The 243,420-nt window shown below is 40.4% G+C and overlaps 4 protein-coding genes across 6 annotated transcripts; 3 read left to right on the top strand and 1 right to left on the bottom strand.

Moving 5' to 3' along the window:
* The first annotated feature begins 15,745 nt into the window (after window positions 1–15,745).
* On the top strand, window positions 15,746–167,912 carry NT5DC1 (5'-nucleotidase domain containing 1). Its single transcript, XM_075708187.1, has 13 exons — window positions 15,746–15,838; window positions 17,938–18,029; window positions 19,764–19,835; window positions 21,368–21,474; window positions 22,818–22,897; window positions 25,269–25,271; window positions 26,606–26,687; window positions 116,551–116,725; window positions 122,877–122,974; window positions 146,965–147,083; window positions 147,942–148,100; window positions 154,304–154,472; window positions 167,794–167,912. The coding sequence occupies exons 1-13, from the start codon at window positions 15,746–15,748 to the stop codon at window positions 167,910–167,912; spliced, it is 1,368 nt and encodes a 455-aa protein (XP_075564302.1).
* Window positions 33,228–40,544, bottom strand: COL10A1 (collagen type X alpha 1 chain). The gene is made up of 2 exons (XM_009479501.2): window positions 40,406–40,544; window positions 33,228–35,116 (listed from the first exon to the last, which is right to left on the bottom strand). The coding sequence occupies exons 1-2, from the start codon at window positions 40,542–40,544 to the stop codon at window positions 33,228–33,230; spliced, it is 2,028 nt and encodes a 675-aa protein (XP_009477776.2).
* Window positions 167,913–182,062: 14,150 nt separating the features above from the next.
* DSE (dermatan sulfate epimerase) lies at window positions 182,063–218,330 on the top strand. 3 transcript variants are annotated; one of them, XM_009483905.2, is made up of 6 exons: window positions 182,063–182,108; window positions 195,424–195,892; window positions 207,422–207,675; window positions 211,429–211,668; window positions 213,153–213,360; window positions 215,400–218,330. In XM_009483905.2, exons 2-6 carry the CDS (start codon window positions 195,477–195,479, stop codon window positions 217,159–217,161), a joined length of 2,880 nt encoding a protein of 959 aa, XP_009482180.1. In that variant the 5' UTR covers window positions 182,063–182,108; window positions 195,424–195,476; the 3' UTR covers window positions 217,162–218,330. The 3 variants fall into 3 exon arrangements, with proteins under 3 accessions (XP_009482180.1, XP_075564119.1, XP_075564120.1); XM_075708004.1 differs by lacking the exon at window positions 182,063–182,108 and having other exon boundaries at window positions 195,448–195,892; window positions 211,444–211,668; XM_075708005.1 differs by lacking the exons at window positions 182,063–182,108; window positions 195,424–195,892; window positions 211,429–211,668; window positions 213,153–213,360 and having other exon boundaries at window positions 207,548–207,675.
* A 16,521-nt stretch (window positions 218,331–234,851) lies between these two features.
* CALHM6 (calcium homeostasis modulator family member 6) lies at window positions 234,852–237,652 on the top strand. The gene is made up of 2 exons (XM_075707718.1): window positions 234,852–235,379; window positions 237,236–237,652. The coding sequence occupies exons 1-2, from the start codon at window positions 234,852–234,854 to the stop codon at window positions 237,650–237,652; spliced, it is 945 nt and encodes a 314-aa protein (XP_075563833.1).
* Window positions 237,653–243,420: the final 5,768 nt, after the last annotated feature.

The following is a 243,420-nucleotide window of genomic DNA, read 5'->3' as shown; positions in this document are numbered from 1 at the left end:
ATATTCTTGCCAGTTATACTGAAAAAAATAAAATCTGATAAAGCCCATAATCCTAATTTTCATGCTCATGTTTGGAACAAATGAGGATAATCATATATATTCAGGGGCTTTTCGATATAAACTATCATCTGAGTCCTCTGCACTGGTATTAGATATAATTTAACAGGATAATCTTTGCAGCACCTATTTCTGAGCTTAATTTAGTTCTTTTGCCTTGCATCCCACTATATTTTCTTTTTGCAAAAGGAGGCCAAATAGATATGTATTGTTTACTGGCCTTCTGTATCTTTACTTAATTTGTTTTGGAGACTGAGTGTCAAAACAGAAATTGTCCAGATAAACAAGCTAGTGGATGTAAAGTGACTGTGAAAGACTTAATCAGATATATTGATGAATTTTATTAGCAAAAATGCTTTGAGAAGGACACAAAAGTCTCACCTCATTCTTACAGCCAGCAATAGCTAGGGAGAAAGATGAATTTATTATGACCAGAATGGCACATTTACAGTATGGATACTGAAATTTAGTGTTCTGGTGCCTATATTATTAAAAAAATCATTAATAATGCATGCAGTTTCTTGAAATACACAACACCTTAAAACAAAGATGGATCATTTACAATCTGTGTCTGACAGGATCATATAAACTTAGTTTTTAGAAAAGGAAACAAATCTATTCAACCAAGTAGTACTTCCCCCTTCAAACTAGGTAATTCCCCATTGCTTTTAAAGTATATTTCCTCATTCCACAAAGAAAAAATTCCACACTGATGCTTTAGGTTTGAGGATGACAGATACCTGAACTTTCTTTTTATATTCTATGTATTGATTACAAAGTCCTGTATAAGTAAGACTCTTGCAAGGAGCCTCACTCCTGCTTAAAGGATTAACTTGCAGTCCTCTAAATCCATTAAATCAAATTCTAATAACTTAAAGTCAATACTCTTCAGGCTTTGTTTATTCTACAAAACAATCATGTTTAAACATGGTGGTGAAACATATTTCTCTTAGTTGCCTGAATGGACAGAAAAAAAAGGTGTTAATATGATATGTTTTGGTAAGCCTAATACAAACCTAATCTGCAACACTGATATTAATTGAAGTGCTCTTGGAAACAGGTACTGCTCTGCATGAATTAAGGTATCAGACTGAGTCATATTAAATAAGTACAGATGAGATTTGAATCCATAATATTTCAAAAGTCATGTTTTAATAGAAATTTTATTTGTGTTCCATGCTTTCAAAAACCATTTTGTACGAGTTTTCATTACAGATATTTCCTATGTTTATTGATCTGTATGTGTTCTGTATGGAACTATTGGTATAATTACATAAAACCTTAGAGTTTTAGAAAAAATGAACCCTCATCCACCTAATAAATATGCTGCTCCATATTTCAGAGACAGGGAGTGAACATCACTGAGCATCAGGCTTTGGTACTGATGGTACATGATGTCTGAAACAATTCCTTTGTGCCATGCAGAGAAGAATTACAGTCAGAACGGTACCCTTCTGAGGAAAAAAGAATATTCCAAGGCAATATCCACCAACAGTTTTGTTAAGAAATATGAGTCAGTTCAAACTGGACATTGAAAAAGAGAGTGTTTTTTCTTAATAATGAGATGAGAACACAACAGAAACAAACATTTTCCTCTGCGATTTTTTTGAATTTTACAAACAGGAAAAAATCCATGCGGGAAAACGAGAAATTAAGGTATAAAATACAATCATCTATAATCGGTTCCTGTGATTATATGAACCCTGCGCACTATCCATCCACCTTCCAGACTAGGTATCCCTCTCTCCTTGTATATTTTCTGTATAGTTTCCTACCTCCTGTTTTCTTTCTGCTGTATCTTCTTTCACAGGTAGGTAGTGAGATGCCGTATAAAGAACATGACCTAATAATGTATGAAACTGTTGCCTGTAGCATCACTTTCTATACTGTATAATCTTTTTGAAGTCAGTAGTTATACTGCTGCATTAATATATGCTAATTTAAATATTTGACATGATATACCTCGCTTAAAAAAACTTCTTAATGCATTCTGATAAAGCAAGTCAAATGTTCCAACAAAGTAAAGTATTCAAATAACAGGATCTTTAAAGAAATTAGAAGAAAAGCAAATGCATGCTGCTCTGAATCTGTGCTTGGGAAATAATTTAAATGATTAAACATTTTAAAGTTGTGTTGTTTTTTTAAGGTAACAAATTGAAATGAAGCACAGTGATTTTTTTATTACAGTTGTCTTTTCAGCTATATTTCTTTCCACTTGCACATTAGAATGGAACACATTACCACCACTTTGTAGCTTTTTTATAATCCTTTTAATCAGCACTTTCATTTTGTTCCTGTAATTTGCAAATTGCCATTCTTTTCAATGAAAATAAATTATGTGCGTAATTTTACTCTTGACAAAATTGTTTACTCTTATTGATTAATCATGTTCCTGGTTTTGTATATTATCTTGAACCATAAATCCACAGAGACATAGAGTTATATTTGATTCGGCATTTTTCCAACCTTAAATCTTCTGTATCCATAATGAGAAATCTCTGGCTATTTATTTTCATAAGGCTGATCCAGTAATCCATCTCTACTCTAGAAAGCATTAAAAGTACATTTTCAAGTGCTTCAGTGATGAGGGTTGCTTATTTATTAGCTAAATTTGGGCCTAAAACAGGCTACGTCTGACAACAAATGAACACAGAGGAATAAGGCTCTGTCAAAGAGTGACAGAATAGAGACTTCCTCTATTTGTTCAAACAATCAGATCTCACTCTGCTGAAATTTAATGTGAGTTTTGCCATTATCTGCAATGGGACCAGACCTCAGCCATTATTTTTCATTTTATCGTACATTATTCCAAATGATATACAGCACACACTCTTAAAAATTGGAAGTTAATTTGCTTTCTATAAAGCAGCCCTTCTGAATAAAACCACGCTGTAGCTCTCTAAGGCATGAAAAATACTTCTAATCGAATCTATCTCTGGGTGGGGAAAAAATATGGTAAGTGGATGACAAAGAATTATCAGCAAACATGACTTTGCCATTCTTTTAAGAAAATGTATTCCAAAACTGCCCCTGTTATGGATTGTTTTAAGTTTAGAAAGTGTATATATTTATGAAGATTTTATGATGGGTCAAGATCATTTCTCACATAACTCTATCAAAGTCTGCATGCTATGCCATGGATAACTTATGAACATGATTTACTATCTTTATCTTCAGAAGTCAGAATCGCATCAAGAGAAGCAGAGAAGTCGAAAGAGGGATGGATGGAAAGAACTGGGTAGCAGAGTGCTGTACTCATTGTTTCTTTCACCTGTGAATTAAAGGGGGGGTGGAGTCCCCAAAAATAAAATCAGCACTCTCTCCTGACCTTAGCATCTTACAAGGAGCTAAAACTTACAGTTAGAATATATTGATATACCATATAAAGGAACACATCTTTTTAACTACTTTAAATTACTGAAATATTACATGTAAAAAAGTAGAAAAGCACTAGCTATTAATTTTAAAGTAGAATAGGAATAGAATAGAATAGAATAGAATAGAATAGAATAGAATAGAATAGAATAGAATAGAATAGAATAGAACAGAACAGAACAGTTCAGCTGGAAGGGACTTACAGAGATTATCTAGTCCAACTACCTGACCACTTTGGGTCTGACCAAAAGTTAAAGCACATTATTAAGGGCATTGTCCAAATGCCTCTTGAATACTGACAGGCTTGGGGCATCGACCATCTCTCTAGAAAGCCTGTTCCAGTGTTTGACCACTGTCTCGGTAAAGAATGCTTCCTAATTTCCAGCCTAAACCTCCCCTGGCACAGCTTTAAAACCATTCCCATGAGTCCTATCACTGGATACCAGGGAGAAGAGCTCAGCACCTCCCTCTCCACTCCATTTTACTTTTATTCTTCCTGCTAGATAAACCATATTTATACAAATAGCTCCACATTACTGTAAATTGTGCACACACTAGGATCTTATACAGCTAAAATCTCTCTGTAGGAAAAGGGCTGGCTCTATAATCGGTTCCTGTGATTATATGAACCCTGTGCACTGTCCATCCACCTTCCAGACTAGGTATCCCTCTCTCCTTGTATATTTTCTGTATAGTTTCCTACCTCCTGTTTTCTTTCTGCTGTATCTTCTTTCACAGGTAGGCAGTGAGATGCTGTATAAAGAACATGACCTAACATGGAAGATACAGTCTTTATAAACCAGAGGAAAGGGGATAGGAAGTGCCCCACAGCAACCTCAGGACATGCACTTACATCATTTCCATATGAAAAGGAAAGGGCAGGCAGAAAAGGAAGCTATAATCCTGGCATTTACTTCAAAATGATGTTGGGAAGCAGCAGCCAGGGTATGTGTTAAACTCTGGAAACAATATTAAACACCATAGCGTAGCCACAGCCAAGGCCACAACTGATTTAAAAACCGTTATCTTACCTACCCATCTTCAGAAGAATAGGTATAATCTGAGGTTAAACAAATACTTAAACTTAGGTGACTAATTTCTATATTTGATCCAATATAAAAGGTCTTAAAATCATGTTTTTCTTACTCTGAAGTCAGTGACAGTATACTCATTGGTTTAACTGAGAGCAAGATTTCATTTTTACTCTTAGTTCATGGATCATTATTTTTGTATCAGTTTTTGACTTATGTTTAGAATACTCCTTATGTAAAGGTAAAGATGCAGTATGTGAAGTTATTTCTTTACTGTGTTTCAGAATCACTCTGACCTGTTTCCTGTGTGTTCAAAATAGTTTCACAAATGAAGCTGGTGCAACTTCTCCTGCAAATATGAATGCACTTAGTCTTCCTTTCCTTTTGTTTCTGTATTCTTCTCTGTCTCTCCTAGTAACTTTTCTATATAGTTTCCTACCTTCTCTTTTCTTTCTGCTGTATCTGTCTTTCACAGGTATGCAATGAGGTGCTGTACAAAGAACATTACTCAACACGCAGGACATGGTCTTTATAAACATAAGGAAAGGGGATAGGAAGTAAGCACCTTTAGTGATACTCACTTTTAGTAAGCACTTGTGATACACATTTCTGTTGTTGTAGACAAAATAATTTGCTCTCCTTCTCTGATAAAATTTTCCCAAATTCATATTCCTCTGTCTCCACAGCTTTAAACCTTTTTGGATTTCCCCCTCTCCCTGAGAACAGCATGAGGCTCAACACGACAACGTAAGTAAATGTGAACATACTGTTCTCCTAGAAATAGAAGAGGTGGCTCTGACCCCCTTCACAGACTTACTGTGCTGGTTTTGGCTGGGATAGAGTTAATTTTCTTCATAGTAGCTAGTATGGGGCTATGTTTTGGATCTGTGCTGAAAACAGCGTTGATAATACAGGGATGTTTTTGTTACTGCTGAGCAGTGCTTACACAGAGTCAAGGCCTTTTCTGCTTCTCACACCGCCCCACCAGCAAGTAGACTGGGGGTGCACAAGAAGCTGGGAGGGGACACAGCTGGGACAGCTGACCCCGACTAACCAAAAGGATATTCCATACCATATAACATTGTGCTCAGCAATAAAAGCTTGCAGGATAGAAGGAGGATGGGGGTATGTTCGGAGTGATGGCGTTTTGTCTTCCCAAGTAACCGTTACGTATGATGGAGCCCTGCTTTCCTGGAGATGGCTGAACACTTGCCTGCTGATGGGAAGTAGTGGATGAATTCCTCATTTTGCTTTGCTTGTGTGCGTGGCTTTTGCTTTATCTGTTGAACTGTCTTTATCTCAACCCACAAGTTTACTTACTCTTACTCTTCTGATTCTCTCCCCCATCCCACCAGGTGGGAGTGAGCGAGCAGCTGTGTGGGGCTTAGTTGCTGGCCAGGGTTAGACCACGACACTTACATAGAAACAGAGTACAGATCTTTAGAAAGTTACATCAGCATGATGGAATCTTCTTGAGGCTTAGTATATACTTAGAGTTTTAGAATATATCCGTCTAGATCACTTCCTTCTTATCAAAATCCAGCTTATGTTTTTTTATCCTTTCATCAGATCATTACTAGACACCCTCTAGAGGCAGAACAGTAAATATCAAATGCAATTTATATTCAAAATAAGCTCTTATATTTGAGATTTATAAGCATTACTATTAGCATTTTATTACTGCAGCTCCAAGGAACATCACTCTCAGTGTCCAGTATACTCAGCAATGAACACATACAGAAGAAAATATTTCTTAAATAGAAGATCAAGCACTCCTTAAGAAAAATGACTTATTGTTAAAAGAAGAAAAAAAATTTATCTCTCGACTCATCATAGTGACAGGATAGAATTTGATCTTGAAAATCCTAACATGGTGATGACTGTAATGAATTAAGCAACTTGTATGTTACTTTGAAAGCACAGATTGCTGTGTTACATTACTGTGGGTTCATTATTTCTGTACACAGCCCTAGTAAGGCAAAAACTGGAGCAATGTGTCCTGTTTTTGATCCTGTATTCCAGAAAAAAAAAAAATATGGACCAATTCTATAATGAATGAGTGATGAATTAGTATCATCCAGATTCAGAATGAGAGATAAGCAAGCTCAAAACCACTCATCCTTTAAGGAAGGACCTTAAATAACTAAACAAAAATAGTCTGCAGGAAAATATATAGTAGCAGCCTTCAAATAGATAGAAGGCTGGTGTGCAATGACGTGGTTCTTACATCTGCTACGGATAGGACACGACAGAGAAAAAAGGATGCATTAGAGCAACAGAGACTTTGTTTTGACATGGGGGGGCGAAGAAACTCAGAGTGTTCTGTGTGTAAGGACTGTTAAACACTGGAAGAAATTGCTTCAGTGGCTCTTTGACTCTTTTTAAGAAGTTAGAGAACTGACTATTAGGGATGTTTGTAGTCAGATTGATCCTGCCCCAGGGCAAGAAGATTACTGTCTTTAGGTCTTCCCTAGTTCTGTTACCTTCAAGTCTGTTTTATAGTTGTGGCATTTCCCACTGGCTGTTCAATAGCTCTGTTCTTTTGTGCAGACTGTGTATTGAAATACATCAGATTTGTCTTTTATGCAATCATTAGCCAGTGTCAGGCTTGAAATGCAAGCCCACAACCTACTTGAACAACTCAGAAATCCTCAGAATGTCTGAATTAGACATATTCTAATTTTACTCATGAAGAAATTGAAGCCATAACTGATTAAGTTATCTGCACATGAATACACCATGAATGAATGGGAAATGAGGACTGAGAAATTTAAGAGTCCTACTCTGGATTTTATGCTTAAAATTGTAAAACAAAAAAAATGGTATGTTCAAAAAAAAACCATAGAAGAAATAAGGCAGTGTCCCATAGATCATAGAAACTGCACAGTTCTCTCACCATAAAATACATACAGGTCTACTTTGGAAGTATAGCTTCCCAAAAAGTCCATATTTCCAGTACAATTTCTTTTGACTAAATGTAGCATCCATCCAGCTCAAAAAGAAAAATCTTTCAAAGTACATTTAGACAACTATTCAGAGTTTTAAAATATATACTCACTAAGGGTCCAGCAATCAGTCTTGGCTATTAATCACTCTGACAAAATCATTGATTTTTATTTCCTTCTTTCATGTTGTGTGGGAACAGCCTGAGTTAGATTACAAGGTCTGAGAGAGGTGATAAGGACAATAACCAGGCTTTTGAGACATTTGAGGCTTGCCAGTGTGATGCTCATCTACAAGAAGGGCTGGAAGGAGGACCCGGGGAACTACAGGCCTGTCAGCCTGACCTCGGTTCCGAGAAAGATTATGGAGCAGTTCATATTGAGTGAGCTCAACAGGCAAGTGCAGGTCAACCAGGGGATCAGGCCCAGCCAGCATGGGTTCATGAAAGGCAGGTCCTGCTTGACCAACCTGACCTCCTTCTATGACCTGGTGACCCGCCTGATAGATGAAGGAAAGGCTGTGGATGTCATTTACCTGGACTTTAGCAAAGCCTTTGACATAGTCTCCCATAGCATTCTCCTTGGGAAGCTCGCAGCTCATGGCTTGAACAGGCATACTCTTCACTGGGTAAAAAACTGGTTGGGTGGCCGAGCCCAGAGAGTAGCGGTGAATGGAGTTAAGTCCAGTTGGCAGCCGGTCACGAGTGGTGTTCCCCAGGGCTCTGTTTTGGGGCCAGCCTTGTTTAATATCTTTATCAACAATCTGGATGAGGGGATTGAGTGTGCCCTCAGTAAGTTTGCAGATGACACCAAGCTGGGTGGGAGTGTCGCTCTGCTCAAGGGTCGGAAGGCTCTGCAGAGGGACCTGGACAGGCTGGACCGATGGGCCGAGGCCAACTGGATGAGGTTTAACAAGGCCAAGTGCCGGGTCCTGCACCTGGGTCACAACAACCCCATGCAACGCTACAGGCTTGGGGAAGAGTGCCTGCAAAGCTGCCTGGCCAAAAAGGACCTGGGGGTGTTGGTAGACAGCTGGCTGAACATGAGCCAGCAGTGTGCCCAGGTGGCCAAGAAGGCCAACAGCATCCTGGCTTGTATCAGGAATAGTGTGGCCAGCAGGAGCAGGGAGGTGATTGTCCCCCTGTACTCGGCGCTGGTGAGGCCGCACCTGGAATACTGTGTCCAGTTTTGGGCCCCTCAATACAAGAAGGACATTGAGGTGCTGGAGCATGTCCAGAGAAGGGCAACAAAGCTGGTGAAGGGTCTGGAGCACAGGTCTTATGAGGAGCGGCTGAGGGAACGGGGACTGTTTAGCTTAGAGAAGAGGAGGCTGAGGGGAGACCTTCTCGCTCTCTACAACTACCTGAAGGGAGGTTGTAGTGTGGTGGGTGTTGGTCTCTTCTCCCAAGTAGTTAGTGATAGGACAAGAGGAAATGGGCTCAAGCTGTGCCAAGGGTTTGGATTGGATATTAGGAAAAATTTCTTCACGGAAAGGGCAGTCAAACACTGGAACAAGCTGCCCAGAGAGGTGGTGGAGTCCCCATCCCTTGAAGTGTCCAAAAAATGGGTAGACTTGGCACTTCGGGACATGGTTTAGTCTAGTCTACCCTTGATTGGTTTAGTGTGGACATGGTGATGTTGGGTTAATGGTTGGACTGGATGATCTTAAAGGTCTTTTCCAACCTAAACAATTCTATGATTCTATGATTCTATGATTTTGAGCACCTGGTGGATTACTGTCTGTTTAACCTTTTAATGAACTCTTGGGTTTGGTTTTGGGAATCTTGCCTTTTGAGCAGCATGAGTCTCATTTCTATGCTGGTGAGAAAGAGAATGTAACCAATATAGCACTGAGGTGACAGATGTAAACAGATGTCCCACTCCTAGCAGGATGCTATAAATTGTATGTGCGTGATTCTACTGAAAAAGTTAATGTGTCCATATTTTGTGCCATATAAAAATGCTACTAAACAACCCAATAAACAGTAAAACTTCTGAAATCGCTAGAATTTAATCAAATCTTAAATCCTGATCAATAGTCAAGTGGCTTCTCTACCTAGTAACAAGGCACCCCATGTGTCACAGAGGGATGCCTTGAAGATTACGTAGTATTTTGCTATTTTAAAGGTATACTAAAGAAACAGTAAGTGCTAGTGACTGTTTTTCAAAGCAAATATATTCTTGACAGCTTTCATTCTCTCACAGAGAACCACGTTATCCTTGAAATGAATTAGTGTTGTTAGATCTATGCCTACTAAAGCATCACTCTGTAAAGTCAGAGGCCTGCTTCTGTATATTCTTAGCTTATTCCTCTGATGGTTCTTAAACAAAAGTGTTTCCTTCTAAGTGTCCTGCAATCCTGTTTAACTTTATACATGTGAAGAATCCCATTGAAAGTACAATTTCACACAAAATCCCAGAAACGTGTGTTGTACCTGTGTGACTACCACCAACGACTACTAGTGAGTTTTTCTTTCAAGTTGTGATTGTGGGGTCAGGGATGAAGCTAACTTTATGCTCCTTAGGCCCTTTGAGTTCAGTAAGTACAGCACCCTTATGCGAAAACAACTGCATTGTGTTTGAATCTGATCATCGATCCATGCTTAAGAGAGGAAGCAGAAGTCAGGATACAGGTCAGGAACTGCCTGTAGGATGGGAGCTGTGTGGTGGCTTTCCAGGAGTTGTTAAGGGTGGTTGTGTGCTGTGGCAGCACCAAAAGGGCTAATAAGTGGGTCTGCCTGAGCTGGGAGTGAAGTTAGAGCAACAGCAGTGCTTGTCTGGGGGCTACCCCAGACTGCGGGACGATAAGGGGAGCTCTCAGGAGATGTGTATGCAGAGCTCCCTGAGACGGGCCAGTTGGGTGAGCCTGAGGTGTGGGCTCTGTCCTCCTGTCAGTCCGGGATGGAAGTAACAGCTCTCAGATCGGGAGTTTGCACTGTGAAGAGCAGGGAGTTATCCCAGCGGGGAGAGCAGGCATCATGCTTCAAGGGGGACAGAGGTACCCTGTCAGTGCAGGATGGGCATGCTGGGCTGTGAGGCACCCTTCTACCTGTGCATTGAACAACTTCACGGGTTAAAAGCTAAATCAAGTGCAAACCTGAGGTTCTAACTCTTACCAGTGTGCTAAAATAAAATCTAAAAAAAAACCCCAAAAAACCCCAACACTTTTTGGTTTGATTTATTGTACTCCAAAAGTATTTTCATTTGTTTTTAAAAACAAACAGGGAAAAATGTAGAATGTTCTGAGCTTACTTATGTTTAAGAAGGTGTTACTTGTCTAAAATGAAAATGCTTCATGTTTGTTCAAATTCTTGTTTTATTTTCACATATAATTATTGCATATTCTTCCATAGCAGTATGAGGGGCCCTTTCCTTTTTTTAACTAAACTCTTACAACCTTTGCCTAAATAGGCAAATGGCTGCAACTGCATAGCTGAGACAAAACACAACTAACCAAGTCAACTTACACAGCCTTAGGAAAATAAAATCAAAGCTTAAGGAAAGTAAAATAGATTAAGGTGCCGACGATTCAAAGTTAACTTGCAGGGATGCTCCATTGTATCGTAATGCTGCCCTCTTAAGGACAAAGAAAGCGAGGAGCTGGAGTACCTGTCTTGCTCAGAGGCCTACAACTTCTGTGTGACAGCTAAGATTTATTTGAGTTATTTTCACATGGTTCTCGTGCCTTTATGTATGTTAATGCACTCTGTTACGCTCCTTTTGCCCTCCAGGGCATCTTAGTGCACTCCTGCGCTCTAAAACTACGCAGTGGCAGGAGCCTCTTCTGCATGGAAAGCAGGCAGGAGGCACGATGAAAACCAAAAAGCCCCTTTGCACGTCTATAAACGGCTTTGACCCATCAGTTCTCGCACTTCACGCGTGTTTCCTGGAGGTCGCTAAACGCGAGGGTGCCAAGCGCGGGCAGCACCCACTGCCCCGTCCTGTCGTGCTCCGTGGGGGTCTGCGCGCCCGCGGGCAGCCCCTCTGCGGAGCCGTGCTGGTGGGGAGGGCTGCGGGCTGGGGGCTGCGGTGGGGAGCTCCCTCCGGGCTGATTGGGAGGGCTGCGGGCTGGGGGCTGCGGTGGGGAGCTCCCTCCGGGCTGATTGGGAGGGCTGCGGGCTGGGGGCTGCGGTGGGGAGCTCCCTCCGGGCTGGCTGGGAGGGCTGCGGGCTGGGGGCTGCGGTGGGGAGCTCCCTCCGGGCTGGTGGGGAGGGCTGCGGGCTGGGGGCTGCGGTGGGGAGCTCCCTCCGGGCTGATTGGGAGGGCTGCGGGCTGGGGGCTGCGGTGGGGAGCTCCCTCCGGGCTGGTGGGGAGGGCTGCGGGCTGGGGGCTGCGGTGGGGAGCTCCCTCCGGGCTGGCTGGGAGGGCTGCGGGCTGGGGGCTGCGGTGGGGAGCTCCCTCCGGGCTGGTGGGGAGGGCTGCGGGCTGGGGGCTGCGGTGGGGAGCTCCCTCCGGGCTGATTGGGAGGGCTGCGGGCTGGGGGCTGCGGTGGGGAGCTCCCTCCGGGCTGGCTGGGAGGGCTGCGGGCTGGGGGCTGCGGTGGGGAGCTCCCTCCGGGCTGGCTGGGAGGGCTGCGGGCTGGGGGCTGCGGTGGGGAGCTCCCTCCGGGCTGGTGGGGAGGGCTGCGGGCTGGGGGCTGCGGTGGGGAGCTCCCTCCGGGCTGGCTGGGAGGGCTGCGGGCTGGGGGCTGCGGTGGGGAGCTCCCTCCGGGCTGGTGGGGAGGGCTGCGGGCTGGGGGCTGCGGTGGGGAGCTCCCTCCGGGCTGATTGGGAGGGCTGCGGGCTGGGGGCTGCGGTGGGGAGCTCCCTCCGGGCTGATTGGGAGGGCTGCGGGCTGGGGGCTGCGGTGGGGAGCTCCCTCCGGGCTGGCTGGGAGGGCTGCGGGCTGGGGGCTGCGGTGGGGAGCTCCCTCCGGGCCGCCTCGCAGCCCCGGCCCCAGCCTGCGGGCTGCTGCAGCTGCAAGGGGTGAGCCACACCACAAGCAATTCTATCTCCTTCACTGTGACCGGTTAGAAATTTCCCCTGCTGCGACGGGATTAACGATTTTTCCCAATGGATTATTACCACGTATTTCTAATATAAAAGTAATTACCATGATGCATAAATTAACCATGGGGAAACCTAAAATATTACCAGCTAGGACCTGATAGCCCAAAAGCTCGACCTTGGTTATGCGGACATCTCTGAGCGGCTCACGGTGCCATCAAACTTGAAAGAGAGAGCTGAAAAAGTAATCTGAAAGGATGCTGTTAACACATAAAGGTAGTTCAGTTGTTACAGAGGATTTCGATTGATGGCAACTCCTTTCTGAGAAAGGCCCTAGAGTGGGATGTCAGTGTGTTTAAAGGATTCATCTGAAAGGAAGAAACTGAGAGACAAAGCAGCGCCCTTAAGACAAAAGAAAAAGAAATAAAATTTGGGGGTTGTGTGCTGAAAGTAAACAGCCGAGACTTTCCTGTTACCAAGTTTGTGCCGTGAATACTGAAGATGAAGGTGATATTCTCTTATTTATCTTCGCTTTTCCCAGAACTGAAAACCAATTCTCTTCATCAACATTTTCCACATTTCTTGTTGTCATACTTCTAATTTAATCTTCAGCTTCATGTACCTGAAATTTAATTTGCTGAATCTCTCCATTGGTGAGTGTTGTTCCTCACACAAAGTGGTTTGAGATTAAATATGATTAGTACGTTTGTGTTGCAAATTCTAAGATAGCTTGTCATTGCTGGCAATATAATTGTGCAGCACTCGCAAAATCTGGATGTTCAAGATTACATTCAGTTGACAGTGAATATAGTGACCGGGGGTTGCATTAGATCAACTTTAACGGTCCCTTCCAACCCAAACCATTCTATGATTCTATGAACAAATATATGATTTTCAATATCTGTCCAGATGTTTCAATACTACAGTGTATTAAGTTGTTTTTGTGGTGAGTTTTTGTATGAAATGTTTTACAGGCATAGCAAGAAAAGTTGTAAATATAAAATGCCATAATCTAAACACAATTTTGGAAGCTGCAAGAGTCCTTGTGGGGAAAAAAAGTCATTCTGGAATAGGAGAGCTGTACTGATATAATCTGCAAATCAGACTTTAAGTTACTTTAAGTTAATGTGAGGATAGTGTAAAGCAGCAGCTGTGGGTGAACTCTTGGACTTACTGAAGCCAATCAAAATTGTGGCCATTGACTTCAGTAGGGCAGGAATTTGCTCTGTGTTTCCTATAGTGAGCAGCTTTAGGAAGATAAAATGTCCTGTGCTCAGAGTTCCCTGGCTGCTGCCTCATCTTTATAGTGGCGATCCCTCTTGTGTGCAAGACCCTGGCTGAATCTCTTTGTTTACTCAGGTTTCACACTTGTTAATTTGGAAAATATATACATACGTGCATATGTATGTATGTATCCAAGCATATATACATATGTATATTTATTTAACATATATCTAAAATGTATGTATGTATCATTATGTATATCTAATTTATGGTGTATATATAATGTATGGTGTATACAATATATATGGTGTGCATATATATACATACACAACAGCATTAGAAAGTATATTAATGTCTGTGGGAGCCTTTGAAAGAAGCTGCTATACAATGGTCTGAGGTAAAATTATGCAATACATTTCTTTCTTGCTCTGACACCTTAAGTGCTCATCCTGTCTAACTGCTAGCATTAGTGAATTTTATTCCTAATTTCCATGTATTTTCCTGTCTAGTCCATTTTCTAATCTGATACTGAACTTCTCTGTAGAATTTTTAAACATGTGATAGGTCACGTTATTTAAATTTCTCTTGTCTGTGTCTACCTGAGCACAGCAAATTGAATTTTAATATATTAAGTACATTGTATCTCATTCAACTATTTGAGTGTATTTCCAAAAGCGTTTCACTCTGGAATACCAACTCATCATTGAGCCATCCTGCAAAAATCAAATCATAATTTGATGTAATCAAAACATAATTATTTTCATATAATCAAATCTGCTGCTGTGCACTGCTGCTACGGTTATGCACCCCAGCTTTCCCACCTGCAAAGCACTACACTTACAGCTGCGCACAGGAAAAGATGTCTTGCATTAAACGGTTCATAGCAATTGCTCTCAATTCAAATACTTTTTGTATTATTCAACTTATAGCCATACAAGAATTAAAAAAAAAAAAAGAGAGACCGGCAGAGTAATTGAACTAGACTTTTTCATCTTTTGTGAATCAAAGCAAAGTTTTGATGGTGTCATTGGTCTACAGAGAGAAAAGAATTGCAGAGAGGAGCGAGGAGGACCTGCAAACAAGTCTGTCAAGCCCAGCTATTTAAGCATCCCGAATCTGGCCTGAACTAGACACTATATTCAAGTTCAACCACAGAGAACAGAATTAAGTCAGTGCAACTCTCATCTGTCTACTTTTCTCCAAACACGGCACTTCCTTTCAGGCAGCACTTTCTAATTGCACTACGGCGATACTTGTTGGGCAGGTACCTATCAAAACACCCATTTGATTACGTTAGCTGGAGGCAACCTGTACTTTAATGTTATTCTTTTTTTGATGACCAAAGCCGTCGAGAAATTAGAAGGCAGTCAGTTACCTCTGGGGTTTTGGCTTTCTAGCAGCTACGTACGTACAGCACTGCTTACTTTATAGCGTTGCTTACACCCTGCAGGGCCTTTGACGCTGAAGCAGCAGCAGCGTTCGCCGGCTTACAGAGGCATGCCGGCACAGGGCCCGGCGCTGCGGCACTGACCGTGCCCACGCCACCCGCGGCCAGCTCCTGTTTCCCGCCGACCCGCGCCCTGCTCCCCAGCGCTCAGCAAAGCACCCCCGCATGCCTTACGTTTGCGAGGAACACCCTCGCCCCCCTGACCAGCTGCAGCTAGGGCTGGACCCAGCGGGAGCCCCGCCGCTTCCACGCCGGTTCCCCAGCACACAAAGCCTCGGCGGGAAACGCGGCTTTTTTTAAACCTCGGCGCTTTAAACACGCCTCCGCCCCGCTGCCTTGCGCTCGCCACTCCAAACCCCGTTTTTACTGCCGGGGGGGGGTGCGTTGCCGCCGAGCCTTCCCCGCAAGCGACGGCCCCTTTGGCGGGGGCGGTGGGCGGTGCGCCCGCCCCGAGCTGCGGGCCCGGCCCCCGGGGCGTCCCCAACCCCGCGCAGGTGAGGGCCGGGCCGGGCCGGGCGGAGGCGGGGGTCCGGCCGCGCCGCACCGCATCCGCGCTGCGCTGCAGGAAGCGCCGCCCGCGCCCCTTCCTCCTCCTCCTCCTCCTCCTCCTCCTCCTCCTCCTCCTCCTCCTCCTCCTCCTCCCGCCTCCTCCCCCCGCCTCCCCGCGGCGGCGGCGGCTCGGCCATGCAGCAGCACTTCTCCCTGGCCGACTGCGACGTGATGGGCTTCGACCTGGACCACACGCTCTGCCGGTACCACCTCCCGCAGACCGCACGGGTGAGTGCGGGCGGGCCCGGCACGGCCTGGCTTGGCCCGGCACGGCACGGCTTGGCCCGGCCCGGCCTGGGAGCCGTGGGCCGGGGGCCCCCCGCTCCGCTCCGCTCCGCTCCGCCCCGCTCGCCGCCGCCTGCCCAAGCGAAAGGGGAAGCGCGGGGCGGCGTGGGGGGGCGCGGGGGCCGGGACCCCCGAGCCGGCTGGCTCCGGTACCCCTAGGGAAGCCTAAAAAGAGAGGAGAAACACAAGTGCAGTGTCTCGCCGGCCGCTTCCTCAGCAGGCCTCTGCCCGAGCAAAGGGGACAGCCATGTCTTCTTCCTTGAAAATGGTGCTTCTTGAGAGCTTTCCGAACTGTAGCGGCGCTGAGAAAAAGGTAGACACCCCCCCCCCCCCCCCCCCCCCCCGCCTCCACCTCCTCCAAATCTGGAGGTGCTGCAGGCGGAGCTGGAAGCCCGCAGCACTCTCGATAGGCGACCTTTGCAAACTTTCTGGTGCTTAAAATAACACGCCGAGCTTAAGGGCACTCAGCATCTCTGACTTTGCCCTGTTGTCCCTTACGGAGAGGTACTGCTGTCATGTGCTGTGCCTTCCCACCCTTGACGCTTTTTTTTCCGCCCCCCCACCCCCCCGGACTGGCACATTTTAAGCTCTCTGATAATCTTTCATTGACTCGTCCTTCTGTGTTGATGTCAGGACTTTGCCACGGAGCTATCTTGTGTCCTGGATGCTCATGGTGTGCCCCTCTCCCCTTTTATTTGCCTCCGTTCACCGACCGTACATTTTGCACTGCATGGGACTCCTACGCTAATTGCAAGATCCTTCAGAATTTGGTATAGAAACAAATGTTTATGAGGTGTTCCATTTATAAATATGTATGGTTCAGTGCGTCCTGTGTTGAAAAATTTCATTGCTTCCTTCGGCTGTGAGTGAGTTTCTGTAGAGAGGCATCTTTCTTACAAAAAAGGGTTCAAGAGTAGCAAGTTATAAAATGTACATGCTCTTAAGTTCCTGCTGGAAACTACACAAGTCTAGACTTACCTTCCATGTTCTTTCTGTTATGCCACACACATTATAACTTGCACAGGCACATTCTTCCTGGTAAGAATTTTGTCCAGTGAAGGCAGACATTAGACAACTGATAAGTAAAAGATTTAAAAAAAAAAAATCGACCAATGAACAAGTAGAGAAAAAAAATATTTACTAAACTTAGTTCACTCTTATCTTCTCACAGCATGCAGAGACAGACTGATGCATGCCCACTGCATGCATCCTTATCTATTGGAAATAAAAAATACTTAAGAATGCTGACAGGCACAGCTGAAGACGCACTTAGTACTTACTCTTTCTGTGTTGACCTTCATATTAGTCTTTCTCAGACATCATTCATATTTCATTCCAAGAGCAGCTTTTGTAATTAAGAAAAAAAGGCCAGGGAACAGCTTTAATGAAAGAATCATGAGAAAAAAGGAGCAATTACTATTTTTGTATGGTCTTTAAGGACCTGGCAGCATCTATGTGGATCTTCTTGTACAACTTCACCAGGACATTACATTAATAAATCACTGACTGGTATATCAGGCTTTACTAGTGTTCTTTCTGAACTTAATAACAATTTACTTAGTAGTTGCCCGTGTCCTTCAAAATATGTTCCTTTGGATAAAGTGTCCCCCAAGGGTAGTTGTTTATTGGTTCAGAACCTCTTGTTGAGTCTCAGTAACTGTGACACTTAAAATTTAAAATCAAAAAAAGACTGGGGAGGGGAGAGTAGTGACTAGTCTTAGGTACTTACCATCTTGGTTTCCCAACAGTCTTGATGCATGGGGACAGTAAGGTAGAATGCTGTAAACTTGGTTATGCTGGACACATGGCACCAGAACTGTTGTGTGAGCATCTTGAGCTGTTTTCCAGCCATGGCAAAAACACCCTCAGGCACTATTTCCCAGTAGGGGAGGCAGTGGGGCAGGGTCCCTAGGTCCCTGGTTTGATTTTGCGTAGGAGGCACTAACACTCCCATCTTGCCACTTTCCAGGGAAGCAGTATCTTTGGTCTCACTTAATCAATATAATTAATGCTTTTTTTTTTTTTTTTTTCCCCATTTGTAGTTAATATATGATAGTTTTGCCCAGTATCTGGTAACGGAGAAGGGTTATGACAAAGACTTGCTGACTCTAGCTCCAGACAGCTTAGACTTCTGGTGAGTACTTTGAAAATAACAGAAACTTTCTTCATAACTTCCCTTATGCTGTAGCTTTTACAAAGCTTGGAAACTAGTTTCTCTTATTAGGCGGTTGTTGTTATGATTGTCAAGCCCAATAGATAAATCCAAAATTACAGTTTTAAATACTTGTTTGAACAAGTATTTGTCATGAGGTACTTCTAACATGGTATTTTGAAGAGAGAACTGAGCATCCAAGCTTGCTTTGTCTGTGCTTCTAGCTGTCTAGACACAAGCCTTTTAGTCTGACTTACTCTCTTAGTTTATATATCTCCTTTTTCTTCTACCTTCAATTCAACTGGTAAATCCAGGAACCATCAGAATTTAGTAATTTTTATCTTGACAGGAGCATTCTTGCTTGTGTGAGGCAGAATAATCCCAACAGCCTTCTGAGGAACTGAGGAAAGTTGATGTGCCAGCAGGTAGCCCTTGGGTGGCATGTCAGGCAGAAAGCTGCGATGCAAAAGGCTGAAATGAAAGTTGCTGCTCTGAGCTCAGTGGTCTCTGAGCAGGAGCTTGAATGTGAATCTTTGATCTTCCAACTTTAATAGGTGGTTATCTGGGCCAAGGGGGTGGGGGCTTGAAGGCCATGTAATTGCTAAATTTTTTAGGAGAAACACAGCGTTGTGGTGGGTTTTTTTTTTGGGGGGGGGGGGGGGTAGGGGTTAGGTAATGCATGTATTATTGTGAGAATGGTTTTGATCAGTTGTTGTTACAGTTCAGGATTTGACTGGACAGTTTCCAACCAGATTGATTTCAACTTTCGTATGACAAGCAATGTATCTGTATTTTTCATATTTTGAGGCCTCTGATGGATGAAATCCTTTGTTAAGATCTAGCTATCTCAGCCTCAGTCCCTTATTGGAGCTGGGGGGTCATTAACGTGGACCTGCAAGCCTGCAGTTCTTGTAGCCAGCACGTCGGTGCTACTCACCCAGATGTCATTCATGAAAGGCTGGGGTCTGCTTGCTGCCTTTGTGGTGTATCTTTTCTTCCTTTGGGTACCTTATAGCAGAGGATGAAGGTGGCATTACTTTCTCAGTCTTGTTTATTCATTATTATCCTAGCCACTGAACTCTGAATTAATTTTTCAAACAACCTAAGCGAGCATAGATTCAATTACCTGTAAGGTACAGATTTACTAGGAGAGTTAGCAGCTCTTGTTGGATGTCTGTCCTACGCTGTCAACTCTTCACCTTGTTAGCCCTGCCTAGCATGGCAATGCTTCTGCTTCACGTGATCCTTGGATATTCAGTTGCCTCATTTTGATGTTCTACCCCTTTCTCCTTTATTACTAGACTGATAGCACAAGTTATTAATAAGTAGGGGACTCTCCAGCAAGAAAAAAAATGTATTTCTTTAACAGAAGTGTCTTAAATATCACATTTCTTAGTTGTATATGTTTGGACCTTAATCCTCCAACCTTATCTATATGAATAGTCACTGAACTCACTGAACAATGGAACTGGATTTATTTAGTAGGAATTTGCTATGTAAGTGAAATCCAGTCCTCATTGTAGTAATATGTATTTGCATATATAGAGCATTGTTCAAACATGGAAGTATTTGAAGGGTTGTGACTATGCTGCTTTTGTGTAGCATCACATGCATGTATACCTTCTGTAACTGCATTTCACTGTTCTGATCTATAACAAGGCATTCCTCTGAAAGCATTAATTGTTTGTTTCTTCCTTAAAATAAAATTATTCTTAGTTGTAAAGGCTTGGTGTTGGACATTGAAGAAGGAAACTTCCTGAAACTTGCAGAAGATGGAACAGTTTTAAGGTAATATCAACAATAAGTTTATCTTGTTAAACAAACACAAAAAATTTATCCTCTTTCTGAAAGCCATCTCTCAGTTTTATTAAATACTTAAAATCCTAATTTCAGCATACACTCATTTATTAGATGTAAAAGTTTAAATACTCCCTGGTAATGTGGTGCTCAGTTTCTCTTAATGTTACATATGCTGGTTTTCATAATATTTCCATGATAGCTGCTAGTAAAGAATATCTCATTTTTAATAAACATCTAAGACTCTGAGGGTATACTGATCTTGAAAGTAAATTCACTTTTTCAGTGGCTACCAGTGTACTCTTTGTGCAGTTCTGCTAAGGTCCAGGTTAAGGTTTTACTTTGAATTGTGATTAACCTGACTCAGAGTCAGTGCTAATGACTAATGCTAACAACAAGAGCACTATTATCTTTGTACCATACGCATTCAAAATTCTGCAGGCTTACAACGTATAATTTAAATAGCCTGAGGTAAATTAAACACAGAAATTGACACATTTGCTTTCAAAATTCTGGGTTTTTTTCTCTTAGAAGCTATATTTTGCCTTCAGTCATCATTTCAGTACATCCTTAGTTCCTCTTTCCCTCTTTTTTTTTTTTTTCTTTAAACGTAGAAGACTTCTATTTTGAATCACAAATCTGAAAAGTAATATATCTAAGGTATGTCAATCCCAGTCCTGTTTCCCCCTTATTTTTTTCCAAAATGAAAAACTGTGTAATTCAGTACTCAAGATAGACTCTACTTTTTTTTTCCTGATAGCATGTGGGAGAAGATTGAAGATGCTAGGGAAAATCAGATCTCACAGATCTCTGCTATGTATCCCAAAATTCATTTGGTACCATGAATTTTGGAGTGCTAAATGCAGAATTCAAGACTGGAGGGTATGCCACAGTAAAGGGAAGAGCGGTACAAGATTACTTCTCCTAGCATTGCCTGCATTTGCTTTAAAACTGGAGTCTGTGTGTTCTTTTGGGGCCCAATTTGGTGGTCAAGCTAGTTGATTTTTAATTCCTGAAAAAGCTTATGCGTACTTCTGTGTTACACAGCTGCTTGCAGGGCTCAAACTAGCACTATTCCACAGTTCTGCCCTGCACTCTGTGAATGTTACCAGGCTTCAGAATGATGTATAGGCTTTCTGCACTGTGTTTTATTGTGCAGCGTATATTGATAGTTCAAGTATAGCGAGTGTCCTCACACAATTGAGAACATTCGAGCAATACAGAGTGATTGTGTTAGCAGGTGAGGCACAGTAGCCGTGCCCCCAGCCAACCAAACCTCTGTGTAGTAGGGCTTTTATCGAGGACTGTAATGTATATGATAAAAGCTTAGGTCCTGGGAAACGTCTAAGTTATAAAGAGAGTTACTTCTGATCAACTTGCATGCACCTCCTCAGTATGCAATTGCAATGCATTATTGTGCAGGAGGAGTAGTTTAGCTGTTTTCAACCTTTTTCTGTTTTTGGTTTGTTGTTTTTTTTTTTTTTTTTTTTTTTTTAATATAAATAACTTAATGCATCAAATAGGGCAAGCCATGGTACAAAGAGCATGACATCCGAAGAGCTCCTGGCGACGTATGGAAGGAGGGAGTGGAAGCATTTTAATACAGTCAGTGGAATGGTTTCCCGCTCAGGTAGCTATACCTTAGCATGTCCTCTTCTTTGAAATTGCTCTGGCTCCTTCAGTGAATTATTGGAATAGGTAAATGTTTTGCGGGAGAGTTAGTTTTTTGTATTTTCAACTTCTAATACTGGAGTTCAACTTAAATTTAGGTCACCAGTGGCAAGTAAGCTGACATTATAGGCGTGTTTTGGTTATAGAGATGGGCACATTGTTCCTTGATGAAGTAGACTGAGATTACCTGCCTGTCTCATTTAGGACACATTTGGCACATCTTAAATTTTTCTTAATTGTTGACTCATTACCATCAGTGCTGTTACTGGAAGCCTAGGTGCAGGTGCAAAGAACAGAGTGGATCTGTTAAAAATCTCCTGCTGCAGTTGAAGTTTCTTAGTTTTAAGATGGAAGTCACTTTGAAGGCACTGTGGCTAGGTTTGTGTTCTTGCTCTGTGCTTCCTCTCCATTTTACTTTGATCTTGTCAATTGCGAGTAATACACATAAAGTTCTCAGTTAAGTTGCATTGTCCTATGTAACGAAGAGATTTTCCTTGAGATTTTGCTGACATAAACTTGCTGTGATGCTTATTCTAAACTGCAGGTAATCGTTTGCAACAGGGTAGAAGAGAAAGGTTTCCTTTGGTCATATAATAAATGTGCCTTTCTTATTCATTGAAAAGTGCACTTGGTCTCTCTTGTGAATGTTAATCCCTGCTTTGCTGAGTTGTCTCTTAGGTATATTAAGGAATTGCACAGACAAGATCATGAATACAAAAAAACCCACTCACCAGTTAAGTCATTTCACTCCTGGGAAAGAGTTGCTGAACACAACCTTGGTCTGGCGGGACCTTTGGACCCTCCTGATTTTGTTCTGTTTTGGGGGCTTACGCAATAATGTGGGCATGCTTCCCCATGGGCTAAGGTGCTGTCTGCAGCATGTGTGTGCGAAGGACGAGACTATGTGTAAGACCTGTCCAAATGTTTCCAAAACAACTTCTCAAACCTTTTCTTTTTGTTTCCACTGCTAGGGAAATAGATATTTTGGAAGAGTTGAGTGATACTGTCCTGACTCTTAAAACTCATCGTTTCCCCCATCTCTTCCACCTTAACTTTTAGAAACTTAACATGTTTTTTTAAAATGTCACTGACCTGATATAGGTGAACAACTTTCAGTTGCCAATTATGAGAATCAGGAGTGGGAATAAAGGCTAACAAAGACTGGGAAGCAGATAATGCTTATTACCAGTAAAATCCAAATAGGAGCTTATACTATTATTTAAATGTATTTTTTTATTTGTGATTAAAACATACAATAAGGATTTAAAAAAAAGTAGAAATTTTTTTATTATTTTTTTCCAGCTAAATACTATTTGTATGATAATTATTTTGACCTGCCAGGAGCTCTCTTGTGTGCAAGGGTTGTGGACAGCTTAGACCAGGTAAGAACTGGATTGTTTGAAATTAAGTATTGCATTATCTTTCTCTTCCCCCACCACACTTCTTGCTTGCATGCATTATTAAATGCATACAAATAGTGTATTGAGCAACATGAAGGTCTTTAGCTTTTTTTCTTGTTTGGACTTTTTCATGTCAGACTTAGTGTATTAAAGTTGTCTCCAAAGCTAATTGCGAGCTACATGGCATGTTCAAAATAAATGTACTTCCACAAGAGGGCACAAATAATTAGGATACGAATAGAAACGCACTGTTTTCTCAGGTTTACTCTGTGATATGCAGAATATAGTTCTTAAAATCTCCTTTAATTATGCTTGATGATACTTGAATTAAATCTAATGTAAGTCTTCTGAATAACACGGTTTGCTAATTTGCAAGGTGTTAATGAGTTGAAAGCTTAATTCCATCCTTTTTTAAACTTGTTTTTGTCTTAAATGTATTGATCGGTGTACACAGATGTAAATACACCTCTAAAATAGTAACCTTTTTTTTCTCTGCTAAACAATAAGTTAAGTTCTCAAGGCAGAAAATACAACTGCTTGAACCTTTTTGACTGCTTTTTAAATAGAATGTCGAAATCCTACCCTTGAAATTCGATGCTATTGATTTGGTTGTGTTTGTGTGTGTGGCTTGAATCTGTAACTTGTGTGCAGCTGGGTGCAGGAGAGGGTTCTCTCGTACAGTAAGTGTATTGGTGTCAAAAGAGTACTGATCCAATCTTCTGGCTAAAGGTGCTGAAGTGCTGCAGCACTGAAAACTGCAAATACAAAACTTTGTCTGCAGAGTGAAATTCAGAGCTGCGACATGGGTATCTGGGATCCCTTTGGGTATCAGCTGATGATGTTTTAGCCTCAACTCCAAAATAGCATGCTGAGCAGATTGCTGCCTAAGTCCAAGTGCTGCATGAAGAGTTAGCTAAAGCTAGCTTATCAGGAAGCACTGAGGACAGGTGCACCATAAGACTCTTAATTTTGTGCCTGATTAATCTCCTTCCTTTACTGTTTGCAGCTTAGAAAACTCTCTCAGATGTGACATCTGTATTGGTTTACTCCGTTTTATATTTAATTTAGACTTTGCACAAATCACCTATTTATTGCGAGAAAGCATGTTACAGCATGTGCGTAATAAGTTTGCACATTCAGTTACCAGTTCGCAAGCTGGAACACTGACCCTGGATCAGTGCTGTCTTCAGCCAGAGAGAATTAAACCTGTGCAATATTCTCTAGAGAGCTACCGGAAGTGGGTCATGCATCCTCTTTGTCAGCTAGCAGCTCTTGAATATTTTACTGGGTGTTGGCCCAGTTTCAACAGGAGGGCCACAGTAATTCCCTGGAATGTTACCATCAACTAGATGAGAAAGATGCAAAACGGGAGGTAGTAGGCTCTCCAGCCCTCATGCCTGCAACATGCTGCATCCTGAGGGTTTAGAAACCATCACATTTTCTTCCTCCACATTTCTGAAAGGAAGTAGAGGCTTCTGTTACCTGTGCTGGGAACCTGTTTAGTAAGGGCTATTCTTTTATCATTGTCAGAAAACATTCTAGGATCAGGAATGCTTCCTTTTGGAAACAGATGGGAGAACCGCTGGGTTTGGATTCAAAATGGGTTTAGACATGAGTTGGATGCTGGGCTGCTCTACACTGTTAAGAATGAATCTGGTTTTGCTGTGTCCAGAGCCAGAACTCTTATGTATTTTCAGACAAAGCAGAGGAGCTTCTTAATGTTTTGGATCTTTGCGTTGAAGCTCTACACAAAATACTTCTTTGTCTGATGCTTCAGCTAATGAAATCACATTTGATAATCACTGCCAAAATCTTGATGGACTGCATGGGTATGCACACCGTTTTCTCTCTGCTTTCTGAGAAGCCGTCTGTTTTCTTGGACGTCTCATATGCAACAGCTGTAGATTTGCAAGGAATTAGTTTGACAGTTATTTTAGTCTTCTCTGAGGTCAAATGTTTTGAAGGAAGTGTACCCACTTTTAAACTAGTATCCATCTGTCCTTAAAACAGCACTCTGAGGAACTGTTAGCTCATTGCACTGATGTTTTTTTAAAAGAACCAAACAAAAATCCCCAAAACTCCAAACTAAGGAGCAAGTTGGCCATGTGGAGTGTGAGGGGAGTGGACAGTTGAGTCTGTCTGTCCCAAGGTTAGTGCTAGCACAGGCTAGTGCCATCGCCGCTAGACAGATGGGTGCTCCCCAGCATCTGCTGAACACAGCTTTGAATCATGACCTTGGTTAGCAGCTAACTGAAATTTGATATATATGAAAGCTTTTCTCTCTGTTAGTCCTTTTATGTACTTCTGTGGTGGTTTGCTGTAGGGATAGATTACAAAGTTGAGCTGTGTAGAGCTAGTGGATGTTAAGCAGCAGGCTGCCATCGTGCTTGTCAGTTGTGCACAAAAGGCCTTGTTTGTGTCACTTGCTCGTTGTGAAATTAAGGGCGGACTATTCTTCTGGAAGCCTCCATGGCAAATTAAGCCTGAAATAGCAGTGTACTTCCGTGCATATAAACTACATGCTTTTGGTTGGTGATGTTAAGGTTGGTTGGGTTTTTTTTTTTCCAGTTTCTGAATGTCTCCCTCTCTAGAAAATGCTTTATTCTTACAAAATGGGTTGTTATTCAGGTATCAGTGCAGTTGTCAGGACACAGAGGGCAATGCCATGAAATCTGTGAACAGTTGCATTGAAATTTATCCTAGTGTAGGCGTGGAAAGCCTGTAACAACACTACATGGTACTTTCCACAGCGTTAAAACTCAAAGAAACCATACCACCTGCTTTGCTGCTGCCTGGTACCTTGTAGTTGTGGGCACCTCTTACAGGCTCCGTAGCTAATCCTCTGCTCTTCAATATTGGCTGGCTGTGTAATTGCCTCTGTGTTGAATTCGGCGCTCCTAAAATCGGTGGAGTTTGGGAGTGCTGTGGGGCTCAGCTGGTTGAGAAGCCTTTCCTCTCCCTCGGTGAGATGCTGAAAGGGCGGCTGAGGTCAGCTGGAGCTCTTCCGCGCCTGGGCGACTTTGCGGGAGCGGCGAGCGGCTGTTCGCAAGCGCAGATCCCCTTCCCTTGCAGATCCCCTTCCATCGCTTGCCCTTCTGCCAGCGGCGCGCTTTGGCAGTCTTCAGAGTACAACGTAACGCAGTGCTGCTCAGCCTGGCTTCGGGACGAGTGTTTCGTACGGTGTTTGGGGTGGAGTTGTTGGCAGAAGGGTATTACCTCTAAATTATAGTGAAGGGTTTTGCCAGTTCTGAGGGTGGAAGGTGATAAGAGTACCAGGCTGTAGATAATGTCAACCTGCTAATTAAGTACAGTATTTGCAGTTCTAGGCGCTTCTTTTTCCCAAATGTCAGTGGAATGGCTCATTCAGTAAGTTGCTGCTCTGTCTGATGCCCCCTTTTCCTGTAACGTTTTAGAGTTCCTCACAAATATGAATCCTTTCTCCTTTCCCCTTCTTCCCTCCACCCCACCATATCCTTCTGAAGCAGGGAGATAGCTTGTCTGCAGCTACCCAAAGTTCACAGTCAAGCTGGGTACTGAGTCCTGATCTCCTGAATCCTACTGTCTAAGACTGTTTTACTCCATTTTCAAAATACTTTTGTTTATTAATGGCATTCCTGTCACTGTTTCAATATGAAAACTCGAAATAGCTGATACTTGATATAATGACTAGGTTCCTTTTGACACTTACAGCATGATGGTCAGAACAAATATGACTTCTGGAAGGACATGGTGGCTGCTATCCAGCACAATTATAAAATAACAGCTTTTAAAGGTAAGTGGGTTCACTGAAAACTTACTATACTAGCTGAAAATATTATATGGGCTTGCCAGAACAAATACATTTGCAAGTACACTGTAGGCTACTCAGCAGAGCTCTTACTTTTCAAGCTTACAGATGCCTGTATAGTAGACACATGTTTATCCTGAAACAGAGCATCTTTATCATTACTATTTCTATTTAGTTTAGCTGGAACTGTTTTGCTGTTTTTAACAACACTTGTGATGTGCTACTTCACTGAGTTTAGAGGAAAAATTATTTCTTCCCATGATTGGTATGGTAATGTGGGCATCCTTGAACTGTATTTTGATTCTGTTCCTTGTGGTGTTGTACTCCTTAATAAAATCAGAAATGTATTGGAAAAAAAATTAAGAGTAGTAACTAATATTTGATAATTTTCTTTGGCGGTCCAGTTTTGGTTATAATTCCTCATGTAGTATTGACACAGTGGTGAGGAGATTGTTTTCCTATTTTTTAAATCTTTTTAAAATTCTGTTATTTTGTTATAAATTTACTAGAAATTGCAGAGGAATTTTTTTTAATAATAGCCTTCCTCCATCCAAAGCAAACCTTATAATACTGTAATATAAATTAGAGTTGGAAAACATCTTTGATAGCCTTCCACTAGAAATGCTTTTCCTCCTTCACAGACTTAACTTCCAAGTTTTTATTAGGCATATAAAATAATAAGTTGAGAATAAAGGTTAATCATCTTGCCTGTGTGCACAGTAATTGAAATTATTTTTAACTGGGGGGGGGGGGGGTGGGAGGGTTGTCAAAAGATTATATGCAGATCTGTTCAGAATTCTGTATAATTTTGCTGATAATATTTTTGATAGAATTACCTCTGTTCATGCAACATTTATTAGGCACAGGTGTAGTTTGGATCTTCTTAAAACCTTTTGTTCACCAGAGCTCTACTACTTTCTCTATTTCTTTCAAGCAAAATTGTCTCAGAGAGGTTCCAAACAAAAATAGAAGTTGATGTCAGGATGCATATTCTAAAAGAAAGTGAGATATTCCTAAAATATTTTTGGTTTTGCTACTGTGTTTCCATTGGAGCTTAGAGTGTGTTTGGTAGTTAAGAATTCCTCTAGGAACTTATTCATACATGAAATAAACATATCCTTTGTTTTCTGCTGATATGAAACCAATCCTAATCAACTGTAACTATTTTTTAGCATTTTTGTTAATTCTTATTGCAAATCATGAAAGCTGTTTGTTTTAAAAGGTGTGGATCGTGCAGTGTTTGGCAAAAAGAATAATGTGTTCTTTGGAAATTAATTAGATCAAGCAGAAGTTAAAGTCTGATCTTTGAAATCAGACATAATAGTTTCGGTTTATTTCTGTGAGTGTCTATTTGTGAGTACATGTGTATGTTTATGCATATACCTACCTATCCGGTACCTGTTTGTGTATGTAAGCATGGAATCTGCATACAAATGAATGTGTGATATGACTTAATCCTTTCTAACTACTATCAGAATTGGTACTTAATTTAATTCACCTGAATCTCTATTTAAAAAGTCATGAGGCACATGCACAACAGTGTTAAAAATATAAGAAAAACATAGTAACCGATAGGCATGAGTTGTTTTGGATAGAACTCTGTAAAATCAGAAGTAAAACAATGCAGGTTGTACACGCTACTTAAATATTTTAATATATGAAAGTATTATGCTCTGTCATGCATCACTTTGACAGGCTTCATAGTGGTCTTATTTTCCTTTTAATAATGTGGTCCAGTGGATAAAAACACTGAACAGAGTCAGAAGAACCAGAGAATTTCTTCCTGTACACTTACCTGTGATATTCCCATGAAGTATCTCTTTTTGCTTCAGGTTCCTCTGTGAAATGAGAATAACAGTACTAATCTTCTGTCACAAGTTTGTGCCAAAGAGATTTTTTTTTTTTTCTCTGCTGCAAGCTTAACATAACTTCCTGAGGAAACTCCTAAATCTGGCTGCAGCCCAACATCTAGATACCGGGAAGCCCCATCGTCTTTCTTAGTCCAGAGCCTGGCCGGAAAACCACAGCATCCTGACTTAATTCCATGCCCTCGATGCCCTGTAGAGGGTTTAACCCTTGAGAGAAAAGCAGGGCTCAGTAACTGTTAGTCAAGGTAAAATTTCTAAAGCAAACTTATTAAGTGGTCAGTTGAGGAGACACAAAGTTCCCAAGTTGAAACGCTTGCTGTCTTAGTAGTGCCATTGTCAGTGACAGAGCAGAACGACTGACTATTTTATTTTTTGAAATCTGTTAAGTGTTTGCAAGTCACTTTGATTTGTTGTCAGTATGCCCTTGTTTCTCTATGTCCCTTCTGGTTTTCACATGGTTTCTTTGATCATAATCAGGTGTCTGGTGGATTTTGCTTTTCATTGTCTTAGCTATGGTAATTGCCTTAGATAATTGCCCTATGGTATTTTTTTTGGATGGCTCTTCCAGATAGGTGTGATTGTCCTGACTCAGCTTAATGAAGGGTATTAACCCACTCTTCTACTTGTAAAAAAGTGAAGAACTGAGGCTTGTAGAGGAAGAGGGTTCCAAAACAGTCTTGTGTTGTTCAGATCTTTCTGTCTGAGGAATAACTCAAAAAAATTTGGCGGAAATCTGTTAATACTATCAGAAAAGCATGGTGGCACATAGCAGTGAACACAGATAGTTGTGTTTTCAAAATGGTCATTTCTTATCTAGTAATACCTGCAAGAATGCCCTCTGCAATTGATATCCAAGTTGAGCATTAAATTCCTTCAGTAATCCTTTTTGTAAATCTTTAACTTATTACTGAAATATTTTGCAGCTTTAAGGTGATTAACATCAGTTTGTATGCGTTTCACTTGGTTTATATTCTGTATAAACTAGTAAAGAGCAATTTTAAAATAAATGGCATATGGCGATGTATTTTACACTGTATAAATATGTGGGCAAAGGTCCACAACACATTATGGAAACAAAATTTGATCTTTAGAGGAGTAATGAGGGTTTGAAGTATTGTATAATTATTTCCACATGAAAAATTTCAGATTTGGTGATGTTTGGACAGAAAAATCAATAGTTTTTGTAGGGGGAAGTTGCCTGATAAAACTTCCTATAGCAGAATTTTGTAAAATGCCTTCTCTTAAAGGCTGCTTTCTCTCTGTCTTCCATGATTGTCTTTTCCTGTCATTTCCCTGACACTTTTGAAAACCATAGCATCTGTTGTTATATAGTGAAAATGATATATTTCTAATATTTTCAGTCAGTTCATAAGATTATATTTCATTTTGGAAGTAAAAAGATCATGGCTAACATGGCAGCAGAGACTTCATAAATTGCCCATAAAAAGAGAAATTTGCCTCTGACCTTCTTTTACAAAAAGGAAAGTTATCAAAGAAAGTGCTAGACTTAAAACCTGTTTTTTAGTAACTTGTTTTTTGTCTTTTATGTGATTAATCAGTATTCTGAAGTGGTATGCTGATGTACAGGAAGTGTTACTTTGGGGAGGAAAACTTTGGATCTTTCTAAACTACTCCATTCTGTCCCCAAAAATGCATGCATACACACACATATACACACACAGACAGATGTTTTTGATTGCAGGTTATGGTATTACCCTGTTGTCTTGGCAGAAGATTGTGGATCTAGATATCTGTAATATGTGCATTATATCCTTTATAGGCAACTTCAAATACAACAAACAAAAAGCAAAGATGCTTTTCTGACCAAAAGGAAGGAATCCTCCAAAAAATCTACAAAGCATTAGAAATTCCTAATGTTGATGTAGTCCAGTGATGAGAGATCATTGTTTGTCTTAATTGTGAAAATGGCAACAAAGATAGAAGCAAACAAATTTGTTACGTGTCTCTGCTGAGCTTTCCAGCTAAATACAGAAGGGATTGTTTGGGTGCTTCATGTGTTTGAACACTTAAGAACTACTGAAATTTGTCTCAGAAATCTTTTTGAAGCCTTTCGAAGTGAGTTTTATACTATTACAGGCTATTATGTTTTCATTTTCGTCTCATACTGGATTTTCTTTCCTCTATGCCCATGATTCAGAAAAGACGTGGTTTCTGGAAGAGCTTTATCTTTAGGTAGATTGCTGATCCTCATGTGGAGAAAATATTAAAAAATAAATTTACGAATCTTACAAACCTTCTCAAGGCTCCCTCTAAATTGAGTATCCAAAGCTAAAAATCAAGGTAGAAGTTGTGCTTGTGCCACGATTTGGTGTGTAATCTCTAGCTTTTTAGTGTTAAAGGCATTAAGAAAGCATCTCTTATGTCTAAACAATTATGAAAAGCCTTCAAAAAGATGGGCCTGAGCTACTATGCTGTAGACTTATTTGAAGTCCTATGTGTTCATTCAAGGAACAAAGTCGTTAAAGGACAAAACCTGATTTCAAGTGGGTGGACAATAAGAACTGGTGAACCATGCCTTTAAGAATACTGTCTAGGCCCAGTTTTTTGTGCAGAGACTAGCTAATTGGAATCACAGGACAGTAATGTACTGCTGAGCACCAAGCATGTCCAACAATTTTAGACATGCGCTTTGGCATACATTTCAGATGTAAAGGAATTAACCAGTTGTAACCAATTTACAACTACTGAGCAGTATTTTCCAGCTCCAGTACGGAGTGCCTCTATTTGTTTCTGAAACAAAAGTGCCAGATTGGTTGAATGTATTGGCAGCAGCACATGCTATGTTTAAATACTGGGAAGTGCTGTTGAACTAATGCGAGTGACTGCATAGGAAAACGTGTTTAATGCAAAAAAAGAGATAATTCTTAGGAGATCTATAATTAATATTTGGCCTAAAACAGGAAGGTAGAAAAGTGGGAATAGACAATTCAGACTTAAGTGTCTTGAGTTTTATTTTTGGCTTGAAAGAAAAGGTATCACAGGATTCCTACTTACTAATTGAGTTACTGTCCACTATGTTATTTCCGTACAAACATTTGTGTGCAATGTTTATAACAGTAGTACCAATTTGCTTGCCTAGGTCTACTTGGCTGCTAAAATAAGCAGATCTCATGTTACACTCTCTACTTAAGCGCTTATTATTTTACCAAAGTATAGCCTAAGCCACAGGCTTCCTTATCCAGCAGCACTTAATAAGGGGAGAAAAAACAATTCTGCAAAGTTACCTTCTTGGTAGTTCTTTACAGTTTCCAAAACATTACGTAGTTTTGCTGACTATGGATCAAAATAAAGGTGTCCTCACTTTTTTTTATTAATCCCAACATATTACCAAGTACTTGGGAAACTGCTGATTTCAAATGTATGCAACATAACAAGCCTTAGGTTCTGCTTTCATGAAGAAATGGTGGTATTGCAAAACTTTTAAACATGAGCTTACATACTTTTAGTTCAAGTGATTAAAAACTTCTGTTTAAAAAATTAAGCTAAAAGTAAGTTTGAGTTTATAAGGTTTTGATGTATATGATACTTTATAAGTATAATTTATAAGATAATTTATAAGCACTAATTTTACTAAGCTAACTTACTTTATACCATTAACTTTTCATAGTGCCATAACAGATTAGTGTAATGTCTAATGCTTGAGACATGAATGGATATAGGTATGGTGAATATGATTATGTCTACTGACTGATTACTGTGATCATCTGATACGTTTACCATTTAAGTAAAATATAGTCCCATGAACTGTTCAGGGAAAAACATTGCAAAGATTGTCTCCAATTTTGGGGTGGTAAAGCTGTTGTGATATTCTGAGTGTCTGCATGCATGTGAAGATATGCTCTTCTGGATTTGGTGATAGTTGTTTTACTATACTCTGAACATTGTAGTTTTACAGAATGTTAGGTGCTTAAAAAAATGTTGAACTAGTTTGTTGCTGCAGATTACAAAATGCACATCAAAGACAGTTGGGTAGATTTCTAGGCTTCAAATCTGGTTGCTTTTGATATTGCGAAAGTTTGAGATCTTCAGTAACAGGTAATAATTTGTAAATCTACCTTTCTGCAAGATAGTTATTAATTAATGAGAAAAGTGGAACTAAATTAAAACAGTGACGTGGTATGCGCTATATTAGAGTTGTGTTTTCTTGACTCCTGTTTGATAGCTTAAAGATGAAGCTGACAGCAAACTAATGTTGCTGAAGTATATTATCTGTCTGTTGTGATGACCGTGCTGTATCTGAGATTGTTTACTTTGAATAATACCTTCAGTTAATTCAAGTAAAGTGAAGTATGATCAAGAGTCCTGGAACAGGTACTTGCTGTGTTATGAGAAGTTAGAAATTCCGATTTTCCTTTTTTTTAAAAAAAAGACTGGTCCATTATATTAATTCATAAAATTTTAATGTTGCATTCAGTTGGACAATTGATCATCATTTGAAACAAATTTCTTGTGACAATTCTCTAAAAACATACAATATTATTCTACTAGGTTTGAACAATCTCTTCCACCTTCTCGCTCCCTCTTCCATTTCTGTTGCAAAACTGAATTTGCATGACCTGCTAGTGATGAATCAGATCAGTGCCCTGTTAAAATGGTCTGAAGAAGAGAGTGTCAGGACAGTGTAAGTGGGATGTTGCTAGATATGAGCAAATAGGAAACCTGAGAAAGAAGAGTGAACATAGTCAGAGGAGTAGAGACCATTAGATTCTGAATTGGGCAGTTGGAGCCATACTTGATCGTTCTCCATGAGATCAATGACAGCACTGCCCGAAGCCTGGTCAAGGTATCCTTTCTTGTACTCATCATAAGTGTACATGATTGGGGAACCATTTTTGTAGAGTGCAACCCAAACATTTGTTCCTTTTGCATGTACATGGTAGGAGAAATAGTACAGTCCAGGGATCCTGCAGGTGAAGATTCCTGTTCTGGGGTCATAGTGTTGCTGCCTATTGTACAAGATTTTATCAAATTTGATGGGAACTGTTGCCGCAGGGTAGGCTTTTGAGAGGATGACACTGAAAGCAGACACAGGCATCCCTGTAAGAGCTTGGTTTGCTCCTCCTTTCATGAAAGACATTCCTGATAGCTCCCGAGACTCCCCCGCTTTAACATAGCCTTCAGGCATCTGTACGGTTTGGCCAGGGGGACCAGGAGGACCTGGGGGGCCTGGCAAGCCAGGCTCTCCATTGCTGCCCTTAGGCCCGGGGGGTCCAGGCGGTCCCATGGGTCCGCTTAAGCCTTTTGTAGAAATACCTGCTGGGCCTGGCAGTCCTGGTGCTCCTGGCTCACCTTTCGCGCCAGGGGCTCCTGGCAGGCCAGGGGGGCCGATGGGGCCTCTGATCCCAGGTATTCCTGAAGGCCCTCTGGGGCCCGGCTCACCATTGATGCCTGGCACTCCCTTAACTCCTTGTGGACCCATTGGACCAGGCAAGCCAGGTAGCCCAGCATGGCCAGTGTCGCCTTTTGGACCTGGGAAACCTGGGTGTCCCTTAGGACCAGCAAGACCCTGCTCGCCTGGGTATCCTGGTTTTCCCTCTAATCCTGGTAGGCCTCGTTCACCCTTGGCTCCTGGGAATCCTGGGGGACCTGCAGGGCCCGTGTCACCTTTGGGTCCAGGTAGGCCGTTCTCACCGGGCAGGCCTTTGAGTCCTTGAGGGCCCATGTTCCCTGGTGGCCCGGCAGGCCCTGGTTCTCCTGGCACACCAGCTGGGCCTTGGTCTCCTTTAGGTCCTGGAAGGCCAGGAGGACCTTCAGGCCCTCTGTGTCCCTTCATCCCTGGCAAGCCTGGCTTTCCGAATCCTGGAAGACCTGGCGATCCAGGCAAGCCTGCAGGTCCAGGGTGTCCTTTGGCTCCAGGGATGCCTGCTGCTCCTGGTGGTCCCATTGGCCCAGGCTTGCCGACACCGGCTTCTCCAGGTTCTCCTGGGGGACCCTGGGGACCTGGGATACCAGCCGCTCCGGGTGCGCCTGGTAAACCTCTGTCACCTTTCATACCTGGCTGACCTGGAAGACCGTTTTCGCCAGGCTTCCCTACCCCAGCAGGACCAGGGAGGCCCCGGGGCCCCTGCGGGCCTGGAAGACCCCTGTTACCCGGGCGGCCTGGAATGCCGAATCCATTTTCTCCCTTTTGTCCGTTTATACCAGGGATACCTGGCTCTCCCTTCTCGCCAGGGAGGCCCCTCGGCCCTTGAGCTCCTGGAGGGCCTTGTGGTCCTGGCTTGCCAGGAACAGACAATCCTGCGGGGCCAGGAATGCCGGGGGGTCCTTGTGGCCCTCTGGCGCCTGGGAGCCCAACAGGTCCAGCTTCTCCTTTCTCACCGTTGAGTCCTCTGTCTCCTGGCTTTCCTGGTAGACCTGGCATGCCTGGCTTTCCAACTGCAGAGAATCCAGGTGGTCCTGGGGGACCAGGGGGACCTTGGGGACCAGGACTTCCAAACCCTGGCTTTCCTGCAGGACCTGGTTGTCCTCTTGGTCCAATAGGGCCTGGGGGACCAGGGGGTCCTTGTTCACCCCTTATCTGCACGCCTGTGAGAGAAAGGAAACCAGGTCAACCAGGGCAGCTACAGCAGATTTGCAGATTTGTAGCATGGTAGTGAAATGTGTGAAGGGTTAACTTAATTTGAACCTCACAGAAGTCAAGTTTCTCATACTGTGTTTGGTCACTGAGAACCTGACGTTCAGGGCAAAAGTGTCTCAGAGCTCTTATATGAATAATTAAGAAGTGCAAATGTGTTGGAGTTGTGTTGTGAGCTACAAGGCCTTTAGAAATTTTTTTGGCTTCAACACATGTAGGGTCATCAGAGAGCTTAAAAGATGCTGTTCAAGTAGATGCGAACTATTAAGGAAGAAAAAAACCTGGTGACTGATTCAGCAAGTTATCAGACTTGCATCTTGATGATGAACAAAACCAGAGAAAGCTTCCTGTGCTGGTGTAGCTGCTTTTCTGAAACTACTTGGTGCTACATCTAAGTAGTGAGACTTTTGTCCTTTCCCCCCCTCACACTTCCAGAAGTGGGCCATGGCTCTGGGTTTTTTTGTAAACGTATGAATGTTGTATTTTCAAATACTGTCTTAAAGATTTTTGGTTGTCATAAACATTTCACACCATGGCAAGGTCACAACTGATAATTCATCTTACTGCAGTCCGAATTCCAGCATTGTTTTGTTTTTTTAATAATATTTCATTTTCTTAGTTATTAAAACAGCAGGTGGAGCCACTTAACCAAATGTCACAAATAGAGGAATAAACAAACAAGCTCACTGCTTAGTCTTCTGTGCACTTTGGGGGAGCTTGCAGCTTCCTGCTGGAATTAGGATGCTGATTTGTAGGACATTACAGGCAAGATTAACATGGATATTGTGAGACTACTTGAGTAGTTTGCAGCAACCGGCAGCATTATAGAATGAAATGACATACCTGTGATGAATGTTAATTTAAGAGGTCATTTTGAAAATGAAAACTGAGGGGCATAGGAAAAGCCTGGATTCTGTTTTTTTATAATGACAACATACTCTGTTTGCTTATTTAGAAAAGATTGGTAAGATCAACAATTGGATCAGCTAACGTTTGCATTTCAGTTTCTTAAAGAGAGCAGCGTGTGTGTGTATATATATCTGAAAGTTTATGCAATGACTATTCTGCTGTCTCTTAGATAATAAATTGCTTTTTCCAATCTCTGGTTAGTCTTGATGAACCAAAAATGAGATGGAGGAAGAAAACTATTCTTGTACATATTGTATTTTAAAAAATAGAGATGTCTATATGAAATACATTTGATTTTTGTTTGATACTGGATTTGCAAGGTTGCCTTCTTCCTATATTGCTAGGGAAATTGTTCTTATCTACCAAGTGTAAAGAGTGCATTTTCTTTTTTGCTGGTGCATAAAATCAGCACAAATGCATATCACCTTATTTTGCACACCTTTCTATCTCATCCTCCTTAAGGCAATGAAAGGAAGATAGTTGTTAAAATTCTACACATTGGAAGAAAGGAATGTCTGTGATTTATTGACAAACTGAAAATGCAAACACGCATCCTTCTCAGCTGCAAAGGAGGTTGTGGAATCTGTGAGTACCAGTGACAAGTCTGGTGCAGTCTTTGGTATCTTACTGATATTGTTGGATTTCTTACTACTGAACTCCCAGATTTAGTAGGGTACAATTGCAATTTGGTTTTCTTGTTATATAGGTGACATAAGATATGGCAAATTTTAAGAACTACATGTATGAAAAATGATTTGGAAAAGGCTTAAGCCTGTGAGAATTAACATATACCCTGCAGCAGAAGTGGCATGTAAACGTTCTTTATATGTTACACATATTCTCTTCACCACAGATAAGAGAGCTGCCATCAGTGAAAACAGCTTACTCAACTGGAGGACTCGGAATTTATTCCATAGGTTCTATCTATGGATAGAACTTCAAAAACTATCTGTTCACATCAGAGAACACAGGCAGGTCAGATAAAAGCCTCAATACAAATACCTAAACAGGTTCCTGAGCTAATGCTGTTTGAGTTGTAAAGCATTAGGGGAAAAATAGGAATAGGTTTTTTCCATCAACTGCATAGAATCCAAAACGAAGCATTTATGTGGGTACTTTGGCAGAAGACAACAGTGACCTCAGCCAGGCCTGCCCTTTCATAATGATAACTCAAGGAACTATGACCAGGCCTACCAAATTTATTTCATTGTTTAGCAGAGTGAGTTTAATTTCTTCAGGGGGGCAACATTCATTTTATTTAGCAGTGTTTAACTAACATGCAGTTATTGCACTTGGATCTAATTTTTTTTTTTTGGTCACAAATTACATCAGACTTTAGCTTCAGAGTGCTTCTCTCTCTTGCTTTTTACTATGTTTTAGATGCAACTTTATATCAGTCCTAAGTTCACAAAGTGGTGGGTGGCTGCTGCCTTTTTTGATAAGATGCTAAAGGCTTTGTCAGTGTTCATGTTGTTATAGAGATTTTCTGTGAGGAGCTATATTGTTTCAAAGTTGTGCTGCTTTTAAATGAAAATGTCTGGTACTGTGCTGTCTAGAGACAATGGTAAGTCCTCTGAGGAAACGACACCTGAACACATTAATTAAGTAGGAGTTTTACCAGGAAAATTGAAGTAGTGGTTGGCTACTCTTTTTATATGTATTGGCACATATCTTGATGCAAAATTGGTTTATGTTCTCTGAGTGCAGTCAAACCCTATTTATTGAATTAAGTATGAAGATTTTAACATAAACTGCGTAATGGCTTATTTAAGCATTGCTGAACAGACTTACTTCAATGATTATTCTCAACTAGGACTTTTCAAAGATTTCAAGCCAAAGAGCTACTGGTTTAAAAATTGTGTCCTGGTATATTTAAAGAATAGTAACACTAACTACATAGAGAAAAGGCAAATATATTCTGGCTGGAGAGCTGTCTAGAATAAGATTTTTAAAACGAGAATTTACTAGTAACTAAATGTCTATAAGCCAATGTTTGGTGACCAAATAGGAAAAGTAAGCTATGATGAAAAGCTTGCCATATGCTACTTGAGCTACTTGCATATGGAGGAACTCACTAGACAATAGTTAAACGAATTTTGTTCTGTAGTCTCCTGTTTTCTTCTTCTATGATCATCTCAGACTAGAAATTATGATCTCTAACAGTCTGCCCTCTTTAAACTCTTTAAAAACTCTCTATAGGATGCTTGTTTTCCAGACTGAAGAATAGCAGTGGTTTTCCAGTCCTCCATTTTGACGCTTGGTCCTCAAATGCAGATTTGTCAAGCAATTTTGATGACTGGACTCCCGTGTCTGTAAAACTGTAGACTGTTCCTGCTTTTGAGGTCTATTATATAGCTTTTGTTACCTTTCTTAAATAGACAGCATTTTATACTTGTCACATGCTGATATAATCATTCTCATTATGAAGTTTCATGCACATTAGATTCTGTGTTAGTATATAAAATGAAAACTTATTTTAGGGCAATTCATTCCCCCTTTTCACCCCATTTCCTGTCTACCCTGCTCCTTTCTTTTTCTTAATTTGCTGCTGGTTTCCTCCTTTCCAAATGTTTTCTATAGGGGGGGGTGGGGAAACAGTACGAGGAGACGAGAAGTATGGTAGAGGATAACTGAGTAAATATTGTACTTCACTTAATGTAAATATGTAAATGATTCTGAATAAAGTCGTGGAAAAACGCTATGAAAATGTAATGAGGGGAGGGGGACGAAATGCAACTCTAACCCAGTGGGAATTCCAGTTAGCAGGTTCTCAGAGTAGCTGTTGATGTACATGGACCTAAATTAAATCTGAGTGTGCTGGCAGTGTTTTGGTACAGCCAAGAACATTTCTGGGGGTAAATTTCCCCAGCCGTGCTGCTTTCACTTGGTTCTTACTGCAGAGCATTCTTGGGGCACTTGGGCTGGAGCTGCTTGGGGAGAGGCCAGGGCTGCATCTTTGGACTCAATGTGTGCTCTTCATGAGCATGCAGTCCATAGGATCAGACTACAGGTATTCTGAAACGAAACCTCCTAAATGAAGGTAATACGGATGCTGTGTCCTGAGCAGCAACTGTTCTGCTCCCCAGATCTGCTTCTGTTGTGCTACCCTATCTTCTAATGCAGATACAGCCTAAAAGGTTCTTTTTCTGGTGAAGAGAAGCTGATTTGCAAATCCTGTCTTCCAAGTTCCTCATTCAGCTTCTTCATTTCTACCCAAGTATGATTATTACAATTAAAGCAGATGGGATACAGCAAAAGTGAAAGCTATTCTGAATAGCCTGTTGATGCCTGAAAGAAAATAATGTTGTTCTTTGGGGGGAGAGAGGGATGTTTACAAGTAAGATTCAGTTCTCTTAATACAGTTTTGATACAATTCAGTTTTGAATAGAGACTACTGATCATCCTTTCGGGGACAATTCATCAAATAAAACCTACACCTAGGAAGTCAGAAGTTTTGATTTCAAGTTTTTTTTAAAAAAATCTTTGGCCTAAGCATGGAAAAGTAAAACTGAACTCAGTTTCGAACACTAAATATAGCCATCCATTTGACTTATAAGGACAGAGGGGATACCAAGAAGTAAGATGTCACAGTGTATAGCATTGCAATTATATATTGCCTATACAATCTGCCTATAAAATAAGACTGATTTCTGAAATGAAGAGAACTTTTTATAATAAAGCTAGATTTGCTATATTGCTATGAGATTACTCTGATAATTAAAGTATAAGTTTAAATCACTCATGAAAAAAACTATGTAGAGGTTTATGTCATGTTTTTATGATTATATATTAATTTATTTTGCCTTTCTAGGCTTTGAACAGGTCTTCATTTGGCCATATGCATCAGATATATATTTAAATGCACACCTAAGATCTGTTTTGAATAGAGGTAACATGACAGAATATGTAAAAGTTCTTTCTAAATATTGTAGATGACAGGTCTATTGTTAGAAACCCCAGTGTTGAGTCAAGAAATTTGAGGATAATTACAGTGTTGTACATAATTATGTACACAATCACGTTGTATTATTCCCACTACTGAAGAGGAGATCTGTAGCTGTGATTTTGTTTCGGTTCCATATGTGTTTACTGATTATTGTGGGGGAAAAAAAGAAAGAAAAAAATTTGTCTGTGACAAGTGTGCATCTTTGTGAATAGGAGGCAACTGCCAGAGCTGCTGCCAGTTCTTTCTGCAGTGATGACATTATTTTGATAAACCTAAACTGTTAGTGAAAGTTGAATACCAGTAGTATAAACAAGGAGCTTTTGTTCATGCATTGACCCACCAGCAATAATTGTGTTAGTTTATTATCAAAAAATAGTAAACTTACCTTGACTCTTTACATTGAATGGTAGAAAATGTGGCCCCTTGATGCTGGATTGTTTCTGGTATCGCTCAGAAAAATATCCATCGCTACCATGGACAATGTTCAGACAAAACAGCAGCAGTAAAGATATTTGTAAATGCATGTTTCCAAATCCGTTCTGTGTCAGAAAGGGGAGAAAAAGTTTGTTATAAAGAAAAGCTGTCCAGTTCTGTTTCTTGTGCGTGAATAAATTAGTTTTCTTAAAGTACTGGTATCAAAAGTAACATTATTTTGTGCTTACTTCCTCCTGCTTTCACTAGTTCTGAAAAATCCTCTAAGAAAAATGGAATCATTATTGCTATCACATGGAATGATAGAGCTCTTGTATAGATAGCTTAGAGGCAATAGGCTCACTCTTAGGGAAAGAATCATTTTAAATGGATGCCAGCCTATTTAAAACCACTGTCTTCAGAAACAGTGATTATTTTCCTAGTTACACTAGGGCTCCAAAAGTAAGTTCAGGCATTGCATATATCAAAACCCCTGAAATGAAGAAAAGTTTTCAGTGGAAATACATAGATGCTGTACCACGACCTTATTGCCTCTGTCTGATGCTATAGCAAATGAAGCATGAAGTCCTGGCTCCTTCAGCATCAGTGGCAAAAATCTCACATTGCCTTGCTTGAAACCAGGCTTTTATCTGTAGCCTTTCAAATAGCCCCAATGACAGTAAGGATGCTGTCATTGGCCCTTAAATATCAACTCCCCTTCCTCCCCAACCAGAGAACACATATCCTGTAGAAGTTACCTTCAAAACCAAATAGAATTAAATTAAATCATAACATACCAAAATGTTGTGGAGCTCCAATGCAGAGTGGTAAAGCAGTGAATCCTCCTCTACTGAGGAGTTCTTCTGCCACTGGTGAGTGAGCAGAAGCTGATGATTTCAAGTGTCACCCTTGAGTATTTATACAATTTTCCCCCTAGTTGGGTGACTGCTGGACATAAGCTCCTCCCCAAAAATCAGTAAGCAGTAATTATCTGTGTGTATATGTGTGTTTTTTAGGGGTGGGGGAAGCTATTTTGGGCAGTCATCCTAGATCCTGTTACGTTTTTTTTTCTTCCTTTTTTTTTTTCCTTCCCTTGGATTTCTTATTGTTGATGAAATTGTATTGCTCATAGCTTGTGTTTTCTAAAATTTTACGGCCCCTCTGTTTTTAGAACTGAGAGAGGTAACATTGGAAAAAATCATGAACTTGTAAGTAAGGTTGGTAATTCTAAGTGCTTCATTTGGATTTATCTGTAAAAGGTTTATGGAAAGAACTATACATTTTGAACTTTGGTGAGCTGTTACTTTCAGGAGTAGCCCCACTAAAGTCTATAGAGACTACTTATGTAATTGTGCACTGGGATATGAGTGGAGAACTTAAAATCAATTAGGATGTGAATAAGGGAGTTGTGTGAGAACCTGAAGATTACTTTTAAGCAGTTATTTTTTTAGGAGATTGTTATCTTCACATTGTATTTCTAGACTTCTGTTTTGATGCTGGAGGTACAGTACTACATATGTTTTCTGCAAGTAGTGTTTCTGTATTATGAATTCTTGAAATGCAAGCTTATCTTACACAATGAGAACTTCTTTGTATCTAGTTGTAACAGATGTGTCGAAATCCATACTGCTTAAATACGCAAGTGTTACACAGGCTGATGTTTGGGGCTGGTGGGGCTTTTTTGAGCTTTTCCTGCATTCAGCAATTAAAAGTTTGTTCAATGAAATGCAGTTACGGCTGTACTTTTACTAGATGCATGTTGTTCCTATTAAATGGTTTCAGTTTAGTAAATGTAAACCACAGCTGCTTTACTGTTGGGGGATCAAACTTGATTGCAGCTTATCTCTTTTTTTTTCTTCAGATTATAGATTGGTTTTAGCTGTTAAGAAAGTTTGTTAAACTAATCTTGCTTAGTAGACTGTATCCACACATTGTGACTTCTTTTTTGAATAAATAATGGAATCTTACAGTGTTTCAGCATCACTTTGATTAGTGTTGAGGACCGAAAATTACTGCCTATTTAGTACTCAAATTGTTTGTGACTCTGAAATACTATTTCAGATCGAAGGGCAAAAGAAGAGAGAATAAACAAGCCATTCTCATTTAGGATGAAAGTGTAGAACTAAATATATAGTGCACTTTGCTTTTATCAAACATTCTCAGCAAAAATATCTATATAAAAATTATCTGTTTATGAAAACTCCTTTGCCAGTTGCAGACTTCCTTGACACTGTTATGTGGTATTCAGTCTTGTAGGAGTTAGATTTTTGAATGTGTTTGAGCTTCTTTGTTTCCCTTGTACCAAAGATTAGTGGAAAAACAAAGATAAATTATCTGTGTTGTTACTAAAGGAAGCTGAGCATGTGCTACAAGTTACTGTCCTGATGAAGTGAATATGTATTTATTTTTCAAGTTAATTTATGCCATTTGTGGAAGCTGGCTGGGCAGCCATTTGGCGAGGCACAAACAATATCTACGCAGAAGAACATGTATGCACCCATATCCTAATACCAACTGTAGAAATATTGTAATCAGGAAAGGGTACTACCATGTTATATTATAGGAATACTAATAAATAACCAGCGTTACTGTGAGTTCTCATGCATGGTAGGTACAGGAGAGACACCTGTTACCTTTCCAACCAAAAGACTGAGTTGGTGGCCCTGAACTGTTCAGCTATCCTATGGAATGACAGGTTAACATGGGCTGAATTTTACCTGCTTTGTGTCTTTGTTTAATTGCACACTCTTCAAGTAACAACTTTTTTGGCTTTTATGTATTATGGCAAATATCCTAGAACACAAGTTACTGTACTGAAAGAGACCAATGGACCATCAAGTCTATTCTGCTTACAATTGTGCTAATACCTTTGCTTACTAGAGGGCTGTATTAATGTTGTGATTTAAAGACTGCTGCAATCATTTATTTAATGTATTGTCGAACAGTTCTTTTCTTCTATTCTTCTTTCTAGCCATCCTCTAAACAACACTATGTTCCATTTTTGTAAATAAACCCTTTCCGCTGCAGAGGTCTTCAGACTGAAGCCTGCTTTCCCTATTAAGCTTGCGTGTCCAATCTAGCCAGTGGCTTTCAGAGAATGTTTGCATGTCTGAGATGGCATTTCTACTCCCCCTATGTGCATTCAGTTCTTTTTATCTTTTTGAAGAAGGAAGCTTTGTCCTCAAGTTGTTTGTGTAACTTCTTAAGGTGCTTCTTTTAAAAATTATTCTCTATAAATTCAAATGAGAATCCAGTCATCCACTTTTGACAGAGGCAGCAAATGTATGGGCACAGAGTTTATTTCCTCCTTGAAGAAATACAACTCCAGCTGCTTTTTTTGGTTCACAGAAATCCAAAAATAGCTTTTGATTTTAAAACATTTAAATATACAGCCCTTAGTGGGAAGTGTGGTTGTTGCTAATTTCACAATATTTGGTTAAGAAAGTTAAGAACAGCAGGTGACAGTTTTTATGCACACACAGTTTCTTGCTAATTTCTAGCCTAATTCATAAACACCCCCAAAGTAGGAACACTTACGTTACAAAAGCACCAATAATGTACACTGATATTTGCCCAGCGGCCTCACTTCCTGCCTTGGCTCCTTCTGGCCAGGAAGGTGAATAATCTCTGTGTGTCTCTGCATAAATAGGGATGATTGTGGGGTTAACAGGTATATACAGGCAAACTCGTTGTCCTTGTGTTTAACCTGAGCTCCACCCTATTGTGCTATCTTATGCGACTTCTTGGGTTTGAGGTTTTGTTTTTTGTGGGAATTGGAGTTCACTTCTTTTGTATGTTTTCGCTGTTGCTGTGGATATTTTTTTATTGGCAGAGCACTAACACGCATTTAGCTCTAAGCACGTGTATGAAAGGTAGGCTTCGGTATATATTTGCACGTGCAAATATACGTGCGGTAGACATACTTTTGTATACCTATTTACAGTAACAGCACATTTTAAACAAGAAAGGTTATTTCCATACCTCTTTTCAAAGTATAAATGTTCAGATGCTTTTGTTTTGTAACTACGGACTTAGAAAGCTGTCTTTACTTTCAAATGAAGATATTTTCACTGCCCCCTGCTCCCCCTGTCCCACTACCCTAATAGTCAGGAATAATGGTGTGACACATGGATCCATTGCACCACTCCAGAACTTGCTTTTTGGTAATGTATTGGCTGCTTCTTCTTATGTAAAGGTAGCCATGGTAGTATTCCTTCAAAATAGTGATGTAATAGTTTTTAACTGCAATAAAAAGACTCAAAATGGGAGTTTCCTGGACCATATAAAGTAGGTACTGGAATCACAGAGTCTTTAATGCCTTTCACAGCAGCCTGCAGTGTTTCATCATATTTGAATGAATGTTCCCGAAGTGCCACATCTACCCGTTAAGTGTTCATGTCACTTCGGGATGTGGTTTAGTCTAGTCTACCCTTGATTGGCTTAGAGTAGACTTGGTAGTATAGGTTAATGGTTGGACTGGATGATCTTAAAGGTCTTTTCCAACCTAAACGATTCAATGATATGATTCTATGATTTTGGGACTCATTGAAGTCCCTTTGCGAGTAACTTGCAGGATTGCAGTGCAAGTCAGTTCCCATTTCCCAAAACATGGTGCCACTTCTGTGTCACTCGCGCATGTGTTTCCACTCTGTGGGAGTAAGACACTGAAGAAACAGGGGATTTTGGAAAGCATGTGCAGGTGCATGCTTTCTAACAACATTCAACAGCAAAAATAAGCAACTGCTTGCGATAAAGAAATTTGGAACAGCTTAATTAAGCCTAAACTGTAATAAAACAAGCAACCACTCCCTTTCACACAGTTGTCGTCGTCCCCCCACCAAAAAAAAAAAAAAAAAAAGGACAAGCAAAACTCAGAGAAAGGCTGAGCTAGGTCCTTACAGTCGTTGAGGACTGGCTAAATATGTTCCTGATACTGAGGATTTTCGGTGTGAATGTTTAGATTTATCGTTTTGACTTAGTGTATGTGATCTTGATTTTTGCACCATCTAAGCATAAACCATGCGCTTAGATAGTTTCAAAGAACTGTGAGTTCTTTGAAAGTAAAAATTCACAGCTTTAACTTGGAATTTGTCTTATTTTTAATAATTGGCTTTTAGTCTTAATCCTGAAATTTTTGTAATTTATAATTTCTTTTACATTAAAATATGGTACCCAAGGAACCCGGGGGTAGGGGGGCGGGGGGGGAGGTTACTCCTTTTGTTTGGCTAGGTAATCTCAGTTTTGAAGAAAGAGGCAAGAATGTGTTGGTGGAAGGTTTTTCTGGTAGTTTAAAAAGTAGTCTGAAAAATTTGGAGTAACTTTTTATTGATGACATAAAATCTCAACACTGTTAAGAGTACACAATTTTTTTGCTTCTTATAGCTCAGTATCTATGACAGGTGCTTTCTGATGTTGATTCCAATTTTGTTACCTGCATGAGGTAAACTTTGAAGACTCTACCCTAGTCTGTGATAAGTTTTCCTCTGTTAAAGTGCTTATATCCAAAACTCATGGTAGCTACCATTTTGCAATGGACTCTAATAGCCTGTAACACCATCTCTGGTGAAGAAATTCTCCAGTCTGCAGTTTTAAGTTCTCGAAGAAAGGCGCTTAGGAATTTCTAAGAGGAGTTTGAAAGCCTGCCATGAAATTACAGGAGTAATTGGGTTTCCTAGTTTGTGGTGCACTTTATGACACTCTGGAAACTCCTAAATCATCTCAACTCCATGGTTTAAAACCATCCTCTCTCCCTTTCCATCATACAATGCTGAAGAGTGTTTGCATGCTCCCGTGATAGTGGCCAGGTAAGCCCTCAATGGGAGCGCAGAGGAACAAAGTGTTCCACTGTACCTTTCTTAATGGGGAAAACTAATACAGACATTTTGCAGCTTGTTACTGCTCACAGTTAAATGCACCCAAAGAAATAGGAAGCAAGAAAATCTGTGAATTCAATAGCTCTGGGAAGCCTTGGGTTTTTTTAATTTGTGTTTTGATGTTGTTCCTTTGTTTTGTTTTGTAATCATTTTTACTTTGTGGTTACATGGAGGGTGTTTTCTGTTCCAACACTAGCCACTTGGACTGCATGGGACTAGAAAACACCTGGGTGAAGAAAATGTTTACCTTGATAATTGCAAACCAAATAAGATTTCTTTTGAGTTTCAGAATGCATGTCACTTTTTGTAATTAATAGGTGCTTGTTGAGATAATCTGCAGGGCTGTGCAGTCCTATCTGTATTCATACTTTGAGATATAATAAACAATTCTCTCTTCAAACAAACAAAACAAAAGAAACTGTGTCACCCCTACAGTCCTGTATTAGTCTTTTTATAGATTTAAAGCCCTTGTACTTCTAAGACTTGTAATTGTGGTTGAATAAATGTCCTACTTTCAAGTAGTAATGGAAAGATGGTCTGTATTTATTCTGGCACTGCAAAAATGACTGACTGCTGGCCAGTTTGTTCTGTTCAGCTCAGGTAACTGTTGATCACAAGAACTCTATTTAATATAGCAGTATATTTAAATAGATGACACCCAGTTAAATATTTATAGCTGTATTCTGACTGAGTTAACTTGCAGAGGCACTGAATAACTATGCTGAAACCTCAGGAAAAGATGTGTTTCACATAGGTTATAGTGAAAGCTTTGAGAGTGACGTATTTTTGATTAATGCTTGTTAAGACCACTACATTGTTTGTGGCCCCATTTCATTATGCTTGTATAAAGATAAGGTAATTTTCACCCATCTTAGAGAATTTATGATGCTAGAGTAAAACATACCAAACAGAAGTACTGGTGTTAAGAAAGAAGTTTTCCAGTACCTTGGGTATACTGCTGGCCTGACCTTATTCCTTCCTCATTTTTATTCCTTCTTCCCCTGCCTCTGAAAGTAAGAACAACAAATACTGATCAAATGAATGCATTAATTTGAAAATCAGTTGTGTGGCTTTAAATGAAAACTGATCAGTTTTCAAGATACTGAAAACACAAAGCTGTTTTTATATGTTGATATTCATCATTTCTCCCACAAATGCATTTCTGATTAAGTAGTATAAATGTTTATATATTTAAGTTTGGATTTTCACTAGATTTGTTTAAAAATGTAAACGTGCAGGTGATGGCAGGACTTGCGACTTTCTGATGGAGAGGAAGAACAGAAATATCTGGTTAACTTTGTTCACAGTTTAGGAAAAAAAAAAATTTCAAAGGGTCAGACCACTGAATAGCTTAAGCAAATACAAAAATTTGACTTTGGATTTTGAGGAGGGAGGGTGTTCCACAAAACTGGTTCTGGAACTGCTTAAACACAGCCAGGTAAAGAGGTTTCCAGTTCCTTTTCCCTGCAGATGGTCATTTTCAGCCTTCTGCCTGATGTTGACTGCACTCTCAGTTGTGTCAGTGCAATGGTTTATGAAGCTTTTCTGTAAGATGAATTAGTAAGAATTTGATTTGGACTAAAATGCAATCAAACTTTCCTGGGAGTGATGGAATGAGGAAAGCTTGGTTTCCATAGGTCCAGCTCATTTCACAGGATGAGTTAAATGAAGTGAATAAAGTAGAAGCCATGGTAATAGAAGGATGGGAACCACCCCTACTTTCCCAAAGGTGAAAAAGTGAAAAGTGAAAAGCAGCTCCCTCAGGTATTCCATAATTAGGGGACTCTTCCAAATAGGTGCAGAAAAATAGGTGTATCTGAGCGGCTTTTTCAAGTGTACTCACTGGAGCAGGTAGTCAGCCTGCTGAATAGTCTCATTCATTGACCTTAATACCTGCTGTGGTTTGGACAATTGGCACAGAGTTGTTTTTAAATTTTCATGTTTAAAAACAGGTGCCAAAGGTGGGGGGAAAAAAAAATCCAGACTTTTACAGCCAGAACAAATAAAAGTTGTCTGAGTTCACTTTAAAAATAAGGGATTTGTTTGGGTTTTTTAAGTCTGGCATTTAAGTATTGCTGTTTCCTTTTCATGTATTTAAATTGAAACTTGGGAAAGTTCTGTTGGTGGTTGCATATAAACTTTCTATACTCTCTCCCTTATGCAAAATAAGCTTGGGTCCATGGAGCCTAATTGTTCCTGATGATTATTAGTAGGACTGTTTTTAGTTTCACTCAGCTGAGATTGGATTTTTACAAGCATTGGATTGTCATAAAGGAGAGTCATAATTACCTGTTTGTAATAAAGTGCTAATGAAGTGGCTGCTTTTATTATTACAGAAAATGCATCAGGGCTGCAAAGGTTTATATGTGACACTGTGTTACCTGAACTCAAATCCACAAGCTTCAACATCTCCTGCATTTCATAGGAGAAAAATCGCATGAATGTGAAGGATTATTTTTTTAAAGTACTTTAACCAGTAGGGTCTTGCATTCAAAGGTTTGAGGATTGAAAGATAGTTATATAAAAGTGGTTCATATGTGGAGCAGGTAAATACTTCCCAAACAACTGATACAAAAAATTATCCAGGGTCGGAACTCTGTTAGGTAGGATAGGGACTCCTAAACTCATGACAGACAACCTGAACCAAACTGCCAGCTTGTTTCCAATGGTGATACTTTCTGACCCTGCTGTTACTGTGGTAAAAGGTGAAAAAATAAAACCAAATATTGAACTCCTGCTGGAGGTGATGTTAGATGACTTCTGTACCCATTGGTGGTGAGATGTAAGCAAGGATCTCCACAGAATTAATGGATAAGAGACTGATGTATTTCTGCTGCATACAGAAGTAAAAGCGGGTAACTTTGCAAGCAGAAATTAAGTGCTTTGAGATTTTGAGTGTGTTACTCTTGGATTTAGGTGCTCAGGTTCCACTGAAGCCATTAAACCTTTCCAGACATTCACAGTAAATTGACTATACCTTTGACTTTGTAATTGTGACAGCTTAAGAATATAGCTATGGAAAGGTAATGGCTGCTTGGATTATATGTGGTTAAAGTACTGTAATGTGAATGCATTTAAGCCCTAATGAGCCTTAGCAGATTTACTAAAGATCAGAATTTGAGGCAGGGAACTGAATCCACAAATGCCAGGATCCCATCTGATTCATTAACAAATGAGCCATTTTCTTCTGTGAGATCTGTAACCAGTAGCCGGTTTTTGTTCTTGAAACAGTTTCTCTGGCAGTAGCTTATAGATAAAGTTTCTGGGACTTCTTTTGTTGAACAGCTTATGGTCCATAAGCAAGGAGGAGGCTGCACTGCTGTCAGCAGCTGCTGCCAATGACATATGCTACAGCAGAAGACTGATACCAGATTTCAAGGAAGATTTTCTGGCATGATGGTATTCCTACAGGTCTGGAGTGGAAGAAGTCTTCCACCAATCTGCAATAACCAGGATAAAGAGTTCGGACCTTGAGATGTGGGTAGGCAAGAGAGTCATATAGGATAGGAAATGGGATATGGAGGGAAGGAGTCATTTATCTGTGTCACATAGTCCAGATTGTGATGTGGAGTCTGAATTTCATGGTTATCTTGTGCAACATCTTTCTTGAGGAATTCTTGTAGAACCTGTGGGTTTCTTTAGTAACAAAAGATAAAAGAAAAGGAGGAAGGACACTACAACTCCTGGTGCTCAGCTCATCTGTTTTCTGATCAAACTTCCATGAACTGGGGAAGACCTCTGAGCAGTTCACCATACTAGGTGAATGTAAGCCTATGTAATACACAAATTCAAGAGAAATAAATGGTGTTTGGGTACAACTGAGTTGGAAACTAAACCACTTTAAATGTAGGTGCCTCAACCTGGGCCTGAACCCAGCCTTTCTGGTTGTATATAGGCTGTTGGACCTTAGTGCTGAAAAGCTGAAGCAGTTTTACTCTGCTTAGCAGTCTGGCTGCCACCTGTGTTGAGCTGCTACAAAACCAGAGGGAAAGGCAGGGTAAATGCCTTGTGGTTAGCTTGCACTGTGCTCCAAGCTGCTGTGGGAATGAGCAATCTCCATCTACGACTAGTTTGAGATTGTGTACTGTGAGTTTGCATCTTAAGCATACTCATGGGTGTACTCATTTTGCTATATGTTACACTGTTGTGACCAAGTTTTGAAACTCGCTGTAGTTTGAGTATGAAATTGCTATAGTTTCGTTTCATTTTATTCTCACTACAGAATGGATTTAGTAGGTCTCTACAGTGCTTGAAAGTCAACTTTAGAAAACCTTTGGCAAAGCAAGTCTGTTGTCCAGATTGCACCAGTTCTGTGTTTCTGATTAGAGCTTTAAAGTGGTATTTTTTTAAATGTGTTTTGCCTGGCTGGGGAATATATCTAATTATTGAAATTATTTAAAAGCATTGAAATATAAGGGAATTTATTTATCAGAAGAATTGAAATATAAGGGAATGAGTTAATCAAGATCTGTAGTGAACATCTACTCCAAGTATCTTGGAGTTCTTTACAGATTCACCTGGACAGAAATGGAGAGGGGTGTAACTTAAACAAGTGGCTGTCTCCCCTAGCATATATTCCAGACTGTTCAAATGGTGCAAAGATTTGGCCACCCACAAGCTGTAGATTCCAGTTTGAGAGCTAGTATAACTACTTGATTGCAGAGGAAAAAATTACCATATGATGATTAGGAGGGCTTTTTCACATGTAGAAAATAAGGGAGGATTTATGTAAACCCTGAAGGTTCTGAGACAGCTTACCACATTACTCTAAATTATTTTTCAACCAGAAAAAGTGTGGAATCTGGGAAGCTAGGGCTAAAATGAATGCTGTTACTTGATATGGTATCTACATTTTGCTTGTTACATTTTATTCATGCTAGTTTCATCACATTGTTTATCAATAAATCTGGTAGAGTCAATTCAACATTGCCTTATTGCCATTGCATGGCTTATCCAATTAGTATCTGGTTATGAGATTCTGCACTAGAAACAAGGCAATATTCTGTCTTTATGTTTGCAATCTCATTCTGCATGCTAGCTATTTTTTGTTTAAAGGTACTTCATGTTTTTTGGGTAAGTGAGAAATAGACTTCAGTATTAGATTTCAATGCAGTAGAACCAAAAAAGAACCTTATGTACAGAAGATCCATCTGCGAATTCAGTAGAAGTTAGAGATTTTTGGATTGAAACCCTTTCATTTACCAGTTTGAAATAATTTTATATAAAGCTGAGCATCTTTAAACATTCTCCTTTTTTCAGGACCTAAACATAACACTGTCTGTTGAAATATTAGGTCACCAAGAATGCATGTTAGGTCATTCAGAGAGAGCTTATTGTTTCAGAAAATAGACCTCCTGTGTCTATAGGCCTATGGCGGGATGTATTTGCTTACCTACGTATTAGTAAGTTTCCTCCTGGTTCCTTTTTATACCTGTCTAAATCCAGATCTTTTCTGGTATGTCCTGTGTACATAAATTGTACTGGGTTTCAGAGTTGGATTCCACCTTGGGCTGTGCTGATGACCGCAGGATGTTTATGTGAACTATGCTAAGTTTCTGGCAGACTTCTCCCTTTGAGGCCTTCATGCAATACTCTGTCCCTGAGACACTCATGTCATTTAGAACAGGTTATTTTGTTTGTTTGTGCACCAATAGTTTGCAGGTATGTTAAGGGAAAATATATTTAGGCTAGTCATGTAGGGAGTGTCAACACTGCTGGGAAACTGAGACCTGGCAGGAACATGAGTAGAATTTCTTTGATATGTGAAATATAATCTCTGGACAACCTTAAAAAACGATTTAATAATAGTATAGGATAGTTTTAATACCTTTTCCAGTTTCTAGGGATCAAAAATGCCAAATAAAGATAAGACAAACTTTTGCCTTGACAAAGATCTCTTTTACAGACTTCATGGGGGTAATGGACCTGGTTTTGTAATGTTCTTTCTAAAACTGCTTTGGAATATTTCAACTTTTACTGGATCATCTTTTAGAAGCAGAGAAAGACCTCCTTGTAAAGATTCATATTCTCTAAGAAAACAATCTGTAGTTTTTAGAGATTTTGATTAGAAGCTGTCACAGTGATACTGCTTCTGAATCTCCCAGTTAAGGCTAAATGGTCTCGTGGGAACTCAGGATCTTGGTCTTTTGAGAATGAAAAGTTAAAAGCAGTCATAGACGTAAAGGATCAGAACATCTATTTCTGTTGAGAGTTGACTTCTGCAACTTCAAGAGTAGAGAGCAAGTCAAAATTTCAGTATTTTTAAACTGTCCTTCTCCTGAAAGATAGTGTGGGCCACACTACCATTTGGCTGTTCTGATGGAAAACTGCCTTGGGCTATTTGTCCAAAGCCCTGAGAGAAGCCTCTCTCCTGAGTTGTTAACATGCTGTCCTTGGAGTCCTTCATTCCTAGGTTACCTGAAGTTCAAGTATGACGCCTCAGATGCATAGATGCACATGCTTTTTAAGTCTAATTGCTGTGGGCAGTTATTTTGAATTCTTACATGCATACAACTGCAAAAAAGTGATAGTTAACAAGACTACATTTTGTGTTTGTGTTATTTTATGGCCTACATCTAAAATGTCTTATGCTCAGGAAAGGACAGTAGGGCTATCCAAGTCTCAACAAACAACTTATCAGCAAGGACTGATGGCATCTAGTTACATTTAAGATGACTGCACAGTGGCCTGTGAAGTAAAATACTCCTTTTTTTGGCAGTGGGGTCTACACTGGTTTATGCAAACATGGATCAGGCCTCTGATGTTTTTTTTAAAGGATACGTATGGCCCAAATCTGTATTTAACAGAAAATTAATTTATAAACAGAGTCTAAGAACCTAGTTCTGAGTTCCTGAAGTCAGGCTTATGGCCCATCAAAACTTTACCAGCTGCCTGTACCCCTGCAGCACAGCACTTTCCTCTACTTCTGCATTTATGCCACGTGCCTGGAAGGCACATAAGAAGCGTCTCAAGTTTCTGTTCTTGTGCTTGGAAGACAAAGCAGACATGGTTATATTCTCCTACTGCCTCTTCCAAAAGAAACACAGTCTGTTTCTTTCAGAGAGAGGTCCATTAAGCAGCTAAGTAGGTGTGAGGTCTCAGGGGCTGAATGTATAGATAGGTTTTTGGAGCATTTAGCTGCCAAACTCTAAGAAGTCTTTATTGTGCAAATGCAATCTGAAATTCGTAGTAATTGTATAGAATTTCATGGCAGCGGCAGAATGGATATTTTGCGCATTACACCAATATGTGACAAATTCCAAACCTAAGGAAAGAATGAAGGACTCGAAGCTGCTTTGCAATATGGATGTACAGAACTAGGGTAGAGACTTTTTTTTCCTAATATTTTTATTAAAGAATGGACAAGCAGTTTTAAATCTTTCTGAAAAAGCAAAAACCTGAGGTATAAGACATTGGAGTTGGAATGGTGAAAATTTTGCAATGTTTTCATTGTCTGACAACCTAATCTTGAGGAAACCTCACACTTCCCACTAGAGATGAAGCAAAGCATGTTATAACATCAGGTAATTATTTTAATGGTTAAGCTCTTTTCTCTTATGCTTTTACAATTCAGGGTACCAGTTTTTTGTTTTGAGGAAAACTACTTTCACAGTCTTTACTTTTGATTATTATTACTATTAAAGACATAATATTATTATTAAAAGCTGTTTAATCTACAAAAACTGGTGTTGAAAGTTTTGTGTATTAAGACTAAATTACTATGAATTAAAATGAAATCTTCACAAGAAAAAAGTCAAGAATACAAATGGTTCGTATGTGTCCTTTATAATTCTGTAATTTAAAGCATATCACTTGTTAGCTCTGCATTCTCTCTCCTTATTGATATTTGCTGCCTTCTGAGAACATCTTGCCAAACAGTTCCTAAGAGTAAGAAGCTAGTGCTTTGGAAAAGTTTAGATTCACAAGTACACCAGCTTCAGGCCTGCCATCTCTGCCCAGTGGAATTTCTTCTCTTCTTCATCCCAGTCATTTATGAAGTTTGCATCTGGAGAACCTTTTAAAGATGAGTATTGCAATGTTCCTGGCTCTTTTTGAAGAATAGTGTTTTTTTACTCTTGAAGTATAAAAAACAGCAGCAAAGTTGGTAAGAAATGGGGTTTTTTAATTCTGTTTTCCCAAGGTCTGGCATTTGTTTTCCTTAGCCTAGTACAGAATGTTTGCTCTGAATTTTAGTTATTGTCCTTCAATATGAGGACTTAGAAATGCTTTCTATATTTGCTGTGTTTTGGAGCTGATTGGACTATTAATCTTATATCCTCCTATATATATGTATATCAGAATAATCTATAGAGGACTATGGATATGGTTAGGAATATCAATACATTTTTTGAGCTGCGTCCCTTTAGGGGCGTGGGATTGTAAGATGCTTTTGGAAATTGGTTGGTCATTACAGCATGTAAGTACAGAGAGAGGATTAGAGTTTTAAAGCTCTGCACACTCTTCGGCTTCACCTCTCAAAGTAATCAGAATATAACTACTAGATAGCCTTTTTTCTGTGGTTTTTTTTTTGTTGTTGTTTTTTGGGTTTTGGTTTGGGTTTTTTTTTTTTGGAGGGGGGAGTTCTCTTGTCCTTTGTTTCCTCCTGGATATTGTGGTTAGATAGGCATTAAGGATTTCCATGATTATACAGACCTCCAGCTTTTCTTAGTACCCTCATGTCAGCAATCTTGGATGCTAATGGCGTATATATACACATATATATATATATATGACCACTGCTGTTTCAATGGCAGTAGCTAAAATGGTAAATAAAAGTACAGATGATCATATATTGGTGTGCTCGGTTCATACTGTCATCTTTTAGTTTACTTAGACATTACCCACAAGTCCAATGCTGTCCAAAGAGGTTTGACCTTGCTGCCTGCTGTACTGTGCACTGTGAAGTCATAGTGCTTATGTGCAGTAAATACAAAGCTTCCAGGAAGTTTTGTTTCATAGGTAAGTTAAAGTAGAGAACCTCTCCACTGAGGCACTGTAGAGCCTCAGGATTGCTGTATGCTATGATCGTCTGGGAAGCCTGAGTTGTCAGACGGGGTCTGTAATTCAGAAAACTGGGGATATGTTTTGCCTCCCCTTCCAGTCAGGAAGGAGCCAGTGTCAGGGCACCAGAGAACAGCTGAATGAGAGTCGCTCCAAGGGCAGGAGCCGTGGCTGCTCAGCAATAAATGGTAGAAGTGACTCTAGTTCAGTCAGGGTATGAGAAGGTAAGAAAAGAGGGCATGCTGACAGAATTTTTACCCCCATATTCATAAAAAACCCCTCACTGTGTAGGTATTAATTTCTGTGAGCATTGAAGTTCTTAATTCTGAAAACAAAGTGTGGATTAGTTTTTACTGGAAAACATAACGCTGAAAGGGATTTGAGTAGGTGTGGCTATTGCAGAGTCCTGCCTCAGATCAGTAAAACTGATCCCTTTAAAAACTGCTACCTTGTTAGGCACCACATGTTTTGACTTCAGTTTTGTAGGTGCTTGAAGTACTCAGAAAATTACCTCCATTTAGGCAGTGAGACATCAAAGCCCATGCCCCAGATAGCCTGAATCCTAAGTGATGGAGGCAGTTTCATGCTCTGAATACCACTTTTATAGAGGCAACTAATTGCTGTCCTCAGATGTGGCTGGAGATAACATTTCAGATTAATGCCTTTCTCCAGGTGGCTGACTGAGGCATTCTGGCACTTAATATACAGACAGTTATAAACCCATCCTTAAGCGTCTTGCTCCTCTTTATCCCTTGTTTAGTGGACTTCAGTACTGAATGCTCAGTAATGCCTGCGTCTCTCTTTGCATCTGGCCCTTAGTGCCCACTGACGATGAATGGCATCTGCTCCCCGTAGGCAGAACCACCCAAAAGGACTAAATCGTGGCAGGTGCTGTCCACATTTTAGTCAAACCTTCCTAAAATGCAGTTGTAAGTACCTTCATTGGTGGAGGAGGATGAGATCATACAGCTGACAACATTTGTATTATAGTTCATATTTAGAACAGTTAGGCAGTGGAAGATGGGGGGGTTAATTTTATTTCTTTGGACTTAAGTATTATGTTCTGTCCCTGTCTGACTCTTCCCTCGGCATCTGCTTATGGCACCTGTTTGAGACAGGATAGTAGAATAAGCAGATATTTTGATTTGACCCATTTTGGTCACTTCTAAATTCTTAAAGCGTGTCTCATTCCCCAGGATGTTTGCCTAATTCCCATGCTATGGATCAGACCAGATTGGAGGCAACTATTCTGTTTCTGCTAAAGCTGGATCACTGCTGAAAACCGTGAAAGATTCAGGGACCCAGAAAATGTTTGCATAATATCTTGTTTGTACTGCAAACTTTAGTCTTGCCACAAAGTGTAAGACCTTACTTCAGAAGTGTTCTGTTACACAAAGTAATTTAAATGGCATTTAACAAGTATATAAACTTATGTGCTGTCGTATCTATGATCCATGCCGGTTCTTCACCTATTGGTTTCAGGAGCATAGAGGGACATTGCATCAAACAGAAGATTCTGATATGGAATCATAGAATTCAGTAGAATCGTACAACCATAGAACAGCCCAGCCTGGAAGGGACCTTGAAAGATCATCTGGTCTAACCTTTTGTGGGAAAGGGAGCCTAGATGAGATTATCTGGCACCCTGTCCAGCTGTGTCTTGAAAACCTCCAGTGATGGTGACCCTACCATGTCCCTGGGGAGGTTGTTCCAGTGAATGATTGTTCCCACTGTAAAAAATTTCTTTCTTATGTTGATAGGAATATACTTTACAGCAGCAAAGGATTTTGTTGATTTGTTTTGTAGTTGGGTTTTTTTTAGTAGAATATAATTAATAGTAAAATAATTTAAAAAAATTTAAGAATACCCCCCTTTTCCCTTTCCTCTAGTCTACTGCTAATTTTTTTTTCTCAGACTGTCAGTTCTTGAAAGTTGGTTTCCAAAGTTTGCAGAAGGCAAAATGGCAAACAGTAAGGAAACAACAAAGGAAACCTTTTTTGCTTTCAGGCTATTGTCTTTCCAACAGCACATGAGAATGTTTTCACTCCCTTTAGACCTGCAGGATTTCTTTTCCTGAAGACACTCTGGGCTGGTGGAAGTGGGTGTAAATGGAGAGTGGGTGTAAAGGGAGACAGTTTTTAACTAGAAATGTGAACATTGCACATTTCATACATAAAACATGCAAGCAATACATTTTAGAAATGAAGGCTTTCAGTTGATTCTTTCTGTGCATTTCTTTCCATCTTCCATACCTTTAGCTTTGCTGTCTGCTTCTCTGTGTATTTGATGCTTCCTCGTACTATTTACTGTGTTTTATCTATGCCATTCAGCATGGCAATGGTGGAAGAATTTATTGCTGCTCTCTACATCAGCTCTTGATATGCATGCACTATCAAGCAGGGGTTCCTTGGAGCCAAGCAGCATGAGTAGAGTGAGAGTCCTTTTTTGAAAAATGAGGCCCAGACAGAGAAGGAAATACATTTTTGAGGTTGGCTAGAATAGAGGCTTTAGATAGCAAGAAACTGCTTCATTGTACACTATATTCTTGCTGCAAATTGTCTGACGATATTGACATAGAATCACTGCTTTTAAATAGAATAATTTAACCAGCACATAGTTTAGGTCATAGAATCATAGAATGCTTTGGGTTGGAAGGGACCTTTAGAGATCATCTAGCCCACCCCCCTGCAGTGAGCAGGGACAGCTTTAACTACATCAGGTTGCTCAGAGCCCCATCCAACCTGACCTGGAATGTTTCCAGGGATGGGGCCTCTACCACCTCTCGGGGCAACCTGTTCCAGTGCCTCACCACCCTCATTGTAAACAATTTCTTCCTTATATCCAGTCTAAATCTATTCTTCTTTAGTTTAAAACCATTCCTCCTTGTCCTGTCACAACAGGCCTTGCTAAAAAGATTGTCCCCATCCTTCCTGTAGGCCCCCTTTAAGTACTGGAAGGCCGCAATAAGGTCTCCCCGCAGCCTTCTCTTCTCCAGGATGAACAGCCCCAACTCCCTCAGCCTGGCCTCCTAGGAGAGGTGCTCCAGCCCTCGGATCATTTTTGTGGCCCTCCTGTGGACCCGCTCCAACAGGTCCATGTCCTTCCTGTGCTGAGGGCCCCAGAGCTGGACGCAGTACTCCAGGTGGGGTCTCACCAGGGCAGAGCAGAGGGGCATATTTTACATCTCTTCAAAAACACTATATCTAAAACTTAGCATTAGATCACTAAAGATGCTGGTCTGTCTATTGACTCACTTTGAAATGTGTTCCTATAAAAATGCAACCTAAGACAAAAGGCAGCAATCCTGAACCTTCAGAAGGAATCACCATCTACTCTAGGTGAAAGCTTTGGATTTTCTAATTTTATTATAATTTCTGTCATGCTGTTTGAGAGCAGAATTTTCATTCTGTCTCATCTTAAATAGCATCTTTTCTGTTCGACAAAACTGAAGATCGTCTGAGTGCTAGCCTGGATATACTTTCTGACTCATTTTGCTTGTACACACACAAAAAAGAAAAACCTGCTTCTTGGCTCTTAACTTTGAGAAGCTGCAGAGTGACTCAGACTTGTGATGAAATGTTTCTGCTGTGATGACAGTCCAAGAATGCCGTCTGCTTGATCAGATCAGCTTTGGAATTCAGGGCACTTTTGTTTATGTCCATGAACTTGACAGGAGCTTCTTCCAGCAGGAAACAAATATGGATATTTTTATGACGTGCCACTCGTTTCAGGTTTCTTCTTGCAGTTGCTCAGTCACTTGTTTTCTTCAATTTTATTTAAACTCAATGAGAGTGAAGAGCCTTCTTGCTATGTGAGAAATCACTACCAGGTTTCCCAATAATTCTATGGAGTCTTGACATGTGTCTCCAGCTTATTCTCCCTTGAGCAAAACATAATTTTAAATATTTTCAGTGGCTAAAGCCAGACTGGGTCATACAATAATTCATTCCAACTGTCATAACACAAGCCAAAGAAGCTGGCCTAGTAGTTTCTGTTTCTGTCCAAAGCATATCTTTAAGGTCATAACATCCTAGCCTTTATTTAGCTGTAGGTTACTCTGGTTGCTTCACACACTGCTCCTGATTTTCAGGAGGAGAATTCCTGCTTCACACCGCATAGGGGAGCTCCCTTTAGATGATTCGTTATCACATCTTTTGAATGTTTGGCAGGAGTTTTGGTTTGGGGTTTTTTTTGGGGGGAGCCCTCTTTTTTTTTTTTTTTTTAACTTTTAAATGTTAATTCTGTATTAGAGTATCATGCAATACTATTTTAGTATGCAAGGGGAACTGAACTTTGTAAAACTGTACAGCCTTGTTTTGATTTAGGAGAATCTAAGCGTCAGGAACTATCATAGATGGCTACTTCAGACACGTAATCTGTCCTATATCTCCAAAGGAACTTGATTTTTCTTAGTTTAGTATTTTGAGAACACTTTTCTCTCTTGCTCAAATACTGCTGTAAAAATTAGTTCAATGGTTCCATTTTCATATCTTTCTTTTTCTTTTGATCAGATTTTTATCCTGTCATCTTGCTGCTTGTTTGCATATGATATATATTTTGTCTTTTGGATACAACACATGTGTTGCTATTAAAAGTTATCTAGCATCACCTAATTTTCAGTATTTGTTTCCAACACCATTTTCAGACCACATATAAAAATAATAAATTAAGTTTTTAGTACAAAATATTCATTAGTGTTGGAAAAGTGATGTAAAAAATTAATCCAGATAAGATTATGAAATTACCTAGAAAGTGTATAACTTTATTTCTAATCTGTGAATTCAACTAGTTCCTGACTTTAAAATTCAACTTTTATGCTAATTGACATCCAAGAGATATCTATCAGTGCTAGGTAACCAATAGCAAAACATTGTAAAAATTCTGTTTAATATGTTTATCTGCAAATTCAAAAGAAAGAGGAACATTTTTTCCTTATCAAAGGAAGAACATTCCTTGAACTATTTTTGAGACTTTACCCTTAGGTGCATCAAAATCTTTGCTTTTCCAAGTATACTCTTTTTCCTTTTCTCTTTTCCAAAACTGTTTTAAACAATGTAATCAACTTTTGAGAATTATTAATTAATGTTTTTATGCATAGAACTCTGTTAACTCATTCATTATGCTTCAGAACAGGGCTATTTCCAAAAGTGGAATTATGAGTAGTTTCAAAATTATTTCAGGCTCTATACACTAAAACTCATCTCCTTTGCAAATGGTGGGGAGCAGAATGACAGACTGTCCTGTTCACCAGAGCAAATGTCTAGACTGGCCCCCTGCGTCTGTAAGTAGTCTGTTGGATCCTGACTTTGTCCATACTGGCAAAAGTCCTGCCCTTGTCAAAGGTTTTCTATTAGGATAGTCTACTAAATTAGTCTGAAGTGTATCTTTCAAGCTGGAAAATGAGTTTAAACAGGAAGAGCTAAGGCAGAAATAAGGCTGTGGCAGCAAATACAAGTCAACAAAGGAATGCTGTCAAGCCTGGCAGGCCCAAAGCCTACATGACCTACATGAAGCATTTCACAGTGTTTCTATTGACAGATGCATGACTGACCTTGCATCTGGCAAGTTCTGCTGAGAGACACCAAAACAGTTCCTTTTTTTTGGCCAGAAGAGTGGATATAAAACCCTTTCTGTGACTTGCCAAATGCACAAAAATAAATTTGGGACACCGATTTCTATTTGAGACCATGGTAGCAGGTTGTACTTTTCCTCTGACTGTCATTACTAACTCTTCACAAGTGCTACATCCCATCTTCCATTGCTAATGTCTAGTTGACCCTGTTAGATTTGTTGTACTTCCATTTGAGTTATTGGGAGGTTGCCTCTTCTCTAACAGCTGCAGCTTTACAGGAGGATGTTCCTCCGCATATTTCATGCCTCTGGCCAGCTACATAAAACAAATTCTGCTTTTTGATATTTGGGCCTCTGAGCACAGTGGACACATCTATACAGCTGGCACCAGACTCTTGTACTTCTGCAGAAGCCGGCTGGATGTGAAGCAGGCCTCGACTGGAAGCTACGTGTTCGTCCTAGAGTGATGCAGTGCCTGAGCACTGATACATGTATTATTAAGAGGACATCCATGCTAATGCAGTTGCTTCCAGGCCACCACTGCTTTGTATGCAGCCAGCCCAGGGTGTAAGCAGAGTCTGGTTGCACTTGCCTGTGTAGATACCTCTGCTGTGTCCAGCAGATTGTGTAGAACTGCCAGTTCTGGTCACCTAAAAATAAATGATCAAATTACAGCAAAAAGAAATAGTTGTACCATTACAGAATATGAGAAGAGTGGAAAAGGAATGCCACTGGAAAGGGAACAGAGCTTTTTCTTTTACACCAAACTATTTCCATCAAAATGCCAGAGCATACAAAACTGGGAATTGGCAGGAGCTTCTTCTACACAGTAGTTCTCTGTTGGACTCTTAGGGGAAAGTGGCTGTGGAGCTGGATGAGTGGGGAGGCTGGAAGTCCTATTGCGTGTGCTTACGATTTTGAACAGAAGAACTTCATTCTGAACTGCAAAATATAGTAGTTGGTATGTGGCAAATGGTAAGGTTTGTAACAAATATGCATAACCGATTATGGAGTATGCTATGAAGCAGTGAATCTGGAGAGAACAGCTTTGGTGTCTGTTACCCTGCGTTCCTAGAACTTCACTTGGTGATTGAGTGGTTTTAAAGAAAGTGAAAGATAAATACTTCCACACCCATTGGAAAAGCAGATATTTTCCTTTTAGCAGGGAACATCTGTTGTAGTTGAACTTATATATGAAACACTTTTCTCTGAGAAATCAGAGCTACTGTGCTTTTTACAAACAGTAAAGACTGAAAAAAAAAAGACAAGAGTCCTTACGAATTAAAGGTCCCCTTCTCTATAGAAAATAAATGCTTCCTTTGTATCAGGAGAGATTTTACCATACTCACATAGATTAAAAAAAAACAAAAACAAACAAAAAAATCCCAAAACAAAACGAAACCCAAAAAAACCCCCACAGCCTCATGCCCAAGAAGAACTCTAGAGCTGTTGTCTTTCCTCATTTTAAATCTGTGTTAGTATTCTGGAAATGTATATATATCAAAAGCCCTGCTTTACACGCTAGACAATGTGAGCAGCTCAATATTTGTGTAAGTGACATTAGGTAGCATTAGTCTTTGTCTCCTAAAAAAGCTAGTCCAGATAATAGTATAAGAGCCACCTTCTTTAGCTCAAAAGTTGACTCAGGCTTTTAGTTACTGATTCAGCTGAACAAGTTCTGCTTACAGCACACGAACAGCCCCGTATAATTGCACAAACTGCTCACATGATTCAGAGAACAATTATCTTTTTGGTTAGTATGATGGTGCTTTTTTTCCCCCATAAAGAAGGTCAAGAGTCACAGAAGACAGTTTAATGTATCTTTTAAAAATATGTTTGATGCTCTACTGATAGAAGCAATAATTTGGGGCTGATTTACAGCAGGAAGAGCCTCCAAACATGAGTTAGGAGAAGTAGTATCTACTATTACATCAGCCAGCGCTATTACTAGAGACAAATTTTAGGACTCAAAAGTGAATTTGATAAGAATTTAAAAAAAAATAATTCAAGCTAATCAGTCCTGAAGGTTTTTTTTTCCTTTTTCTAGCTGTTGCAGTTAGATAAATAGGTATATTTATACATCAGAAAATGTGGAGGAACAGAAAACACTATAAATATGCCTTGTTTGAGGACCAACCACAGCTTTGATACTTGCAACGTTGGCTATAACTGGGTGTTTCATACTAGCCTGACTTAATTCAGTGGAGTTTGGATTTGCCCAAAGTAGCTATTGAGTAAAAAAAAAAAAAAGGAAGTTTCCAAATTGTTCAAATTGTTTAGTGCTGCTACAACTTAATACCTAGTTCAGTCTATGAATTTCCAGTTTATCTGTGCATAATTTTCACCCTGTCATGGATTAGTTAAAGCTTCCAAAAGAGCCTAAGGGAAATGCAGAACATTGATTTACAGTGCTACTAATGCAATGTCAGAAACAAGCTGTTATGTCTTGAAAGAGCAGCGGAAGCAGTTATATGCAAGATGTGATTGGTTTTATGAGAGTGGAGATAAAAATGACATGGTTGATGAAGCGAGCTGTTGGAAAATGTCATTATATTCCTCAATAACTAAATTCCCTCTGTCTCCCACAAATGGAAAGAAATCTCAATAATGTTTTAAAATCTGAGTTTCTTTTTAAAAAGTATATTTCATTCAAAAAACCTTTTGTTGGGAAAACTTTGCAATATGTTTTTGCCTGAAACCCTTTTTCTTCTAAATATTATTGTGAAAGGCTGGGAAGTTTGTGGCTCCGTTTCATTATTTCATAGGGTCTTCATTTTCTCTTACTAAAAGCAAATTAAATTTTGTGTGTGTATGTGTATTTATAGTGAGAGAGAGAAAGGAGAGCAACCTTCAACCTGGAAAAGGTGACAGAAGACTAAGAAATATTTTCCCATCACTAATTTAGCCATTCCAACTTAGTTATATATGGTCAACTAGTAAATTTCTCTTTCCAAACTGGCCTTTGCTCATGAAACACAACATGTTTACTTTGGCTGCAGGAGCTTTAAGCAGATGTGGTACAAGAGGCAGACAGTGCCAAGTTAGTTGAAAGGTCTATTAAAACATTTTAAAGTGGACAAGGAAGAACAGTGCTACTTATTTATTTGAACCCAAAATACTAAAATAAGGAACTGCTTTCTGTGGTAGTAGAGAAAGCGTATTTTTTGCTAGTTGAGAAGCTTCTCTGCCCTAGCTCTGTCCTCTTCTCCCCATCCTGTGCTCTCCTCATCCTCTTACACCATGTGTGGCAAATGTCAGGTTCTTCTGGGACCTGCTTCAGCTGAGATAGCTAAAACTAATCAACCTTATTTGCTCATTTAGTTTTCTCCCATTTTAGAAAATTGAAGAGAATTACAGAGATGTTTCATCAGCATTGAACTGAAGGACTGAGCAGAGGAGGAACAGGTCCATAAATCATTTAGCATGTTTCATAGCCCATAGTTTTAATTCAGGTCTTTGGCTCTGGCTGTGAGCACAACAGATAGTTGCTACCATTTAGCTGAGTGGTGTGATTTTTTTTTTTTTTTTTAAACCTGCATCTTGCATGTGAAACAGAGCCATTTGTTCCCTTATATGGTTAGAAGTAAACTGAAGTCCTGAAAATGAGCTACGTTGCATTTTACCTTTTATAACTTTAAAAGGTTGATTATATCAGTGCACTCTAGATACTTGAAATCCTTTTGGATTACTTAGTAGTTTGGGGCTTCTTGAGTTAAAACATGATGTTCTGCAGGAAATCAAACCAGTCTGGGTTCAGATCTGTGATGGACAGTAATTTCAAATTGCTTCATACTGGAAAACAAGACGGGAGAGAAGTGTATGTTGGAGGAAGGGGTCCAGTGCTTGGCCAGTCCAGCTCCTCTTTTCCTGTGTACATTCATGACTACATACAGGCGCCACAGCTGCATCTGAACAAATCGAATAACCAGTCCTCCAGTGCAGATGTGCAGCGATCCAGGATGTGGCCACCCTCCTGCCCATGCCCACAGGTTGGTCAGAGCTAGTTGCAGGCAGCTGCAGGTGGACCACGCTGGTGGGCTCCGCTGGATGTGGCAGTGCAGCAGCCGAGCGCCGAGGCTGGACTCCTCATGTGTGTGGCTCGTGCCACGGCCGGGGAGGAGGACAAGCTGTGACCTTATCCTGCGCTAGAGACTGCAAAAGTTGCAAACTTTGCAAATATTAAGGAGAGCTGTTTCTTGGTGAAATCAATTTCTAAACCTATAGCAAGAACCTATTAATCTAAATAGAATGCGAATGAAACCAGGAAACTTCCATTAGTACAAAAGCAACTATACAGACTTTTATATAAAACTTGGATGCAAAAGCAAACGTACTATTTCACATGTGAACTCTAGGTTACATGTTGAAGCAGTTCTGAAATGTATAGGCAAAAGATTAGAATATAATAGTCATTTGGCTTGGTAAATAACAAATATAGTTGTACCTCTTGCTACTCTCTGATACATTCTGCATGTTTTTTAAGCTCTATGTCTTATGTAATTCAAACAGAAGAGCAGACTCCCTGAAGTTAAATTAATTATTCTGAATCCCTCAACTTTTCAGTATTTTAATTAATTTTTAGTTCCTGCTTTTAAACTCATGACATTTGCTTCACTGCAAAACTGATTATCATTTTCCATGCCTGTCCTCGACAAAGATGGACTGTGCTGTTCCAAGGGAAATGGAATGAGGTCACTTACGGAAGTGTTTGTCATATAATAAACATCATAGGAGGGGAGAGTGAAAATGGAGCATAATAGTGACAGAAAGAAAATTGTCAGCTATTGGCAACAGCTGAGAGGAGTAGAAGGAAGCGTGTGGCAGCAGGAAAGTGTGCAAGAGGAAAAGGAGCAAGCAATGCAAAAGGAGGTGGAGTGGAAAGGTAGAAATGAGTTCCCATTGTTCAAAAAGGATAGCACGGCAGCTTTGCATACCCCAGCAACAGGGAAAGGTCAACATCTGTGTATTCACTGAAACACAGGCAACATGTTTAAGTCTGTGTTTAAAACTGAATGTTGGCTGTAGATGATCCTACAGAGAAACTGTCAGAATGCAATGACGTACTTCGTCAAGCAAATGTCCCTGCAGCCCAGTGTGCTGACTTACAATAGTCCTAAGCAGATGCTTGGGGAAGAGGAGGAACAGGGTAGGCATCCTAAAAGATGAAAAGGTCAAAAGGCTGTTCAGTTTGGTTTTAATTTCATGTTTCTTGGGATTTCAGTCACAGTTTTTGAATACTTGGAGATGACAGTACTTCTGTGTCTAAGTACACTTATCATGCTGTCTCCTTTCTATTTCCTGATAAAAATTTAGTTTCTTGGTATGTCTTGATTTTGTTAGAAAAAATTATTAAAGTTAATTTTTAGATAATAAATATTGTCTTCTCTGAACATTTTTCATGTCTTAGATTTCAAAAATGGGGACACTTTTACTTTTTCTACCAGAAAAAAAGAAGCTAAGCAGCTTAACTTCAGCAAAGTATTGTGTCTCTTCCATCACAGCTTTTTGAAAGGAACCTGATACTTGGGTAACAGTAGTGCTAATTTGCTAATAAGGATTTAATAGTCTTATTTCAATTACATAGATTATACTTAGGCAAGTATACCTGGACTCAATGGATTGTTGTTTTCTTCTGTTTCATAAAATAGGGTATGATCCTTAGGTACTGCTCATTTTGAGAACAGAGTAAGCTATCGATTGCTGTATTCATCTAGACCCCAATGTAAGAGCACCTGCCAATTGCTGTGTATTATATTTGTACATACACTGCCATCTGCAGAGTGGCCTAAAGGTGGATTATGATGTTTCTTAATGCCACCCATCTGGGTGGCTGTCCTAAAAATAACCAGATAATGCTACTCATGGTAATGCCCCAAGCACATTGACTGCAACCACTGCCTCCTGTGCTTCCTTATAAACACCAACCTATCATCTAAAATACAGATGAGTCACGTTACACTCATTTCGGTTCTCTCTGCTTTAGAGTTGATCATGGCATGCAGTTTTGCTCTCCATGGCCTATTCTGTCATTTAAAGAACTCAGCACTCACAGTCTTTTTCCTTTCACCTATGTGCCACATTATTGGGGAAGACAACCTCCACTATTCAAATGACCCATGTGTTGTTTGATGCTGGGGTAGGGAGCTATGAGCAGTGGCACTTGTGAAACATTACCCCCCAAAATTACTACCTAATTGTATCCTGAGACTTAAAACAGATTCTGTCCTAATGGATCACTTAGTACAGGCCCAAAGCTTGTCTTTGCAAAAGGCAGGCATTCTTAGTTAAGGATCTAGATGTTTCCCCCAACATTATCATTATTCTACTTTTTTCCTTTGTGTAAATTGCTGAGTAGAGTTCTTTGGGTTTGATTTTTTTTATACTATTTTCTTCTGAACCAATAATCAGTGGTGGTTTCTATGTTCCATATAAGTATTAAAGATAAATGCTGAGCTAAAAGATAGCCTTAGTACAATTTAGCCAAATTCTTGTTTCTCTGTTTCATGTTCAGAAGTTATTTTCAATAGATTTATTTTTTAGCCAAATTGTGTGCTATTTGTCTTTTCCCATGTTTCACAAAAAATATTTGGTGAGCGTATCTTGGAATCGTCGTTTAGGGTTGAGTTGTCTCCCAGACACCACCACCACAATCTACATGGCTGATTTTTCCATGAAAGACCTTAAGCATGATTTCATATTTATTCTTGGCCAAACTCTCTTCACTGATTTATTTCTTTCTTTAATGTAAAGTGAAAGTTGATAGCATCACCGTTGCTGGGCCGTTGTGTGTGTGTGTGGTACCCATGGTCAGGAGTCACCTGTGACAGTGTTTCTTCTCTCTGGGTGTCTGATGTGGGCCAACCATGCCACCCAGACTGCAGGGGAGTAGATAATGCTGGAAGCTGTAAATATAAGGTACCACTGCAGTATTTGCACATTGAATTATTTTTGCTTTCTGTAAAAATTTTCCAGGCTATGATCAGTTTTTCAGCAATGTCACTTCTCATACCCCTACAGTCAAGGTGTGCAAAAAGTACTCTGGTGAAAGGAATGTTTAAAATAACGTTTTGTCGTTCAAGAGGAATAGTATTTATAAAAGGTTGGTAAGTAACCTTTCCCTGAACTGTGTAGTGAATGAACATGACAGTGGACTTTTTCAAATGAAAATGAAATGTTTGAGAAGAGTAATTAAACTGTTGCAAGGGAGGGTAAAGGAGTGAGTGTTTTCAGAGTATTAAAAGTTAAAAAAAAATCACTGATAAGTCAGTGAGGAAAGCAATCATAGAATCATAGAATCATTTAGGTTATCTGAATTGGTTTAGTAAGCAACTAACCTTTTTCTCATCCCCCAAATAATTAACAGCCAATTCCGTCCTTAATCAAATTTAAATTTGCCAAAGTAAGACAAATTTATCAAACCTTTTATAATCTTGGGGCAGAATTATGAAATACACGTATGCTTTGAACTTGGCCCAGAAAATGACTTAATGCAAAAATAAATAGCTCTAATGCTGTTTCTTAAAACAGCATTAAAAATGAAAATTCAGCACTTGGAACTACTGATGTGATTAGTAATAAATAATACACCATTCTGTCAGAAAGTGCGCATGGGACATTGGTAAGTGATTTATAACTGAAAGATCAGGCTGACTCCACTGGAAAATGGTCATAATGAGGAAAAGGCTGGTGATCTGCAATCTCCCATATGTTTGCAGAAAGTCACTGAGCTTGAAGAGGAAGCTGAAAAGCAATTCTGATGCTGGAGGAGCCACGAATAAGATTTTTTTGCTGTCAGAGTTACTAAGACTTCTTATATTCTGTTTAAGTTCAGGTTGTCCCTGGTGCAAGATTTGCTTACCAGGTTAGACAATCCAGAGCAGAGTATTTACGTGAGCTATAATGATGGTTTCATTGCTTTCAGTGGAGCAGCTGTGTTACTTTGATCTTGCTAATTCCTTTATGCTGTAAGCGATCTGCAAATCTATTGGCAGCCTTCTGAAATGTCACTGATTTGGTGACCTTAGGCTAAGCCTGTATTAGTAAATTGGGCTGTGCCAGGGCCCAAGCCCAGGCCCCGGCAGGCAAATTGTTGAACTTCCCTTGTCCTCCCTGTGGCCCAGAGCAGCCGCCATGCTCCCAGACAGTCCCCGGGCACACTTCAGGAGTTAGGGACTTGGCCAGCCTAGCAAAAGATCCCACTAGGCGTTTGGATGGAGCCCTTTTTATTCCTTTTTGGTTTTATATTTTACTTGTGTCTGACCAGACTGTGCCAGTTGTGCTCAGGGCCAGAACGCCGCTGGCAATGGCCCTCTTTGGCTTCCTGTCCTGAGAGGTAGAGAGGGAACTACCAAAACACACCAAAATGTCCTGCAACCTGTACAAAATACGTTGACACCAAATAGCAAGTACTGTAATGAAAAATGTTGTCACATAAAAGAGGTGTCCAAAGCCAAACAATGTTTGATAGAATGATACTAATTTGGTGATTCCTAAATGCAGCTCCATGTAAGGTAAATTTTATTGTCAATCCAGTCCATAAATATATTAGAAAACATTATTCATGACATCCTCAGATAATAGCTTGAAGTAAGTTGAGATAATAGCTCAAAGTTGTAGTGCACAGCAAATAAATCAAGTCCTGGCAGAATAGAAAGGTAAATGAAAATCTTAAGTTTTAACTGATGTGTGCACTCATACGCTTTGGAGATAGTTTAGGCTATGAATGGAAGATGTGCTGAATCTTTAAAAATTGTGTTCAGTAACTGACTATTATGGGAAAATAAAGCTCAATCACCAACGGCTGTGTTTAGGAGAAACAACATTGTCTGGTACATTTCTCTCTCACTCTGTCTTATGTTATTAAGGATAGTCTGATTTATACCACAAAGTAATTTAGGCCATGATTATTAAAATGCATACTTTTCTTTCTCTAGGCTGCTTTTTTACCAACCACAAAGTCTTGTCTTTAATTTTAGGAAGGCTGCATGCTGTATCATAGAGGAATTTCTGGCATATCCATTTTAAAATGAAGGAAGAGCGTTCTGCTCTTTGTAACAGGCCGCTTAGGTCTTCTGCACAAATAAAAATTATGATGTTACATTTAAAAATATGTTTGGGTGCTTTATATGCAAGAATGTGTTAAAAAGCAAGTGCTTTTAAATTATTAATGCTATTGGAAGACAATATCACTTTGTGCATAAAGGAAGGACATTTTCTTTCGGGTGCTCTCCAGCTTTCTCTGATTTTAATACTGCTCCTGTTGGTGAGGTGTGTGAGGATGAGTGTAGGGGTAGGTCTCATGGTCAGTGCCCAGATCTCTGTAGGTGATGACAGCCTGCGGCAGACCTCCCAGATCCTCCACCTCACACTTGAGGAGTCCCTAAGAGCGTGCTGGGATGTGGGACGACCCGATTGAACAGACCTCCTTAACGAGGTGGTGAGCCATTACAGAGTTTGTATTATCAATATGACTGCAAATGCCTGGAATGAAAGACTATTAATTAACTTTCCTGAAGCACAAATGTTAATATTGAGTTTTGAGCCCTGAATCAGCCCAATTAAGGTTAGGGACATGCCTAAATTTAGAAGCACTGATCACTTTCTAAGAGTGTCTTCAGTGTTTTTATTTTGTTATACAGAAGTGGAAACACAAGAAGTATTGAGCACATGGAGCATATTGAGCAATATTGAGTAATTCCAGTGTCAAGAGCTACAGGGCTAGACTGGGGAAAGGTGAGTTTTGATATGAGCAGACTTCAGGTGCAGTGTGGAGTTGGAAGGAGTGGATCAGGAAAAGAATAATTTTGGGAGGTTATTTGGATGACTCAAGCTTCAGTGGGAGAGAATCTGACAGTAAAACCTCAGGGGAGGTGCAGACTTGACATTAGGAAACATTTCTTTACCAAAAAGGTAGTCAAACACTGGAACGGGCTTCCTAGAGAGGTGGCCGATGCCCCAAGCCTGTCAGTGTTTAAGAGGCATTTGGACAACACCCTTAATAATGTGCTTTAACTTTTGGTCAGCTCTGAAATGATCAAGCAGTTAGATTAGACGATTGTGCTAAGTCCCTTCCAGCTGAACTGTTCTATTTGATTCGATTCGATTCCAAATGGATTGGAAAGGAATTGGAAGTAGAGGGGGAAAAGCAAGACGTTTTGGGGGAGCATTGTGGGAAAAGGAGATGCAGTTTGGTTGGAAGTGGCAGTTGGTGGCTTCCTATGCCAAATTTGGGCCCTCCTGTATTGATGTATAACACGATAACTCTCTGATAAGATGATTTTTCACTTTATTGAGATGGGTGCTTTGAAAATGTTTCAGCTTAGTCTAACTGTGTCCGTAGAGTGGAGATGTAACAGTTGGCACAGTGAGTGTCATCTGGAATCTGCACTGAAAGTTAATTTTTGTCCCTTCAAAAGCCAGTTTTCAAACAAATTTTTAAGTAAAATAAGGCCAACACCACAATTGGTTGCTGAGGAGCCTAAAGTTCAAAGTAGGATTATGGGGTAAAATTTGTTCATTAAACATTACTGGGTAGACTGTGAAAAATACCTGAAGCATTTCCCCTGCTTTGGCCTAAAAATAGCCAAATCAGTTTAGAGGAAATCTTGGGAGGTAGCACAAAAAAACCCCAGAGAAACTTGTATGCCAGGTATCCGTTCAAATCTTGTTTAAAGTAAAAAAAATTAGAGACAGTTTTCAATGCAGCCTCAGTTTTATAGCTGTGATAAGCTGCTTCCCAAAAAAAGATGGTCATTTCTGTAACCCTGTTTTTATACTTTTACACATAGATACATTTCCAATGTATTTAAACAATAAGAGCAGACATCAAAACAGATGAAAGAAATGAAGTATTTGTTTTCAATCTAATTTTTTAGCACTTTTGTGCAACTCACACTTTTTTGTTAAGCTCAAGCAGTTTTGCCTACTGCTATTGTAAATGTTACAATGCTGCTCTGGAATATTTTAAACAGAAGTCTTTGAACACAGGAAATATTCATTGTTAGTAATTTGTTAAATGACCAGGCTAGTAAAAATCTAACATACGATTAATCTGTGAGACAAGTACTATTTCTTTCAGTTGATTTAATGAGTAGGACAAAACCCCCATTCAAAATGCATCCCCTTGGAATTGTGAGTGAATTACAGCAGAAATAGTTTTCTGATTGTGTACATTGCATGAAGGAATATTAAAAGCATTTGAAGGCACAGCTAAATCATTCTGCGATTCAAGCACTGAATTTAACATGAGTGGAATACTTAGTGCTATTTTAACATTTTGTATCGTTTCCCAAGACTTGAATGGAATGTCTTTTTCCAACTTGCAATAGTGTTTATTACGCAATTATTCAATGCTTGCTGGTATAATCATAAAATATAAGCAAAAATCAGCATATTTTATGAAGCATCTTGTTTTATATAATAAACATATTTTTCTTTTTAGAAAACACTGTATTGGATTTTTTTCGTTAAAAACACTATGGTTGGGGGAGAGTTGTAATTGCTATGTATTTTAATCATCGATCTAGTTCTTTTTCAGTGTCCAGCTACAGGAATTCGTGTTTGTCCTACCTTTTAGTTGAATGAAAGCTGTCCCTCGATAGAGGGAGTGTCTGCTTGCCAGCTGTCACCGAAAGTCCCTGCTTTCTTAACTCAGAGGTGCTCCTCTTGCAGCAGGCATGATTCACAGGAGTGCTCAGCAGGCATTTCAGAAGAGTTAGAAGGAGGCAGCCCTCTCATTCAAAAACCCTTTTTTGGTGGCTTTTGGACTTTTTAACGTATTGAAAAGCTGAGCTGAATCATATGCTGGCTACTGACTGACGGGTCTGCCTTCTGATTCAGTTCCAGGAGAGAATAATTTTTTGTTTCCCATCAGAAAATGGCTCTGTATGAGAGGTGGAAGGGGATTCTCACTCATTTAACCCCTGTGTTCTTATTTATCTGTGTTAAAGAGGAGCACGAAATTTATTTGACATGTGTCTGTAATGGGATGGACTCTTTTTGAGAGGAGAAACAAATTCCTTAATGTTCTGTAACCAATAAAAATTGGTTCTTAGGAGAAAATGCTACAGCATTTTTCCATGTTTGTTACTCTACTCATATTCTTGTAGCAAAACTCAGATTTCAGAAAGGGGAGACAAGCTTCCTAGAAGATCTCACAAATGCCTTCATGTCTGTTTTCCATTTTTCTACTTCTGTGAATGTACGGGTCAGATACAATATCTGCGAATTTTTTCCGTATTAAGGAATGATAGGTATGTCCAAAGTATTAGTGTTTCCTGAAATCCAAGAGAATAATCTCAAATCAAGATCTTTTCTTCCTTTCCGTTACCACTTCTGAATCTATTCATTCAAGTGTTGGATTTGGATCATTTGAAAATTCCGTCTTTTAAACACTGGTTTCATGCCTATGATAGTCCCATACCAGTCTTTCAAAGATGACTATGCTGTACTTTATTGAATCCATATTTTATCTCTTGTTTTCTTGGTCTTATCTTGTTGATATAAGATATCGCTTATAGTGATACTTATATTCAGCATAAACAGTTCTTTATCAAAGGAAGAAAACCTTGCTTTTGGAGTATATTCAGTCACTGCCATAGCCCTTGGGAGAAAGAAAAAAAGATTAGAAAATTAAGTATAAATCTTGAAGATATCAGTGCAGGGTGTGAATTACCATCATATCCCTTGGTTGAGGCAGATTCGACTTTTCTACAGTCACTGTTTCATTTTAACACTTCTCTGATGTGAGACTTGTAACTACATCTTAAGAATGCTTCTTAAACACCATTAGAGTTACATTATTGTGCTATTTCAAAACCATGTGCAGAAGGCACATCTCTTTCCAGGTGATCATTTTTTGCTGTACCTTTTCTCATCCTTCAGGGACTGAGGGCTTGACGTGCAGAAGGGCAGAACAGAAGGGCGTAGTAAAAGTGAATGGAATTTCTATTTATAAATAAGTTTAGAAGAAAGAAAAAATATGTCAAAGAAAGGGGCACCCAGCATTAGTGGATATATGTGCTGCAGAATCTCTTTGCTTCAGGGAACTGGGGGTTCTTGTAGGATGGGGATAACAAAATACCAGTATCTCGTAGGAGTCTGATGAATGTTCATAAATGTTTGTAAAACTCTCAGATGCCTTGATGGGTGGTAATGCTGACAGTCATAAGAAAGCCAATATTAATAGATTTGTGTGAAAAGTATATGCAAGCCTGTAAAAAGCTTATATAAATAGGGTAGTGAGCCTGACATATTAAGAGGAAAAAATGAAACTGCATGGTTATAAAGTATGAGGTATATAACATTATTTTTCTGGAACTTCAGTCTCAGCTCTCTATTTGCTTCACATAATGAATGCATGACTTGATTTTTATGATAGATCTTACAATGAAAGTGACATTTCCTGTTCTGTATTTATTGGGCTGGCCCTTTAACATGTGTCTGAACTTCCTTAATGTGTCCCTTTAAATTCACAGTTTAGGACTGCAGTATCTATAGGACGGAGTGGTAAGTGCTGCAGGAGTGTTGAGAAAGACAGGAATTGGCAGCAGGTCAGCTATTGATCTCCATAAAATAGTTTCTGTATATGTGAGCCTGAATTCTGTCTTTGTCAGTTCTGAATTTTTTGGGTTAAATGCACTTGTACTTGGCCTTTCACCCATCACTGCTGGGTAGTTAACATGGCTGGGATGAGGACAGGATAGACCATCATTCCTTTGCAGTAGATCATTGCTTCTTCCCCTCTCCCTTCATATTTCCCTAGTCCCACTTTCCCATGTCCATTTCTTAAAAATTTCTTCCCTAGTTCTCTTCAAGATTTGTCATTTCTTGGGAAACTCTTTTGTTCCTCTCCAGAATACCCAGGTAACTGAGAACTGAGAAGCTCATTGCTCTCAGCTGTGGCTGCTTCTCCACTGGGGGAAGGAATTGCAGGCGAGGTCCTCTTCATGCTAAGGAGACTTGGAACAGGGTGCGTTGAGTTTCTAGGCAGGAATAATGAATTATGTAATCCTGCTGGCACGGCCGCACTATGTGGGAATAGAAAATGCATAGGAAAGATGGAATCTTTGGAGAATTTTACTGCCTAAATCCATAATGAAAGTTTCAGAAGTGTGTATTTTAGATTGTTGCTGAAATGTAAAAACAGAGCATTTTAACACCAGGAGACAGCCCGTGCCATTACATAAATTTCAAGGACCTATATTATAAAAAGTAAGAGTTTCTTACTAATATGATGTTTAGGCGGTGGTTGTTCTTGTTGTTATTATTATTCTGTGTGAGTAAAACAACTTTTGCTTGTTCTTTGCATTCATGGCAGTGGCCAAACCATTTTCCTGAAACTCTCTACAAATAAAATTTTTTCAAAAGGTAAAGAAATGGATCATGATGCAGCCGTCTGGTGTGGAAAATCCTGACTGACTGGTAGAAGTTTAACGGTCACTAAGTTTAGGAGTGGAAACGCCAAATGCCAGCCTACCCTAGCTGTAGGTATAGTGCTTTATCTATAGATTCATTTCACAACAAAGGAAATCCTTGAAAGACAAGTATTTTTAATCCTGTTTACAGATCTTGTTCTGAGCATAAACCAGACCTGGGTTCTTCCAAAATCAAATAATTGATACAGCCTGGCTTCATTGCAGTAAATCCTCCATACAGCAAAGTGTATTTTAGCAATCACAGCTATATAACTTTTTAATAGGCTTTTTTTAATTTTAAATCAAATCATGTTGTCGTGAACACTGTAGTCGCATATTTCTTTTCTCAATTCATACTCTACTTGACATTTAACCACACATTTTCTTTGCTGTTTTAATTTAAACATATCATTAGACCTTTTGATCAATGTGAAATCAGTGCCATAAAATGAATACATACACAGTCACTGTTAAATTCTAATTGAACATTGCTTCTTTACTCTGAATACCTAGTTACTAACCCTATTATAATGAATTTAATGGCTGTTGGTTTTGTTTCCATTAGAGCTGTAGAGAGGTTGGACTCTGCTGCTCATTGCAGAATTCTGGGTGTTGTCCGAGTCGTGTTGGCTGCTTTGGAAAATTAATTTTATGCTCAAAGTGAATTTTTTTTTTTATTTGTTGACACATTGGTACATACTTTTGTACATCTTCAAACTTGATTTCTGTAATTCATTCTTTTAGACAGGAATCATAATACAAATTTCAACATGTAAATTATGTATCAGTATAAAATACTTCAATTGACTTTTGAGGTTTTTTTTTACTAGATACATCGCTTATTATTCTTTGTTAATGGCATTAACTCACACATGATTGTATCCCAGTTTTCAAGAACGTGAATATATTTAGGGTTGAGGTTTATTTTTTCCCCAATTAAGCATGAGTCCATAGGGCCCAATTCTGCTGTAGTGGAACAAACAAGAAAATAATCATAATCCGTTGGATTTTAGTTGCTAAGGAGGAAGAACCTGAGGCCAGATGCTTAACTAAAATTGAGATGATGTAGAGCTGTAGCTTTCTTTAGCCATCAAGTGTGTAATTCTGATGGAGACAGAAAGGTCTTACTCTGTTTAAACAGAATCATTTTTGTTTCATGGTCCCCAGCTCTTACCTTGTTTTCTGTGAAACTTTCTGCGCTGTTTCTGGAGGAAGAAAAAGAGCTGTTAAAATCAGATCATCATGGAAAACAAGCGGATAATGGCCAAAAAACTGTGAGGCTGGGTACCATTGGTCTGAAAGACTTGGTTTAGTTTAAATAGATAAACTGCATTTGTAAGAAGAGGTTTTTTCACTTTTTCTGAATGACGGTTCATACATTTTCTTTTTCCTGTCTCTTGATTAAAGCCTTCTCAATTGTCTTGTTTTTTTTTAAATACAACTGTTAATTATGATGATAAATGCATTTCATCCAAAACATGTTATTTTGAGAAATCTGAATATGTACAAATTCTCTTTCATCATTTAGTTTTCATCTTTCATTAGAGATCAGTCTGCTTGCCTTAAGATCTGCCTAAGAAAGCCTTGAGTACATTTATAGTTGGAAAGGAGAAACTGGTAGTATTTCAGTTTTGACTTTTAATTTTTTGCTAGCCCAGAGTGCCTCTCTCTTTCATTTAGAAAGGCATTTGATCATTATAATTTGCTTTTAAAAATATTTAAATACAGATTTCAAAAGATGTTGTGTAAATGGGATTTGTGATTTACTTTTTTAATACTGAAAATTAAAAGATAGCTCAAGCAAAGGATGAAAGTGATATACGATAATCCGTGACAAACTGAATGATTTAGGAGACTGGTCATGAACTAAGATCCAAGGATTATAATTTCTAATTTGATTTCACTTATCAGGTAGTCACTGAAAACAAATATAATCTGATAACAATAACATTTCATTAATTCATGAGTCTTATTTCAGGTTATTGGAAGTCTTGACCTTATAATAGGTACAACCTGATAGACAGAAGCATTTTCTTTTTGTTACTATCCATATGTCTTAATGGGAGAGTTTCCATTTTTCAGTGGTTGTACTGCTGATGGCACAGACCTAGTGCCAGAAGACACTGCCGTTTCTGTTGCTGTGTCATAAAAGTCATAAAGACATGACCAATAGTCATGCGCATGAAATTGCATAACTGTATAGGAATACATGTGGGTTTATCCTGACAGTCCCATCAGTCCAGATGACCTCCTAAGCTGCTGTAGGCTAGGACAGACTACCTGTAACTAAGCATTAATGCACGTAATAACTTGTTCACAATAGGAAGGGAAAATATCTTCCAGAAAATTTTGTTCATGCAACAGCTTAGCTTTGAAGTGTAAAGATACAATTTTAACACATAGGTACAATGAAGTTCAGAATTAGATTCAAAATAGTATCTGTTCTTGCTTTTCTTCCCAGAAATTGCTGCAGCTGAATGTTGCACACATCATACATTTTGCTTCATTTGGAGGTTGATTTTCAACCTCAAATTTGGAATTTCCTACTTTTGGTTTATATTGGATCCTTTCTGTTGCCTAGTCATAGCTATTTTTCAGGTTGCATTTTTTTTAAAAAACAAATTAAACAAAGATTTGTCAGTTTCTGATTCTTATGGTTTTTAAAAGCTCATTGAGTTTTAATACATGTTGATGTTACAAAACTTAAGAATTGTCTAATGTCTTATAAATCTAGAAAGATACTGTTTCTTGCAAACAGTAAATCTAAATATATGCCTAAATCATCATCATTTTGAGGTCCAAATCATGTTATGTTACTGTGCTTTGAAACTCATCTAAATAACGCAAGTGGCAAGGTTTGGGTTCCAGATAAGTTTTGATCTAGGTTGGGGGGCAGGGTTTGTTTGTTGGTTTTAATTTTTGTATGGTCCAAAATCTTGAACTTTCGTAAGGACAAATTTAGAGTTTATGAGCTGAAAGTTAGCAACATTGCCTTGAGTCTTTAAAACAGTATGATAAGGGCATATTTTTAATGTTAACTGCAGTTTAATGGTTTCATTTCATTAGAGCTACATTTGTGGAATTTTATGAATAAATTTCCATCCTATGTACAATGTATTGCCATACGAATTCTTCCTGCAACCAAAGTGAGTGGAAAGCCTTTCTGTAATTTAGAAATCCACTTTTAAAATATTTAATTGCTTTTTCAGTTGATGATTATTGTAGTTTTGATGCTGATTAACCCTTTGCTTATAGGTTCTCCCTCGTATCTCATCTTAGAGGCCCGTATTTAATTTAAACTATTCATGAGTTTTCTATAATGTCTGTCACTTAGCGTGTCTAAGTGATTCCCAAGGAAACAAAAATGAAGCAAACCAAGACATTCATAGTCACGTCATCTGCAGATACCAGAATTCTTTATTCTTCTTCTTTCTCTGTTACATTGCTCTTGCTTAAGAACTCCTTTTTTTTCTTTAATTTTTTTCTTTTGTTTCAAAGTTGCTTCATTAGTTAGACTTTGCATCATGCCTGTTTACACCATCATATGATAGATCAGCCAGACTGCCTCTAGAAGTTTTTTCACAAATGAATGTTCTTGAGGTATATGGATTTGTCTTTCACCCATGCCATCAGCTGTATTTATTTTAACTTGCTGTGGTAGTCTTAGGTAATATTCACTGATGGCCTATTCCTTCATCATAGTTTATTTTCTTTATACCACTCAGAAAGGCAACAGAAGGCATGTTGAACCCATATGAGGCACAGATGCTACATAATATCAATTATGTCAGGTGGGTTTCATGAATGTCTGTTGTATTCCACTGAGCACAAGTAGGGACACTGGTGTTGATCCTGTGGAATATCAGTCTTGATTAGTAAAGGCAAATACTATTAGCATATAAACTGTATATTCTTTCCTGTGTACATCTGTGTGACTTTCTCTGTGTTACCTCTGCTAGAACGTTCCCATGGATGATTCATTTCCTATCAGTTACAAATGCCCTGTTCCAAGTCAGAACGTGCCTTGCACTATAGCAGAAGCTGAGTAGATTGGGTTATATCTTCAGCCTGGCTCATGACCTTTTTGTACAGGCCAGATCCTCTAAGCAACTTGGAAACACCTCAGATTATTTGCTGCAGATTCCCACTTCCTCGCTTTCCTTTCCTCAGCTTTCTCTTCACCTAAACAGAACATAAATTTGGTGCCATTGTACCAAATTTTACTAGATATTCACACGTGGTCTGTATGGTAGTTCTTCTGTTGAACAAAGTAACTCACTATTCCAATTTTATTCATTTAATTTCACTTACAGTACTGGTATAAATAAAACATGAGCCAAAAATCTGCTTTTAATCCAAAAAGACTGATCATTTTTCTGTTGCCAAACTTGTTATTGGAATAAAATCTGATGTCCACAATCTTAACTCAACTGTAGGTAATTATTTCAAGTAGATGGTATTTCATTCAAATACTTAAATATTTTTCAGTAGACTAACTTCAGACTAACTTCAATAGAGAGTTGATCTTTCTTAGAAATTACATTATGTATAATTTCAAGAATATGTGTCTTCTGGATCTCCTTTTAGAAAACAAAGAGAAAAAAAACTAAAAAAAAAAATTATGTCTTTGTCCTGTGTTTTATTCAGTAAGTCATTTCAGACTAACTTTTATAGTTAGTCTGAAAAAATAATATTTACGACTGCTTACTTTTTTTTCTTAACAACAAAAATTAGTTCTTGAGCTGTTGTGCAGTAACCTTATCCCAAAGTTAACATTTATTTCTGACATCTTGGAAAACTGTAAAACAAATGCCATACTGATTTGCTAAACTTTTGAATCACGATACATATATTCTTGGGTTTATATACTCTTTGTTTCAGTGGAGCGAGAGTCTCTATTTTTCAGAAAAGTTGAAAAGACATCTTAATAAAGAAGAGATTCTTTAATGTTTTGTTCTGTGGGAAAGAGAACTGGGTGTTTCTTCAACAGTAGAAAAACTTGTGGTCTCTCAAAAGCTTTGGGTGCAATTTCGTCCTCAATTTCACTTTCTTATACTTAACTGACACTTCTTTCATCTGTATGCTTGAAGACTACAATCCCATTCATCCATCAGATATGGCCTTCCCTTATCTATGTTCATTTCCTTCACATACAGCCACCTCTCTTCACACAAGCACCAAGCTATAAATGCACAATAAATTCTACCTTGCAAAAATACTTTAGGTCCTGTGACACTCCTAGATCTTCTTAAAATTATTTAGCCTGATCCCAGGCTTCAGCCTGGCCTAAGCAGCTTTTTAAGACTTTGTGCCATATAAAAATGCAAACTAATTCTGAAAAGATAAACAGACCTGGGGGCAGACAGTGTTGTGTTTAGGAATGAAAGAATATACAACACATATCTGCAATACATATCTGAAATGAAAAAAATCAAATAAATACACTCGTAACTTGGAGTGAGCATTGCTTTTCAGCATTTTCAGTTGCAAAACGATAGAAATTACATGTATGGGAATGATACTGCAAAATGTCTGCAACTGTCTGCTTTACTTAAAAAAACTTCCTTCTTGAAAATTATAGTACTAACATGGGAAACTTTTCACCCGTTAAAAAATACCTGCCCAGAGCTTGCCCTGCTGCTAATGAGCCAAAGTTTGTTTCATTATCAGAGCTGCTGCTGCTGCTGCTCTTGGAAACGGGGGGAAAAAAAAAAGTAAACCCAATATATTTAAAGCTCATTAGGAAAAGCTCTGTAATGAATACTACTCTGAATGCCAGGTGAGCTATTACCGGTGTGAAATGGGGATGTCATTAGAGTTCTGGAGCGGGAAGGCATGCCTGCCTTCCTTCACGTTATGCAAATCAGTTATCTCTGGACCTTAGTCCCATGGGCATAAAATGGCTCCTACTGTACCGTACATAGCGCTTGGTTAATGAAAATATTGAGATGGAGCTTTTAAGTATGATGAGCCTTTAACAGAGGGACGGGCAAATGTACAAAAGCTGGAAGAGCAAGCTTGTCATCTCAGGAGAAGGATCTGCACATCTCTTGATCAGGCTGCGGAGCATCTTCTAACCACGGCAACAAAGTACTTCCAGCCTGAGGGTCCCAGTGCCTGTTACCAGCCAGATTTCCATAGAGCCCTTGGCATGTCTGGAAAATAAATGCATTAACGTTCACAAGAAACCTAGAAATTTCAGCGAGACTCTTTATAGAAATACACAGATAAGCAGGAGGAAACAAAAGCACTTGGAGCTTGAAACTGAATTTGTCAATAGTAAAGAGATTTAAAGCTAAGGCTTCTTTCTTGTTCCCTTAATTAAGTTACCACATGATACTGAAGTATTATAAAACTAATTAGAACATATAGCTAGATAGACAGGCATGTAAACAGAAAGAAGATAGTAATGGCATATATAGTTCAGTCAGTTCCTTATTTTTCTATATATTTCTATTAAAATATGGAAACTATATTTTGTTCTGAATATATAAGAAATATGAAGACATCAATACTTGCAGTGATTTTTGGCTCTCCTAGAGAGTTTCTAGCTGTGCTTCAAAAATTAACCATAAAACCTTGTTCACCTAGTGTGTTTCAACTAGGCTTCAACATACACCATAAGTTCTGGCAGTTTCACATGAGTTCTATTTTAAAATAATTTGTCTATGCAAGATACACTTATTCAGTAGCTAATATATCTAGTTACAAATAGAGATCCAACAGTGAAGACTGACTGTATAGGTTTGTATGTCTGTTTTGGCTAAGATTGCCCTTACCAGAATATCCTCATGTCTTCAACATGAAAAAATGATGCTGAAGCTTCATGTAAAGGAACAGAGCAAGTTCACACTAAAATCAGTCATTACCTCTTCAATCATTACCATGTTCGCATGATACGTGTTTTTATTTATATATAGCTGGCAAGATAATACGTAGTGTGGAAAGACAGTCAAGTTACTAAACATGAAATTAATGTTTATTCATCTCTGAAAGTGCATTCTTCCTGCACACCAATTTTTGCGGGAACCTCTGCCAGCTATTCTGCCCTGCTTTGCAGTGTTTACTCTTCTTTATCATCACATGCAGACGTCACATTTGTATACAACTTTGGCTTTAAGTCACAATTTCATTATTATACTGATCCTTATCTTGGCACCTTTTGAGATTGGCAAAGCAATCCTGGATGACGCTATTTGAGGTCTGTTTTCCTATCTTTAAATGTTTAGCTTGACTTTCTAAGAAAACATATACGGAGTCTATGTGAACACAAAAGGTTGGCTTGTGTGGGTGTCACAGGGTAAATTGAAGGCCTCTGGGAAATTTCAAAGGAATTTTACAAGTTCAGATGTAATTAAATTCCTAAAAAGCTTCATTGGAGTTGGTAACCAGATGAAAGAAAGAGATCTGGTTTACCACCTTTTATGTAAGCTCATTTGGTAACGAGCTGTAGGAAGTCCACATGGGGGAGAGACCACATGAGCGTCAGCTAAAATTCAGGCTCAGCCTATGCAACAGAAACCAATAGGGTCATTGGATGCCCTCATTTTGATTATGCAAGCAAAATTCCACCTTATGTATAGAGCAGGGTGGGGATAAGCATGTAAGGGATGCACGGCCACAGTGCTGTGAGTATGGAGAAAGCTTTCTTGCATGACAGCAATACTTCAGCCTGTAGTTAGAGCTAATAGGCCATGTACCTACAGCTGCCATATAGCTCTGACTACATAGCATTAGTGCATCTCAGCAAGCAAGATCCCTGATAAAGACAGAAATTAAGTTAACAGTTTTTTTTTTTTTATGACCAGATAGAAATAGTTTGTAGAACAGTACAGCTAAAATAATTAATTTTAAGATGTGCATATCCCTGTAAATAACGTAGTTGATATTCCTGACTTTGTTGGACTTTTTTTGTTTGTTAAGATACAGCACAGAAAAATCAAGAGATGTCTTGATTGTACCTGGATTTTTGGTTTTGCAGAAGGCTTACTGTGTGATTATGGATAAGCCACTTAAACTTTTCATTTTTCCATTTCCCATATAAAAATCAAGATAATGTAAGTTTGCTTCAAAGGACTTTTCAAAGATGCATGAAAGAAAAGGCGATATATCAAGTGTAACATATTCTTTATATCTTTTTAATTAACTACCTCCTTTTTCTTGGGTGAGGTGATGTAATGTAAAGTTGGGAATTGAAGACTAACAATTTTCTTTTTTATCATACATCTACTTTACAATTCCAATATTTTTGTAATTAAGTGTATGTGCTACAAGAAGATGCATTTATTAGAGAAATGTAGATTCAGTCCGTAGCTATTTGGTACTGCTACAATTGTGACTGACATATGGCAAAATGACAAAGAGAGATTTGAAGTCCTAGAGGAAGAAATAAAATCTGATTATTCACAGTTGTTGACTCTTCACTTACACTGAGCTGATTTAAGCTGGACATGCTACAAAACCATCTGGTGGCTACGTTGTAGGCTTTGTAAATTTAAACTCTTCAAGTTGTCTTTCAAATTTAGATAAAGATGTAAGAAATTATTTAGATTTATCTCATAGTGAATTTAAAACCTTCTACTTCATATGGAATTGCAAAAAGATAGTTCCTGAAACAAATTCAAGTTACAGTATTTATAATTATGATATTTCACTAATTATTTAATTTGTTTAACAATGTGTATATAGCAAAAAAGCTCAAGGAAAAAAAAAACCCAAGCATGCAAAAAAGCTCTTTAATAAGAAGTTCATATGCTTGATCCGTCCAAATGAAAAAAAGAAAAAAAATAGTAAAGAAATAGTGCATTTGAACATATTTCAAGGGAAGGCAGATCTATATTGTTCAAATCAGTATTTCTTTGTTTCTTTCTAAAAAAAAAAAAAAAAACAACAAAAAAACAGCAACCAAATCTTTGATATGATTAGATTAACATGCCCTCATAAAGAAAAACATTAGCTTTGGATTCAGACATTTGGTTCTGTTACTGTCATCAGAATTGACAAATCTGTTATTTCCCTCTGAAAACCTGTATAAATATACTAAGGTACATCGGAAAAATATTTTAAGAGCTTGGGAGATGGCTTTTTGAGTTTTCTAAAGTTTAAAATAAAGATTTTCCAGAGCATTTCAGCCCATTTCCAAATTGCAGGTAGGAATTTAGCTTCTTGAGCCTTCTTTCAAGTGAATATAAAACTATCAAGATCCTCCAGGGGCACCGAGTACAGCCTCTTCTTTTCAGGCCCTGCATGATATAATCTATTTCATTAAACTGTCCAGCTCACTTTTAAAACTCTTCAGGTTTCTAGCCTTCAGTAGCTTTTCTGGAAGGCAGTCCCACAACCTCACTTGTTCTGATGGTTAAGAAGTTTCCAGCCTAAATCTGTTCGTGGCAAGTTTATAGTCTGTTGCTCGTGTGCTTTCTAAGATTAAATTGTCCTTCTCCCTTGCAGGGGGGGTCTAATGATATGATGTATTTAACTATTCACATGATTCTTGCTCTTGCAGTGTTTTTTTGCAAGACAGGCTGGCTGTCTTCTGAAAGACCCTTGCAGAATATGGAGAACCAGATATTTACTTACAGATCTCACTAGTGTTTTTTACGCTTGTATTAATTCTTTGCTGTTTCAATTGAATTTACCTTGTGTAGTATGCCTGAAGAAGTTATTTGTGTTTTACAGAGTCCTAGGTCATACAAAACAATGCGTGTTTTCCTTCTGTCTGATTTCTGGCTGATGAGCTACTATAATGAAAATTTGTAACAGTTCTTGGGGAGATTTTTCTCAAAAAATTTAGAACCTTAAAAATCAGGCACCTAAGTCTTCCAAACATCCTTTATGAATGACTACAGAAACAGGGAAGAATCTCCAAAGAATCTCCAGTCATACCATTTAGACATGTGTCTAAACTAGATAATATAAAATACTAGCAGACTTGTTCACATCTTTCTAGTGATTATACAAGAAGACTCAACAGCTGTGAGGATACAAAGTTTTCAGATGGATTGGATGAGATTAATCCCATCTTAACTGCAGGACACTGTACTTTGTACTATTACATTTCATCCCACGTTTACTATACTAGTCCATTTTTCCCTTCACATGGTGTTCTTCCCCCTTCACACTGGCAGCGCTGCTCATTTGTTTTCAGACTTCTTGCATTCATTCCTACTTTAGGGGTGAAATTAGAAAGTGAAATAGTAAACAAAATGAATGCCAAGACTAATCCAGGAGGAGCACTACTGGAGTAATCTGGTTTTAGCCCAGAGGTTCCCCTTTCAGCATATTCGTTGGCATTTCCTCTGCAACTGTCACTTTAGTCAGCACCTTCATACTCTTTGTCTAATCTTCCTTTTTTCCAGTTTACCTGGTAATCTCCGTCGTGACACCTTACCAAATGTTCTGCTGAAGTTCAGATAAAATCTAATCTCTCTGTGCAGTTCTTTTGTCTGGAGAATCAGGTATCTTATCAAAGGAAAAAATCAGGCTAGTCTGACATGACCTACCTTTACTAAAGCCATGTTACATTTTATTCTATTGTCCATTTACCTTCAAGCCATTAATTATTCTTTCCTTCAAATTTTATCCTAAAATTAACATAGACCCTGAGGTGTGAAAGGATAAAGAGTTTTGAGTCTCTTTTTATTCTCTGGTGTTGGCACAAATCCTGTTATGATTTCAGCATATTTTTTTGCTCTACCTAACTACATCTTCATTAAAAATCCTTTCTATTGGATCTGGTATTATATGGCCATTTTTCAGAGTTCTGAAATGAAAGTGGGCTTCTGAGTAGACTCAAGTGCATTAAGCTGTTTATCTCACTACATTGTCTTCACTGAAGACTTCCATTTAATTGGGGGATCACATGTTGATTTCTACTATGGAATTTCTGCTGCTTCCCTAAAGCTACCTTTTTTTCCCCACTAGATAATGGAGTTGTTGGCATTTCCTTACGCATCTTTTTTTCAAGGAGTAATTAATTTTGCCATTTTGACAGTTCTTTCTTTTCCCAGTCATTTTAGGCTCTCTGCTTTTTCAGATATCGTTACTTGTCCGTTTGGATCTGGAGACATTATATAAAAGGATTACCCTTTCCTTGAGATGCAAGTACCAATTAATATGTGAATATTTGATATAAAGAAATTCAGTTGTCCTTCATCAATGTGTTGGTCTTTTTAGCAATTTTTTGTCTGAGAGGACTTGTATTTTCAAATACATCTCAAGGGAGCTCTTGAAAAGGTGCTTTAAAGTATGTCCTCTCTCCTGAGTAGTTTATTTTACAGGTAAAATAAATACCTATGCATGTTTAATAGTAAAATTAAGCTTATATTACTTGCACTTTCTGTTTAATCAAAGCGTGTTTTCAGTGGCTGTATCATTGCTTAAGTAGAAAGAAAAAGTCTTTGTTATCAGTGACCAAACAACCTTTACAAAACACTTTGACTAAGATATAAACACACTAAGTCATTAAAAGGTAGTAGACTAAAAGACATTTTACAAAGGTAATCTAAGAAAATAATGCAGTAGCATTACATTGCTCAGTAACAATTACAGAATTATTGTGCTATAAGTTTGCCAGAAGGATGTGGAAAGGAAAAAAGACCAAATGCCTGTAGACATGTGCCTTGCACAGTGGATATGGCTCTCCCATGACAGGATGGGGCCTTTTGCTGTCTAGATTTAGAAGAGGCTTTGAGAGGCCAACATGTTGAGCCATTTGCTTTACAAGAAAGGAGAAATACAACTGACTAATGCCATTTTGGACCGCAGCTGCTTTGTTTGCTCCTTCATTTGTTTCTTTGAACTAACTGGACCATGAGCCTAGCAACCTAGTTCAAAAAACAAGGGAGTACAGTTACAAAGAATATCACAACTGAATATTTTCTTATGAAATCAAAACACCTCACCATCAGTGACACTTGGCTGCATATTTTTTTTCTTCTGGATTAAGTGGAGAGAAAGAAGATTATTTAACTCAGATGAAGAGGATTATTTAGCTAGTTTGTTCAAATGTTTAGTCAATGAGGTTTTGGAAAGTTTCTAATGAAGTACAGAGGCCAATATTCTCTTTTGCAAATGTGAAAGGCAGCTGTTATGTGCCCCACTGGGAATACTCTGCAGTATCTGTTGCATGCAAAAGGCTTTGCTTGACAGAGGTCACTGGGAGACCCTTTTTCAAATATCTCCATATTACCAGTTTCTTAGTCTGGGTTATGGAATGAAGCAGAAACACTGGTTGTTATCCACTGTAGTATCCTGATGTTTAGGATTGGGATGAGCTAGTTACCCTGGCTTGTTTTCATTCAGCTTAGCCTAATCTAAAATGAAATACAGATAATTAATTACAGAATTTGCAACAAAGAGCATAGTTGCAAAGTTCCATGAGAAAAGTGAATGCAAGTAAAAGGAGTAAACCCACATAATTTTGCTTAGCATAAATATTAGTTTAAAGGTTTCTTTCGTCTCCATGCCCTGTGACACTGGCTGTATTCAAGCTAAGACATCTCATTTTCCCCAAATTATGGGTATTTGCAGGACACAGTCAAGATTTGGGGTGTGTCCATTTTATCTGCATAGTCAACATTCATCTTTCATGAAAGAGAGGAGAGGATGGAAAAGGAGATAATTCATATTTAGACAGTCTTATGTCGCTAGTCATTTGGTATTCGTTAATCCAATTCATTCTTGCCTGACCATTGTTTGCTATCTCCTGTTTTAGAGATGTTCATGTTTAATTGGTGCAGCTGAACAAATCTCATCCTTCCAACCAGACTGGGTTTCATGTGACTGAACAGTGGACATTGACAATTGGGCATCTGTTGTCTAGATTCCTTTTTTAAGCAAAGGAAAGAAATGGGCATTTGTAGCGTGTGACTCACATAATCTATTTTAGACATCTGTGTACACTGGGATGGGAGGAGCAGCATGCTAGAGACACCTGTTTGTCTCCACTGACTGTAAAAGAAGCCTTGCCATCCTGCAGAGATTTAGGGATTGTCAGCCTTAGGTGGGGTGATTCCCATCCTTAAGGACTGTTCTTGTACTAGGCTAGGTTTTCACCAAAGCAGTGATTCATGAGGAAGTCCTCTCCTCTTCTTGCAGAGGTGGGAAATTTCCATGTCCCAGAGAGAAACTTCTCATTCTCCATCTTTGCTCATCCCACAATTACAGCGTAGCTGTACTTTACATAGCTGGGACTGTACGTGCATCTCAGGGGAGAGCTCTTGTTTAGGACTGGTCCCAGAAGTCACCCGTCAGTGCTGGCATTAACTGCTATGGGAGCTTCTGACTCATGTTATTCATGATACTGTGATTGAAGGCAATGAAAATCTGCCTTGGAAGACTTGGGGGACAGTCAGGAGTTCCCAGCGCTACTCTTCTCCGTGATCTTGTATAGTTTCAGGACTTTGCCAGCACTCTGCTTGCACTTGCAAATGTTCCTGCAGTAAAGGAGAACAGATTAGGGTAATCAATATGGAAACTCAAACAAAGCAAAGCTTTCACAGAAATAGTGTTTGCAGTAAGTAGAAGCCATTGTAGATGTTCTAAAACTGGTGTAATTGTGGATAACTGTAAAAGGGTGGATAACTGTAAAAGGGTGCATCTAGAAACATCCTCAGTGTATGAACTTCTTCAAACACTTTCTTTTGAGTTGAACCTGAACGCATGTGCTCTTAGGTTCAGCGATGAACTGAAGCTGGCTTAAGGCTCCTAATGCCTCATCCAGAACACCGCATGACATAAAGCACTGGTGTGGGGTGAAATCACTTTGCTGATAAGATTTCTCTCCAGAAATATCATCAGGTTAACTTTGTCCCAGGAGGTTTTCTTTGAGGCCTCCACCACTCAATCTTCATAAGGAATCAGGTATTTGATCTGCATTTAGCATAAAACCAGTACAAACTCATAATGTCAGCATAAAGAGATTATTATAGTGTGCTTTGGGAAATGTGAAAGTAATGTGATGATGTCCACACCTGACCTGGTGCAAAATTGGGTGATCTGCTAGAGCACAGTTCTGATAGAAATGTCTGTGGAACTTAGGTTTTATCCTGTTACACTTCTGTGAACTTACCTGCCTATTCAAAGGACAATAAAGAGAGAGTGATAAAAGAGAAGCCACCTGGTGAGGGTATTAAGATGACAAAGGTGCTTGTATTGCAACTACACTAGTATTCCCTTCCCTAAAGAAAAGCGAATATTGTTCTAGTTCCTGGGAGGAATGACAACAAAGGGACATTCTTATCACAATTTTTAAATAAATAAAAAAAAAAGAAGAAAGAAGAAAGCACATTTTAATAAGACAACATTATTGGTGCTTGGTTTATTCATTTTTAGTTCTAGATTTCCTAGTAGGAAAAAAGGCAAAACGAATAAAGAAGAAGTAGAGATATGGAGCCTTTAGTACTCCTTTGTAGTTCAAATGATATTCCAAATCTTTGCTGGTGTAGGTTTCATTAATTAAAAAAACAGTAATAATCTTAATATCCTAGCAGTCCCTCTACGTTACAAAGCACACTAGGCCTTTGGCTTTGAAAGCTAAAATATAGCAAGCTGTTAATGGAATTTTATATTTGTGCTCCCAAGAGATTTAAATGAAGTCTTGAGGGTAACCACAGTCCCTAGTGAGAATCCTCTTTGGTGTTAAAGCTGACCTGGACAGGACTTGCTTTCATGCCACATTTAAATTGTCCAGAGAAAAGAATCTCTGTGGGAGACATCACATATTCTTCTTGCTTCCCTGCCTCTGACCAGCCTAGCAGAGCCACCGCATCTTGGTCATTAGCAGGGGAGAGAAAGAAACCAATACTTCCCAGTTCTGGAAAAGAAAAACATTCAAGAAAAAAAAAAAAAACTTACTGGATCCCACAAACTAATAATGAAAGGTCTGTTTGATCGCCAGCAACTTACTCCTGACCTCATGAACTGGAAAATATTTTCTGTTCTCCTTGGTTAAGTCTTGTCAGTGAATTGTTTCAGGATTTCTTGGGATGGATGAAATAACTTAAAAGGTGATTTGTTTAGGTTTTTTAAATATTTTTTATTTATTTATTCAGTACTCTTCAGTCTGCCAATTATTTAGCCTGAGCAGAAGCTATTAGCTGCCAGTAGAACATTAGCAGTGAGCTCTCTGTGATGTTCCCTCTACAGAGTTAGCACCTGCGTTAAACTCATGTTCTAAATCACCACCTGGACCTGCCTCACTCTCTGCATTAATGAATTAGGAAAACTGGTTCGGAAAAGTTAGACAATATAAACAACTCCCCTCCTAAAAGAAAAGTAATATGTTAATTACATACATTTTTATATCAAATAGATACTTTAAGGTACATTTATTTTTGCATTTACATAGTTTGAAGTTATTGAAACTTGCTTTATAAGTCCAAAGCAGGGATTTGCTAAATACAAAAGGAAAAGGAACCAAAAAGTTATGTGTGCAGTTTAAGAAGGCTGAAAAATATTTTTTTATCATTTTCCATTAAAAGCAGGTAAGTGTCTGCTAAATATTGATACTGGTGGTAACTGATTTTCTGATAAAACTAAAACCAAAAAATTATACACGATCATGTGCTATTTTTGGAGAATTATAAGTGTCAAAGAAATCTGTCAGGAAGCCAGATAACTACTGTAACACAGAATTATGACTCTGGTAACTTACATTGATCTTAGAAGGTGACTTGAACTGTCTTGCTGGTAAATTTGAAAACAGTGTGAAATATGTCCAGTCACTGGGGATATGGCATACATCCACCTTCCAGCGTGAAAGCCAATATGTGGCATTAATGTGTATTTCAGAGGTAAACTAACTTCCAAATGGCTGCAGGGTTCTGGCCAGCTGCCTGCATGGAGAGCAAGAGAAACCAGAACCCAGGGGGAGAACGCCACTGCTGAAATCCTTTAAGTCTCCTGTGCCTTTGCACCAACTATTTGCCTTATAGAGCTCTGCGCAAAACCAAACAGGAAAGATCTTAGACCTGTTACACTGCCAAGTATTTCGTGGTCTCTGGGAGCTTGAGAGTTGAACTATGAGACCTGCGTGGTATGTGAGAGGGCTGCAAAGGATTGTTTCAAGTAGGGAGGCGGTGACAGTGCTGCTGGATCTCAGTAGCCTGTGTAGGTGCCAGACAGCCTCTTCCTTGGAGTTTAAAAAGGGCAAGTGAAGTGATCCAACAGCTAGTAAGTTTATCCAGTAAGGTCAGGTGAAGTACAAACTCCCTAATTACAGTGACCTCTCTACTTACCAGAAGGAGGGAAAAACGCTCTATGGAGTTTTCATGAAATTGGAGTTATATTTCTTTCATTCAAATATACCCTCCAGTCTTTAAAAGCTCACTGTTCTTCCACAGACCTGGTATACCAATTTTGTGAGGGAGTTCTACTAGCTGCAAACTATAGTCACAATATCATTTCTCTGAGAAGAAATGCATTACATAAAGCTGTGTTGCAAGGCTGTCCCACTCAGAGGTGGCTGTCATGGTATGAATAGACTTTCTTTGGATGAGGCTTGCCCTGACTTCCTCCAGTCCTCCTCCCTCTTGTCTGAAATTCATTGTTCTTAGATTGAAAGCAGGCTCCAAAACCCCCACAAACTGTTTTCTTCTGTTTGAAAAAACCCTTCTTGTGCATACTGTATATATGGAGTGACTTGCTAACAGTTTGGATCAGGCACCATTCGCCAGAGCGAGCTGGAAGGAGTAAGATGATGTGCATGTTGATCCCTCTGTCCCACTGGACTGTAAAAGCACCAGAGTAAATTTTCTTGAGGTATTTTTGGTTGGCTTAAAAATGACAAATCAAATAAAGGTTTTACTTCTAATTTGACAAAACTCAGATGGATAGTCTTTCTTTAAGATTTGGACATAACCATGGTCAACAGTGGAACGATAAGTTTAACAAAACTGCCTTGTTTTCCCTTAAAGTCACTGAGCTACTAACTTTGTAACAGTTGGTTTTAACACTTAACCACTAAATACATTGCTCATACAAAGTTTTAACTGTTGAGCATAAAGCATTAGAATTATTTACAGCTTTATAATTCTTCTTCTAATTATTGGGTCAGGCCAACAGCTAGACCTAAAGCTTCATAATACAGGTATGAGGATTTCAACAAATTTGTGATCATCAAAGATGTCCCGGTCTGCTGCACTTTGTGAAACCTTTCGTTTCTTGTACTATATTATTTAGCTTCTGATTCATATAATTTCAGACCCCACATTATTAGATGCTATTTGATTGCTTGAATCATAGAATTCTTTGGGCTGGAACGGACCTTTAGAGGTCATCTAGCCCAACCCCCCTGCAGTGAGCAGGGACAGCTTTAACTACATCAGGTTGCTCAGAGCCCCATCCAACCTGACCTGGAATGTTTCCAGGGATGGGGCCTCTACCACCTCTCTGGGCAACCTGTTCCAGTGCCTCACCACCCTCATTGTAAACAATTTCTTCCTTATATCCAGTCTAAATCTATTCTTCTTTAGTTTAAAACCATTCCTCCTTGTCCTGTCACAACAGGCCTTGCTAAAAAGATTGTCCCCATCCTTCCTGTAGGCCCCCTTTAAGTACTGGAAGGCCGCAATAAGGTCTCCCCGCAGCCTTCTCTCTTCCAGGATGAACAGCCCCAACTCCCTCAGCCTGGCCTCGTAGGAGAGGTGCTCCAGCCCTCGGATCATTTTTGTGGCCCTCCTGTGGACCCGCTCCAACAGGTCCATGTCCTTCTTGTGCTGAGGGCCCCAGAGCTGGACGCAGTACTCCAGGTGAGGTCTCACCAGAGCAGAGCAGAGGGGCAGAATCACCTCCCTCAACCTGCTGGCCACACTTCTTTGGATGCAGCCCAGGATACGGTTGGCTTTCTGGGCTGCAAGTGCACATTGTTGGCTCATGTCCAGCTTTTCATCTAGCAGTACCCCCAAGTCCTTCTCTGCAGGGCTGCTCGCAATCCCTTCATCCCCCAGCCTGTAGTTGCCCCATCCCAGGTGCAGGATCTTGCACTTGGCCTTGTTGAACCTCATGAGGTTCACACAGGCCCACCTCTCCAGCTTGTCCAGGTCCCTTTGGATGACATCTCGTCCTCCTGGTGTGTCAACCGCACCACTCAGCTTGGTGTCGTCTGCAAACTTGCTGAGGGTGCACTCGATCCCACTGTCCATGTCATTGATGAAGATGTTAAACAGCACAGGTCCCAGCATGGACCCCTGAGGGACCCCACTTGTCACCGGTCTCCATTTGGACATCGAGCTGTTGACTACTACCCTCTGGATGTGACCATCCAGCCAATTCTTCATCCACCGAATAGTCTATCCATCAAATCCATATCTCACCAATTTAGAGAGAAGGATGTTGTGGGGGACTGTGTTGAACGCTTTACAGAAGTCCAAATAGATGACATCCGTTGCTTTTCCCTTGTCCACGGATGCAGTCACTCCTTCATAGAAAGCCACTAGATTGGTCAGGCAAGACTTGCCCTTGGTGAAGCCGTGCTGGCTGTCTCAAATCACCTCCCTGTCCTCCATGTGCTTGAGCATATCTTCTAGGAGGATCTGCCCATGATCTTCCCAGGCACAGAGGTGAGGCTGACAGGTCGATAGTTCCCAGGATCCTTCTTTCTTCTCGTTTTCAAAATGGGTGCAAAGTTTCCCTTCTTCCAGTCACCAGGGACTTCACCTGTCTGCCATGACTTTTCAAGTATCATGGAGAGTGGCATGTCAACTACATCAGCCCATTCCCTCAGGACTCTGGGATGCATCTCATCAGGTCCCATAGACTTGTGTACATTCAGGTTCCTCACGTGGTCTCGAACCTGATCTTCCCTTACAGTGGGAGAGGCTTTACCCCCCTGGTCCCCATCTTTTGGTCCATCAACTCAGGAGGGGTGAGGAGAGAGGTTGCCGGTGAAGGCTGAGGCAAAAAAGTTGTTGCGTACCTCTACTGAGTATATATTACTTCAAGCCTGCTTTTTGGTGAGAATTTGCCATGTACTGGACTTGATATGTGTTGATGATTGAACATCCTTAAAAATACTTACATTTGTCCTTCTAAAAGGCAATTTTGCCCTTATCCTTTAAATGTGTAAGTTTGGGTAGATAGTTACAGTTGATTAGTTGATGCTGCTCTGATGAAACTCTTAACAGGTGCAGGGCGGCTATGGCTTTGGGGGTCCCTGCTGTGGTTTTTTAGATGATAACATCTGCAAAGTAGAAGGTTTGGGGAGTATTGTGGGAGTTCTACTGTTTTTATTTTCTCTAGCAAAATGGAGTCCTCAAAGTAGAAATTACAATGTATAACATTTTTAATTAACTGACTGCAGATGAATTGATGGAAAGGAGTACACAATATCTCTTCAGTGTAAAAACAGCAGCAAAAAATACCATAATATACTCTTAGGTCTTCAGCCTCCCAGAGGCCTTTCTCTCTCTGAGGTCTCTCAGACTTAATTAATGCAGATGAGATTTAGGTACAAAAAAGGTTTATGTGTTTTACATGAGGAACCTGATTTGTTTAGGTAGAATGATTCTACTCTCAAACAGCAAATTAAACACACTTAAGCTGTAAAGAAAAGAAATGTCTTTGGTAATAATAATGAATACTTTATACTCAAAACCCTTGCAAGAACAGTACTTGATGGAGGCAGCATTTCAGTATTATCCCAGAAGTGGGTTGCCTTCAAAGATGAGGGTTGCTTCCTAAAAAAGCAAGTTAGTTCCTGATGAACATCATTCGTCTTCCACTGCTGCTGTAGTATCAGTACTGTGATAGATGTGCCCTGTTTCCTTGTGATTTTGTGATCTGTCAGGGGGGCATTTCTTTATGTGAACTATGTGGACACTGCTGAAAGATTTTCACCGTATGTCAGGATTTCTAAGGGAAATGACACCAGAAGGCATGAGAGGCTATGTAAAATATTATCAAGCTTTAATTTTCAGGCATATATATCACACAGTCAATTAAGCTGATGAGTAGTCTTTTCTGTATAGGAACAATTACATCTCCCCCCTGTGGATGCTACAAACTTGAGCAAAGAACTCTTCACCACCCAGTCCCAGCAAAGAAAGATTGTTTTCTGCATTGCATACAAACCTGTTACTCAGTGCCTATAAATTAATTTTTATAGGAATGGAACATATCCTGACACACCGGGTTTTTTTTTAAATGTGGATTGCGATTAAATTATTTTGGTTTGGCAAAGAGAGCTTGCAGGTTAGAATCTGTATTATATTTCAGGAGGGAAAAGGAATTAAAATGAAAACACTGCATTTTAAACTAAACCGGATGACCATCAGTAGTCTGAACAGTTAAGAAAGTTGAAAAATTCTCCATGAGGAGAAATTGCACTAATGGTAGTGGAAAGACTACTGCCTTTAGAGGTCTCTCTGGAGCAGGGCACCGCCAGCAACAAACAGGACAAAGCAGCTGTGATGAGAATCCCGTAGGACCTCACCATGTAGTGGGTAGCAATGCCTTCTGGCCAGATATGGGCCCAGTATAATGACATAGAAGGATTTTTGTCATTGCTAAATTTTTAACAGTATTAAAGATGCGGGCATAAATTTTCACTTGGTCAATCCTTAAGAGCAGCTGAACAGTTTCAGTTCCCATTTAGGACTCAGCAGCAAGGTCACTTCTGATTCAGGTCTAGGTTTTTTAGATGTGAATCGTCAGAGAGACAACTGATTTGGGGGGCTTTTTCTTTTGAGCCCTGCCTAGGTTTAGTCCCTCATGGAGCACAAGAGAATGGATTTTTTTTCAAGTAATTCAGTTCATTGCATAGGTGGATTTACGTCTGATCATTTCTATGGCTTTTTTTTAATCTTCTTTTAGAGGAGGTATGACTCACAACTGAATCTGTGACTTTGTGCTGTGAAGGAGGTGTGTGCTTCCATTTTTAAAAACCTGTATGTACTGAAATAATCTTTATTAAATGAAGATGGAAAGGCTGTTAGTTTTTCATCCCATAGTCAGTAAGAGAAGATTTTTAAACTTTGGATGTAAAAACCTGCAGCCGTCCAAATGAAGCATGTCCTCACTTTCTCTGCTGTTTTGTGGCTCTTTGTTACATATTTCCTCACAAGTTGATAAGCTTTACTTCACTGGCATATCCTCAGCCATTCCAGGTAATCTGACTAAATTCATTTGCATCCTACTAAACGATGAAACACTGTTAGTAGCTGGGAGAGTCTCAATAAAAGCATTCACTCCTCTGTGAAACTTGCTCCCTCTGGTGTTTCAGCAGAGCCAGTGCTTGGTGACGTTTGAATCCAGGCTTATAATTTAATTACATCATAGTAATGAGGAAATTTTTTTCTTTATAAGACTTGTAAAATTATTTTAAAAACCTATTGTATTAAAATCTTACTGTGAAATAAGATTTTGTTCAGTCAGTGTTTTCATAGAGACGCTTGGGTGTCATTGCAGTGAATATAAAGAGCAATACACATACCTTCCCGTATGGTTCTCAAAGCCATCTTCCTTATAAATAATCCTTCAATTTTATTATATTATTTCATTGTATTCCCAAGTTTTATGCTTACAGAATTAAAGAAAATTAATTTTTCAGTCTCATTTTGGAACCCTTATGTAGAAACATAGCTTGTTGTTTGGGTTTTGGTTTTTGTTTATAATGTAAAACTATTTGTATCTGTCAAGCTAGAAAAAATATGGCATGTAAGGATGCTTCTAATTTAAATTATGCCCAGAATATTTCTAGAAAACCTATTTTGGGAAGATAAATTATTCTTGATATTGAACTGGAATTATATTTAAGAATACCAAATTGTGGAGAGAAGGCAACTTTCTGTATCCATCTGACAGGAGGTATTTCAAGTGTTTAATCCTAGTCCCAGTGAAACTGATATTACAAATCCCTTTTACCCCTTGAAGGATCAGGACCAGACCATCATGAACAGGTTGTGTGGATAGAATGGAGGTGATAGAAAATACTTGAAAAAGCAGGAGGTTCACTGGCACCTGGGAAAGGCAGATTAAAGATAATGACAGAGATATTACAAGCTCCCTTGCAACTATCGGAAATATTTCTCCTGTATCAATTTTAGTGGATTATTATGTTTTGCTCTCTCAGTGAGGTCAGAAAGGTGTCCTTACTAAAACCATTATTGGTGAACAACCAAGTTGAAATTTCTCTTGAATTTAAACAGTTTCCGTAAAATTGAACTCCTGCTTCAATTGATCAGTATAGGACATGTTATGGTCCTTCAGTTCTCACCTACTACACAAGAACTTGATATTTCATATTATGCCATTACTTGGGGAAAAAAAAATCTCTACCTTAACACAGTAGAAAACTTTGAATAAGCCAGTGTCCTGGTTTTCAGCTGGGATAGAATTAATTTTCTTCGTAGTAGCTGGCATAGTGCTGTATTTTGGATTTAGTAGGAGAATGTTAATGATAACACACTGATGTTTGAGTTGTTGCTAAGTAGTGCTTACACTAGTCAAGGACCTTTTTGGCTTTCCATGCTCTTCCAGGTGCACAAGAAGCTGGGAGGGGGCACAGCCAGGACAGCTGACCCAAACTGACCCAAGGGCTATTCCATACCATATGACGTCATGCTCAGTATATAAACTGGGGGGGGTTGGCCGGGGAGCAGCAATCGCTGCTCGGGAACTGTCTGGGTATTGGTCAGCAGGTGGTGAGCAATTGCATTGTGCATCACTTGCTTTGTATATTATTATTATTATTATTTTCCATTCCTTCTCTGTCCTATTAAACGGTCTTTATCTCAACCCACAAATTTTACTTTTTTTTTTTCCGATTCTCTCCCCCATCCCACTGGGGAGGGAGAGAGTGAGCAAACGGCTGTGTGGTGTTTAGCTGCCTGCAGGGTTAAACCGCAACAGCCAGTTTTCTTTTCTGTTTTTTTTGGTGTTGGGGTTTTTTTTTTGCTTTTTTGAGTGACATAGTTCTGCTGCATTAGACTTTGGATACATGCTTACAACTCACATAAGATTGACTGAGTAACATATGAGACACATATTGTGTAGACGAAGTTTGTGTGTAACAACTGAAATGTTTCTTGCTTGCCTAAGGTTGTAAGTCACTCAGACAACATTCTTAGTGCACTCTGGGGAAATACTGTCACCTGTTTGGTTTAGTTCTCTGCGCTTAATAAGCCAGAGTACTTTTCCCAGTCTTGGATTCCTGCAATCATCTCTCTATCGGTTTTGTTTGGCTTACGTAAAGGGCATTTTAAAGAAGCTGGAAAGGAAGAGTTTAAACTTCCCAGATGAGCACTGTTAAAGGTGTTTTTAGATTGGCATTTTACATGGGGCATGTTCCTGGGCTTGCAAATGGCATAAAAAGTTACTGCCTGCCAGGTGAGATGGAGTGAGCGATTGTACATGTGCACATTAAACCTGTCCCCACGGTGAAATAAAACGTTAGCCTAAATGAGGGAGAAAAGGAAGCAGGTGTGCAGGTACACGTTCTCAGCTGCCAGACGGTAACTGCTTAGATTTGCTTATTTGATCACTTGCAATCATCTGCAACACAGAAATTAAAATGAGAGCAGAAGTAGGAGCAAAATCAGTTTGTGTCTTTTGAGTGTATAAAATTTCAGTAACTGATGCTCAGTCCCTTATCATATTTAGGGGGATAAAATCCTTGAAGACCCTTATCCCATTGAAGTCAGTGTGAATTTTGTCATGGGAATATGAACAAATCCTTAAGAGGCATGCTTCTATCAATCCATAAAATATCTCTTAGTAGTGCACAGTCAGCTATGGTACCAACAGCTACACACATATCAGAGTGTATACAGCTGGAAAGAATCAGATAGAAGTTGTTTAGACAGCCTAAGGCATGATACCTTTTGCTTCTATATAGCACTCCTACTCTTTGAGCAAAAATATTTATGCAAGAATGCAACCATAGGTCCAGGATAAACCAAGAAAGACTTATTACCACAATCATCGTGATGAGCATGAGTTTAAATAAAAATTCCAAGAAAATTTGTGTTATAACCTTTCTATATTTTTCTGTTCATAACAGCATGTGGTGCTGTCCTCATAATTTCTAGCAATGCATTTCTGTAACTGAATGATTCTAGTCTATAAATGCAGCCACATTACTGATTTCATGAACAGCAACCAGTCATACTATAATCACACACCGGGCACTCATCTTTGGCATCTGAATAGCTACCACATCAGGGCACCTCAAAGTTGACTAATTTTTCTCACTTACGAGGATGTGTTTCATTCTTCTAGACTATCGTGTGTTTTCCCACTTGACTATCTTGTAATTGCTGTCCTATAAGTTCCTCTATTTTACTTTCTAGTATAGTTTTTATTGTATGCTTAGTCATTCTAGCCAGCAGCAAAATTGTATTACCACAGTTTGAATTTCTGTGAAATGCAGGTTTAAGCTGTAACAGCTGAATGCAGGCATTGTGTGTCCATCCTCACTTGGACACCTTATATTCTATTATGTTAATACAGAAAACATACTACTGGCAAAAACACCTGCATCTTCAGTTTATTAGAGACCTTATTTCTTCTATGCAATGAGTGAAGGGAATAAACACTAACAGCATTAAATTGGATTCGCTGGCTTATCCCGGGATACTGACGTAAACCGTAGGCCAAAGGTTCTGAATTTTCAGAGAAAACCAGCGTCACCTTTTACTATCATCGAGTCTTTGGCTGTCTAACTGTGGGAAGAATGTGAAGGTAAAAAGAGAAATCCAAAGACAATTTTATATATATATTTTTAGACTTTTTCATTTTAAGAGAATGTGCAAGCATATGCCCACATTTCACAAAAAATACATTTCTATAACCAATAATATCAAAGATTACGTATTATCAAGTAAATACTATGACTGCAACTTACGCATGCAGCTTTGGCAATTGGGTAATTTATACTACTGAGGCACTATGCAATTTGATAGAATCATAGAATGGTTCAGGTTGGAAGGGACCTTTAAAGGTCATCTAGTTACTCTTTTTCATTTTCTAATGTATTTATAGCATTCCAAAATGCTTATCTTATCTACAGGTCTGACTCTCTACTAAGCTGTCCGTCTCATAGCAGGATGTTCTTACACAGGTGTGCTTCCATGTCTTCCATTACATTAGCTCTTTGTTGCCTACAGATACTTGGAATTTCCTGCAGCTGAACTCCTATAAGAAAATTATCTCTGTTTACAACCACAGATATTTTTGTCTCCAAGTTTGTCCTACATAATTTCTGATGTTAGTGTATTCTGTATTCCCTTTTCCATTAGTGGTAACAATACAATTTTTAGAAATTTTACATGTGGAAAAGCCGTAAGTAATCCAAATGTCTAACAATTATATGGGCACATAAGAAATTACAGTTCTTTCTCTAAAGATTCTTAAAGTCTTTATGTATACACAGACCTGAAAATGTAAAATTTCTGTAAGTGCAGTTACTGATTTATTCTATCCAGTAGCCCATAAATCTGTCATTATAATGGTATAATGCCATTTTCCGTAGAAGTATATTTATCTGTCTGTACAAGTACATCTTACACTCACATATGTAATAGGTGCACATATGGACTTTATTTTATAGCAGCCTTTACCAGTGAATACAGATACGGGCAAATTCCTGGAAAATCTGCATATATCTGGTATAGTATTATCAGACAGAGTTGTGTCTTTGATACTCAAATGGTTTCTGATGCCTGGCAATTTCCATTTAAAAAGGAAAAAGAAAACCTTATTTCTACTTCTTTTTGCTTATCTGGAGTCCTTGTACAGCAGGGAAATTCCTTCTAAAAAGCAATTGTGACGTAGCTACTATGGCTAATATAATTTAAGATTGATCCTGATAGGAGCGTTTTAATGATAAAAATAGAGAGCTCTGCTTTGTGTCCTGTATCATGATAAATAGTCTGAGACCAGCATTAATTATAGACAAATTTTTCCATACTCAGTTCATGTCTTCTAGTAGAAAGGAGGTAATAAAAGAAAGCCCATATCACATATGATATTAACACAAGAATCTGACATTAATGTTCAGATGTCAGTCCAAAAAATAAGTGAACGAGGATTAAAATGTTAAGTCTCATTACTGCAGAATGCATGGAGCTACATGCAAACACGCTGTATATGTCATTGCCTTTGGCATGAATGGTAATTTAAAGCCTAAAGCTGAAGTTGGACTCCTAACATGTCTGTTTTCTTGGGACTTAACCAGTCCTGCAGTCTGGAAAACAAAAGAGCCGTGTGGCATCTGGTTTCTGCATAAATATTCAGGGAAGAGTTTTGTTGCTCTGTGGAAGCTGCCTCTACAAACATTTTAAATGTACTGTACTTATAAATACAAATTGTTCATGCAGTCTTTGTTTTCATAAATATTCCATCCTGCTTGGCTAAGCCCCATGTAAGTGGGATTTGAACGGCAGGACTTTCTTCCTTGCAGCCTAGTGAGGGTTCGAGTGGTAACCAGGCTCTTGCCTTCTGGTTTTTCTTATCAAAGAAGTGTTTAATTGAGGATGTAATGGGAGGGGAAGAGAATTGGAGCAGGGCTGTTGGTGGTGGATTGGAGGTCCACAGAAACCCTCCTGCCCAGCCACCCAGGAATAGCAGGAGGATGCCCCGGAGTGCCCACTGCTGTCATGAGCGGTGTGGGTTCGCAGCCACCTCCTGCCAGGCTGCCAGCCCCTGCACAACGAGGCAGGGGCTCGGCCACATCCCCTGGTCTCTGCTGTTATCCCTGGGGTTTGGGGCACTGTAATGTTGGCGTTGGTCCTGGCTGCTGCCCAAGGATGTGAGTAAGGCAGAGGCTCCTTCCCAGCAGCGCAAGACAAGGCAGAAATGAGCCCTGAGCTTTATGGCACTGTCACTGTGTAGAGGGGAGAGTCCTGAGATCAACCAGCTGTTGTTTGCTGATCGGGGAACACCATGCATTTCTTGGTAGTTTAATAGCTCTGCAATTAATATAGATGTTTTCAAAATATGTACCTTAGTCCCCATCCTTTGTAATCGGCATTTTTGATGTAAGCAGGTTTGGATTGTTGGCTAGCAAGAGAGATAATCATTTCCAGCAGTAAAATGGATGCATTCTATACTGTTGTAGTTGATGAACCACAAGCAGTTAGTTACAGAGGAATAAAGAAATGTTTTTTCAAATATTATGCTCGATAAAAAGGTATTATATGACTTCAGTAGACCTGAGAGATTGAGCCCTGTAAAGTTTGTATCAACAGAAAAAGCAACAGCGTTTCAACAGTTCTGTAAGAGATATTCTGTAGTCATGTAAATATTTTTATCAAATATATAAATTGCCTTAAATTTCCAGAATTTTCTGCTAGTAGCTGCAGACATCCATACCAAAATGGCCTCAGAAAGCCAAGAGTTCTCACTTGATAGAGCCTATAGATGACCTGAAATGGCAAAGTGGTCTGTCCAAATACATATGATCTATCCAGAATATGTTACCATCTGCTTGCTGCAAGACGTCTCTTTTAAAACGAGAGCACACCAGGACATGTATCCAAATGTATCTTCAAAAAACTTCGGACTTTGCTGTCCTAATTGTAAATGTAGCTGCTTTAACATGCAAGTTTCTTCAAGCTTGTATGCTGTATTGCTATCAACTTGAATTGCCCGTGCTGCCATCTCTGCAACTCCTTCATAGAAGCAAAATCTGACAAAAAGTTGAGATATTTCTGACAAGAAAATGGCAATGGAACTGACCACGAGAGCACATGATCTCACATTAACAGTTAATTAATTTCTGATCAGAATGAGAAAAAAGGAGAGATCAAATGTAGCAGGTATCCTTAGTCAGAAATTTATGTGGCATCTAAGAGGGCCTGTGTTCACGTCATTCCTTTTCTGCCAGATTTATGTCGTATTTTGGACTAACTAACTGAGATTTCCGAAGGATGAACTTGAAATACAGACCCAGAGACTAATTCCAGGCTTGATGATTAGGACACCCACACGCAGGAGAGGTATTGTAAAGTTTGAGTCCCTGTTGCCATATGAAGTGGAGAGGGTCAGATAAGTGAGATTAAGGCACAAAAACAAAATCACGTCAGCACCAGGATTCAGTTGACTGGAGCCATGTTCCAGCAAGGCAGAGACAGTACTTCTGCCTGGCTTGCAAAATGGACTTGTGCGCAGTAAGCGAGGGCCAGTCCATGTGCACGTGTGTGTTTCTCCCCTATTTCTTTTTCTTTTGTTAAGGCCTTCTGTTCAATCCTGATGCAGGACGGGGAAATCTGGAATCGCAGAGAAATTCATGAGCTAAAAATAATTATTTCCTGCACAATTCTGCTTACAGAAACCCTTTTTCCTCCTGATGTTCATTCCTGGAATTAATCTGGGCTATCCACCATTCATTTGGGATCTACTTTACATTAAGTGATATTTACAAGCTTCCTTTTCATCTGTTTGCACTTGTTTGGATAATGTTAAAACAGATGAAGATTCAAACCAGGAGATAAAAGAATGCAGAATCACAAATAGAGCACTTTGAAAGGTTTTTTTTCATAACTTTTAAATACACATTTCCCTGGGCTCTATACTCCTTGTAGATAGACTGACCAGCAAGGACCTTTCCAACAGCACTTCAGATATAATTTGAAAAAATTTCTTCTTTTCCATTCTCCCTAAGAGAGTGATGAACTCAACACACAGGCTTTACACAAAATTAGTTAATTTAGGTTTGCAATTTTTAAAACATTTTTAATGGAGATTTTACATCTTGTTAGATTTCTAGAAAACAGCTTTGTTTTCTTTGTTGTCAAGCTGATAGTGCTATAATAAGAATAAACAGGTCTTTCGTGCTCGAAAGAACGGCATTAGAAATTGAATGTTCCCCTCAGCCTTCCTATGGCAAGTTCGCTGGTACAAATGGGAGAGGGGTGGTCTGCAGTGAAGGTAGCATGAAGTCAGCGGTCTGTGTCTCTCTTTTGTTTTGATGAAGTTGTCAGTGTGGACCTCTAGTTTGTGTATTGTTCAGATTGGCAAAAACTGTATTATTGATAGCAAGAAGTCAAAAGCTGTGCTGCCAGTCCTTGCTGAATTAATTCCTTTGACTGCCTACAAGCAAATTTTGTTTCTGACATGATCGTAGGCATCATTATCCATAGGGGAGATGGATAAATAAAGCAGTGGGTGGAGATGGGGGTTCAAGTCACCTGTAATATGTAATCATACTACTTAAAGGAACTATAGAAGATACCTTGCACTTACCTCACCACTACCAAAGGGATGGGTTAGGTGTTCCCTAATAATTGTCCAGACTCTTTTTAAAGACCTGCACTTCTGAAGATCGTGTAACCTCCTAGGCAGCTCTTCCAGTGTGTCAGTACCCTTAAAATTAGAAATTTTGTTATCATTTCTAATCTAGATTTGCAGAAGCATAAGCTCACTGCTTCCTGACTGATTGACCTTGATCTCAGGGGACAGATTGTTCTGCCTTTTCCCCCCAAGCAGGAGCTTTCTACATATTTGAAGAATGCTGTTACCGCGCTCTCAGGTTTATCTTTAAGCGGTCGAATCACCCCATCTTTTCGATTAAGCCTCCCCCCACACCCTGACCGCTGACGGTTGCGGATCATTGCCATTTGGGGTCCTATCTGTGGAACTGCTTGTTTCAGTTCTGTTCTGTCTTTTAAAAGTTCTATCTAAAAACTGTAGGGGATTTCCCAAGGCCCTTCTGCCTTCACGCAGGCCGATAAACAGAGAAAAAGAAAAAATTAACAGAAAAAAAAATAAACCAACGAATGGCCCGGGAAATAGCAGGGGTTTGCCCTCCCGACAGCCATGTTTTGATGGTTCTTGGTAAGAGAGGGGCTGCGGTGCTTTGGGGTGAGGGTGCAGCTCCCCCCCCCGCCGCCGAGGGTACCCTCTCCTCCAGGCCGCCCGCGGGGCCCGCCGGGGCGCTGGGGGTGCGGGCGCCGGGGGTGCGGGCGCCGGGGGGGCTGCGGTGCCGCGGGGTTCCCGGGGAGCAGCGGGGCCCTGCTCGCTAGATGGCACCGCCCGCACGTCCTTCCCGAGGAATGCCCCTGCAAGGGCCAGCTGCCCCGCAGGCAAGTGGCTCTTTCCAGTACTGGATGGCTCAACTACTTCCATGGCAAACAAATATGCGTACATGCCGGTTTCGTTTCCTCCAACCGTGCCGGCTTCTTGGAGGTAAATGAGTGCCTTTATACCACGTCTCACGGCGGTAACCTGGCGCCCTTCTCGTCATTGAAGCTCTTTGGGTCTTACCCCGATGGCCCTTCTTGGTACATCTTCCTGTTAATATTTCTTTAATACGTGGGGACTGGAAATACACTTCTGCAGTCTCATTCAGGAACTGGTTTCTGAAGCTCCATAGGTCAGAACCGTGAAAAGTGCTTGGTATATACGTGATTCGAGAGCTGTATATATAGCTGGATAGCTATGTATATATAGCTAGATAGCTAGTGTGAGATCCCAGGCAAGAAGAGTAAGACTTTCATTATATGTAATAAAATATGTCGATAAGCTTAACAGAAGGTGGTACATCACCTACAGTAGAAGTAGTTATTATTGAACACTACCTGTAAGTTAGAAGAATCGTGAAATCACAGAAAGCACACATGACCCGTAACTTGAATTTTCTTGATATATAGCTTAATCATAGAAATGAAAGGTGAATAGCCTGTTACAAATCTCCCTTATCGTCACACTCTCCTGTATTGTCTTTTATTTTCTGATATGTTTTTCTGATACAATTTTAAATGCCTCATTTTACACATAGTTCTTCCCCCCACCCCATTCTTGTGGTGCTTGTTGCTTGCAGTTTCCCATTGCCCATCAAGCTGCTGTTGGACGTGTGGATGTGGCATCTGTACAGGAATGTTAGGTAGCAAGCCAAACTGGAGTCTACACACAGCCCTTGGTCTATCTGTACCCATTTGGAAACTTTGCAACTATAGACCCAGAGGCTGGAACTAACACCGTTTATTATTGTCAGCGTACAGTTCCTTGGGAGACAGAAAAAGATTAATTCTTGTTTTAAGAAAAAATACAGGTTTTCTTTACAGTGTGTATACACGCATATATGTATCTCTTTGTATGTGCATGTGTGTTAGTATGTACGTGTGCATATATAAGAGGAATATGATGCTACTGCTTCCAGTAAAAATATTTCTGAGAACTTTACTTCATCCTTACTGCAACAAGTGAGTCAAAGTAGCTGGTACATTCAAAGCTTCAAAGAGAGTTTCAGTTCCTCCCCAGAGCTATTTTAATTTGAGATCTACAGAAAAGACGATTAACTGTAATGTCTTCCTGGTGGAGCAGTACAGCTGAGTAGGACTTTAAGTTTATCAGCATCCTGTAGTCTGGGTGTCATTATAAAACACCTGTGGACTGGATTTTATTTCTTCATAATGCATTTCATTTCAACACCAAACATAACAGCATTTTCATGCAAGCCAACTGACTCAAGTAAGCCTCATCAGATGTATAAATAAAAATGTACTCTAATGTTTGACTTCCTGTCAAATTAGGTGCCAGCATTTCTTTTAGACTACAGCAGCATCCTGAGCAGATCCCATTTCCCACCTTCTTAGCTGTATTCAGTTGAACAAAACAATTTCCTCCTTCTGTTCTAAATTGTTTTGCAGGTTTTTTATTATGTGTTTACCAGGGGATGTATTTTAAAGGTGTATGAGTTGACCACAGGTGGAGTTTAACAGGCATTTAAGTAAGCAAAGTTTCCTGGGAAAAGAAGGTGTTCCATGCAAATAATTATGAAGTATATAGAAGAATAATCTCAAATATGCTTCTGTGGCAAAGAGCAAGCCTGTATGACAAAAGAACGTATAAGGGTCAGTAGCTTCAGCAATCTGAGTGTAGGTGAAGATGGAGATCACCAGAATATTTATGATAATTTCCCACTGATAGGTTGTCTCCCTCCAAATATTAACACCATGGCAATACTTATATAAGAAATGATCCATGTAAATCTTTAACAGGAGGAAAAAATGTGGGTTTTGTTGCTTTGAGTAATCACTATATCACCTTTCCATCTTTTACTTCCGAGCGTAGGTAAGTGTGTTGCATGAATCCTGTAAGAAGACATTCTTGACCATGGAACAAAACAGGTTTTTTCCGCCTGCAGAATATTCACTTTAGATGTTCACACATTGCAGGAGGGATTATGAAGTTCTGGAGAATCAGAGTGATTTAACTGAATATGTTTGTCCAACAAATGGTAGTTACCTCTGCATTGGTTTAGTGCTCAGCCCATGGGTTGCAAGAATGTCATCACAAATTAATTGATCTCATACAGTTTGATAAATCTGGTCTGTTACAATGCAAACTAGCATGGTAATGTAAAACAAGGAAGTTAATTATTTTCAGAAAGAAATAATTTCCTCTAAAATGTAGCAACAGATCCTGTCCTACCTCCAAAGCACATCCTTCCTGCTTTGTAGTGTACTGTGGAAACCTTGCTATGTTGATGTAAATATTAACATAAAACCAGGAGCAAAAACAAAAACAAGGAAAGAAAGAAATGCTGTTTCCAAGTTTTGTGTATACACAACTATGGAAGGTCATTCAAACTACTCACATCTAGACACCCTTCTAACAAATGTCATGTATTAGCAGTCCTCATGAAGTCAGGCTGCAAACTTTGCTACATACCATGTGCTTCTCATGACTTTTTTTAATTTGTGTTGTTACCCTTTACTAAAGGAAGGGATCTGCAAGCGTGGGATGAGACAGGGAAAAGATTGCAGAGTGGGGCTAACTCTGGCAGTGGGAGCAGTTGTACCAGCAAGGCAGAAGTGGCCTGGGCTGGTCTCAGCCATTTGGGAACGCTAATAAGAACAGATAACATGTGAAAATAGCATGGCTTTCTCTTCCAGTGTCCACGGACCTCAACAAGAGGCAAAAATAACTCTACATGCTAAAAAACATGCAAGCGTCTGGCTGTGGCATTGCACTCCTAAGAGCCTTGACTGTTCTGCAGCCAGGACACTGCTGATGTGATGGGAGATGAGGCAGGACTAGGAAGCGAGAGGTTGAAGATAAGGGGTGGAATGAATGGGCTTGTTCTTTCAGATAGGAAGGGCGGGGAGGGGTCAGGAAATGGTAGTTTTTAAGCTTGCTTGAAAGGCTTTTGGGGAAAAGTAGTTAGCAAGTTATGTTTTCAAGAAAAGATCCAACCTCACCTTAAAGCTGACTTTGGCTAGGGCCAGCCCTGAAACCTGCAGCCTGAGGTTCTGGGCTGGCTGCCCATCGTAGGTCTTCGGTCCACTGTGAAACGCAGATAGCGGTGTGTGTGTGTGGGGGGGTGATGTTCAGCTAAGAGATGGCAGAGCAACTATAGCCCCTAATTTTGACATTATGACTTCCATTTAAATGTAGCTAAAGGTCCTGTGCTGTTCCTGACAGCCTTTGGCATGGGAATCTCACCTCGGAAATGCAAGGGTGGGAGGTAGCATGGTGGTTCCTGCCTCATTATATCTGATCAGAAGAAACAACAGCTGCTCGTGGCTTCCTTAGAAGAATTTCTAGTCGTTTAACCTCCTTTTAGTTTGAGACCTATCTTTAGCTACCAAAGGATTTTAATTTTTGCAGTAAGCTTCTCATAGGCCACAGGAGTAGAAAATGAGTAGAACAGGAAGTGACCCATGAAATGTTTGCAGAGGTGATGTTTTGTGTGTTCTGCTGAAGTGTTTTGTTAAATATATTAAATATTTATATAGCCCTGCAGTCACTATTAATCCACGTAGTCATGTTTTCCCTAGCCCACCATGGATCCTTACCTTGAAATTAATCAAGGTGAACACAGAGTTTTCACCACTGGAAAATAGTTTATTATTTTTGAAAATAAGATCTATTTCTGCCTGACCAGAGCTGGATGTTGCTAAAAATATTGTGAAGGTTAATGTTACAAGAGCTGTAAATTTTCTTTAACAGATACACAGGTAAAAGAGGCAAATGGAGGATCAGATGATCCTGTATGTCCATTTGTAATTTGTAATATGTGATTTGCTCAAAACTGCAGTGCCACATGCAAAGCGTTTATTTTGTGATCATAACAATCCTTACTTTTCTGAGAACACAGGAGAAGTTTTCTCTTTAATTTGATTTGACATACTGATATATGTTTGTTATCGGTAGGTATGAATTATTACTAGAATACAATTTATTCTCAATAATATTTTTCATTTCTCTTTGTATTGCCTAGCTCCTCTCTTCTGTCTGATTTCTGTCATTTTTCCCCTTTTCTGTTCTGTTCCATTTGCACATCCAAGAGTAATTTGAAAGATACTCTGCTTTGTAGGCAGCCACTTGTATATCCAGGCACGCAAGGTAATTATTAGCTTCAACAGACAGAGGTTCGTCATACTGCCAAGTTCAGCCTCGTGACGGGCAGCAATTCACTGAGGTGTCATTCTGAATTCCTGGTCTCCACTGTTCAACCCACTCCTACTGCTTTTTTTCCCTTCTTTCCTCCCAGAAATGCTGCTTCTCTCTTTTTCTCAGGTGAGAACAAGAGATTTGGTACCATAGTACTAACATCTCCATTGTCTCCAAACTCAGTATCCTCTTTTCATGTCTGCTCCAAGTTAACTATGAGGTGTAAATAGCTGGTATACTTCCTGCCCAAGCTGGACCGGGGTCCTTAACTCTTTGGTCTGTTAAGAGACTGCACAGTCTTAGGTAAGGAATTGAGCCAATCACAGAGAACATAAAAATCCAGAGTATTTTACATCTGTCACACTTCTTTTTTGCTCTTGTGACACTTGCCTCTTCCTAACCTATCTTCCTGGTCTCTCATCTTTTTATTCTGTTTTTAAACATCTTTATCTCCTGGGGGAAGGAGAGGGATGATTTATCTCTTCCTGCTGCTCCCTGTTCCCGATATCTGCCTGAACCCAGGCCTCCAGAATGTAACCATATTTTGCCCACTCATCCCTGCTTCATGCTTCACTTTGCTTTCTTATCTTGCTTTATGTTAACATTTCCTTCCCTCTGTCTCTCATTTTGCTTCTGCTGCTCCTACTAGAATACACACTTGAGCTTAAGTGAAAGGAAATGAAAGATGACTTGTCTAATATAATTTTAACTATCACCCCCTTTCTCCTCTACTTGCTTTCAGTAGATGAAACGTAAATTCTTTTGCAAAATCGTCTGTAATGAAGGTATTTTTCTTGTGTTTCTGTTGTATGCTCATGTTAGTTGTTGCATATGTTTATTTAGACAAGAAACCAACAACACTGGTCAAAAAAGTGTCTCTCTGTTCACTCTTAAAACCTGAAGTGCTGTAAGACCACAATGGAAAGCAATGTACAACGAATATAGCTGTCTGCATCATCACTGATAGAAATGCTTTATTTCAGCTCTACTCTGTTTATCAAATTAATAACTGTTACCTGAACGCCTGCATTCAGACAAAAATTAGGGAAGAGGTATAAGTTCTTACTCACTTCAGAACTGCAGAGGATCTGGCTATGGGTATTGATACCTAAGCTATCAAATTGCCTTTGAATTTAAGAGAGAAAAATCACATTCCCAAATACTGTGTTCATTGTAAGAAATGCAAGCTACAAATTGGCAGCTGAAAGTTTATTTTTCTTGGCTGAATTCTAGGGATTTTTTTAGCCTCATACCTCTCTGCTTAGCTAAATTGTATAAATAGCGGATAAATACTTTTTAATTCAATCAAGTAGGTGCCCCTTAGAAGCAGTGACAATACTGAAAAATACACTGTGTTCCTGTGTTTTAGTTCTGGACTGAAACCTTGCCAAAAACATGCCTCTCGAACATTTGCCTTTTTTATAATCCAAATAACAGTTAAGGGATGAAAACTGCAGTGTCCTGGCAGTGGAGATTTACAGACATTGAGTCCAAAGGAGTCCAGAGCCAGTGGGGTGTAAACTGAGCCTGCTGAAGAGAAGTGGTGTAATAAAGAGCACAAGAGAAATCCACAATTATTTTTTCCCCAAACAGAGGTATTATATTAGAACATCAAACTGCATACTTCAATAAAGTAATTTTGCAACCGTAGTAGAGGAGGGTGGTTGGATTAAAGACTGGATTATTGTCTGTGCTGGAGGACTTCTGCCAGTCAGGGCAAGCATTTTACAGGCTCTTTCTGAGTTTGGTCTGAGGGTTCTGTATTTCCAGCTATGCATAATTCCCATCACACTTGCTATCACAGCTGTATTGCAAGTGATTAAACTGTAAGGCAAGATGATGCAAAGAATAGCTTGATCAAATTACAATGTCAGATGAGACAAGAAAAAACAAACCCCAAACTGGACACTAAGGGAACCTCTGATAATATACATAGAGGAAATTATATTGCTTTGAAAATACAACAGGATGTAGATCCACTAAGAGGCTCTGGCAGGACCTTAATATGTGGCAGTTCTAGGCAACTCATTTTAATTGCTTATATTTCTATCTTCTGCTTAAAAAGGAAATAAATTTTTCTGAAAGGATACTTAACGGACTGCAAAGGCAATTGTTATTTTTGAAAGTGTATCTGGAAGATGATTATAAATGCCTACAGAGGCTAGTTGCTAATTTGCTATCCCAGGCTGTATTTCAGAGATTTCAGATAAACTCCAAGTTGTTTAGTAACAAGAACGGAAATGGAAAAACTGCATTTGCTCCATGGCAACATATATGTAATAAATTGCAAAGTTGTGCATAAAATGCTTAGATGTTTGCTTTCCTGCTCCACATCACTGGATTAAGTTTTTTCATACAGGGGGTAAATATGTTGATTGTTATGTTGATTGTCACAGTCTTCTTGTTTCCATTTTTTTTATGAAATGCTTTCTTGTATTTTGAGAAAGTGTCCACACTGCCAAAGAGCCAGAGGTTACTAGTGTAGGCTTTGGCATGCATACAGATAACTGAAAATGATAAAGAGAAACATTCGACGTGAAAGTTGGGACATTTGTTTTGTTACTGGTTTTCTGCTTTCACTGATTTGTGGGTACACATTAATACATGTCTGTATATATGTCAATGTCTGTGTAGCCATATGTTAAGTGATATTCAGAAAAAAGAGGGATAAAAATGTAGGGGTTTTATTTTAGGCAGTGTATAGATTGCAAACTGTCAGTTGTAGATCTGGTGGTGACCACACATCCCCCATTTTGATACAGTGAATTTGTGGACCAACAAAGTTTATAGCATCATAGAATCATTTAGGTTGGAAAAGACCTTCAAGATCATCCAGTCCAACCGTTAACCTAACATTACCAAGTCCATCACTAAACCAATTAAAGGTAGAGTAGCCATTTCATGTTTCCTGGCTTGGTGGCTGGATTATTTTTAATGAAAGTTAAAACTAGGAATCATTAAGATTGGAAAGGACCTCTAAGATCATCAGTCCAATCATCAACCCAACACCACCATGCCCACTAAACCATGTCTCAAAGTGCCACGCCTACATGTTTTTTCAACACTTCCAGGGATGGTGACTCCACCACCTCTCTGGGAAGCCTGTTCCAATGCTTGACTACCCTTTCCGTGAAGAAATTTTTCCTAATATCTAATCTAAACCTCCCCTGGTGCAGCTTGAGCCCATTTCCTCTTGTCCCATCGCTAGCTACTTGGGAGAAGAGACCAACACCCACCTCACTACAACCTCCTTTCAGGTAGTTGTAGAGCGTGATAAGGTCTCCCCTCAGCCTCCTCTTCTCCAGAAGTTTCTCTAAAGCATGCTTATAGTTTCATTTTTAAGAGTATTTTGAAACTTGGATGGTCCACAAGCATTATCGGGAAGGTACTGCAGGCTGGAGACATTTTTTATTTCTCAAGAATGATGTTTGTCTGAAGAATTACTTTTTTATTTTTCAAGAACAGAGCTGTATGACAGTTCCATAAAATCACCCTTATTACTATTAACTCACTTGCTCCTTTCCTCTGTTGGCTCTGGTAAAATCAGTTCTTTTCTGATTTCTCACTGACTCTAGAGTTTTCTTGTTATTTTTATGGTTTTCCTGTTTTAGAAAAACAAAGTGCAGCATATGGCATAGTGGTAATATTGGAAAAAATGCTTCATTTCTCACTGTCAAATCATTCCATTTGATTGTGAAGGCTTGACATAATGCTATTTCTCCATCACATGTTAAAACTTCCACAACTCTTTTTGCCAACAAGGTGCCTGTGGCTCTGCTGTCCTCCTCAAAACTGGCTCTTGGCCTGGGATAATGAGCAAGGTTTTCAGCTTTTGTTTTATTTGGCTTTCAATAAAATCTTGCAAGCTTTGTTGGTTAAACTCCTTTACAGGTATATATTTGACCAAACTGTCTTCATCAGATGCAATAGTATGTTAGGAATTAAGTTAAACTCTACTTTCCCAGGCCATGTTGGCCTAATTACAGTAGAGTATGCTTTAATGAGGGGTCTTCTAAGGTACTTCTGCCTGATATGGCAAACAGCCCAGAGGCAAACTTCAGATGCCAGTGTCAAGAACTGATTCATTGCTTGTCTGCAATTAATAGCTGGGCTTCAGGGTCTGGATAGAAAACTAGAATAAGACTCTCTTTCAGCTCATATGTTGCATCTAGAGTTGTTGACCTTTTCCGTTGCAGATGTAACTAAAAGGCCCAATATCATAGATTTATCACATAGCATATACTGCACAGAGTATGGACAAAGATGACAGTGTTGGTTAAATTTACTCAAAGTCTTTAAATTAGTTGCACATCAAAGAATGGTCAATGGAGGGTGAGAGGCATTTGATAAGGAAAGAAAAAGAGTGTCCAACAAGAAAGTTCATATAAAACAGATCTTTTTACTTTAGGGTAAAAAGAGTGATAGATGAATTTTGCCATCTTTCTTTTAATTGTTTGAACCTGTGAGAGCTAATGCCAAGCCTGCTTTGTTGTGTCCCCCTTCATTCTCATGTAATGCTGTGCATTTTCCAAAACAACAAAGAAGAGAACTTGTCATAGCATAGCATATGAAATATAATTACTAATGATGATACTGAAAAGAATAATGCAGCTTCTGCTCCTAAAAACTATATTGTTCATTCCAAACAATATTCATGACCCACGAAAGAGGGAGGGAAACACTACAGGAAACCTTTTGTAAATCTGCTTCATTTAATCAAAAAAATCGTTGGTCTTGGCTAGCTCTCAAGGCAAATGTCATGGCATCCCATAATGATGGCTGCAGGAACAGGCTCATATTCCCCTGGTACAAGCTGTTACACAGCCTGACCTGAATATTACGCAGAACAGGAAGAGTGACCTGGCTATGAGTTGAGAGACTTTCATAAGATATAGTAGTCCACTCTGTAGCATTTGGGAAGAAATCTGTCAAGTCACAATACAGAATAAGACATTTTTGCCTCCTGTCTAGATGCAGTGATAACAGCCAACTCGAAACATCTTTGGGAAGACTTCTCCTCCTGTCACCTGTAGATGTTTGAATGTGTAATTTATGAAATAGCGTTATGTTTAGCACCCAACATCTTTCAGTCTTTCTTTGATACTACTGTTTCAAACATGCATGTTCTCTTTCATTAAATAGCTAAAGTTCAAGTGGTTTAAATCTTATTTTTTCAAACTAGAGAATAGCATTACTCACATACCAGAAGTCTAAGTAATGTCTGGGATTTATTAAACCATTCAGCAAAGTTGACCACAGACAGTTGCATATAGAACAAATGCTGGAAGAAAAATAATCTTCTATGATGATGTTCATTATAGTATAACACACACAGAATGAGAGCCAAATACTTGGTATCATTTCTGCCTCTACAATTATTATATTTCTTTTTAGACCTTTAACTAGCTTGACATTTTTGGTTATAGAGGGTTTGAGCACAGAGGAAATACATACTCTTAGATCATAGGAATGATAAAAAAAGGTAAGTTTAATGTTAATGTGATGTCTTGGTGTTGTGGTTTAACCCCAGCCATCAACTAAGTACCACACAGCTGCTTGCTCAATCCCCCTGCCCCAATGGGATGGGGGAAAGAATTGGAAGAGTAAAACTGAGAAAACTTGTGGGTTGAGATAAGAACAGTTTAGTAATTGAAATAAAGTAAAATAGTAGTCGTAATAATGATGATGATGATGATGATGATGATGATGATGATGATGATGATGATGATGATAATGATAATAATAATAATAATAATCATCATCATCATCATCATCATCATAATAAACCAAGCAAGTGGTGCACGATGCAATTGCTCGCCACCCACCGACCAATGCCCAGCCAGTCCCGAAGCAGCGATCGCTGCCCCCCAATCAATTCCCCCCAGTTTATATACTGAGCATGACATCATCTGGTATGGAATAGCCCTTGGGTAAGTTTGGGTCAACTATCCTGGCTGTCCCCCCTCCCAGCTTCTCACTGGCAGGGCATGAGAAGTTGAAACGTCCTTGACTAGTGTAAGCACTATTTAGTGGCAACTAAAACATCAGTGTGTTATCAACATTATTCTCAAACTAAATCCAAAACACAGCACTACGCAGCTACTAGGAAGAAAATTAACTCTATCTCAGCTGAAACCGGGACACTTGGTAAAGTAGCTATGGGTTATAACAGGGTAAATATTTATTGATGACTTTAATGAATGGGAAACTTTTACTGCCAACTTAGTGTTATTGCACACTTTTTAAAATCTTACATTCCGAGTGTATTTGCAAAATTCTATTGCTGTTATATTCAGCAAAAAGAGCATTATTGAAGCTGGAATTGGAATTGGGTTTTTTTTTTTTTTTTGCATCCGTTCCTAGTATTCCACATACCTGTGAGTCTTTGCCAGTTTGTTTTATCAACCTTCCATAGATAAAGTGCTAGTTGTGAAAAATGCAAAAATATTTAAGTGGATGTTATTGATCAGACAATGCAAACCTAGAGTGTCAGAACTAACTGAACAGATCTTCTTGGGTATTTCAGGTCCTTACCATTTTCTAAACATTAAACTCATTTTAAAATCACAAATTGAGTATCCAAAAATTGAGCAAAGGCAACAGGAAGTAATTATTTGCTGTGTAAGACTATAATCTGTAATTTATGTATTATTTACTCTTATGAGAAAAAGAACATCAAACAAAATAACTCTGAAAATTCCATAATAAAAGAGAAAAGTCATACAAACTTATTTCTGCTACAGTGTACCCTTTTGGTTTGATTGGTTTTTTGGTTTATATTGAGTTACAACCTGGGGAATCCCAACTATAAACTTTGCTTTGCCTTTTTATAATTGTATTGTTGCACATAAAAGGATATTTGTTGTGTGGATTAAGTGGTTTGTGAGCAGGATTGGCTAATACATAATTATGTTTTAATTTTTTAGAAGACTGTGGGACGTATTTCCCAGAAGTGAAAAATCATCCAGACAAATATTTACAAAGATGTCCCGAGTCTGTAAAAAAGTGGCTGAAACAACTGAAGAGTGCTGGGAAGATTCTGCTATTAATTACTAGTTCTCATAGTGACTATTGCAGGCTCCTGTGTGAACATATTCTTGGGTAAGTGCAATGTCCACTTTGAATTTTATCTGCCAGACAGCAAGTGGAGATAAGCCTGAGCTATAGGGAAGTTAATTTGAGTTTCTTTATGTGTTGTGAATTATTTGGATCTGAGGTTTCTGGTGGGCCTCTCTCTAGTAGAGTGTTACAGGGTACTTGAAGCAAAGTAGTCCATCTATGAGCCTATGAGCTGTATCTGACCCACAGCACACTTATATCCTGCACCTTTTCTGGGCATCATGATGGGATTGAAGATGACAGAAAATATCTTCCAGCCCAATACCCAATACATCATCTGAATCCCAATTTTATCATAAGTTTTTGCTAGACTGTCTTATTCAAGCCACTTCCTTTCTGTGCTTCTCCAGTGATGAGTGCAAGTAGTAGTAATATTTCATTTCCTTGCAGTAAATCTGCATGAAAAAGCTTACAAATACTTCTTCCCAATGGTGGTTTCCAAGAGATGGTTGTGCATGAGAAATGTGCATTTATAGATCAGAGCAGAAAAGATAAAACGGATAGTTCACTGCACTTGGCAGTTGGTTAAGATTGTAGTTGCTGATCACAGCAGCTATTTTTAGCTGTAATGTTAAGAACATGACTGGTGAAGTCAAATTCAGTGAAACTCAGCATAACCACCACTTACACCCATAGAAACAAATTAATCAGTGATGCAAATTGCTGGATGGCTGACATGGTGAGACTATTCAATAAATGAATCAAAGAAACAAAGTAGTGCAATGTGAGCCAACCTTGGCTATCTGGATATGCAAGGGAACAGCAGAGTGAATACAGCAACACTGTAAGAAACCACAAGTAAGGTGAAAAACAGAGCTACCTTCCAAAACTAGTCCTGCCAGTATCACTTCTCTTTTATACTCTCTGGGCTAAATGCTAAATTGAGCATCAGCTGTGCCAGTTCTCACTGCTTTGCATGAACATGATACATGCTCATTTGAGAGGAAAATATACCTCCTCACAGAAAGCACTTTGCCTTATGAGTAAGATGCCTGTGAATTAACTCTTTTGTGTAGTTCTGTCTAGTTGTTTTCTGAATGAAAATTTGGTATGAAACTAAATTCTTGGCCACATATAATGATTTTGGCTTTCTTTTCCTTGGTGAATAATGTTTCAGCTGTTTAAGGCAGCTGTAGAGATCCTTCTGGAAGACAGTAAGCAAGGTAGCAGAGAGCGTCTGTTGCCTTTTGAAAGACAGAAAAGAGGTGTTCTGGTAGAAGGTTACTGGATCACTCTGTCTTTCCACATAAGCGTAGGATGTTCTACAGTGTTTATTACAATCATATTTTCCAGTGACTCATGCAATGTGGCTTCCAAGACATCTTCTGGAGAACTGAGTATTCCACTGTCCATTAGACCTTACTGAAGTATTTTTTTTCCTGAAAATAATTCTAAACTTTTTATTGCTTTTGTTTGTTCCATGCCTCTCATATCAGACAACAAGACTCCACACACCCATGCTGCTTTTTGCAATACTGCAATGTAGTCTAGGTTCACACCTATTATCTCTACCCCTAACTTTAATTTGACCAGGCTAACTACATTTTATTCTTGACATCAAGCCTTATGAATTACATCTATGTAGTCCTTTATTAATTTCCCTACTTTTAGTTAATCAATATCATACTGAGAAGTTCAGAACTGTATAGTATTAAATAAAAAAAAAAACCAAAGGATAAAGATGAAAAGCGGAGATGGGTGTGAATTTTTAACCTCTTACTCCTAATATCCTTACCTTGTAACTGTTAACTTTTTTGCTCTTTATTTAAGAAGTTTCTTCTGATGATCTTCTGATGATATTTTAGTGCTTGTACCCATCCTGGACTTGCCATCTGGGACTTCTTTGTTCCATGCAGGAGTATCCATCATTTTTTGGATGTTATAGGCAATACAGTCACCTAAACAATGAAACATTTCTACTAAAATAAAATACATGTCACAGATGGGAAATGTTTACATTTTGCAATAATAAAAATACCCCACATCTGTCTAATTTTATACTTTAGTGTCGTGGTTTAGTCCCAGCCAGCAACTCAGTACCACGCAGCCGCTCGCTCACTCCCCCGTACCCTGATGGGATGGGGGAGAGAATCGGAGGAGTAAGAGTGAGAAACACTCCTGGGTTGAGATAAGAACAGTTTAATAATTGAAATAAAATAAAGTAAAATAATAATAATAACAATATAATAATAATAGTAATAATAATATACAAAGCAAGTGATGCACAATGCAATTGCTCACCACCCGCCGACCGATACCCAGACAGTTCCCGAGCAGCGATCGCTGCTCCCCGGCCAACCCCCCCCAGTTTATATACTGAGCATGACGTCACATGGTATGGAATAGCCCTTTGGTCAGTTTGGATCAACTATTCTGGCTGTGCCCCCTCCCAGTTTCTTGTGCACCTGGCAGAGCATGGGAAGCTGAAAAAGTCCTTGACTAGCATAAGCAGTACTCAGCAACAACTAAAAACATCAGCATGTTATCAACATTCTTCTCCTACTAAATCCAAAACACAGCACTATGCCTGCTGCTGGGAAGAAAATTAACTCTATCCCAGCCGAAACCAGGACAGTATCCACCCCTTATTCTATACCATCTACGTCATGCACAGGCCCTCCCCTTTCCAATGTGTTCCAATTAATCACCACCGCTTTCCCTATCTTGATATACACACAGATATCATTCCCTTCGTCTATGGCCCATCCCTCTAAAATGTCCATTGAGTTCATTTAGCCCATGACTTTGGGTTCCATCTGTCATCACAGTCTTTCAGAGCAGGAGAGGTGGTGTGCAATGTTGGACTGTTGCATGCTGAAGTCAGTTCTCATTCCAACATGGTTTCATCAAAGTTCATTTTCATTAAGCTGGGCAATTCTTACTGCAATACCATTGATGCGGCATATAGCAATCATAATATACAGTATTATATACTTAATATTAACCTACTATATTATTATATTAACATGCAGTTAAGAGATAACATACAGTTAAGAGATAACATACAGTATTATAAAGCAATTAATATCATACAATTCAGTTCATTAGCTATTTTCACCCAAAATCAAATTCCCTTGAGGTACACATTGGGCTTCCCCATCCTTTCGCATCACCCACCAAGTGCACCCAGGTCCTTGAGCAAAAGCAATCCCACGAATGGGTTTGCCTTTGCCAGAGGGGGAAGTAACCCAGACTGTCTTCCCCAGCATATTTTTCATGTGCACTACAGGAACTTTATCTCCTTCTACAGTACGTAAAAGTTTTGATTGGGCAGGGCCAGCTCGATTGGCAGATCCCCTGGTGTTGACTAACCAGGTGGCTTTTGCTAAATGCGTATCCCAATGTTTAAACGTCCCAGCACCCATTGCTCTCAGGGTAGTCTTTAACAATCCATTGTATCGCTCAATTTTCCCGGAGGCTGGTGCATGGTAAGGGATGTGATACACCCACTCAATGCCGTGCTCTTTGGCCCAGGTGTCTATGAGGTTGTTTCGGAAATGAGTCCCGTTGTCTGACTCAATTCTTTCTGGGGTGCCATGTCGCCACAGGACTTGCTTTTCAAGGCCCAGGATGGTGTTCCGGGCGGTGGCATGGGGCACGGGATATGTTTCCAACCATCCAGTGGTTGCTTCCACCATGGTGAGCACATAGCGCTTGCCCTGGCGGGTCTGTGGGAGCGTGATGTAATCAATCTGCCAGGCCTCCCCATATTTATATTTCAGCCATCGTTCACTATACCCAAGGGGCTTGAACTGCTTGGCTTGCTTGATTGCAGCGCATGTTTCACACTCATGAATAACCTGTGCAATGCTGTCCATAGTTAAGTCCACCCCTCGATCACGAGCCCATTTATACGTTGCATCCCTTCCTTGATGGCCTGAGGCGTCATGGGCCCACCGAGCTATAAATAATTCACCCTTATGTTGCCAGTCCAAATCCACCTGAGCCACTTCAATCTTAGCAGCCTGATCTACTTGCTGGTTGTTTTGATGTTCTTCAGTGGCCCGACTCTTAGGTACATGAGCATCTACATGACGAACTTTTACAACCAGGTTCTCTACCCGGGCAGCAATATCTTGCCACAATGCGGCAGCCCAGATTGGTTTGCCTCTGCGCTGCCAGTTGCTCTGCTTCCATTGCTGCAGCCACCCCCACAGGGCATTTGCCACCATCCATGAGTCAGTATAGAGATAAAGGATTGGCCACTTTTCTCTTTCAGCAATATCTAAAGCCAGCTGGATGGCTTTCACCTCTGCAAACTGACTCGACTCCCCTTCTCCTTCAGCAGTTTCTGCGACTTGTCGTATAGGACTCCATACAGCAGCTTTCCACCTCCAATGCTTTCCCACAAGACGACAGGACCCATCAGTGAACAGGGCATATTGCTTTTCATTTTCTGGCAACTGTTAACAGATTCCTTAATACACTCTAGTTAATCTGTTCTTATCTCAAACCCTTCGTGCCCCACGTTGGGCGCCAAAAAGGACTGTCGTGGTTTAGTCCCAGCCAGCAACTCAGTACCACGCAGCCGCTCGCTCACTCCCCCTACCCTGATGGGATGGGGGAGAGAATTGGAGGAGTAAGAGTGAGAAACACTCCTGGGTTGAGATAAGAACAGTTTAATAATTGAAATAAAATAAAGTAAAATAATAATAATAACAATATAATAATAATAGTAATAATAATATACAAAGCAAGTGATGCACAATGCAATTGCTCACCACCCGCCGACCGATACCCAGACAGTTCCCGAGCAGCGATCGTTGCTCCCCGGCCAGCCCCCCCCAGTTTATATACTGAGCATGACGTCATATGGTATGGAATATCCCTTTGGTCAGTTTGGATCAACTATTCTGGCTGTGCCCCCTCCCAGTTTCTTGTGCGCCTGGCAGAGCATGGGAAGCTGAAAAAGTCCTTGCCTAGCATAAGCAGTACTCAGCAACAACTAAAAACATCAGCATGTTATCAACATTCTTCTCCTACTAAATCCAAAACACAGCACTATGCCTGCTGCTAGGAAGAAAATTAACTCTATCCCAGCCAAAACCAGGACATTTAGTAACTTCAAAACTTGTAGGTAGGCATTGTTATTATTTCTTGCTATATTTCCCAGCTTGACGATGTATTAAGTGAGGTCTAATAGATCCCTTAAAATAAAGAAGACCCTTGCTAGAGTAGGAATACCTGGCACTTCCAGAAATAGCCCATCTCGTGGTAGGACAGGTGGCATGAATGTTACCCAAGGTTGCCTGTTTTTCCTATTGGCTTTGTAATGTTACTGACTTGCATACAGGTCTCTAAAAAATACCTAAATATAAATAAGTCCCACTTATATACCACACCCAAACATACAATCCTGTTTAAATTGATGGGACTTCTACAGTTCAGATATTGATCTGTATTTTCATGGACCTAATGATCTTTGAAAAATCTGAATTTAGTGTGATTCAGCTGGCAGATTAAGGCTCGTACTTTGTGGGTGTTTATTTGTGAGGCACACGCCTAACCTCTCTGCAACCAGCAGGGATTTAGTCAGAGCAGCCAATGGAGTCTGAAGAAAGAGTTCAGCTAATAAAATGGCATTTCAACTTTAGGGTATGTGAAATCACCCTTTAAGACTTAATTGACTGTATTAATTAGATCTCTGTTGACTACAGTGGCATCTTAGACACCCATTAGGCCTCTGCATATGTACAGTATGGATACCTACAACATAAGGACCTGCGTTTAAGTGTCTTTAGTCTTCAGTTACTTCCTACCCCATCACTTGACTTCATGTATTCTGCTTTATAAAGAAAATCCCTCATTTACACCTTTCTATACTTGTCTATGCATATGTTGTCGCCCGAGATTAAAATGTGTCATCTATCACATGTTCTCCTGAGTTTTAAAAACTCCCTGGGCCAAGGAACATCTTTTTACAAATAATGAGTGGTCCTGAAGCACTGTGGGTTCTCAGCCAGCTGTCTTCTCACTTTTGACAACCTCAAGAAAAGAAGGGCAGGGCAGTAGTGACACTGAACAAGTATCAGAAAAAAGAAGTGTTTTGCTACTTTCTTAAGTCTTAGAGAGTATTTAGTGGCATCTTAGTTAATTTATTAGTTTAGCTAATTCAATTTCCTTTACTTTCTAGGAATGATTTTGAAGAGTATTTTGACATTGTGATTACAAATGCTTTGAAACCTGGTTTCTTCTCCCACACCCCAAACCAAAGACCTTTTCGAACTCTTGGTAAGTTGCAGTTGTGTCTCCCTTCTCATCTGCTTACTTCTATCAAAAACAAACAACAACAACAAAAAAACCACCAAAAAAAAAAAAAGGGAGAGGACTGGACAACATATTTTGAAAATCTAGCATTGGGGGAAAAATGGACTCTACACAAGACTCTTCCAGACATATAGAGATATTAGTAAAAAGTTCTGTTAAGACTGAGAAGCACTGAGAAATTAGGAATTACAGTGCTGAGGACAGTGAAAAGGCAGAGCTGCAACAGTAATTAAAACTGGTATTGAGGTTCAGATATTGCATCATTAATGAAAAAGTAAGAATCCTTTTCTTTATTGTGCTGACAAGGTCATACACAGAAAATGAAATTTAATTCTGGGAAAAAAACATAGCAGAAATATTTCAGTAATTTAAAGGAAATTCAAAGAACAGTACAAATAAAATTTCAAGGCTGAAGGAAATTATTTATGATGGAAATCTGACAGTATTAAATGTGTGTACTTTGGCTAAATAATGACAGAGTAGGTGAAAAGGAAGTGCCCATGTACTCAATTTAATTAAAACAATCTGAAACGTTTGGCAATGTTGTCCATTAAGCAATTAAGTTTGTAACAAAAGAGGTTTATAAGAACAGTGTTCATTGAACTACAAATAACAATAGTAACATGGCTGAAGACAGTTAATTTTTCCATATTTTGGTAAACACCCTTATAATTAAGTGCTACCTGAAAATTAATCTTATATCCAAAATAGCGTAAGTCAGCATATACTGAACTGTATTTTAGCATTTTATGACAGGAAAGTCAGCTGTTCAAGCCCAAAAGAAATTTTGCCTGTGGAACTTTTACTGTAAAACTAAAATGAGCAGCGGAAATATATATTGAAACTGCATTTTAATGTTTCACCAATTTATGTAGGAAAATAGTCAGAAATATCTTAAATGTGATGTTTAAAGGATTAGTTCAAATAGGAAACTGCCAAGTTGACAATCTAAGAAAAAATAAGCTCAGAAGGGAAATTGAGACTGTTTACCTGAAGGGGGGGGCAAAAACATAAAGGATAAAAAAGGCTCACTTTTGCAAGCATTTCATTTAGTTTCATATAATGCAAATTGAAAATAAAATGTAATTCACTTTGGATATTTTTTTAAACAATCAGTTTAGCGTGGCTTCCTAGGGAAATCCTGCTGTGTCCCTCTGTCAGTAATCCAGCCAGCAACTTTTGAACCTGTTGGCCAGTTTCAGTAAATTTAATAGACAGCCAGAAAGTTCCAATATATATTTCAATAAGTTTTTTTGTGCAAACCAGGACAGAACAGAGGGAAAAGACGTGAAATTACTGTCTCCATTGAGAAATATTGTGTAGCATTATCTGAATCACGTTATTAGATTGCAAGTACCAATTTTCATGAAGCTGTTTCTTTCTCATGCATTCAAACAGGAACAGCATTCCCTGGAGTCCTCTTACTGACTTACTGGTTTTCATTCACTTTGTATTTTGGCATTGCAAAGAGGCTCAAGTGAGGGTTGATCACTAATTACATGAATACCTTATTAATACAGAATAAAATGTAGGTTACGTTCTGGAGACCTCACTATCTAAATAGATAAACACAAAATAAAAAAATAAATAGACACAAACGTAACTAAAGCAATCATCAGGTAAATAATTTGCTGAAACTACTAACCTGTGACTGGATTTTTTTTAATATATTTATATTTGATTGACAGTAACTGGTTTCTTCTGAAAGACCAACCAGAACATTCAAAGCGAAGAATTATACATATAGGACAGGTTTTTAGAAACATGTTTTGAAGCAGTGAAGAGCTTGTTTAAGAATATGTGAAGTTTAAACCATGAAAATAGGAGGAATTATATGAGAATGTCTGAAATAATAATATTTTTTTATAATGTATCTTTTGCTGCCCTGCCTCTGTGTTCCTCACAGCAAATGTATAGCTTCAGGGTGGACACTGATAGTTTCACCCAGTCACTGCAGATAACAAGGAACACAGTTCATTTCTGAAACAGCATACAGTGGAACTTCTAATACATTTGGCAGGGGGCACAGTTTTCCAGTTTCCAGATTTTTTTTAAGACTTTCTTTCATATCAGAACCACTGAAAATTCAAAATTTCAGTTTCTAGTCTCTATATTCCTTTTGCCACTATGGATTTATTATTCCTGTATCAGGAATAGTGTGGCCAGCAGGAGCAGGGAGGTGATCGTCCCCCTGTACTCGGCGCTGGTGAGGCCGCACCTGGAATACTGTGTCCAGTTTTGGGCCCCTCAATACAAGAAAGGCATTGAGGTGCTGGAGCGTGTTCAGAAAAGGGCAACGAAGCTGGTGAAGGGTCTGGAGCACAGGCCTTATGAGGAGCGGCTGAGGGAACTGGGACTGATTAGCCTAGAGAAGAGGAGGCTGAGGGGAGACCTTCTCGCTCTCTACAACTCCCTGAAAGGAGGTTGTAGTGAGGTGGGTGTTGGTCTCTTCTCTCATGTAGTTAGCGATAGGACGAGAGGAAATGGGCTTAAGCTGCGCCAGGGGAGGTTTAGGTTGGAAATTAGGAAAAATTTCTTCACGGAAAGAGTGGTCAAGCATTGGAACAGACTGCCCAGAGAGGTGTTGGAGTCCCCATCCCTTGAAGTGTTCAAAAAACGGGTAGATGTGGCACTTCGGGACATGGTTTAGTCTAGTCTACCCTTGATTGGTTTAGTGTGGACTTGGTAGTGTAGGTTAATGGTTGGACTGGATGATCTTAAAGGTCTTTTCCAACCTAAATGATTCTATGATTCTATGATTTCAGGCAGAAGAAGAGTTTAGCCACTGTGATTCATAACCTCTCTTCTCTGAGAGCACTGGACATAATATATCAGGGAGACAAAATTTCCTTATTTTTGCTTTGAAATAGGAAAAAAACTAGAGGTGGACATCATAGTAAATATTTTCTTAAAGCACAAAGAGTAAACTTTTGTTAGTGTAATTTAGAGGAAAAAGTTCCAGTAAGTGAAACAAAGCTTGTTCCGTAAAGCAATTTGTTGCAGAAAATGAACTGAAATAACTGCTTATCAATCCTATCCATTTCTCCAGGGCTGAGTTTCAGCCGTGCTCTTCCATCCATCAGTGGGCCTGAATTACAATAAATTCCTAATAATACCATATTCCCTTCTATTCCAAGGGAATTGTGTTATAAATGGACTTATGGCACAAAATATGGAATGTGTTCTTAATTTCAAACATCCCAAGTGTTGCATTGTGTACTGGAGCTAAATTTTGTTTGTATATAACAGGATTTTTGCTGCAGATTTACTAAGAGAAAGGTTTTGAAGTTTACTACAGAGAAGGATAAATTCTTCTCGGTGAATAATTTCAAAAAGGCAACTGTATTCAGTAAACATTTGAAGGAGGACGAGAAACAGGACAAGATGACAAAGGTGGCATTGTCTAGAAATGTGATATCGGATAACTGCTCTGCAGAGATGTTTCTTCAGTAGACAAGTAATTTTAGAACTAATCCATTTAGAAACCATGAAGAATTACTTTGATTGTGCAGTTAAAAATGCATCACTACTTTGAGCTTCAAGACATGCATCATTTAAAGCAACCACAACACTGTTTGAAATCTTAAAAGATTTGTGTGATTGCTTTTTATTGAACTGGGGCACTGAAAAGCACAATAATTAATTATTTAATTTGCATAATTTTCTTTCAAGGTACCGTTATGTTAAGTGGAAGAACAGTTTATATGTAACTTTCCAGGTTTTAGAACAGCCACATTTATTTTTATCTGGCAAAACAGTTTTTATCATTAGGGGTAGCTTATGTAGCAAAGCACATAGTTTATGAGAACAGTGCTATACAAAAAAAACTTTACTCCCACGATACGAATACCCCATAATTTACTTGTTATTCACAAGGTTACATTTTCTTTTACACAGGGAAATTCTTTAAATGGTTCCTGAAAGTACTAATAGTTTCTTGAGCTATTCAATCTAAGGATCAGGTCAAAAATGTTTGTGTAAATCCTGTGTTGAGAATGTAGGATTTTCTTTGCTTTCAGCAGCTACATCCAGCTTAAAATAATGTATCATTCCATGAAGGACTTAAAGGAATATGAATAGCAAATACAGTTGTGACTTATCTGATAATCTGCAGCATACCAAGATTTCTGTAACATTTGACAACAGATCTTTCCCTTTATCACATCACTCATTAATGTATGTCAAATTACTAGCCTGACTGCCAGTTCTAATCATTGTATTTTTTAGAACGTAAAATTAAAACAGAAATGCTAAAGATAACCCTAAATTCCCTGAAAGCCTTCTATAAGTCTGTACGAACAGGGAATTCTCACTTGGTCCTAAATAAGACTCTTATATGTTTTATTTCCATCTCAGGAACAGTTACTGTCTTTTTTGATAAACTGAAAATGTGTTGCTGATTGTTCGGTGTCTGAATGCACAATGCATATTTAATAGTGTATGTAAATCTTCATATATATGCATACTTATATATACAGGCCAAAACCAATCCTATATAAGGAGTGGCAGTGGATGCCATATTTCTGTGAGATCGTGTGCCCTTATCCAGTGCCCAGAGAAACAAACCTGCTCTCCTTCTCCTGCAGAGAGCGTCAGGTTTTCAAAGCCCACTTTCAATTGCACTTCCAGGCTGTCTGCCTTATTTCTGCACTTGAATTTCTGTCCAGCTTATGGTGCCTCTGCTACATCACGTAGCCCCCAGTTCAGGAAACTCTTTCAGTCCTCCAATTTTTCACAATTCTCTGGTAACTGCCATTTCAACAACTCACTGCAGAAGCTTTTTTCCTCCTTCAGTCATTCTTCTCTAGCCTTCTAAAAATACAGGGAAATGCTATAAACTGAAAGGATCAATTAGAAAAGAAAATAAGGGGGCAGGACATAAAATGACATATTTCTAGGCTGAAGACTGTCTTTGATTATTAGGGGCTGCAAGACTTAAGAAGGAGGAGATGATCCCATGTCTGCTATTTAAGTTTTCTTCTGCCATCTTCTGCAACACCTGGGCATGACTATTGCCAGAGATGGGATACAGAACCAGGTGGAGAATCAGGACTGATCCTATATAACTATTTTTATGCATTTATATTCTAGGGCCTTTTAGGCCTGAGGAGTGGGATCAGGAAGGGAGTGCCTTCATTTTCCTGGAAGTTAAATTTGTAAGCCATATAATTTCTTTTTATGTCATTCTTTTTATTTGAGACTTCTGTCTTTACCGCCAGAAGAATACCAAAATACTACCCAGTAAATATTTTAAAGACCTTTAGTAAAATTGTGGAATATCTATAAAAAATGTGGAAATTTTGAAACAGATGATGTTGCACCATTACAAGGGAATATATCATTTAAATAGTCTTGCATTGTTCACTTATTTGAAGAACATAGATGCCATCTCTAGAAAATGCTGATGAAATTTTCAACCAGAATACATTGAATTGAGTCTACAATATAGCTCAATTGCTATAATTGCTATGTAATAGGTATCTCAGTTGCTACCTCTACCATGAAGACTACCTTGATAAGAAAAAAACTTTTTTTTTTATTTTACATCAGCCTGTGAGGTTAAAACTCTAGAGAGCTTGTCTGATCTTTTTGGCTATGTTAGTTGTTCCAATCATCTCTTCTTACCAATCTTGTCTTCCTTTGGATCATCAGATCTTCATATTTAAATGTAGAATCAAATTTGAATTTAAAAATAGCTTTAGATTTAGCCTTTAGCTCATCACAGATACAACCGCACAACTGCTGGTGTTTTTATGCAGAGACTTGGTATTTGGCAGAGAGCTCACTCTCCCAACAGGAACCTGGTCTTTTGCTGGACCTGTGTGTGAATCCTTAGCCAAATGGGCTGTGGTCCTCAGTCTGAAAAGACTGTCATATTTTCCACAGATTTGGCCTGTACTGAACTCCTCCAGCCGCAAGTCATTGCTGGAATTAAGTAGGACTTTTTCTTCTGTCATTTGACGTGGATCTCTGGTACATCTTTATCACTGAGCACTGAATCTCAGGTGCCCACTGCTCCCGCCATGAGCAGCAGGGGAGATGAAGGGAAGGAAAATCTGGCGTAAATGCAGAGGTGCACAAGGGCATGTGTGTGAGACCAAGATTACTCAGAGTGGTTGGAGGAGCCAGGTGATGGGAAGAGAGAGCACAGGAGAGAGCAGAGTAAGAGCAGAGCAGCACATGTAAACACACAGAGGAGAGAGATCTCACTGTGTGATGGGGTTTTCTGAATTTCAAGTCTTTGCTTTTTGACTTCTACCATTGCCTTAAGGAGGACTTTTGTGTCAAACAGTCTAATGTGTCAAACAGATAGCTTAAACTGATTTGGCCATGTACTGCATGGATTGGCGCTCCCAGCTTGCCCTCCAGCCATAGCAGGGGATGCAGCACGGCCCTCCCAGAGGCTCTCTGGGCTCAGGAAGCATTTTGGGGGAAGCCCACCAAGAGCCTCTTTTCCTGCTTCTCAGAAGACACGAGCAGAACACCACCACAGAGGAGAGCTGTGTCATTTACTCTTCCAGTGACTTGGGGTGTTCCTTTATTTGATGCAGCTGCACTTGCTGCCATTTTTCTGGAGATGGTGCCTCTTCATATCAACCTGTCTGGAAATATTCATGAAATATAACACACAGCCACATAATAATGCATATTTACTGACAGCTTGTGACAGAGTGGCATATAAAGGTTGCACTGGCTGCAGACTGCATTATTCAGGAGGAATAGGTCCATAACTGTTTCCCATATGTCTTCTAAAATTACTACCTTTATATTGTTATAACATCCCACAGTGACATATAGTCTGTGAAATCAACGCAATTCTTTTCAAGCAAATCTTGTTTAGCAGTTCTTTATAGTGTATTGGCACTGTTTTTCATGTATTTTCTGGCTATTTAGGAAAGAAAAAGAAGGGTTATAACTAATAAATAATCATATTTTGTACTGTAGTTTTCAAAACTAGATCTTTTTGTACCTCATGTGTTCATGATGTTAAGATCAAGAGTCTCCTCTTTAATATCAGAAACAGGTTTTGTATGTAGCTGGTAGTAGGAGGTCCACTATTTTAAGGGATAAAGTATCTGGTTCTATACCCAAGCCACCAATGAGAAATAAGTCCCTACTTTTATCTCAGCTAGAGACTTTCATTTTATCCATCATTTCTGGAGAAAGAGGAATTTCTTTTTAAGTCATTAATTGGTGTGGATGATGATACAGAAAGTTCTTCATATTCAGTAATAGAACCTGACCATTTTTATTTTTTATTATGAAAACACATAAGGATTATGGAAGTGCCTTACTCCTTGGCAGCATGGCCAATGCCTGATTCCACTTTCTGAAAAGCAGCCTAGGGTAGGCCAGTAGAGCTGACAGTGGGGCACACATACCAACAAATTTAATCTCATGTAACAGGGTTTGTTTTCATACAGATATTCATCATCCACCAAAGAAGTTCAGAGGGTGTTTCCAAAAATCTACAATGTCAGACTCCTTGACCAACTGTTTCACCTCCCATCCTTTGTTTAAATGATCTTAGTCTAAAACTATTGCACATCGTGTACTGCGTTTGCTCAGATATCAGCCACTCCACAGATTTTTTTCTGACAGCTGTCTCAGGTACTTCTGGATTCCCACTATTATTTATGTGCTGTAGAGAAACATTTAAAAAATCAGCATATGTTACCTTGTAATCAAAGGGATGTACCAATTAATCTTTTTAAAGTTTGCTAGATAGTAGCTGTGTGTAGTTTGGAATCAACAGTTTGGGAATCATTTGAGAACAGAAGTGATCATTTCCTATCAGGTCATCAACATTTGTAATTAAGCCATGGGATAGGTAAGATGGGAGACTGTAGTTAAGGGCCTCTTTTCTAACAGTTAAGCTTTATTTCCTGTTTGATAAACATAGTCTTAGTTGACAATAACAGTCTGGATTTTGTTTTTACATGTTCAATACAGTGGTCTATGTGAAAGCATTTAAAACAGATGCAAAAAGGAAAATAAAGTTGGGCCATTGCATACCCACATGCTTTTGCAGAGTAGACTGTTAAAGTCACAGACAGACACAATACATTTTTAACAGATGGCAGCAAAATGTTGTCATAAAGCTTCATTTTTTCTGATAGTTTTCAAAGTCCTTTGCTACCTTATTTGATGGTCATTGCCTCATACAAACAATTGTTTTGAAATTGAGGAAGTACTTTTTTATTACTAATTGGCAGTGTCTCATTTATAACCCTTTTGTAAAATGATGCAAGGGGCCACTCTGCAGTTTGCACTGATGGTACATCTATTCACTCGTACAGCAACATAGCTAAGCTGCTGTAATTTCTGTGTATTGCCACTCTGTAGTAGTTAGGCTGTGTGGTAGCCAAAGAACAAGCAAGCCAAACTTTCCCTTTTAGTACATCCTTTTAGGCAATCTGAGCAGAGAGGCCATTCCTTTCTCCTGGGGAGAGGAATGGAGTGTTTTTGTTTTGTTCTGTTTTTCTTGGAATAGGCTTTACTGGTATTTGCTTTAGAAGTGTTGGGAGGCCAGATTTTCATTGCATCACTTAGATATACTCTTGGTGATTATTGGTGTCAGTCACGCATTTTACAGCACATCAGAAGCTAGAGGTTGAGTGGCCAAGTTCAGTTTCTGTTTCTACCAGGAGGGCACAGTGCTGACCTAACCATGGCAATTCACTGTAAACCTGGAGCTGGGATTTCAGCTGATGGCCCCTCCTAATTGTCATGGGAGGCGACTGGTTATCAGCTGAGCCGGCTGTTGGAAATTGGGTTGGGTTGCTGTTTCTTGAGCTCCTTTGGCCAATGCCTCAACCATATTAGCCAGAGGAACTACCAGGACACAGGCTAATTCTTTAAGTCTGTTTTCCTAAACATTGAGGCTTATGCAATCACGTGGCTTGTGTGAGTAGGAATTTCTGCCCATCCCCTACTGCAAACCTCTATCCATAATGCAATTTCAGCCACATTTCAGTGTGGCCTAGTATTCTCAGAGATGTTACAGCCTCTAAAAGCTGGAGAGGAAAAAATGGGTCTGTCACTGCCAGCCCAGAGAAAGGCTGCAGCGTAAAATTACCCCTGCTTTAGATAATAGAGTATCCATCCAGGAGAACCTGGTGACAAATGACCCACCTACCAGAAGATCCATGAGACTTTGCACCCTATTAGACATTCAGTGAATCAAAGTGCAAGACACAACTTCACAGGAAGATAGACCCCATTATTTCCATGGTTGTTCATAAACAATTCCTTGTTTATTAAAAAAAAAAGGAAAAAATTATACAGTCTTTGAAGTATGGCATCACTTTGTTTCTCAGTATCGAGATGAATGCTGAACTGTGGATGCATTCTCCAATGCCTATCCTTCTTTAAAAGAAAAAATTAAAGTAAATGTGTTGAGCCAAGTTCTTTATATGTTTGCATAGTTTTCAAAGTACCTCAGAGGATAAAAGGAATAAGAAGTTATTCATCCAAAAACCAAAACAGTGAAAAACTGCAAAGTGCTTCTGCATAAAGACAGCAGGGGTTGCTCCAGCTGATTACCTTTGATATTAAATAGCGTGTTTGGCACAAAGCTGATAAGAATATTACAGAAAGCTATTTCAAAGAAAGTGAAAGCTGTTGTTTTCAAAAGCTGTATCTCAACAATATTCCTTTTGTTAAAACTGGAAAACGTGTTTAGCATAATTGCCAAGTAGTCCAAAACCAGAATTCTTTGTGTATGGAAAGTGTATTTTCATTTTCAAAAGGAGTTGCAGTAACTAACACTACTGCAAAATCCTAGTTATTGATTATATTACGTTATATTCAAGACTTGGATAAAACTCAAAACCCAATTCTTTAAGGTATTGTGCAAGCACGTGATTAAGAGTCAGTCTCTGTCTACAAGGAGCCCGCAGGCAGACTCGATAAACAAATGGTAAAATAACAAAAGCACTGGCTTTTCTGTTAGAACCAAAGAACTGAAACACCAAGAGATTGAATGACTTACCCATAATCATATCTCTCGCAGATCTGCTTATTTAACTAAGATTTCTAATGTCCTAATCCAGAAGCAGCGAAGAACCGTAAATTACGTTTGCATAAGGACTCCATGAGAGTCTTGACTGTGAAAATCCTTTTAGCCCTTTCCAAAGATTTATCATAATGCAGAAATTAAGATAATGTAATTGCAATTAATTCTGCTGGATTTACTTTTTATGGTTCAGTGATATATTCTTTATAAGTTTAAGGAATTGGACCTCCTAGCTTGATGTGTTCTACACTGAGATTATTCAAATTATTCAATAATTATTTCAAACTATTGAAAGCAATAAGCTAGAGTAGTTGTTTCTTTTGGAAGACAGTGATTAAGATGATTTCTTAAAATTGGTTTTCACCTATCAGGTCATGTTTATGTTCAATTCTAACAGACGAAACTTTCTTCATAGAGAAGCATGTCAAATACCATCTTAATATGGTGAATTATTTTAAGTTTTCCAAGCCTGTGTACTTAGAAGTAGTCTATCAAAGAACCTATAGATTGCAAAATCTGTAAGACATGATGATGCTTTAATTGTGTTTGCCAAAGAGGTGACATCGGGATTTTAAAGTAACATTTGTTTTAACAACAATATTTAGTAACTATATAAAATGCAGATAAAAAGAGATAACTATAGTAGCTGTATATAATTCCATTTAACACATAGACCATGTGATTGGGAGGTCATTAAAAGCCAGGATGTATAGAAAATCGTCAACCATAGTTTTGTGACCACCTTGTGGTGTTGCTATTTTATTTTCTTCTTATTTTAGGGTATTAGCAGAGAATGGAACCGTGATACAGTCTGGTCTGGATTGTACCTGCAGTACCAGAGAGATAAGGCACAAAAGCTCACACAGTTAGGAAGCCCAATTCATCCAAAAAATGCAGTTTGTTTTTACAGTAGAATGAGCTGCTAAGGGCCTGTCAACTCCATCCTCGCTCTGTAGTGAGTCCCCACAGAATGTGAATTGCTATATCCTAGTCTGTGTTTTCAAAACCAAAGCCAAAATACCTAAATGACCAGTTTGTATTCCAGACAAAACTGTTCTCAGCAAGCAGACTTGTCTGGCTTAAGGGAATTCTCCTCCAACACATGAAAAGATGATTAAGAGGAGATGATTTTTTCCTCCATAGTCTCTGAGAAAAGACAGCCAAACACTATGCAAGAATTAGAAGTGAAGCGGTCAGCACTCAACATAGATCACATTTATAGTGTGATAATACTCTAACAATGTGTGATGCTGAAAAAGACTTGGGATTTAGGGAAGATTTCTCACCAACATGAAGACCCAATTCTGGGTGGAAGACAAAAGCAAATGCATATCTTCCATACTCTCATTGCAGCATTAGTAGGACCCTTTCTGAAATAATACCTTCAGTTCTCATGTTACTTCAGTTGTCTTCCATAGAAATGCTGAAATTTTGAAAGGGTTAGCTAAGAAATTGTGTCTGAGGGACATGTAAGATCACTTAATTTAATTTATTGAAGAGAACATTAAGTTGTAGTCTTAATGATGAAGTAGTTTGTGGCTCCTTTACATTGGATGCATGGAAGCTCAGACTAGTATAACATAACACCTGAAGAATGTCTAGGAATTATTTATACAGATAATTCAATATCCAGAATTCTACACTAGAAGTTTTTTTAATATTCCTTCTGGTTATATGAAATACTTCTTTTCACCTTCATTCTATTTCCCAGCACACATAAGAGTGTCCGCCCATGACTGGTGGGGGGAAGAGCTAAATTGGAAATATCAAAAGACTGAAAGGAACACTAGGGAAACAAACCACGCACAAGTCAGCAGCTGTTTTGGCATGAAGAGAATGCATATTTCCTTTTGATCTGTTTTGTGCATTTTTAATATAAGATAGTTAAACAAATACATTTTATTTTGTCCACGGAATAAAAAAGGTCCCCACGGAAAGCTTATTAACTCATGCAGATCATTACCAGACTCTACTGCTGTTTACAAGTAGGATGTTACGCCCTTGACAGCTTAATTCAAAAGCTGGCTTCCCTTCTTGCCAAACCTGTATCAGAGAGATGGATAGTTTTCAGAAGCTATTTCTTGCCATTTAATTGCAAGCCTCTCCCTTAAACATGAATTGACTCACAACTACATTGTAAGGGTGATGCCATATGTCAGAAGTTACAGAGGTCTATCTCGAAATAAATAAGTACCAGGAATGGATATAGAAACGATAGTGTATAGAAACTCTTCTGGCTACTTATCATTTGGTATTCCTCAGCCAACTCCCATGGTAGGCCACAAAGAGCTAGCCAACACGATCAGTGGAGGGCTGTACAACTGCCCAAACAGCAGTGCCTGTGCTGTGCGCTACAGAATACATTGGCCCCATTGACCCAGTGCTGCAACCTGCAGTGGCTGTGCTTCCTATTGTAGACCCTTTACGTTATATTTCTGCATCTGGAGCTCAGTACCAGCCATGATGCACTCATTGCCTAATCACAGGCCTCCAGTGCTAATCAAGAGCCCCAGGGAATCCAAACACAGGTCTTGCAGAAATGGCACAGGACCTATGGAAGACCTGTGCCTTCCCAATTTGGACTAATGTGCTGGAGCACCTTAGGGCCTAGGTCGCTAGGCACCAGTATATTAGCCACTGAATAGAACCAGGCTACCTGCCAATTAGAAAGCTGTGATCTGTGCAGCCTGTGCCTACAGCAGCCAAGGTCTGGCTGCCTGCAGGATGGATCAATACAAGTTCATAAACTTTGCCACTCCGCTAAGATTCAGTGCAAACCTGGGTGAATTAGGTTGATGGACATTTAGTTTAAACTTCACATTATAGTTCTTAAATATCTGTCAAAATCCACAAGGAATTTCTGGAAGAAAGAAAGATTACCTACGTCACAGGGGCACTTATCAGTATGACTTTGCAGGAAAAAAATCATTCTTTGGGATAGATCACATGCATAAGAAGTAAGTGATAGAATTTGGGGGGTTTTATTTATCTTTGTTCTCCATGTAATTGTTTTCTTCTGTAGGATTCAAAAATAAGTAGATTATTAGACAGAGAAACTTATAAAGAGTTACCTTGTGATTTGATTTTTAATTAATTTGGAAATTGGGATTGAGGCAGTTTGTAGGGGAGCAAAAATAGAGAGTTGTGTATGGTACATTCCTGGCAGAACAAGGGCTGGCAACCACTGCAGAAAGCTTCCCTTCAGCATAGTTTCTATGAATCTGTATGTGCTGGTTTTCATTAAGGAGCTTTAGAGTTCTCTTGTGTGTTCTTACAAAATGTCAAGCTTTTATTAAGGTTAGTCTGTAGAATTGTTTTTCACAGAAAGCACATGCTGATTTTTGTACTGCAGGAATCAGATCTGCTATTGGAAGTAAGCAGTGAAAGGAGCTGGTTAGGAAGCCGTAGAAATGAGCTAATACAAGGAGGAATAATGACCAAAGCCTGGGCTGATATCTGGTTCACTTTGATATGACAGTGAATCTCTGCCTCAGTTTCCCAGTTGCTAAAGACCAAGGCTTACTTAATGTTTATGAAGGACCCAGGTGAACTGCAAAGCGGTAAGTGGCAGAGGAGAGCTGCAATAGCAGGTGTGGATTTATTGCGCATGGGGGAAATCTCAGGTGGGTAGAGAGTTACCTACTTCAGGAGCAGCTCTCCCACCCAATACAGGGAAATAAAAGGTTGGAGAACACAAAACTAGACATTTCTTGGCTGGCAAGTGATCGTGGGACGCTGCATTGTTTAGATGAGTAGCAAGTCCTCAGCAGCTGATGTTCAGAAGGGAATTACTTCTTGCAAGCTGAAAGCTCAGGAAAAGGTAAAAGTGATGTACCATCTTCTTCCTCACTTTCTTTGTTCTTCGATCTTCTTTATTATCCACATAGGACTTCAGATGTCTTAAACTTCAATACCTATGTTGCGTGTTTTTCTAGGTAGAGTTAGCGACCCCAGGACTTTTTCTCTTCATTAGTAAACATGTTCATTCTAACCTGATTCTTATCTGCTGTGAAACCACTTTATATATTATTACTGTCCACAGATCCCAGGTGTCTCTGTGATACTGCCAGACTAAGGCTGAGCCTTCCAAGATCATTATTTTTTCTGGAATAATAGTAGCAAGAGATTTTATCTGTGAAATTCCTGCATACGGAGATCTGGCACAATGCTCTTGGTTCTAAGAAAAAAGGTAAAGCGCATTTTCATATAGACATGAAGTGGTTTTGCACACCACACGAAATACACAGATGAGGAACTGGAAAAGTATTATAGGAAGTGTCACAGGGTTCATTTCTCTTTTACTTCTTAAAAAAACTCATTACTACAAATCTTTCATGGCCTTCTTCCCATCAAAGAGTAACTGAACGTACTTTGCCAGAAAGGAATAGTTTCCATTTTTCCTTGCTGACTCCAGCCCAGTTACATTGTTCTGAGATTTACAGTGACTGTTTCACACATATGAACTTTTCCTCTTTTTTAGAACATTAATTTCCTAACATTTGGTATTTCATTTATTAAATATGAAGTTCTACTATATCTCAACAGATCTAACAAGAAAGGGTTTCTTGTTCTTTTTCATTCTGTTGTTCCCTGACACACCTGGCCCCACAGCAGACTTCAAAAAGCATCCAAAGTCTCTGCCAGTTCTTCTAACCCTGTCAAATTCTTTGTACCTCCTTTGAATTCATCCATGACTGTGGTCCACAGGGCTATGAAATTGTCCCCAGACCTCAAGACTGAACTTGCTGTCACCTTTCTGTCTTCTGTCACGTGCACATGCCTTGCCCTTCCCTTCTGCTCCCCATCCACCACAGGTCATAAGCCTCAACAGGGAGCTCGGTGGGCACACCCTACATAGACAAGAGCTGCAGAGGGGCAGGAGAGGCACAAAACAATGGAAAGAAGATGAAAATATTTCTTAGTTTCTCCACCCCCCAGGAGAAGTTTTCCTGCTGTCTCTCATCTCTGCATTCATGGCCTGAGCAACATCACAGCGCAGTTACTTGTTCTTTTATCCAGTCTACATAAATCCACTTCTACCTCTCTCATCTTCATCTCACTTTGCCCTCCTAAGCCACTTAAATGGCTATTGTTGCCACTTCATGAACCTTAATATATTTACACTCACAGGATTTCTGATATATGGGAGCTTTAACACTTCTATTTACATACGAAGCACCCCAGGTCAGGTAGGAAATCTGTGGCAGAGCTGGTGACTCCCTATCCCAAAAGTCAGATTAATCCAGACCAAGCTATGGGTGTAGCGTCCTCCCCCCATGCAGCCAACCACGATCCCCCAAACCCTAGCTGCATTAGGATGCTTTTTCCTTGCTGCACCCCCAAGGACGAGCACTCTCCCCAAGGACATCCTCGGGCACGGCTCTGCGACGCCTCTCGGCAAGGCACATGCTCAAGGAGCCGGCAGCAGCTTGGCCACCCTGCTCCCCAGCTGGCCCGCACTCCAGCACACCCATGGTCGGGGGAGGTTTCCTACTTCACGTTCTCCTTTTCCTCCTGTTTAGCTGTAACCTGGCATAGTGCCACCTAATCGCTCAACCAGCGCAACTCCAAACAATTTTCTTTCTATAGCACTTGCTGGTAAAGGCTTTCTGTGATGGACCCTAATGTGCACATTGCTCGTGGCAAGGGTGCATTGCACATCCCCAAATTTTTTAAGGGTTTTTTTTTTCTTTAGAAGGGATAGTAATAATATCAAATACAGTAGAGAATATAGCAAAAGTATCTAAGAGTCCTCCTTATTGCAATAAAATTTCAAAATCCCCATTGGGATTCGTTGATGATACATGAACAGAGAGATGTCTCCAAGGGGAGATTCTCTGAAGCTAAAATCAGTGTTCGGTCCTGAACTGTCTTTTGGTGCTTCTTGAACATTTTTTTAAGCAAAGAGAAATGACATAGAAGGCAGAAAATGTATCAGGAAAAAGAAGTCTATTTGCTACTGAACAAGACCACCCACTGTGTTTGTTTTGATATTTTATTCTTTTCTGGTATGTTTGATATTCTGTCATATCTCTGATTTTAAACTATTAGTGGCAGTTTCTATATTTTATAATAGAAAATGGTCCTTAACTATTTAATGCCATCATATTCTGATTCTAATTAAAGATTTTTTTTTTATTATTAGTTGAAGTGCTAAGTACTATTAATAACCTATAAAAATACTCACAATTTAGTACATATATGAAGCAATGCCAAGGTAGTCTCTTCCCTGACAGCCATATTCAAATGGTTTTAATATCGATATGATTTTTAAGTGTGTAATGTAATGCTTCTTTTCTGCCGTGTGATAAAAAGAAGTCTTGGGTCAACAGGAGCCAGAACCCCTCTCTCAGTACTGTCTCGGTTGTTAGCTTTTATTTCCAGAAAAAAAATACTATTCTAAGGCATCCAGTTTTGTTTAGAAATATTGGGAATGAGCTTACTTCACAACAACTAAATAGCAGGATGCCTGTGAAGCACTGAGAGAATAAGCTATTTTCAAGTTTGGTTGGGTTTTTTTTATTTTTTATTTTTGAGAAATTTCCCCTTTTCAGGCAGGAACAAGTCATGTTTGAGTTTTTTAACCTCCACACAGCAGCAGAGAGATGCCCAGGCTCCAGTGGCCGGGCCCCTGCACTTCCCAGGAACGCTCTCACCACCACTTGCTGAGCTCGCCGGGCTCGGCAGCAGCACTGTGCTAAGGGAACTGGTGTGGGCTGGGGTGGGGTTCTTCTTTCGTAATTACTGAGTCAGAGGGACAGTCTGAGCAAGGTTTTAATAACCGCTATCTGCAGCTACAGAATGGTTGTACAGTTATTAACAGGCAGAAGGCTGGGTGGATTTTTTTTTAATTTTTTTTTTTTAATTCCCAAATTTCTTTTTTTACCTGTGGAATCTTGAATCTTAAGTTAGTCTTTAAAGGTTGATGTAAAACTGCCCCCTTCAGAGGCAGCTGATATTTGGAAAGCTGGAACTTCAGACAGAATTAATCAATAAAATTAAAGCAGGGATTTGAGGTAGTGTAATAAGTTAGGAAAAAAGAATGGAGCTTTCTTATAAATATAACTCAACTTAGCTGTATAAATAGTTTTCATATAAAAGTTAATGAAAATGTCTATTGTGTATTCCATGCAAATGAGTATGTGCAATAACTGTGTATGCTCATGTCTACTTCACAATTATTATGCCCTTTGAAATAATATACTTGAGGGAACTGAAGAAAAAAACAAAGGCCCCTTGCAGCAGGGCCCATATATTGCTTTATGGAGCTACATTTGTTCAGAATCAAATTGTCTATTCTAGTTTACATATATATTTTATACTTGCAGTATTAAGATGTAGAGAAAAAAATTCTTTCGGTAACTGAGGATTAAAGAATTTTTTTTCTTTTTTTTGTTCTTTTTTTTTTAATGTCTGAGGCCAAAGTAAATGATGGCAGGAAGTTTTTCCCCACTACACTGCAGTGTCAATTTTCAGTGGGGAAGAGTATGGTCCAAGAGCAAATTGCAATTTCAGTACGTGTTACTAGAGAGACTTAGAGGGTTAGGATAAACTGGAAGACTACAGGCTGCACAGTGCAAAGAAGATGCTTTGTGCATCTCGATTTTATTTTAATTATGAAAACTGAGACATTTTTCTGAAGTGACAGGTTAGGTCAGAACTGGCTGGTGGCCCTCATCTCATCTTCCGTGCTTGCCTGCATCTTCTGCTTCCATCCACTCTTCAAAATTTTGTACAGCAGTGAAGCACACCCTAGTAAGAAAGGGTATAGACAGTTGCTTAAACTGAACTGCATATTCCTGAAATGATTATGTCATTTTTTTCCTCAATTACCATACCTCTCCTAACTTACTTGAATTCAAAATGCTTCCTGGAAAAGCCTGTCTCTCTCCATAACTATATAGGGATCTCTAGGATGACTATGATATTAATCTTGATAGGGTTATTTGGGGACATTTGTCTGGATGCTGGGAGTTCCTCATTTATAAGGCTCTGGAGCTTCTTACAAAACTAATGAGGTCCAGAACAAAACTATTCTGGGGAGGGATTTTATTTCTTTTCTTGCCATTTTGTACCTCTCTGAGATCCCACTTAGAAAAAAAAAAAAAAAAAAAAAAACCTCACAAAGTATGTGCAAGGAAGAAATTAAATTCTGTATCTATATCACTTACCCTTCCAAAATAGAAGTTCTCTGAGTTATAAATACAATTAAATAAAATTATGGGAAAAGTTTCGCCAAATCTGCACATGAACTACATGTAAAAATGAACTTGCAGATGAATCATTTTCCAAAAAGCAATTTTCCTTTTCCAAGGAAAAAAGGCCTTGCTTGTATTTCATCATATCAATGTTTTAAACAGAAACACTTTGTTCATTAGTCAAACTGTTCCTGGGAAGAAAGGTATAAAGTTAATGCTTTGACAGATTTGAAAAGAAATTACTAAATCTGTGGTGAGCTGTTATTTTCAGTTCCTGTAACACAGTAACCAAAACTTCCTAAAGAAACTTACTTGCTGACTTCTCTAAAGGAAATACTGATTTTCTCACAAACAAGTAAAACTTCAATCTTGTCTCCACATAGCCTATTGCTTTGCACAGTTAAGCAGTAAGGCAGATTTTAATAAAAAGTAAAAAGATTTTAGTAAAACTAAAAATGTAAAACTTTTTTTTGTTAAATTTATTTCTCTTCTCTAAGGCGTCTGTGGTTTTTATATGCCCAGGGCAATTTGAAAATACACTAGCTTGTACTTTGGTCTTATCAGGCCTTATAAATGAGCAAAAAACCAGAAGTCCATCACGAGAAAAGGAATTGTTAGTAATTGGATGGATTTCACAGCTGCTTCCAGGGCACAGAAGTAATTCAGGGATGGCAAAACACATAGTAATATCTGCATGAGCCCTGGAAATCACCCAGCAAAGGTGGTTGATCTATAGATAGGAATTTGGGGTGCCACCCTACAGAAGGGTGGCCATAGGGTATGAAGTTTTACCCCCAGCAAGCTTGTAAGTACTTGCTTTCTTCATGGAGAGCATGCCTGCCGGGGAACTCTACAGCTTATGGCATCCCATCTCATTACCTTTCCAGCTGGAAGAAACCACCAGAAGGATTTTACTTATGCAGGTCCCTTTGTCTTGACTGTAAAATGATGTGCTTTCCTGCCCCGAGTCCCCTTCTGGAAAAGAGCGTTTGTGTTTCTTAAGTGAGCTCCAAATGCCAGCTACAATCAAACTGCTTGCAAGCTGGGCTGAGCATCACCCAGCTTTTATATTAATGTCCTCACAGCCTGAAATGACATTATTATTACTCACCATCCCTGGAAGTATTCAAAAAACAGGTAGATGTGGCACTTTGGGACATGGTTTAGTCTAGTCTACCCTTGATTGGTTCAAGTGTGGATTTCGTCATGTAGGTTAATGGTTGGACTGGATGATCTTAAAGGTCTTTTCCAACCTAAACGATTCTCTGATTCTATGATTCTATTTTAAATTGCAGAGAGGCATATCAGTATGATAGTTGTGGATCATAAAACGTACTTGTTTTACAGTAGCCCCCCGAGGCAGTAACCAGGGCTTCGGTGCGCTGAACGCGTACGCCCGTCTGCGCTAAGCGCCTGCACGCTGTGAGAGCCCGCCGGAGCGGCCCATGGGTAGGAAGAGGCAGGAGCAGGTACAGGCACGAGCAGCGGCGAGTAGTCACCGCATGGTTTTATTCTATTGCACAGTTCAAAGGAACAAAAAAATATCAGTAAATCACTAACCCTAATAGCCGGTCTAACTAGATTTGTATGGAAACGAGTAAAAGGCTGCCAGGAGAAAGATGGAAAGGCAGAAGAAGGGGCTGCTGGGGAGCTGTACACACACTGCAGTTGAACCTAGCACATCTTCAGCTGGCATGGCCTCCAGGCACTTGGAGTTGCCTTCTTACCCCTGTCTCTGCCCAGTCAAGTAGGTGCGAGGTGTCCTCGGGCTCTCAGGTGGGTCACTCGCGGGTCCTCGCCCTGGCACGTAACCAACACTCGCGGTAGGGCGCCCAACCAAAGGAGCAGCACAGGGTGGTGGCCTCAGGGCTGGTGAGCTGATGAAAATTAACCTCGGTGTAGGTGTGGCTGAGTATAGGTGAATAACTCTGAAAGCATAAATTCACCCTCACCTCCTAGCTTCTCTCTTAACCTCAGGCCTCCCAAATAAGAGCCCCATCCCATGGGCTGGGGTTTAACAGTGTAGACTCCAGCCAGGTTAGGGATAGAGCTCCAGGTTCAGACCCGGGGCTGAACATGAGTGTGGACACAACCTCAGCACTGCACGTGTTTAGGTTTCCATCTCGAGGGGTATAACCCATAAACGGATAGCAAAGCAGACAGCAGTAAGCAAGCGTGTGCAGAGTCCTTCCCAAGGAGCGACTCTGTGCCAAAGTAAATTACCATCAGTTGTCATTTCAATAGGAATAAGCTTCACTGATTACTTTTTGCATATTCATTTAGAATGAAACCAGATGTTCCTCAGCCCGTGTTATAAAGCTGCAATACACATTTAAAGGCAGGCAAGAAAATTCTCACAAGAAAAAGGATACTGAGTCTTGTTAGTGAATTGGTTTATCTGAAAAAATGTACGTGCTAATGGTGATAGGAGTACATTTCTGAATCAGAAGACATTTCCCAAGCTGTTAGACACAACAAATATGCAAATTGCCATTCCAGTAATATTAATATTGCTCCAGCATGAGTCAAGCTTTTGTTGTTGTTTTTAAAAAGGAACAGTAACCTCCCCTCAGGAAAACGGCTCTGAATCACTGTTGAGGTTTGGATGAGTCTTTAAATAAAATGATTTTCTGGGTTTAATTATTTTAATTTTACTTGCTTGCTACCTTTACATTTCTTGTCGTGGCACGTTTTCAGTCTACAGCCAGGAATCTGGGTTGCAGTGATATATTAGACTTCAGAAGGAAGCAAGTCGCTCTATCTAAATCATCTGAGAAATTCTTTTTGGTTATCCAGTCTGTTTGAAATTGTCAGGATGTCTCCTTTTCCTCCCAGCTTATAAGACCTAAAGCATTAACATCCCCGCCTATATATGTGTTGCTTCCTGCTCGAGGAATATTTATAGCATTTCTGACCTTTGAATGAACTTTTACAAATCAATAACAGCAAAGTGGAAGGAAGGTCAGCAGCAGTTTTCTTCTTGTCTGGGTGTAGCCAATGTTAGGCTTGGAATATCTAAAATAAATTAGGAACTACCATAATCACATTTATGCAGCATTTTTGGAGGAAATTTGCAGATTTCTTCAGCTCTGTCATGTAGCTGCTATCTGAAGGATACAATACAAGGCCAGAGCCAATGGTGTCATTAATGGGTTCTTAAGTTGTTGCATATCAATTTTTACATGGCAGAACTACTACAAGAGGCCTGAAAATCCAGTGCTGAAGAATAATTTTCTTGACTATATTTTGCCACAAGGAAAGTGTAAATGGATTAGAAACCGTTCTCGTTAATGACTTACTGCAACTGAAACACCATTCATTTCCTCCTACTTCAGATTACAGAAATAGAATTGACAGTCACCCCTAGATGTGTGAGCACAAGTAGCTATATGAGATGATTCGAGGCAAGGTTTGCCAGTTCAGTCATTATGCCTATAAGCCTACAACTCAAATATTATAAAGGACCTTTCCTAATTCCTCAGATTTCTGAAGCTCCTTCCAAAACCAAGGTGTTCCTGTAATGAATTAGACAACTCAATGCTGTTTGCTGCCTCCAAGCACAGAGAGGGAAACCAGGCTTCAAAATTTCCCTTCATTTCACTGCCTAAATGCAAAGTTCCTAACTTAATTAAATCCTTTCCTTCTCAAGAGCTGGCACCTCTAGAAAGTGCTTCTTGCGCTCTCTTTTGCCTACCGAGGGATCCTGGCCAACTAGTTCAGCTTGTAACTGTAAATTAGAAGCCTAAATTCCGGATGCACCAAGTTAAGTGAGATGAATCCCATTGTTAGGGGTGACAGTAATAGATCTCGCCGAGTGAGAGATCTTCTACCTTGTAATTAGAGTGAATTTTTTCAGTCAGGACTGCCCCCCATGCCTTTCCATAGAGGTAGCAAAGCAGGGTCTTGCTCTTTGCTGGAGCCTTCTGGTGCTGCTGTAATACATAGGGCTCCTATTCACAAATGCAATGTGGTTATGCTGAAAATCCCTCTCATAATAGCTCAATTTTTCTCTAGTATTTTCCTGATTGACTGACTGGAGAGACTGATAGCTATACAAACCTTCACAATTTTGAAGAAACTTTTGATAGTGGCTCAAAGAGTTGTTTTCATAAGGTTTTTTTTTTCTATGTCCATATCATTTGAAGATTGTGTCTACTCGTTCAGCCAGCCTTGCAAATATGTCTAAAAATACAGGGAAAATAAAACAAATTTGCTGAAGCTTGACAACTTCTGTTTGATCAAAAGTTGTTTGGTCAAAGGTATTTTAAAAGTCAGGAAATCAAAGATTTTTTTCATGGATGCTATCATACTTATTAGCCTTAGGTTTCTGAAGAAGAACAAAGGAAAAGACATTTCCACACAAGTTCTACGTGAATTGTTAGTCTTAACTTTGAATTTCCTTGTTTTTTCCTAGTTTATAAAAGACCCTTATTACAGAATCATTTTGTCTGAGAATAAATCCTGTGTTTATTCAAATTCTTAGATTCATAGTATTAGAGAATGATTTACTGCCTCTCCCCACATACCTATTTCCCTCCTTTGCTGCTTTTTTTGATTTCTTTCAAGGACCAGTGTACTGCGCCATGTACATCTTCAGTGCTCTTAAACATAAAGCTGTCTTGGCATTTCGCTGTTCTCCCAAATTTGCATTCCAGCTTTCAGCAGTCTAACCAAATGAAGTTTGCTCTGTCTTAGTCTTCTTCCTAACACATTTTAAGTACTTTGAAAAATTCTATAAAGCAGGAGGAAACCTGAAGTCCTGATGTTACACGTAAGTCAGAACAAAGTACTGTATTGGCTTCTAACCCCTCTGTCTCTAGCATAAAAAATAAGACATGGTTGATTGAGACTGAATAACAAAATCACCCTTTTGTTTAACCACTTCAATAGACAGAAGACATTAATATTAATATTTCAGATGCAATTCTAGTTTATTGGCTCACTAAGGCTAGTACTTTTTGGCTCCAACAAGAAGCTAAAAGGAGTTCTTCTGGCAATAGCACATGGATCTGAATGAGCAATGAGGTTACATGGACACCAGGACAGATCCAGCTGCTTTGGGACCAGCTAGAAACAAAGCCTATGGCACAGCTGGGTGATGACCAGGGAGTTTCAGCTTCTACTGATTTTTCCGGTTCGCTGCCACTGTGGATATATGCCAATGTGGGTTACACCACCAGTAGCAATATTGTCCACTCGTCATTTCTTCAAAACTGGATGATAACTGGAACTGCTCGTTGTTTGTGCTGATCTAAGGCTGGCGAATGCCCAGAAGAGCTACCTCAGCCTGTTCTGTTGTATTTATGTCAGTGTTTAAATGCAGTAGGTAATTTGTGGGGAAAGCTACATGCTGGCTCTTATAGTCTGTCTTATCTCATGGTTTCGCCTTAGATCTGTAGCAGCTCCTCTATCAGTCTAGTCCGTGTGGTTTCCTGCCTTCACTGCTGCAGTGTTTGGGAGGCAAATCCTATGACTTTGATTCCTCAGCTCTTCTGTAGCCCTTGCAGACAAGGCTCGGCTGCTTCTTTTCTCAAAAATGTCTGCCTACCCCCAGCTACCAAACACCTTGACTGAACCCGCAGTCAGTACCAGGACTTGAGCCAGACACCGGAGCTGGTTTAATGTCAAAATAGACCATGATCTCCAAGCTGTGCACATGCAGCTTCTCACACATCTCACAAATACAGGAGCGTGGGCTGCTCTCACTAACAGCAAGTGATTTTGCTTGGTGATTTCAGAGAATGATGAGGAACAGGAGGCTCTGCTATCACTAGACAAGCCCGGCTGGTATTCCCAAGGTAATGCTATCCAGCTTTATGAATTACTGAAGAAGATGACTGGCAAGTTGGATCCCAAGGTATGTTATAAGTGAGACTAAATCTTTCTGAAAATACCCTGTTTCAGTCTAAAATTCACCAGACAAACTTTACATTAAAGTTATTGATGTGATCAGTCACAAATTTTTATTCTGGTTAGGCCTGCTGTTGCCTAACAGACTGCGGTCCAGAACTGGAAGCAGCATATTAGTCTTCTTATCGGTAGAATATGTAAACTTTCTAGATGTTTTATTCTGTGGGCGTGATCATGCATTTTGGCAGTTTTGGGGAAAATCCGACTGTAATCAGGAAATAAACAATCTCCCTGAGGAAACAGATCAGATAGATTAAAAGGTGGCATCAGTGAAAACTAGGATCATGTTATTTTAATTACAGGTCTGGATGGGTGAAAATGCCACTGAGGATGGAGGGACAACATTTTCCCCTGTGTGTAGACTACCCCCTGGGCACAGAAGAGTTCTGAGTCACCAAAAGATCCTCCATGTTCTCCCTTGTTTCCAAAGTTGTCCAAAATTCATTCCCGTTGTTTAGTGTATTTTCTTGGTAGTCTTTTCCACTGCTTCCTGGCAGGCTATTTCTGTCAGGCAAAAATCTCAGCGGTGTCCCCTGTGCCAGTCCCAGCAGGGCATCCCCGTCCAATGCCCCTGGAGGGTGAGAGCGAGGAGGCTGTGCAGGGCCAGCCTTTTCCTTACAGAGCTGGTTGAAGATAAAACCCCAAACTGTGACTTTAATAAGATCTCTGTGTGTCATGGCCAACTATAAACATGGAGGAATTTTTATTAGGTTGTTTTAAAGCTCTTTTTCTCTCTCTGTGCAATACGGTTTGCTTGTGTTTTCCTCATATACAACGAACTTTTAATTTGCTGCTTCCCTCGTAGGTTGTTTATTTTGGTGACAGCATGCACTCAGATATTTTCCCAGCTCGTCACTATAGCAACTGGGAAACCGTCTTGATCTTAGAGGAGCTTCTAGGGGACAAAGTTACGGTGCCTGCAGAGACTGAATCTGAGCCCTTGGAGAAGAAAGGAAAATATGAGGTAAGGATTCCTTGCAGGTGTTTCCTGGAACAGGAGAAAATAAGTTACAAAAAAGCCTTGTGCCACCTGCGCTGAAAGTGAGCCTGCTTATCTTACTAGGCAGCTAGCAGCATCAGCACCCCTTGAAAACAACCCTCCTTGCCGCACCAGGAGGTGCCATCCTGTCCCAGCTTGGCATTGCTGGGGTGACACAGAACCGCCACCCAGAGCTAAATCGCGGACCTCAGAAAAAGAGCTATACGTGCAGTCCCTTAACCAAAAAACATAGTCTTCTTTTCAGTAACAAGAACCTGCCCTGCGTCCTACAAGGAGGAATTTCATGGCCACTTATCACAAGTCCAGCACCTGAACTCTGCCGCGTTCATGACGTTTCCCTGTGTGATGTGGCCAACAGTAAACATGGAGGAATTTTTATTAGCTTGTTTTAAAGCTCTCTGTCTCTTTCCGTGAAATACAGTTTGCTCGTGCTTTCCCTAAATACCAAGAACTTTTAAATTGCTGTTTCCCTCATAGGTTGTTTATTTTGGTGACAGCTCTACTCAGATAAAAGGAACTGTTTCGAAGTCTGACCCCATGCAGACTAGTGATAGTTACCTCAGATAAATAATGTGATTTTCAGGTTGACTGCAGCCAGGAATCAGGACCTTAGTACAACTGCCACACTTTAATTCCCCCACAGAAGGTGGAAGGTTACTATGGTTTATCCTTCTCTCCACTGGCGAAGAGCAAAGTAGATAGGGAATGGCACTCGGATGACCAAGGCAGCAGCATTGTACCTCCATCGTGTCCTATGTAGGAACCACAGTGCAGCTTCACTTTCCATTTGGAGTGTTTCTTCTTTTCTTATGTTCCTAAATAAATAGGTCATTTTCTTCTAATTGCAGAGAGAAATATATGCTTTTTGCACTTTGCTTTGAAAAGCACTTAACCTTTTTCTTCTTTTTAAATAATTACTGTCTGTGATTAGAAAGTTAACTTACCGATACGAAGATTTTTGTGAGGTACTTTTATACTAGAGACGTTTTTAATGTGACTAAGAAGCATTTAAAAGCCCCTGGTTTTTTATGGAGAAAAGCATATCTTCAATGGGACTAAAAGAACATATATGTAACATCTATTTACTATCTATCTACTTTTTTTAATAGATGTATCTAATATTTTCCCCCACTATCCTGATTTCTAAACTAAGGTCAGACAAGGACATTTCAGTCACTTAAATAAGGAAGTGTAATCATTAACATTTAGACTTTTTCCTGGGTTGTAGAAAAACAAACTCAACTGTCCTGTCAAGAAAAATGTGTTTCTCAGTAAGACAGGGTGGGGGAGAAGGAAGAGTGAGTAGTAGTGCTACATAGGTTAATATAATTTGATTTAATTCATTAATGCTATAAAAATAACTCATTCTCCTCTACAAATTTGTTCATTCTCTGACTGGAGACTCTGCTGTATTGCTGTGTAGAACTTACATCTCCAAAAGGTTTGGGGTTTTTTATTCAACCATAGTTTCTTAAGCATGTTGAATATATGCTTTTGAAGCACACATTTTTAAACAGCCAGCCAGAAAATGTTTCTTTTCCTGGAAGTACAAAGAAAGAGTTACTGAGTGATGTGTTTCCAAGCCCTTGATGATGATTTGGTTTTATTTTGTTGCGATACCTCTGGTCAACTGCTCACAAGATCCATCTTCTCTACCGCTGCAGTTATCAAGCAGGAAATAGAGACTTTTAGATAGGTGCTTGACATTTCACTAATGCTGTAGTATTCCTGATAAGAGGTTGCAGTATCTCGGGGAGACACCACCCCTGCTACACACAACCCCTGTTCAGTTTACATCCGCTACCAGTGACAGCAAGCAAGCAAGGGAGAAATGAATTGCGTTGATTAAAGGAACCTGAGCCAGGGGGGCTGTGGCAGGTCAGTGGTGTTATTTCATTACCACGCGGCTCACTGGAGTCTGAACAACAGGTCACATCCATATCTCTGCAGTTGACTGGACACCACTAACTTAACAGGACTAGTTCAAAGGGACTCCCTTTACAAGCCTGTGAAAGTTTTATTTTCGTTCCCCTAATCAACTTCTCCCATTAACCCTTTGGTTAAAAGGGGAGAAAAGCCAATTCAAAGGATTGTACAAAGTCAGGTGTTTTTGGAAGATTAGGCACTAACAGATTAGATTTAGTCTGGTTCATCAGCCTTATCCTTCCTTGGCAATAAAAAAAATACGCTACTATTGCAGATTTTCCATGCCATGCTGTGTGTTGCAGGGAGGGACTGAAAATTTAATATAAGATGCAATACTCTCTTCTACCAACCTTTACAAAATATTATTAAAGAAATGAAGTATTACTTCTAATTCGCAATTGCATCTTTCAGAAAGAAATTACAAAAACCTGTTTTCAGTTGTTTGACTGGTATTTCATCACTAACAGAGAGAGGGGAAGAAAACAACCTCCTCACACACAAACTGGGAGGCTAGTAACTTCCATTTTCATTAGCAGTTTTTGTCTTTTCCCTTTAATTAAATGCATGATATAAGCCAGATACACATAATTGTGAAATTTTGGTAACAACTGCAGTTCTTTGAAGTATATGAGTCATAACCAAATGAGCAAGAGAATAGCAAACTAAAAACTATTCATGCAATTACTCAGCTCCTAAGTGAATTGCAGCATGCAGGGGGAAAAAAATACCAAGCATTGTGTTGAAACAAGATTCCCCCCAGGTCTGGGGGTTTGTTTGCTTGGCTGGAGGCTTTGTTTTTGCTTTCTGTTCTTTAAATGTGTGATCAATTCCATCAATGAAAACTCGAAGAAAAGCTGGAATTTGTCCCAGGATTTCGAGGGAAACAATTACAGAAGAGCTTGTCAGTGTGTAAAAACTTTGGGCTATAGGAATGAATGGAGCAGAAATCAAATAATTTATTGGCGGATATAGACAATATTTTAGCAGTAGAAGGATAATTAATTTTTACAGTTTTGCCTAGTGGCTGGTTGGTTGCGGGGGTTCAGGGCTCTTAACCCCCCCCGAATTCCCAGGACTCCCTTGCCGTCCCTTAATTCCCAGGACTCCCTTGCCATTCCCAAATTTCCAGGACTCTCCTAGCCATAGACAAGGCTAATTACTCTGTGCCTTTTGGCTCTGTTTGTCTCTTTATTCCCATTTATCTTTAACACAAATCTAACAGTACTTTCAGGAACAACCTGATGGCCTGTTGTGAAGCCTGGCGAGTTAAAGCAGTATCCGTAAAGTGATATTCTGAACTGAAATGCATTTTATTTTAAAGTCTGCTTATAGTGATCCAGGTTGTAGTTTAGGTACAATGATCATGGGTGAAATGTTTCATATTTGCACATGACTTGCGGGGGGCAGGCTCTGTGCAAAAGTTAGACCAGTGGCAGGCTTGCCTATTTGCACACCCAGCATGGGTGTGTTATTCAGGGACATCTGGTTGTTGTGACCAGCACAGCTGTGCTCGTGGAAACACCTCAAATACTTGCCATTATACTGTCAAAACTGTATTTTGAGCATGGATTTTTTCTAGCACTAAGAGTCGGTGGTGGCGTTACCATCTCAGCACAGAGCCTACAGCCATCAGTACTACCCAACATACTGGATGCAGTAAAGCAATCCTAGTGCTCTGCACTTGGTACAAAGACAATGGCATAGATGGCAAATCTCCATCTAAATAATGCCTTTAAAAAATACTAACAGCTTGATTTTTCACTCCTGTCTCCTTTACATCCTTCTTTCTTTCATCTCTTTACCAAATGTAGAAAAACTTCAGAGCTTAGCTGCCTGCCTGTTTGTATTTTAGAAAGGTCATTTGTAAGCTGACAAACCAGTGTTACCCAAGGGTCCTATTACCAGATTCTGTCTGCTCTGTTAACAGGCCCTATTTGTCTGCAGTTAATAAAGCCAAGGTGATAGTAAGTATTCCAGGTGGCTTAACTTAGTGGAAAGCCCTGGGACTTGGGGCACGCTGGTACCATTGTTATTTCTCTGAAGTCAAGACTTAGTCTTTGAGGCTTTGTACCCTCCACTGACACAATCAACGTCTGACCTGCTACTGTCTGACCAATATGCCTGAGAGCAAAACCACATGCTTGGGGGTTTTGCATAAGAAAGAGGGATTGCTCAGCACTTCCCAGGATCTCCTGTCCTGCTTTGAGAGCAAACCCCATGTCTGGGGACTGCAGGAGTGGCTGGTGCACCTTCCAGAGCTCCTGGGCCCCACTGCTGAATGTGTGCCTCCAGGCATGTGACGAGTAGTGATGTTAACAGGGCACTTCTGCCTCATTTCACAGATGTATAGATTCATGGCCCATGGTCTGTCCTTCATTGCAGGCTATGTATGCTGCAGATGAGAGATGGACATCTTCTAGACACCAGTTAGGGATGGCAGGGGGAGCAATGTCTGATGCTTCCTGAGGATGTGGGCAAAAAAAAATGAGATGTGTTATAAGATTTGAGAACAAGATTTAGCCTACCAAACCTCCTCTGTCATGTGGAGATAAGCCAGTAGCAAAACAACAGGAGTCCTCTACCAGGTGACTTGATGACAACTCTCATAGCTAACTGGGTTTGGTTTTACTAAGGGCTTGGGCTGTAAATCCAAAATGTAACTCCCTCCTCCTTAATAAGGAAGAAATTCCCACTCTGAGAATCAGAGCTCTGAAAAAATCAATTAATTTCTACAGATTGCAATTTTAATTGCCTGTTGAGCCAATCATACATTTCAGGAAGCAGAAGCCTCAGGTTTTTTCTCTTCTCAATAAACAAGGCCCTGTCTTTTGTGCAAATGCTTATGTGGGCCAGTACTGGGGTGGTTGTTTTGATTAAACACCTGAACAGCTGTAACGGCCTTAAAAGTTTTCTGCATGTGTCATCCAGCTGGCAAACGGATTTTAATTCAGCATAACATCTACTTTTAATTATAGCTGATGTAAAGTCCTGGGATTTGCATGGAAAGATAAGATTTGGCAAAAAAAAATGTAAGATGCTACCCCTGTGTGTGAGGGGGGAAAAAAAAAAAAACACGAAAGAACTCAGCTCTTAACTGCTTGTTTTGAAACAAAATATATGAGGCTTTTTTCCAACCGATATACATCAGAAGACAGAAACCAATATCTATATTTGTCCAAATCAATACTTCCTCCCCACCCCCAGCTATGGTCAGAGAAAAAAACTGTTGTGCAGAATCACAAAAAGAATGGCTCTGTGTTTACTGGCGTGGTCTGTTCAGCTGCATCAATAGCTTTCTTGTGAGCAAAAGCTGCGGACCTCTGTCATAAACACAATTATTCCAGCAGATTCTCAAAACTATTAAGAAAGGGGTTAAATGGAAAATAAAGTACAAAAGTTCACGAGTCTGGAGGCACACGCTAGGATATCTGTTCTTCTATGTTTTGCTGGTCTGAAAAGATACTTTGCACACAAATGACTTTAACAGATTTTCTACAGTGTAGTTCACAGTTTTGTTTTCCATTTTTTCATCTTTCTGTAGAGGCCTCCTGGAGCTTTTTCGGGCTGCTCATGGCAATACATAGCAGGTTTCAAGATGAACTGCTAAAAAAATCAGTTTTCCCAATGCTGCTTTAATGCTTTCTTTAAAACATAATGAGTCTGTGTGTTGTTGTCATCTGAAAATACACATGGAAAAAAATCAATTTTTCACAATTTGCTAGGCAACCTAATGGCTCTCCATGGATCCTGTGGCTCTGTTCTCACTCATTCCTCAGTTCAAAAACAGATAACATGACACAGGTGGCTTGATGCATCCTTCACAGTTACTCCATCCAGCACTGGGAGACTCCTTTCTCCCAGGAGGAGTTCCAGGCTGGGTTACAGTCTGTGCTGCAGCTACCCAGCTTCTCTAGCAGAGAAAGGCAGCAGGCTATTCATGCTATTGAAAACAGAAAAACAGGGAAAATAGAAGATTTTTTAAGGGAAAAATATTTAAAGCCAACTTTTTATGTCCTAGGGAATCCATAAATTGCATAAACAGGAGCTTGTGGACTTATGAGAGGAATATTGTTATTGTTTTTATTTATAATATTTTAAAGTCACTTTGCTCCTGAGATACAATACAGTTTTTCCAGAAAATCAGAGAAACACTAGAGTTCCTTAAACTGATGCTTGTGGTCAGATACAGAAAGAAGATTTCTTTTTTTTTAAGATTACATATTTATTTATTTTTCTTTCAGGGAGATCAGCCCCAAGGTCCTTACTTTGTATCTAAACAGTGGGGCTCTTTCTTCGTGGACAGATTGCCAGGCCTGGAAAATGCAGAGGAAACCTTAGTTCGCACATGGTCCTGTAAATGTATTAGCACTTACAGCACTATTGCAATCCCTAGTCTTGAAGCAATAGCAGGTAAGGAAGATTGCTTTTTTTTTTCTTAATGAACATGTAGTATTCATAGTAACTTTGTTATACTGTAGATCTATTTTTGAGATTACATGTATCCAAAATACATTAAAAAATAATCTGTTCATATCATGCAGCAGTTAATGCTAGTGGCAGTTAATTACTTTGATGTTTATGCTTTTAATAGTTGTCTGCTACACCAGTTCAGTTTTTTGTTTGTACCTGCAAATATTAGATGCTTAGTTTATCCTATGTTAGAAATAGGATGCAACATTTAACAGATCACAGATTAGCTCCTGAATTTTGATTCAGGACTTCCCCACCGTACTTTGCTGTGTCTACTTTCAGTGGTGAGTTACCTTAGGAAACAAACACATGCCAAGTTACCTGGGTTTTTTAGACTTCTAAATACGTTTCTCTGATTTGGCTTGTTATCCTTCCTCAATCAGCTCACTTATCCCTTTACAGTTGAAATGGAGATGAACAAACGCAGGAATGTAATGAAGCCAAGAATGCCTAGGACTGTGCTTCTCTCTCTTTTTTTTTTTTTTTAATGTATGTATTGCTTTTGAAACTGCATCATTATGGACAGAGCTGGAGCCTAAAATACCCTCCTTATCAAAACAAGGCAATCACAAGCAATGTCTTGTTCTCCAAAAATTCACCTAATTGAGAAACCAGCTCAGGCTTTTTACCTTCTTAGATCAAGGCTGCGTCAAAGTTACAATTACAGCTGAACTTCTGATTTCCACTGCTGTTTATCCCCAGAGGGACCATACATTATTTTGGATGGTTTGTACCAATAGCTGTAGCAGTAATACTGCAATAACTTTGCAACTGCAGTACATATCAGTTGACTACGAAGTGGTGGTGAAGACCCTCTATCTATCTATATATCTGTCCATCCTCAATCTGTCATTTTGCCTTACTGAACTTTATCAATACACCATATCTAAAGGAATAAACAAACTATTAAATGAATGAGGTGTGTAGCTGTATGCAGAACACAGCAAGCAGTTAGTTTACTAACCCCTCTGTTCAGCATCTGTTGCCTACTTCATGCCTAAGACCAAGGAATAAAAAGTTGTTCTGAGAGAGCATTTCAGATTTGCCCAGCAGTTATTTCTACACCAGAACACGTGATAGACCTGTCCTTTGGAACCATATTCTACACATGTTCGCACATTGTAAGGTTACCTCAAAATAGAAAACTCATACGGTGCCACAATTTATTTATGCTTCTGGTATTTGCCGTGTTGCAGTCTGTATTTCAGCCTAAAGGTACAAAGCCCAAATATACCAAGGGAAATTGCCAAGAGTGAGGGAACTTCTGTAAAACTCCCTTCTAATACCTTTTCCAGAGTCATTCTGTGGCTTGTTTTGAAAGTGTTGGCCTAGAGGAAACATGTCGGTCAGCCACACTCTGTGAAACTCTGCCTCCCAGCCAGCTCCTCCCAACCACAGCTCAGTTTGCAGGGCTAGCAAAGGCTTTAGACCGCAAACATACCACCAAGTTTCCAGCTACAGAGGAAGGGGTACGAACCAGAAAGGCGTATGTGTGTCAATTAGTGAGTAGCATAGCTGCTGCCTGTCGTCGGCCGTGGAGCCCATGCAAACTCTGTTCCTCCATTAGCAGCGACACTGTGTGCCGTCCCTCGCTGCATCGGACTGGTGCTGGCGCAGGGGCTGATATCTCCGATTTTACCCCAGAGCTAAAGGACAGGAGATGATAACGTTTTTAACTTGCAGCTGTGTGCCTGAAAGCAGGCTCAAAGCTGAAGGTACGAGAACTCTGGTTTCTTAGAGAGAGAGAGAGGTATTTCTTGTTTGTTTGTGCAGAAGAGCAGATGTTCATTATTATGGATGTTGAGGAATTCCTGACTCCTCTCGAATACCTTGTCTGACTCCTGTCACAGCAAGCTGTGAGAGCCCCTGCTTTGCCAAGCCCTGAAGTTTTTGGCTGCAGTTGTAAGCCATAGCTTAGCTGCAGCTAGTTGGGAATAACTAGCTAGAAAAGATTCAAACGGGTTATGTGAGTTTGATGCGCTCCAGCTTTTCCTTTCCTATTCATCTACTTTAATTACCAGCAGAGGACTTCCCACTGCCAAGCTGCAAAAAGGCAGGCCTTTCCTCAAGATCCCCTGAGCCCAAATGCACATCCAGGCTGCCGGCATGCTGACCGTCCGAGCCCAGCTCCTGGGCACCGGCTGGCACGGCCCCGGCAGCACCCGGCTCAACCTGACCCAGCCAAAGGAGCTGCCGCCTCCCGGGAGCTGTGCTGCAGCCTCCTGCGAGCCGTGGGCTCACCACGGCTTCACTATTGGCAACCTCTGACCTGGCCTTTGTACGCCGCTGAGCAATAGTAAGCGCCACATAGAAGTAAATATCCCAAGAGCTTGCGATCTGCAACAATATTTGGTGAAAGGCAGACAAGGGCTGCTACGCTAACTTTAAAATTGATTCTTGTTGTTTGGATGCAACGTATACCTGTGCATAAAGAACAGCTTGGTTTACTTCTGAAGGCACGTTTTTCATTGAAACAGATTATTCCAAAAATTATGCAACAGTATTCAATACTAGTGATGTTTTAGAAAAATTACTCAGTTTTCATCAAAATTCATATGAGAATTCTTTTGACAGAGTTATCAGAAATTCATTTTGGGTAATAAAACCCTTCAAGCCTGTTTCCATTTTTTTTTAAATAGAGGAAGTATGTAAAAAAATACTAAAAATAAGCTGTAGATCTGGATTGAGGTGTTGGAATAGGAACAACTTTGGCAGTTCTCTTTTTTTCACCAACGTGTTTTAAGTTTGGTGCAGACATCTTCTAATAGTTTCATCTGAAGAATGTATACATGTAACTAAAGGGAATGATCGGTTACTTACCAAAGAGCATGGCAGGAAAAGGGTTTCACAGGGAATGGCGCTGTTGCAGTTTTTGGCCATTCAAAGTATAAAATAACGGAGCATATATACAAATTGTATGTGTAATTAGTAAAATGGCAGCTTGGTGAAAAAATAATCCAATCCATTCTTCATTAGCTTTCTGTGCTAATATACTTCTGTCTTCATCTTTTGTTGAAAATTCAGTATCTGACTCAAAAGGCATTTGCATTCAAAGATGCATCATAAATTCTGAACTGTAATCTCGCCTCTGGCAAGGAGAGTATTAGTGGGATTGCAGATTACTGCATCACAGCTTCTCATGTAAACAGCCCCTGAAGAGAAACTGGCATTTTCCTTGTGCATGAAAAAGGACACTTTTGTTTATCTTCAAAATTGCCCAAAGGACAGAAAGGATCTTCTATAATACCTTCTGTGTACTTTCCTCAGTTTGGAGAGGAAATCAGATAAAGGTCAATTAACACTCTTAAGACATTATCACCTTGACATTAAGATGACATTAAAAAATGTTTAGCTGAAGAGCAGTGTTATGGTTATATCTTTGCAATATTATGAAAAGATTAGTTAAGTTGAAAGTTTTCTAAACATTTTGTAGGTCTTTTATGAGCTAATTCTCCTTAACTACTTTCAGTAAGCAGGGAAGTTTTCCTCACGTATTAAAAAGCTGATGAGCTCATGATTATATTGACAGTACGTGGTTAATAAAATAGTGGGAGCCAATGCCCCTACTCCTATTCTAAATGCCTCATTCACAAATCCATCTGTTTCTTCACTTTTCTGCTATTGAATCTCTCCTCATTTACAGCTCCCTTACAGTTTTTGACCATTTCCAAGCACAGTGATATCAGAAGCCAAGTTTTCCAAACCAAGATCCTTTACCATGGGAATGTTGCATTTGAGCTCACACATGGAACTTAAAAGGTGTAGGGGTCTGTCTGAAAAATGGCATTTTGCATAAACTACAGTTTCTAATACATCCTCCTCCACTTCAAAAAGTTTGCTATGAACCAAGTAGAGGCGGGTGCTCTTATCTATCATACCTGCATAATCTGAACTTTATCTTCAAGGAGCAGGTGACCGCTACTCTGTGGCCTTTTGATCAAATTTCCAGATATCCATGTAAATAATTATATGTCTTGCATCACGTAGGTATTCCAACAATAACTGCAGATCTCTCTGATTTACAAAGGATATCAAATATAAATAACATTTTATTTACTAAGCAAGTTTTTGTAGAAAAAGTCACTAAAATAACTAGCCAGTGCTACCATTTCAGGTTGAAATTTGATTAACAATTCTTTGATCCCCAAAATGATATGCGTATTTCAAGCTAATGCTTTTCCTTTGATTCTGATCATGGTTGGTATTTTTATAAAAGTCCCACTTCAAAAAATTCCATGATGAGTAACTGTGGAGTTTTAGAGTTCATGGGGGAATTTTGATAAGTTTTTGATAAGGTTTGTTTCTTGTTGCAAAGAAAAGATTAAAAAAGAGGGTCCTAAATCCTAAAAAGGAAAACCCAAGAAATTTTTTTTTAAATTTCATGATTGTTAACCTAATGTCCTGAATGTGTCTTGTGGTGGGTTGACCCTGGCCGGACATCAGGGGCCTACCGAAGCTGGGGTCCTTCCCACAGGAGACAAACCGCTCCAGCGTGGGTCCCTTCCATGGGGTGCAGTCCTTCAGGAGCAGACAGCTCCAGCGTGGGTCCCCCACGGGGTCACAAGTGCTGCCAGCAAACCTGCTCCAGCTTGGGCTCCCCTCTCCATGGGTCTGCAGGTCCTGCCAGGAGCCTGCTCCAGCGCAGGCTTCCCATGGGGTCACAGCCTCCTTCGGGCACATCCCCCTGCTCCACCATGGACCTCCATGAGCTGCAGGGGCACAGCCTGCCTCACCATGGTCTTCAGCAGGGGCTGCAGGGGAATCTCTGCTCCGGTGCCTGGAGCACCTCCTCCCCTCCTTCTTCACTGACCTTGGTGTCTGCAGAGTTGTTCTTCTAACATATTCTCACTTCTCTCTTCTGGCTGCTGTTGCACACAGTAATTTTTTCCCCGTCTTAAATATGTTATCCCAGAGGCGCTACCACCATCGCTGATGGTCTCGGCCTTGGCCAGCAGCGGGTCTGTCTTGGAGCCGGCTGGCGTTGGCTCTGTCAGACACAGCGAAAGCTTCTAGCAGCTTCTCAGAGAAGGCACCCCTGTAGCCCCCCCGCTGCCAAAACCTTGCCATGCAAACCCAATACACCTCTGAATGGTGAGGTTTGTCATAGGATTAAAAATTACCACAAACAAGAAGTGCAAGATTGAGCAATGTTGCAGCTCAAGAGAGTTGCATTTCAGAGAAGAAGTAGTGCAAATGTAAATGTTTTATGGAGACAGAGTTCATTTCACACTTTGGAGATTTGATAAGCAAGCTTGTGTCATGCATGAGGATAATGTTTTTTTTAAATCTTGCGTGCTATATGAAATCTTATCATGCTTTACCCGTATGCCCGCAAGGCAGCTGTGACTGGGACACCAGAACTGGCAACACATGGGTTGCAGATACATGGGTCTGCCCGTCACAGATCAACTACAAATTACAAACTTCACAGTCTTTCTTCAACATATATTTTAAAGGTGAATGCCCTTGAAGAATCAACTGTTACTATGGAAGTCATGGATTTCACTAAGCACGTAGCCATGTACTCCCTTAAATATCCTGAAAAATACAATTCGTAATTGTTGCTGAAGCGAAACAAAAAATCTCCCATATTTCAATACATTAGTTCTATGATTGTTCATTGACATTACATCATTTAAAGTCAAATCTAGCTACTCTAAATTAAATTAGTCTTTCCTTTAACTAGAGTGATAATTATGTATTCTTACTTACTCAAATAATACAATAATAGCATATAATTTCCTTAAACATCTAGAACTATCTATATTATATATTACTTGTTAATTAGCAGTAACATTTTATATTTAATGCCTTACCTTACAACCATGCTTTTACTTACCAGCTTCAGTGTAAAAATATATCTATACAATATCAGCTAAAGACTGCTTTGAGGATTTAAACTGCTTTGGGGCTTAGCTGCTATAAATACTACTTGCACTAAAAGGCCAAAGAGGTCATTTTTATAATGAAACTTTTTATACAATAAATTTATTTTTTAAAATTTGGTATACCTATACAGTGGCAACATTTCTGAGGTTTTCTGTTTGTGAGGTTGTGATGCAAGTAAAAAACCAGATAGCAAAGATAATTTACTGAAGAGATGATACGTGTTCTGAATGTATTAACAGCATCTTGCTCTATGTGTAAATTGAAAAGCATCAGATAATATAAATCTGATTCATCTGTTCCAGGAAACTAGTTTCAGTGTTCTTAATTTAAGAGAAAGGACAACATATTTAACAGGACAGACAGATACAATGAATTTATTGTTTCAACTGCAAAATACAACTGAAACCGACAATATGCATTTCAACCATAATAAATTATTATTCAATAAATAAGAACTAGCTTGTAAAAAGGCTTCAGGACCCAGTTATTTCCCAAAGGGTCTGAGACCCCAACTTTCCCAAAGGATTTGACTACCTGGTAGAAATTTTCAACACAGAAAGGACAGCTTTCAGTGTATTACAATTTTTTCAGCCTTTCCTTTCTCCTCCAGAAAGGTGTATTGACTTGTGCCCCTGAAGGCTGTGTCAAATCATGCAGAACCCAAAAGATTACTTCCTAGCCAATAACTGACAGAAATGTTCCTGCTGTTGTTATTCTGCTCTGTGAGATGTCAAAATACAGCCACCTCTAAAAGATTAAAGGGAGAACTCATGAGCAACTCATTAAGAAAGGGGGAACCACTCAGTCATTTCTGCTTTAAAGTTATCCTTCAACTCAGGCAGCATAATTTCATTTGCAGGCTGTAATTAAAGCTATAATTGGGTTTTGACTAGATCGCAGACTTACGGGGTGGGTTTAGATTGCTTCTTTAAAACCACTGGTGGTAATACAAAGTGTTTATAATTTTTGAGTGTGAAAAACAGTGAAAATAGGTGAGTCACCAAGTATTGGAAACATTTCTTTGACCAGGTTGGAATTTTACATAACCTGCAACCTCACATGTACAAGAAAAAGTTGCTGGAAGTATTTATGTACTCTGGATTGGTGCCTAACATATTCCCTCTGGATTAAGATGGTAATACACACACAAAAAACAATGTAGGCTTTGTCTTCACTGCTTAAAAAACTTAATGTGTGTCTGTGTGTGGCTTTTTACCTTAAGGTAAGCAATGCTTGTCACCCATCCAGAGGAAAAAATAGGGAAAGGGAAAGAAAACATTGGTTTTACAAGAGAGGGAAGCATGACAACATTAACCCAAGTTTGGGGAGTAAGGCTGATCATGGTCAGTTTACCTTGAAATGAAGGTAAAGGGGCATATCATCACGGCATTTATCTTAATATAACTCTTTCACAGGTTCAAAATGCAACTTATTCCTTTTTCTTAATCAATCAGAAATGCCTGTCATCTCAAACAATTGCTTGTTTTCAGGCTAACTTCTTCAACTTACCGCAGAAGCCCTTCCCACCACCCTTAGATCCAGGATGAGTCATTCAGACAGAAATTAATTAACAGATTCCTGAAAGACTAACACTTGCTAGTAGGATCTTGGCATTCTTTTAGGATTTTTTTCAGATTAAGTCTTCATCAAATATTTAAAAATATTATAGTCCAATATTTTCTTTTGATCAGTTCCAGATCAAGCAAAGAACCACACAGGGCTATTTTCTCAAAGGATCTCCAAAAATTACCATTTAAACTAAAACAAAAATGAGAGAAATTTCCCTCACATAGAAATAACGTGTTTTCTCATATAAACCCAAAATAGCAAAGGAATTCCTAAGGCTTTGCTTCGCTGCAGAGTCCCATCAGGCTCAGATGCGAGTTTAGCGCATGCCTTGTGCACAGCTGTTTTGTCCAAGCCGGGGTCAGCAGTCCCTTGGCTGTAGGGTAGACCCAAAGTAATGTGAATTTTTACTCCCAAGGTAATAGCGGTGAAACTGCATGCCACAGGCAATCGCAACAGCCATGGTCTTTCCATCCTCCAGGCACTCATCCCTCTGCAAAACTCTTGACAGCGAGGCTGCTGCTCCACATCTCCCCGCAGTTTGCCACTTGGGTTTTCTCCAACGTCACCCTCTTCCATGTTAGAAGAGTAACCAGTAAAAAACCCCAGTGGCAGGGAAGCTCTTCCTGAGGCCAAGCTCATGCTACAGATGCCTACTGGCAGAGTTGCAGGTGCGATCTCTGACCAATACACCTGTGTTGGCAAAAGCTCTTACGCAGGTGCAATTAAAGCAGCAAACCTGCACTTTCACTGAGGCTAGTTTTGGTCTTTATTCCTGCGTGCCCAGGAATAAACTGCACTGGCTCATATAGCACGTTGCCAGTGCCAGCTACATCCAAACTCAGAAGTTTTAGCAACGTCCTTCTGTAGAGAATACCTGTACTGAAGGGTCCCCCCTTTCCCATACAACACTGCACAGATACCCTCCCTCCTCCTCCTCCTTTGGAGTCGCAGGGTATGCAGACAGCAGCAATGACTTTCGTGTAACTGATAGAAGGAACGCTTTCCTCGTGCTGACTTCACTATTTCAGGAGCTTTGTTTTCATACAGCGAACATCTGACCTCCTGTTCCGGAAAATCAGCCTTAGAAGTTTTGCTAAAAATAACTGTTATTGGATAAATCTACTTGTGACCTTGGGTTTTTTTTTTCTTTTTGCCACTAGTACCCTCCTTCACATTCTGAGCTCTTGCTGCAAGTGCTGCTTTGACTGTTATAAAATAGAAATGGGTCAGGAGATAAAAATACTTAGTATTTTAAACAAACCAACACCGGTTATAGTTTACCTGCAGACTGACAAATCAGGTCACTCAACAGCACAGCCAAACTGGTGAGCTCCCCTGCAGCAGCTGAGCTTGCTCCACTGTTAAGAAATTATTATTGGAAATTGTTACCATTAAGAAATTAAAATTTTCCTTTTTCTTCAACAGCAACTTTGAAATACAAGGAAAGATTTATGGCAAAGTTTCTAAGACTGTGTAAATTACTGGAATTCCTGTAAAAGCATTAATACTGGCTGACAGTCTGCCCCTATAGTTATACCACCTGGATGCTGAGCCATAACATAGAGCTCTGTCTGTTTTCTGAGATTTGCCACAATTTAGTTTAAAGATTTTTCAAGTTAAAACTTGGGTATCACTAACGAAGTTTTAGTTTTCCTCCCTGCGCCTTTTCCGTGGTGATAATCAGGAGGATATATTTGGATTCACTTAGGAACACATCCGTGCTGTTTACTAGGAGGTTTCTGCAGCGTCTGGCTCCAGCCCTGCTGACTGGCTGGGAGCAGACCTCAGAGAGGGGAGGGGAGTTCTGCTTTCTGTAGCGCTTCTCACTCGTCACCAGGATGCTGCTGTTGTGTCATGATTAAAAAATGTTGGCTTTGCTTTTGTTGGTCAATATTGCAAAATGATTCCTGACATTTCTGCTGTGTATTTTGGGAGAAATCTGTTTCGGTCTTGGACTGTGCTTTTAATTGAAAAAAAAAATGCCTTCCACCTAAAGAGCTTAGTTAAGATTATATTTGTTTAATGTATTGGTTTGTTCAAGAAAATCTCAAAAAAGGATTAGAAGTGAGTACTGAGTTTATCAGCCAGGCCTGTGTCTGGATTAGATTATAATTGTCTTCCATCGAGTTACTCAAATACTTTCCTGATCACTCATTGAGAATATTACGTTTTCCCTTCTTCTTGTGGTTTCCTTTTCCTTCCTTGTGGCTGGAACTCTAATTTTTCTTCTGATAAAAGCTTGTGGCTGTCATGTAGTTTGCTTACACTAGCTGAACAGCACACAGACGCTGAGACGTTGTCAGCTTAATAACTATGAAATAAATCCATCCGTAACACCTAAATATATGCATGGATGTGGGATACATTAAGCATCAGAGCACAATGTTGTAATTAATGTCACTTAATACCTGGATCTGGATACCTGGGACACAGCAGCTGGAACAGAGTAACTGCCAGTGGTTACTGTTCAAACGTCAGCATTGCCATTGGGTTTACACCAGGGCTGCGGGAGTCCTGCCGGCGAGGTAGGGCAGGGCAGGAGCCCTGCTGCTGAGCTCAGGCGAAGGCATAGAACCCGGGAGGGCTGCCCAAGCCGTTGGGAAGCGCTGGCAATGCTGAATGGTCACTGCAAAGCAAAGTGGTTTGCATCATTTGCACTCAGGCTCTGGTGTGGGAGCAAAGACAGGAGTGGGACAGAAATCCAGGGGGGTGCATCTAATAACTGACATTTCTGCAGATCTAGAAAGGGACATAGACCTTGAGACCCTCCATGCCTGACTTCTAGGAGTCTTTGGCTCTAAAAGTTAATATCCTATTTGTCTTGGGAACCAAATGAGTCTGGGTGGAATCACCCAAGTACAACAGAAAAATTCAGGGATTGTGGTCCTCAAGCAATTGGGTAGAGCCAGCTAGTTCATTCTTCTAGTCTCAAGCTGTTTAGTTTGTTCAGGTGGGTTTTGGGTGTTTTTTTTTTTTTTGAGAGAGTGGCAATATTGGATGAGGTTTGTGCTGAATTCATTATCATTGTAGGTTAGGACTGATTAGAGCCTCTCTGTCAAATTGTATCTCAGAGAGGACTGGGTATCTGCCCCCCGCCTAATTTATGACCCTCCATCAGGGTTAGGTGAGAACTGGGTGCCAAGATGCAAAGGTCTGCCGCGACATCAGCAGTTGTGAGCATGCACAGTAGCAGAACCTGGAGAAATTTACTGGCAAAAACACTAGGAAAACAATCAGCTTGGAAATAAGCAACTATTTCTTTCCTGAGACTTGCTTTATTATCAAACACTGTATCTTATTTTTTGCATGCTTTTGCATCAAGCTGTGGCCTGCACAGGCGTTTCACTTAAGTGAAACAGAGCTGCCTATAGCTTCTCTGTGTCATCAGTGCTAATATGGAGTAAGACCAGATACGAAATGAATTGCTGCTGTGTCCAGGAGGCAGACTCCAGACCTGTATCGTTGTTCTTTGTTGATGAGGCAGTATTGCTGGACCTAGTGATACCGTTGCCACTTACATCACAAGAAGTTGGATCGAGCTTTTGTGTACAATTCACGATACCTTTAAAATCCAGGGCAACTGTGATTTATTTTAAGCTGCAAAGTTTTTGCACAACTTAGTTTAAATGAGCTTACAGCAGTCTTCACCGATGACATTTTCTGGATCTCCGTTTTTTCCTAAATTTTGCATTCCCCCAATAAAAAATGTTCATTTCTCTTTCCCTGTATACTTGCCCTTCTTCCTCACCGTGTGTTTATTCATAGCCACTAAGATTCCAAGTATGCCTTTCTGGATCAGTCCAGAGCTTTCTCATAAATATATCACACAAATAAAGCAATAATATAAAATGTTGCATATTCCAGGCTAAGCAGATGCAGGAAATGAAATCATTGATGGAAAAAAACTGGAAACAGAGGAAGATTTTTACTATGTTTGTGATACATAAAATCTGCTTAGTGGGTGAAGAATAGTACCTGCTTCATGCAACTTTCAGTGATGCCTTGGGCAACATTTTTCATAGGGATACCTTCTGATCATCTTCCAAAGTCAGCTTGCTCAGACAAAAATGATAGGTTGGGATCTCGTGTTTAAGCTGATTGTGTAAAGCTAGTTTACCAGAAAATACCAACAAAATTACCATTTTGATCCAACTGATTCTTTTCTTCAGCATAAGCAACTCTGCAGCAAGTCTGCCCCATTTGTGCTGCTCTTTGGTTAAACTACTCTAGGGACACTCCAGACTGCTAGACTAAAAAGCTAGTGAAAGCTTTTATATAAAAGTAACTGTATGGCATTTAATTTCTATAGCTCATAAAGATATTCAGAAATACTTGCTTTCTTTTTTATTATTATTTGTTGTTTTGGAAACCTTTGTTTTAAACAGAGCTGTCATAAATAGACTCAGCAGCCAGTAAATCCACTGGGCCCTCCACAGACTAGAAAAACATCTGCCTGTTCTGCTGTGCTCAGAAAGGGCTCCAGAGATTCCCCTGACTCAGACAAAATGAGAAAATGTACTTCTTTGACAAGCTGAAGGAACCCACTTCATAAAGCGTAATTTACTTCCAATCAAGTCTCCTCCCATTCCTACTTTATTCCAGTCTCCATCTGATTTTTCAGCTGGATCTAAATACTAATTTGCTTGCTTTAGTTATTTTTAATATGGTTTTAAAGCTGCAGATCTGGATGCTGTCCTGGCGCCTGCCTGTGAATCGCTGGTGAGACGGACCTCAACTTCCTGTTGTTCCTGCCGAAACTGCTCAGATTGTCTCTTTCTGTTTCACAAAAGCTGCTGAGCACAAAAAAAAAAAAAAAAAAAATTGTAGCATGTAGTGACAGGATATCATCACCCCAAATTTGCTCCAAATTTAAAAAAAAAACCAAAGTTGTCATTAATAGCTTACTGTTAAGATGAGCTAAGTAATAGTTTTTATGTTTTGCTTTGGTTCTAAACAGACAACTTAGGAAGGAGCTAACCCTTTTTTGTTGGTTGGGTTTTTGGCTTGTTTGGGTTTTTTTTCATTTATTGAAAGGGTAATTGTTTCTTGAATGAAGTTTTATTTGTGTGTTTTTGTAATTTGGTTTCTTGAACTTTGAATACGAGGTGAGCATGGGAAGTATCAGTTTTCTGGCTGTGAGGGTGGGCGGGTCACTGCTGGCAGTAAAGACTTTTTTTAAAAAGTGACAGAAAAGAAAGCTTTGACTGTTCAGAACTATTTTAATGCATTCAGTGTTCTTTCAAACTGGAAGTGATGAGTACACCAAGTTACAAGTGCAGATTTCTAAGAATGCCTGGTACAAAATGAAGTTGTTAACACTGGGCTGCAAGAAGGTCTAAGAGCCGGTGCCTTTGGTGAATCTTGCTGTAACAGCCACGAAAAAAAGAAACGGACTTCTTTGTTTTAAATGTAGCCCTTTTATGAGTAGATTGCTGAGATAAAAGAGGAAGGTGACAAATTGAAGAATGAAATTGAAAGCATTATCGTGGGAAAACTCCATCTAGGCTCAATGAAGGTTTTTGTTCAATTTTTAAGCATTAGTTTAATAATTTTCTATAACTAGCATTGTTTTAGCAATCAAGGAACTGAATATCCTTTACTGCAGTTGAGTAAACTCTGAAAGTCAATCCCTTGGACAGCTGAAGATGCCAAGTAAATATGTAATCACACAATCTGATTGAGTTCTAATGCTGGTGAGCAAACAGCTCAAGGGCTCAAGAGGTACTGCTATTCACCACAGGCTTATTTTTTCTGTGATATGGGCTGTGTTGCTAATCAGATTTGGTATGTTTCTGTCTTTCAGATTTACCACTGGATTATAGATTTACACGATTTTCCTCAAATAGCTCAGCAACTGCTGGGTACTATCCAAGCCCTCCAAGAGCACTGCTGCGAAATGAGGAGTCAGTGACTATGAAATAGGTTGTTGCTTTTTCCTTAAATAACCCTGTGGTCCTTACTTAAACTGCTATCAAATGCTAATTGGTGAAAATGTTGTGTGATGCTTCATAAAATAGAATGATGGATTAAAGCAGACTCCTGTGTAGACTTGTGTTTCACTTGTTGCTCTAGTCCAGCTGGAACAGGTAAGCAGTGCATCCTTCTCTCTAAATCTTCTGACCACCACTACCTTTCGCAAAGTGCTATTGGCTTTTTCCATGCACTGCCCAAAGCCTTCAAGAGAAATGTACTAGTAATAACTCAGCCCGAGTTACATTCTGCATTTTGAAGGACATTTTCAGTACTATCCCTATTTAAGGTGATGCTGTTGCTACCGTAAGCCCCAGGAAAGACATGAACCAGACCCTCAGCCATATTCCATTAAGAGTTACCTTGGACAGCCCAGGTAATTACCATAGATCAGTGTTTTGCAGGCTCTAAGGAATTTATTCCCTCACTGTAACTGTTCTTGGAGATACAGAAAGGCTGAGGCCTGAACAGAAAGATGCATCAAACCCAAAAAGAGAACTTGAATGGGATTTAGGTAGCTAAATGCAGACTGACAGTCCTGAAAGCCTTTGTCACATGCTTTGTATTCCTGAAAGTGCCTAACCACTGTTCAACAGTAAGGTTCCCTACACGCCTTTTTCCTCCTTTAGTCTTCAAAACCTCAAGAGTCAGAGCTCTGTTGCAGAAGGAGGGAAACCTGTGTACAGTTCCCTTCTCAGCTTGCGTGGATTCAAACCCACATTCTCCACCTCCCTGGGAAATCCTTCCAAGAGTAGGAAGGATATAGCACCCAGCTATATAGAGCCATCTTTGCTAAGGGCAGGCTCAGCCCAGAAGACAAGCAAGACTGAAGACATAAACTGAATATGGGATTTCTTAGCGGCTAATTTAAGCAAATGGGCATCCTGTTCTCTGTGGATTCACTTTCAAAGACCCAATTCTCCGGCGCTTTGGACAGGGAGCCTTCGGTAACTGATGCAGGGTAGCGGATGCAAAAACATGTCAAATATATTTGTTTAGTCAGCAGTTTTGTCTAGGCACACTAGCATGGCAGAATTTTTAATAAATCTCCCTCAAAGTTTAAAGAAATTTTATTTTCTTGCTTTCAAGAAAAGCCCACAATAAGAATTTATTTTCTGAGGCCTAGACAATTATCAAAATGGATTTAACTTGTGTTAACATTTAACGTGTGTCACCACAGCACGCTCGATTTTTGCAGCTTCACTGGTTAAAATATTTTGTGTCAGAATCAGACGCAAACACCATTCCACCTCATCTCAGAGATATCAGTCTTTGTTTCCATATTTTTTTCCTACCTTTGTTTCATTTACATGGGGATGTTATTTCTACATTCTTGTGGTCCAGTATACTCACAAGTAATATGCAACATCTCCAATTTAACATTTAGCATTGTTTTTTTGAAAGGGAAACATAAAACAGATGAGGAAAAATTTAAGAAAAACTTTCCTTAAAACAAGGTGGGTGAGGAAGGAAAATGAAAGTGCCATTCTCCTCCTCATAAACTATAGGCTGAAAATATTTGACTTAAGAAAAGAAACAGTAAGTAATACTTAGGTTTATTCTGAAATTTTTAAATTAGCATCAATGTCTTGGGCAGCTCATGATAAGCTCATGATTTGTATTAAGCAGAGAGATACCCAGATTAAAATCTCAGATCCCTGATTACAGCATCATTTGAAATTCTAACCTGAATCAAGTAATCCTCTGCAAATAATTTCTAACTACGTTCTGGTCCAAACCAATATTGTGTACCCTCAGGCTTTTGTTGTTCTGAATTTGGAACTGATTTTTGTAGGTTGGGGATCTTTTTTTCTTGTTTTTTTAAAGAAATTTAATTTAAATTGAATTGTTAATGAAAATTAGAGTGAAAATCATCAAAGTCAGTCCTTGGTTCCTGGCATCTCAGTGGAGAAGCGGTATTTTTTTTAATGGAAAGGTGGCAGATTCTAAGGACAGCCTGAACACAAAGCTCACCAGAACAAATACATATACGGACTTCCTCAACTGGGAGGTGACGGTACCTGTCTCTGACGAAGGCTGTCACCAGCCGTTTGCACTTGCTGCCAGAAGAACCACACGCTAGCAGAGAAAGAAGTGGATAACAGAAGGCTACTGGAAGCATGACTCCATGTGCCACCATATGCTGCAGGAAGACTTAGGAAAAATAATTGAAGTGTTTGACCAAAAACCAGAGTTCCTGTGAAATCAGGACTTAATGGCTCGTACTAAAGACTCTTCTTATTCAAGAATCTCTTGAAAATTTCACAGATCTTGTTACAAAGGAGAGGTTGGCAATGGAGGAGCTTTAGGAGGGCAATCAATGCTGGGGCAATGGGAAAGCTCTTGGAAATTGAGGTGGCATGGAGACTGGGGAGAGGAAATGCACGTGGCAAAAAATTGATAGAGAGCTGGCCATATTTAACATGACACTGTAAAGACACCATCTTTGCTTTTTCCTTCTTTCTCTTTTTTTTTTTAAACGGTGGAAATCTCTGAAATGTCTTGGATTCTGTTGTGGGAGGCCATTAACAGAAAGATCACTGAAGTGCCTGCAAAACTATCTTGAGTATGGGCAGGGAGACATAAAGTTGTAAAGATTCATTAAAACCACTGTGTCTGGTTATATAGCCCTGAAAGTCACAGTTTTGCTTAGAACCAGAGATGAATACCAAGTCTCTTTTGGCGTCTGTTTCATTATAAAGCACATGTGTCTGAATTTTAAAATAAAGAGAGTTTATTTCTGGAAAAAAAAAAAAAATTGTTCTCTGAATTTACTTTATAGCTGAGCAGCAAAAAGAAAAAAGGGAGACAAGGCCATCACAAAGCAGTCCAAGGAGCGTTTCGTGCTACAGCCTCGAACAAAGCAAAACTTGATCCACTTACAATAAAAAATGTCAACCAAAAACTAGTATAAATTAATACCTTTAATAAACTAATACCTTTAATAAATTAATACCTTTAATACCTATAGGGAAGTCAGCTTTGATGCAAAGCAGAGCTCACTTCAAGTGTTTCCTGAATAGGGCTTGTTCCTGGAAACTAAAGGCTTCTTAATCCCCGATAAGTAAAAGTTAAACAAACAAATGCAGATAGCTTATCCATGGTAGACACGGGCACTGCCGGACACAGGCCTTTCTGAGGCTGCCGCTTCACCGGGCTGCTGAGGCTCTCCGGCTCGTCTGAGTCTCAGCTGTGTGATAGTGCAGCAGTGCTAGAGTGATTCCTGAGGGAATTCCCAGGAAAATTTGTCTGATGATAGGCACCAGGAACCAGCACTCCCAAAACTGGTTTAAATCTGCGTAAATAGCAACCAGCCATTGTCCAGCCTGGCACGACAGCCTACCTAGGGAAAAAACATCTATAAAACGGGGACACGGTAACACAAAAAGGGGGGTTCATACACAGATGTGCGACGGGCAGAGCTTTTGGGATGCAGAAGGGCTCCAGGCGAGGTGGCTGGACTGGCCCTCCGGTGTCCTAGGGCTTGAGGTGCTGTGTAACCACTGATCTCACCCGTCCCCTGCAATGACCTGTAGTGCTCCAGATGTTACCTGCATTCAAATAAATAGCTGTTAGCCCTGCCCACGTTGCCTAGCATGGTGTTTTATAGCAGCAGTTGGCTATAACAACTGAAAACAGTATGGCCATTTCACTATGACGAGTGAAAACTGCCTGCCATGTCCTCCTAGGTCACATTTTTGCCAGCAGCTGTACAGGCTTTAGGGTTTTTCACAATGTTTTTGACAGATACTTTAGAAATTGAAGAAATATAACATACCTCACTGGCAAGTTGGAGATTACTTATCAGTTGCTGTATTGTAAAATAGGGTGCAGAAAATAATCTACCACACGCAATACACAACACTCATCTTTGTTTGAGGGAAAATAAATATAAACTCCGGCCCAGCTCTAAGTCATTGGCCCTAGCGCACTCTGGATCAGATCTGGCTACAGCCAGGTTGCAAACCATGTAACCCTCAGTAAAGGCTGGCTTATCGTGAGATCGCTCTAATTTAAAACCGTTCACTTGTCTTTTCCTGAGAAACAGTCATTCTCCTATAGAAACCTCAATTTTTTTTCTTTCCAGGAGTCCTAATCCAACCTGAGAGAGGAGTGGGGTATGACCAACATCTATCGCCCTAGCAAAATGAATGGTTTCCAACCTGGCCTTCAAGGGCTTCTCTTTCCTATAGATACACAGTAATATTTTCTAGCTATGTAGAACAGTATACATTTTGTAATCATCTCTCATCATCAGTAGAGGTGTGCTTTTACATTCCTCACAGTGGCCTTGTTTGGAAAGTGTTTGGCCATGACTCGTCCAATCACATACTGAATCAATATTGTAGCTTCACCTTTAAGTCTTTCCTCCTGGGGCCAAGTATGCATTAAATCATACCAAGGCAAATGACAGCAGAGAAAATTAGCAGAGAGATGCCAACAGTGAGAAGGCAGTGTCTGAGCTTCCACGTCAACCTTCTTTTGCCACCACGGGGAATAAAAATGCATTGAGTGTAAAATACACTTTTGTACACAACCTTGCTGTCTTACAGTAGAGAGAGTTTCTCAGAAAGTCAAGTTTAGCAATAACGTCTCTTCTGGGCAAAAAGGTAAAAGTCTCACATGCTACACCATACAGCGAGGGATCTGGTGGCAAGATGTTACTTCTGACTTCACTGGCAAGGGGGCATGGCATGGGGCAGCCTGCTGCTGCTCAGCATCATGGAAGGAGCAGGACAAGTTTCTGGTACATTTAAGTGACAGACTTTTAAAACAAAACATGTTTCTGTACACATGCTTGGAGCCAGATAGTATTTCAGCTGAAGCATAGCATCAGACGTAGGAGGGAAAGCATGCAGCTAAGCTACAGGAACCTTATCTCTGCGGAGAGTGCCAGTTGTAATGGTATAATGGCTGCAATGGTGTAGCCACAGACATCTGTCGTTAACAACTGCCCAAGAACCAGCCCTTTCGGCAGGCACGTATCTGATCCAGAACCCCGCGGGGGAAAGGCTCAATCCCATTATAAATCCAGTTGCCTGTAATTTTGTTTTCTGCAATTCTGAGTAAGTGGAACATCAAACCTCCTTGGTGAGTCACAGGAGAGAAAAAAAAAAAAATATTAAAAAGCAGAGGTTTTCTTCTGAATGCTTTTGATGCAAGAAACAAATCCTGCTTTTCCATAAGCATTATAAATAGAAATGCTTAACTTGAAAACAGAGCATGGATTAGGGCCAAAATAAGATGGAATCCAGGAAGTTAAACAGACTCAGGGATTTCCAGCTCAAAAAGCTTGCCGGCATCTTTACAGGGCAAACTGGGGATTCCTATCTACAGGTCAATGGACGAGTACTGTGGCCAGCATGATCGATCATTTTCTTGAATATAGGACAAAGGTGTAAGGGAAATCTTTTCAGTATGAGGTGGGTACCCACAGCAGTTCTCTGGCAAGCACGGCAAGACTGCAGAGGTTTTGCAGCTGACCAGATGTCACAGTTCACAGAAGGGCAAACATCTGAAGCACCGCGTCTAACTGCTGCCCCCGCTGCAGCTAAACTGGTTTAATCAGAACTGTGCTAAAAATCCCTCGTGCTTCCCACTCAGGCTGCTGGAGCGCATACGTAGTTCTCTCACACATGGTCATAACGGCTTTTAAATACTTGCACAGGGGTGAGAAACCATCGCAGCCACTTCAAAACAATGTTATGGCTTCCAGCCCCTTTTGCAAATTAGAGGGTGCAAGACACAAAATGGCAGCAGCACAAATGGAATAGCAGTCTGCACAGCACCCACCGCAACTCCGATGGCCCAGGCAAAGCAGATTCTGCCAGCTAGAAAGGTATTTCTATTTTCCATTGACTACTAAATGGTGAGTACAAACACTTAAACACTCAGTTTGATTTCCTCTTACAAGGTTGAAGAACTTACATTCCTTTGAAGAGTGAAGGAAATCATAAACTATCTTACACTGTGTACAGGAGGAAAAAAATAGATGCTGTTGTCCAAAACTGATGAGAGTAGTATTCTCAGGATACATTTTGGGAAGACAAGTCCATTAACTTTCAATAGACCTTGTTCTGTCACAATACTAAAGCAACTCTGAAAATTGTGACTCGTGCCTAATAAATTTACAGTTAAAAGATTAATTTTAAAAGCCTCGACCATCTCTGAGGAATAAAAGTAGAGGTGAATATAGCAACTCTTTTCTTGCCTTATCTCAAAATAATACCTAAGAATTGTAGTTTTCTTGCTACACCATCCCCCGGGACCTCAGCCCACGCTGAGAATTTAAACGGGTACTCCCAGGTGCTGAGCAGCCTGCAAATTATATTAATCCAGAGAAAGAAGATGCCATTGTAAATTTTGGGAAAAGAAACATGGTGCTATGAATTTGAGAGAGAAAAAATTTTTTATCTTGTACTGACAGAAGGCCGCAAAAATATCTACTGGAGGGCTGCTGTTGAAGCAGCTGCAGCAGTGTTGCAGACAGATAGCTGCAGTGAACTTCTATCCCTGTTTTCTCCCTCAAAGCTGCCCAGAAAAAAGGGCATGAGTGCCCATATATATACACACACGAACGCGCAGCAGTCAAGGGCTGGGCTCCCATGACATGGGAACCCAGAGACTGAGAGAACGAGGGAATTTCCTGCATTTCATAAGAGGTGTGGGGTTTAGGTCAATTAAATAAACTAAGCACTCTTAGGTGGTAAGTAGGGAAATCTCTAGATCAGTAGTAGACAGGTGATGGAAAATGGAGTATAGGTGAAGCTCAAGGAGGGCAAGGTTGAGGGTCAGCGTGGGCTGACATTAGTGGCTCAACAGAGCAATAGATGGCTAGAGGGTATCAGGGAACGGAGTTTACGTGTATTACAGTAACTAGTAATTACCAAAATATATGTAAAGTGCGGGGTTTTCCTCTTTCCTCTGACCTTTCTCCTGTTACTGCGCATGACTTGGAGATACCTAGTATGTTACTGATACTAATCCATAAACAAAAGCAGAAAAATAAATACTGTAACCTGAAGACAATTACAGGAATTTAAGAAAACAGATTTAATAACCATTAATATGACCATTGTTAGATAGATATTATTAAAAGTAACTGTAAAAGTATTTGTATGTATGTATACATGTATGTGTACCCATTTAGAAACCATCGCTGTGTTGAGTGCACTGCCGCTGACTCACAAATATGGATGTATGAGTAAACGATCACGAGGCAGTTACAGGGGCCCCTGAAATACTCAATAGCAGTACTCCATCAGCCCCAGAACAATACACACAATAACCAATTTTTGGACTAGTGCAACAACCTCATGAAGCCCCTAAAACTAAGAGCAGAGACAGAGCTGTCTTTAGGGAGAACGTATGACTACAGGAGCAATCGGTTGGTGAGCACCATTGCTTCAGAATCAAGTGTGCAGAACTGATGGCTACGGTATCCTCTAGTGCTGCATAGGTAAGTATTATCTTTAAGTGGAAATTAGTTTTTAATGCCTGTGTTTGTGTTTGATCTAATATCCCACCTTTGAGTCTTGGCTGCAACTAGGATGCACCAAATTGGAGTGAGATGGTTACAAAGAGAAATGGAGTGTCAGCAACAAGTTCAAATACAGCCTCTAAGACGTACATTTTTCATTTACACATCTCTAGTGTAAGGAGGAAGAGAGAGACACATGGGAGTATGAAACACAAGAACTGGGGGTGGGGATAAGTAAGCAACTTGTAAATATTTTCATGAATTCCAGCAGTTGTTTAGTTGTCTGCTTGGCTTTCCACATATCAAGTGACTCCATAAAATAGGTGGATTCTAGCTTTAAAAATGTCATTCATTCAAAACAGTGTGTTACAAATGGAAAACGTTATTGCAACATGTCTGGCACCCAGAGAGGGAGATTGTGGCAATCAGCTCTAAGGGAGCACTGACAAAGTCCGTCTATAGAAGGTTTCTCTCAGTATGAGCATTAGCGGTTTGTGCTCCCCAGGGGATACTGCTTGGCTTATAGCATTGCAGGAATTTGGAAGGAAAGAAGTTGACATGTTGAGAAAGGTCACACATTTGAGAACATGAAGTAACAACCAATTCAGCTGAATGAAAAGCCACATGTGGCTGGGTGCTCCCCCACTCCAACCTGTTCCGGTCATCATCAGAGAAAAGAAAGGGTAAATGCTAAAGAAAGAGAAGGGCAGTTAGGCAACGTGACAGCTGCTAGGAGGAGATAAACCTAAACCCAGCTGATGTCTACACTAATGTAAAAGCAATAAAAATGATACTGTCCTCCTGCTGTCATAATGGATTCTGCTGTTGAAAGGCACAGACCAGATGATACACGTAATTTTTTATTGGATCCAGGTCTTTTGTGGTGTTTCACAGTAAGTACCTATGTACCTGCTTTATGGCTGCTGTCCTCCTGACGTATCTATGGATCATGAAACTGTCTCCGCTCACCACTGTTTTACCTCTCGTTGCTGAGGTTACTGATGCTGCAACTTCCCATTCACTAAGAAATCTGCAGGAATTTTTTCTCATCTGACTTTGTCTGCTGGCCTCGGGCTGAACACATGGTGAGAGCAAGAAAGAGGGAAAGAAAGGAAATGTAAAGCAGAGAAAGATGTGCCATTTACATACAAAGAAGAGCTGTTTAGGAAACACATCTAGTGCTTGCCCCTTCCAGCTACCCTACTGGTACTTCGGCTGCCACAATGTAGAAAAGTAAACGCTGCATCTGTGGGGGAGAGCGAAGTGTTTGCAATCTGTAGATATAGAAGCAGGCAAAGGAAGGTAGAAGCATTTGTTGAACTTCCAGTCCCATAAATGTACCTGGCACCTGACAGACCCATAGGAAACAACTGGCTGGATCTTTGAGAGAAATTGCTTTACACCACACTAAATGTGCCCCAGCCAGAAAGGTATCCTAAAGAGCTTAGACAAGATTTCCAGATTTCCAACTGTTTCTGATTCTCAGAACTGATTTCAGGCCACTCCTTTTCATTACCTAGTTTAGGAGCTGTGAGTATTTCTGCCCATTGTCTGCACAGTGAGCCAGAGCCCCAAATCCCTGAGTAGTAAATGGTATGAATCATGCAACACTCCCATAAACTTGAAAGACGTAGTAGGAACAACAACAAAGTCAGGACACTGTCTGGCCCAAACCCCGGCTGGAAAAGAGGAGATAGCCAACATTCCCCCGTATGAGGCTGGAACTGGGATAAGTTTTGAAAATTCGAGCTGCCTTCATGTGGCACTAATGAAGTCCAGGGGGAAGAGTTGGGCAGAGCAGCCCAGATCAAGGAGGGCAGGGTGAGCATTATGCAAGTGCCCAGATTTGCAGTTCTGCAGTTCAACTACAAGAAGAGACTGGCCTAACGCTCTTGTCCTAAAAATTTCAGCTCACAGTGCTAAGATCAGAAATCATCACAGCTGAACACAAAAGACAAAGGGAACACAAAAGTTACAGTCATAAGAAAATCAGTTGTTTTGGAGAATTAGTGAAAGGATCCAGAGAATTTTCTATTTTTCTCTGTTTTCATTTGACATCTTCAGTCACAAAGAAAGAAAAAGGAAACATCACCCCATTTTCACAACTAAGGGAGAACCAAAGGCTTTAAAATGTATGAAGCATTGGCAGACACTTGGTGTCTCCTCCAGAAAGGATGTGCCCTACGTCACTGGCTTCAGGCAGCCTTCCTTTCTCGCTGCCCTAGCACAGCAACAGGGGCTTGCTTCCTCTTCACATCCTCATGACCCAGCTCATCAATGCAGCAGGAAAATAAAGTACATTTCCCTTCCCTGCAAGCCAGATAACCACAGGGCCTTCTTGGAAGTTTTCAATTCTCAGACATCATTTACTGTAAGGGGGAAAAAGGGATAGATGTTATCAAGACCTTGTAACCAAGAGCTGGCTGCTCACAGTGTCTCTGATGCTGTGGGCATTTTCAAGATGTGCACTGTGTACTTTAGTGTCTAAGACAGTGACTTCTATGTGTGTGACCTAAAAATATTGCCATTGTTGGAAAAGGCCAGCGTTTCCCACATACATTTGGCTCAGTCACACAGACACCAGACATTTCGTGTTCCTGGTAATGTTGCTTGCCATAAAGGCTGAGGAAAAATAAAGAGCATGTGACGTATAAGTAGAACAGTGTCTGATCTGAACAGTTTTCAAAAAATTTCCATGGAACATGCTCTGCACAACTGGCCAAGTCAATGGTCTTTAGCTCCAAAAGGTAAATTTAGCTCCTCTCCTAAATCCGTTCTGGAGCAATGCCACCTGAAAGGTCAGTCTGCTGTATGTTTCAGTGTCGCATGATGTAATTTAAGGAAATGACAGCTACAAAAATTATTCATCTCAGTGGGACCTTTCCAATAAAAAAGAAGAAAGGAAGAAATAAACTAGGGTTCTGATACTTCGGAGCAGAGAGGGAGTGAGAGATTTCAGGGACAGAAGCACCAAGGGAGAGGAAATTGTATGATGGTATGTTAATCAGTCAGTCATTTAAACCAACTTTATGGTTGGTGGCAGGAATACGTAGCTTGGGGACATGATTCCTCACATCCTAAAGAAGATGTCTAAAACAGGTCAGATGAATTCTGCCCTAAAAATATTTATTTTTCTCTACAGTTATAGAGTCTAACATGACTAGATCAGAGGTAGTGACCGGTCAAGTGTAGAACAAAAGTGCATGACACATTCAGAGGTTGGATGGATCCCAGAATTTCCGCTCCAGATTGACATTGTTTTATTGTTTGTTTTTTTCTTGCTGTCATCAGCAACAAATTCGCTGGCATGCAGCAAGGCTAGCAAACCACCAAGAGAAGCTCAACCTGAGCAAGCGAGGTTATACCCATTGCTAAAGAGGTGGAGGGCATAAGAAGATCAAAGAGGAGCCATAATCTTGCCTGTGCAAGTAGCATTTTGAATATAATCATAGAAAACAGGACTGGAAAGGACCTTGACAGGTCATCTGGTCCAGGCCTTGCTCTAAGGCAACATCCATCAGACTTTCTAGACCTGAACTGTTCTTGTCAAATATAAGTCCAACTTGTACTTAAAAAGCCTCCAGAGACAGAGGTGCCATTCACTCCTGCTTTATTTACCCTTGCAGATACTTGTTTTTTTCCTATTTAGCCTAAATTTCTCTTATTGCAACTTACATGCTGTTCTCAAAGGATGTGGATAACATTATCTTCTTTTCACCAGCTTTTACATAGCTAAAGGCTGTTACCACATCTTCCGCCAATCTTCTCATCCTTAGGCTAATTTTTTCAGTCTTTCCATATACACGATGCTTACTAAACCTGGAGTCATTCTCATTTCAAAATTATTAGTGGCAATGCTGAAATTAATCCTGAATGGACAGATCTTGCCTCTCTCAGAGATCTCTGAATCATCCTATAAATTTTAATTTATTTATTTAGCCTGACAAGCACCCTGTGAGTTACTGGGAAGTAAAATAAGCACAATTTTACGCAACAGGACATAAGGCCGAGAGGATTTATGGCTCTCCACTCTGTGTATGTATCTCCACCACAGTCTAACAGCACACCAGAGCAAGGTCCAAGCACATCCAAGCTCATCCCCTGTGAGGCAGAAACCCTCTATATACTACATATATATACAGGCTAGAGGGGAGCCACAGTGTGCTTTTCTCAGGTATTCGGTCATGCCAAGGCAGAACAGTGCAGTTTCTCTGCAATATAGACAGACACAACCACAGACTAAGGTCAGCATTTGAAAAGCTACTCGGGCATTATGCTGTTCAGAATTGTGAGGGCTAATTCCACTGAACTTAGATACCTAATGATGCAGACATGGGACTAGTACTTAGACACCTCCCTCCTCATCACTTTAGGTATCCTGTTGATTTTAGAAATTCTAGTAGAATTGTCCTGTCATCCTGTTAGCCACATCTGGTCTGACCGGGGCAAGTCTGTAGCTTTTCTCGTGCTGATTCATATCACAACATGAATATTTTACAACTCTACTATCAATGCAGTATAGCATAATACTCTTCAAATAGGTGTTTAGAAACATATCTTTTAATGATTAATCTAGTGTTTGCATGACTGAAACTGAAGCACTTAGTGCTTTTAGGCATGTCAATACTGGTAAAAAAAGCAAGGCTTCATTCCAGGCTCTGGCATTGCTCTTGGAGTTTGCAGCAACAGCTTGCGGATCCCTATTCATTACGCTGACACTGTCAATAGACATCGCTATCATCACTCAACAGGAGTGAAAGGGTGAAAGGAAACGTATAGTTTCTAGTTTCGTCTAGTTTTCACAAGTTTATTAATCTTGATAGAACAGCAGGAAATCACATTGTAAACCTCAAAGAGCCTGTTTAAAACCATCCTCTGAAAACACAGCTTTTACATTTTAAAGCCAGGGAGCTGAGCACTTAGAGCCCACTGATTGATTCAGTAACACCAGTAAACACATTATTAAAATGAAGAATAAGCTTTGTGAAATGTAAACTTCAGGTAGCTGGACACCATCCTGATCTATTGCATGTAAATATTTTGGTTTTCATTTCAGCAGAGTACTCTAAAGATGATAAAACATGCTCAGCTTTTGGAGCCCAACAAAGATTTGGAATACTTCATACTTTTACTTGGTTGTAGTGACTGAGAAAGCAAAGAGAACTGTTCCAAAGGATCATTTATTTTGTCCTCTTTTATATTACTTTCCTAAGTATCTTCAGTTGAGTGGCCGCAAAAAACGTCAGGATGATTGGGTTGAATAGCCATGGTGTTTCATGGTTTTTTGGGTTTTTTTTAACGTGGGAAACATTTATGTAAGTAGTCACACCGTACTTAAAAGAGCAGATTGACAAACTGGCTTTTTGTTTCTTTGCTGGTTTGATGGAAGTTTTGGATGGGAGGTCCTGTTACTCTCACACAGCACGGTGACAGCACTGGAGATGGATATTGCATATGGATGGGTCACCCCGGACGCTTTAACCTCTCCAGCCCCCCTTGCCCGAACCGTGGAGCCGCTGCCTTACGTTCTAGGTGCAGAAAATCAAATTGCCGACACACCGGTATTGGGGCCAACAGGTTCACGGCAGGGAAATGAGTCCTCCCGCTAAAAGGGAGAATCCGTATTTTTCGAGCCGGGGAGGAGCGGGGCGGGCGGGAAGGGGAGAGGGGGGGTCGGGAATCCGTGCGTACGCCAGGAATGAATAAGTAAATAAGCACACACCGGAGTAAAGGAGGGCCGCGGGCCGGAGCGGGAGGCTGCGCAGCCCGGCTGCGGGTGGAGCGGTGCCGCGGCGCTGCCCCCGCCGCCATGGCGTGAGGGGCCGGGGGGGGAGGAGGGGGAGGGGGAGGAGGAGGAAGAGGAGGAGGAGGAGGAGGACCGGGGAGAGGTAAGGAAGGAGGGCGGAGGGCGGGGAGGCGGGAGGTGGAGCGGGAGGGGGCAGTCACTTTCTTCCTGACTTGAAAAACGCGCCCCCCGCTCCGTCCCCCGGGGCTGCGGAGGAGAAACTTTCTGGCTGCCGAGCGGCGGGACCGAGCCGCGCCGCGCCGAGCCGAGCCGAGCCAGGCAGGGGCCGCCGGCGGTGAGTGCCCGGGCGGTGCGGGGCAGCGCTCCGCTCCCCTCCGCTCCGACCCCCCGCCCCCTCCATCCCGTCCCCTCCGCTCCGCCGCCCCCCCCCCCCCCGCCCGGGGAGGGCCCCGGGAGCGCCCCTCCGCCCGCGCGGGGCTGGGGGCGCCGGTTGCCGGCGGATTTGGGAAGGGGGCGGTGGGAGCCAGCGCTCCCCGCCACACGTGCCCCCAGCCCCAAGGCGCGGGGCGCTGGCGGGGGCCGGGTCGCCGCGGGGCGGGGGCGGGGTGGCGGCCGGGGGGGTCCCGCGGGGAGCAGCCTGCAGGCACGGGGCTTTTTCGGGCCGCCCCCGGCGTGGCGGGGCGGGGGTGCTGCCGGGGTACCGCCGGTGGGGCACCCCGCAGCCCTCCGGAGGGGCTGGGCGATGCGCGGGGCGGGCCCCGCGTGTCCGCGGGAGGTGCGTGCGGGGCGGCGGCCCCGCCGGAGCCGTAGCCCCGGGCGCCCGGTGCAGCAGCTTTCTGCTCTCCCGTAGCACCGCGAACGCGAGAGCCCCCGGGCCCTGCTGCTCATGAGTTCAGCCTCCCCAAACATGCGCCCGTGAAAGGTAAGCGGTAGCATCCTTGTCTTGCACCTAGGGAAGCTGAGACACAGGAAAAGAGCGATTTGCCCGATGCAACTTCCTGCCACTTTTCCTTTTTTTTTTTTTCTTTTTTTTTTCTCCTGGAAAAGTCCTAAGTGCCCTGAGACCACAGTTATAACTCATGAGGCTCAGTCTCCTCGGCCCCGGGATGGCAAGCTGCAATTCCCGTAGCTATCGTATGCGAGCGATGCATCGTCGCTTGGCGCATCTCACGCCAACTCTTGACATTCAGCTTGGTATGAATGAAAGTAGCCATTCCCTCTACTTTGCTGTCATTCGCTCCTGAAACACTATAAAGCTGTGATATTTTCCTGCATTTTCAAGCCGGAGTAGCTTCTTGTTTGGACAAAAGCAATGGCAATATGAGCAATAGATACAGTTGTGAATGAAATGGAGGAAGTACTGCCCAACTAGTTGGAGATTTTTGGTCACCCTAAGAAGATCGATTGCAATTTAAACAACACTACAGTTTTAATACAGTCTAAACAAAGACAAAGAAAATCTCGGCTAAATACTGCCACATTATGTTTATCATGCCAACAATTATTGTAACTCAGTGCAGTGTTTCAAAAAAGGAACAATTCGACTGAAGGGCAGCAGTGGGAATCAATAATTCAGATGCTGTTTATTACTCTGAAAGACTCTTGCTGGGTAGCCTCGGGCAAGTCACTCCACCTCTTCATGGCTCTGTTTCCTTCCTCATAAAACAGATAAATGTGCTTGCTTGCTTCACAGGGGTGTTGAGAAGTTTAATTAATTAATCTGTTTCATAACTACTCAGAGATCCTTAAGTGCATTTTTCTACAGAAGCGCTAAATACTATTTCTACTATGAGTTCTTTTACTGTGTGTCATTGCTTATGTGTGTTTCTTCAGTGACCTAAATTAGCAGAGTTTTTAGTGGAAGTCGACAAAGTAGCAGTTCTGGATTGGGATTTTCTTGACTATCTGTAAACCTCACGTGGATGCGAAATCAAAATATATGAATCACGGCATATTTTACTGGGACAGAACTAGTGGTACTTTAAGAAAATGCTATTTTCTTGTTATTCAAAATAAGAGCTTGCTTTTGTTGTTTTGTTTGAAGCATTGTGATACTTTGCATAATTTTGAATAGACATGAAAAAAAGCTGAGTGCTGTTATTTAATACAAGAGCAAAAGTTGAGAATAGTTTATAAACGTATCTGTAGCCCCTACTGTGGAGACTGACCTCAGAAGACACTTGGAGCTTGTTTTCCACTGTGTATTCTTATACAACTTCTTCTAAAACCTATTCTTTGGTCAGAGAGAGTATGGGTTGCAAAAGAAGAAATACATGAACTGAATAAATTGATTGCCTGTGGTAAATGCTGACAGATTTTGGTTGCCTAAGCGAGCTCAGTTTTTATTACACTGTATATTAGTTATTCTAACTAGATATTTAGTAAATGTCCGCACCACAATGGAGAGGAAAATGTGTTTAATTACCTGGCTAAGTGTTAGATGTGATTTTCATAGGTTGCATACAGTTATAAGGAAAAAAGAATAGCTGAAAGCTAGTTTTAGAGTGACATCTCATTTTGCCTTTAGAAACACTGTGCCCATGAGCTCTGCGCATACCATTTCTTTTCCTCAAGTACAATGACAGCAAGCACAGAAGCTTTTTCAAAACTGAATTCAAATAAAGCCTAGATCAGTGGTGGTAGAAAGTCATTCCCATCACCAGGCAGCTGTTGGGTTGTGAATGAACATAGTGAGTTTATATGCTGGTGGAGAAATCGTCACATCCATCAGTACCCAGCAGTCTAGGCAGTGAGAACTAGGGTTAAATGAGGCTCTAAATGAGCCTGTAAAACTGAAGTGTCCCTTCTCTCAGAAGTGATTGCATTTAGCTAAAACTGAGTCACATTCCTAGGCTTGTGTGTGGAAACTTGCACATCTGGCACCCACAACATACTCTAGCAATGAGCAGAAGGAAATTTAGTTACTACTGCTATTGTTCCTGGACATTTTGCAAGAAATAAAGCTTGTTTACCCTGTTTTTCTTCTGAAGGGATTAAAAAAATAAACAACTTTCCGTCACCATTGCTTCCTGGTTTAGACTTGTAATCCAAGTGTCTGGAGAGAGAAAGAGAATATGACTTTTGCTTAGCAAGTTGTATTTAATTGGTAAATATGATCCCTCAACAGCAAGCGTGTCCTGGCTGTTTACACAGCTTTTTTCTTTGCTGTCTCCATTCAGCTGAGTTAGATAAAAGAGCTTAGTTACAGTAGTATAGCCCCCTAAAGCTGTTAAACCATGGTGCCAGTTTGCGTTCAAGACTGTAGCCATGTATTTGTTATAAATAGGCTCAATATTTGGTGGAAAGTCCCTCCTTTGAGCTGCTTTTCTGCTTAGGAGGGTAAGCTTTCTACCGATGTTTGGTAGTCCAGCTAATGGTGGGTGAGGTGTGACAAAGCTGCATTAGCAAAAACCCCAAAACCTTGCGTGCTGCACTTTGGCCGGACTCGGTTATCTGCTCGGGATGGGAACAGAGCAGAGGAGGGGATTAAAGCCTGCTAGGAAGAAGGAAATTTAGCTGATGTAACCTGGGACCTTTCTCATCAATTCTTTGTCAGTAGAAGTTTAGCAGAAATGTTGGTACCGGAGAGCTGACCGGAGGGGTCTGGTCATTTTGGGAATCACACGAAGGACAGAGCGCTGGAAATAGTTTCTCACATCAGGTGCTGACATCACGCTTTCATCCGCTCTTGGGACATGGTCAGGTGTTAAAGCCCAGGCACAATGTGGGTATTATGTACACAGTCTGAAATTACCTTTCTTTGGTCTGTCTTTCTTTTTATCCCCTTGCTTAGACTCACAGAGTATACAGTAGGAGTTGGCAATAGCATTATTTAGAGCAGGCAACGGATTGTAGGGACCTTGGTGACAACTCAGGCAGGTATTGTATTTCAGTACCAGATAAATGTAATTTTAACATAAGAGTTCTTTTACCACAGTTGCCCTGGTCTATGTTCTTGGGGTGTTTTTTGTGTTTTTTTTAATCAGAAATAGTAAATATGCTGAATGTTTGATGTAAACCTGGTATTCCCTCCTAAGTCTTCTAAGCAAATGGCTGCTTAGAGTTGTTAAAGTATTTTCAGAAGTTGTTTGAAAGCATTTCTGTGGGTGTCATGACATTTTTAAAGCTTTTTAATCAGATCATTTTAACTAAGGTGCGTAATATTTTTTGGCAAAATGATCTGTCACGTTTCAGTTCTGCTGCGAGAGCTGTGCCTGCACAACTCAAGGTCAGAAATGAGAAATACAATTCTAAATTTCCTAATTAACCTGTAATTTAATGGTTGTGTTGATGCCTACTCACACAAATCAGTCATGCCAATTGTAATTAGCTAAATTTTGCAGGAATAATGTAGTCTTTTAACTCCATCTGCATTTGAGGCTTCTGTCCATGAAAATGTCATTGTCACTCTTTATCAAGGGTATTCTGGGCAGCAGTGAAGGCAATAATAACCTCGAAGGAAGAACAGCACAGTACATTTTATTGTTTCCTCCAAGTTTGTACCCTGAAAAAAATCAGCTGCATCTGGCTATATATGCATTCTAACTATGGATGGATAGATAGATAAACTATATGCTACATATATATATATATATATTAAAAAAAGGTAGATCATGAGATAAGATGAAAGCAGCAGAGATAACAAAATTGGACCAATAATAATGAACAGCATATTGATCTTCAGTGAGAAGTGACTTCCAGGGAGAGTGGTGCAATTTAGGTCTACAAACACAGAAGCATTTATCCTGTAGCAAATGAAAGCGTAGTTCTTCTATGTGAATATACATTCGGGTCTGAGTACACACATCATAAGATTATATGTAGATAATATAAAAGCAAGTGTTGATTTAAATTGCTTAGATTGCAGTCTTTCTAGGTTCATAAATTGACTAGCGTAGGTGCCTTTGGACTTTGCTGGTGGTCCTATATGCTGTCACAATACTTTAACATAAATAATAAATAAAATTTTAATATAGTTTTGTATGCAAGACGAAGTCATAAACAGGATATGGAAACATAGTTAAAATGCATTTTGATCCCATAGCAACTGAAGGATGTGACGCATTTTAGAATTCCTGTCTATTAATATGACGTCCTGTGGAAATGCTTCACAAATAAAAATATTCGTGTGATGTCTTCAGTTACTGAAGTCTGTAGATAGATACAGATATACAGAGAACAAGCACTGGTTTTGTAAAACTCCAGAAGAAACACTTCATTTATTTCCAATGAATTGTCAGTCATGGAGGCAATTGAATGAACGACAATAAAAACAATAAGCAGCAGAGATTAAAACTGTTAACTATACATAGTAGAGGAGAACAACAAGCCAGGGGACTTGAAACCTTTACAAGTATTTGGAAGAGTAAAGGTAAAGGCTAACAAAGAAGTATTAGTTGGAAAAGAGGATAGAAATTAAAGTCAGAAATGGAAACACTAGTCTCGGTATCAAAAGTTTCTGGTGCAGCCTCCTAAAAAGTAAGGGAAGCTGCATGGTGTGCAGCAGTCTAAGTGGGCTGGATTAGGCACAAGGAAGAATTCTGTTTTGACAGCAGTAAAATTTCCCCTTTTGCATGTATGATTATTTTTTTCTGTCCTTTACTTTTACCTCCTGGGCACTGCCATCACCCTCTGAAGGTTTTCCAGCTCTTCCTGCGCACCATAGTTGTACCACTCAATCCATGCAGAGACCACGCTCTTGCTTATCTCAATAATCTCTTCCATTGCTTGCTTCCTATTGTGAGGCAGAGTTGCACTTTTGGGTTTTGGGATGCTGTCAGATGAAACCCTAAGCGTGGTTTCTGATACCCCATATCAAAGGGTTCACACCTTTACAGACCCCCTGAATGGGTCTACATATGTGGGCCAGGAAGATGTGTTACGTCTTAGCAGCTGCCAAATTAGTATGGTGTCACCACCCAAATTGTTACAGGTGCTTTTGTTCTGTGTTTCTGCAGTGTCTGTTACTATTGTAGTCCTAGGCCCCAAAAGTGCGCTACATGCTGTAACAATAGGATAGAAGGAAGAGTGGTTTGATTGACTTCTGGGACATTAATCATAGAATTGTTTAGGTTGGAAAAGACCTTTAAGATCATCCAGTCCAACTGTTAACCTAACACTGCCAAGCCAACCACTAAAACATGTCCCTAAGCACCACATCTGCACATCTTTTAAATATCTCCAGGGATGGTGACTCCACCACTTCCCTGGGCAGCCTGTTCTAATACTTGCAACCCTTTTGGGGAAGAAGTTTTTCCTAATATCCAATCTAAACCTCCTCTGGTGCAACTTGAGGCCATTTCCTCTTGTCCTATCACTTGTTACTTGGCAGAAGAGACCAACACCCACCTCACTACAACCTCCTTTCAGGGAGTTGTAGAGAGCGAGAAGGTCTCCCCTCAGCCTCCTCTTCTCCAGGCTAAACAGTCCCAGTTCCCTCAGCCGCTCCTCATAAGGCCTGTGCTCCAGACCCTTCACCAGCTTTGTTGCCCTTCTCTGGACACGCTCCAGCACCTCAATGTCCTTCTTGTGTTGAGGGGCCCAAAACTGGACACAGTATTCCAGGTGAGGCCTCACCAGTGCCGAGAACAGGGGGACAATGGAGTGGACAAATGTAGTTACTATATCCTTTTGACCTGTATGAAAGTTCTCAAACTGTCTTCCATTAGTGTTAAGAGTCTGTGAAAACATTTCTGAAAAAAAAAAACAACTGTATTTTTAATTATCGAAATGGCCTTTTAAAAGCACTTCAGCTCAGAATAAAATGCTGGTGCTCTAAAGGAAATCTTTCTGTGGTAGCTTATAATTTTACACCTTTGATGGTAAAAGTGACTAAGCTTTCATTCACTGAATGTGGATGCCTTAGCAGGCATGTCTGTACTGGTTGGGAATGATTGCCTTCAGGATTCTGCATATCAGAATTACTTTCTTACTCACTCTATACAGTGATGCAAAGAATAAAAGATCCCAGTAAGGGTTAGGAATAGTAATGTTAGTGCAACCAAAAAATTATTGAGAAATCATTTTTACAGTAGGATAAATTGTAAAATAGAAGAAAATTCCAAATTCCCAGATTATGGTTTGGGCATGCAGACAATTTAAATCTTGGTTTTTGCTTGAGGCAGAGGGAAGGTTATGCGTTCAGTGTGTGCGTATGTATGCCCTGTTAATTTATATATATAGTGGTAAAATAGACAAATAAGCTTTTAAATGAAAAGAATAAACAGATGAAACTTCTGTCGCAAATACCTTGCACATCCTACTGTAAACTTACAAAAATACTTTGCAGTTGCTGTCCTATATCTGTAGCATGGTGGAGAATGAATGCAACCCTCCATTCTCCCAGAGTGATGGTCTCTCACGGCTGTGTACTGCTCTAAATAGATCCATGAATTTTGTGCGTAGATCAGAGGACAGACACGAGTTTAAGTCTTGACTGCTGACATGATGTCATATACTGGTAATTCCTATAGGAACTGGTTGTTTCTGGCTACCTTTATGATTATCATAGCACAGCTGTTATTCAGACATGTAAGTTGATAACAACGGTATCAACTTTCACAGTATTTCAGATCACTTAGAACAAGTGCAATACTAACACCTGGGTATCTGAGCTATACTTTATTTAGTGTAGATTTGATTCTGAATTAGATCTGGGATTTCAGTATTTAAGTTTTTAAATACCTTTGACATGATATAATTGTGATGTAGCATATTTCTCATAGTGAAAAAACCAGAGGAAGAAATGAAGTAATGTCCTCTGGTGGTTAAGGTCGTAATAGGTATATTTCAAGTGGTAAGCAGTGATTTTTACACCTTTCCAGCATTTTTATTGGATCGACAGATGGTCACTGGTTTTATCTCACTGACCAAAAGGCAGATGGAGGAAGGACTCCCCACTGCTCTTATCTTGGGACATGGGAGTTTCCTGCATTGGTGTCCAGCCCTGCAGCTTCGAGAGGGACTCATCAGTACTACTTGCTGATGTGGGAACTATACAGCTTGGGACTTTGGTCAGTAGATTTATTGTGATTGTTACAGTAGAAAGACAAGTTTATAGTCTTCTTGGTCCCACTCCGTCTGCCACCTAATTTTGGCGTATCAGATATGTTTCTATGAGTCAGTAGGAACCAAATGGCAATATATATGGGAATTAGTCTCTATTGACCCTTTCACCTCTTCATTTTTGTGGACTTACCCTGCATTTTTTAGTACTTAAATGTCATTGGATCCAGTTAGAGGACTTAACTGCTCTCCCATTTTTAAATATGTTTGCAAAATATTTAGAACAGTGGCAAAACTGACAATGTTGGACAAAATAGTTCTCCAGTTGATGTATGATGTCATGATTTTAAAACACTACCATTTCCAGCTGATTAATTCAGTTTTATAGATGCTGCTCCTCTTATCAGCAACAAAGTCAATTGCAATGTGTGTGAACAGATTTGCTAATTATTTGAGGTATTTGGACAAAGTGCCAAAAAAGAGTTCCTACGGAAGTTTGCTTTTCTCTACTGTGATCTAACAAGCAGTTATGTTTTGGCAGCTGTCAGAATCGGTATAAAAAGTTGCACACCTTTCTCCATTTAATGGGACAAGATACCATGCACATCTCATTGCAACGTTACCTATTAGTTTTATGGTATTGGTACAGCAGCAGCTCTTACCTCTTTTAGCATTGGGTGCTAAAATTGCTTATTTTAGTGTTAGCACTGGTACTTTTGAATGGCTTAACAAGGTGATCTTATGTAATTTAAACTGTGACAAAAGTATAGTGACATTGTTGCTCAACATGAAATTGAGCGTTTCAATTAGAAGCATTACAAAGAATTGAGTAGAAAAAGTTTGCTTTCACTTTTAATAGTTTATCAAGAAGTGATGCAAAAAAATTATGAAAGTTGTGTCCTTGCTGATTCAGAGGTCATTGTCTAAGGTAAAAGTTTGCAGGCTGAACCTGAAGATTTGCTTTTTGTCAGTATGGTGGAAGAGATTTTCCATTAAATATTTGAACACTGTTCTTACCCAAACACTTGTTGAAGTAATTCAGGTAGCAGTAATGAGAACAGTAGCCTTTTGGGCAGGTCCTGTTTTCCACAAAGAAGACAGAAAGTTGTAAAATCTGTGGAGATAAGTCTTTAAATGGTAATTTTGAGTTTTAAACTAGTTAAAACATATTTTTTTCTTAAAGGCGTAGAGGTTGGATACTCAAGCTGAGTGTCAGGACTTCTCTTACCTTCTCTGGAGGCAGCTAGGCATTTTGCAGGGGGGTTCAGAGGAAAGCCAGCATATCTGCAGCAGAGATGCCAGCAGTTTGCCCACAGCATCTCCTGAGCAATCAAGAAAGAGAAGACAGCATGGGAAACGGCAACCCAGCTCTCACCAAGGGTGTAACTCCATCCACCTTCTGGCTGGAGACGCCTGTTCCTGTTTGAGCGTTAGCCTTCCCCAGGGTACACAGTGAGGGGGAGGAAGGCCTGTGACTTCACTGGGTCACAAAATGAGATGGAGGAGGGCCTGTGACCTCGATGGGTCACACAGTGAGGTGCAGGTGGGCCCGTGACCTCAGCAAGTGTAGGCAAGAGCTGTGTGCTGTGACAGTCACTCCTGGTGTGACTGAGTGGGCAGGTCTGACTTGTTCATGTCCCAGCCCTGGGCTCTGGGAAGCTCTTTCATTCAGAAACCTGAGCAGCCTGTGCTGTTGCGATGCCTCCAGTTCATGGAAGCTTAGTCACCAGAAATCCCACCTGTTCTGTTCCTGGCTGTAGGTGTTGATGAGATTCCCATGTCGGAAGTCAGTCATGGACTAGTGTTGGAGATGCTAGCGGAGGCACCTGCGATTTCCGCTTTTTAAGAAGCGATACAAGTGTTGTCCCAGCGAAAAGCATCCACAAAGCATAGCGGCTCTTCAGAACTGTTACTGCAGAAAGCCATGATTCTTTACATGTTTTTATTTTTGTAATGATCCACAAGAAGGTCAGATTGCTTCAAGGATACCTGTGCCAACTGATGGTCCTAAGAGTGCTGTCCTTTCCTCACCCCCCTCCGCTGCCCCCTCTCCCACTGCACTGCTGGAGCAGCCTTTCTGTGCACAAGTGGCAGGAGTAAACAGGGTCTCTCTTTTCCTTTAAATAGTGTATCAAAGCAAGTTTATTTGGAACTTCTTTGTATAAACCAATGTCCAGTTCAGTTACTGGCATCAGTTTTACAATACTTTTTTTTGCTGCAGTTGAACATCTATTCATAGATGCGAATGGGGAGAACCGAAATAGTTAAGATTTAGTCTGTTTTTTTCTAGAACAATTGATGGTCTTTGCTGTTTGTTTCTGCTGGCAATGGAGTGGAAATCATGGCAAATGGTCTTTCAATCTAGGCTTAAGTGACAAGTGACAACCTTTTCAAAGCGCATTGTATATGAGCATTTTCTTCCATGGGCAAGCATCCTTCACTCTCCTTTTAATTTTTAATACTTTATCAGGTCATGGTTTCCAAACTGAATAAAACCCCCTCATTTTCAGAAAAGGTTGATTTGCTTGGTAAAGTTTTTCTTGGAAGATGTGGCTGGTAATGATGTAGTGTAATATGAGAGTAAGAAATTCTTTAAACTTTAAAAAATGCTATTGTGAGTCCAATTTAAGTGATCAGAAGGCCCAAGCTCCTATTCTTTTGAGCCCTGTGTATCAAACAAAGTTGTAGCAGGTTCAGTCACAACTGGTAAGTTGGAACTTATGCAGCCAGTTATCTATGCATGTCTGGCTTCACTTAAGCTATGCAGATAATCAAGGTTCATATGTGTGTCATATGTTCATATGTGAACAGTGCTATGTGCTTCTTTAGCTTTCAGCATGTTAGTTAACTAAGGAAACCTCAAAGTACAGAGTTCAACAGAGTTGAATATGCATTCTGCTTCAGTGTTTTTGGCTTGGTGGTTTTTTTTCCCCCCAGGTACATTTGTACCATTGTAATGAATTCTAAATAGTCCCTAAATGTTACTGGGTTTGGTCACATTCTTCTGCTGAAGGTGCTTTGGTTCTTCTGCAAGCACCTGATAATTTTTGAAATGGTTTTATATGTATTTTATCAATCAGTATAGCTTCTAAACAGCTACTGAACTGAGGAATGGTGATCATGCCCATGAGCCCTACGGAGTTATCTGGATGAGTCAGTAAGGCAATGAAGTGTGTGGTCAGGTCTGGTCCTAGTCAGTGAAGTGCTTGATGGCGTGTGTGGTTGAAGGCAGTTTTGCCATTCGATATCCCTGCGGGGGTGGTTTGTCATGGCTGTATCCAGAACCATCCAGTTTGTATTTCCTCACTATCTGGGTGATAGTTTTTATTGCAAACCCACATGTTTATTCTGTTTGGAGCTTTGTGATTGTTTTCATTATTACTTTTGCTAGTCCTGCTTTTAAGGACATCACAGATGAGAAAATGTGGAACATGTGTGTCTCTCCTCGCTCTCTGCAGCATGGTTTGAGCTACAGTCATGCCATCCTGGGGCCTCACGTGGATAATTATCTCCACATGGTTGTGGCTGGTGCCTCCACAGAGGTTTGCGTGGAGATGAAGGTGGACCCTTTCTAGCTGCCTCCTTCCATCCACCAGTCACGCCAGGCTGAACCCTGCAAAGTTATGGGACAGGGCTCGCTGGCCTTACTGAATCGTGGCTGCCATGGGTTATTGTCTTCATATCAGAGGAAAGGCGTCAGTATGATTTAACCAAGAATAAATAAGAATGACTTTGTAGTCCTGCTTTTCTCACTGCCTACTGACTTACTTCTAGATCTTTGACTCTGAATATGCTGTCTATGCATATACTATAGATTGGTTTTCCAGTTATGCTGTTGTTAGTCTAAACAGTGTGATATGGTGGTTGCTTCTCGTGTACAAGGTAAAAAAAGGGTTTACCTTCTCTATTAAACATGCACATGTATAAGGGGAGAAAATGAAGGGGGGGTTATTGAATTCTTAAAATATGGACTATGAATTTTAGACAGCACTGGAGGTGTTTGATGATGGTAAAATGCTGGGAAGTGTGCATCCAGATTTACAGAGAAGGGGTTCTGGGAAACCTTACCATATATTCCCTAGTCTTTGGTCAGAAACACCCTAATTTAGGGAACTCTTAAAACCATCCCTAAATTTATATGTGTGCTTAATTCTCATTGATGCGCAGAAGTAGTTACAGAAATCAAACCAAGGAAAAGAATGCATGAAGTCCTTACTGCTAGCTGGGATTTTTTTCTGATTGTGTAAGCCAGGAAACTTCTTTCAATGTATGATCATCAGAGAAGAAGCTGCAGGCATTTTTTGCTTTTTTTTCAGATTTTTTTTTAGTTTTTTTTCCTCTGCTCCCAGTTCTAAAGGATCACAGAGGCTTTAAAAAAGTTAAGGGTTTTTTATTTATTTATGAAAAAGCAGTGCTTTTCAACAGTTAAAAAAAATGACATCGTGTTTCAAACATAATGTACTGGTTTGGCTGATTTTTACCTCCTTCCTTTCAAAATATACTGTTGTATGGTTTCCTTATTTATAGATGAGAATAAGAGTAGACTTGAGTATGTTTGGATAAACTATTGTACATGTTTCTTTGTATGTGTGCATGTGGTGAGAGATTATGTAGATACAGTAAAAGTATTGCCAAACAAACCACCCTGTGATCTGCATAATGTGTCCTGTAATGATTGGTTTACATCCAAAAAAGGGCAAAACTTACTTGCAAAATGTATTGAAATACTATGAAAATGTCATCTGCCATTATGCTCTGTGAAAGCAATTATGCTACACACTGTAATGTATATATGTAGGCAGTTACAGGGTGCAATATTATTTTTACTCTGGGCAGGAATGCACAAGAAAAGATGTACTTCTTGGCCAAAGATGCTTGCTCCCAAATTAATTTTAGGAGCTGAACACAAAGAACCTAGAGGGTCTGTGTACCCAGTAGTCATGGAGGGATGCAGTCTATCAAGGCTGTCTCATTGTCTATGCACATATTAATGACATTGTTGAGTCAGGATGTGGGTCTCTAAATAAGGTTTTAGCAGCCTAAGTTTCTGTTAGAAAATTCTGGCGTCTATAGGTAGGGAGCTGTGGGGAGAAATAAAAGGTTGCTTTGTGCTTCAGCTTCTTACAAGTTTTATGACTTAACCCTATGAAACAGGTTTTCCATGCAAAAAAAATTTCATGTTTGTTTTTAGGTTTTCTTTCCTTCTGTCTATTTCTCCTTTTAATAATTGAAAACTACTGTTCATTATTTACATAAAACTGTCTCTCTTGGGTCTGCTTTCTCTAACCTTTCCCCTCGGAAGAATTCTAGGAATTTGCTGGCTTTCCTCAGGGGGATCCTGGCCATGTTTTATCTGAGACTTCAGTCTAGGTAGTTGGTAATTTTTACGAAGTAACTTACTATGTTTAAATAGTTGCACTTAACCTCTGCATAGATTTGTTATTCGAGCACATTTTGAGAAGTCATGTATGTAAGAAAATATGCGCTTTAATTCAACATTCTGCCTTCCTGGTAGCTGGCAGTAAATCTCCACATGCAAAATGGAGAGCCCCTTAGAAGAATAATAATAATAATGCAAAAACCCTAAATGCCCTGAAGGCAAGGTATTTCAGCTGTTTTTCTAAGGCTCTGCTGCTTTCTCTTTCTCTTCTTTCTTTCTGACTTGGTCTTTTTTTCTCTTTTTTTTTTTTTTTCTTTCCCTCAAAAACGAGGACGTGTCAGAACTGGAGGCCTCAAGCGTGGTATAGAATGACCCCGGCGCAAACCTCCAGCATTCCTCATCCTTCCCTCTCCAGCTGCTAACATCAGCCAAGGCAGCACGCAGGCTTGGCTGCCGCCAGCACAAGCTCCCTGGTTCTCCCCCCTCCTCCCCCCCTCCCGCCCTTCTCCGCTTGCCAGTACAGTCAGCGCTGCTTCATATTAGGCACCGTTGCAATTATTTGAAATCTCGAGTACAAGAGCTGTCAGTGCGTTCCTTCGCTTCGCATCAGCTGCTAGAGGGAAGGATGTGGGAGGGAGGGGCTTTCTTCAAAGTGTGCAGGTTTTTCTTTAGGATTAATTGCTCAGTAGGTATTTTGTCTGAAGCATTCATATAGAAATGATTTGAAAGCCAACTGGACAATATGTGGGGTTCTTTAAGTCTAGATGGAATCATATTTCCTAGAGAGCATCCTGAATTATAGTATCTCACAGATTCATTTCCTAACTCTCTCTTTCACATCCATCTGCCATAGGATATTTCAAAGATGGTTTGGCTGCCATTGAGACTTGGAGATCTGATGCCACAATGAGGACTCACACACGGGGAGCCCCAAGTGTGTTTTTCATACACGCGGTTTGCTTCGCCTTTGCCTGCGGCGCCAGGGAGGACCCGGACGTGATGGTTCCTTTTGTCAATGCCAACTATGACAGCTACCCCATGCTCTACTTCTCCAAAGGGGACGTGGAGGCTCTGCGTCTCCAGGCTGCCACCACGCACCAGCACATTGCAGCTCGTCTGATTGAGGCAGTGCAAACGATGCTGTCGAACCCCCTGGAGTACCTTCCTCCCTGGGACCCGAAGGAGTTCAGCGCTCGGTGGAATGAAATTTATGGCAACAACCTTGGGGCCCTGGCGATGTTCTGTGTGCTCTACCCTGAAAACATCGAGGCCATCAACATGGCCAAGGATTACATGGAGAGGATGGCGGCTCAGCCTAGTTGGTAGATTTTTGTCTTTTTTTTTTTAAGTTGTTCTTACTGTATAAACTGCTTGCAGTTGGAGGAGTGAGTGGATGAGTGAATTGCTTAAATTATTTCAGTTGTTCTAATACTCACTTTAATGGTGACTAACTTGCTGAATGCATTTGCCCTCATCTGGACCAGCAGTGACACACAGCTTTTCACCTTCACTGGACTTACCCTGTTGCAAATTAATGCTGAAGGAAGGAGTATGTTCCTTTGTGTACCATCTTAATTGCTGTAAAGTAAAAAAAAAAAAAAAAAAAATCCAAACCCACTCCCAATCAGAAGGCAGGGTTTCACATCTGATTTGTGGTGAGAAGTGCTAAAACCGTTATTTTTTAATCTCTTTTTTCCCAGACTCGTACGTATCTTTTGGGTAATTCTTCCTTAGGAAGAATTCAGGAAAGGGGAACTTATGAAAAAGGTATAATTAGGTGCAGGTAAAAATGACACTCTTGAGTTTCTGCAGTCTGCTCTAACATCTGTCTGAGCTTCAGTTCAGACTTGCAGCTCCACTTGGCTGTACGGTTCTTGGGCCTCTCCTTAAGACATGCTAGGACATGATAAAATAGTTGTCCATCTGTTTACTGCAACTGCCTGAGTAACTGGCATTTTGAGGACCACCTCTTGGATTAACCTCACCTGGATGTGAGTTGTCATCCACAAGTTACTCTGTCCTTGCTGTGCCACACTCTTTTTATGGGGACAGAAGTTAATGGTCTCACTGTACGAGTGAGTCTAGCAATTGGGACCCCAAGATCTCTCTCCTTCTCCTCATCTTCCTTTTTCATATTCACCACCAATTTATCTCCCCCTTTTTCCTCAGGCAGACACATTTCCCCTACCCCACCTGCAGCAGTGGCCACTCGGTGCGCCTTGCAGATGGTGGCCCAGGGTTGCTGCCACTGTGAGCAGGTCAGAGGATGGAAACGTGGGCTTTGCCAGGACAGTGGCTTCTGCCCAGGGCAGTGAGCTGGAGCTGTGATGGGGTACTGCTCCCCTCTGTCAGAGCTGCTGTCCTACAGCTCCGTGGTGGCAGCAGCTCAGCACAAGTCTGAGTCAGGTTTCAAGTCAGCACAGGAAGAAGCATTAACTGTTCCAAGCAGTGTTCATTGCTCAAACTACTATTCCTTACCTTCTTCGGGTTAAGACCAGCTAGTAGTGTCCTATAAACAGCATCCATCCATGGACCATCGTTGGAACACTGGATTAGAGCTAGCATAACTTGGGATCCATATCCTCCTGATGGGCATGATTTAAAAGGCATTACAGTGTTGGGGTTCTCCTATACCAAGTATTAAAGTGGTGAATGCCATAGAAATACATGAACTAGAACAAAAGAAGTCGTGGGAGAGAGAAGGGACACACTGGGCTTAAGTTGCTTGCATGTCACAGAAGAGAGGACACGTGGGAGTTTGAGAGAAAAGTATTGGCACAACAGGATGGTGGTGATTTCCAAAATCTCCCACTGAAGCATAGCAATACAAAGCTTCAGTCTTACTTACCTCCAGGGGCAGTCTGTGTTTCTCCTGACACACTGGCCAGAGGGATAGAGCTGTACAAAGATGAATCCAAGGACATCATCTCAAACAGGACCTACAGACTGCTCCAAAGTCAACACCTTCCTCCCTAGTTTCATTGTTCACACTCTTTCTTAACTTGCTGTGGGTAGTGTAAACATGTAGTTTATTATCTATTTTAACAGAATAAGAAAGAGGAGCAAATAATATTTTGAGTAGTGGAACTTATTTGTGTCTGTCTTTCTCAGTTTCCTATGTCTCACTCGCTGTCTCAATAACCTCATTTCAGTTCCTTGTGTCCTGTGATTCCTGCCCTGCATTAATTGTGGTTCGTCTGTCCCTTGCCATAGTGCTCTCCTTTGTCCCAGCTGACCAGATACCAATCAGAACTGAGTAGATATACTATTTCCATTTGGCTTTGGTGATATTTACCTCCCCCAAACTACTGTTTTTTCTCAAGCAAGTATCTTGCTTTACCTCAGTGAAAGAGAAGCCATGCTTTTCCCATCTTTCCCTTCTGATATAGACATGTCATTCAGCAACCAATCAAAGTTTATTCAAGGTTCTCCATTTTGCAAAAGAAGCGGGTGCAACGTGCTTAGTAGGGGAAGTACAGAAGGAGGAAATCAGAAACATAGGCGATAGGGCTGGTAAGCTGTCTTTTGTATAACCTCCAACTGGCCAGCTTTTCAAATGCTGTGACAGAAACATGGATCTGGTTTCCATTTTTGTTTTTTCCCCTGAGAACTTACGGCTGACTGCTGTCAATGTGGAGTTCACACACAGCTCCATCAGTGATGGCAGTAATATATCCTTCTCCCTTGTCCAACAGTGGTTTTCAGAAAACTGTAGGATTGTAACGTCTCTGAGGCACGTACTGCTCTGCCTGGCTTTGCTCAAATAGGTCAGCAGGTTCAGAAGCTGAAGGAGTGGACAGGCAGATTACGTAAATCTGTTTTTCCTAAGAAACTCAACTAAAAACTACCAGAAAACAGATTACTGCCCACACTTCTCCACCTAGGATAAGACTAGGAGAACAAACATGGCAAATAGGAGAGTTGTGGCCTGAGCACTACTAGCAGGCATTTAGGTGTTATGGCACTGTACATGAACTGTTCTGGCAACGTCACAGTAATGGAGTTTTTTAAAAAAAATAGTTGTTCAGTCTATTTAGGCATGTTTAGTTTCCCTTGGACTTTGGGGAAAATATCATTCTGGATGATACATTACGAATGTTATCCTTATTAAATAATCTGAGGGCACATGTGTTCCGATCAGGAGGGTAGAAAGAAGGGGCGGTTTTGATGTTGCCCAACTTTGGAGCCTTAAATGTTAGGAGACTCATCTGCCAAACTCTGTATGTCATCAGTAAAAAGGGCTTGTCCAGAGAGATATCAAAAAGATAAGTAAGTCAGAGGAACTTTTCTCTCCCTAGACTTCCTCTATAATGTAGGTGCCTAGACTGCCCTGTAAATTGCCTGAAAAGTGTCTTTTTATCACTGACAGATTCATCAACGTGTTGGAAAGTGAAATCTAGCAGTCATATAGATTCCTTGTTGGCAGCTTGATTCCACAGTATAATCTGGATTTCTTTTGACTTCTGCTGACATGGCAGTGACTCTAAAATAGCTCTAGAATTTAAAAATAAAAATCCAGTTGGATGAGTTTCCTCTAATTTTTGTGGCGATATTAAATAAAGTTTGAACCTTACCAGAAAACAAAAGTGTATTTTGGTAGTGTGTGCAGTGGTTAGATAAAATAAATATAGTTTAAAATGTCACTGGCTATTTGTCCCAGAATGCCAGGAAATTAAGGAGACTGACATTTTAAATTTCATCTTTACATTAGCGAGAATCCTCAATAGTCCAAATATGGTTTGATATCTCAATATGAATTATGATAAAGTCTACTGGTAATTGATACATGCAAGGAAGGGGCATGTAATTAAGCACTTCTGTCTTTTCTCATCTATTGCAATAGTTATATCACATAATAAAGTACACCCTTAATTGAGTTCCCATTCATGTAGGCTAACAGAGCTTGAGCCGTTTGTCATAACAACTGATGTTCATAGGCGTGCTGCTCATAACAGAGCATCCATAATTGCTACATCCTGGAGTAGGTTTACGTTTTAAAATAAACAAAGGGGCAATGGCTGATAGCTAACTATAACAATCACCCACAATAATATGGGAACGGACAATGTTTTGGAGACTAGCAAGAGCAGGGAAATGTAGTGCATTAGTATTTCAATAAAAATAGATGAACTTTAATGACTTTGCCTATAAAAATTAAAAGCTGGTGTTAAATAACTCACTTGGTTTTCCTGGGATTTCATATCTAGATGCTGCCTAAAATCTTAGGGAAAGTTTGTCCTTGTATTTAAGCTGTATTTTCTTATTTTACAGAGGATAGAGATGTGTCTTCTGGCATTTTATCACTGACTGGCCCCTAGAGCGCTCCCCACCAGAAGTGTGTTTTTGGCCAAGGGGATCTGTGCTCGTGATTCTTTCCATATGCCGCCTCAGCCCGTTCCCGCACCGAGCAGAGTGATGTAATCAGTCACACATCATGCAGAAATAAGAGTCCAGTCAGATTCTGTGTTTTGGACAAAGCAGTGAAAAACTCTCTTCTTTACTAAGCCCACCTTAAAAACAAATGCCTTAGACGTTCATAAATTCTGCACCCGTCCTACAGCAGGAGAGATGTCCCCATTTGCAATTGCCAGACAAGAGATTTCTGTACTTTTTTTTTTTTTTTGCACATAGTTGACGCACTGTTTTTAAAGACAAGTATGTTACCAATGTGCAGTAAGGTGTGGGATTTGACAGTAAGCCTGGCTCTGTAGGTTTCATAGTGGAGATAATTACTGTCAAGCACGTGCAAAGATTCCAAGGAAATAGCAGCGAGTAAGGAGAAGCTAAGGGGAGGCTTCAGCATAACAAATCTGTGACCTTTCTGCTATTTCTTATTAACCAGTAATCCTATAGACTTCTGTTAGTCCCTGTTTATTAAAAGTATTGGAGCATGCTATAGGACCATTGCTGTTAGTATCCAGATAGCGCTCGGTGTTGAACAATATGGCTTATAAAGTAAAAATATGGAAATATAAATAATTAAAAGTGTAGATAAATGTATAACTAAAATAAATTCACATGTGCTGAGTTGAAATAAAGTGAGACTCTGTGCTGACACCACAAATTTAGAACATCTGTTTGACTCCCAATAATCAACCAGCAGTCACATTCAAAGAAAACTTAGGAGTGTTTTATAAGACTGCAGCATAGAAGTTAGTATAAAAGAAGCTTGGGGCATGCTGACATAGTCTCGTACAGGGAGAAAGAAAAAGAAATGGTAGGGTAGGAGGATGAGTTTGGTATCTGGAATATATATTACGTTAGTAAGTGAAATATCAAACCCTCATGCTGTTTTTATCCTTTTCATATGTAGCATTTTAAACCAGAAATTGTGTATGACTGTGAAATTAAATGGCTAGCTGGATTTTGAAGAGTTTCTTTTATACCTTCTTTTTTAATTGATAGAATCTCTAGGAGATAAATTGACACTGAAGTTCTGTGGTAGCTACAGGGAGCTCACTTTGTTGCGTGCCTGGTATAAAAATTTGCCACAACAAGAGCTAAAGGTAATCTGTTGAAATAATAACATAACTAAATTTCTGTGTCTGCTTAATATGGCACTGAGAACTCCTAAAACAGACTCAGTTCTTGTTAGTAATGTGTCAACACAGGAGTATCATGATTGACACTAAGAGCAAGCCCAGTGTGAAAAGGACTCTCTTGTGATCAAAGCCAAAATTGAGAGAAAAGGATCTGAAAGAAGCTTTAGAAGCAGCAGAACGATGATTATAGACCTGTGGGGAAACCGAGGGAAAGAGGATAGAAAGTAGATGAAGGTTTCCAAAGGAGTAAATTTTAGTTGCCTCCTCAACACCAAAGCAGTACAACCCTCCTTCTATAGTAAGCTCTTAAAACTTCTGAGAAACGTTGTCTATATGTTGCCTTTTTTCCCCCATATTGATATGAATGTAGCCCTTTACATTTAACCACTCCTTTGCCTGTCTTCCTGTGAACTGAGCTGCAATGAACATAAGCATGTCAGAGTGGCTGCTGCTGAAACACGACTGGTAAAGAGATAGGGGCAAACTTGTCATGTTTCATGTTAGGCACCGGAAATGTAAATCATCAATTTTTCAAGGACATTTTTTATTCTTAACATTTTTATTGTTGCAAATGACTGAGCACTTAGCCTGTGCAGTTAATGGGGTTTTTTGTTTTGGCAGCCAACCAGAAAAATGTGGAAAGGGTGAAAGCTGAGAGGTTGTTTTGGATGAAACAGATTTTTTCAAGGATTTTTCTTTTTTCTTTCCAAAACAAGAATTGGAAGATATTGTTCCATTAGTGAAGAAAATAGCCCATTTGAGTACAAGAAAATATTTTGTTTTGGAGGCCTTGTAAGAAAAATACTGAAAATTGAGTCTAGTTTATAAAATAAATGTTGGTGGTCTCATTCCCCTCGGTAGGTATACTCCCTCTTGGTATGTATACTCCCTCAGGCCATGGAAGAATATTTCTCTCCTTTGCCTGACGGGATGTTTAAAGCTGTATCTCCTTCCCCAGAAGTGGGTCAGAATAATAGCAAGGGTCCGTGGAGTGCCAAGGCATTCCCATTGCCATTGGGAAGACTGTTCAAGTACGCAATCGATTTCAGGCTCAAGAGGTCGGTTGGCCCCGTTAAATGCCACGTTTGCATCCATTCTTGACATTTAATGTGCATCAAACTCAACCACGCTGTTAGCTAGCTACCATGTCTAAGATAGATTGCATCAAAATGCACTAGAGGGCTGCCCTTGAACTAGTTTTCACCTGGAAGCTTTTCAAAGAGAGCCCTGACTCATTTCCTTTGCATCCACCTAGTGGGAGTGAGAGGTTCAGTACTGATGGAGGGAGTACTGGCGTGCTTCCTTCAACCATTAGCTGAATCTGCCCTCAGCCTCCAAGAGTTACTCTGCAGTAAGTAATTTGTCATGGGAAATTTTGGAGCATTAAACTTCCGGATGTGGATTACTTGTGTAATATATGTGTCAGGATGTGCTTAATGCTTCATTTTGCGTGCAGTGATGCCCTATTACTTGTTGACAGATTCTAGAAATCAGATCTCACACTGCCTGGAAGGGTATTCTATTTCTCAAGTTAGAGAGTCTTTTTTTCCTATTTACTTTGATTTGTTTTTCAGAACTGGATACAAACTGAAGTAAAGGTGATTCTAAACGTCCCACAAGCCATGATCAGGCAACTCACCCAAGCAAGAGAGATTGTTTTAAATCCTGCCTTGAACGGGGCAGACAGTGTTTTTTCCATCTTGGCTTTTATTTCTTAGAGAAATGCTAGCACTTCTCATTTCAGTGAGGAAGTAGTTATTAGTAGAGGGAAATGAGGGAAAAATACAGAAAACCATTTCTACTGAGAGAAGAGACATTAGTAGCATTAGGAATGTTGTCGAGAAACTGAGAGGTTGTGGTAATCTTACCACAATTTTTCTTCGTTTTGTTGTTGTCATTGATACTGATTTTTACTCCCCATCCAAAATTCTGTACAATTGGTATACTTATTTAGAGCATGGAATTGCATTTAGTGAAGGTGGTATGTACGCTCTTAGCCTTGGACAATACAGTGCATGCATGATGGTTCTTGCTATCATAAATTGATGACTGAAGAAGTGGGTCTTAACCCTCCCTTCAGATTCATTGTCCATTAATGAAGGTGGCAAATCTAAAACAGATAATCACATTGCACCATGCTAAAATTCTCAACACATATAGGAAAACCATACTACTTATCCATAATACCGATCTTATACATGATCTCTTTATTTCTCCAGTTTCTTCATGGAGGATTTATATCAAACTCTAAATGTTTAAACTAAAGTAACAAAAATATTTTATATGACACAGATGAAGAGAACTTAAAAGAGCACCCCAGGCATGTATTTGTCCTGTGCCATTCACAGAATTTGTCCAGACAGCAGTTCTTTGTGCAGAATGATGCATATGGCTTTGGATGTTTATGGAGTTTGATCATTAGGCAGCAAACCCGTTCAGCACTTTTTGCTCTTTTATAAACCTCCGCAAGTTTCCAGATAGGCACCTCTTCCAAATACAGGTATAGGTATGTAAGTTTAAAAATATACTTTTTTTTTTTTTTTTTGTACTATCTGTGGGCATGCATTTATGGTTTAGCTGTTGTTTTAAAATATGTTTTAGAATCTTTCGAACAGTTGCCTTTGCTGAAAGTGCTTATGTTTGCAACTAAGTAGTTGCTCTATACTAAAGAATCCATTATAGATACTTTTATGTACTTTGGATTCTTTTTTTGTAGCATCTGGTACATTTAAAAGACTGAAGAGGCTAATGCAGCATTGAGGTAAAGGTTACTTGCTGCCTTCAGACACAGTTAATTGCTAAGCTGAGGTTCATACTATCTGATGTTAAGTTTTACTCCTGAGAGGCTTAGAAAATAGCTGTTTTCCAGTGCAAAGCATTGGCATGTTTTTACCTATCTTTATTTGTATAAATACACACAACTTTTCTTTAATATTTCAGAGCAGAGTAGTTAATAGATAGCACTGAAAACTCTTTTTTCACATCGTATGTTCAGTGCAGGCCCATGGTACCATGCTTTCCCACAGTTTATCAGCCAGGCTGTTTACCAAATCTGACACTGGACATCCATTTGAAAAATGAGAGCATAATTCAGATACAAAAAGCATTTAATGCTTGCTACTTGATCCTTCTTGTGAATCATGTTCCATATTGTTCGGTGTACATTGCTTCGTTCCACTGAAATTCAGTTAATGGAGGTGCACTGATTTATATCAGCTAAAGAGTTATTACTTCAAGAGAGCTTCATTTTAAGAACAGATGTTGACCGTGGGTTTGTCTGTTTAGAAATGAGGGTCTTTAAATTGTCATCTTCAGTTTTCTCTATTATTTGTGTGCATCTCCTCTGTTAAATTCTATACAAGACTTACTATACAGAATTTCAATTTGAGGAAAGTTACGACAAAATTACTTTGTCTAACCTGAGGTGGGTAACTATGCCAGTATGTCGGCTTAGGATGCCTAACATAAGGTTTTTTACACTGAAGGGTTTGTTTGGGTTTTTTTTTTTTTTTTCTGAAGAAATCAACAACCTATATGCAGTCATAACTGGTCAATTTAGCACTTCCCTTGTAGAAGAGTGCTTTCTATTTAATCAATAGTGGTGCCACAGAGACTAATATATGCTCTTATACAATAGAATTTTATGAAGTATTGCATTCGAAACCAAACATAAGTTAGCATACATTTTAACAATGAAAGTTACAATAAATCAGTTCCACTGTCAAATCCCATTTAAGATGAAGTCAGGTAAAGGTCATTAAATAGCTTTAAGCACATTCTAATTAGCAATTTGTATGTTGTTACAAGGATACTAAGCTTTGAATTAAATGTTTTAAATTAACTCAAATTCTTTCATTGTTCTTTTCATCCCCCCCTAATGTATAGCTTAGCCTCAATCACTTTGTAATTGTTCCAGGCAGAGGCCTTTAAAGTGATATTTCCTGTACCCATCTGAACTCTGAACTCTGATTTCTGAATGTGCAAAGGTTTAGTGGAAAGCAAAACTAAAAATACTTTGGAAATTAGGATTCATGATATAGCTCATCAAAGGTATGTTCATGTGTCAAAGGATTTCTGACAGCAGTCACGGTGCCAAGGCGTTGCATATAACCAGCATAGAATGCAATTTTACTTTTACATATAGGACTCATGACATTTTAAGAGCTTTTTCAATGATAAGGAGAGATGAAAAAGCCAAAATAGAGATGCAGAGAATTAACTGAGATTGACAAATAACCACTTAACTCAGATTTTCAATTTTTGTGCCTCAGTGGCACAGTATAAATAAATCTGGAGAGTCAGAAGAGTTGCTTGCCCAGTTCAGCTACGTTTTCTTCTGGTTTATCTGGAAGTACGGAAAGAATGAGCGTCTAGGAAAAGCATGTAAATGTTTTGGCTTGCAGGTCTGTAATTTTTTGCACAACAGTTAAGTGAAAACATAAGTAAGAAATTTCACTAAACCTGGCTGGAAGTTCTCACTGATAAGTTTAGGGTTAGAACCAGGAAAAAAAATGACAGAGAAAGGTTCCAAACATTGACCACAGAGAACAGCATGTGGATGTGGAGAAGATGAATAGTAAATTTCTATAACTCTTTTTCCTGATGCTTTAACAGTTATTTGTTACCACTCTTATAGCTGTCTGTCTTAATGTTGTTCATATCCATTTTCTGTCAATGCCTGTCTGTTAACAAAGAAACAATATGCAAACAAAATAATCTAGTCTGATAAAAACTCTGGTTGAAAAAACAAGGTCAAATCCTGCTGCTCAGTGCTGAATGCATTTATGTATTTAATTTAAAATCTGTGAGATAAAGATTTCATTTCAAAAAAGGAAAAATGAATGTATAACTTCACTCAGCAGAAGATGGGATGGAAGCTGAGAGAAGATGAACACTTAAAACTGTTGGAAAATCAGCTTATCAAAAAGCCTGCAGAGGCTTTTTTTACATACAGGTATAAATGTGCCAAGTTCATTTGAGTTCTTCCAATGATGTTAGATACACTGAAATAAAACTTAAAGGTCATTTTTCTCACTTGTAAATGTTGTGTTTTACCATAGTTGCAGTGCCCTAGGCTGATGGTCATAATTTCTACGTTTCATTCATGCATTTTGAATGCAAATGCTCCTATAGCAGAATGAGGATTTTTTTTTAATCTTGCTCTTTTGGTATTTTTTCTCATCTGTTTGTTCACACTATTGCTTACACAAATTAAGATGAAATCATATTTATAGAGCCATAGAATAGTTGAAGCTGGAAGGTGCATGTCTTCAGGAGCACAACACAATTTCTACTGATTGCAGTACAACCGTCTCTCATCTCAACAATTTAAAATTCATTTCTGTAATAAAAAAGAGATTGCATAAAAAGTGAAAGAAGAGAATAACCATGAAAGCAACTGATCGTTTTTCAGTTTATCAAAGATTTTTTTCACTATGTATTCCTTCACATTTCCTTTCCTGTAGAACTGTGCCTGAAAGTACTGTCTGTACTGCAAAACGAAAGTCTTTGATACACAATATACACTTGATTTAAGAGAAATATTTGTTCTACACTACCTCCACCTCCATTATGAATTTCCTTGGTACAAATTTACTACTTTGCTAAGTTCAATGTAATCATTAGATACAAGCAGGTAGTTCCTAGAAAATAATTTTGCGTAGTGGCATCATTTTACCTCAGTTTTATGTTAAACACAGGTTTTTTGAATGCTACTAAGTATATTAATTTGAACTACAGTCATGAAAGTAAATTTCGTCATCTCTGCTTCTATCCTGGAATGCATTTGGGAAATGGAGAAGCAGCATAGTGAGTTATTGCATTATACTGGCTTTGAAGACAAGTTTAATTGTCAGTCCCATAGCCACCATTCAGGAATTTATCAACATTTGGCTCCTTTGGAAGAGAAAAAGATTGTTACAGATTTTTGGAGGAGTATAAACTATGGGATATTACTTTCTCACAAAAATTATGTGAATCATGCTTCATATAAATAGATTCCGTTTCTGTACAATCAATATTCTGCATATCTGTTTCTTGTAGCAAAACCCCAGAATATTGCAAACGTTGTTTTAATATTTAACAACTTAAATCTTTCTAATAAAATTAATGAGCTTTGAAGGTTAACATTGTCCATACTTAGGAAAGAAAAAAAATGGTCTCAGAGACTTGGTAAGTAGCTTACTACTGTGTTAAAATTCAACATGAATTGCCTGACTTCAGAGACATTAAGACATACACATGTCACAGTATGGTAATGGAGAAAAACAAGCGGGTGAATCTCAATTTGGCATCTTTCTTTATTGACAGGCTAGTGAAGGATGCCCCATGGGATGAGGTCCCTCTCGCTCACTCCTTAGTTGGTTTTGCCACTGCGTATGACTTCTTGTACAGCTATCTTAGCAAGACTCAACAGGAGAGATTTCTCGAGGTGATTGCCAATGCCTCGGGATATATGTACGAAACATCATACAGACGTGGATGGGGCTTCCAGTACCTCCACAACCACCAGCCTACCAACTGTGTGGCCCTGCTGGCTGGAAGCCTGGTTCTGATGAATCAAGGTATGTGCTAAACAGTAGGAACGTTTTTCTGAAGTATATCAACTGAATCAGCCATTTATGCAGCGAAGTTCAGGAACTGATAGAAATGCTTCTGACAGTACAGCAGTATTGGGTTTGCTCTTTTGCTGCTTAGAAAAATTTAATTTACTGAATAGAACAAAACTCCGTGGGCAGATGTACCAGGCATAATATGTATGCATATATACCTGTGTATATAAATTCAGTTATCTAAGTGATTCTGAAATTCTTACCTCACTGTTTGTAAGAATTAAAAATCCCCTTTTGTATAGTCTGTCCAGTCCAGATTTACAGACAGGGTCTTTGAGGGTAGATTATCAGTAAAGACCTATGCACTCGGTCTCCTTACACAACACATTGAGGTCAGCAGTCAGAAACACCCCGCACCCTGAGCTGGGCGCTAGACAACAGAATAACCTGGAATTTCATACAAGACTTCTGTCCTCTTTCCCTGAGAGAGCTGCAAAGGTGTAACTTTATCCGCCCGAAGGCCACAGCTCAGGACCTTTCTTTCCAGCATCCTTTTCTATGGAGATGAGCAGGGCTTTACCTTTTTCCCTCTGAACTATGCCCTTGCACCCCACAACGTTCATCCAAGAGGTATCTGTGCCAGGTGTCATATCCTTCCTCGCTTCAGGAACTTAAACCCGTCCTTCCCAGTTCCCAGGTGAATAACCTCACCAGTGGCTTTTGGCTGCTCTGCCTGGGGGCTATCCCTCTCCTCCCGTCTAAGTGATACACAGTGTAAATGAGAATGCAAGTCATGGAGTCAGAGGGAGAGAGCAGATAAGAAATCCTGACTTTAAACCCCAGCAGTACTTCGGCTGAGAGGTGAAAGTCAAGCCATCACCTGCTTTTATAAAGAATGCATCAGTATTTTATCAAGCGATTGTTTAACATGTACTAGAAGTATTTTGAAAACATGATGCCCATTGGAACTACTTACTTGCTGCAAGTCAAGGAAAATCTGGTTTCTGCATGCTGATGGCATTGCCAGGCTGTACAGCCCTACCAAGCAAAGGCACATCTGCACATCACTGGAGCTTTCAGATGCCCAAAGAAGCGTGACAAAAAACTGTGGCACGGGGGTCATCTTTTTGTTAAGTGTTTGTCAAAACAAGTGCATTCACTGATGTGCATGTGCTGAAAAGCAGCAAGAGTATGTGTGGAAGTTATGCCATTTCCTCCTATCTTGCCTTCCACAAATTGAAGACTCAGATCATGGTTATTCAGTGGGTTTTGCTAAATTCTTCATAATTCCATCCTTCCCCAAGCCTCCATTGTTGCAGAAAGCTGACAGTTTGTGAGATGACTCTGCTTTTCATTAGAGTATAGACCATAAGTATGCTTTGTGCCAAACAATGGTAACATCACAAATAAAGTTGGGCAATATTTCGTTCACCAAAGGTTGGTGGGGTTTTTTTTGGGGGGGGGGTGGAGGGGAAACCAATTTCAGCAACACTCGAGCAATTTGAAAATTTGTGCTGCTATTTCAAATGAAAATAAGTCAAAACATCCAGACTATATTTCAAAATGAAAATTCCATTGTTTTCAATATAGAGCAACTTCATTTTAAAAAAAATGAAATTAAATGAAGTTTTTCTGTTGGTTTTCTAAAATAAAAAAAAAAAGTTTCTTAAAAATTCTCATTCCAAGGTGAAAGGCTTTGAATGAAGGAGAAAAATAAAAGGGAGGGAGAAAAGGAGTAACCATACTATTGTCCCCGGATCAAATGCATAGCAACTGCAAATAGTATATCCCAGTGTAGACCTTTATTCCAAAAGGTTTAGATTTCAATTAATAATTGTAAACACAATTCAGCTATTGAAGCATGCAGAGACTAAATAACCAGCTTAAAAATGTGTAAACATCATCACAGGACCAAAAAATGAAACTAATGGAAATGCATTCTAGGCATACACATATACTGAAGTCTTTGCAGTTAAAACACTCAAATATTCAAAAAAGAAACTTGAGTAAGGCCTAATTTGATATAGATACTGCTAATTTTAGGTGAGGTTTGTTCTGTTTTGTTGTGTAGCCTGACAGAGTGTGGAGTCTCTTTTTTATTCTAATGTATTATTATTCTTTTAATATACTACAAGTATAGGGTAATAGCATAGATATAAACTAAGCAAGCAGAATGTATATGCATTATAGTGGTAAATACACTGTGCTGAACCATGGAAAATAGCGTTCTTGCTAGAGCATTAGTCAAAAGCTAGCTATTGTGGCTGTTAATGTCACAAGGGAAAACGAGGGTGGAAGCATTTGGGATTTTGTTCAGCCAGACCGCTGTGCTGCCAGCTCCATCAGAGTAATGAAGTAGTGTCAATAGCTGTGAATAAAGAAGGTAGAAGTAGCACCACCTGCCCCTGTTGCTCAGGCCTTGCCCATCATATTTCTCTCTTCAGCCAGAGGATGAAAATACCATGTTAGATTCAGGTTGTCTGTTTAACTCAGACATTGCAATTTTTTTTTCTCTCTGGTAACCGAGCAGGATTTGGCAGCCTTGACTAGTAGGAAGTCTGAATTGCTCATCACTCTGCTGAGCATAAATACAGTAATTGAGGCAATGCCATGAAACAGGTTTGAATGCAGCTCATACTCGCTTAGCCTGGCACGGGTGCTTCATTCAGCAGGCACTGCTTCACCACGTAATGGGGTGTAATGTATGCCAGCTGAGCTCTGCTATATGGTGGAAATAAGTCTGGTTAAATCTGTGTCCATTCACTATGAGTTGGGTGGACACTAAGTTGTCATATAGAAGCGCAAGGCAATTGGTGTCTGTTTAGTCTTAACTCTCTTGCCAGTGAATCCAAGAGAAAATAAGAGAAGGCACATAGCCTTTCCTCTGCAGGGATCCATGTGCTGCCCTCTGCAATACATAAATGTAGTGCTGAGGCTCTCATGCTTGTGCTTGTTCCTTGGTGAAGGCAGACAAGCCCTGAGAAGGCCTTCTCACAACCTCTTCCCAGCTCTTGATTTGTGTAGAGCAGACCAAAATAGTAAGATCTCTGAAAGTCTTTTCTTTAGAAGAAAATTAACTATTTAGGGCTTGTATATGTGGAGGCTGAAACTTAGTTGGAAGATTGATTTTATTCTGGAATTGAGGAATCTGCATTTGGAATTAACCATGCAAAACTTTTCCAAAATAACTTCTATTTGGATAACACTTTGGGTTGTGCAATAAAATGAAAATGTAAGTAGAATGGAGCATGCCTTAAAATAGAGCATGTATTAGTAGAATATCAGTTAACTGCAGCTCAAATGTGAACTTCTTTGTATTTTTAAACTCTGAGGATCTCCTTACCACACTGGAGATCATGCCAGTGAAAAATGACTGATTAGAATATTTGCATTACTGGAGCCCTCTAGTGGGGACCGTAAATCTGTTTTCATAAGGCTTTAATTTGAAATACAACAGTCTTGGCATGACTCTTCCCTTTTTGCGTGTCCTGAATGCATTAAGGAAATTTTCCCTTTGAAATTGAAAGCATAATCCCACATTATTAGCAAAAAGTGTTTGACAGATTTTCCCTGCTCATGTGACCTTGCTTTGCTGTGTTTATAGTGTTTTATTTTTCACTTCAGGGATGCTGCAGCATTAGGTCATATTTTAGAGCTCTGGATTGCAGATTCCTTGCTGTGAAGGATCCCACTGTGGGAGTACAGATGACATAATCTATGATCTGTGGTGGTGTAATTAGATTTGCCAACATCTTTTTCTTTCAGGCTACCTTCAGGAAGCTTACTTGTGGACCAAGCAAGTGTTGGCAATCATGGAGAAGTCAGTAGTCCTGCTGCAGGAGGTCACAGATGGCTCCCTCTATGAAGGGGTGGCTTACGGCAGCTACACGACCAGGTCGCTGTTTCAGTACATGTTTCTTGTCCAAAGGCACTTTGATATCAATCACTTCAGCCACCCCTGGCTCAAGCAGCACTTTGCATTTATGTACAGGACTGTCCTGCCAGGTAGGTCATCTGGGTGAATGAAGATGACTCTTCTAATTCTTGAAGCAGCAGTAAATTTCCTACTTGAAGTAGGCCGTTTTTAAATAACATTGTACTCGGATTTTTTTAAAATGACCTTTTTCTTGGATTTTACCTTCATCATCCATCAAAACAGTGACATCCTTGTTTATCAGTGCTTATTAAAGATCACTGTTTATTAAACTCTGGCTTTTAAAACCAGTCAAAAGGTAGCAACATCATTTGGGAGAAAAAGCAATGGTTCAGAATTTGATTTCTGGTTTTCAGTGTTTGAAACAGACATGTTTCTGGGGTTTTCTGTTTGAAAAATAATATGCTTTGAGATTCTTATTGATGTTTTCCTTTGCCAAAAATCATCACACTAAAATACTAGGTGAAAGGAATAGAAAATGATGAAGCCAGGATAAAAGTTATCAACAAAGTATGGGAAAGTTTTATACACCAGTTTTCCACAAAACATTGAAATAGATTTTTATTAAAATATTTTTCATATGGAAAATGTAATTGACTCGAATGATAGGTTTCTCTGTGCAGGGGTACATGAACCATTTTCTTTTTTCAATGTGAGAATTAAACAGAAATATCTGAGTTCACTAATGGGTCAATTTTGCAGACTTTTTAATGTCTCTGTTCTTTTGCTGGATCTCTCCGGTCTCTCACAGTGTGTTTTAGCATCTCTGATTTGAAGTCCTAGTTGTGACTAAAAGATGGAGATGTACAAATAAGAAACCAGTTATAAGTTAATAAATATTGCTGACTCCTTCTAGCTTTCAGAAGAGATTTAGTTTCAGGCAGCCTTGCAAGTTTTCGATGATGGTTTTCTGTTGCTTATTTGCAGGACAATTCATTAGGAACTTATTTTGTTCAAATTCCTGGTTGAAAAGACAGTGATAACTTTATTGGCTATAAGAACCCCAGATCTAGCCGTGTATGTAAAGGTGGGCTGAGCACAGCTTTGGCATGCCAGCATAGGCGTGTAAGGAATTGCGCTGACTCCATGTGAGACCTCGGGCATCTACTGGGGAGAGGTTCCTAAGAGCAAAGTGAACTCATGCTAACTGTTTCAGGGTGAAGCTCATTTTTTTTTCTTGGGGAACTTCTCTTTTCTTGCTTTAGAGAGTTTGGATTGACATAGGAATAGTGAAAGCTGTAAAGAGAAAGTTACCTTTGCCAGATTTGACTGAGGAGAGGAAGTGGATGGGACATTGCTTCTTACATTTTTTGTAGTACTTTGTCTGTAGCCCGTAGCCGAAGAAGAAAGGTGAGTATTCAAGTTAGCTACAGCAGAAGGAAACAGCTCCTGTGTAACCTGTTTATGGCTCATTTACAAGTAGGTCTATAAACATCTGAAAAGGCTGTTTCTGTTTGTGTCTGTTTGTACTGCTTGGCTTCACCGTCATGGTCTACAAATGCATCTTTGTAGGTTTATTTGTTCTTTCTTACATTCCTTTTCCCTTTTTCCCAAGGGTTTCAGAGAACTGTGGCCATCGCGGATTCCAACTATAACTGGTTCTATGGGCCGGAGAGCCAGCTGGTGTTTCTCGACAAATTTGTCATGCGCAACGGTAGCGGGAACTGGTTGGCAGAGCAGATCAGAAGGAACCGAGTGGTGGAGGGCCCGGGGACACCATCCAAAGGGCAGAGGTGGTGCACTCTCCACACTGAATTTCTCTGGTATGAAGGGGAATGAGTGGGCTCAAAAGAAACCTGACAGCTGTTCGCTATCAGTGATAATTTGTTATCTTTAGATTTGTACTGTAGAAGCAGAGATCAGGCTGGCCATGTGTGGCCCAGAGAGTTTTTAGGCTCAGAACTTCTTCACTTGGCATAGGTGTGCATACAGTATGTGTTGCTACAGGGAACACCTTGGTCTTGTCCTGCATCTGCTTTTGTGTTTTCCTTCTGTTGTCTATTGCTTTTATAGAATACAAGCAGTTCCAAAAGGACTGAAAATTTGCCTGCACTATTCTTCGGTTTATTTGGTCTGTTCTAATGGTTTTTAATCCCGTTGTGTTCTTTAATAATTAATTAGGTGAATATTTAAAGCATAGTTCTCTTTTAAAAGATATAAGTAATAACATAAGCTTTTTTTTAAAAGCTAAAGTAATGTAAGCAGTACGGCTACTATTAGTTGGTTTTGCACACTAATTTGCAAGTTATGCTTAGAAAAAACATCACAATAGATGACTAGATCCTTTTTTCCATGTAATTTACAGCTCTGCTAACTTGTATGTCAAACATCTGAAGGTAAGAAATTAAAAGACCCAAGAAGCTTTAGATAGACATATAAATTCCCTCAGTTTGTGGAGAGAACAAGTACATTTTCAAGGAGTCAGTGCAGCTCTATTTCTCTCTGTTACAAGAAAAATATTATTGAATATCTATTGTTTTGCATTTATGATACACACATTAGAATGCATGTTTATTAGGCTCCAAGCACCCTTCATCTTGTTATTTGCAAAATACAGAATCTCTCCTTTACAACCCCATTCCATTATTTTTTTCTCCTGCGTCTCCGTGGAAATCTTGGGAATTTGTACTTACAAAATTCTTTTTCATGTCAAAGGGAAAGAAATTTTTTAAGAGCACCTGAGTTAAAAAAAGTAACAAACCTGAATATTCCAACATTTGCCTTTTCCCTGTGCTGCAGTGTTGTTCTTGTGATGAGCATGTCCATTTGCATTACAGTCTCAGGAAAGAGGTCTGCTTTTAGGGGAATCTCCATCAAGGATGACTAGATATAGAGCAGGTTCCCAGTGCTGGTTGGAATTACCTGAAGCCATATGCAGGACATGAGCTGTGATCGTCTAGGGCCTGACAGAGGTTCCTGGTTAGCTGTAGAGAATAAATCTGATGACAAACCATCTAACAGAAATATTACTGGGCTTAATGATGGTTTTGTTTATTTTGGTTGCTTAAAAACAATACCAGAAGGTTAGGTTTTGTTTTCCATGGTTGGGGTTTTTGTTTGTTTGTTTGTTTTAACTCCTGTAGATCAAATAAAAGAAAAACTATAAGCATTGTAACCTTTTCTGGAATTAAGCCCTCTTTTTAAACTGAATGTCTTATATCTTACAATTTATACAAGAAAGCCATCCAAATTTTTCTTCAGCCTAGTTGAAGAAGGAAACTAACATACAGTAAGTGATATAAATCATAAAAATTTATCCTTTAAAATGCCTTTTCATTAATTTTTAGTTTATTGCTAATTCTGTTTGGAGACTACAGACTTCTACAATCATCAGTCTGGGGAAACAGATACTCTGCTTCTTTTAGTTAAGTAGTCAGTAAATAGGTGCAAATGTTGATGTCTAGTGCAAAGCAGGCAGTGTCTACAGCCTGGTCCTAATGTGCCTTTTTAAAAGATTTGTATTGCAGTCAGTAGCTTTGTGATACAAGGCAAAAGGCAGCTAGTTTGAAATTAGTGGTTCTCTTGTTTTTGGACTGCAGAAGGACTGCTTGCTTTAAATGTGGAGCAGATGCTTCCAGCTATTATTCAGTAAAAAGCACACAACAAATTTGTATAGGGATTACTATCATAAATATCGTTACAACTATATGATTAGTTCACTCAGGAAGCGTTATGTGTGGGCTTTATATTGTTAGCTTACTCCTTGATGTAAATATTGAATCATTTTTTCAGTTTTGTATAAGTGCTTATAATGGAATCAGTCAAGATATTTTTAAACCCATTTTCCTTGTCTTTTTGGCAGGTATGATGCAAGTTTGCGCTCCGTACCTCCACCAGACTACGGGATTCCTAAGCTGCATTATTTTGAGGACTGGGGAGTGGTAACCTATGGAAGTGCTTTGCCGGCTGAAATCAACAGGCCTTTCCTTTCCTTCAAGTCAGGAAAGCTGGGAGGACGTGCAATATATGATATTGTTCATAAGAACAAGTACGAAGAGTGGATCAAGGGATGGAGGAACTTTAATGCTGGCCATGAACACCCGGACCAGAACTCCTTTACTTTTGCTCCCAATGGTGTACCTTTCATAACAGAAGCTCTGTATGGGCCAAAATATACTTTTTTAAATAATGTGCTGATGTTCTCTCCTGCCGTGTCCAAGAGCTGCTTCTCCCCATGGGAAGGGCAGATTACAGAAGACTGTTCCTCAAAGTGGCTTAAATATAAACATGACTTGGCTGGTGACTGTCAGGGACGAGTGGTTGCAGCCATGGAGAAAAGCGGGGTGGTTTTTATCAGGGGAGACGGAGTGGGTGCATACAATCCTAAACTGAAGCTGAGAAAACTGCAAAGAAACCTCATACTTCTCCATCCCCAGCTTCTCTTGCTAGTAGACCAAATCCATCTAGAAGATGACAGCCCCCTGGAGGCAGCGACCAGTTTCTTCCACAATGTGGATGTGCCTTTTGAAGAAACAGTTGTTGATGATGTCCATGGGGCCTTTATTAGGCACCGTGATGGGATATATAAGATGTACTGGATGGATGACACTGGCCACAGCAAGAAAGCTATCATAGCCTCAAGGATGTATCCCCGGGGCTACCCGTACAACGGAACGAACTACGTGAATGTAACAACCCTCTTGCGGCACCCCGTCACGAGGGCCATTTACCTTTTCATTGGGCCCTCCATTGACGTGCAGAGCTTTACCGTCCGTGGAGATTCTCCGCAGCTGGACGTTTTCATTACCACCAGTGAGCACGCCTACACGGTGTACCTGTGGCCTGTTGAGGATGGGTCCCGCACTCCGTTTGCACAGGTTATTGCAGACCGCCAGAAAATTGTCTTTGACCGAGCCTCTGCCATTAGGAGCTCTGCAGTGCCAGAAGTGAAGGACTACGTAGGGATCGTGGAGAGGAATCTGCAGCATTTTAAGCCTGTTTTCCAGCTGCTTGAGAAGCAGATCTTGTCTCGTGTACGCAACACAGCTAGCTTTAGGAAGACTGCTGAGCGCCTGCTGAGGTTTTCAGATAAGAGACAGACAGAGGAGGCCATTGACAGGATATTTGCAATCTCACAGAGGCAGCAGCAGCAGCACAGCAGAGCAAAGAAAAACAGAAAGGTAGCCAAAGGCTACAAATTTGTTGATGCTGTGCCTGACATTTTTGCACAAATTGAGGTAAATGAAAGAAAAGTGCGACAAAAGGCACAGACTCAAGCACAAAAAGAGTTGCCTGTAGATGAAGATGAGGAAATGAAAGATCTTCTGGATTTTGCAGATATCACTTATGTGAAGCACAAAACTGGGGTGTCAATCAAAGGCCGGTCAGGGCTGGCACAGATGGTGACGACTGCTCGAAGTAGTGCCCCATCAATATCAGCTTCTTATACCCGCCTCTTTCTAATTCTCAACATTGCTATTTTTTTTGTCATGTTAGCAATGCAGCTCACATATTTTCAGAAGGCCAAGAGACTGCATGGCCAAAGATGTCTGTATGCAATACTTTTAGTAGACAGCTGTATATTATTGTGGCTGTATTCTTCCTGTTCTCAGTCACAATGTTAGCAGAAGACCTCTACTAGTCGACCAGTTTATGGTCATATACGTCTATGCAAAAGCATTAACCCTAATAGGGCCAAAGTTTATCTTATTTTTTTCTGAAACATTCCAAAAACAGCTGGGGAAAGATTGGTTTCAGACCAGAAGGGATGGAAGAATAGGGCAAGCAATGAATATCTCAGAAGACTAAGTACTTAATAAGTACTCCTCCTTTGTGTTTTGAGTTGGGCCTCACATCTGAGGGAATGTTATGCTTTGTTCATCAGAGTTCAGTAAAGTTGTAATTATTTTTTTGGTGAGAAGAGCCCTCTTAATTTCTAAGGGCTTTCTTTTTTATACAGAATTGGGTTTGCATTTAGTGAGTTTTCATTTCAGGCTGCTATGGATGTCTCTGGACATTCTCTTAAGAAAAGGACATTAAAACACAAGTACGTAAGGCAAATCTTAGCAGTAGATTTCATTTCTCTCTGCCAAACCAAAGAATGCTTCAATATGGGACACTCCTGTATCATTATGGCAGACCCTTACATCATGTCATCTCTTCCATGCTTTACAATCTGGCACGGTGGGAAATGGCAATCATGTCGGTACTTGCCAAGTGAGAGGCACAACGCCTGGTAGGCAATTAGCAGAAGGCAAATATGGGGCTAACTCAAAGTATAAAGGAACACAATTCTCAGGAAAAAAAACTTTATCTTTCAGTCAAGTGTAGACTGTAGAAGGATGAATGCTGTAGGGTCTGTTCTCAATTTTACAAGGCAGGGTTTCACAAAAGTTTTCTATAGTTTGAAGCAAGTCTTAGTAGGGAAATAATGTCCTAAATCACTGCCCTTCCATATGCAATTGTAAAAATACAAACAAAAAACCAAAGCGATCCTGTGGTAACCTCAGCAATTGCCAGTATGGAAAAAGAGGTATTAAGGAAGTATTTAATGCATTTTTTCTGTTCACATGGCTAGAAACAGAGGACAGTTAAAATTGTGTTAACAGCCTGTTCTCTATAAAGCACCAGCAAGGGTTCTGCAAGCTCTTGGTGGCCCCGGGTCAATTATTTGGGGATTAGTGGTAAATGGCATCATGTGGTTTATGACAAAAATAAATTTGACGTCTCCACATATATCCCCTTCTGTTCATTAAACTGATTTCAAAAAATCATAGCTATTTGGGAGGATGGAAGCTCTATGGAATTGGGGCATATCTGTATGTCTTTACAGAAAAACAATTCTTCCAGTACATTTGCTAAATAAAAACATTGTAATTGTCTCTGTGGAAAAGTTGTTTTTTCTTTGATTAAAATAATTTTCCTGATAATTACAGTAATGATGTTCACCAGCACTTTGTTCAAACCACAAACTTTTGCTTCCTCCTCCTTACACCTGTTTAGGTATCTGTTTTCTACATTGCTGCTGTTAAACCTTCTGTGAGTCAGTGTGTTGAAATGTGATCTTTCCTTGTCTAGCCATCTTCAGGGAACAGATCAGAATATTTTCACTAGGTTCCAGCTACTGAGCCAGTTCTGAGCACTGTATTCACGTACATAAGCCCTACTACAGTCTCCAGTGCTTGGATGTATTGGTACATTTAATCTGAGCAAAGATTTACGACCCCAGTTAATTTCTGATCCATGCACAGTCAGTGGAGAAAGAGAGCCTTCAGATAGCTACTCAGTCCACCTAAGACCTTGAAACATCTTCAAGACATACCTTTCCCTTTTCCCTAATTGCAAAAGACATGTAGTGTGGTTAATCACCTGTTTCAAATCACCCACTTAATTGCTCAAGGTGAAAAGAGCTGAGCCTGGGGAGTGTCGCCCAGTATAGCTCCATGTTTGTAGTGGTGCCTGCTGAAAGTATGACTAGATTGTGACAGGCTGTGTATCACTGGAAATCTCCTTATTTCTGCCTTTGCACTATGATGACATGAAGACACACAGAAATAGCTGTTGGGTTATATGCAGTTTCAAAGACACTGTTGGTTAGTTTTTCAACATTAGGTGATAGTATTATTGGCCATGAAACACTGAAAAATCAAGATGCAGGTACCGTTGCAGTTTAGTTGTACATCCTGGAACATCCCTCCACTGGGAGCTGGTGCCATAAAATTGCCATAGGGAGTCATTATGCCTTATAAGCAACTAACCTGTGCCTGTGTCTCCATGTCCTCTTTGCAGACATATGAACTTTCAGGAAAATAGAGAGCTGTGGTAGCTTTTAGCCTTTATCAGACTAATGCCAACAGTGGAGTTCATACAAATATTTCACTTTATTTCATGTCTATGCACATTTACCCTGTGTCATTTTGCCATTGCTTTGAACAATCAGCTATAGAAAGCCAACCTATAGTCTAGAAGGCTTTTGAGAAATACCTGCATTTCTTGGTCTGCTTTGTAGTGTGGCATCTGAATTCTAGCATGGAATTTGTGTAGCTGTCAAATGAAACTGCAGAATTACAGAGATTAGAAAGTAAGGTGTGGTCGTGCATATTAGTTCTCATTTACACTACACTTTTCCGCACCGTTCTAGCAATGCAAAGGGAAAGAGGTGGTTGCAAGGGCTCCCCATGCACACAGTTAGGTCTTAAAGCAGCTTTTAAAGCAGACCAGCATGCAAATGAATAGTGTACATGCAAGATGGAGTGAAGGGAAATGAAATGTACCGGTCTGTTCTCCTGAACAGGAGACCAGACCCATTTCAGCATAAAGTGGGAATCCAAGGGTTTTCCAGCCTGTGCTTGCTTTGCATCCAATACCTTTCTTCTAAACATCTATGAGTTGCCTGCATATGACTGTCATTACTGGCCACTCTGTACTCCACTTACACAGATGTAACTTTGATTCAGATAGGGAAACTAAAGTTTGCTTCAGCTAGTGATGAAGCTGTAATTGTGCTGAGTATATTTCAGACCAAAAAAGAATCTTGTTGCTTTCTTACTTAGTCTTTTCCAGGCCAGAGCCTTGAAAAAGTCCCTCTCCAATGGTCGTGTAAGTTTTGTTTCTGTTCTTTGCTTCCATTCTTCTTGTCCCTCTCATTCCTTATCAAAGATCATAAATTTTAAATGGAATTTGAAGCAAATGGAAGAATAGATGGTTCCATGCCATCAGCAACCAGCAACTCGGGCTGTTAGGTAGAAGTGTCTATGTCACAGTGAAGAAATAGTTTAAGCCCTCAGATGGCAGCATACACTGAAAAATCTGAGCTGCCCTTCCTTTACTAGGAAGTGCGGTGAGGAAGAGCAGGTAAATGGGAGCAGCCCAGATAGCCCTACTCTCTGGTGGGAGGGCTGGAGAAGGTTGGGGTTCCTCAACACTTGCTGACACAAGAGAGGATGCTGTCCTTGCCTTTGTGTCCTTTGTCTGAAATGCAAGAGAGACGCAGTCTCAGTGAGCTCTATGTCCATTGCAGAGGCACTTAGCACTAATTTCATCTGGATTAGGTATACTGAACAACTTTTGAAATGTCACTGTGTGGTACCCAGTAGCAAAGTTATCTTTCACTCCCTATTTTAAATGGAGTCATAACATTGAACTGTTTCTGGCACATGCCTCTGCTCCCACTCTTACTCTGCTTCTTTCTGGTGTCTAAAAATGTTAATTTTCTGCATCTCTGGTTACAGGAAAAGATGGCTATCCTACAACTGGGTGTATGTGGATGGATTCCTGTATTCATCTGAGACCCCACTGACTTCACTCCTCTTCAATAGCTGATGTTCAGTCATGCATGCTTCATTTCAAGGCTGCAGTCCGAAGTAGTCTAAAGTTAGTTCAGTGTATTATGAACAAAGTGAATGGGAATTCAGCCCACAGGTAGCAGTGTGTATGTTTGAGGGTGGAATCTGGCTCTTAGATTTTTTAATGATTTTTTTGAGTCCAGCTAAAAATTGGCTATGTATGTTATACACATCATTGTGACTAAAGGAAGCAAAGGGAATGGAGCACACTACCTCATTTCTTAAAACTGACAAGATCAAAGCTTATTCTGAAGGATTATATGTCTGAAATACATCAAATTCTTCTGTTGGCCTATGTATTTTCCACTGATAAAAAGTTTTTTCTTAGTGTTTGAAAGCATATAGTGTTTGGAAAGTAGCTGTATTTCTGCACCAGGACATTACATTCACATTTATTTGGTCTGAAAAAGTCTTAGTTGGGATCAAACATACTTTGGTCTAACTTTAATCCTTTTGCTCTGGCTACTCTGTTAAAATTCAGTAGGGTAACTTCAAGCTGGTAAGTCAGACTCAGCTAAAGAAGTCAAGATGTTATTTTCTGTCCTTTTGTGGTAGCTGACTCCAGGAGCACCCTGCGGCAGGAGGCCTATGCGATCCAGTGCTGGATATGTCCACATTGTCATCAGTACACACTGCTTTCTAAACGAGTTCAACCTTGAAACAAATAATGTCAAAGCACTTCAAAGAAAGAGCCCAGAACCCTTCAAAGGAAGGAACATAGCTGTTGTCTGCTTGAGGCAGGCAGGAGAACTGGACCCAACTACACAATATATAAGTGCATTCTAAAAAATACTCTGAAAAAACAGGATTATCATTGTGTCTTCCTCAAAGCTGGCATCAGTTTTTCTCCTGATAATAACTAATACATATGGGTGACTAATTTAAATTTGCACTTGCCTTGGTTGCTACTCTACACTGCATAGTGGCTGCAGCAGGAAAACATAATTTCATGAAAATTTAGATTTCATCTTCAGTTTTCAGTGAAACTGAACATGACTGTAGTAGCCATTAGATACTACGGAACACATGAATCCATACATACAAGGCCATATCTTCTGTGCTTTAATTCGTATTAATAAAAATAGTAAGAGAACAATGTAAGTCATGCATTGTGGTAGTGATGTTCTTGTGGTAATGGAATTATGCCGTTAAATCCCACAGATTTGTTCTCGGCCAAATTCCAAAAGGCAGAAAAAAGCCGGAGGAGAGATGCTGTTGGCATGCCTTTATATGTCCATGCTCTCCACAAGAATGCCTGCAACACCACTGGAGTTACTGTGGGAATCCTCATTATACTGAAAGACAAACGGTGGGATCCTAATAGTCCCCCTGGGCCTCAGTAATGCTGTGAAAGCTGTGTTCTTCTCATCTGTTCTCAGGTAAGCTTTAACTTGCAGGTGTAAGGAGAGCTGGGACTTCAGAGCTCTTCAGCTCAGCATCTAACTCGGGGCTGCCCAGTATACAGCCTCATCCACCTGGGCTACAGATATTCACCAGTCTCAGAAAGGAAAAGCACTGTGGGGTCCACTGGGAAAGACAGGCATGAGGAATGGGCTGTGACCACCATTTGTCTGGCTGGTAGCCTGCTCTGTGTATGAGAGACCCTTGGGGAAGACATCAGTCTGGCAGGGTCTCCGTGACTCATCACGGTGGTGACAGCCCACTCCCCGCTTCCCTCTTTTCTAAGAACCTCTGACATGTGGGCAGGCAGCAGCATACTGATGTTCACATGCACAGCATACACACAGAAAGGCTGGTGTGCGTCAAGCCTGCTACGCAGGGGTTGTATGACATTCAGTCATTTGACAGGACAAGGTCCAGTACATGTGTCCTCCATGACATACACGGTGTATTCCACAGCAACAGTAAAGTCGGGCATTGCCACCTAAGCAAGGCGCACTTGCTTTTTCCTCATACATAAGCCTGCTGTAGGCAATGAGCTGTGCCACAGGCATATGCCTCTATGAGGAAAGAAGCTCCTATTTGCCATTTTACCCCAGTGTATCTAGCCATTACTTCTGCTAAATGCACGTGTAGCATTTCGCCCAGATGCTACCTTTCCTGCCATGTTCCTCAGGCTGATAAAACAGTATTCATAGCATTTATGATGATTTTCCATAAGTTTAGGGACTCAGAGGAAAATTGCTTAGCATTTGAAATGCATTGTTGTGTAAGGCATTTAGCATGATATTGCGGCCTTTTTCCCCTTTAACTTGTGCCCAAAACTACCATGATTTTACCCGTTTCACTTCTAAGTGACCCTGGGACAATCAAGAGGAAAGCTGCCCCCTCTAGCCCCTAGGGCTTTGCTACCATGAACAATAATCCATAGCAAAAGGATATATGAATTTATGACTTTCCCCAAAACATTAACACACATTTTTTCACCAGTAAGCACTTTCACTCCAAACTTTACACACTTAGTCTAGCTACGTACCTACCACCACTTGGAAGGCAATCTTCAAGGAGCTGGAATGATTCTAAAATCATGAGTATGAAATCCCTGGAAGCTAGGAATGTCAGGAAAGATGAGCCTGTTGGATCTGCCCACAGGAAATGCCAACAAAGAAAACTTGAGGAGGGTGGGGCATGGAAACTTCCCTAGACTCCCACACTGCTGTGAGAGTAAGCTACATGAATTCAGCTTGTGGCAAGAGAGAGTAGGTGATCAGCTTTGCGTTTCTTTTTCTCCCTAAAGAACAGGACTATCCTTAGGATGAGGAGCTGAACTCTTCAGGACATGCTAAAGAAGGCCATGTTGCTTCATTAACTAGTAAAGATGCTAAAGCAGTTACAGTAGATCTTAACTGATAATTATAGTCTCGAACTATATTCACTTCTGTCATGCTTGTCTTTTTTTCTATGGCATAACACTTATTTTGGTCGAGTAAAGTAATTGTATTCTTTCTTTTATTAAGTTTGTCAGGTAATGAAGGTAACTGTGATTGACCCATTGGCAATGATGAGATCCCATTTCCCCAGTGAATGGTGAACAATATGCAATGGATTAGCCTTAAAACATGCTATATCTTACTCTGCCTCAGAGAGCCCAAGGCTTCATAGGACATTCCTCCAATAAGCTGTGTGGAGGGTCTGGCTCTGACAGCAGAAGCGGTAAACTCTGGTAAAACACAATCTTGTATGCTTCCTGAAGTTTCCTCTGGCAGACCCAACTGCAGATTGCTAGCAATGGGAAAATGGGCAAAGGACCAGAGTCCCTGGGAGGGCATTTAAATAACTCCGCCTTTATGTAAGGTAGAGGAATATAGATGATGTTCAATAATGCTATAAAATACTTACAGCTGCAAATGCCTTGCAAATAAAATTACAATGATGATGGAGTATTTGAGCATCACAGAATAAATGATGGCAGACCCAGAGACTTGGAAAGTTACTGCTAACATAAAACATAGGCAACTGGGAATGGTTTCTCTTTATGTCCCATCTATCATTATTTCATTTTAAATCATATCTTCCATCCAAAAAAAAAAAAAAAAAAACCAAACAGGTTTTCTCTGCCAGTTACAATGTCGTAGATTCTCCCAAATGGCAGGACAGGCTGACAGCAGGACTAGCTGCACATAAAAGGCAGGAACTAAAAGCACACACACGAGTGCTGTTGAGCGTAATAGAGTTCAGCCTTTAATACAAGCCAGACGTAGCTACCATAAAGTCTGAGACAGCTCATGCATTTGCGGTAAGCTGAAACAGCTTGGGTATTCTGCAGGTAAGGAATGAGATTGGTTAGGAAAACTGTATGAACAAGTGAGGCTGAGGACGAGAAGCCAGAAACTTTTCAGTTCTGTAAGAACAAAACTCAGTTACAGGAGACCGAGACCATTTCTAGACCTCCCTCATGGTCATCATTGCTGAATGAAGAGCAGGATGAATGTTCATTCTGCGGGAAGAAATGTATGCTAAATTTTAATTATATGCTATATCTAGTATATCATGTAGGCAATTTGTGGGAGAGGGGTTGAAAAATCAGCGGTGAAGTCTAGTCACCCATCATTTCCTTTGACAAAGTAGTGCTTCGTGGTGAAGTTATCTTCCTCCAGGGGTATGTTAGAAGTAGTAGCTGTTGCTACAAATGTCTTTTCACTGGTAAAAGTGTATTGATATTTTTGAGCAGTTCCTTCTGTATGGATGACTGGTTTGCCTGTCTTCTAAAATTTACTGAGGAGAAATGGCTGGCATCCCTTCAGAGGAAGATTCATTAGGTTTCTTTTTTTCATTCTTAACTTGCTCACCTGACTTTGCCCAGAGAAGGCTGTGAACTTACTGGCATAACTAAGACAGCTGCATGTGGACAGCTTTGAAAGAGATAGGGTCTCAGCTCTTGTACTGCCTTACTGTTAGAAAAAAAATTCTTTAAGTAACAAAATTTGGGCAGCAAAGGAGCCCAAGGATGGGAAACCAGAGACAGGGGAAAGGGGCATACTACCACGAACTGAAGAACTAGTTAGTTAGTTAAAGTTTAAAAAGAGGAAGAAGGATTAATTGAATGAAAAAGTACAGAGCATATTTTGTAGCATATGATCAGACAGCATTAGGCCACAAACACACACATACACAGGAGTGGAACGGAATCAAATCTTAGCTATTCAGCAATCCCAAAACAGCAAGATGTGATGGCATAACCTGACGAAAGCAAGGACACATGGAATGCAAAACATTTATAATAAGAGTATAGAAATATTTGGGGTTTAATGTGCTTAAATTTGCAAAGTAATTTCATGGCATTTCATTTTCCATAGTAAATGAAAAAGACTGAGCTTTGTTTTCTTACAACTGACTAGTTGACTACCCAGGGTGATTTACCTGATTACAAATGAGTTAACTCTATAATCTGCCTCACTAAGGCTCCTTAATTTCATCATAAAACCTGACAACTTCTACCTTTCTAATCCTATGAAAATATCATATATTTTCTTATAAACTCAGCAAATATTTTTTTTTACTTAATCCACAGCCAACACTTAAAGAATTGCGCAGACTTATTTATGGCACGTATAGACTGTGGATTAGTGTAGACTAAACAGTAAAGTCCTCACACTGCTGGTTGCTGTAGGACACTTGGACTGGGTTACAGGACCCTCCCTGTCCAGAAATGAGACCTGTAGGGGACCTGTAGTGTTAAAAGAGTAAGCAGTAAATAATAGCAAGAGAAAATTAGTGCAATGGCTTGTGTGACTCTGTACCAGAGCTCACCCATCAGAGCCTGCTTCAGAGCTATGCTGTTTTGCAGACCTGGTTCCTTCCTACCCACTAAGATTCGTTTTCAGCCAAAAACTGCTAGTAAATTTAATGCCTTAAAATAGCAGTATGATGTACACAAAAGCTTGTAAGCTGTACATGCCCAGTCACAGCGCTACTTCTCAGGCTGCTGCTCTGCTAAGTATTAGTACTACTGATGATTTATGTGGTGCCACTGAGCTGTATGACACTTCACAAACGTGTAAGAAGACTGGTTCAACCGTAAAGTCAGAATAACTTCCTTGGTTTCACAAACTGAGGTAATGGGCCTCCAGGGGAGGTCAGTCCACCTGGAGGGTAGGTGCAGATCTGCTTGCGGACAAGACCCCTGCTAGTTAAGCATTAATTTCACCTGGAACGAGACAAAAGGTGTTACAAGAATTTTCCTAGAATAAAAAGACTTTTCCATATGTCTTTCTGAACTGGGCACTGAGAAATGCAGCTTACCACTCTTTCACTTGAAGAAGTCCAGTTGTTATAAAAAGAAAATCAGTGCTGAGGTGCTCTTTTCCATTGCATCTGCGGATGTACAAGATTTTAGATTAATAATGTGCAGAGCTTGATAAAACTAATGACAGGAACTTGGGACAGGATAGGCCTTGGTCAGAGCAGCTAGAAAGAGAATGACTTGTAGAAAAACAAAACCAGTCTTTTGCTATTCTGAACAAATAGCAAGCGTCCCAGCAAAAAAATAAAAAACCTATTGTAAGGACTTACTAATGTGACTAAACCAAGATCTACTCAATAGGTACTGGCAAAGCCCCCCAGTGCATGCACGCATGCACACACACGCTACTTTTAAGACCAGTATTATTATGCATTTGATACAACCACAGAACTAGTTAGACTACAGCTTTTTCCACCTAGAAAATGTTTGAGATTCATTCAGCTGCAAATGATAGGGTAGAAATTAAAACGTCAAGGAGAAACCTGATAAAATATTAAACATGTCAATCTGTTTTCAGCTGACCCCTTCATTTTAATAAAGTATATTTCAAAGTGAAAAGATGTTTCAAATAACAAAAATAATCATTTTGTTCTAGAAATGTCTGTCTTTTTCACTCCGGCATTGTTTTCATCCCCCTTGGAAGGCGTGAAATTTGATGCAAATCAGTGCAAAACCAACCGTTAAATTGGAATTCTGGGTTCTTTTAACCGAAAGCTGTTTTTCTGAACAATTCCCAGCTACCGCTTTACGCCTGTTGTGGCGAGACAAGTGTTAATTTAGAGGGCAAGAAAGAACTGCCCTGGGAGAACAACGCTCCAAAGGCACTGGACGCCAAAGCAGCCGGACCCTAAGGGCTCTGCATGCTGGGGCCCCTCCGCTCCCCTGCCTGGGAGCCTCTCCAGCCCCCCGGCTCCGCAGGCTGCCCGCAGACAGGGCTCGCCCTGGCCATGGCCTGCTTGACTCCTAGCACAGCTGCTCTCCCCCGCTTTCCAACCAGGGTGGTCTCTCCTCCCTCTCCCACCTCTTTCTGCCAGTGTTTACTGGAAACATGTTTGCTTGGAGGGGAGGGTTAATCCTTTTTTTCACACAGAGCTCCCCTCCCTTTTCCCAGGAAGCTTGTTCCTGAAATCATGTTTTATTACAGGTAAATAACACACTGCTAAAATTACGCTCTGAAAGTGAAGTAGTGGGGTTTCCTGGCTGTACTCTTTCCCCTGTGTGGTCGTTACCTGCTCCAGAGGGCTGCCACTGGTTGTTAGGTTCCCTTGTTAAACCAGTGGTTCTCACAGAATAATAGAATCGTTTAGGTTGGAAAAGACCTTTATATTACCAAGTCTAACTGTTAGCCTAACACTACCAAGTCCACCACTAAACCATATCCCTAAAAGTCATGTCAGTATGCTGTTACAGCAAACTGTGATTCAGCTCCACTTTCAATGCACTGCAAATCTAGTATACCCCCCATTTCCCCTCATGTAAAAAATTATACCTGAATCCTAGAGGATGACTAGGATTGTCACCTAGAGGTGACGAATGGATAAACAAAAAGTATACAGTGGTATACGTCAGACAAGGCATGACTAAATACATTAGGGGCTCCTCAGCCTGGAGAAGAGGGGGCTGTGGTGAAGGTGTACAAGATCAAGAGTTGATAGAGACACCCAGTAGGGATCTACTGTTTTATCACTTCTCCTTCCAGAACTCGGGGGCATTGAATGGGGTGGTTGTCAAGGTTGAATGAAGGTTAGGCACACTGACTATATAATGTTTTTGATGTTGAAAAGCCTGCGTGGGTTAAAACTGAAACCAGAAAAATGTACAGAATGCATACCTCAACAGGTGTTAGATGCAAAGGAAATACCCGAAATGCAGATTCATGGGGTGTGAGTGCATTCCTGAGCTTGCTTCTCCTGTCCCTGTGCTCCTCCTCAGCTACCTGCTGTAACTACAAGGTGACCAGACTAACTCAACACATTCACTCTTCCTGGTTTTACATCCTTTTGGGTTTTATGTCTTTATATTATACTGCTGCATAATAACAAAGCAAAGTTTCCTTCAGACTAGGTAGTGGCATGTTTTCCTCTGCAGCAGCAGCTCGGTGCTGAGCATGGCACATCTGGTGCAAGCCTGGTGGCCATCCACACCAGGGCTGCCTGCCCTGGCGCCTCCGTGCCATCTACTCAGCCACCCAAATTGCTGCAAGGACCCTTTGGAAGGTTTAAATGAGCCCCCAAGTTCTTTGAAAGTAATTTAGGTTCTCACAGAGTTTTGACAAGCCATTGTGTTTCCACCATGCTTGGTTCCTGCAGCCCCGGCTATGGCATGGAATGATGCAGGCAGCATCACTCCTTGGTGTCTTGCCTGAAGTAGCCAGTACCAAAATGGGGCTGGCCCAGCTGGAGGCAATGTTTGCCTGAGCCTGGGGTGAGGCTCTGGCTTTGTGGCTAACCTCTGTGCCATGATAATGCCCAGAAAGAATCAGTGCAGTATAAATTACAGCATTTGAAATCTGATCAAGATGAATTCATATTGCTGATGGACCCAGTGAGGCCAGAGAGCTCCCGGTTCATGCAAGAGGTGGGTGATTTTCACTGTAAAATCCCAGATAAGTGGTTGTGGCAGAGAAGATGACAGCAACCACCTGCTCCCTGGCTCGCTGCACATCTGGCTGTCAGCAAGCATGCGATGACAGCAAACTACTGCACTGCCTACATTGCCTCAGAGAGCTTCAGCTACATGGCTACGAGCAAGCAACAAAGCTTCAACTTCCTTAATTCTGAGTACCAGTTCACCTCATCTAGATTTAGACAAGACAAACCTTAGCTAGGAGCCTGGTCGAGCTCCCTCAGGGCGTGAATGAAACCTACAGACTCTGGGAGCAAATATTTTCATAGGCAGCTCAGTCTTTGAAGCCCAGGAATCCCTTCCAGATATTTTTCTTCATTATGCAAGCCTTTTCCATAATTTTTCTACTTACAATCATAGAATCGTTTAGGTTGGAAAAGACCTTTAAGATCATCCAGTCCAACCGTTAACCTAACGTTACCAAGTCCACCACTAAACCAGTCAAGGGTAGAGTAATAATTTCATGTTTCCTGGCTTGGTGGCTGGATCATTTATAATGAAAGTAAAAACTAGGAATAATTAAGATTGGAAAGGATCTCTCAGCTCATCAGTCCAACCATCAACCCAACACCACCATGCCCACTAAGCCATGTCCCCAAGTGCCACATCTACCCATTTTTTGAACACTTCCAGGGATGGGGACTCCACCACCTCTCTGGGCAGCCTGTTCCAATGCTTGACTACTCTTTCTGTGAAGAAATTTGTCCTAATATCAAATCTAAATCTCCCCTGGCGCAGCTTGAGCCCATTTTCTCTCATCCTATCGCTAACTACATGGGAGAAGAGACCAACACCCACCTCACTACAACCTCCTTTCAGGGAGTTGTCGAGAGCGATAAGGTCTCCCCTCAGCCTCCTCTTCTCCAGACTAAACAATCCCAGTTCCCTCAGCTGCTCCTCATAAGGCCTGTGCTCCAGACCCTTCACCAGCCTTGTTGCCCTTCTCTGGACATGCTCCAGCACCTCAATGTCTTTCTTGTATTGAGGGGCCCAAAACTGGACACAGTATTCCAGGTGTGGCCTCACCAGTGCTGAGTACAGGGGGACAGGCCCTTCCTTGCTCCTGCTGGCCACACTGTTCCTGATACAAGCCAGGATGCTGTTGGCCTTCTTGGCCACCTGGGCACACTGCTGGCTCATGTTCAGCCAGCTGTCAACCAACACCCCCAGGTCCTTTTTGGCCAGGCAGCTTTCCAGCCACTCTTCCCCAAGCCTGTAGCGTTGCATGGGGTTGTTGTGACCCAGGTGCAGGACCTGGCACTTGGCCTTGTTGAACCTCCTACAGCTGGCCTTGGCCCATCGGTCCAGCCTGTCCAGGTCCCTCTGCAGGGCCATCCTACCCTCCAGCAGATCAACACTCCCACCCAATTTGGTGTCATCTGCAAACTTACTGAGGGTGCACTCAATCCCCTCATCCAGATCATTGATAAAGATGTTAAACAAGACTGGCCCCAAAACAGAGCCCTGGGGAACACCGCTTGTGACCGGTCGCCAGTTGGACTTAACTCTGTTCACCACAACTCTCTGGGCTCAGCCACCCAGGCAGTTTTTTACCCAGTGAAGAGTACACCCGTCCAAGCCATGAGCCTTCAGCTTCCTAAGGAGAATGCTACGGGAGACGGTGTCAAAGGCTTTGCTGAAGTCCAGGTAGATGACATCCACAGCCTTTCCTTCATCCACCAGGCAGGTCACTAGGTCATAGAAGGAGGTCAGGTTGGTCAAGCAGGACCTGCCTTTCATGAACCCGTGCTGGCTGGGCTTAATCCCCTGGTTGACCTGCACTTGCCTGTTGAGCTCACTCAATATGAACTGCTCCATAATCTTTCCTGGCACCAAGGTCAGGCTGACAGGCCTGTAGTTCCCCGGATCCTCCTTCCGGCCCTTCTTGTAGATGGGCGTCACATTGCCAAGCCTCCAGTCATCAGGGACCTCTCCTGTTAACCAGAACTGCTAATAGATGATGGAGAGTGGCTTGGCAAGCTCCTCTGCCAGCTCCCTCAATGCTCTCGGGTGGATCCCATCTGGCCCCATAGACTTGTGAGTGTCCAGGTGGTGTAGCAGGTCATTAACTGCTTCCTCCTGGATTATAGGGGCTGCATTCTGCTCCCTGTCCCTGTCTTCCAGCTCAGGCGGCTGAAAACCCTGGGGATGACTGGTCTGGCAATTAAAGACAGAGACAAAGAAGGCATTAAGTACCTCAGCCTTTTCCTTATCCTTGGTGACAATGTTCCCCCTCACATCCAGCAAAGGATGGAGATTCTCCTTGGCTCTCCTTTTGTTGTTGATGTACTTGTAAAAACATTTTTTATGATCTCTTACAACAGTGGCCAGATTGAGTTCTAGCTGGGCTTTTGCGTTTCTAATTTCCTCCCTGCATTACCTAACAAGATCCCTGTACTCTTCCTGAGTTGCCTGCCCCTTCTTCCAAAGGCGGTAGACTCTCCTTTTTTCCCTGAGTGCCAGCAAAAGCTCCCTGTTCAGCCAGACCAGTTGTCTTCCCCACTGGTTCGTCTTACGGCACATGGGGACAGCCGGCTCCTGCACCCTTAAGACTTCCTTCCTGAAGAAGGCCCAGCCTTCCTGGACCCCTTTGCCTTTCAGGACTGCCTCCCAAGGGACTTTCCCAACCAGCGTCCTGAACAGGCCAAGGTCTGCCCTCCGGAAGTCCATGGTAACAGTTTTGCTGCCCCTCCTCCTTATGTCGCCAAGAATCAAGAACTCTGTCATATCATGATCACTGAGCCCAAGACAGCCTCCGACCACAACATCTCCCACGAGTCCTTCTTTGTTTATAAACAGCAGGTCAAGTGAGGCACCTCCCCTGGTAGGCTCACTTACCAGCTGCGTCAGAAAGTTATCCTCCACACACTCTAGGGACTTCCTAGACTGTTGCCTCTCTGCTGTGTTGTATTTCCTACAGATGTCCAGCAAGTTGAAGTCCCCCACGAGAACAAGGGCTAGCGATTGCAAGACTTCTGCCAGCCGCTTGTAGAACGCTTAATCTACCTCTACATCCTGGTTGGGTGGTCTATAGCAGACTCCCAACAGGACATCTGCCTTGTTGGCCTTCCCCCTCATCCTTACCCATAAGCACTCGACCTTATCATCACCACTGTCAAACTCTATACAGTCAAAACACTCTCTAACATACAGAGACACCCCACCGCCTCTCCTTCCTTGCTTATCTCTTCTGAAGAGCTTATAGCCCTCCAGTGCAGCACTCCAGTCATGAGAGTCATCCCACCATGTTTCTGTGATGGTGACTATGTCATAGCCATCCTGCTGCACAAGGGCTTCCAGCTCCTCCTGTTTGTGGCCCATGCTATGTGCATTGGTGTAGATGCACTTGAGGCGGGCTATCGATTTTATCCCCAACGTTGCCATGCCGCCCCTGGGCTCCTCTCTAGCAAGCCTGGTTATATCCCCTTCCCCCTTCAAACCTAGTTTAAAGCCCTCTCAATGAGTCCCGCCAACTCATGAGAGAGAATCCTTTTCCCCTTTGGAGACAGCTGATCTCCATCTGCTGCCAGCGGGCCCGGTGCTGCGTAAACCTCCCCATGATCGGAAAAACCAAGATTCCACTGACAGCACCAGCCTCTGAGCCACTTGTTAATCAGGTGAGTTTTCCCATTCCATTTAGCATTCTTCCCTGCCACTGACGGGATAGAGGAAAACACTACCTGTGCTCCTGATCCTGCAACCAATCGCCCCAGTGCCCTGGAGTCCCTTTTGATTGCTTTACAGCTTCTCTCTGCGACTTCATCACTGCCCACCTGTACAACCAGCAGCGGGTAATAACTGGAGGGCCGTACAGATCGGGGAGTTTCCTAGTACGTCCCTAACCCAGGCCCCAGGGAGGCAGCAGACTTCCCTGTGGGATGGGTCCGGGCGGCAGATCGGGCCCTCAGTTCCCCACAGGAGGGAATCACCCACCACAATTACCCTCCTTTTTTTCTTAACAGGGGCAGTCGTAATCCGTAGGGGTGACTGACTGGCCCTCGGCAACCCCCTGGCTGGACCTTCACCTTTGCCTTCACCTCCCTCCCCGCTTGCCTGGCCCTCAGCTTCCAGAGCCCCATACCTGTTATGTGAGGGCAGCTGGGGGGGTGAGGGAGGCCAGGAGGGGATTCGCCTGCCTCCCCGGGCAGGGACCTGTTTCCATTCCCCCCATCTCTTGGATCCCCTCCTTCTGCCTGCCGGCAAGAGGGCAGGGGATCCTCCGCTCCTTGTGGGGCCTCCGCCTGCTGCCCTGGCCCCAGGGACGGCAGGGTGCGGCTCCACCAGTCTGTCTCCCTCTCGCACTCCCTGATACTCCTCAGCCTTCCCACCTCCTCCTTCAGCTCTGCCACCAGGCTGAGCAGATCATCTCCCTGCTCACACCGAAGCCATTTGCCGTCTCCGCTGCCTTCTGGAACAAGTGACAGGCTCAGGCACTCCCCGCAGCCGGCGACCTGGACGGCTGCGTGTCTGTGCGGGAGCTCCCTCTGGGTCGCCGCATTCCTTCTGGCGGCGGCTTTTGGGCGAGTGGTAGCCATAGCTGCCAGGTCCTCTCCTGGGAGGGCGATGACCACTGCCTGAATTTCCCTTTGGAGCTAGGAGGGTGGGGGCACTCAGCCTTCCCTGCGCGCCCTGCCCGCGCGAACTGCTGCACTCACTGACGCGCCACGCTCTCCTGACACACCATGCCCTGGTCGCCATGCTCCCTGGGGGCCCGCGCTCCCTGGGGGCTGCTTTTATAGGTGGGGGGTTGGCCGCCATCACTCCTGTCCCTGCCCACGCCGCGTCAGAGCTGCCCCACGTCAGCAGCTCGCCCTTTCCCGCTCTTCCCCGCTCTAGGCGGGGGGCTGGGGTGCCCACTCTCGCCCTGCGCTTTTTGCCGCCTTAGCAAGGGTGCCCCGGCACGAGCGTCCACTCCGGAGCCCTTCGCCTCGGTGACTGCATGCCATCTGCTTAGTTTCTGCTGGTTTAAGGGTGGTGGGGGTTTTTGGGCCACAAAGCTGCCACTACTTGCTATGGAGGAAGGAGTCCAAAGTCTGGTTCCTGGCAAATGGTACTCTGGTAGCTGGAGCTTCGGCAGGAACCACTTGCTGGGTCGTTGCTGTGTGTGCAATGGCTGATTTCCTCTAACTACTTTAAAAAGATTACTTGATTAGCTTGAAAAATTAACATGATTATAGTTGAATTTTCTTCTATAAGAGAACAAGCCATATTGTATTGCTAATAATAAGGCAGGATAAAAAACTACACAGTTCTGGGTGGTTTTCTCACATTTTATTCATACTTTGAATCTGTTGCCTCACTGAAAAGCTTCACTGCAAAGATGATGAGGCTTAAGCCATTGCTAGTTACAGTGCATGTGTGGACAAATACAAACTATTTTTCTAGAAACAAAGATAGGTCTTTGTTGTTTTGATGTTGATTACTGGGGCAGGTGGTCTCCACTTGATCTTGATACTGAGCAGTGAGCCCGTGCTCTTCAGTTTCCTGCATGGACAGCTGCTTCTATGCCTCAGTGCACTGCACAACAGAAAGTGAAACCTCTGTGAGCCTCTCTAAGCTGCGGGAGCTTCAGGGTACTCGTCTTCCTCTCCTCCTTTTCTGACTGACATTTCGCTCTCCTCAAAGTAAGGGGAGGCAGAAAATGAGTAAGTCAAACGAGGTGCTGGATTTCTGCATCCGTCACAAGACTGTGTTGAGTTACAGCCTGGTGTCCCTGCTGACAGCTGTGGGCGAGCACATCTTCTCCTCTGTGGTGTTCAAGTGTCCCTGCGATTCTGGGAACATGCTGTATGCCTCCATCTTCCTCATAGTGCCTGCCTTCGTCCTCTTTCTTTTTGGCTACACGGTGAATACCAGGATATGGCTCCTGCTGACAGGCAGCTGCCGCCTGGAGAAGGGTGGCAGCTGCAGCCCCAGGGCAACCTGCAGACGCTACTGCCAGGTGCTGGTGCCGGTGACAGCCAGAGCCTTGGTGGCCCCCCTCACCTGGATCGCGGTGGCCCTGCTCGGAGCCAACGTCTACGAGTGCGCAGCCAGTGGGAACAGCATGATAAAGAACTTGGTGTGTAAAGATAAAGGGGAAAAGTGCCACAATCTGCTGTCCAAAACACCCTGCGACGAGAACTTGAAGACACGGGTTGAATTCCTCAGCCTTCAGGCACAGTCCCAGGTAAAGTCTCACCGCTCTTCTCTTCACTCTACAGGCTTCTAACCCTGGCTGCTCAATATATGGTGGTGCCTGTTGGGGACTGTAAACAGTCCTTCTCTGCCACGCTATGTAACTACCAAAATTACATGATGAGCAAAAAATAGTTAGCAAAAAACCACTAACAGAAATGCAGTAAGTGTGTATTTGCACTATTTTCTGGTTTTGCACGTTTGCATGGCAATTGTTTGGCACTGCTATTCACAAAACCTCTTTCAAAGCTGGGCAGGGAACCAGCCTAGAGACCAGGACTTTCCACAGCAAGTTTTCTTCTCATTTAATTTAGGCATGGTGCAAGTTCTTTTCGTTTTCCACCTTCACCTCTGTAACTATCTCAAACTTTTGTAAGTCCACATTAGCTGAGGGGCAGCTGAGGTCACGAGTAGAGTGGAAGATGATGTCTCTGCAATAGAGAACTAGCAAGTGAGACAAGGACAGCTTGTTTGACTATGAATCTCAACACTTGAACCTATTAATAATTTCACACATGTATTCTAGAAGAATAGTTATAATATGTATCTGTCTTGTTAAAGTGTTCTTGTGCTGAAGGCAAACTGCATGATCAAACAAATAGCACTTGTGGGTGGATTTCTTTGTTTGGAGTGAAATGAAATCACCAAATTTTGGCAGCATTCCAGTTTTGTTTCTAGATTTGTTTGGTCATCGTCTTAACTCCAGTAGAAAAATGAGGGTTTATCACTTTTTCCCAGTAAAACATTAAGGCTCGTTAATGGAGTTAAGTTTATACGAGATTATAACTACTTGGATTTTTGTAAGTTCCTGTTTAGTACAAATGTTCATTAAAACAAAAAAAAAGTGTTTACATCTGTTAAATATTTAGCATGCTGCTCCTTCAGGAAAAAGACTGAAAAGGGGCAAACTCTGTACCACTGAATTCAGATAGGGTAAGAAAGGAGGAAAATCAAGGAAGACTGACTGTTACTGATATTGAAATTAAATCTAAAAGAAACAAACCAGCCAAACAAAACCAGAAAAAGTGTGGGAGCATTTTTATTACTGGCCATTATTTTTAATATCTGATCTACTTCCAACAAAATTAAGAACCAAAAAGAACAGAAATTCTTTTTTCTTTAGCACTCAATGTTTTTCACTGGAAAAAAAATCAGGCTGAGGTGAAAGGGGATGCTCTGGGATCTCTGCCTGCAGCTTCCAGCTAAGTACCACTGGGCACTAGAGGGACCAGCATCTACTAGGACACTCACTTTAGGTGGGGTGTCCGAGACTTACCTAGGGATGTCAAAATCATGTATAAAACAAGAATGAATTCCCATATTCAATAGTCAAATCCGTGTCCTGCGTACAAAACATACAGGACATGACTTTTCCTGTGTGCTGTGGCAACCGGGTATTTTTTGCAGGCTCAGACATGAGGGACAGGAGGTACTTTCCAAGAACAGATAAAACACAGTCAGCAGGAGGTCTAATTCACAGCACCAGAAGTGGACAGGGTGACTCTGCACCATCTGTACCGTAAATCTGACCACAACTGCAGAAACTGCTGGTCAGTATCTTGCCTTTAAAGTTAAGAAAGCTGGATATAATTTGGAACGAACTTCACTCCACCTTCTCTGTTTTTTGGTATTCTTCCTCAATCCAACAAGATAGCTCAGGGGTGCAGAAGCTCTGTAAGGCTGGCTGAATTGTGTGCATGGGATCCTCTCTTTCCACAGCAAGCAGACTGTTACAGGCGCTGCAGGGTGTCTTTGCATACAGTTTTCATGTCTGCTTCAATGTTACGTTCTATACCCCTACATATGACCATACAAAACCACCGTTAACCCATCTATCTATTTTCCAAGCTGATAGGATTGTTCCTGATAGCCGGCATCACGACTGTGGCACTGGTTTCAACATGTGTCAGTCACTGTTGGTCCCCGTTTAGCTATCTTCAGTTCAAGTTCCAGAAAATTTACTCGAAAACCGAACGTGAACTCTTTGAGATCAAGGCTAAAGAGCATGCAACCAGGCTGGCAGAAAGAAATCTTGGCTGCTTTTTTAAAGCCACTGACCCAGCACCGTTTCAGACTCCCAGCAACAAAGACTGGCAGATGATTTCATTGTTGTATGCCTCCAGTTCAGAAGAGCAGTATTACAGCACGCTACACAAGTACATTAACACAAAGAGAGGCAACGCTGTCGGAATCAGGGAAGAAGATCAGAATCCCTCTGTTTTAGGACTTGTGGATGAAATAAGTGCAAGTGAATCAGGGTTATAATGAAACAAATCCTTTGCAACGCTGGCAGTCTTTTAACCCTACTGGTATAAGAAGAGTCTTATTCTGTGCTCTTATTGAAATCTATGCAAATCGTTTGTAAAAGCTGATAGTTATAACCCTCAGCAGATTTGTTTTTAAATACACTTTATTACTTTTGCTTAAGTGCATTTAAATAAATACATCTGTCACAATGGGAGTTTTCATATGTTGTTGTTCATTAAGAAGAGTCACATGTGTAAAATAATAAGCATCCACAAAGATGTCAGCATGTACTATGACAAATTATTACCTAACACCTTCAGGGCATTTGGCAACTGGAGTGACAATAATAAACCTTTGTACCTGGCAGTATCAAAGAAGCAAAAAAGGAATGGCAGTTTCGTTCAGAAATTCAGATTAGCTTATTAGCTTTCACTTGACAGTATATCTTTCAGTGGAGCCTTGAGCAAGCTCTAGACTAAAATATTTGCTTTCACTCAATTAGTTTCCCAAGGCAAGGGCTGTATCTTTTAAAATCTGGGAAGCGATTAGCATTTTGGAGCTACCTGTGCATAACAAAGGAGGCCATCAGAATGACTTCAGCTGCTTATCAATTTGAATAGATGAGCAAAAATATTCAAGCTATTTTACCCCTACGTGCTCAGCAGCTTTAGGTAATAACAGTGAAACTAAAAACTTCTGTGGTGGTGAATTTTCTTTACCACTGCCTGATCTTGATCACCTTTTGCAGCAAGCCACCTTAATTAGCTCTACTGCTCATTTCCCATAATTGTAAAGCTCTTTGATGGAAAAAACAGGCATTTGAATGGTGCAGGGAAAAAACACCAACATTAAACTTCCTGTTTATATTCCATTTATATGTTTTTCTATTTTGTTCTGAAAAATACGTAATTATTATTCAACTTTTAAAATATATAATATTACATATAGGGGTTTGGCCCTGGCATCAGTACCTAAGCTACACCTGGATGTCCCTGCCAAATACACTATTCAACTTGATCCAGAATGGAGTCTAAGTGCAAATTACATGTCTTAAGGGGTTAGGCTTATGCGTAATATGGCAGCATAGGTGAAGCTTATATTAACAAACATTTATAGCACAGCTACATACTTAAAGACATTATAAATCCACAATCTGTATTAGCAAATAATAACATTTTTATCAAAAACCATCTAATTATAAGAAACAAAGATACCAGTTTTGAATGAAGAATGATAAGTTCAGTTTTACTCTGAAAAGGTTTTTCGAGCACATTTTAGAGAGGTGAATCAGATTGTTTGGTCTGGACTGTCCTTTCACTCCTCCCAGAAATCTTATCTCTCTAGACAGTAAACTCTAACTTGGAAACTATTCAGACAAACAGAGAGGAATCCCATGAAGTTTTTTGTTACAGTCATTTTCCAAGGAAGAAGGAAGGGAAGATCCTGTTTTAACTAGCTGAATATAACTAGCTTGGAAGCTTCACTCTTATTGTAAACTGAAAATATGACACATAGAGGGAAGACAAGATTTAATTCTGCACATATGTATTGGGTCTGGCTGAGATGGGGTTAATCTTCCCCATAGCAGCCCTCATAGTGCTTTGTACTGGCAGCTAGAAAGGTGTTGATGACACACCAGGGTTTTGGCTGCTGCTGAGCAGTGCTCGCCCAGCATCACGGCTGTCTCTCCAACATTTCCCCCCCGTCACAAGTAGGCTGGGGGTGGGCAAGATCTTGGGAGAGGACATAGCCAGGACAGCTGACCCAAACTGACCAAAGGGATACTCCATACCATACAACATTGGTGCAGCGACAAAAGCTGAGAGAAAGGAGGAGGAAGTGAGGCATTTGTTATTTACATTTGTCTTCCAGAGCAACTGCTACGCATACCGAAGCACTGCTTCCCAGGAAGTGGCTGGGCACCGCCTGCTGATGGGAAGTAGGGAAAATCTTTGTTCTCTTTTGCTTCCACATGCGGCCTTTGCTTTTGCTTTTTTTTTATTAAACTGCCTTTATCTTGACCCACAAGTTTTGGGGGTTTTTTTCCCCATCTCATTTTCTCCCCACCTGTCCTGCTGAGGAAGGGAGTGATAGAGTGGCTTGGTGGCACCTGGTGTCCAGCCAAGCTCAACCCACCACAATGTAGAAAAGAATTTTAAAAAGCATTCATTTTGTCACAGAGTCACTGACTTGCTCAGTGCTCTTTTCCTTCCAAGAAACTTGATGATTAAGAGTGACAAGTGTCCAATTTGTTACTTGTGCCTCCAAGAAGCACAGTTCAGTTAAAAATATTTTATTTTACCTCTCATATTGAAGAGTTCATTTGTTCACTGACATCTAGAGAAAGATAAATCTACTCTGAAATGTCGTAAACAGGAAGGAAACAATGTCCTGGCCCCACTGTGATCAGTGCCAAAATGTTCCTTGATGCAGTGGGGCCAGGCTTTACCTTAGAGATATAATAAAAAACTTCAGGACAGACTGAAAGCCTCCAGGAGCAAGCCATGCTTTATTTAATTTCCTGATGAGAAGCTGCAGTGAAAATACCCTCAGAATTCATGTTAATCCTCTCAGCTGCATCTGGGTGGGCTTTTGTCACTTCCCACTGTAACAGTGTGCTTCCCCTGCTTCCCTAACCTGACCTTGATCTCCAGTAGCCTGGCTCAAGCGATAGCCACCAGTGGCAGTCCTGATGGATGCATCTGGCTCAAAGTGGATTCAGGAGACACATAACAACACAATAGCCAAGGGCTAATTTGAGCAATGCGCCCACCTAACCACAGTGCTGGTCAATGTCCAACTCAAGCCAAATTTGGAAGAAACTAAAATCTCTGGTCAGTATGCAAATATGAGTGAGTCAATCATCTTACCCCCATAAATAGTGAGCAGCCCAAGAGTCCTTTGAGTTCTGCACCGCAGTGGGCTGCGTGCCAGGATCTCCCCTTGAATTAGGGATGCCTCTCAAGGCTACACCTGCCGCAGAGATCCCTTACTCCTAGATATTGAGAGACTCTTTGCCGCAACAGATGCTCAGTAAGTGACTAATAGCTTGCTAAACTTTTTAAGCTTCGCTAAGATTATATCCTAGATTGATTGTGCACATATAATCCTTTAGACATAAAGTGTTGATGAAGTCCAGGACTAAGTTTGGATCCAGCCACACCTAAAATCCTCTAAGGGAAGGAGTTTAGAATGCAAGGGAGTCCTCTCTGTACCTTGTGACTCAATGGGAGGGTCTCCCTAACAGTTTTGTCTGGCCCTGTCCTCTCTGCAGTAAATAATCAAGTGTACCTTGACATCAAATCTTGTTAAACCACTGTCATATTTACTATCAAACTGTTAAATCACTGTTTTATATCAATAAATGTCTTGCTGCTTCTCTCTTGTGAGTGAAGTGCATCTCTCCATCTGCAACACCCACTCACTCACCGTTGCAACTGCCAGGGCATCATTACAAAAGCTGCCTCAGCTTTCCAGGGAAGACACAGAGAGTCAATGAGCAAAGGCTTCAAGTTGGACTGCAATATACATCTTCAAGTTTGCTGGCAAAGATGTCTGTCTATTTTTCACAGATAAAGTGACTTCTGGGGGAAGTAAAAATTTGTACCTGTGTATAAGGATAGACACAGATATTTATATATTGGTTTTATATGCAGTCATGTTTGAATGTTGATTTTTCCTCACCTTTATGTAACACTCATATCTGCTGTACATAATTACATTTATAACGAAAGAAATTTCAAAGAGAAGCTTCAGCACACTTGTGAGTGCTCCTTTAGACACCTTCAAAAGAAGGGCCTACGTTCAAATGAAACACTGAGGAACACTTCTGTGCCTATGCTACCAAGTGAGACAAGCAAAAAACTGTATGTGCATAGGGTAGCTAATGTCAGCAACTAATGGTAACGTAGTGTGGGCCACTGTTTTTTCTGTTGTTTATTACTGTTTTTCTACTTAACATTTATTTACTTCATTTTTAGAATACAATGGATGAGATGATCCAGTGTAGGAAGACAACACAAAAAACACTAACAGCAAAACGTGTGCATTAAGCATGTCTGTCCAGCACAGCGATGAGCCAAGAATAATGATTGATGCACGACCAGATGCACCAGCGGGATATGACATGAGTATGAACTAGCACCCAGCCTAGTCTGGCAGTCTCATGTCGCCTCTTGGCTTGGTCTCAAATCTGTGCTGCCTTGACTGGCTCAGGCATTTCTGCTATATGTTCATTTGCACAGTGGAAACTTATCCTTCAAAACTTACCATGTCCAAGCAGAAGGCAAGATTTCCTCAGGCTGTTTATTCTGAAATACTGAAACGTAAAGAAACAGCTTTGATGTTCTACATGGAGCATCACTGCAAATGTTTGACATTGAAGGAAGGGGAGGAAGCCTTGGGCACGGCAAAGCCAGTGTGGCAAGACTGCAAAGGTCCCAGGATGACGCTAATGGTCCTTCCTTTAAAAATGTTGTAATATCCAGCCCTGACTTTGCTAGCTAATGCCTGCAGGCAGGAACTCCTTAATAAGCCCTGAATACAGAGGAATCAGCCTACATGTCACTGCAATGTGGTGACTGATTCTTTTTAGCTGGTGCAGACCCCAACAGAAAATGTTACCATAGATGTGTGCATGCACACATACCTGCATGCAGGTCTAATGCAACAGAGGTTTAAGTAAGAGAATTGTATCTTACAAAAGAAGGACAGGATAGGTTATTCACTTTCAAGATAATAATAAAAAGAGGAGAATGTTAGGTTGGTAGGATGTTGCTGGCAAAGAAGAAAAATGGCCATTGCCTTGTAAAAAACCTTTTTGTGGTCAGCCAAAGTTGCCACATGTGCATCTCAGCCAGCTGGTCATAACCAGCAAAAATCCCACTGAGGGCTCCTGTACAGGCAGTGAAATCACGCAAATTCCATGAGAGCTTCCAGCCCCGATTAAAAAAAAAAAAAAATAGGGAAACTTATTACTACTTGTAACATGTTGTTACATGTTGTAACTCCTTATTTGTAGCAGGAAACAGCATGTTGGGCTGAGCCAAGGCTGGGTAATGAATAGCTTAGTTTTTGTTCTGTACAAAATTGTTCTCTTAAAGCTCCATTACACTACGCCACCACTGTACGACACTGTTAAGACAAACGAAGGGAGAAAGATTATCATGAGGATTGTACAGATTTGGTGGGAATGAACCCCACTGTCCCCAAGGTAAGAGGTGCCCCTCACTTAGCAGGATTAAGAGGTAAACAGACTGAGGAAAAAATAGGAGATGAGGGTACAAATCACAGCGATAAAATCAGAATCAACTCTGGGCTTCACTGAACTGAATTAAGGGCTTGTATTTCCATTTAAAACAAACACTTTGGTGAGAAGAAGGTGAGCTGGCTTTGCAGGTAGGGTACTGTGCTAGGACTTGGGGTTTTGTCCAACCCTTACCCAGATATCTTGCATTACACTGGACAACATTAAACCTTTCCTGTACTCAGGTCTCTGTGAGGCTGCTATTTCTCTGCTTCCCAGTCATGTTGTGGTAACAAGTCCACTGCCAAGGGGAAGATGTTCAACGGCCAGTGCTGAAGGTCAGGTAAGCACAGACACAACCACCAGCAAACCAGTTGTGTGGCAAGCTCTGAATTTTTATTCAAGTTTCCTTAGGTGAGTACAGGTCCACAGTGACTACACATTAAATACGCCATGCTTTGTTCAGTTTGGTCATAAGATCAGTGCTCTTTGAAGAAAAGACTGACATGGAAAGGCCCATAGCTTGAAGCAACACAAGCAC

Source organism: Pelecanus crispus, chromosome 3, assembly GCF_030463565.1.
Source record: "Pelecanus crispus isolate bPelCri1 chromosome 3, bPelCri1.pri, whole genome shotgun sequence".
NCBI classification, from domain to species: Eukaryota; Metazoa; Chordata; class Aves; order Pelecaniformes; family Pelecanidae; genus Pelecanus; species Pelecanus crispus.
This window is presented reverse-complemented; position numbering and strand designations above follow the sequence as displayed.

Coding starts and splice junctions, on each gene's coding strand:
- NT5DC1 (XM_075708187.1), top strand. CDS start 15,746: ATGCAGCAGCACTTCTCCCTGGCCGACTGCGACGTGATGGGCTTCGAC. Junction 26,688..116,550: donor TAAAATAACAGCTTTTAAAG/GTAAGTGGGTTC, acceptor TTAATTTTTTAG/AAGACTGTGGGACGTATTTC. Junction 154,473..167,793: donor TAGTCTTGAAGCAATAGCAG/GTAAGGAAGATT, acceptor TCTGTCTTTCAG/ATTTACCACTGGATTATAGA.
- COL10A1 (XM_009479501.2), bottom strand. CDS start 40,544: ATGCATTTACAAATATCTTTACTGCTGCTGTTTTGTCTGAACATTGTC. Junction 35,117..40,405: donor ATTCAATGTAAAGAGTCAAG/GTAAGTTTACTA, acceptor TTTCTCTCACAG/GCGTGCAGATAAGGGGTGAA.
- DSE (XM_009483905.2), top strand. CDS start 195,477: ATGAGGACTCACACACGGGGAGCCCCAAGTGTGTTTTTCATACACGCG. Junction 211,669..213,152: donor GTACAGGACTGTCCTGCCAG/GTAGGTCATCTG, acceptor CTTTTTCCCAAG/GGTTTCAGAGAACTGTGGCC. Junction 213,361..215,399: donor CTCCACACTGAATTTCTCTG/GTATGAAGGGGA, acceptor TCTTTTTGGCAG/GTATGATGCAAGTTTGCGCT.
- CALHM6 (XM_075707718.1), top strand. CDS start 234,852: ATGAGTAAGTCAAACGAGGTGCTGGATTTCTGCATCCGTCACAAGACT. Junction 235,380..237,235: donor GCCTTCAGGCACAGTCCCAG/GTAAAGTCTCAC, acceptor CTATTTTCCAAG/CTGATAGGATTGTTCCTGAT.